Here is a 288,358-nt window from a genome sequence, read left to right as displayed (position 1 = left end):
TCCCAAATGTACTAATAACTCTTATAATTTGGAGTATTCCAAAATGTACGTTTTAGAGGAGAACAAAGGACAGGCCCTTCTTGAGAGTTGCACAAGATTTGAGCAACTGAGGTCTACTGAGCTAACTTATTCCTGTATATATGCTTTCCACACAATTCAGCAACTTCACTGTTAGGCAATTATTAAAATGACTTTAAAAATGATGTCAACAAGGAATCCTGTATGTGAATGCTTATAACAGCTTTATTCATAGTCATCAAAAACTGGAATCAAGCAAGTGTCCTTATATACATGTCCTTGAATAGATAAAGAAACTATAGTACATCTATAAAATAAAAACCTATCTAGTGATAAAATAGAACAAGCTATTCATTCACACAACCTTAAATATATTTTGTGAAGGCAAACAAACCAGACTCAGAATGCTACATATTGTATAATTCTATTTGTATGATATAATATAAGTCAAAACTGTATGGATGAAAAACAGATCCATGGTTGCCAGGTATTCTGAGAGTGAAAAGTGGAGGACCAAGAATCCTCACAGGGTTTTATTACAGTGAAGGAAGTATGGTATTTGAAGGATGGATACTGACTTCATGATTTTGCCAAATCCCTTATACAGAGAACTTTTTTATATGCAAGTTAAAAAAAGCTCAACTAAGTTATTGGAGCATCCCAGAATAGAATGAAAACAATGATAAAATAACCTTATCACTGGATTTTTAAAACTGACACACAGAAATTGCACATATTTATGGGGCACAATATTTTGATACACATATACATTGCTCAATGATCAAATCAAAATAATTGAACATAACAAATGAATGACATAATGTCACTGAAGAATATGGTGAAAAATGAAACAAACCAAAGTAACTTTAGAAAACAACAACAAAAAAGACCTACATGTAAACAGTTTATTCTGGGTGGTATTTCTTTGTTGTTGTTGTTGAGACAGAGTCTTGCTCTGTCGCCCAGACTGGAGTGCAGTGGCACGGTCTCGGCTCACTGCAAGCTCCACCGCCTGGGTTCACGCCATTCTCCTGCCTCAGCCTCCCCAGTAGCTGGGACTACAGGTGCCCGCCACCACGCCCGGCTACTTTTGTTTTGTATTTTTAGTAGAGACGGGGTTTCACCATGTTAACCAGGATGGTCTCGATCTCCTGACCTCGTGATCCGCCTGCCTCGGCCTCCCAAAGTGCTGGGATTACAGGCGTGAGCCACCGTGCCGGCCTCTGGGTGGTATGTCTTTATCCCTACATGGCGTATCTTAGCAATTCTGAAACTACATTACATGTATACCCAGTTTGAAAAAATAAGCAAATAAATTTTAGATGATGAGAATCAGGTTTCTCATTGCCTTAGAAAGAAGTTACAACAAGCTAGGCAGAAAAACTAGAATGAGTCTAGTATTACTTAATTATAATCAAAATTGTGAGTATAAAGTGTCATTCATACACACACACACACGTATATACAGATGTGTAGCGTTGAAATAATTATCGAGACAATTCACTTTTGGTACGTAGCTGATGCTAGAATTAAGGTATCGAAAATATATGATGAGTGTGGAACACACTGTAGTGTCAGAAAGTGAGGAAGTTATCCTTCAAACAAATTTGAAAAAGGGTAGATTTAAAAGATACAAGACCCAATATGAATCTGAGAGTGCTCACATGGCCAAAGTACCAACAAATATCTTAACAACATAAGTAATAATATTATTGAGTTATAACCAAAGAATGAGTATCTATAAGTCCATAGTATAAAATGAAATTATTGAACAAATAAATAAAATGAGGTAAATGTATTATTTCCTAAAGTAAGGAGACCAAGTCTCCCTCTGTTGGCTCTTTCTCTGGAATATACTCAGAAAACGAAGTATCAGCTACAAACCTATTCCATAAGTATTCTAGTCCTATTTGTTGATATGGTTTAGAAGAATGTATAATGCTTAATTGTTCTCTTAACTATTTGTAAAACATTGAATTAACACACTGAATCATTTATAAGGATGTACTCATGCAAATGCATATTTAAATTTAGTCCTTTGTTAGGGACCCTAATGTTTGGGTCATGGGGGGAGATCTCTCATGAATAGATTAATGCCCCCCAAGGGGAGGAGATGAGTGAGTTCCTGTTCTATTAGTTCCACAGAGCTAACTGTGTTGTTAAAAAGAGCCTGATACTTCCCTTCTCTCTCTCTTGCTTCTTTTCTTGTCATGTGGTCTCTGCTCATGGCGACTCCCCTTTGCCTTCTGCCATGAGTGGAAGCAGCCTGAGGCCCTCCAAAAGCAGATGCCAGAGCCATGCTTCTTGTATAGCCTGTTGAACTGTGAGCCAAATAAACTTCTTTATAAATTAAAAAAGAAATGTAGTCCCTTGTTTAGTATTTGTATCTGGGGTAAAAATAGATAATATATATCTATATGCATCAATATAATTATGTACATATGTGTGGTACATATGTGTGTGTATAATTTTTTTAAGAAAGAGAAGCATCAAATTAAAATTGAGATTGCAGGAAATATATCTTTACTTACTGCTCATATAAAAATCATAAACAGCTGTAATATAAAAATATCTTAGAGCTTCCTTAGGCATAATTTTCTTAGGTATCAGTGTCACCCTTGAGGATTGTTGAAGAGGACGAAATTTTCCATCTTTGAAACAGGGATTTGTTAGAGAACATGGGATATGAAAAATGCAGAAAGAAATGTGTTGCATTTGTAAGCTAGTGTTTTCCTGCCATGTTTAAACTTATACACAAATGAACTTGCTTCATTATGAATAGTCTCAGATTGAAATATGATTTCACATTTGCCATAAAATTTAGGCTTATTTCCATACTTCTATTAGACCTATGCCTTCTTATGTGATAAAATTTTAGTGCTGACTATATTATTTCTCCTATTTCAGCGTTTTATTCATTCTTCTGTGCAAAAACTCCTGGAACACAAATAAGGTCATAGATTATAAGGTTACAATTGTGTAAAATTCAGATTATAATAAACGGATGTTTAATATTAGTCCTACAATTTTTATCATGCGTATTATACCTTACTAGTAAAATTCCACACATATAAATCATTTTTCTTGAAGTTGGTTAAACAATAATGTTCAATACAATGTAACATGGTAGACATAAATATTTAAAGACTAGGAATAGAAAGGGTAGAATACTGACTAAATGGAAATAACGATGTTTTAGGGGAACACAATTCAACCCACAACACTCAAATATTGGCCTGACTTCCCCTTTTATATCCTTCAGTCTCCACTCAAATTTTACATTATCATAGTGGTCATTCCTAATGATCCCTCATAAGATAATAACCCTCTACATACTATGCCTTTGATCCTATTTATTTTTTTCAGGGTATTAATCTTTAGCTAACAAAGTATTTATTTTTGTTTCTGCTTATTAAACTACTTTTGTTTGTCCTCAGTAAATAGTCTCATAAGGATATGTTGCCAGTTTTACTGACTATTCTGTCTCTAACAACTAGAGCAGTGTATAGGAAATAGTAGGTATCCAATACACATTTGTGGAATTGTTGAATGAATGAAACCAGATTAAGTGGAAGTCAATTGCTGATGAATTCAAATGTCTCATCGTTTTAACTTATCTTTATAATAAAACTACACGAATTAAAGCTTTAATCTAGTAATAATAGTTTAAAATAATAAACAGGGCACTATTTTAATAATTTAACTACTTTGTTGAATAATATTAAAAACATTTCAGTATGTTTCTTTGACTAGAAGGAAAGTTTAGACATTGTTTTTCTAAAGTTCTTTTGTAGGAGAACTAGCTTAGTGTTCCAGCTGTTATTTTTATGAGTTTATCTTATTTCATAGCCACATTTTAAATCCTGTCTTAACTTTAATTTGTTCTTTTGAATAATATATATATTTTTTATTTTTGACATATTGGCTTCTTCTCTTTGGGCCACTGGGAGCATTTCTATTTTAATCATGTATTCTTTTTTGTATGGTGCCCAGATGTGATGACAAAAACCATGCAGAACAGATACACTTGACTTAGCATGCACTGTATTTTATTTGTTATAGCCAAAGGGCTTTCTTTCTAAAAAGAATTAAAATGTTCAGTAAAAGATTTATAAATCAGCTTTTGATGTTGCTAATTCAAAATCAAGCAGGACATTTGCAATGCATTTAACTAATGTATCAGTGAGGCATAATTATAAATTGTGGATACTATGCAAAACTATTTCTTAGCATAATAGGTGAGTAAGTGTAAATTAGAGACACATGGTTTTTACATGCTATTTATACCTTTTGTAAATATTTGCACTTTGAAAATAAGTGGCTTTTTTGCTACTCATTTTTGTTTGCTATACATTTTTTCAGCATCTTTATATCAATATTTCCTCATAGGAGGGATTAATCAGGTTTACTGCAGATGTCCAAATTGTTATTGCTCTTCCTTAATTTAATAAGAAGTCTAAAATATGCTTCATTGTTAAAGAGTGGTTTCATATTATTAGAAAATGTATACTTTTGAATACTGTGTGCAGAATTGACTTTATTAGTTGCTAATCATTATGTGTAGAATAACATTTCACGGAAAATAGGAGGTATAAAAGTTCTTATGTATATTTGTGTGGGGATGTGTGTGTGTGTGTGTGTGTGTGTGTGCATGTGTGTGTATAAATCAAACCAAACAGGGTATTCTATTTTTTTGCATTTCTCAGTTTTAGTGGATATAAAGTGTGCAGAATGGAATTAGTTTGTTATTACTAAAAGGGAGCTGGCATATGGCAATAGTGTTCATAACAGTGTTCATTTGTAGGATCATTTATAAGTCAATAAGGCAGCTTTGTTGACCTTGGTTGAGTTAATTACACATAGGAATTTGGTCAGCTGTCAGCTGGGATTTGGAGGTTGGCCTCTTCCAGAACTAGAAAATACAACAATGAAATAAAATGGATGAAAACCCAACCTTATGATCTGCTTTTCTTTTAAATATAAGTTTCAACTTTAAGTAATATCTTTGCTCCTGCACCTGAGCATACGTTATTAGAGGCAGCCAGGCAACTTCTTGAATGCTTTGTTGCTTAGAAATTTCTTCCACCAGATACCCTAAATCATCACTATGAAACTTAAACTTCCACATATTTCTAGGATGTGAACAGAATGAAGCCAAACTCTTTGCTAAGGTGTAACACATGTGACCTTTGCTTCAGTTCCCAAGGAGTTCCTCATTTCAGCAGAGACCCTGACAGCCTGGACTTCACTGTCCATATCACTATAAGCATTGTGGTCACAACCATTTATCCAGTCTTGAAGAAGTTTCAAACTTTCCCTCAACTTTCTGTCTTCTTTTGAGGCCCTCTAAACACTTCCAACCTCTGCTCATTACCCAGTTCCAAAGCTGCGTCCACATTTTCAGATTTGTTTGCAGCAATACCAGAAGGGAGTAGATGAAAACATTAAGTTGTACAACTTAAACATATACACTTTTGTAAATAATAGAAAAACAAAGAACCTATGTGACTGCTATACAATGTGGGTATTGCCTCAAGGAAAATCGGAGGGCTACCAGAAGAATTAAGAAAATATATAAATGTTAAAAAAGCCAGCCTGGGTAAATTAGGCTGCCTAAAGCAAATCATAGCCAATCATTTAAATATTTGATAAATTAGCTAATGAAATACAATGTTATTTGTATTTAATAAAGATCTTTTTTACATTTAGCCATCCATTTTAAGTAAAAAGAGCTTTTCTTAGTATAAAAGCTATATCACTCAAGTATTTTTTATGTCAAAAGCTGGTGAAATTTAACACACCAGCAGACACAGCCACAAAAATGAAATTGTAAAATATGAAAAATAACTGTGGAATACACAGGTGTGTCAATACAAGGCTACTTTTCTACTTGTGTTGGCAATGCACTAGAAAATACAGATGTAATGATTGAGATTATACAAAAATATTTCTGTTATGTTCAAAACTTTCTAGGGTTACAATTTTAGGTAGATTTGTCAAAAATTTTATGTCTTAGCATGTAAAAAGTCCACATAGGAAAACAGTGCAAATGTTAAAAAAAATGACATGTAGCAAGGATATCTATCACTGCACAATAAAGCACACAAGACTTCATGACTTATAACCACAACTGTCATTTTATTATATTTCATGGTTTTTCATGTCAGGATTTGAGCAAGGATTCATGTAAATTTCTGGCACAGGAAATCTCACGTAATTATTCAGATGGTAGCTAGAGCTGAAATAGCAGAGATGAGTTGGATGCAGACTGGACAATCTCTCTCTTCATATTGACTTAGCTCTACATGGAGTCTCTTCTCTTTGTTGGTTGGAACTTCCTCACATAATAATCACTTCTCGTGTGTGAGACTATGTACATCAAAGATCAGCAAGTTACAACACAAGTTGAATTGCCAAATTGAATCAGGACACTCAGTTGAATTTCAATTTTAGATAAACATGAATAAACTTTTTGGTATAAATACAATCTAGATGCTATTTTGGACAAAATTATATTTAAAAAAGTATTTTATCTTTATCTGAAATTCAAATTTAACTGGTTATCTGTATTTTTATTTACTAAATCTGGCAACCCTAGGTCAATGGACAAAATCTTGCTTTCTGTTTTGTAAATAAAACTTAATTGGAACACAGCCAAGCCAAATAATTTAGGTATTGTCTATGGCAGGGGTCCCCAACCCCAGGATTACTCAGCGGGAGGTGAGCAGTGGGCGAATGAGCATTACTACCTGAGTTTCGCCTCCTGTCAGATCAGTGGCAGCATTAGATTCTCACAGGACCGCAAACCCTATTGTGAATTGCACATGTGAGGGATCAAGGTTGTGTGTTCATTATGAGACTCTAATGCCTGATGATCTGAGGTGGAACAGTTTCATCCTGAAGCCACCCCCCTTCCCAAGGATTGGGATTCAACATGTTGGTCAGGCTGGTCTCAAACTCCTGACCTCAAGTGATCCACCCACCTTGGCCTCCCAAAGTGCTGGGATTACAGGCGTGAGCCACCACATCTGTCCTGTAATGACACAGTTCTTTTTGTATAAATACTGTGTATTTTGGTCCTATTTTTTTGCTGGTTCAATTTTTTTTCAGAAGTGTTTTTGATTTTATGAGATTTCTTTTCAAAACTGTTGGCTTTTTATTTGATATTTTAGTAAGTTTTTTTTCTATGGGATAGCAAGGGCTGATTTACAAGAAACTTCTTGGATCCCTCTATTAAAGGAGCTAGCCATATTTCACAAAAACCTACATTTCTACACTTATTATTGAATACTTGCGCCATATTAACAGCAGAAGTAATATTCAGAGCCATATTTCTACTGAGGTAAGGATTACTTTCTCATGCTTTTCCTTTGGAGACATTTCATCTCGTTGCCAATTGAATGATTCAACCAACAAATCAAGATCAACCAAAGACCTAAGTCTGAGATATTCACAAGGAGGAAGCGCACAAACATCACTTATTTGACATGACTTTTATTTATTTTAATCTTTTTAAAAGAGATTGTGCTCTGCTTTTCCCACTAATCACTCCCAGTCAGCAGGACTAGTAACATTTGTTTGTGGATAGCTTTCCAAGGGATGGAAACCCCCTTATGATCAGCTTGGTGCACATCCCTCCCAGCTCAGGGAGACAAAGGGAGTTGAGGCTTCTTATCAATTTAGTTGGCAGACTTCGTGTCAACCTTACATTTTAGAAGTTTACAGTTGAATTAGCAATATTCTAATTGGTTGCCCAAATGTTATGTAATTTATTACATGTTGTATAACTTACTTTATATAATTTGTTTATGAGTTACACAAATTCTTATTAATCCATATTAGAATCTCCTAATAATTTCCAAAGCCTATTTGTTACAACTTGCCTATAATTCTGTGACCACTTTTAAGAGAAAAAATTTTTTAGCAGCAAGGGTATGAAGCGTTTCTGGTGGTAAAGGGAGCACTTCTGGTGATAAAACTAGTTTTAAACATAGCAAAAACATTAATAATTATATATCAAAATATAATACGAGGCATTCTTTATGAATCTCATTAAAGAGATAAATAGATTAGAGAAACATAAATTGGGAGCATGCTATTTACATAATGTTCTAAATATCTAGAGCATTAAAGGATGAAAATTATGAAGTAAATGGATGAAGACATTCTTAACTTTATTAATAATCAGATAAATGCAAATAAAGATACTAAGATTCACATCTAATTTTTAAAAACTTGTCTTTCTTGACAATAGCAAGCATTAAAAGTGATGATAATCAATAGTATAATGTATTCATTATTGGTGTGATTATAAACTCCTGCAACTTCTCCATGAGAGTCAATCATCATTTTGTTGACTATTGAAAATTGTTATAAAATCCTGGACTGTATAAAGAAAAGTTCCAAAATCTTTACAGCAATATTAAATGATTGAAGAATGTAATACAAAATAAATTGTACACAATTCATAATTGTCGAATAAAAAATTGTCGAACTTTTTTTTTTTTTTTTTTTTTTTGATATGGAGTCTCTGTCTGTCGGCCAGGCTACAGTGCAGTGGCATAATCTCGGCTCACTTCAACCTCTGCTTCCCGGGTTAAAGCAGTTCTCGTGTAGAGCTCAATGAATTGCCACATGATTACATCTTTGTAACAAAAAGTATTAAGAAATAGAAAAGTGAAAAAACCATGAAAACTGCTTCTGCTGTCTACCAGTAACTACCCCTTCTCTATTCTACAATGGAAACAGTTATCCTGAATACTAACAGTCATTTCAGATTTGCTTCTTTTTGAACGTTAAATAAATGGCATTACATTACAAACATTTTTGTGTTTGCCTTATTTCTTTACACATTATATTTGTAATATTCATCTCCATTGTTTTGCACAATTCTAGCCCTGCTTTATTACTATATAGTATTAGTATAGATGATTATTTGAATATATCCATTTATTTATTATTTTTTCTGTTGGTATACATTTAGGTCATAGTAACTATTATAAATAAATCCCCCATGTTTTCTGCACGTGTCTTATTGTGCACATATGCCCACATTTCTCTTTTACGTATAACTAGGAGAGGGCTTTTTTTTTTTTTTGCAAAGATACATTATGGGAATTTGCAGTTGATACTTCCAAAGTGGATATCCCCCTTACACACTCCATCAATAGTATATGTAATTACAAATTACCTTCTTTGCAACTTCTGATAATTTAAAAAAACATTTAGCCATTTTAGTAGGCACTGATGGTATCTGATTGTAGTATAGATATAAATTTAAATTGATTTCTAGTGTGGTTGGACATGTTTCCATGTTTGCCTTTTGGTACTCCTTGTGAAATGTCTGTGCATGTATTTCATCTATTTTGTATTTTATGGAGGTCTGTATATAATTAGTAGAAAACATTTATGTCCTATATAAAAGACATGCTACATATATCACAAATATTTTCTTACTTTTTGTAGCTTTATTTTAAACTCTCCTATTTTTCAGTGTGTCTTAGTTTTAATGAAACCTAATTCATTAACCTTTTTTTAAATGGAAAAGTGCTTTTATATTTCATTTTTAAAAATCTCATTTAAAAAATGTTTTCCTGGCTCCAGATAGTTATCACTTTTCTCCTAAAAGCTTCACTGTTTTTTTCTTTCTTAAATATAAAAATTGGGGGCCAGTCATGGTGGTTCACGCCTATAATCCCAGCACTTTGCGAGGCCTAGGTGGGTGGATTGCTTGAGCCCATGAATTCAAGATCAGCATGGGAAACACGGTGAAACCCCGTCTCAACAAAAGAAAAAATAATAATAATAATACAAAAATTAGCCAGCCAGAGTGGTGCCTGCCTATTGTCCCAGCTACTTAGGAGGCTGTGGTGGGAGAATCATTTGAGCCCTGGAGGCCAGGTGGAGGTTGCAGTGAGCTGTGATTGTGTCACTGCACTCCAGTCTGGGTGACAGAGACAGACCACGTCTCAAAAAAAAAAAAAGAAAAAAAGAAAAGTGTTATATATTTAAAGTGTATTGTGTAATGATTTAATATAATATACATAGTAGATTACTGCATTCAAGTTAATTCACATGTAGAACTCTTCACAGTTACATTTTTATTTATTTTTGTTTTCAGTGAGAACACTTAAGATCTATGCTCTTAGCACATTTTAAGTATTCCATACAGTAGCACTAACTTTAGTCTCTATGCTGTGCATTAGATTTTCAGAACTATTTATTTTAAATAATTGCAACATTGTACCTTTTGACCAACATCTCCTCATTTTCCCCTTCTTCTACCCACGACCTGATAACCACCATCTTCTATGAATTTTAAAAAGTCCATATACAAGTGAAATTATATAGTACTTTTCTGTCCGTTTCTGATTGATTTTCACTAGCATAAAGTCCTCTGATTTAATCCATGTTGTCTTAAATAGAAGGATTTTTAAAGTCTGAACAATATTCTATTTATTCACAATTCTTTATGTATTCAACAACTGATGAACAATTAGATTGTTTCCATTTCTTGGATATTGTGAATAATGCATGAAATAATGATTAAGATATACCCTAAAATTAAACAAAGGTATCACTACACAACTATCACCATGGCCAAAATGAAAAGTAATGACTAAATTAAGGGAATGTTGCAGAGAAGCTAGATTATTCATACATTTCTGTTGGGATTGTAAAATAATATAGTTACTCTGGAAAATTCTTTGGAATTTTCTTATAAAACTGAACATGTAGTTATCATATGGCCCAGAAATTGCACTTGTAGATATTTCTCCTCAAAATAAAAACATATTCACAGAAAAATCAGCATATAGATTTTCATAGCAGCCTTATTCATAATGACAAAAGTCATCCAGATGTCTTTCACTGGTTTGGGGGTTAAACAAGTCGTGGCACATTCATGCTGTGAAATACTACTAGTCAGTAAAAAGGACCAATCTATTTGTACACACAACTTAGAAGACTATCAAGGGAAGTAGGCTGAGTGTAAAAAGCTAACCACAAAACGTTTCGTAGAATATGATTCCACTTCTATGACATTCCTGGAATGATACATTTTGGAAATGAAAAAATAAATTAGTGTTTTCTGGGATTAGAGACCAGGATGGGTGAGGAGAAAGAGTGAGGTAGGTGTGGCGAAAAAAGGGAATCACCACAATTTCTTAGGATAATTAAATTGCTCTGTATATTGACTGTGGTGGTGGATGCATTAATCTATACACCTGAAAAAATTACAAAGATGTAAAACCACACATGTACAGATGAACAAGTGCATGCCAAGCAGGGGGAATTTAGGTAAAATTGCTAGATTGTATCGATGTCAATATTCTGGTTGTGATTTTGTACTACGGTTTAGCAAGATGTCGTTATTGGGGAATCTTTGTTGAAGAGTGCTTGGAATCTCTGCATTACATTGCACAGTTTTATGTGGATCTTCAATTATCTCGAAACAAAAAAGATTTAAAAATAAACAAAAGAAATTAATATCAGACAAATAAACTTAATGAAAAAAGAGCTATTGAGATATGCTTCATAGCCTCACTTTTCAGAATAGAAAAACCTTGGAAGTCATACAACATTGTATATGATATTCATTGGCTAAATGAACTGTAGTATATTCAAACAATAGAATAGTTTATAGCAGTAAAATAAAAGATGGTAGCGATATGCAACTGCATAGCTGGATTTTGAGAATGAAATATTGCGTAAAAGAAAGCACCTTCACTTTGGGAAGCCAGGGCGGGCAGATCACGAGGTCAAGAGTTTGAGACCAGCCTGGCCAATATGGTGAAACACTGTCTCTACTAAAATAATAATAATAATAATAATACAAAAATTAGCCAGCATGGTGGCACACGCCTGTAGTCCCAGCTACTGGAGATGCTAAGTCAGGAGGGTTGCTTGAACCTGGGAGGCGGAGGTTGCAGCAAGCTGAGATCGCGCCACTGCACTCCAGCCTGGGCGACAGAGGGAGACTCCGTCTCAAAAAAAAATAAAAATAAAGAAATCAACTTATGGAAGATTATATATTGTATCATATTGCATGTCTGTAGTTCAAAGTATATTTACCTAAGATATTATATATGCATGCATACATATGTGATAAGACTGTTGAGAAGTGTAAAAAGGACGTGATAAATACTAAATACAAGATAGTACTTGCCACCAAGAAGGATGCATTAGGCAGTCCAGGGGAGTGGTGCACAGGTACCTTTAAGTTACTAGTTCCTGTATTAGAGAGTAGATTAACAGATGTTCATTACTTTGAAAAAGAAATGTAAGAATGAATTACAATAATAAATAATCAAAATAGAAGACTCATATACACACACATTTACGCACTGATAATAACAAAGATTAAGATTAATCAATATTTTTTGCTTTTGGTCCTAAATTTCAAGAACGTTTACTACGGATACAATTAAATAAATAAGTATTTAAATAAACACATTTAGGAGTCAAACAGTCTCGCAATTAGCCATTATTTTATTCACATTTTAAACATTGCATTTCCTTCTTGGCCTTTGAATATTGATTATTCTTAAGACTAAATCCTTAACCAAGAAAACAAATATTGAACCACTAAAACAAGATTGTTTTCATTAAGGTACAATCTTGATCTGTCACCAGGCTGGGCTGCAGTGCACTGGCACAATTTCTGCTCACTGCAACCTCCAACTCCTTGATTCAAGCAATTCTCCTGCCTCAACCTCCCGAGTAGCTGGGATTACAGGCGCAGGCCAACATGCCCAGCTAATTTTTGGTATTTTTTAGTAGAGACGGGGTTTCACTATGTTGGCCAAGATGGTCCCAATATCCTGACCTTGTGATCCGCCCACTTCGGCCTCCCAAAGTTCCTGGATTACAGGTGTGAGCCACTGCACCTGGCCTTCTGGTGTTCTTAGACTTTTTTTCTAAGTAACTCAATGGAAACACACATCCACACAAATACCATTTATATGCATAGAAATAAATAATGTATGTTAGGCACGTACCTCAAAATATATGCATTGAACTTTTAGAAATATATATTCCTAATGCTTACTTCAGTGAACATTTTATTGAGAATTCTAAACTTTCCAATCTTATTTTGTGTCTTACAACTGTAGCTGATAAAAATGAATATACTTACTGTTTCAGAAATCATCTGCAAATGAGAATAAGGTCATAAAGAGTGTAAACTTTATAGTTTTTACATGATAAATTATTTCTGTGTTTTTCCTCGTTAAATATATTATTATCCATGAATATTTAATTTATTTCAATAAATTCCACATACTAGGAGTGAAAATTTTTTTATTTGTTCTTAGTTTAATCCTTAACAGAAAAAATACTCAAATAGGATTTGATCAATTGATAAATATTTCAAATATGAACATTTGCTAATAAAGTGTAATGTTTCAACAAAGCCCTTAGGCTTTGGTAGTTAAAATATACTTAACTGGCATATATTTCTTCTCCAATATGAATTACGTACTTACAGGAAAATACATATAATAGTATCAAATTATCCACTCCTATAGCTACTATTTAAAATAAAGCTTTAACATTTTCCTTTCAAGTAAACAGTAATTTATAATGAAGATTTTAATAAGTTAGATTCTGAGACTTTTTGTTACAAAAATCTTGTGGGCTCAGGACCTCTGATGTTTACGATATAAATACATGATATTCTGATATAAATACATGACAACTGTATTTCTAATACAGAGACTTCCTACAGACATCAAGGATTGAAAAATCTACCAAAACAAGATAAAACGCAGATTTGTTCAAATGAATAATACATCTTACAAAATTAAAATGAAAATCTTTATGTGAAAATAGATAGAACACATGTAATATGATAAGCTGATATTTAGGAAAAGACATACAATGGAAAAAGATGTCATATACAAAATAGAAAAAGTAACTTCTACAAATCCATACAAAATCAATTAAAATTCATTATGACATGGGACAAAAGATGTGAATAGGAAATTTACAGAGCAGAAAAAGTAGAAAACACTGAGCAAATATTTTAAGTTACTACAGATAAAGGAATAAGAAAACCTGCAATGAGATACATTTTCACATTCTCTAGAAGAGTAAGATTTAATAAAGGAAGAAGCAAGACAGAAAAAGAAAAAAGAAGAGAGGGACTGAGAAAAGAAGGAAGGAAGGAAAGAAGGAAGAAAGGATACTACCAGACCTGGTGAGGGTGTGAAAATTTGAAACTTGATGGTGTAAATTGGGCTATAAATTGATACATCTTACAGGAGAGCAATTTGGCAACACTTAGGAAAGATGAAGATGGACATACCTTTTTTCCCGAGAATTCCACTCCAGAATATATATCTCAGAAAAACATCTTGTGTCATTTTGTACATCTCACATACATGTACAAGGAGATGATAGATAAGAATGTGGATTGCACCACTGGTTTTAGTAGCAAAACATAATAACACAACATACAGTTAAAGTGAAAAAAACACCTGCTGTTGCATGTATGAACTTGGATAAATCTCACAAATAACTTAAGTCAAAAACCATAAATTGCAGATGATTATATACATAGAGTAGTGAAATAAAATGTTTACGTACTTTGAAATATGCAAAACTAAATGTGAGTGTGTGCTTACATATTTGTTTTACATATATGTATACACACATATTAATACACACAAATCCACTTACACATATATATTTGATTACTGTAACTCTTTAGAACTCAATATGATTGCACTTTAGGTGCTAAAAAGTATAATTTTTATGAATTTATACTATAAAAATAATTATACCCCATAGGTATAAATTAAAACACTACAAATTTATATGGAGTTCTAAAAATTTCCTCCAGTACTTCATGTGAAATTTAGCAGAAAATAAGATTGTAGTTTGATTTTTTATACTTTGGTTCAATAATTTTGAAAGCAAGGAAATGTTATGAGGAGGTACAATGATAATATTTTTAAGAAATAAATAAATGGACCTAATGCTATATCCTAGGGAGAACTTTAAAGGTAGTAAACGTTCACATGTTTTCACACCTGAATGTAATTTGAAAGATAGCCAACACTAAATTAGTCATTTAGCACAATTACTGGAAAGTCATTAAGGAACATTATGTGGGGTTTTAGATTTGTACAATTAAATCCTGTTAAGCTTCCTTATATTTGCCACTTGCTAAATCATTTACAGTGTCCTATTAATTATTACCTATTTTAATGGTATGTCTGAAATACACTTACTTATTAGAGAAGGGATGTTCCCTGGGTAAGAACATAGATTTAACTAAAGCTCAACATTTAGATATGCTCTAGAGTCTTTCTTAAACATATAACAACCCACAAGATAACTTAAGATTTTAAATCTAATTTAATATGTTAGTAATATAAAAGGTTGTATGTAGATATCTACTATATATTTTATGCACATAAGTATAATTTGAATCAAAAAACTAAATCTTATCAGTCAAGTAAAAAATAGTGGCTTTGAACTTTGTTTCCTTACATCTGATTTTAACATCTGAGGGGCTGAAAGCAATTCTTAGGAATAATGCTGTTCCCAATTATCAAACAAGATAAATATAGAAAAAGTTTGACTGTCAGTCTGTTGTTTTGAATAGGGAAACAGTGTAACAGATTTTGGCTATGTTCCCGATTTAACATATAGAAAATATTTTAATACATATGGCCATAATGCTATCATTCACAATGTAGAATATTAAAATAGGTACTGTCATTGTGGTACTGATAATTATAAGATAAATGATAACATGTAGACACCTTTAAACTTGATTTTGGTTCATCTACCCACCTTAAATCACAAGCAACATTTATAGACAAACTTGAAAACATTCTCAGGAAGCACATGCCATTAACTATAAGAACTCTACTGTAATAGTTTGAACCCCTCCCCAAAATATGAATTCACAAAAGTCATTTATGTTACATACTCACTACTTTTCCTTGTCTCTATAGATGCAGAATAACTAAATAAACTTACATAAAAGACTTCTGAGTAATACCTTCTTTGAGAGTGCTTATGTTTTATTTAAAAAATATATAAAGGCAAATGCAGATAAATTTGGGAGAAAGGGGACCACTTTTGCCAAGAGTGGATCAAGAAATCCTCCCAGAAAAGTATTGTCATATATAAAGGAGCAAGGTACATGGAATTCTTTTGAGAAGATAATTCTAGGTTTATAAAACAAAAATTCAAGGGTCCTAAGGCAACATTAATTGTGAAAATTCAAGGCACAGAAAAATTGAAGTCTATTTACACCAGGGTGATGTAAGAGAGTAGGGAGAATGTTGCAAACAAAGCAAGAATGGTAGTGATATTTATTTAGAATCTTGATAGTCATAATGAAATATTTGAGTTCTTTTTTCCTAAGTATTCTGGGAAGTCACTGGAAGGTTTTGCATATAGATGGTTAAGCTCATTTAAAGCAAATGAAAGAAGGGGCTTAAGCCTTTAATAGCTTTCATTTATAATACTTGACACATAAAGGCAATTAGTTTATTTCAGAGAGGGTATTTCAGAATACGTTTAATTTTATCTAACCTCCTAATCCTCTTAAATTATTTTGCCCTGAAATAATTACAGAAAATGTTTCTACTTAGTCTACAAAGCAGCATTAGGAAAAGGTGCAGCATATAATTTTAAACATTCAATCACCTTTTTAAGCCTTATGAAATGAACCAGGAATTTGTTGGCTTTAACTAACATGTTCAGCTACCATTAAATTTTAATAATACTAATAAATTAACTTTTAGACCATATTTATTCATTCAATAGTTACTTATCTACTTTCTATTCAATGTAAACACTGGGGCTACATGGACATTATGTAGCTTATGAAGCTTATAATTTATCAGTCAAAATGCTAAAATTATATACAAAATCTTTATTATTTATACAATTTATTTAAAATATTGAAGGTTATGAAGATGCCAAACTGTTAATATGGAAAATGTAATTCAATATATTTGGTTTGTTTTTTGAGTCTGTGTTATTTTATTAAAATATTAATATAATGATTATATCGATAGAATTTAATATACCCCATAAATTTATATGGATTAATGTCTACTCACAGAAATCAATTTTAAGTATCAGAAAATGTGTTATTGCCTATCTTAATTAAGGATTATGATATGAGAACTCTTTTTTCTTTTTACCCCAAACTTAATGAAAAGCATTGAGGTTGTAAAATTGCTATTCAATTTGATTCCTGATATAAAGATACAAATGCCATTAGTCATCTGTACTATTTGGAAACCAGTGTGATGTAAGACAAAGGACTTGTGAGGCACTTATAAGTTCTAATCCTGGTTACCCATGCAATCTTTGTCAAATTATTTATATTGTAATTTCTCAGTATTTTTAAATCATCATTTTGAGTAATATTGAAACAGCGTTGTTGCATAGAGTATCACCTGAGGTTCATGGTCTCACAGCCACGAAGAACAAGGATGTAGACACACACAGAGTGAGGTTAAGAGTGCTCTGGGGACTGTTGTGGAGTGGGGGGAGGGGGGAAGGATAGCTTTAGGAGATATACCTAATGCTAAATGATGAGTTAATGGGTGCAGCACACCAGCATGGCACATGTATACATAAGTAACTAACCTGCACATGTGCACATGTACCCTAAAACTTAAAGTATAATAATAATAAAATAAAATAAAAAAAAGAAAAGAAAAGTGGAAGTTTAATAGGTGAAAGAAAGAGAAGGACTCTCTGCTGCAAAGAGGGGTCCCGGAGAAATGGGTTGCTGAATCTGCAGTGGAATGCAGGGAGCTTTACAGATGAGCTGGTATGGAGGTAATGTCTGATTTACATAGGGTGCAAAAGACTAGTTGGACTAGGTGTGCCATTTGTGTGGGGTGCAAAAAACTGGTTGGGACTAGGTGTGTCATTTGCATAGGGCATGAATTTCTGGCCACCTCCACCCTAAACTTTAATATGCAGGCGGGTTCTCTGCCTGAGCTGCACCATGTTGCCCATTCCTTTGTTCCTGTACACGTGGTGACAAAAAAAGGAAAGATGGAGCCTCCATGTTGGACATGCCTGGCCCCTAAATAGCCCTTTTCTATTGGTGCAGCTGCTGGCATTCCTCCATGCAAGCTTCCAGCGTGCTTATCTATATTTGCAGCTTGATTTTCCAGGCCACTCTTTGTTAGAAATGATTTTGAAGACTGCTTTTTGTTAGAAGGGAAGCTCTGCTGAGGACTCTGTTCCCCTCACTACCTGCCTAAATAACTTATTTCTACCTCCTGTATCATCTTCCCCCTGAGAAGTTGAAATCCCAACTGCTATTAGGGGATGTTGGATGAACTCTTTGTGACTACTCCCTGCTGAAGAGGGGTGTCATGTGGGGAACAGCAGCCAGGGCTCCTCCTGGGGTCAATCTAAGGGTCCTTGGAAGGAAGGCATGTCCATGCTTGGTTCCATCTACCAGCACCGTTTGGAGTTTAATAGCTTCTAGGTGAGAAGAGATAAATTTTACAAGAAGGTTTAGAATATAGGATTCGAATATGAGTATTGAGATTGCCATTATTAGTAGGGATACTATAGGCCATAACCATGACAGTAGAGTTTGTTCAATGCATGTTAGCCATTCTCATGGATTGTAATACTGGTTTCCATCCACCAGATGTCGCAGTACTTTCTCAGAAACGTTAATACAGAAGCAACTTTTTTAAGGATAAGTGGCATTGGATTGGGTGGCTAGAGTAACTTTAGGGTTAACTTTGATTAAATCTTTCCTATAATTATTAATTCTACTATTCAGGTGGTAATTAGGTAGAATATTACAACAATTAGAATTTTCCATCCACAATTTTACACTGCAGGTGCCACACTATATAGCCCTACTGCAAATAGCAGAGTGAGTATAGCAATCCGGCAAGTGTGACATAATCCATAATTTTGATCTAAATTTTACTCTCCAAGATATAGAATTTCCCTTTGGGGTCTATGAAGTTACAAATGTAATTCCAAGGATAATCAAAGTCTCCCTGAAAGTATGCATTAAAAAGAAGTTGTAATATCTGATGCCAAATCTCGAGAGGAGAAGTAGAAATGACTGAATGTATCTGGTGAGTTAGGGGTGGGATTGAGTAGGAGGAGTAGCCCTCATTCATTTACTTATTTTTTTTTATAATTTTCAGCTTAAGATCTTTTATGTCTTCACATTGATATCTGGAACATTCTACTAGGCTGTTAAGAGTTGCTCCCTCAGCTTACCAGGAGTCCATTCCTGTAACTTTTACCACCAAGGTGGTTGAAAGAACAACAGTGTAAAGCCCTTCCCAGCTTAGGCTTAGGGAAAGAGAGAGAGAAGAGTGAGCTTTTACAAATACCAAACTTCCTGGATTAAAGGTGGTCCTATTTCTTGGGGTTGGGCTTATGTTAATTGTGTTAATTCCTGTTGGAAGTGAGCCAGAGAGATTATATGTTTAACCAGTTCAGAGGTTTTCTCATCTAATAGGAAAAGGTTAGGAAAGGCCATCCATACAGCATTTCAAAAAGGCTCAGATTTACCTTCAAAAGGGTATTTCTTACCCACAGTAAAGCCAAGGGGAGAAGAGTGACTCAAGGAAGGTGAGTCACTTGAGACAGTTTTCTAAGGTGTCTCTTGATAATATCATTTGTCTTCTCCACTTTTCCTGAGGACTGCGGTCTCCAAACACAATGGAGATGACACTGTAATCCTAGTGTTTTTAAACCCCCTGTGTGGTAGCTGCCTTAAATGAGAGGCCTTTGTCACTTTGGAGGTACTTAGGAAGACCAAAGTGGAAAATGATTTCATTAACTAACACTTTTATTACCTCAGAGGCCTTTTCTGTACGGCATGTAAATGCTTCTTTCCAGTTAGTGAAAATATCTCCCTATACCAAGAAATATTGGATTCTCTTCATTTTTGGCATATAGATGAAGTTTATCTGCCAGTCTTCCTCTGAATAGCTTCCCATCCTTTGAATTGAGGAGGAAGGAGCCGCCTGTTAAGGGGATTATTTTTAAGACACACTTCATAAGCATGAACAACCTGCTTGACTGTTTTCAATAAGTTCTCACCTAAAAACAATCTTAGGTCACACTGTTAAGTTTTATCTCTTCCCAAGTGAAAAGTTTGGTAAAGGATATTAAGGAATTTCCATTGGCTGGAGGCTGGCAAGTGGAGTTTCCCATCCTGATGGCTGGGAAGTATACCCTTGAGAGACGACCCATTCTATCTATTTAGGGGAGCATTGAGGCTTAATTTATTGAGTCTTCCCACATTACAGGGGCTTCAAGTGTGGTGAAGCCCTGAGGCTTTCTTGCCACTGACTAGACTGGCTTATCAGTTAACTTGTTTCCTTTAGCTATTTCGTCTTTTCCCTTCTGATGTCCCTTGCTACAATGCAGCATTGCTACCTCTTATGAAAGGAAAAGTGAGGATAATAACCTGTTAATTTCCTGGTGGTATTTTATAGGTGATCCATTAGCAGTAAGAAAATATCTTTCCTTCCAAATGGCAGCATGAAGAACTGAGAAAGCATACTTGGAGTCAGTGTAAATGTTAACTACCTTTCCCTTGCTTAATTCAAGTGCTCTTGTAAGATCTATCAGTTCAGCTAGTTGAGTGCTTGTGCCTGGAGAGACAGATGCACTTTCAATAATATCATTCAGAGTGACTACTGAATATCCTGCCTTACAGACTCCTTGCTCCACAAAGAAACTTCCATCTGTGAAGAGGGTCCAGTCTGGATCTTATAGGGGAGTATTCCTGAGATCCTCCCTGGCTGCATAGGTCTGTACCACAACTTGTTTACAGTCATGTTCAGGTTCCCCAGTTTCCTCATGGAGGAAAGTGGCTGGGTTTAGGTGAGAACAAGTTTTTAATTGGATTGTAGACTCTTCTAATAGCAGAGCCTGATATTTAAGGAGCCAACTGTTAGCCAAAGTCTCCCCCTAGAAGACAGCAATCCTGCTACATTATGTGGGGTATAAACACTTGAGCCATTTCCCAGGGTTAATTTGGTGGCTTCTAGCAACAGTAGGGCCACTACAGCAATGGATCAGAAGCATACTGGCCATCTTTTAGCCACTAAATCAAGTTCTTTATGCAGGTAGCCCACTGTCTGTTGAGCTGGTCCTTGGGCTTGAGATAAAACTCCCAGAGCCATTCCCTTACTTTCTGATACATAAAGATTGAAGGCATTCCCTACGAGAAGGCTGAGGGCCAGTGCCTTAAGTAAGGCTTATTTTAGCTAAGTAAAAGCCTTTTGAGCTTCAGGTTCCCAAGTTTGGAAATGAGTTTTAGCCACCTGAGTTTCTTTTATGAGTTGACATAGGGACAAGCTATCTCATCGTAGCCAGGTATCCTAATCTGCAAAATTTTGTAATGCCCCAAAATCCTCTTAGGTGCTTGAGGGTTTTAGATTGGGGGAAGGAAAAAATAGGCTTAATGCTTTTTTTCTACTAATGTTCTAGTCCCTTCAGACAACACTAAACCCAGGTACTTCGTAGAGGTTTGACAAAGCTGGGCCTGGGATTTTGACACCTTATATCGTCTATCAGCTAAGAAATTAAGAAGAGCTTTGGAGCTTTCCTGAGAAGCTTTCTCAGTTGAAGCACAGAGAAGTATGTTATCTATATATTGCCAGACCTTGGCCTGAGGATGGGAAAACTCAGAGAGGTCCTTTGACAATGCCTGTCCAAACAAGTGAGGCAGCACCATCTCTGTTAACTGGAGAGTTTGGCCAAAGGGATCTTCAAAGGTAAACAGGTATTGAGAGTCAGGATGTAATAGTATACAGAAAAAGGCATCTTTTAGATCTAGGACATGAACTATTTAGTTCTCTCAAGTATTTGGGTTAGCAACATGTAGGGATTATGTACCACTGGTCAATTGGAACTACAGTTTTATTAATGAGGCAGAGGTCCTGAACCAGTCTCCATTCCTCCATTAGGTTTTTGTGCTCCTAATATTGGAGAGTTGCAGAGGCTGTTTCAGGGTTTGAGAAGGCCCTGTAGTTTCAGTTATTAATAATGGCTTCTAGCCCTTTTCTAGCCTCTGGCTTTAGGAAATATTGTCTCTGGTTAGGAAAAGATGTGGGATCCTTAAGGTAGATCCAGACCAGCCTAAAGGTTGTAGCTGGACCTATTTTTCTTGAGTTGCCCACACTTCTGGATTAATATTAGCTTCCATCAGGGGGAGACAAAGAGTTTGTCCTGGGGCTATAAGGATTGTTGCCCCCCATGCAAGCTAAAATGTCTCCACCTAATAAAGGAGTGGGACTTTCAGGGATGATTAAGAAATCATATGTAAATAATAGGTTCCCCCAACTACAACTAAGAGGTTGAGATAAATATTAGGTTAGAATCTTTTCTGAGATGCCCATCATTGTCATACTACAGGAAGAGGGAAGGACTGGATTACAGAGGAGAAGAGAGAGACTAGCTCCAGTGTCCACAAAGAGGTCTATCTCCCTTCCTTCAATTTCCAGAATCACCTGGTGCAGTAATGACAATTTGAGCCACTCATCGGGGGTTTGAGCCCCAGGACCCGTCAGGCCTGTTGGATCATCTGTGAGACTGGTTCTGAACCTGGTGACCTCCATCTCTGGGGACAATGCAATCTCCAGTGGTCCCTGCCACAGGCTGGACAGAGTTGAAGTGGCTTCTTCTTGCTGCCTGCACACTCTTTCTTAAAGTGCCCTGACTTGTCACACCGGTAGCATCTAGTGGATGCACCTCTGGGATCCTGGACTTTTCAAGCCTGTAAAGCAGCTATGAGAGGCTTTGTTCTTCTCTTGTGTTTCCTCTCTTTCTCCTGGGCCTCCTCCTGGTCCCTATTATAAAAGAGCAAGGTGGCTACCCTCAGGAGGTTTTTCAAGGTGCTATCTGGTTCTATAGCCTGCTTCTACAGTTTTCTTCTAATATCAGGAGGTGCCTGTGTAATAAACTTGCCCTTTAGGATTACCTGTCCCTCGATGGAATCAGGGGATAAGGAAGTATGTTTTATTATTGCCTCTTTCAGTCTTTCCATGAAGGCTGAGGGATTCTCATCTGGCTTTTGGTCTATCATAGACCATTTAGGGTAATTAAAAGTTTTGGCCCTAGTTGTTCATAGGCCCTCCAATATGCAGATCAAAAAGTGTTTCATTTGCCATTCATCTGTAGAGTCATTGGGATTCCAATTAGGGTTGTCAACAGGTACTGCCTCTCTTTCTATTGGGAATGGTGATGCCCCTATTTCTTTGCCTTGCCTATATTCTCTTTTCCTTTTTGAACTACAATAGGAGACATATTGCTTGTATATAAAGTTCTCTGCTGCCTGCAGAGCTGCCTGTTTTTCAGCTGCAGTTAAGATTTGGCTTAGGAGAAGCATAACATCCCTCCACATGAGGCAAACACCTGAGTTAAATTTTAGAAAACTTCTATGTTTCCAAAAACTTCATAGAAAACTTCTATGTTTCTATGGAGTCATCAGAAAATTGGCCAAAATCTCCCTTTATTTGCCTAAGGTCCTGCAATGAGAAGGGAACTGGGACCCTAGTGGCATCACCTCCACTAGGCATTTCCTGTAAGGATAAGAGTGAAGGTGGGGGAGAAGGAGTTTTGGAGACGGTGGAGATGGGAGAGCTGATGATGTGGTTGAAGGTGGCCCTGAATAAGGGGGAAAGGAAGAGCCGTAACACTCAATAGCTGCCTCAGATGGTTCTCCTGGAAGTTGCTTCTCTAGTTTTAGGGAGTTATTCCCTTTGAGCCTGCCTGATATGACTGCTGTAAGAGTTGGGTTAATTGTGTAATTCTTGCAAAGCTCTGGGTTGTCTCACAGAGCAAAGAAAGCCTGTACATAAGGGACCTTGGACCATTTGCCCTCAAGTCTACAGAAAACATCAAATTGTTGGAAATCAAGGCTTCCCTCTGCAGGCCAGTTTGGTTCAAGATAATAAGAAGGCCATGCCCTTGTGCAAAAGAAAATGAGCTATTCTGTCTTCAAAGTCTCAGGGTCAAAGGAGTACCAGTGTTTTAGAATGCAGTCCAGAGGAGTACAGGCTGAAATTGTCTGTTACCCATCTAGAAAGAGAAGTGAGAAAAAGGTGTCCCTTTAGTCTCCTTCATTTCCTTTGGAATGGCCCAGGGTGGAGGACAAGACAGTGGGAGCATCCCCCACAACTGTTTTTCCTCTTTGGTTTCATATGCCCCAGCATCCATTGAAGGTGCCACCCATGGATACAGGCATGACACTCAGCCATGGATCTGGAGGAACTAAGAGATGGCATTAGTCACACTTTCACATGCCCCTGTAGGCCTCTGCTGGTGATTACTCTTTGACTTCCTAGGCTTGTGTGATCTTCATGGCTCCCCAATAGATAAATCTCAGGAAAGACTATGTAACAGTTGTATTTGGGCAAGGTCTCTTAATGGGCAGAGTGTACTGGGTTGAGCTCTATAATCTGCTATTTTGGCCCTGACTAAATCATGTATTCTTAGATAGTGGTTCTGGTTAATTTCTGGATGTAAAATCCCCTTACTATTTTAAGTACTGTTTTAATTCCATAAGGCAGAATAGATGCCTTGAAAGAACATAGGGACCAAATGGCAGTTTTCCTGCTGATGGGACAGTGTTGGGTCTAAAATTTGGATTTGGAGATATTTTTCTCCTCATCGTTGAGTTTTCCCATTGATAGAAGGAGCATAGAGCCTGGTCTATAGTAGAGGGGTGCAAAAAGGAGGATAATTGGAAAACTAGAGTATTTTGGCAAAGGGCCAACAAAATGCATCATAGAGAGGATCCCTATTCCACTAGATGGTACTGTAAGTCTTGAAATACCATGTGCTTTCTGGCCAGGCACATTGGCACACGTTGTAATCCCAGCACTTTGAGAGGCCGAGGTGGGCGGATCACTTGAGGTCAGGAGTTTGAGACCAGCCTGGCCAACATGGTGAAATGCCATCTCTACTCAAAATACAAAAATTAGCTGGGTGTGGTCATGCACTCCTATAGTCTAAGCTAGTAGGAAGGCTGAGGCAGGAGAATAGCTTGAACCTGGGAGGTGGAGCCTGCAGTGAGCCAAGATTGCACCACTACACTCCAGCCTGGGTGACAGAGCGAGACTCCGTCTAAAAAAAAAAAAAAAAGAAAGAAATACAATGTGCTCTCCATGTGCTCTCCAGACCAAGGATAGAGAGAGATATGTAAACTGTTGGGGGGCAGGGAGGAAATCCTCTGTTCCTAGAAAATCACAAAAATGCCAATCCCTTGAGCTATATTCCTGGTTACTATGGCATTTGCTGATCTTGCCTAATACGATTATTTTCCTGAACTGCAAAAATTTCCACAGCATTGCATACAGAGAGGGGACAGGAGGCAAGACGGTCAAGGAAAGAAAAGGAGGAAAGTTGCAATAGAAAAAGATTGAAGATCCTACTGCCAATGCCCACTGGGCAGTCAGAGGCTAGTGTTAGTCCAGCAGCCTTCTGATAACATTGGGGTGTAGCCCCAGCCGGAAACCCTCAGTTGCTCTGGACTTCTTCCAGCCCCTTATGATGGCTAGGCTCTCCATGAAAGGAAAACAGTTTGAAACAGAGGCAATATTCCCAGCACCCTGAAGACTCAGGAGGATTTGCTAAGTTCTCTCCAGCAAGCCTGTCATCTGAATCTTAAGAACACTGGCCACACAATTGGTTTCTTTAACTGGCCATCAGACACTCAGTTTTAAGTTTGATTTTAAAATTGAAAGCAGAAAGCCCCCAAAGGAAAATAAGGATCGGGGGTCCCCCTCTATACTCAACTTCCAATGAATCTACCTTGAATCCCCAATGGGCCTCCACAATGAAACAGCATCATTGTCTGGAGTATCACCCGAGGTTTATGGCCTCACGGCCATAGAGAACAAGAATGTCGACACACAGAGTGAGGTTAAGAGCTGAAGTTTAATAGGTGCAAGAAAAAGAAGAGCTCTCTGATGCAGAGAGGGCTCCCAGAGAAATGGGTTGCCAAATCTGTGGTAAAATGAAAGGGTTTTATAGATGAGCTCGTGAGGAGGTGGTGTCTGATTTACACAGGGCGAGAAAGACTGGTTGGACCAGGTGCAGCATTTGCATAGGGCATGCGATCTGGTTTGGTCTAGGTGTGCATTTGGATAGGGCACAAATTTCTGGCTGCCCCCACCCTAATATTTTATGATGCAGGTGGGTTCTCTGCTTGAGCTGTGCCATGTTGCCCATTCCTTTGGTCCTGTACACATTGTAACAAAATAAAGGAAAATGAAACCTCCATACCGGACATGGCTGACCCCTGGTAAGACTTTTCTATTGGCACAGCTGCTGGCATTCCCCCATGCAAGCTTCCAGCTTGCTTATTTATGTTTTCAGCGTGATTTTTCAGGCTGCTATTTGTTATAAAAGACATGATTTTGGGGACTGCTGTTTGTTAGAAAGGAAGCTCTGCTGAGAACTCTGTTGCCCTCACTGTCTAAATAATTTATTTCTACCTCCTGTATCAATACTGCTTAGCGTTTTACTGATGTCAAATGATGTCATCTGTTTCATGATAATAAATGCTAATTATCTTTTTATTAAGCACACATTATATCTCCAACATTATGCAAAAACTTTACGTGCTATATCTTGGCGGCAGTATCTTAAGATAACTGTCTATAGTTCTATTTTATAAGGGGAAACCTGAGGTACTTAAAGGATAGGTGACTTTACAGTGTCTTGCAGCCATCAACAGGGCAAATTCTGAATTCAGGCCACTCCAACTAAGATGGCCATGCTTTTGACACAAACCCTACAGTCTTTTAATACACATAGTGTTAGAACCAAAAGAATGTTAGTTTCTTGAGGGCAAATATTTTTGTCTTAATAATTCACTGCTGCATTCCTCATGCTTAGACTAATTCCCAACTTAGTGGTTATAAAATACCTAAGAGTATATATTCACCCAATATTACTTGCCTTCAAAGTTTAAAGCAGTTCAAAGAAGAGACTCTTGTGTATATAGAGATTATAAATGTTTACCTCCCTTCATAGTATGTGATGAATATATGTAAATTGCTAACATTACTTTTAAATTTACAAATGATTGTTAGGTTCTATCTTGTCATGTATGTTTATAATAGAACCAAAGCATCGGGGCTTCAACTGTGCTAAATGTATTAGTTTCTGGAAACAAAGATATAAATAAATGATCTATATTAATAAAAACACCAAAGAAAACATGGATACACATGATAGATTGTAAAAGTTTTTTTTTCTTTCTTATAAAGTGAATGATCAAAAAAGATACCAAGGTACTTGAGACAAATGAAAAGGGAGTGGCTTCAGAGCAAGCACTCTGTGTATTTAATCTACCAAAATCTGTGGTTTCCAGAGAATGAAGTGAGGATTGATACTGACTCCAAGAGGGCATAAAATAACTTTTTGGAGGATGATAAAAATATTCTATACCACGATTGTGTTGGCGGTTACCTGATTGCATCCACTTATCAGAACTCATGGAACTAACCGTTTTAAAAGCAAGGTTTGTACTGTATGCAAATTGTATCTCATGAACTTGAAAAAAATATTAACCACATAGGGACTCCCTACATTTACCTATCATTGCTCCATTCTTCAATCTTTGGCCACAAACAGTTTCAAGATTTGTAACTTTCTATGTTTGCAAAAAACTACATTCAATCGGCTTTCATTTATTTAGGAAACCGATTCCACTTAAACTCTTTCTCTAGTTCTTTTTCCAAAAGATGATCTGCTGAAGAGGAATTTCACAACATCTTCACCAGAAAAATATTGTTGTGAAGACTTTATCTGTAGTCATTGAAGAGAGTCAGGTTAGGGTCACAAAAGCATGTCACACCTGAATCTGATTAAAATGTTTTAGAAATGGTTATAAAATTTGGTAAAACAATTAATTGGGTAAAGTTTAATTGTTATTAGACTAATGTATTTGTAACTAATAAATGGTTTCTCAATGTGTTATTCAAAGAAGAATTCTAAAAATATTTTAAATAAAGGAAGACCCATTTAATTAATTGATTAGCCTCAATGATTATTATGATAAACTATTAGATGTAGCTTCATAGAGATTTAGCCTCTTGTAAAGATATTTATAATATTTCTCATTAGTTTGTAATGCTATAATCAACAACTTCTTATAATCTAACAGTAACAAAACTCAAGAGAGAAGAAAATGTAGAGATCTTAAAATAATAGAAAACTGAATGCTAATTTATTGTGTAATTTGGGAATACTGTAATCATGCTTTAAAAAGCTCAGTTTTCTCATGTAAAATGTAAAGATAAGATAACCATCTTATGAAGTTTTTATGAAGACTTTTTGAGACAACATGTGAAACCCACCAACCATGTGTTGGGCAATTAATAAAATATTAAAACATGGTATTTAATATAATCACTACTTTTCATGTACATATGTGAGATAAAATTTTCTTTAACTATTTATTTTTGCTCTAATAGTGAACTTATCCTTGTTTCTGCAAGTTCATGCAATCCATTTAGGCAAGGAGCCAAAAAAAGGGGGCAAAAATAATTAAATTAATTGCTGGAGATTGAAAGTATTTGTTGTTAACGAACAAATCTCAGGATCGCATTGATACTGATAAATTGCACATAATGTGAGCAAAGCTATTGCAGAACCTAAGTGTGTGCAGGAGGGGACTTTGAGGGAATTGACTATGGAAGCTGTTGATGTAGCTTTTCCAAGCCATTGTCAAGAAAAAACGTTTATGATTTTGATATATAACAAGTTTTCACTAATGTAATAATTTGACTTACATTCAAACTTATGACTATATCTCTTCATAATAGCAATTAATTTTATAGATAAAAAGCTACAGATTACAAGACATTCTCACTCTTTATGCCATTTCCTAACCAAAGAAGCAAATGATTCTTGTAGATATTACTCATTTTTTACATTATTACTTTTTAGGCAACATTTTATTTTAAAATTGGAGATATAAAATTATATTTGGAAATAAGTTTTGAGTTGTCCATTTAGTATATGTTTTAAAAGGTATCATACATACATTCTCTATCATAAAGGATTAGGGCGAACTGGAAAGTCTACTGTCTGCCCAACTGAGAGAAGCAAATGTTAGTGTTATGAACCCAGTTGCAGTCATCAAATAGGTTATTTTAGGGGAGAAAAAAATGATAAATGAAGGTTTGTTAGAAAAGCAATTTGATTTGGAAACAAAAATTTAAAGCAAACTACAATTAGATTATTATACGTTTCAACAGAGGAATATAGTGAGAGATAGAGAATACAGACAATAGCATCCAAATAGTATCCAAGAAGGCTTGCATAAAATGGAGAGCACTGGGGCAAAACATTCTTACTAGTGATGGAGGCTGATAAAGCAAGGTGCCTTTCCAACTGAGATGAGTAGAAAGAGTAACAAACTCGAGAGTCAAATTCAAACATTAAGTTATACAAAAAGAATATATTTACCAAACCTGGGATATAATTTGGAAACTAGGTAATATTAATATTAAAGAGCTTATACTGGAGGTTGATCCAAGGTTTGGGTGGTGTATTCCTCTTGATTAACTAATTTTTTTAATCCTTTGACCAACATCTTTCTGACTATAGTTAGTAGCAATATATTCTGTACTTGAAAATGGTTAAGAGAGTAACTTACAAATAAATGTTCTCACCACAAATAAAAATAAATATGTGAAGTAATGCCTATGTTAAATACCTTGATTTAGCAATTTCACAGGGTATACATATATCAACAAGCATGATGAATGCCATAAATACATACAATTTGTACTTGTCAATTAAAAATTAACTTTAAAAAAGATCATGGTGGGGTTAGCAACAAGGGTGATGATGTAAAATCCAAGAACATTAGACTGGGGCAGTTTACAGTTCTTCCTTATAAGTACTTTGACCTTCCAACAGTGGTTTTCAAAATTCAGTGTCTAAGAAGCACCTGTGATACTTCGTTAACGTGCAGATTTCTCAGTATTTTACATAGAAATTCTGATTCAGTAAGTCTGAAATGGAGCAGAAATTTATTATAAGTTAATATTAAAGGATTTCCATGAAGATTTTCCCTAAAGCTTTCCTTGAGAGCCATTATCTAGAATCTGGGGCATTCCTAAGCATTAAATTATGTAGTCTCTGAGCTGGGTAGAAGAATGAAGCTTAATTAGAGAAAGAGAAAGTTACCAAAACTAGGGGAAACTATTAATGAAAGGGAAAGAAGTGCTGTCTACAAATCAGTTTTAGTTAGTAGTATTTCTGAAAGATACAAATGCATATATATGCATGTATAAAAATAGTTGGTCTCATATAGTTAAACTTTTACATTTTTGTCTCTGAATATTTTTAAAAGATCATATTTTAGTGCACTTCTTTATGAAAATATTCTTGAAAAACAAATATTTTAATTAATATTTTACTTTTGAAAGAAAACTTGTAGCTGATATACTTAGTCTTCTACTGATTCATTTATATATTTATAGTCATTTCCCAATACAAATTTATTTTATATGTCTATTTCAAAAAAACGCACTTGTACATGGAATGACAGAAAAAAATGTCAAATGCTATGTATCATCTATAAAACTGAAATGTATTGGAGAAAGTTAAATATTGGTAAATTATTCTAGTGAATACTGTGTGTCAGTGTCTTTTTAAAATAGTTAATGTTCATATTCTTTAAACTGAAATGTATTGGAGAAAGTTAAATATTGGTAAATTATTCTGGTGAATACTGTGTGTCAGTGTCTTTTTAAAATAGTTAACGTTCGTATTCTTTAATTCTTTTGCTGTTCCCATTAAGTGGTTGCTTTTATCATCATCTATTTTGAACAGAGAAGAAAATGAACCAGAGAAGTTTCAAGTATTTTAGTCAAAGTCACACAGCTTTTAAGTATTGATAACTGAATTTCTATCTGGACAGTTTGATTCCAAATTATGGCCTTTTATGCTAAACAAACAGTATGGGAATGGGAATGAATTAAGGTAAAAAAATAAAAGCCTCATGAACACTTTGTAGTTAAAGCAAAAACAGATGGATGAATGAAGTAACAGGAAAAGTTCTCGCTGAGTGTAAGTAGAAGTAATATTTCATTTTGTAGTAACATTGCAACTATTTACTTAAAAGGTCAGTGGAAAAGAATCCAGAAAAAAGTAAAAGATATTAATTTAGAAATAAAAAAGAGAGAAACAAGGGGTAACAGCTGCCTATTAGTAAAAATACAAAAAAAAATGAATATAGTTCTGAACTACTTATTTACACAAATTATTTCCTTCTTCCCCGACCATCATTACCTAAAATTATACATGAACAAAGTGACATAGAATAAGAATGCCAAAGGACAAAACAGTTCTATTGAGAAAATAATGCATCATTTAAAACTATTTTACACAAAATTTGCAAGCAAAATATTCTGTCTGGGTCAATATTTGTTAAGTGTCCTTCATGATAGGAGAGGTAGATGCTAGCTAGCAATTATTAACTCAGCCAATAATCAAATATAATATAAAGGAAAGTAATATAATCAATAGAAAATTCAAAATTTCTATACAATCACAAATCAGGCAACATTTTTCTATGTTTACTAATCACACCCAGATGCATAATTCATTGAGATAATTAGGAAACACAATTCAAATATTGTAGGGACCCAGTATGTTTTTTCTCTAAGGATTCATGAGACTCAGAAGCTCAAATGAAACAGAGGCAAAGTTGGTGCTGCCCATATTTATACTACTTGTTAAAATAGCCATAGATAAGTCAAATGTTTACACATAAAAAAACTGTCTGACATTTTGAAAAAGAAAAAATATATCCATAATTATAAGCACTATAGGTTAGTATCTACATGCCAAACTAACAGTGGGGCTTGCTATGATAAAGCTCATTGCAGCACCATGCTAAATTTAGGAATGCATAGAAGCAAATTAAAGGTTGAGAAAGATGCCAATTTTGCAGATCTCCCCAACTCTATTATCTAAACTTAATAAATATCAGACTGAAAAGAAAGTCATTCACTTATGAATGATTTATAGGGGCAAGTTATTGCAATTGTAATAATTTCCATAATAAAAAGAAACTTGGAAATTAATTTCTTTTGCCTATTCTCAGATTGTGAAGTGATTTAAAGGGAATAGTTGCACATTGTAGATTGGAAGGCCTGGAAGCCCAGGCCTGAAATTAGATACCAGCTTTACAGGTGCCAGTACTAATGTTTCCATTTAATGTCATTGTCATTGATGCCTTAACCTGAATTACTTCTTGTATTTATGCTGACACATTTTTTAGCAGATTATATGTTAAACACTGTGCAAGGCACAATATTTCTATTTAGAGCAAAAGAGTTCCAGTATATTTAGTCTTTGAGTGTCCTAAGGAGTCATCTCCATCTCTCAGTGGTGACACTAGCAGCCCAGGTATTTAAAACAGTTATATTATTTTATAGCTGTACTGCTTTGCTCAACATGTATCTTATCCTTATTTGCCTGAGGCACTCAGGAATCCAAGTCTGCCAGATCACATGTCATTATGCACTATGGGGTTACTTATTTTAGTTCTTCTCTGTATAGACTCTAATCAGAATTCATCTCTCAACCATTCCTACTCTTTCACTTTTTTCTTTGCAACTGAAATTCTTTTTTTTTTTTTTTTTTTTTTTTGAGATGGAGTTTTGTTCTGTCTCCCAGGCTGGAGTGCAATGGTGCAATCTCAGCTCACTGCACCTCCACCTTCCAGGTTTAAGCGATTCTCCTGCCTCAGCCTCACATGTAGCTGGGATTACAGGTGCTGTCACCATGCCCAGCCAATTATTTATTTTTTTTATTTTTTAGTAGAGACAGGGTTTTGCCATGTTGGTCAGGCTGGTCTCGACCTCCTGACCTCAGGTGATCCACTGGCCTCGGCCTCCCAAAGTGCTAGGATTACACTAGGCGTGAGCCACCTCACCTGACCGCAACTGAGATTCTTTAATCAGATCACTCAGTCTATCCTAAGCCACTACTCAATGTTTCCCTCTCAGAGGTTAGCTGACTTTCTCATCTCTATTGCTCTCATAGAGGATTCATCTTTTATCATGGTAACATGTTGAGGAAAAATCAGAGAATGAATGCTGAGATGATAAAAATCTAAGTCATCAGAGAAGACGGGATGAGAGGGGTCAAAGATAAACTGAACATGAGTTTTTAAATTGGCAAGGACAGACTTTATTCAATAATCATTATTGCAATGGGGAAGATGGCCTATCTTGAACTGAAGTCAACTTTGTTTTGTGCAGAGGTGACTGAGTATTTTAAAGAAAGAATGAAGGAGTAGAAAGAGGAAACTAGCGGAGAGTTAAAACAGAGATTGGGTTTGTTCTTCATGCTTATCTGAAGGAGATAACTTATCTGTCTTCATGACAGAAAGTAATAGTGCAAGTTAGAGCAAGACACTCACCAGGCTGTGAGGGAGAGCTGGAGTTATGTCTCTGGATGTTTGCATCTGGAAGAAATGGCTCTCAGGTCCTTGAAAATATAGTTCTTGTTGATGGAATTCCAACATCTCAAAGTGGGAGAGAAAGGATTTACAACTGTTAGCATTCTAAAGTAACTCCTCTATAGGGGGGCAGGGGCAGGGGGTTGGTGTGCAGGTCAGGGGCCTGATTATTACTAGATTTTTTATTAGAACAAATTGTAATTCTCCTGATATCTCTCAGTTTCTTTATACTGCACATTAAAGGGACCTAAGGTCATCCTTGGAATATGCCCTTGAGCTGTTTGAAAATATGTTAGTGTTTGTGCAAATCTTAATAAGAGTTTGGAGAGGTAGTGAGAGTCTGCAGTAGAGTTGAGGCCTTCTTGAATAGAGCACTCAGAGGAACCTTTCTCCAGTTTGGTCAAGAATAGAATTTTTGTCATAGGCAATGACAATTGAATAGAATCAGCTCCTGAAGATTTCCCTTAAAATGCAAGTAACCAAAAAGAGAAAAACAAAGAAAGTTTCCCACTTAATGGACAACAAATCAATTTTTAGAAGTCCCACTTTGTTCTGAAACCTCATTTCCAATGGAAAGCCAAAGTTTTTATGATTTCATCAAGGAAGATTGAGCGATTTGGGAAAAGTCATTAACATCTCCCACATGGAATACTCTTACTGGAAATATAATTTTTGAAATATATTAAAGGAATCTCTCTAACACTTCAAAAATCTACATGCAATACAAGACATTACTTGTTAAATACATGTAACATACATTTATAAAAGTCAATAAAATAACTGAAGTTATAGCAATTATAGTTAGAATATATTTACCATTTATGATATTATTTTATCCTTTGGTATTTAGTTAAAAATTTGAAAAATTATATTTTTTTCAATTTTTGGAGTAAAAATATATAGCCACAAAATATACCTTATTTGAATATAAGTAATTAATAATATCATTGTGATTTGTATGTATATCTTTGTGTCATATCATGGTTTTATTTTTTCCCTCATATGCAGTACTTAGGATTCTGAGGTTTATTTCCAGTTGAAAAAGGATTTATCATTGTATTGACCCTTAATCATTGCTGCTCTTTCAAGTTCATGGTAGAAATGTCCCTTACCATTTCATTTGAATATACATGTATCCTCAGTTGCTTTAGTAGATGAAATATAGTCATTGATGACATGTGTCACTCCAGATTAGATGTTTTAAGGTTATTTTTCTGCTCTGGTGTTACTAGAAAAAATGTGTTGAGTTGGAGTTTCTGTTGGCTCAGTTCCTAAGTCAGTGTGCTGAGCAGAGCTACACTGTTGATCCACAGTGGTCCTATAATGGGAAAAATAAATAAATATTACTCTTACAAGTTTTTTTAATTGCACTGTTAACTCAGACTATAAAAAACATACAAACGTGTATTTAGAAATGAACTACTGTGTTAACCCCCGTGTATACATACACACATGCACACAGAAAAACACACACACCTAAACCGAATTATGTATATGATTGCTCTAGGGCTGAGTGGTGGGTTTGAGGAGACATATATGGAAGGGTAGAAGAATATTTACATAATTACATGCTAGGAAAGAATTGTATAAAGTGATTTCTGGGAGGTAATTTATGTGCCTCACAAAAATGTGAGTCCATGACGGCTTTTCAAGGCAAATAGTAACATTCTGAAACCATTACACATGGTTTTTACAAACCATGTAAAAAGTAGGTGTTTCCAAAGTTAATACTTTCAATTGAGCAGAATTGCTCAGGACAAGGAGACTGCAGAGACAGCTCTCTCACTAAACCTAAATCACCTCTATGTATCCACAATTAAATTGAGAGTCATGGGGAACAACAGAGAAAAAGTAGGGTAAAGCAAAAAAAAAAAAACAATAAAATGTTAATTTGTAGAAAGAGTGAAACTTAATGTATGCAATTAAAAAATTATTGAGAAAGTTGGGGAATTACAAATATAGAATGCAGACCGTGACAAAAGAATTTCACTCTCTTACCAAGGAAAACATATGTGTAATCTCAATGAAAAGGATGGAGAAAAAGAAAGATACTGATTTGAGTAACTCTGTAAATGGGTGGAGACTCAATGCTAAACACAGCATGAAATGAACATAAACACTGGATTATGTTGCAGGAAGTCAGGGACCCCAAATGGAGGGACCAATTGGAGCCGCAGCAGAGGAACATAAATTGTGAAGATTTAATTTTAATATGGACATTTATCAATTCCTAAATAATACATTTATAATTTCTTACACCTGTCTTAATTTAATCTCTTAATCCTGTTCTCTTTTGTAATTTGTACAGTTAACACAATTATCCACTATGATAATTGTGTTAACTGTACAAATTGATTGTAAAACACATGTGTTTGAACCATATGAAATCAGTGCACCTTGAAAAAGAACAGAATAACAGCAATTTTTAGGGAACAAGGGAAGACAACCATAAATCTGACTGCCTGCAGGGTCAGGCAAAAGGAGCCATATTTTTCTTCTTGCAGAGAGCCTATAAATGGACGTGCAAGTAGGGAAGATACTGCTAAATTCTTTTCCTAGCAAAGAATATTAATATTAATACCCTGGGAAAGGAATGCATTCCTGGGGGGCGGTCTGTAAATGGCTGCTCTGGGAATGTCTGTCCTATGAGGTTGAGATAAGGACTGAGATACACCCTGGTGTCCTGCAGTACCCTCAGGCTTACTAGGGTGGGGAAAAACCCCGCCCTGATAAATCTGTGGTCAGACCGATTCTTTGCTCTGGAACCCTGTTTTCTGTTAAGATGTTTATCAAGACAATACGTGCACCACTGAACATAGACTCTTATCAGTAGTTCTGCTTTTGCCCTTTGCCTTGTGATCTTTGTTGGACCCTTATCAGTAGTTCTCCTTTTTGCCCTTTGAAGCATGTGATCTACTCCCTGTTCTTACACTCCCTCCCCTTTTGAAACCTTTAATAAAAAACTTGCTGGTTTGAGACTCAGGTGAGCATCATGGTACTACTGATATGTGATGTCACCCCCAGTGGCCCAGCTGTAAAATTCCTCTCTTTGTACTCTTTCTCTTTATTTCTCAGTTGGCTGACACTTATGGAAAAATAGAAAGAACCTGTGTTGAAATAGTGGGGGCGGGTTCTCCCAATAGGATTATTCATGGTAAGACTCTTTTATGGGTGTAGGTTAATTCTGAAACCACTATAACTGTATATTGAAATTGTGTGAATAAATGAATTACAAATGGTAGAATACAGGTTTCTTACTATTTCAACAAGGGGTTACAGATAAGCAAGTGGTAAAAGCTAAAATGAACTATGTGGTATTTCATAAGAGCTAGAAACCTGAGCATGAATTCATATTTAGTTTAATATAGATAAAGGTGTGTATAGAGACAGATTAGTATACATGCATATATTTTCTAACTCTGTCCACTGAGAGAGCTTAGAAACACCAACACCATACTAGCAACATGCAAACCCATTTCCCAGAGCTGGGTTTCTAATGCCATTCTTCAATAAAAGGAACCTAGGCTCCTTGGAGAAATGGCTGATTCTAGGGCTAAGGCAGCAAATATAAAGGATGATCCCAGAGCATCTCATCATACCAGAAAGAAATGGAGTCATAGCAAACAAACAAAAGCGAAGCAATACACAACAATGAGGGTATATCAAAGAGACATCCCTCCTTCAGGATACTACCCCACCCTTCAGGGTTAAATCAGCAAGGTAACTTTCTTCTAAAAGAGTAATAATTTTACAGTAGATAAACCTCACAAAGACTACTTCAACCAGGGAATAAAGGCTGACACTGACAGCAATAATTTGTGTAGATATAGCATAAACTCTTTACAAGAATTAATGAGAATAGTACTTTACATCTGCAGTCTTTACTCCAAAATCTATAACCACTCTCTAACCATGAGAACAAGATCAGACCACCCAAACAAAAGGAATTCTGCAAAACACAGGACCAGCACTCTGAAAAATGATCAATGTTATAAAAAACAATGGAAGTCTGAGAAACTGTCACACTCTAGAGAAGCCTAAGGAAACATGACAACAAAATGTAATGTGGTATCCTGAACAGAATTATTTTATTTTTATGAATGAAATTCTTGAAGAGCAAAGGAGACTTTACATAGAAATTGTGGGTATCCAAAAAAGTCTAAACTTTAGATAATAAGGTATTAATATTATTTCATTAGTTGTGATAAAGGCATCATAGAAATAAAAGGGGAAACTGAGCATGGGGTATACTAGAGTTCTTTATTGTATCCTTGCAACATTTTTGTAAATCTAAAACTATTTTAAAAATTTTTAAAGTTTAAAAAATGTTTTAAAAAATCACAAAAATAACTATGAGTTTGGATGAATAGAAATAATTTAGAGGTATTCCAGCTGTACCTTCTAAATCAAATGGGAACTTAATACGATTTTTAAAATACTTTTTTTCACCTACCAAAACTAAAGCAACCATAATTGGAAAAATAGAGAAACAGATTGACTTGCACTTTTTCTTATACATCCCTTGATGTCTACAAGTTAATATTCAGCATGTGAGAACACCACAATAGTAGAAACAAGATTGAATAAGTCATGACAAATTAATACACTTTAAATTATGTTACCCTAACTAAGTTTAGAAGAGAATATAATACTCTATTTTTTCTATTGTAGTTAATTTGTAATAGGCATAAAATTTGGAATACCATTTTTTATTTGAGTTTTTTAATTTTAAATAAACATTAACAGAAAACAAAACTAGGACATAGAGGCTGCCACACTACCTTCAAAGAATCGGTAGTTTTCCTGTCTTCACTGTATTTTACCTTACTGTTCATCTGAAATGATTCCAGAGGAAAGATTCTTAGCTAAATTCGCAAGACACAGGCTATCATTATTCAAAGTATCCCAATGATACCATCTTTAAAATCACATGCACAAATTGGTGAGAGTAATACATAATATCACTGCACTGTTTGTGAGAGAGGAACTCAGAGACCTGGCCCTTGAGGAAAAGCAGAAAAGACGAGATGAGCCAGTAACTTTTTGTCATTTTTATTTTTGAAAAAAAAGAGTGACCTTTAAAATTAACTACAGTAGGTGTTATGTAAGGTATTCATACTTGTCTTGTCTTCTAACCTTAGAAAAACAGACTGGAGATCATCTAAAACTCTGAAGACAGATGAAGGTGAGTATCATATACTTTCTCTTTATTCCAATTTTTATCCCATTATTCATACACAATCTACCAAAAAAGAGAGAGAAAAAAAAAGCATTTTTCTAGTGTGCAGTGTTCAAAATAATGAGATTTTTGGAGAGAGAAAGAACATCTTGTATGTTTTTGCTGAGCCTACTAATTCAAGCCAGACTCTACTAGCTGCTGGTTTAGCATTATTTCACCCTTTATGATAAGAAACATGTGACATAGCCTTCCCTGTTTTATACATCTTTTGCTTGGATGAAAGAAAAGAAATGGCAGTTATCCTTTGGGTTATATTCTTGCCTATACACGAAAACTGGTTCTTAGTCATACGGTACGGAATTTGTAATAATAATATCATTAATAGTAACACACACATATAGTGCATATTATGTCTCAGATTGATTTAATACTTACAATACCTCAATGAAGTATGCATTATTAGTTTTTCCATTAACAAAAGAAACTGTTGTACAGAGATATTATAGTAACTGACCCACAGTTATCCAACTATGAAGTGGCTGGGCAGGGATTCAAATCTATTGATTCTGATTTAAGAGTACATTCTCTTAACCCCCATAAAATAATTTATCACCAATTTAAATAAATATTAAATATTGTGTTATAAATATTTAGTTGTGTTCATGACAACTTTACTGCCTCTCTGACTTCAGACAAATTAAACCAAGAGATAATACACAGCTACCAGGAACAAAAACATTAGTATTCTGACATCAATTTAGTGTGAAACTTTTATCACCTTCAAGACCAATGCAGCACCAATGAGATCGAACATGGTAACTATAGTCACCATGTTGGAAAATAGATTTCTTGAACTTATTCTCCCCTGCCTAAATGAAATTTGATTTTATTGGCCAACATCGCTTCAAACGCTAAAATTCCTGGGCCCTGGCAAAGAAAATTATATTCTCTACTTCTATGAATTCAACCTTAAAAAATAGGACACATAAATGAGATAATGTGGTATTTGTCTTTCTATGCCTGGCTTATTTTACTCAATATAATGTCCTCTAGGTTCATCCATGTCATGACAAACGATGAAATATCTTTCTTTTAAAAGCTTAATAATATTCCACTGGGCACATATACAATATTTTCATTATCTACTCACTGTTGATGAACACTTAGGTTGATCTCATATATTATTGGCTTTTATGAATAATGCTGTCATGAATATGAATATATGATGCAGATATCTCTTCTACATACTGATTTCATTTCCTTTAGATATGTACCCTATAATGTGAACGCTGAATTATATAATAGTTCTATTCTTATTATCGTGAAGAGATTCCATACTGTTTTCCATACTGGCTATACTAATTTACTTCCTCACCAACAGATTGAAAGAGTTCTTTATCCCCTCATACATGCCAGCATTTGTTATCTTTAGTGCTTTTAGTAATAGCTATTTTAACAGGTGTAAGTTGATCTCTCACTGTAGTTGTACTTTGTATTTCCCTGATGATTAATGATGTAAAGCAGTTTTTCATGAACCTATCACCATTTGTATGTCTTCTTTTGAGAAATTTCTGTTTAGATCTTTTGCCCATTTCTAAATTATTTGTTTCATTGCTACTAGGTTGTATGAGTTTCCTTTGTATTTTGAATAGAAACCCTTTGTTAGATATATGGTTTGAATATATCTTATCCATTTCATAGGTTGTCTCATAATTATCTTGATTGTTTCCTCTGTTGTATGGAAATGTTCTACTTTGATGTTATTCCATTTGTCTATTTTTGCTTTTGTTGACTGTTTTTCGGTTCATATCTAAAAAAATCATTCCCCATAAAAATATAATGGAGCTTTTTCCCTGTGTTTTCTTCTAGTGGCTATTCAGTTTCAGTTATTGCATTTCAGTATTTAATCCATTTTGAGTTTTTGTATGTGATATGATATAAGGGTATAAATTCTTTCTTAGTTTTTTTAATTTTAATTTTTATGAATACATAATAGCTGTACATATTTATGGGGCATATGTGATACATGAAACAAGTATACAATGTGTAATGATCAAATCTTGATAACTGGGATTTTTACCTCCTAAAATATTTATCATTATTTATCAGAAATACAGTTAGGTAGAAAGAATATGATCTAGTATTTGGTAGCACAATGGGGCAACTATAGTTAATAACAATTTCATTTATCTGAATGTGAAAATCTACTTGTCTCAATACCATTGTTTGAAGGGACTACCTTTTCCCCGTTTTGTGTTCTTCTCAACTTTGTTGAAAATCAGCAGGCTGTAAATGTGTGGATCTATTTCTGGGTTCCCTATTCTGTTCCATGGCTCCATATGTCTGCTTTTCGGTAAGCATCATGATGTTTTTATTACTATAGATTTATAATGTATTTTTGAAATGTGGGGTGTAATGTCTCCAGCTTTATTCTTTTTACTCAAGATTGCTTTCGTTATTCTGGATCTTTCATGGTTCCATGCAAACCTTAGGATTGTTTTTCCTATTTCTCTCAATAACGTGATTGAAAATTTGTAGTGTGATGAATCTGTAGATTGTGTTTGGTATTATGGATATATTAATAATATTCACCCAATCTATGAACACGAGATATCATTCGTTTTATTGTGTCTTCTTCAAGTTCTTTCATTCATTGGTTAAATTTTTCCCTAAGTAATTTTTTGTAGCTATTATAAAAAGGACTGTTTTTATTCTCTTTTTAGATATTTCATTGTTAGTATATAAAATGCTACTTTTTTTCTATCTTTCAATTTTATTTAGTATATTTATGAGGTCTAACAATTTTTTATTTAGTGTAGTCTTTAGAATTTTCTACATAGAAGATCATGCCATCTTCAAATGGGGAAAATTTAACTTTTAATTTTTCCATTTGGGTGTCTTTTATTGTTTTCATTTATCTAATTACTCTGGCTGGGACTTCCAGTACCATATTGTATAGGAGTAGCAAGACTGGGCAAAATTGTCTTACTTCATATCTTAGGGAAAAACTTTAACATTACCCTGTTGAGACTGATGTTATCTCTGGGTTTGTAACATATAACCTTTATTGTATTGATGTAAATTCCTTCTACATCTAATATTTTATACTGTTCATCATGAAAACATGTTGAATTTCATCAAAAGCATTCTTTGTATCTATTAAAACGGTCATATAGATTTTGTTAATGTGGTATGTCACATTAATAGATATGTGTATGTTGAACCACCTTTGCATCTCTGGCACGTGATCAGTTTCTGTCTTTGTCAGTTTGTGCTGCTTTAATAGAATACTTAGAGTGGATAATTTGTGAGGAATATATATTTATTTCACACACTCAAGTATTTATAAAAAATAAATACTAGGTTCCAGAAAGTCCAGATCAAGGTGCCAATATCTTCTCAGTGTCTTCTTGCTGTGTTCCCACATGGTGGAATGTGGAACAGCCAGAAAGGATGAACATCCTGTCCTCACATGTAGAATAGAAAAAGAAAGCAAACGTCTCTCACAAGCCCTTTTTATAACGGCATTAGTCCATTCATAAGTGTAGCACCCTCTTGATCTAATCACCTTTCAAAAAACTCCACTTCTCAATACTTTAGGGATTAAGTTTTAACAGAAAATTTGCAGAGGACAAAATTCTGCCTCTGGCCTTCTGAAATTGATGGCCTCATACAAAAAAAATACTCTCCATCTACATAACCCCCAAAATTAAATTATTTAATTTAATCAATTTATTTATGTTTTCAGCTTAGAGACAGTGCTTTGCTGTTACCCAGGCTAGATTCCAACTCTTGGGCTTAAGTGATTTTCCTGCCTCAGCCTCCAAGTAGCTGGGACTACAGGCTCGCACTCCTATGCCCAGCAGCCCCCAAATTCTGAACGCATTCCAAATCAACTTTAAAATCTAAGTCTAAAGCTTCATCTAAATCAGATTTGGGTGAGACTTAAGGCACAATTTGTTCCAAAACAAATTTCTCTCTTGCTGAGAGCCTGTGAAATCAATCAAGTTATGTGCTTTCAAAATCCAATGGTGAGACAAGCATAGGACAGACATTTCTATTCTAAAAGGTAGTGGTAAGAAAGGAGAGGAGTAACAGGACTCAAGTAAGCCCAAAACTCAAAAAGAAAAACAAAATTAAATCTTAAGAGTTAATTATAATCTTATTTGACTCCATGTCTAGGCTTCTGGACACACTAGAGTGGGAACTGGGTCCTTAAAGTCTTGGACAGCCATGTAACCATGGCTTTGCTGGGCAAAGTGTGCACAAAAGCTCTCATAGGTTGGAGTCATGTGCCTATAGCTCTCACAGGCTGGCATATCATGCTGACTGCTCTACCGTTATGGGGTCTCGGAGGCAGTCCTGCCCCCACAATTCCACTAAGTTTGGCACTACTGGGGGCTCTCAGTGATAGCTCCACATATGTAGCAAATTGTTGGTTGGGCATCAAGGCTTTCTAAGGCATCCTTTTAAATAAAGATAGGTGAAGTCATGCCTCCACAGCTCCTATACACCATACACCTGCAGAGTAAGCACCATGTACATGCTGCCATAGCTCACCTTTTGCACCTTCCAGAATTGTGGCCTGAGATGCACCTGAGCCTGCCTAAGGAAAATACAGGGAGCATATACTTGAGGCAGCCCTGGACAGTGAGTCCAAAAGTACCCCCTCTGCCCTGGGCCCCTCCCTTTAAAAAAGTCTGACTGCAAGGCTCTAGCACTCTTGGCTTGTGATAAGATGGGAATCCTTGAAGACCTCTGAAATTCCTTTAGGGTCATTCTCAAGGAACTAGAAGAACAAAAACAAACTGAATCCAAAGTTAGTTGAAGGAAGAAATTAATAACCATCAGTGCAGAAATAAATGATATAAAGAGTAGGAAAACAATAAAAAAGATCAACGAAACTAAGTTTTAAAACTGACAACCATTGACAACCATAAAATTGACAACTGTTAGTTAGATGAAGAAAAAAAGACAATACTCAAATAAAATCCAAAATTAAAGAATAGTACAACTGAATCAACAGAAATACAAAGGATCATAAATGACTATTATGAATAATTATACACCAATAATTTTCTTGATGCATACAACCTACAAAGACTGAATTATAGAGAAATAGAATAGCTTAACAGAATAGCTTAATAATGAGTAAGGATATTGAAACTGTAATGCAAAATTTCACAATAAAGAAAAGCTCATGACCTGATGGCTTCACTGATGAATTCCATAAAACTTTTAGAGAACAAAGACTCCCACTTTTTCTCAAATTTCCCAAAAAATTGAAGGGAAAGGCCTATTGCAAAACTCATTTTATAAGGTCAGCATCATGCTGATACCAAAGGCAGACAATGACACTACAAAAAGAGAAAACTACAGGCCAATATCCCTGATGAACACAGATGCAAAAATGACAAAATACAAGCAAACCAAATTGAACAACAAATTTGGAAGATAATTTACCATAAACAGGTGCGTTTATCTCAGTAATGCAAATACAGTTCATCAGCCATAAATTTATAATTGTGATGCATTACATTAAAGGAATGAAGAACAAAAACCATATCATTATTTCTATAGTTGGAGCAAAAGCACTTGACAGTATTCAACATCATTTTATGACAAAATCTCACAAAATTCAGTATAGAAGGAATGTAACTGAATGTAATTAAGGCCATGTATGACACAATGAAAGATAACATCATTCTCAATGGGGCAAATTTGAAAACTTTTCATCTAAGCTATGAAATAAGACAAGTATGCTCACTATTGCCACTCTTATGCAATGTAGTACTGGAGATCCCAGGCAGAGCAATTAGCAAATGAAAACAGTAAAAGGCACCCACATGGAAAAATAAGAAGTTAAATTGTCCCTGTTTGCAGAAAACGTGAACTTAAATATAGAAAATCCTAAAGACTCCACTAAAAATAAAAAACCTCTTATATACAATAAATATACTAAATAAAGTTGCAGGATATAAAATCTACATGGAAAAATTAGTAGCATTTTATACACTAACAATGATATATCTAAAAGAGAATCAAGAATGCAGTTCCTTTTATAATTGCTACAAAAAGCAAATACTTATGGATAAATTTAACGTGATATGAAAGATTTATACACTAAAACCTATAAAACATTGATGAAAGAAATTGAAGAAGACAGAAATGAAGGGAATGACATCTCAAGTTCATGGACTGGAAGAATGAATATTATTAACATGTCCATATTTTCCAAAGCAATCTACAGATTCAACGCACTCTCTATCAAATTGCTAACCACATTATTGAGAGAAATAGAAAAAACAATTCTAAAATTTGTATGGAACCACAGAAGACCCAGAATAGCCAAAGCAATCTTGAGCAAGAAGAACAAAGTTGAAAGCATCACACTCCTCACTTCAAATCTATAGTAATTAAAGCAGCATGTTACTGACCTAAAAATAGACATATAGAGCAATGAAATAGAATAAGGAGCCACCAAATAAATCTACACATTCACAGCCAGCTGATTTTTAACAAAGTTGAAAAAAACACAAAATGGTTGAAAAAGAAAGTCTCTTCAATCAATGGTGTTGGGACACATGTATAGCCACATGTGAAAGAATGAAATTGTATCCTTATTTCCCACCATGTAAAAATAAACTATAAGGCAACATAATACTAAAACTTAAGACTGAAAACTGAACATTTTCGAAAAAGACATAGAGAAAAATTCATGACGTTGGTCTGGGGAATTACTTTTTCGATATAACTCCAAACCACAGGTAATGAAAGCAAAAGGAGACAAATGGATTTTCATCAAACTAAAAAGCTTGTGCAGAGCAAATTAAACAATCATTAGAGTAAAAATACTACCTACAGATTGGGGAATATATATGCAATGTATACATCAGATAAGGAGTTAATATACATAATATATTAGCAACTCGAAGAACTCAATAGGAGGAAAACAAATAACCCAATGAAAATGAGCAAAGGAGTTGAATAGACATTTCTCAAAAGAATACACAAAATAGCCAACAAGCATGTAAAAAAGTTCAACATCACCGATCATCAGGGAAATGCAAAGTAAATCCACAATGACATATCATCTCACATCTTCTAGAATGGCCATTATCAAAAATATGAAAGATAAGAAGTGTTGGAGAATTTGTGGAGAAGAGGATCCTTTGTATCATATTGTTGGGAATGTAAATTAATATAGCCATTATGCAAATCATTATGATGGTTCCTCAAAAAATTTAAATTAGCAAACTACACTATGGTAAAATTCAACAATCTCACTACTGGGTGTGTTTGTGTGTGCATGTGTATACGTATATAATTTCTGATTTCTTATATGTGTATATATATGTATATAAGAAATCAGAATGTGGAAGATGTCTCTGTCCTCCCATGTTCATTGCAGCATTATTCACAATAGGCATTATACAGAGTCATTGTAAGTATCCATCAGTGGCTGGATGGATAAAGAAAATATGACATATATACAAAATGGAATACTAGCCAGCCGTAAAAAAAGAAAATTCTGTAATTTGGAACAACATGGATAAACCTAAAGGACATTATATTAAATGAAATAAGCCAGGTGCAGAAGGACACATACTACACAATCTCAATCATATGTAGAACCTGAAAATATTTGTATTATAGAAGTAGATAATTTATTGGTGGCTGCCATGAGCTGGGGCTGTTTTGTGAAAAGGCTGGGTGCATGTTGGTCAAAGGGTATATGATTTCAGTTAAATAGCGTTAGGGCTAAGATATCCAACAAGCAAATGGCCAATCTTTTTAAAATGGTGTTATAAAAATATTAAAAGAATCTCGGAAATATCTCAGAGAAAAGTAAACTCTTCCTCAATTAGGAATATATTGGATGATATTTAATTGTATCTAGTTATCTACTTTTTTCTGTTTTTATTTTAAAAATTTAAATATGTTTGCCAGTGACATAGCTCTTGATAAGTAAAAATGAATAAATAGGAAAGAACTGGTTCCATTGATATAAAAGTACTAGTGGGGTTCCTGACATGCCTTTCTAGCTAAACAAAAGACCTTAAACCAAATTTGTTCATAAACACATTGAGTGCCATTCACAAACAAATATATATATGTATACATATATAAGGCACTAATATATATAGATATAGATTAGTCAAAACAATGCAATCTGATCAGTAAAATATGGTTGATTAAATAAATATCAAAGACTAATGGGTATAATATTTCATGATATCAACACTGAATTTATGTACATAAAGTTTAATAGCTGTGTATAATTATTCTAAATAAATAACAGGGCTATCAAATTGCATGACTGTACACCACCTCCCAAATATGAACAAACTTATAAAATCTGTTAGATATAAAACTTCGCCACTTGTTGGTACATTGAGTTCACTTTTAGAATTAATTCTAATTCATATGCCTATACAGCTGACCATTGAACAACACGTGTTCACTGCATGGGTACACTGACAAGTGGATTTTCTTCCACTTCTGCCATACCTGAGACCCAAGACTAGGGTCTTTCTTCTCCTTAGCCTACTCAACTTGAAGACAATGAGGATGAAGACCTTTATGATAACCCACAACCACTTAATGAATAGTAAACACATTTTCAATTTTCTTAATAATATTTTATTTTATCCTGCTTACTTTATTGTAAGAATATGGTACGTAATCCACATAAAATACAAAATATGTGTTAATTGACTGTTTGTGTTAGAGGTAAGGCTCATGGTCAACAGTAGACTGTTAGTAGTTAAGTTCTGGGGGAATCAAAACCTACACACAGACTTTTGACTGCACAGGGGTTGCTGCCCTTAACTCTATGTCACTCAAGAGTCAAGTGTTTTTAGAATAAATGTCATCTAGCAATAATATGCTAAAAGATATTAAAAGCTATGAGTTCAATTTGACATCAGAAGTGATACTTGAGAGACTCAAGGGTCAGATGCCAGGCTGCTGGAAGTGACCTAGGTCACAGTGTACATGCCACTGCCTGGCTGTTCAGATTGTTATCAGCACACCTGAGTCAAGGAGTACATGCTTATGATGGACTATTCAGATAGCTATCAAGATATCTGGGTACCAGTTATGAGTATATATAGTTAGTAACTCGTGTGCAAAAAAAGTACTTTCTTTCTGCTATAAACTAATAAGGAAATATTATATATTTTAAAAAATATAAAATAAGGGTATGATTTACCTAAACAACTTTCTGTTTAATCATAACAGAAAATAATAGATAAAATCAAAATTATATTATTTTTAAATGATTATAACTAATACTTTATAATTTCATAAAATAAAAATACAAAAAGCATTCACTTATTTTCTGAAATAAAAAAATACAAAACGTGTTTTATTTGCATAATATATTAAACATGTCATAAATACAATTTTACATACATTTTCTAGTAAAAATCTCAACTTAAGCACAGACCTATCTCAATTAGTTACGAAAATACTAATAAAATATAACTGAATATAAACAGAGATTCAGAGTTATAATCTTAAAATATTCCAGTTGTCACTAAAAATCAAATGCATTATACTTCAAAAATTTCTTGTGTATCAGGTTTCCAAGACAAAGGTTGTGTCTGCTACTCTCTCAAAATATCTTGACTCCTCATTCTATTATTGTTATTAGGTTATTAGTTTTTTTTTAAAAAAACAACTCTAATGTTTTCTTTCTTTCTTTTCTTTTCTTTTCTTTTTTTTTTTTTTGAGACCTAGTCTCGCTCTGTCGCCCAGGCTGGAGTGCAGTAGCGCGCTCTCGGCTCTCTGCAAGCTCCACCTCCTGGGTTCACGCCATTCTTCTGCCTCAGCCTCCCGAGTAGCTGGGACTACAGGTGCCTGCCACCACGCCCGGCTAATTTTATTTTTTATTTTTTTATTTTTATTTTTTGGATTTTTAGTAGAGACGGGGTTTCACTGTGTTAGCCAGGATGGTCTTGATCTCCTGACCTCGTGATCCACCCACCTCAGCCTCCCAAAGTGCTGGGATTACAGGCGTTAGCAACCATGCCCAGCCATGTTTTCTTTTGGAATTTTATTATCAAAATTATCATCATAATTTAAATTTAGTCTATATCAAAATTGTTGAAATGTTATCACAAGTCCTAAATAATAATTACTTTGTCTTTCTAATAAAACAACACCAATTGTCATTTCTCCTTTGATCTATGGATTATCTAAGATTGTTCAATTTCCACACACTCAGAAATTAACCAGTTATCTTTCTGTTATTAATTCTCTATTTTAATTTTTATGGTAATTATAGATATTTTGTATGTTCTAAATTATTTTAAATTTATAGAAACGTGTTTTGTTAATCAGCATATGTTCTGTCTTAGCATTTCTTGTGTATTTGAAAGATACATGTATCATGCTTCTGTTGAATGGAATGTTCTAAAAATGTCAATTAAGTTAAATTAGCTGATAATATTTGCTAATGTTCTATATCTAACTTTTTGTTGTTGTTGTTTTGTTTTTTGAGATGGAGTCTTGCTCTATCACCCAGGCTGGAGTGCAGTGGCACGATCTCAGCTCACTGCAACCTCTCATCCCGGATTCAAGCAATTCTCCTGGCTCAGACTCCTGAGTAGCTGGGACTACAGGCATGTGCCACCATGCCAGGCTAATTTTTGTACTTTTAGTGGAGATGGATTTTCACCATGTTGGCCAGGCTGGTCTCGAACTCCTGACCTCAAGCGATCTGCCCCCCCTTGGCCTCCTAAAGTGCCAGGATTACAGGCATGAGCCACCACGCCAGGCCATCTCACTGTTTTTTGTTTAATTGCTTTAATAAATTCTAAGAGAAGACTGATGAAATGTTCAACTATAATTGTCCATTTATCTATTTATTGCTCCTCTTAGTTATATCAGATTTTGTTTCATTCATTTTGAGACTGTGACTGGGTGCATATACATTCGAGATTATTATGTCTTTTTGGTGAATTGATCCTGTATTATTATGCAATATTCTTATTTATCTTTGTTATTATTTATTGTTTATATTTTTGTCAAATATTATATTGCTATTAGGGTTTTATTAGTATCGGTGTTGCATAGAATACATTTTCCCATTTTTTTAAATGTTAGTCTCTATGTATATTTATATTTAAAGTGTTCCTCTGCAGACATTATATAATTGAGGCTTGTTTTCTTCTTCACTCTGACAGTTTCGTCTTTTTATTTGGACTATTTGAATCAATCATGTTAACTTTAACTTTTTTGGCTTTCTAATTATTTTTATTTCAACTTTTATTTTAGATACTGGGGAGGGGTACATGTATCAAAAATACATGGTTTTTTACATGGATATATTTTGTGATAGTGAGGTTTGGAGTACAGATCCCATCACCTAGCTAATGACATAGTACCCAATAGGTAGTTTTATAACTTACCCCTCTCCCTCCCTCCACTCTCTAGTAGTACACAGTGTCTGTTGTTCCCACATTTATGTCCATGTGTGCTCAATGTTTAACTTCCACTTATAAGTGAGAACATGCAATATTCAATTTTCTATTCCTGCATGAATTTGCTTATGGTTATGGCCTCCAGCTCCATGTTGCTGCAAATTATATGATTTCATTCATTTTTGCGGCTGTGTTATATTCCATGGAGTATATGTACCATGTTTTCTTTATCCAATCTACCATTCTCAAAAGAAGGCATATGAGTGGCCAACAAACATATGGAAAAAAATAGTCAGCATCACTAATCATCAGATAAATGCAAATAGAAACCACAATAAGATACCATATCGTATAAGTCAGAATGACTATTACTAATAAGTCAAAAAAATGATAGCTACTGACAAGGCAGCAGAGAAAAGGGAATACTTATACAATGTTGATGGGAATGTAAATTAGTCTAACCACTGTGTAAAGCAGTCTGGAGATTTCTCAAAGAACCTAAACCAGAGTTGCCATTCAATCTAGCAATCCCATTACTGTGTACATACTCAAAAGAAAATCATTCTACCGAAAATACACATCCATTTGTATGTTCATTGCTGTCCTGTTCATAATAGCAAACACATAGAATCAACACAAAGGTCCATTAGTTTTAATTTTTGATGCATTTGTGTTCAAACCCATAATCTTGCTATTCATTTTGATTTGTCTGATTTATTCTCTTGGAATGTTTTCTGACATTCTTGCCTCCTTTTGAATTAACTTGATTTTTAAAAATATTTTAGTATTTCATTATGTGTATGTGATTGATAACTTAGCTGTTTTTCATTGTTTTATCCTTTTTCTGTAATTATACTAGACTTTACACATGTATCCTTATCACAATCTATCTTCAAGCAATATTATATCCCTTTACATCAAATGTAGATATCTTACAAGCATACAAATCAAGTTTTTCTTATTTTGTGGATTTGTTTTATTGTCATGAATTTTGTTGATATATTAGTTACAAAATCAAAAATAAATTACGCAAAACATAGGCAACAAAAGCAAATTTAGAGAAATAAGGCTACATCAAACTGTAAAACTCCTGTACATCAAAAGAAGCAATCAACAGAATGAAAAGGCAACATACAGAATGAGATAAAATATTGTAAATCACATGGAAGTTAATATCCAGATATATAAGAAATTCCTGTGACTCAATAATGACAAACAAATAAAAGATACTCGAATAGACATTTCTCCACAGAAGATTTACAAATGGGCATATGACATGCCTCGTCATATGGTTAGGCTTTTGTCCCCACCCAAATCTCATCTTGAATTGTAATCCCCATAATCCCCACATGTCAAGGGAGAAACCAAGTGGAGGTAACTGAATCATGGAGGTGGTTTCCGCCATGTTGTTCTTGTGATAGTGAGTGAGTTCTCATGAGATATGATGGTTTTATAAGGGGCTCTTCCCCACTTCATTTGGCACTTCTTCCAGCTGCCTTGTGAAGAAGGTGCCTTGGTTTTTGTTGTTGTTGTTGTTGTTGTTATTGTTTTGGCCTTCTACCATCATTGTAAGTTTCCTGAGGCCTCCGTGGACATGCTGAACTGTGAGTCAATTAAACCTCTTTCCTTTGTAGATTACACAATCTCAAGCAGTTCTTTATACCAGTATGAAATGGACTAATACAACCTAAAGACATTTTTCCCATTGTCTTGGCTATTAACATTCAGCTCCTTGTCACTTATGCAAATTTCTGCAGCAGGCTTGAATTTCTCTCCAGAAAATAGGTTTTTCTTTTCTATCCCATTGTCAGGCTGCACATTTTCCAAGCTTTTAAGCTCTCTCGAATGCTTTGATGCTTAGAAATCTCTTCTGCTAGATACCCTAAACCATCTCTCTCAAGTTCAGATTTCCACAGATCTCTAGGGTAGGGGCAAAATGTCACCCTGCTCTGTGCTAAAGCATAGCAAGAGTCAACTTTATTCCAGTTCCTAAGAAGTTTTTCATCTCCATCTGAGACCACCTCAACCTGGACTTCGATGTCCATATCATTATCAGCATTTTGGTCAAAATTATTCAGCAACTCTCTAGGAAGTCCCAAACTTTCCCACATCTTCCTGTCTTCTTCTGAGCCCTCCAAACTGTTCCAACATCTGCCTGTTACCCAGTTCCAAGGTTGCTGACACATTTCCAGTATCTTTATAGCAGTGCTTCACTACCTTGATATCAATTTACTGGATTAGTCCATTCTCACTCAGCTATAAAGACACTAACCAAGACTGAGTTAATTATCAAGGAAAAAGGTTTAACTGACACACAGTTCCACATGGCTAGGGAGGCCTCAGGAAACTTATGGTAATGGCGGAAGGTAAAGGGAAAGCCAGGACCTTCTTCGTATGGTGGCAGGAGAGAAGTGCAAACAGGGGAAATGCCAGACACTTATAAAACCATCGGAACTTGTGGGATTTCACTCACACTCATGAGAACAGCATGAGGGAACCCACTCCACCACAATTCAATCACCTCCCATCGGGTTCCTCCCTTGATGTGGGGATTATGGAGATACAAATCAAGATGAGATTTGAGTGGGGACATAGCCAAACCATATCAGCATTCAATTCTTTGCAATTTATGTAGTTTTGTATTGTGGGTCAGCATATTATATATCTTTATGTGTAATTTTTTTTTTTTTTGAAATGGAGTCTCTCTCTGTCGCCCAAGCTGGAGTGCAGTGGTGCAATCTCGGCAAGCTCCACCTTCCAGGTTCACGCCATTCTCCTGCCTCAGCCTCCCGAGTAGCTGGGACCACAGGTGCCCACCACCACGCCCGGCTAATTTTTTGTATTTTTAGTAGAGACAGGGTTTCACTGTGGTCTCGATCTCCTGACCTCGTGATCCGCCTGCCTCGGCCTCCCAAAGTGCTGTGATTACAGGCATGGGCCACCTCGCCCAGCCCTTTCTGTGTAATATTTTAAACTAATATTTTAATAATAAAGTTGTGATTCAGGTATAGTCCTTAATCTCTGTTAGCATCTTAATAGCATAATATCATTTTTATGGTATTACCATTTTAAGTAATTGTCTTGAAATGCAAAAGGAAGATGACACTGAAATATAAATTCAGATTTGCCTTCAAAATTATTTTAATGAATATAATTGGCTTAAATGATTTTCAAATTAAAATATATTTTTAATTATTATGGATTCATAATATTTGTACATATTTATGCAGTGCATGTGATATTTTGATACAAGCATACTATGTGTAATGATTAAATTAGAGTAATTGGGATATCTATTACCTTGAGCATTTATAATATCTTTACAAAACTTAATATTAACATGCATACATTTCAAATTCTTCTATAAAATTAAATTTATGGAGCCAGAGTAATTTAGACAATTTTTTAATTCAGGTGTTTTTTTTCAAGTACTTCCGTTGTGTGCCTGATTTAAAGAATAACAATAAACTTTAATATTTTTATACATTATCCCAAAGACAATTTTTCAGATATAACGGCATTTGTATAACTGGTCTACACTTGTATTATTTTCTCTACTGTAAACCTAACCTTAACATATTACAAAACTGTATTTGGAAAACAATACTACTTCATCATAGCTTTTTTTTAAAAATGAATAAAAGTGTGAGATAGTTGAGGGACACTTTTTTGTTTTCTTCTGTACCCCCAGCTATAAGAATATTGGTTTTATGAGTGTTAAGCATAAGAGTTTTGTGTAATTAATGGTATTGTTTACACTTTTTTTTATAGAAAAGAGAAAAAATATACAAGTTTATCAAAAATAGCCATGCTGTCTTGCTATGTAGAAGATAAACAAATACAATGTCTTTCTTTATCTGCAGACATTAATTTACAATATGCAAACTACTCCAAACAATTAGCTAAAAAATTTCTAATTATTACAGGATAATTATTTGTACAATTTCAGTACTTCACAAAATGTATGATATAACAAAACACACATTTTGACTATTCTATATGTAAATTTTTACTATATCTGCTTATTTAATATCTGGTTTATTTTTGACACAGACATAAAAGCAAGCGTTATTACCGAAGCTATACAAGAGAAGTCTTTGTCTATGTCAAAAATAAACCAGACAGTTTAGGCCAGCCATTTTCTCTTAAAATTTACAACAAATACCTTTAAGAAATTGCCTTTGAACTATTTCTTCACATTTGCATTTATCATCATTTTAAGACAATACTTTACTCCAAAAATTGGTATAATACTAGACATTTTTTATATGATATTCTGATGAAATTTTTGGTGCTGACTATGTGGCCTACTTTAATTCAAACCCTGTAGGTGATGATTATCTGCCTATGAATACAGTGAGGCCTAGTTTTAGGTATGCCCTGTCTCTATTTGCAACATCAGTAGACACCATAGGAACACTCACAATCAACTTATTGCTGTTAGGAAAAGAAGAGGTTGATAAAATATTTACCTTATGTATAAGATTGCCAGATTCTACTAGTACAGCCCTGTGTAAAAATTAGTCATGGCCATCACATAGAATAACCATTAATTTAATCAAAATACTGTTCTAGAAATCAAAACAGCAAAGCGACAATAAAAATGAAAGATCAAGCATGACATTTTGTATTCATTGCTTTATGATGGATTCAGTTCTTAGAGAAAAACCTTTTAATACATTCTGTCAAGTGTAATTATCATCGTCTTTGAGAAAGGATATATTAAGTCTCACTTCTTTTTGCTTCCTCATTTTCATTCAAAATTAAGAATCTACCCTGAAAATAAAAATTGTAAATAATTACTCATCACAGGCTAAACACTGTTGTAATTTCAGAATCATAGACAATTCTAAGCAATGATTCTTCATTATAACAATGAACAAACATGAATGGGAAATAATTTGTATTGTCAGTGCAGATATTCTTTTTAGCTCGTCAAGTCCTGTGTATGCTTGTCACAATTATGGCGTTTTGGGTTATAATCCACAAACTAAATTTGCTGAAATTGGCCTTGACAGGCCCAGCTAATTGGCTCCCAAGGAGCCGTTATGTTCTACCTGGCGAACAGTCCGTGAAGTACACAGCTACTCATCCAAACCACGCACAGAGCTAATTATAAAGCAGCAGGAGATATCACACAGTAATAGGCTGTGTACTGTTATTAGTACATAATAATTCCATACCCAAATCATCAATTATAGTACTCTTGCCACCTTGAGGAAAATGCTATTGTGCAGGAATGATTACTTAGGGACCCTATCTGAGTAGAAATCGTGCCATTTTTATTGTTTTGAATGATTAATTCTTCTGACTTTCCCTAGGAGATTAGAAACCCTGTCTAATCACCAAACCCAAACAAAATAAAATGAACAAAAACAAAAAGAAAAATCACTTTGTGCCAAAAGAAAATAAAAAACAAAGATTCTAATGATATTTATTTGACAAACAGTGTTATTGATTAACTTTAACCTTTGCAGTTCATTATTTTCAAATGCTTGAATGGATATTCTGATTTATAATTAATTTCATAAAATACTTAAAATACCATTAATTATAAATTTTTGTAATAGATATTTATATAGTTACTTCCTACAAAAACACACACATATCAAGAATGACATTGCCATTGCTCTTTCAAGACGACCAATTCTATTCATACAGAAGTGTTCTGCTTTAACCTAGTGACTTATTTGAAAGTAAAATAAAACAAACTAGCTCAATTTATTTCATGATAAGTCTGAGAAGTTCCTTTGCTTGCTTAATTAACTTCTTTGGACAATTTATTTTATAATCAGTTTCTCTCTTGTCAGAAACTTGTTTGATCTTGGTTTGGGGTCATTAATTTGGATCTGCTTTTGTCTTTAGATGAAAATATGGAAATTATTATAATCAGCCACCTTTTAAAGTTTTTCTCCTTCCTTCTACTTGTTTTCCTTAAAATGTAATTTTTAATGTGTTTCATTTAATTACAATCCAAACCACAAACATTTCATAGACAAAATTTTAAAAATAAAATCATAGTTTAGATCTTTAATAACGAAGCATTTTTTCTTTGATTTATACCCATTTTGTTGGTATTACAATCTTTTCTTGATTCAATGTCTGAAACTCAATGAATAGAAATAAAGATAAAGTGAGATTCAATATGCATTAGACAGCTCATCTCACAGATTTTGTTTACAATTAAATAAATGTTCTGTACCAAAATAATAGGATTTAATCAAAACTTTCAATTGTCTATATCAGAAAGTTCCAAATGAATCTGAAATTGAGGCAGATCAATTATATATATTAGTTGATTTATGAATAATTTTACTTTAAAAATGTGATTTTTGCTAAAAATACCTTACAAAGCTCTTTATTGTTACATCTCTTAAACAATTTGAAGTTAGTCTATGTAAACTGAGCCTATAACATGAAACTTTATTTTCCACCTCGCCAAGTTGAAGGAAATAACACTTAAATTTAATTTTTAAAAATTGCTTCTGTAGTTATGTGTTGGATTCCTACAACTACCATACCCTAAGCATGTTATTCTTAGTGACTTTTTCATTATTGTGAATTGTCATGATCCAGATAGGCTATATTCAACTTGATACCACATTTTCACAGACCTTAAGCCATAGTCGGTAATTATTCACTACATTAGCTTTGTTGTTGAAAAAATTTCCCTAGAGAATCGGAATATTTATCATTTATTGTTCAATTTTTATTTCTATCACTAATTTGAATGACAGTTCCAATTTACCTAGACCTTCTGTGTCTGCTCAATTGATGTAAGAAGGGATGTGTTTTGCACTTGGAAATAAGTGGATCTTACATATTGAAATCAATAACAAAGTCTTAGTCTGTCATACAAGCCTTGTTTTAATAGATGACTTTTGTGTGGTCCTGCTGACTGCATCTAATTGCCACATCTGAAAAGCTATGTAATTGCTACTCCACCATGAATGCATTAAAGTGTAAGGGTAAACGGTAAACATAGTTTAGGTAGTGGGCCAGTTACCAGTTAGTGGTTTTATGTATCTATCTTCTGTCTATCTGTCTATCTACGATCTATCATCTATTTTTCTATCTTTCTGTCTATAATCGTCTATCTTATTTGAATAGAGTTGGGTATGAACCCAAATTGAGTGATTAAAGCTATGTGGAGGAGGAAAGATACAAGGGGACCATGTGTTTTTATTAAAATAAATCTACTTTTTTTTCTTTTATCTCACTTTGACTTGTTTTATTAAATGCTTTAATGAGTATATTATTAAATGGGCTTGATATATTCTATTCTTTACATTGTATAAGAGTTATTACTGTAGCTTTCTCTATTGTTTGGAAAATATAGGAAGAAAATGTATTTGATTTATATATTTATATTAATGTGGTTTACTACCTAATTAATTCTATTTATTGATCACAAAGTTCAGTTGATATTCACAAAAACTGCAAAATAATGAAGATATTTTATTCTTGAGAAACCATAATCATTTATCCATAGCCAGCCTTGTTTGAAGCTTTTTCACTTGTTAATAGTGAAATATGTTTGCGTTTGATTTACACTAAGAAGAGTTTTCACAATGTATTTTTGTTTTATAGCATTGACTCTTGACTATGTATGAGTTAAGAATTCAGTAGATAGTCATACATTGCTTAATGGCAGGGATGCATTAAGAGAAATGCCTTGTTAGGCTATATCATTGTTCAAACATTGTAGAGTTTACTTACACAAACCTAGATGTTATATACTACTACACAGCTATACCATGTGGTATAGCCTATTGCTTTTAGGTTACAAACCTGTAAAGCATGTTACTATACTAAATACTGTAGGCAACTGTAACATGATTGTAAGTATCTGTGTATCTAAATATATCTAAACCTAGATCAGGTACTGTAAAATTATAGCATTATAATCTTGTAGGCCTACAACTCTGTATGTGATCAACCAATACGTTCTTACGTGGTACATGATTGTAGTTATATATTATAAAGACGTGTGTGCTCATATAGATAGATAGAGAGATGCATTGTATGATGTACAGTTGAAGTTACAGAAGATAATGTCACAGATGCAATATTTTTAAAAATAGTTGCTAATAATTTACCAAAACAGAAAACATAATAGAGTTTCCAGAAGCAATATAAACCTACAAAGAATAAATGAAAAAAAAAATACCTGGTCACATCATGTTAAAACTGTTAAAAGCCAAAAACGAAGTAGATAAGGAAAAAGAGTTTTAAATGAACAAAAGTAAGACTGCTTAATTTTCATGAAGAATAATGGAAGCTAGAAGACATATTATTAGGCATTTGAAAGAAAATGACCATCAACCTAAAATTTGTAAACTTCCGCATATATTCTTCAAGAAAGAAAACAAAACAAAGGTATTTCCAGGAAAACACTGCAAACATAGTGTCAGAAGACATACCAGAAATGTACTATTGAAAAGCAGTTCTTCAGGTAGAATAACTAATGCCAGATGAAAACACAGAAACGTAAGGTGAAGCAAATGGTATAGGAAAAAGTAAAATGTTCAAGTAAATTCAAAATAACACTTATTGTATTATTTGGGGCTCTAAATATATAAGAAAACACACAAATTGTAGTGGAGGAATTGAGACAGAATGGGGATTAGTCTTGGCTTCAACTCACCCCACTAGAGCATTCCTTCATGTGTCCCCACTGATCACAAAACCCACAACTCTGCCTCACTGATGCCATACCCACTAATAGTCATTCTATAAAGAAAATAGCCATTCTATATTGCTCTTTTGTGCTCTCATAATGTGTAACCATACCTTTTACTTTAAAAATTCCAGAAATGGCCTTAAGCAATTCAAATACCAAACCAAGATTGTGGGATGTCCCAACCAGGGAAGGAATGCTGAACAATTGACTTACAGCCTTGTTGCCAAGGGCCAGACCACCAGGTGGCCCATTACTCAAGATACCATCACAACCAGATATATGACCTGAATACACTATCCCTCACGGACTTGCCCATCCCAGCCTGTATTGCATACCCTACCTCTGATATCAATTCTGATGCTTTGCTTAATAAAATATCCCTATTTAGTCCGAGCCCGGTGGCTAATACCTGTAATCCAGCACTTTGCGAGGCTGAGGCCGGTGGATCACTTGAACTCAGGAGTTCAAGACCAGTCTAGGCAACATGGCAAACCCTACCTCTACAAAAAACACAAAAATTAGCAGGGCATGGTGGTGCTTGCCTGTAGTCCTAGCTATTCAGGAGGCTGTAATGGGAGCATCCCTTGAGCCCAGGAGGACGAGGCTGCAGTGAGCCCTGTTCGCGCCACTGCACACACAAAAATACTTCCTACTGGCTTTTTTCGCAGAGCCAGCTGGAAAATTCTTGCACTTCCATTTTCTTCCTTACCATCAAGCACAAGTCCTGAAATACAGCCTTGTCTGGGAAATCAATTTGTCCCCATGTTAATTTCCATTACATGGAAATCCCAAGAGACTGTGAGCCTGTAACGGATTCTCTGGCCACTGCAGCAAGAACACCAGAGACATTTTCCTTCCCTGAAGGAGAGGCTTATGAGTCAGCAGGGGGCTGGGTGTGATGCCTTTCAGGCTGACACTGAATCTTTGATTCACTATGGCTGGGACAAGTGAGTTTTCTTCCCGCCTTCTGAAGACTCTTTGCCATCTCCCAGACAAAGCTTTGCCTCCCTTCCTGTCCCTTATTTGTTGTGTCTTTCTTTATCCTTCTTCTTTATTCCTTCTTGCCTTCCTCCATTTTCATTAACTTCATTGTCTTTACCTGAATAGGCATCCCGTGGGATGGATTGAAATAGCTGATTGGTTCATCCTGGACAGAATTTGTGTAAAATGGGTGGAAACAGCTAACTCCCAGGACTGATCACCCCATGGTCTCATGAGAAACTCTGTTCACCTCCTTTGTCTTCTAAGTACTTCTCCACTGGCCTTCCCTTCCCCACAAGGGATGAGAAGGGGAAGGGAAGGCTGTGGACTTGTCTGTTGTTTGCCTGTTTCAGCATGTGTACCTATGGACTCTGGGTGCTGTCTGTGTGAGGAGAGAGTTGACAGCACACGGGTGGGACGTTTGCGTTGTTCAGGTCCCAATCAATTTTTTTCTTTCTGTAGGTTTAATTTAACATCTTATTTCCTCATGCAGCCTGTTGGGGGACATCTTTCAAAAATAAGGGGCTTTTGCTTATGGTTCTATGAAATAGAAAAGGATGATTTTCTTTTGTAATGTGGTTTGGCCCCCACAATGACGGCACAGTGAACAGGATCATCAAAACCCACTCTGAGCTGCGCGCAGTGGCTCACGCCCATAATCCCAGCACTTTGGAAAGCTGAGGTGGGCGGATCACCTAAGGTCAGGAGTTCGAGACCAGCCTGGCCAACATGGTGAAACCCCATCTCTACTGAAAATACAAAAATTAGCCAGGCATGGTGGCGGGAGCCTGTAATCCCAGCTACTCGGGAGGCTGAGGCAGGAAAATCACTTGAATCCCAGAGGCAGAGGTTGCAGTGAGCCGAGATCGTGCCATTGCACTCCAGCCAGGGTGACAACACCAAAATTCCGTCTCAAAAACAAACAAAAAAACCCCCCAAATTCCACTCTGCTCTTCTGAAAGCTTCAGAGAAAGAGAACCCCAAAACCTAGCATGTTAGCAAAGAGGTTAACATTTCTTACCAGTCAGGCTTCTGGCCTCTCAGTCTCTGTGCAAACCAGATGAGAAAACGATAAAAATTACTGTTTGTCTCCTCTGCAAGGTTTCCATTAATGGGAAAAAGGATTTATGAGATTAGCCTTAGGCTGTATTGAATGAGTGTACTTTGTGCTATGAATTTGTCTTTCTGTGTCACTCTGTCATGGAAAGGGGTAAGAGAAAATAGAATATAAGCCTAGGATACCTATAAGCCAACTGTTTGAGCCAGCCCAACCCATTAGTTGGGTAAAACTTTGCTGCTGGTCCCTGAAAGAAAAACTGGATGAAGTTTCCTTCTCGTCTTGTTTTATGTGCTTGAGAACTTGACTTGGTGGCCATGTGGAAGTACTGTCTCTTGGTCTCCACAATCCAGAGTATGGGAATTTTGGGGTTCATGTCAGGCAGTCAGTCTGAAAGGACACATGATAATGTCATGGCTAGCCTTAAAAATTCTCTTAAGCAGTCAAAGTCTATTGCAAGCTCAAAACTGCCTGCTCTAAATTGCTTCTGGAAAATCTAGTGACAACTGCCCTATGCTGTGATTCAGTGGCTAGGGCTTTCCCCTTTCATTACGGAGGTTTGGGTTCAATCCGTGGCTTAAGTGGTGGGTGCTTTCTGGTTTGATATTTGCACGACCTTTGTCATTTATTGATTCTTTTCCTCTCCATGAACTAATTCTGACTTCCTGACTTTAATTTTCCTTCTCTGAGCTACCTTTAGGGAGATTCTAAATCTTGTAAAAACTGTTTGCCACCTCTAAAAATACCTCATGCACCAGTGGTGAAGTCATAACCTTATTTAAGGCTTATTAATTTGACATGGGAGGTTACCTTTGGTTAGAAAAAAAAAATTCAAAATCCAGAAATATCACCTGTTTGCCCTGGTTAAAATCTGGTAATAAAACATTTTAAAGCATTTTTCTTATGAGAGATCTGTGGTTAAAAGTCAACTTAATTAAGGCTGATATTTGGGCTACATGTATACAGATATTGCTTTAAAGCCCCTGTTCTCCTTCTATAAAATCTTCTCAGTCTGGGGAATTCTGCCTAATTTTTTATTTATCCCTATCTGTCACTTTTTCCTCTTGTACCTAATCTTTTTGACTTTTAGGGGAGCCAAAAATTACTTTGCATTTAAAAAAAATTATCATAATGTATAGTAGCTAAATGAGAGATATACTTTTTTAAATGGCTAATAGCAGTTGCTTAAAGTGAGTGATTATTACTACAGGGTGATACTCCTTTTTTCACATTTAAAGAAGAAAAATACTGCTCTTAAGGTACCTAAAAGATATGAAATGGGCTGATTACAGAAGAAGCTAAGTGGCATGCATTGTCTAGCAGCCTTGGAGAAATGTCCTTACAATAAAATGAACCATGAAAATTCTGCACTGTCCAACAACAGTGTAACATTTGTTGTCTCACAGCATTTCCTTCTTTGAGGGGACCCAGGATTCAGTGTAAAAATGAGATCTTTTATTTTGGGGGTTCTGTCCTGCCTTCTAGCTGTGCCTTCCAATTAGGCCATAGTAACTGCATGCTTTCTTGGCCCTGTTTCTGAAAAGGCTCCACCCTAAAGCCAATAATCAAATTTAAAAATTGACGTCTTTAAAGAAATCTCCACATGTGAGGATGTGTGCTGTTCCTGGCCATCTCACCTGAACTTTTACTCACATATTTTGGTTTAAGTAAAATATAAATTCTCAATCTTGTTTTACTTGAGTTGTGCCTTCAGAAATGCAAATTTGGAGTTGCCTAGCTAACAATTTTTTAATTCGGGAAAGGGTAATCAAGAGAGTACATAGTCTAAAATTGAAAAAAAAATCTTAAAAACTGTCAAGGGAAGAATCTTATAACTCTACCAAATCTACTTCTGTCTGTTTTCTGAGTATTTATAGGTGTTATGTATGTGATGTTTTACTACCGAAGTATATAAAAGATCTCTAATTAATTAGCTTAAAAAGAAGCAGTTAAATATTCTGTCTGAAAAATAGAAACTTTAACATCTTTTAGTTGACGTAACTTTAGTAATCTCTGGTAAATAAAGACAGTATTAAAGACTGTTGGTAAATTGAAATAAAAATATCATCAAAATTTAGACATTTGGTATAAATTAGGCAGTTCAGACACTGTCTTGCTAAATGCTTTAAGGCTATAAACTGCTTCTGTAACTTTTGATAACTGTTCATCTTACCTGCTCAAGAGCCATTAGGTTCTAGTATGGCCTGGGGACATGTGGAATGAGCCATGCCCCCTACATATGTTGGAAACAGTCAGATATTATCTACAGTTCTGTCCTGTGTCCTAGCCTCTGCACCTGGTACATCATTAACATTGCTTCTCTCCTAGGTTTTTAACTAAAATAAAAATTATGTGTTTTTGCTAAAATGTTATAAAGAGTCATGAGGAATATGAGTTTTTAAAGAGAAAATAATTTTGTCTCATTTGAAGGTTTTCAGGATGTTTTAAGTTTCTTTTTTAAAAGGATAATAGTGAAGGTTTAAGGAAGACATAAAAAATGTATAAAAGATTAATCTTGTAAAAGAACGTCTGTGTTTGAGCAAGTTGGCAAAAATTTGAAGGGGATTATTCAGTTTTTCTATGGGATGAACATTAATATACAAAGCAGACTAATGCTGGCCCAGAATCTGGGCCCCTGTACCTGAAAACAGGGTTCTTGTGAAGCATTAATCTACTTTTTTATGAAAAGTATAAAGGGTTACATGGATTATGAAATATTACCTTATGGTTAAACTAATTAAAATTGGATACATTTGTTTATTTTTAATAAGATTTTTGGCTAATATTAAAAATAATGAAAAATTTTTGTTTGTCTTTTAAATAAACTATAAAAAAAAGAAAGGACAAAGAACAGATAGATTCAACTGGCCTCCTGCTGTCTCGATTGGGTCTTGTTGTTTGGAAGCTTGGGTCTCTCCTTTATCAATGAGTAAATGTTTTTCATTTTTAAAATTTTTAGTTACCATTTTGGCCACTTAAATGACTAATAGTAATCTGGAATTTTATTTTGTGATATCAAGTGTTTTAAAACTTTTGATGTTTGACAAACTTTCCAGTATGAAATTAAGTATTAGCTCTTCTGAAGTCAAAAAAAGGCATATTAGGCTTATTTGGTGGATTAAAACCATACAGAGGCTGGCACCATGGCTCACACCTGTAATCCCAGCACTTTGGGAGGCTGGGGCAGGCGGATCACCCAAGGTCAGGAGTTCAAGACCAGCCTGACCAACATGGAGAAAACCCATCTCTACTAAAAATACAAAATTAGCTGGGTCTGGTGGTGCATGTCTGTAATCCCAGCTACTTGGGAGGCTGAGGCAGGAGAATCACTTGAACCCGGGAGGCAGAGGTTGCGGTGAGCTGAGATCGCGCCATTGCACTCCAGACTGCGCAACAAGACCAAAACTCTGTCTCAAAAAAAAAAAATACAGAAAACATTGTAAAATATAAAATGGTGTTTAACTGTCTTTAAATTATAATTATATAAATATGTTACTAATATATATTCCAAAATTATACTAGATTTTTATAATTCTGATAAGTCTCAGTATATATTAATAATAATTATAATTGTTTTGTTAAATTATTGTGTGCCACAGAGATGATCAGATTTTCTCATTGATTGTGTCTTTAACTGAGGCTGTTCTGACTTTTGTCATCCACAGGCAATTGTTGTTTCGTTTTGATCTTTTCAAAAGGCAATGTATAATGAGTGTTAGCACTCAAAAACATACTCTTGAATACGGGTCTCCGATAACTTCAGAGACTGTTACATTAGAATAGAAGGAAAAGCTTCCAAGACTGTCTCAGAAAGTTCATGTATTCATAAATATCAAGCAGAGCAGGAGTAAATTGCATGAACTAAACTGAAAGAAGATTGATATGATATTTTTATGACCTTTTTTTTTAAAACGTTATTGATTCTGTTTCTTTTCAGAATAAATAAAATTTTTGCCTTTTACATTATTTACAGCTTTTAAAAATGGAGTAAAATACTCCCATAAGCAAAATGTGGAACATGTTTCCTTCTCTCTACCTGATTTATCCAGAATGTTAAAACTATCTGTGAGTATTCTTAACTTATGGCAATATAGTTGTTTGCATAAATGCAAAAATAATATATTTTATTTTGTAACAGGAGGCAGTTGGAGCTTTTACTAAGGCTTTGACTGAAATGGCATGCTTTCAGACTGCTTTGAAAAAATTGAGGTTGACTTATAAAGCTGATAAAAGCCTCTTGGAGAAACTGGCCTCATACCTTGTCTACACAGTCCTGTACAAAATTTCTGACCTGTGACAAGTAAAGAATGCCACTTTCTGATAGATCAAGGAGCCCCAGGTTACCTTGGGACCTCATGGGGAGAGAAATTCACCTAATTTATACAGATATTTAGAGACACAGATAAATCTGTGGCTGGGCTCAGGCTTTATAAATTCTAATATTTATAAAGATTCCTTATGAAACAATGTTCCAGCAAAGGCAATTAAAAAAAAACAGAGAGAAAGGCTATATGGAAAATGATTATTGCTGCTGCAATTTATGCAAATAATGAGGCTAAGTGTAATAAGACTATAAGTTACTTTCCAAATAAATTGGTTCTACCATGATTTGTCTTTGATAAAAACGAGAGACTGGATAAAGACTGTACTACATCTGTTATTAGAGTCTAGTGTTTCCCGTTGTTTCTTAATGTTTTATATTATTTACTAACTGGATCGTGAAATTTTTCCAGGTTACAAGTATTCTATTTTTCTCCCTTAATGAAATTGTTCCTATCATTTTCCTGAGGCTCTGAAAGCTGAACTTATTCTTGATAATAGAGGCGAGAAAAACATGGACATTGTCATCACCCTCCTCTTCTATAACTAAAGATGCTTTCAATCTAACTTCTAAATATATTATGTCCACCTTTAACATTTGTTTTTCATCTGTCCCCATAGAAATGCCTCTTATTAAAACTCTTAGCTTCATATTGCAGGCAACAGGAGTCTGGTTTTCCAGCCTATTCACTTAGCTTCCAAATAGCATCTGATCTGTTCCTTTTTTTTTAATTTTTGAGATGAAGTTTTCGCTCTTGTTGCCCAGGCTGGAGTGCAATGGTGCGATCTTGGCTCACAGCAACCTCCACCTCCCAGGTTCAAGTGATTCCACTGCTTCAGCCTCCCAAGTAGCTAGGATTATAGGCATGCACCACCATGGCCAGCTAATTTTGTTTGTTTAGTAGAAAATGGGTTTCTCCATATTGGTCAGGCTGGTCTTGAACTCCCGACCTCAGGTGATCCACCCACCTTGGCCTCCCAAAATGCTGGGATTATAGGCATGAGCCACCACTCCCAGCCTGATCGGTTCTAATATGCATTGTTAAACTGAGCTTAAATATTTTATTAACTATTTCTGGGTGTTATTCAATTTTTAAAATAATTATTTTTTATATTCAACAGAGGTACAGATGATTAAAGTTTGTCTTTTAGGCTTCAATACTTTACATCAAGCTGATGGTGATGCAGGGATTCCAACCCCTTCCATCCCAGGAGGAATGAAGTCCCTATAAAACATTAAATCAGTCAACAAGAGATTTTTTTGTGTGACCTCCAAAATTAGGTGGGATGACAATCCTGGCCAGCAGGAAGCAGCTGTGAAAGACAAGACCACTGTCTTTTCTCCTTAAGAATGAGGAACGGCCGGACTCAGCGGCACACACCTGTAATCCCAACACTTTGGGAGACTGAGGCGGGCAGATCACTTGAGGTCAGGAGTTCAAGACCAGACTGGCCAACATGGCAAAACCCCGTCTCTACTAAAAATACAAAAATTAGCCAGACCTGGTGGTGCACGCCTGTAATAGCAGCTACTTGGGAGGATGAGGCACAAGAATCACTTGAACCCAGGAGGCAGAGGTTGCAGTGAGCCAAGATTGCACCACTGCACATCAGCCTGGGTGACAGAACAAGACTCCATTTAACAAAGAAAAAAATAATAAGGAGAATAAAATCTCCCAGGGGTGAATGAGAAGGAGAAAGATTAGGGACAGGGCTTAGCTTCAGTTCACCCCCAGTAGAACATTCTTTCATGCACTCCTATTGATCACAAAGCTGACTGATTCTTTCATGCACTCCTATTGATCACAAAGCTCACTATTGACCACTACCTCACTGATTCCATATCTGCTAATAGTCATGCCAAGAAAATAGTCATTATGTATGGTTCTTCTCTGCTCTCATAATGTGTAAATATGGCTTTTACTTAAAGAATTCCAGAAACTCGCTTTAGGCAGTTCAAATATCAAATCAAGATTGTGGAATGTTCCAACAAGGGAAGGAATGCTGAGCAATTGATTTATAGCCTTTTTGCCACAGGCCGAACAACTAGGTGGCCCGTTACTAACAAAACTATAGTTACATTACTCAATATAACTATCACAACCAGATATGATGACCTGCATACCCCATGCCTCATGTCTTTTGCCCAACCCAGCCTGCATACCCTACCCCTGATGTTAAATTCCATACTTTCACTAGGGCTGTTTTTGGGGAGCCAGCTGGAAAATTCTTGCACCTCTGGGTTTTTCCTTGTACTCGAGCACAAGCCCCAAAATAGAGCCTTGACTGGGAAATCTACTTGGCCTTGTGTCAATTTCCATTATATAGGGAGCCAAACAGGCTGTGATCCATAACAGAATGTGAGTTAATGTACTTGAAGATTCTTGCATTTCTCTGAAAAGCATAAAGTTATTCATTTTTATAAGATTTTAGTAAGTCTAGGATGCACATTTTAATCTCTAGCATAGTCAATGAATTGTAAAGAGAATGTATAACTAACAAAAATAAAATGAAATAATAACAATGTAATAGAAAATAGGAAACAAAAACAACAACTTAAAGTATAGCGAGACAGATCAAAATAAAAGAAAATATTCAAAGGAAGATGCTAGATGTGAATCGCAAATGTCAGTAATTACTTTGAAAAAGAATGGATCTTTTTTTAGTTTACTCAAACTGCTATACCAAAGCATCATAAACTAGGTAGCTTATAAAGCACCAGAATTTTATTATCACATTTCTGTAGGCTGAGAAATCCATGATCCAGGTGCAGGGAGACTCCCTGTCTGGTTGTGGGCCCATTGACTGGTTCATAGGAGTGGGCCTTCTCAATGTTTGTGTCAGGGCACTAATCCTACTCATGAGGGCTCCACCCACATGACCTGATCACCTTCCAAAAGACTTCACCTCTGAATACCATGACCTTACAGGATAGAATTTCAACCCCTAAAGGGTAGAATTTGGAGGGTACAAAAACATTCTGACCATAGCAGGTCACATATTACAGTTTTTAAAAATGTCAGATAAGATAAAAACAAAATTCAACTATATGATGCATAAAAGGAACACTTCATATAGAAAGACAGAGCAAATATTATAAAAAAGTTATAGAAACACTAAAAAAAGAAATCTTATTTAGCTGTTATAATATTAAACATAGTAGATTTTCTGAAAAATGCAATTAGATAAAAGTGGATTATTTCAAAATAATAAAATGGTCATTTTAGAAATAAATGTACATGATAGTATGACTACAACATATATAAAGGAAACACTGAGAGAATTAGAAGACATAACACAAACCTACAATCAGATCAATAGTTTTTATAATTTCAGTATAATTATCAATACATCCAATAAATACAAATTTGGCAAAGAAATTAGACAATAAAAATGTCAATAATCAGAGTTGTAATACTTTAAGGGAAACTGAAAAAAAATTTGCAAATAAGCAAAACCAAGCACAAGTTACCAATATTAAGATTGTAAAAGAGAGCATCATATTCAGCATCTTAGGCACTAAAAAATAAAATTGAATCTGTACATCTCACTTAAAAAAACTCAAATTCTTTACTTTTTAATCAAACAAAAGTTTTATGCATATAACAATACTAAATATTTTTAAAAGGTCATCATTCCCTTTTTGCCAAAACCAGTCAGGGACATACAGAGGAATATCACTGGCTATTACTTCTGATAAGCATAGGTGCAAAAACAGTAAAGAAATCTCAGTATTCTGAATCTAGACAATGGATAAAAATGGTAATGTAATGCTCATTTTATGGTTGATTGTAAGAATAAAAGTTGATTTAGCATCTAAAAATTCAACAATTTCATATAATTTGCACTGTTAACAGGGTAAAAGAGACATAGTATATAATATTGAAAATAATTTGATAAAATATGCTATTATTTCATGGGAAACTTTTTTTCACAAAAAAGGAATAGAAGAAAACACTCAATGTAGTAAAGAGTATGAAACGATTATTTTACAGCAAATACCACCCTTTCCAGTGAAATAAAAACACTTTCCCTTTAAGTGCAGAAATGGGGAATAATGCCTACTCCTATTTAACACTTTATTATAAACAGAACTGTCGGCTGGGCATGGTGGCTCACACCTGTAATCCCAGCACTTGGGGAGGCCGAGGCGGGCAGATCATGAGGTCAGGAGACAGAGACCAGCCTGGCTAACACAGTGAAACCCCATCTCTACAAAAAAAATACAAAAAATTAGACAGGCGTGGTGGCATGTGCCTGTAGTTCCAGCTACTCAGGAGGCTGAGGCAGGAGAATCACTTGAACCCGGGAGGTGGAGGTTGCAGCAAGCCGAGATCACACCACTGCACTCCAGCCTGGGCAACAGAGTGAGACTCCGTCTCAAAACAAACAAACAAACAAATAAACAAAATAGAAATGTCTCCTCAGTAATGCACTACTGAGAAATTGATATGTCACTTAGGACTCTTTACTTGTTTGCAAACCTAATTAACCAGGAATCAGAATAACTGTCTCACTATCCCTGTTGGAGCAGAAAAGATCTAATTTTAGTTTTCTTGTGCCTTTTCAGGAGTATGATGCTGGAATTGGTGAAACTGAACTAGAAGGAGTAAATATCTTCACTTTAACAAAATAAAATAGCTTCTACTTTCTTTATGATCATTATATCAAAGTATAAGCATTATTTTAACTTAATTCAGTAATCCTTATATTTCAAAAATAAAGCTATTTAATAATATAATTATTCATCATTATAACAAATGTTTAAATTATATGTATAGATTTGAGGCTGTTAAGGTCATGATGACAATTTTATCCTATACATTTTATAGCAAATAAATATCCATATATGCAGGAAAACAATATTAAATCTATCAAAGCATGTGGTTCCTTTATAGAATCATAAACATCAAGTTTTATTCTAATTTAGTTGAGGCTAGTTTATGAGGCAAATAAATACTTGAATTTTTTTAAATTTAAATTTTGCTAATTTATTAATTATAATTTATCAGTTATAGTATTTTGCTGAAAAATTATAATTGTATATACTTATGAAGTACAATGTGCTGTTTTAAGCATGCATTAATGTTGCTTTTAAATTTCACCTATTAAACAGTTTTTGAAATACAGTAAAATTGGAATAAGCAAAACATATTTTCTGATTTTGTTCATATCTCTAAAGACCCTTTTTACACAAAATTATAACTGAAAATATGTTCTTATTTCATGTTATTGTCATCAATTGCCTAGATTAGGAGAAAAAAATTTACATCAAAAGAATTTAACTCCCAAATAACAGAGAATGAACAAAACTCTGTTTTGTACCAGGGTGTTTAATAAAAAATTTCTACTTCAGTGAACCCATATTCAAAGTGTATAAATATCTATACTATTAAATTTGAACCTTTTTCTGATTAGAACAATAAACATATAAATGAACTTATAGAACTAATAAAGAAGATATCTGATATGGCTTGGATCTGCATGCCCACCAAATCCCACGTCAAATTGTATCCCCAGTTTTGGAGGTGGGGTCTGGTCAGAGGCGATTGGATTGCTGGGGAGGTGTTACCCCTTGGCACTGTTCTGAGTTCTTGTGAGATCTGGTTGTTCAAAAGTGTGTGGCACCTTCCCCTACTCTTTCTTCCTCCTGCTCGGGCCATGTGAGGTATTCTGTCCTTCTTTGCGTTTCATCATGGTTATAGGTTTCTTGAAGCCTCCCCAGAAGCTGAGTTGATGCTGCCTTGCTTAATGTGCAGCCTGCCGAACTGTGAGCCAATTAAACCAGTTTTCTTTATAAATTATGCAGTCTCAGGTATTTATAGCAATATGAGACTGTACTAAGAAAATTGGTACTGAGCAGAGCGGCATTGCTTTAAAGATACCTGAAAATGTGGAAGCAGCTTTGGAACTGGGTGATAGGCAGAGGTTGGAAGAGTGTGGAGGGCTCAGAAGAAGACAGGAAGATGAGGGAAAATTTGGAACTTCCTAGAGACTTGTTAAATTGTTGTGACCAAAATGCTGACAGTCATATGGACAATGAAGTCCAGCCTGAGGTGGTCTCAGATGGAGATGAGGAACTTAATGGGAGCTGGATAAAAGGTCATTTTTGATATCCATTAACAAAGAAGTTGGAAGCATTGTGCCCCTTCCCTAGGGATCTGTGGAACTGTGAACATGACAGTGACAATTTAGGGTATCTGGTGTAAGAAATTTATAAGCAGCAAAGCATTCAAGATGTAGCCTGGCTGCTTTAAACAACCTCTGCTTATATGCACGAACAAAGAAATGACCTGAAACTGGAGCTTATGTAAAACAGGGAAGCAGAGCATAAAAGGTTGGAAAATTTGTAGCCAGGCCATCTCTAGAAAAGAAAACCAATTTTCAGGGGAGGAATTCAAGCAGGTTGCATAAATTTGCATAACTAAAAGGAAGGCAAATACTATTAGCCAAGAGAGTAGGAAAAAGGCCTTGAAAGCATTTCAGAGACCTTCTCATCACAGTTCCTCCCATCACAGGCCTAGGAGAGAAAAATGGTTTTGTGAAACAGTCCCAGGGCTCTGCTGCTCAGTGTAGCCTTAGGACACTGCTTCCTACATCCCAGCCACTCCAGCTCCAGCCATGATTCAAAGGGGCTCAGCTACAGCTCAGTCCACTGCTTCAGAGAGTGCAAGCCATAAGCCTTGGTGGCTTTTACATGGCGTCAAACTTGTAGGTGCACAGAGTGGAAGAATTGAAGCTTGGCAGTTTTTGCCTAGATTTCAGAGAACGGATGGAAAAGCCTGGATACTCAACCAGAAGTCTGCTGCAGGGGCACAGCCCTCATGGAGAACCTCTACCAAGGCAGTGTGGAGGGAAATGTGGGGTTGGAGCACCCACACAGAGACACCACCTAAGCACTGAAAAGTAGCATATGACACCAGGCTAAATTCCTGGAGATTCCCTTGGGAATCTTGACTCCTCATGCCCTGGTTTTCTTCTTAGCTTTATATTCCATCTTTTTACTTCCCAGCCCTGAAAAATTGAACCAAAGTTACTCATTATCTCTCTTAGCAATTGACTTTTTAAATGGCTTCTCAGCTTCTCTAACCACATCAAACATTAATGAGAAAATACCTCAGGAAGAGATGAATGACATAAAAGTTTTGGCTCACTTGTTGACTTTCTTTTCCCTCTAGGATATTGGCTCTCCAAGGTCCATCTGGCTTAGCAGATCTGCAGTGCCTACAGATACTTTATTTTGTAATTTGTTCAGCTCTTCTAGATGTTTCAGCAGGAACATTGGTGTGCTAGTATACTATAGCTGGAAGTAAAATTCAAAGTAACTTTAAAAATTTCTATAATATCAGTGATATTCATCAGCCTGAGTAATATAATATAGTTGCCCAATAATGTATGTATTCTTCTTTTCTGAGACTTAAGAGAAAAACACATGAAATATTAAATGTATTATGTATGATTATATTATAACAGTCTCAAAGTAGTTTGTAGTAGTTTATTTGATTGCTGTAACAAAGTTTCACTAATTAAGTAGCATAAATCAATTTAAATTTATTATCTTATGTTCTATAGGTCAAAAGTCTGATATGGGTCTCAAAGGGTTAAAATCTTTGTTACAGCATAGTTACCCTTATTTCCAGAAACTCAAGGGTAAATTTATTCCCTTACTAGTTTCTAGAAGATACCTGCATTCCTTGGATCTTGGCCAGCTTTCTCCATCTCCAAAGCTAGCAACACTAGGTTGAGTTCTTATACGGCCATCTCTCTGGATCTTTCCAGCAGCAAGAGGCTTTCTACTTTTTAGAACTCATGAAATTAAATTGAGTCTATTCAGATAATTCAGTATAATCTTTTCATCTCAAAATTCTTAACCTTTATTCCTTCTGCAAAAACTCCTTTTCCATAGAGGCACAGGTGCTGGAGATTAGGACTTGGCATCTTTAAGGACTCATCTGCCTACCCTGTAGTTAAATAAGTAGAGAATTTTTCCTGCACTAATAATAGAAGCAAAGGCAAGAACCTTCCAATGGGACTGAATTCAAGTGATGACATGTGACTAGCATTTTTCTTTTCTACTGTGGTTTTGAAAACACTCTGAGACCTAACTAAATCATTTATTCATTTCCATAGAACTTTTAATAGCCACCTACTGCACACTGTCACTCTTCAAAAGTTAAAACTAATAACTCAAGGAGAAAAATAAACAAATATTAGAGTGTCCTGTCCTTGCATCAATAAGTTGCCACCATGCAATATGATACATCATAGCAGTGGAAGCATTTTCTATAACTCCAGATATTCAGGGATTATGAAAGGTTTGCTTACCACTGTACAATCTGCACAGATTGCAGTTGCTGAGAACTTACTTTTCAAAAAAAATTTCTAGAAGAATAAATAATTAATTAAATTTTTCTGTTAGTATTACTTTCATATTGAAGTGGGAGCATCATGTTTTCCCATTGTTTCTATATAGAAAATTGGACTAATGGTTTAACTTAAAGTAAAATAGTACATTTTTAGTTAATATTTATGCCACCATGCAATTTGATATAGCATACCAGTGGAAGCATTTTCTACAACTCCAGATATTCAGGGGTTATGAATGTAATCCCAGCACTTCTGGAGGCCAAGACGGGAGGATCACTTGAGGTCAGGAGTTTCAGATCAGCCTGGCCAACATGGTGAAAGCATTTAACATTTTATTTCAATTGTAATTGTTATTTTGTATTAACCTGCTATATAATCATAGTTAAGTCAATCAAAGAGAGCTAAACAATTTCTTTTAAGAAAGTGAAATCACATGCTGTTCCATCATTATTTTCACACTTTTTAGCTGTTTCTGTTCCCAGCCAAACTCTTAAAAAAATGAGTGGTGAAAAATATTTAAACAAGTAAAGTCTCAAAAAGCATATTCCCAATGCATCTTATTTGAGGAAGAAAATTGAAGATGTAACAAAATTAAAAAGCAGAAAAGAGGCAGACTTGGGATCTATGGATCAAGTATACAACATAGAATGTAAAAAGAAAAAAGATATCCTGGGTAAAACACTATTAGTAAACTGATTTCTGTTGACTCTTAAATTTTGGAAATTATCAATTAACTTTATATTATGGTAAATACAAATTTTTAATAAACTATCATTTTAAATTGTCTGAATTTTGACTCATCATTATTGTTTTCTACATTTCATTGGCTACTGAGAACTTTAATGCTATTTTATGCCTGCTAATTTTATGTTAGTTGTATTTTCCAGTGGATACTCTTTATTAAGAAGGTGCTTTGACATTAAATGAGATATTTATCTCACTGTGGTTGTGTTTTTAATTAATTGTGCTACACATCCAGAGGGCAATTTTTTATGGAACAAAGTGCCAGAAACTGCCGTTTACACTTTTGTTTATTGAATAATTTGTCTTCTGTAATTTTTCTTCATTTATCATTCTGAAACTTTTATTAGGTTAAATGTTGATCATATGAATTAACCATTTAACTTTATACAATTTTGTCCTTATTTTCCATATTTGTTCATTTTTGTTCTACAGTCTTGGAATATTTTAAAAATTTACCTACCGAACCAGCAATATTATTTATTTGTTTATAGAAGGTATTCCTTGTATTCTGATTTTTGTTTTTTGAAGGAAGTCTCTTGATCTTGTTTCATGAGTACAATTTATTCTATTATCTTTCTGAATATAGTTACTTTGAATTGCTCTTTAGCTTCTTCACTTCTGTTCCCAATAAATTACCTTTTAAAATTTGTGTGTGTTTGTTAGTTTCCAGTGTCATTCTTTCATATTGGGAGATTCCCTCAAAATTTGGGTGATGTTTTATTATCCTTTTGTATTTAATAGTCCCTAAAACTTTTACTGGAAATTGTCTAAGCATGTATGATACTTTCAAAGAATAAAATTTACTGAAGGGAGAGACATTAGGTTTCTCAGAGAATCTGCCTATACCATTATTTTTAGGCAGTTTCTCCATATGATACAGTTTCTCTTAAGTAAAATCTCAGTGAAATTCTTACCTGGAAAATTTTGTGCGTCAGTTCTATGGTGCTGGAAAAGTGAAGAGAGTTTGGGAGTCTTTACATGCAATAATGCCTGATACCAGTATTCATTCAAATGTGCATGATGTTGCTAAATCTAGAGTCTGGAGTTTAATGTCTACAGATAATAGACTTTCTGAAAATCTGTGCTCCTGGAAGGAGCAGATTGGCTGCTGGGATGAGGAACGCCACATAAAATTACCCTTTTAAACAGAGTTTTAACCTAGTCCCCCTATTTTCATTTTCTTGTTTCATCAAACCTACTAGATTACACAATGGTAACAAGTGCCAATCTGTTCTATGATACTACTATTGGATTTTCTCATTTATCATTCTTTTCTGCTTATTTAGGATCCTCAATTTTTTGGCTCAGTTTTTGTTAGAAAACAAGTGATTAAAAATATACTTAAACCTTATACATTATCATTTTTTGGTGACAAGTTTTATCTGGAGATAAGAGGTTTTGTTTGTGATTTTCCTTACAATTCTGGTTGATTTTAAGAATAATAAAGGGGAAGGGAATTCTTTATTTCATCATGTTGAAACCACATTTTCCAAAATTACTTCCAAGAGCAAATATACGATGATCTTGACAGGTAGATTATTTAGAAACAATGTTACATTTAACCAATTTTGAAATTAAATATTTATTTCTTATTTCTGTTTCCTATTTAGTTTTGTATTTATTATCTAGTGGAAAATTTCTCACGGTGAGTTAAAAATTTATTTCAATGTGTGTTGGAAGAGGTTACAGCAACAAATTTTCAGTCTTATTTACTTGCCTAGAATTTAATTTGGTTTAAAACTGTGAAATGTATTTAAATTTTAATAAATTTATTTCAATAAGTTTCCATCATATTCTCCATTTTCAGTAGTATAAAAATTTACAATCTTATCCTCTTCTGCTGTTGGTTCTTCATTTGCATTAGCAGAGCTTTTCAATAGTTTAAGAGCCCAAATAAACAATTATCATTGATAAAAAGCAGTTTTCTAACCTCCTGTACTGTTCCACGTAAGAGGCCACTCACGTTATTGTATACTACAAAAAGTTAACCCAAAATATTTTAGTTATTACGTAAAGGAGATATGTATACTAGAAATACAGGAAAACATCCAGTTAGATATCCGATTGTTACTATTATTGCTTTCATTAATTTGTGCATATGTGTATCCTTTTATTTTTAGTTGACTCATGATAGTTGTACATATTTATAGAATGCAGAATGATATTCCAACACACGCATACAATGCGTAATAATAAAATCATTGATAAATTGATATTTATTCATAAATTTAAAAAAATGATAAAATCATTGTTTGGTAGACAATTCTGTAGAAAAAGTTCAATTGGTCAAGTGTCAATTTTAAGTCCAGAATTTCTTTATTAGATTTCTGCCTTGATGATCTAACACTGTCAGTAGGGTGTTGAAATCCTCCACTATTGTGGTGTGGCTAAGTCTTTTAGGCCTAGAAGTACTTGTTTTATGAATCTGGGTGTCCAATGTTGAGTGCACGTGCCTCTTACGAATTTCACTGCATATACAGCAGTGTTCTGGGGAGGGGAGGCAAAGGGTGAAAGTAGTCTCTCTCCCAGGTCTATTCTTGATGGTATCTCCTTCAACTACTGACACCACACCCATGTTTTCTTTGTCCCAAGGGGAGGATTCAAACACTGCATTTCCCCTTTCCTTAAGGGCAGTCCAAGCCAAGGGTTAGGTCACTTGGAGACCCCTAACTCCCTGTGTATCCACAAGTTTTCTGTGCTTGAGGGAGTCCGAGTGGGTTGTGGAGTGTGTCTGCTAGTGGGTGGTGCAGTGGGTCAAGTGCCGTGGATCCCCAGGCAACTGGGATGGTGCCTATGGCCTGGAGTTTTTGGCTTCTCAGATTGCTGCGAGGCATACCCAGCTCGTGCTCCTCCCACCCAGTGGGTCTTTCTCCAACATCTACCACAGGAGGAAGCTCGACTTTCTGGGTTTGTCCCAAAATGTCTGAAGCAGATTGTGGAGCCATTCTCGATATTCCAGGCCATGGGGTTCCCTGGGAAAGAAGTCGTGGCTGGCTACCAGGCTACCCTTTTCCCAGATCAGTCTTGCATAGTGAGGGATGACCAGCTCCCGCACCAGTACACGAACCTACAGCACACTCTTCTCTGTTTTCTAAGAGTGGAGGCTCCTCCCCTGCCCGAGCTCAGGGCACAGATCTAAGTTCAATACTCTTGGGAGGTGTGTTTGAATCCTGGGGAATTGGGAAAGGGACTGAAGATTTGTCCTCTGGCCTGTTAGGTCAAGCACTGGCTGTGCCGTTGGCGCCATACTGCTCTCAGGCCAGCAGCAAAACACTCAGGAAGGAAGTGTAGGCCATGCTGCAGGCACTCTCCCATGGAAGAAATCAGGCAAGTAGTCTTGGGAGGGGCTGGTAGGTGAGGAGACACATGGGTTGAATGTGCTGTGGCCCGTGGGAATAACAGCCCTGCTCTCTCTCAGTCTGCCACACAGCAGGAGGTGCAGCCACTGAGTAGAGATAAGATGGAGAGCCTTGGCGTATGGATGCTTATGTCAGATTTTGCTGCAACTGTACTGTGCGGTGAAACCTTCTGGGTTCTGTGCGAGTTTGAGCCATGCCTCTGCCTGATCTCCAGTTGTCTCTCTCTGACAATTCAAATGTCTGTGGGGGTTGTGGAAACTCCTGCAGCTAGGATTCCAGAGGTCTGCAGCAGGACTATGGTGTCCTGGAGTTCCTTTACTCACCCCTTCCTGAAGTCTGTTTAAGGCTGGGGCCTGTCCTGACACCCAGCATTTCTAAGCATGCTTCCCAGCTTTCTTCTTCTTCAACCATGGTGTTTACATCATCTCTATTTCAACTTTCAGTGTTTTCTCTCAAAAGATCTGTTCCAAGTGATGGTTTACTGCATATTTTGGTTTATCTCCTGTTTTCATTAATTTTGACATTAGTATTCTTTAAAAGTTAACATGTATTAAAGTTGATATTCATTCAATCTTTCACTGGGGAAATTTAAATTCTAGCTATTAAATTCTAAATTCTTAATTAAAAGGGTGATTTTTTTTTCTGGGAATATAAATATGTAAAATTGTATATTAAATAAGTATTTTTATACTCTGGACACTAACCTTTTTAAAAAAATAGTGATTTATTAATTATACTCTAATAATTGAAATAAACTTTCCTGTTATATTTTGACATATATATGTAGTTTAAAAAATTAAACAATTAACCAATCAATAATTGACCAATTCAATTAACTGAGCTCTATTTCAAAGCTGGCCATATTTCAACAGTATAAATTTAGATATTTAGTGCTGTTGTTTGGATGTGGTTTGTCCCTGCCAAAATTCATGTTGAAATTGAATCGCCAATATAAAGATGTTGGGAGGTGATGCTTGTAAGAGGGGATTAGTTTATTAAACTAGATCAATATATTTACGGAGTTACTGGGTTAGTTCTCCAGGGAATGAACTAGATCTTACAGGACTGAATTAGTTATTGTGAAAGCAGATTTTATAAATTGAGGTTGCTTCTTGTTTTTGGTCCCTTTTGATACACTCGCTTTCTTCTCCTCTTCTCTACCATGTTATGACATGGGCCTCACCAGAAGCCATCAAGATGCTGATGCCACCCTTCTTGAACTTCCCAGCCCCCAGAATGATGAGCCAAATAAATCTATCATCTTTATAAAGTACCCAGTCTCAGGTATTCTGTTATGGCAATGCAGAACAGACTCAGACACCTAGGAAACATCAGCACCTAAATATCTTTTATTAACCACTCTGGGATAATCAGAGAAAACTGCAGAGACCACATATAGAAATTCTACAGTTAACTAAGTAGTTCTCATTTGATATAATAAACAATGAATATCATTTATGTATTTAATATGTATACTTTAATAGATAATATATGCATAATAAATACATATATTTAGTATGTGTTTTACATTTCCTTTGATAGACATGATATTCATATGCATATAAATAATAATAAGATAATATACCAATAACATTCACATTTTCCTTATGATGGGAAAAGTGATGTTCTAAGCATTTTTATTAATATAGAATAATATAGTTAGTACATCCTCTAATTCTCATATCAATCCCCTGAGGTAGCATTTCATTATCATACATCTATATATGAAGGAACTCAGTAGAAGAGAATTTTGAGAACTGCCCCCAAATGACAAAGTCAGAACTCAACCCTTTGCAGTGCAGTTCCAGAGTGGTACTTTTGGTTATTATACAATATTGTGCTTCATATACTTAGGATTGTGTCTGTTTAGAAAAAAATGAGAAAAAGCCAAAGTAGTTATTTTTTATAACTCCATCTGTGTATAATTTTGTGTTGTTATAATTGCCCACCTCTGAATTGATCTTAGAATTGCTTAAAGATATCTCAACGCAGAGGTTAGTCACTCATGCATTAATTTTTTTTCTTCTTTTTTTCTTTGTTAAACTCTTCATCCATTTCAGGTTAATTTTTCCAAAATTGAACTATCAAAAACATTTTATGTTTGCATTCTATTTTTGATATTGCTTCTTCCTGAATAGTTTGGGTACCAAAAAACACTTATTGTTAAAAGCTTGGTAAGTCTCAATTTTCTGGAATAGCTTTTTCGAACTTGGGCATAGATACCCTTGTAAGTACATCAAGAGTTTACCAAGTGTGTTGGATAATAAGAGGGAATATATTTTCAGAACCTCATAGTTTTCCTAAAACTGAAGTGCCTAAAATGCGTTTCTAATGGAGGCAACATGCTGGGACTTTTTACAAGTCCTCTTTCACAATCATTTTACTATCACTTTATAATTAAAGTGTTTATCTTTGGCCGATCACAAATTTCAGTCTTTTGCATTCCTCTTTGAATATATACATCTCTAGCATTAAAGCAGATTGTTATGTTAGTATCTAAAATACGCTAACAGTTACATTCTTTGTAAATATTTATGCTATGCAAATTTTTTGATACCATGGTTTTAAAAAATATTTTTAGGAATAGTTGAGCAAAATATTGGAAGGCCATAGTTCTAAGTTATTACATAAGATCAAAGTTATTATAGCTGCCCAAGTGCCATACCAGATTATTTAACAGAGTTTCAGGGAAACTTTTTCTAAGTTCTGTAATAATAGAGCGTGTATTTATTTTAATCCACAAATAGTGCTTATTAACAAACATTTGGTAATACAAATAGCAGCTAAGTAACATTTGCAATATCTTTAGGCTAATGAATACTTCTCTTTAGATAACAATGTATTATATTTTCCACTGTAATAAATATTGCCATTGTAGTGGATCATGTTGTTAAAGTCAAAAACCCAAGGTAGAAATCTTGGTTTCACCACTTTTGTGAAGATTTGCAGGTAAATTAGTATCTCAATGTGATAATTTTTATCTGTAAGAGAAGGGGGTTATTATATTTCTCTCCTGTGTTTATTGTGAAGCATCTAAGATATATCAAAGTATGTTCATGTAATAAAGTGACAATCATAGAGTAATACCATAGACTGAACTGGATACACATAGACCAAATTTGAATCTTATATCTGGAAATTATCAAATGACTTTTTAAGGCAAGGTTTTATTTTTCATGTATATCAAGAGAATAATTATCTCAATTTTTCCCCTAGCATAACTATTGAAGAAGATTAAATGAGGTAATTTATTTAGTGGTTTCAGCATATGTGTACACATGCATGCACACACACACACAAACAATAAAAACCAAGCAAAACAACAACAACAACAAAATATTCATCAAACAAATATCTATGGGACACTTAATTCAGTCACTATCTAACCCCTTGATATATGTCATTGGGCAAAACAAAGATCCCTGGCCTCATCGTATTTAAAGTCTAATAAGTTTACATATAATACACAATATCCATCACATTTGAACAAAGTGCAGATGAAGGTGCTGATACTGGCTTGAACCAAAGTGAGGAGGACGTAAGCAGTTAAGGCAGTAATAAGCATTCAGGGTCTTGGTATATTTATTTAAAAGGTAAACCTACAAGATTTGCCTGTGTGGCCTAAGAAACCGGCCCTTAACTGATAGCAGAAAGCTTGCAAGAGGACCATGTCGGATGGGTCAGGAATGAGGATTCAAGTTCAGTTTTGACATGATAAGTTTGGATGCCAATTAAAAAGTGCAAGTGAAGATGTGGGAGCAGTTGGAAACACAAGGCTGAAATTCAGTCTAGTGGATAAACATAGAAATTCACATTTGGGAGTCATCAGCATCTCGATTATATTTATAGTTTCAAGAGATAAAAGATATGAGTTCTGAGAAATACATTCTAAACCTTTCCAACGTGAAGCCTTTGGGGAGTGAGGAGTAGATGTGAAAGGAAGTGTCAAGGTGATAAGAAGAAATCCATTATATTGCCAAGCCTAGGAAGATAAGTATAGAAAGTGAGTGAACAAAAGTATCAAGTCCTCCAGAGACAGCAGAGAATATGAAAAACAAGAATTGGCCATATCTTATTTAGCTTCATGTGACACAAATGATCTCGATGTAAGGACATCATGGAGTAATGGAGCAAAAGCCTGATGTAATATATTTTAGAAAGAAAAAGGTAAGAAGATTTTGAGAGAGTAAATATATAAAGACTTTTTGAAGGAGTTCTGCAACTAAAGAGAAACAGAAGCTTCAGTGAAGTAGGAAGCAAAATCAGTAGTGTAAACAAGGTGGTGGTAGGAGACTTTGAAGATTTGAGAAGAGTTGAACTTGCAGTCTCAGAAAATGGAAATCTAAATAATTTAGGAAATAAAAGATGATTATTCTTTTATGTGCAGGGTGTAAAATGTCTATCTGGGGTGGATGGAGTAAGTGAATCAGTGAAGACAAATTTAGGGTTTTTACTAATAAAGGGAATGGAAATAGCATTAGAAAGCTTCAAGTTAAAAGCAAATGGCTCATGATGGTATGTGACATTAAATGGAATGATAATAACATGTGACTAGATTAGATTATTCTTATGGAAGTAGTTTCTAGACTTTACTGTGTAAAATTAAGATAGTAGTTTTACTAATTAGATCTATTGCTATTAATGATCACGATTTCAAATAAAAACTACAAAACATTATACTATAAAAATTAAACTAAAAAATTATAAGATTTCCTAAATAATTTTATAATAATAGACCAAAGAACACACAAAACAACCCTTTTCCTGAAAATAAAATAAAATCTGTGATAATGCATGAGATGGATGACTAAATATCAAATTATATTGAATACTTTTGAGCAATTGTTGGTGAGTAAGCAATGATATAATAAGACAGAATTTTTTTTTTCAAAAAGTAGGCAATTTGAAAAGCCTTATGTTGTCCAATTCAAAAAAAAAATAGAAATGAAGTGCTACTCTTAACTGGATGATAATATTAAAAGTGATTTTCTGTTCAAACAAAAATGTGGACATAGCTATTGGGTAGGAAAGTGCTAAGAATACAAACAAGCTAAATTCCTAATCTTTTATAGCAGGAAGCTGAATAATAATGTCTAATATGCACATTGTAAATAAAGATATAACAGTGTTGGAAAACAGTAAAACAGTGAAAAGTACTGCCTTTAGAAAGCGGGATGGTGTTTGGAGAAAAAACATCAAGGAGCTTCTGCTATTTTTTTCAATTAATTTACAGCACTATATAACTTTAAAACTGCATATATTTATTACTCATATAAAAAGGAAAAACAACTTAAATAATAAAAGGAGAAAAAACCCTTCAAAATATCAAATACAGTCTAAGGGTAGAACAGATAAAGTGAAGTCAAAGGGTAGAACAGATAAAGTGTTTATAAGGTTTTATAACACAAACGTTATAAAATAACACCCATGCCTATACAAGAAAGAATTTTTATGGGACATCAAATGTTTCACAGTTCACACAAAAAAGAAGAGTGAGTTGGGTAAAATAAATGATCACAAAATTTGTCTTCTTGGTTTTTAAAGACTGATGGATACAATGCCTTCTTATCAGAGATGTAAAAATATGTGTTTTAATTTGTCATCTTTTGAAAATTATTTTTATAAGCATGATTTGATACATTTTAGAAATAATATTGCATCCAATTTAAATTGTGATGAAAAGGAATAGATGTGTTTTACTTCCTCTCCCCTAAGCAATTGAGGGAGATTATGACTACTTTTTTGGAAGTGATTAAGAAAAGCATAATGAGTCACAAATTCTGGAAGTTGAACAGAGCTGAAATGGTAAATTATTTCAGAGCAGATGTTAAAGGATGAAACTGACAGTTGAGAGAAAAGAGTGTGTATTAGAGAACTAGAATAATCTTTTTAGAGCCCTTTCTTATAGCCCACTTTTGACAGACACAACTTCCCAAATCAATGATTGTATGAAAACACTTGCTTTGAAGAGAGATATTTTAACATTCCTAAGTACTGTAATTCTAACTATTAAAAACATTTCTACAGGCAAGTATTCTGTAATAATAATGACAGGATATATCATCAACAATTACTAGTAATACTTATAGATACCTACCCTCTGTAAAATACTTACCATAAATAGGATTGAAATAATTTTTAAAAATTCCTATTCTATGCGTTCAGAATGTGGCCAAATCATATAGAGAGATTGTATAAGTTAGCCATGGTTTTACAAATTACTTACATTTCTGGAGACAGAAATCAATTTTCAGGTGTTTTTTTCCAAAGATCTAAACTTGTCCACAGCCCTGGGCTATTGTAAATAGTTGAGATAACTCTGTTTGTTTATTTCTTTGTGCTTGTTATTGTTTTCATAAGGAATTATATTGTCAATCAACAGTGTTTAACTTACAAATTATATTTCCATTAATTTTGAATGTATGCTTATGAGTGGCACAATGTCACCTAACTCACCAATGCAACCATATATTTTAGAGATTAAATACATAGATACTTAAAGGAAAATTTCTCATTTGTTCCCTTGTTGAAAAAAAAATATGATTACCTATTGCAGCAGACAAAATAGTAAGCCTCCAATGTATTCATGTCCTGCTTCTCAATACCATGTGAATTAGTTAAATTACATGGCAATTGGGAAATAAAGTTGCAGATAAAATGAAAGTGCTAATTGGTGAGAAGATTATCATGAGTTATCCAGCTAGGTCTAATGTAATTAGGAGGATCCTTATGAATGGAAGAAGAAGGCAAAAGAGAAAGAACTAGAGAGACAGCATAGTGACGAACACTCTCCCGAACCTTGTGGCTTTGTAGATGGAGGGATGGGACCATGAATTATAAATGTGGGCAGTCTCTTGAAGCTGGAAAAGTCAAAGGAATAGATTCTCCCTAGAATTTCCAGAAGAAATGAAGCCCAGCTTCCCAACACCATGATGTTAACCCAGTAAGACCCACTTTGAACTGTAATCTCTACAACTTTAAGGTAATATGTTTCTGTTGTTTTAACAGCCATTTAACAGCCATTAAGTGTGTGATATCATTTTATAGAAGAAATAAGAAATGAATACACTTATTACAAATTAGGATATTTGCTATATGTTAGCAATAAACTATTAAACAAGACAGAAAAGATTATTTCTCTTATAAGAACTTAAATTTTAGAGATAAAGAAAAAAATAAAAAAATAAGCAAAGAAATAGAATTAGGTTGATAACATCTATAAAGAAAAAAAACACGATGTTGGAAGAGAACGAAAAGGAAGATCTATTTAAGTAGGTCTGCACTCTGTAGAGAGCTAGAATCTATTGGATGAAAACACTGGCCCTGATAACTATAAAATTAGGAATCAGCTAAGCTTAGAATATTTTAAGAGTATTCCTAAGGCACAGAACAGTGAATTCACAGATTGTGGAGTGTGGAAGACTTTGACGTTTAAGGAATAGAATCACAACACTTTGACAAGAAACGGCTTACCAAGTAGAAGAGTGTAAGTATTGATTTGGGAAAAAACAGTTGAAAGTAGATTACACAGACCTGTTTGGCTATGATAGGTAGTTGAGACTTTATAGAAAGTACAGTAAAAACCATCAAATAACTTAGAAAAGAAAGTGACATTACCAAATGTAAATATGTACATATATATCGTATATAGTTATATACAATTATAAATGATTTATTTCAATTTTTATTTTTTAAATTGACAATAATTGTATTTATATTTTGAAATATATGTTATTATTAGCTACAGTCATTGCTGTGCAATAGATCATCAGAATTTACTCCTCCTGTCTAGCTGAACCTTTGTACTCTTTGACCAACATTTCCTCTTTTCCCATCCACCCCCTTCCCCACCAGTTTCTGATAACTACGAGTTTTCTCTTTGCTTCCACAATTTTGACTTTTTTGGATTTCGAATAAAAGTGAGATTATACACTATTGGTCTTTTGGTGCCTTGTTATTCCACTTAGCACAAGGTCACAAGGTCTTCCAGGCTCATTCAAGTTGTCACAATTTTTTTTTTTTTTTTTTGAGACAGAGTCTCGCTCTGTCACCCAGGCTGGAGTGCAGTGGCACCATCTCGGCTCACTGCAAGCTCCGCCTCCTGGGTTCACGCCATTCTTCTGCCTCAGCGTCCCGAGTAGCTAGGACTACAGGCGCCTGCCACCAGGCCCAGCTAATTTTTTGTATTTTTAGTAGAGACGGGGTTTCACTGTGTTAGCCAAGATGGTCTTGATCTCCTGACCTCGTGATTCATCTGCCTCGGGCTCTCAAAGTGCTGGGATTACAGGCATGAGCCATGAGCCACCGCACCCATCTCTTTGTTGTTGTTGTTGTTGTTGTTTGTTTTGTTTTGTTTTTGGCTGAATAGTTTTCCATCATGTATATATACCGCATTAGAAATATTCATTCATCTATTGATGGCTACCTAGGTTGTTTTTATATCTTGGCTATTGTAAATAATGCTACAATGAACATGGGAATGCAGGCATCTCTTCAACATATTGATTTCAATACCATTGCAGATATGCCTAGAAATAAGATTGCTGAATCACATAATTATATTAGGTTTTTTTGAAGAAACATCTATACTGTTTTCCAAAATTGCTATACTAATTTATAGTAACTCCAATAGTGTACAAGTGTTTCCATACAACATCAATGAAGGAAATTGAAGAAAAAAAAACCCATAACTGAAAAGATATTATCTGTTCATAGCTTGGAAGAATTCATATTGTTAAAATGTCCATACTACTTAAAGTGACCTACAGATTTAATCTATCCCTATCAAAATTCCAATGTCATTCTTCAAAAAAATAGAAAAGAGAATGTTAAAGTTCAAATAGAACTATGAAAGACATCTATTAGCCAAAGATGAGCAATCATGACCAAAAAGAACAAAGCTGGAAGCATCACACTACCAGATTTCAAAATATATTACAAAAACATAGATATCAAAACAGCATAATGCTGGCATAAAAAGAGACTCATTGCTCAATGGAATTGAATAAGGAGCCCAGAAATGAACCTGAACTTCTATGGTCAATTGATGTTTAACAAAGATGTCAAGAACACACAATGGGAATGGGCAGTTTCTTTAATAAATGGTGTTTGGAAAACAATATATATATGCAGAAAAATGAAAATGGGCCATTTCTCACCCCTTATACAAGGATTGACGCAAAATAGACTAATGACCTAAATGTAAGACGTCAAAGTGTAAAACTACCAAGAAAACATAGGGAAAAAGCTCTATGACGTTGGTCAAGGCAGTGATTTCTTGGATATGACCCCAACAATCGTGGAAAATGAAAGCAAAAATGCACACATGAGATTATATCAAACTAAACAGTGTCTCCACAGGAAAGAAAACAATTGATAGAGTGAAAAACAATCCACAGATGGGAAGAAAATATTTACAAATTCTATATTGGAGTAGGGGCTCATATCTACAATACAAAAGGAACTCAAACTAAATAACAAAAAAAAAATCCTATTAAAAAGGGACAAAGAATCTGAACAGCCATTTCTCAAAGGAAGACATACGAAGGAGCAACAGATATGTGAACAAATGCTCAACATTTCTAATCATCAGGAAAATTTAAATTAAAATCATAAGGAGACATTACCTCACACCGGTTAGATTATCAAAAAGAGGAAAGATAAGTGTTGGTGAGGATGTGGGGAAACTAAATATTTTTTAGATGATTCTCTGTGGGGTGGGTAATGCAGGATAAGGCATGAATAATAATAGCTTTGGAGAAGCATATTCTGGTTTTGAGCAGATTAATTTCAGGGAAATGGAGAGGGTAAAATAAAAAAAGAAATGGCAAGAGGAAATGCTAATGGAATGAATAGAGGAGGTGAAAATTCAAAAAATTGTAAGTTACTCAGGTTCCAACTTTAATTAACTGGGTAGAAGACAATGCAATTTATTAGAATGACAGACATTTGCTAAGGAATTGTTTCAGAAGCAAAATGTGGAGTTCCATTTTAATAAGTGAACTTTGAGAGAACTAGGGGGACTCTAGATAAAGATATTGTCATTTAATATATATATACATATGTGTGCATACAGGCAAACACACATACATAGATGGATATCTGTGTGTGGTAAAATAATGAATTAGCATCACTTTATTTTATCTGTACTTTTTAAAAGGTAAATATGTATTTTATCTATGTTACTACTATTAATTTTTAATATGATTATTTGAGTATATTAGCAATATATTGCTGAGGTTATAGTTAACATCATAGTGTTGATGATCAAAATGAACCATCTATGGGGGAAATAGATACAACTCTTAGTGAACTCTTAAGTTAACATTTATTATTACAAGCTTGTAAATCAACAGTTCTTAGAAAGAGCTAAAAACTCAAACTAAAACAAACATGAAATTACTTTGATATTTTGGGAAAGTTTTTGCTGTTTGGTAAATAGATTAAAAATATATCTTAAGATGTCAAAATAGCCCCCAAAATTGATTTAAATTAATATATAGTAATGCTATATATTTACTGAAATGCTTACTTATCTATCCAAACAAACATTAATCGTTAAGTGATTTAAATTCTCAAAAGCAAGTGTGTCCTGTTAAGTTCCCTGTTATTTGCATGTGGCATACGGTGTTATTCAAATTTCACTGAGGCTAATTGAAAGAGATTTATGGCTTCTGACTGTAATTTTTCAAGTGTGAAGTGTAAGCCAGAAATCAAGGGAAAGCTCAGCATAAGATTTACATTGAAACTGACAGGAATGGACAGGATAATTCAGAAAGTGTGGAAAGGAAAGAAAGGAAAACTTAGGATGGGATCCTGAGGAACGTTGTGGTAAGATACTAAATAAAGCATAAATGGCAAATGAGGTAAGAAGAAAATTCCCCAAATCTGGGGTGATTTCATTCAAAATAAGACAATGAAAGAATCATCCTCCATATTAAATGAGAGGTTAAGTCCGATGCGTATAGAAGTCTGCACTAAAGGCTGGGCATGGTGGCTCACGCCTGTAATCCCAGCACTTTGGGAGGCCGAGTCAGGCGGATCACGAGGTCAGATCGAGACCATACTGGCTAACATGGTGAAACCCCGTCTCTACTAAAAATACAAAAAAAAAAAAAAAAAAATAGCTGGGCGTGGTGGCAGGAGCCTGTAGTCCCAGCTACTTGGGAGGCTGAGGCAGGAGAATGGCATGAACCCGGGAGGCAGAGCTTGCAGTGAGCCAAGATGGAGCCACTGCACTCCAGCCTAGGCAACAGAGCAAGACTCCATCTCAAAAAAAAAAAAAAAAAAAAAAAAGTCTGTACTAAAATAGGAACAGTGGGATCCAAGACTTTATTACCTAAGGTGGAAGGCTTACAGAACATTCTCTGAGTGACAGTGGGGAAAAGCCGATTGCTAAGTGAATGCTGGACTTAGAGTCCACCAGCTTAGAACAACAGGTACTGACACTTTGTGCCTCACTGCCAGTGCAGACAGAAGTTAGCTGTTTACCTGTGCTGGAGGGAGGAAGCAGAAATACCTGTGCATATGGAAACCAGGCCTCCTGATAATGAAGTTTTTATATATTTATTATTAGTTTATCAATCTCATTTCTGAATTATATATTACCATATCTACTAGGAGGGAATAATTTGTGGTTTGAGACAATGTTCTTAACGTAGGAAAACTGAATAAAAATTGCCAATAGTTCATCCTTATATGTAGGCTAAAATTTATACCCCTAATTTAGAATTCAGTATTCTTCACAATCTCATCCCAGCCTTCACTAAAAATATATACTTCTATCATTCTTTGTGTGGATTTTATAGCTGCCAACTAATTACAAAATCATGTGTATTCTTAATCTTGGCACCTCCATTCTCTTTACTAATAAGGTGAACAATAGTTATTTTAATAAACCATTTAAATTGATGTGTAATCTTCATATAGAAAGCCTCCTCATGCCCCTTCTCAATTGCTATATCCTGACTTCTCCCTGACAATCTTAAAGCTGATGCAGTTTGGCCTATTTTAAATTTTATGTAAGTAGAATGACAGAGTATATCTTATTTAGTGTCTGCCTGCTTCCTTTTACTCAGTATCACGTTTGTGAGTTTCATCTATGTTATGGTGAGTAATAGTGTTTTCATTTATTTTTATTGCCATATAGTTTTCTATCTTATTATTATCACATTGTATCTATTTAAATTTGGATAATCACAAATAATGCTGCTATTAATATGTGTGTACATCATGAGTGTATATGTACACATTTAAACGAAGACACAAATTATCTGCACAGCCAGATATTCAAAGAATCAGGGCAAGAAATACATGTCTTGAAATGATAAAATTAACAAGATCTGAATAGAAGAAAAAATTGGGCATCATCACAAACAATATATATATATACACACAGACATGCAAACATGAAGTCATAAAAGCACACATTGGCCTGGTGCAGTACCTCACACCTGTAATCCCAGCACTTTGGGAGGCCAAGGAGGGTGGATCGCCTGGGGTCAGGAGTTCGAGGCCAGCCTGGCCAACATGGTGAAACCCCATCTGTACTAAAAATACAAAAATTAGCCAGGCGTGGTGGTGCACACCTGTAATCCCAGCTACTCGGGAGGCTGAGGCAGGAGAATCGCTGGAACCCAGGAGGTGGAGGTTGCAGTGAGCTGAGATTGTATCACTGCACTCCAGCCTAGGTGACAAAAGTGAAACTCTGCCTAAAAAAAAAAAAAAAAGCGCATATTACCCATATCTTATAGTCTTGTTTCCTAAGATAATTGAGTTCGAGTTTCAATAAAAGATGCTGAAAAATTTTAAGAAGGGGCATGTGATGGTTAATTTTAGGTGTCAACTTGAGTGGATCAAGGGATCCCCATTATACCTAAAGCAGTATTTTTGGGTATGTCTGTGAGGGTGTTTCTGAAACAGACTGGCATTTGAACCAGTGGACTGAGTAAAGAAGATCCTTGTCACATAATGTGTTGGGCTGCCACCATCCAATTTGGCTGAGGGCCCAGACAGAACAAAAAGGCAGAAGGAAGGTGAGTTCTCTCTCTGTCTTCTGGAGCTGGGACACCCTCTCCTGCCCTTGAACTAGAACTTCAGGCTCTTCAGCCTTTGGACTAGGGACTTGCACCTGCATTCCCTCAATTTCTCAGGCATTCAGGCTTGAACTGAGAGTTAACATCATCAGCTTCCCTGGTTCTAAGGCTTTTCGGAATTATATTGAGCCACACTACTGACTTCTCAGGCTTGCAAAGGGCCAACTGTGGGACTTCCTAGCCTCTATACTCTTCTGAGATCATCCCCACAATAAGTCATCTGTCATATATCCACGTTTCTCTATATGTTCATCCTATTTGTTCTCTCTCTGGAGAACCTAATAATGCAGGGAGTTATATGATATGTAATAGTTCAGGCAAAGGATGCTGCTGGTCTGTTCTGAGTAGTTACAGTCAGGATGAAGGGAACGAAGATGGATGTTGGGGGTGCTGTTGGTAATTTATACAAGTTGGAAAGGGAAAGAATATGAAGAAGAAAGAGACCTCAGAGATAGCTCCAATGTTTTAAGTTGGACAACTAGGCAAATGTACTTCCTATTTCCCAAAGGCTTGGGGAGGTTTAGATTTGATGGTGGGCAAACTAGGAAAGTTGAAAATTTTATTTTGGTCTCTGTAATATAAAAAATAATGCCAAATGCAGAGGAAGTGCTCATAAATATTAATTTCTCATTTCTGTCTTTTGGAACTTTAGAAATAATGCTTTTTCATTCAGAACCACTGTTATTTGTCTAAGAGATGACGACTTACTACTTAAATCAATAGGAGATAATGCATAAGAAAGAAAGCTATATATACTGCCCACCTATTAAATATTAGTTATTGTTACAAATTAGACATTTTATAAATATATTCTTTAATTCTTGAAACAATTCTGTGATGTAGCTAACACTGAGGGATAATAATATACTGAGATTAAAAGAACCTAAGGAATTCTTTGTGACATGTTTTTCTAAGATGTATTGAGTCTGGATCAAATAAATTTTTTTGAAATATAAATTAGATGAATTTTATGTCTCTCCAAGCTTCTTCTCCCTAGGAAATCATATTACCCCTTCATATTAATGTTTCATACTAATGTGTGATTACTGTAACACGAGACATGACAATAATTGCACATTTACAGCCATGAAGAAAGTAGTTTAGTGCCAAGACAATTAAGGATATTGTAAGTAGGGTGGAGCATGATCTTTGCAGGAATTACTATACCTATTATGTTCTGTTTTATATGAAATAAAGAATCACTATCTTAAATTTTAACTTTTTTCTTCCTTAAAAACAAATCCACTGTCAGAATGAATGTTAAAGGAGCAGATGTCTAATTTAGGACGTTTTCCAATTTCTATTAAAATAATAAAGGATTTTACAAAAACTATATAGAAGTTTTAAGTGGTTGGCAACAATATAAAATTTCGCTTGACCTAAATATAAATCCAAAGTATAATAAAATGAAAACTTTTTGGCACACCCTATATTAGAATATGAAGCTACAGTATTGTAAAGGAGATACTTTGAATTGCAATTAAAATGAGATTGCACTGAATATAATTACTGTGTTTTTGTTTTTATGACTTCACATAAGTGTACTTTTTATTATTGACTTAATATGTTTATATATTTGCCTGGTTTCACATTTTCCAGATCTAATCACATCTTTTCATCATTTAGTTGACAGCTTATACACTGAATAAAATGACATTGTTGCTAAATATTGGTGTCAATAACTATGAATACAATGAATTTTAAACCTCATCTTTCTTCTCTGAAATTGCTTTTTAATGTTATGTTTTTCTCTTTGATTTTGAATTTGTGCTTAGAGTATAATTTAATTATGGAGATAAGAAGAACATTAATAAACTTTAGCCATAATATTGTTTGAAAAATCAAGTTTTATCTACAAAAAGTCCTAAAATCTAATTTATTTTAAAGTGGAAGACTACTGAGAATCATTTATAATGTAAATAGTGTTGATTAGACCTTTTATTTTTTATAAAACAGTAAAAATCTCGTTAGCACAACTGTATTTGTATGTGGCATATCTGTGTGTGTGTGTGTACCTTTTTCATTTGTATATATTAGCAGGGTAAGATTTTGATCTCCTAATGAGTTTTTCATTCTCATTAATTCCTTTTACTCAGTACTACTCCACTACTTCACACCCTAATGCTAAACTCTCTTTCTCATTCTCTTTCTCTCTTTTTTTTTTTTTTTTTGAGACAAGGTCTTGCTATGTCTCCCAGGCTACAATGCAGTGGGGTGATCACAGGTCACTGTAGCCTCAACTTCCCAGGTTCAAGGAATCCTCCCACCTCAGGCTCCTGCATACCAGGGACTACAGTCATATGCCATTATGCCCAGGTAATTTTTAAATTTGTTGTAGAGATGGCGTCTCCCTATGTTGCCCAGGCTGGTCTTGACCTCCTGGGCTCAAGAAATCCTCCCACCTTGGCCTCCCAAAGTGCTGGGATTATCGGCTTGTTCCATCACCCCACCCAGCCTAATGCTAAACTTTCTATATTTTGTTTTTTGTTTTTTGTTAGGAAAATAATTTTAAAAGATAGTAAATTATTTGCCTTTAATATTTCAAAGTTAGGTATCTGGAATGAATATATATGTTCACGTATTCTTGATGCATTTTTTTTTTTTTTTGAGACGGAGTCTCACTCTGTCACCCAGGCTATAGTGCAGTGGCGCAGTCTCGGCTCACTGCAAGCTCCACCTTCCGGGTTCATGCCATTCTCCCGCCTCAGCCTTCCGAGTAGCTGGGACCACAGGCGCCCGCCTCCACGCCCAGCTAACTTTTTTGGGTTTTTTTTGTATTTTCAGTAGAGACATGGTTTCATCATTCACAGGATGGTCTCGATCTCCTGACCTTGTGATCTGCCCACCTCGGCCTCCCAAAGTGCTGGGATTACAGGCGTGAGCCAACGTGCCCGGCCTTTTGATGTATTTTTAATTATTATTTATTTATTCACATTCCCTGTGTCTGATATAGGATTTTTTCCACTTTCCTCTCATTAAGAATTTTAACCAAAAAAATTAATGCCTGTTAGCTTGGGTACTAGAACAGGTTGATACAGGAATTGGTCTCAGCAGGAGGCCTGCTTTCTGCTCCTCTACCTCCAAACTAAGCTCCTTTATGGCAAGATGGAGATGGAGCAAATCAAAGCCCAGATGTTTGGAATATCTGCTGAATGAGCTTATGATAGCCTAACTTCCCAGTGTGTCCGGAATTGGTGGGTCCTTGGTCTCACTGACTTCAAGAATGAAGCTGGGGACCCTCGCGGTGAGTGTTACAGTTTTTAAAGGCAGCGTGCCTGGACTTTGTTCCTTCTGATGTTTGGATGTGTTTGGAGTTTCTGCTTTCTGGTGGGTTCGTGGTCTCCCTGGCTCAGGAGTGAAGCTGCAGACCTTCACAGTGAGTGTTAAGGCGGCGCCCTCTGGAGTTGTTCCTTCCTCCCGACAGGTTCATGGTCTTGCTGGCTTCAGCAGTGAAGCTGCAAACCTTCACGGTGTTACAGCTCATAAAGGCAGTGTGGACCCAAAGAGTGAGCACTAACAAGAGTTATTGCAAAGAGTGAAAGAGTTATTGCAAAGAGTGAAAGAACAAAGCGTCCACAGTGTGGAAATGGACGGGAGAAGATTGCCATTGGTGGCTGGGGCACTCTGCTTTTATTCCCTTATCTGGCCCCACCCACATCCTGCTGATTGGTCCATTTTACAGGGAGCCGATTGGTCTGTTTTACAGAGAGCTGATTGGTCCTTTTTGACAGGGTGCTGATTGGTGCGTTTACAATCCCTGAGCCAGGCACAAAAGTTCTCCACCTCCCCACTAGATTAGCTAGATACAGAGTGTGGATTGGTGTATTTACAAACCCTGAGGTAGACACAGAGTGCTGATTGGTGCATTTACAAACCTTGAACTAGATACAGAGTGCTGATTGGTGCATTCACAATCCCTTAGCTAGACATAAAGATTCTCCAAGTCCCCACCAGATTAACTGGATAAAGAGTGCTGATTGGTGCATTCACAATCCCTTAGCTAGACATAAAGATTCTCCAAGTCCCCACCAGATTAACTGGATACAGAGTGCTGATTGGTGCATTCACAAACCCTGAGCTAGACACAGGGTGCTGATTGGTGTATTTACAAACCTTGAGCTAGATACAGAGTGCTGATTGGTGTATTTACAATCCCTTAGCCAGACATAAGGGTTCTCCAAGTCCCCACCAGATCAGCTAGACACAGAGCACAGATTGGTGCATTTAAAAACCTTGAGCTAGATACAGAGTGCTGATTGGTGCATTCACAATCCTTTAGTTAGACATAAAGATTCGCCAAGTCCCCACCAGATTAGCTAGATACAGAGTGGAGATTTGTGCATCCACAAACCCCAAGCTAGACACAGGGTGCTGATTGGTGTGTTTACAATCCCTTAGCTAGAGGTAAAGGTTGTCCAAGTCCCCACTAGACTCAGGAGCCCAGCTGGCCTCGCCCAGCAGATCTCGCACAGGGGCCACAGGTGGAGCTGCCTGCTAGTCCCGTGCGGTGCACCACACTCCTCAGCCCTTGGGCGGTTGATGAGACGGAGCGCCGTGGAGCAGGGGGCGGCGCTCCTTGGGAGGCTCAGGCCGCGCAGGAGCCCACGGTGGGTGGGGGGAGACTCAGGCATGGCGGGCTACAGGTCCCGAGCCCTGCCCCGCGGGGAGGCAGCTAAGGCCCGGCGAGAAAGCGAGCGCAGAGCCCGTGGGCCAGCACTGCTGGGGGAGCCGGCGCACCCTCCGCAGCTGCTGGCCTAGGTGCTAAGCCCCTCACTGCCTGCGGCCCGGCCGCGCCGGCCGGCCCCTCCCAGTAAGGGGCCCGCCAAGCCTACGCCCACCCGGAACTCCAGCTGGCCCGCAAGCGCCGCGCGCAGCCCCGGTTCCCGCCCGTGCCTCTCCCTCCACACCTCCTCGCAAGCCGAGGGATCCTAGAGAAGGGCTCCCATGGTGCAGCGGCGGGCTGAAGGGCTCCTCAAGCGCGGCCAGAATGGGCGCCGAGGCCGAGGAGGCACCGAGACCGAGCAAGGACTGCGAGAGCTGTGAGCATGCTGTCACCTCTCACCAGGTAGGATACAAGAAAACAGGTGGGCCTCATAGATAAGAAACAATGTTCAGGCTAGTTTAAAAACAGTATGGTTATGTACAATGTTTACGAAGATGGGATGGAAGAAGACAGTTTCCGTACACCCCGGCAAGGAAAAAGAAGCAAGTTGATCCTTTCCCTTTGGCTAAAAGAGTATTGCACTGAGAGCCAGGAAAAAGAGGTCTTATTTTCAGGACACGCAAGATGTGGCAGTGTATGCTGGAATCAATGAAACGTTGAGACTTGTGCAAATGAAAACATCTAAACTGATGAGAACATAAAGGACCAGAAGAGATGATAGGAAACTCACTAGATGCTACCTTAGATGCCCAGAGACCAAGAACTAAAGACCAAATGACCTTTTCTCCCCACTTTGCTGTGGCACTTCAAGAGTATTCTTGTAGGTACACTTTCTAAGACAAAGTTAAGGGAGACAAAAACAAACAAAACTTGAATAGAATAACTTTATCCTGAATTGTGTACATTTAATTTTTCCTACAACAACCATATGAAAGTGTAGTGTGTAATTGAACTGAAGATACTCCCTCCAACAATATCTAAATTAGTTATTGAAAGAATGTGACCCCTCAGCTTTCATTATGCAGTTAACTGAGGAAATGAGAAATAAGGGTCTTGCAATAGTTACAAATTCAGACATTAACAAAAATGATATTTAAGCATGAGCTTATTCTGACTATTAGTCTAGAGCAATGTTCTTTGATTCAGTGGCTTCTTTCAATGATGGAGATAAGCAATGACCAAGAATAATTAATAAAATGTGGTGGCAAATTATGCTTCTAAAATTTTAAGATTTCAGCTGCTCAAGGAAGGCTCAATGCTGGAGTTTGATTGAATTTGTATATGCTGACAGCATCACATATGTAGTCATTTTTATTCCTTCTCATTCATCTGAAGTTGTCAGATACTATGAACTATTAACTATTTTATGTACTATAAAAATAAATTGCTTATTTCTATTTTAAGCAAAGAAAATGAAACATTGCATTAAGGAAAGGTTACCAGATATATGGAATTTATATCTGTATTCTGATTTATATACAATGATTAAGGCCATTTAAAAAGCAAGGTAGACCTAACTTTTCATGATTTTTTTCCTATGTAATTGAGCATTGATTCTATCAATCTCTATAAATTTAAGGAAGAATAAGCATCATTAAGATCTCACACTTTTCTGGCTTGACTATATCAATGTAAATGTTTTATTTAGACTGTATGTTTATTAAAATAGGAAGAAGAAAGGGTTTCAGCATAATTGGGTAGGTTTAGTTATTTGTATTCTAGGATCTGGGATATAAAAGTTATTTGTATACTAAGATCTGGAATATAAAAACAATAAAAAAACTTTAAATATTCATAGGTTCATTGAATTTTAATACATCAAATACTGTAATTTTATTCAAGAGCAGTGGGTTTTACAAAGGCTGTTTCCAAACCATAGAGAGAATAGAGCATAGGCTTGTGGCTCCTTTATATAAGGCTTATTGCCTTTTGTCTACCAAAATGGTCCAGCCAGCCCCCAGGGATTCCTGGATAGAATGAGGAGATTTCATGAATTTAAATAGAAAAAATTACAACTTTATTTTCTTATGCTCTCATTGACATTTAATATTCAATTACGAACCTCAGTTGCAAACCGCATCAGTAAGAGCAATACCTGTAACATTTTTTAAAATTAAATGTCACAGATATTTACATTCCCCATTATATTTGTTGCATATTTTCATAAAAGTCACTTGTGCTCCTAACTACTTTAAAATTTTGGTGTTTTGTTAACATGAGGCTGTATGGTATCACTTTTATCAATGAATTGACATAGAATCACATAAATTTTCATATTATAATTTTAATAGCTGTGTTAACAGAACTGGTTCCCTTTATAGTCCTGTATATTTTTAAAACTTTTTTTTTACTTTAAAAAACATTTTGAAAAGGGGTTCACCATACTGCTTCACCATACTGCTACAAAGTCTATGCCAAATCAAAGAGAACGAACTCTTGTTGAAAGAGAAAAGTAGGAGGAAGGAGAGGTGGAGAGAGGGAGGGAGAGGAAGATAAGACTACTGATTCCTGAGCTCACTTTCCCTTACCTCACTTAGTGCCCACAGGAAGAGTATCCCATGGGACATGTGTGACATTTCTGGACTTGTAAATAGGTGATAGGAAACTACCTTCCCTCTGAACCTAACATGAAATCTTGCCACGGAAGACATTCCTGCATTGTCTGCATGTGCTTCTGACATGGGACGTGGTACTTGTCAATCTGAAATATTTAATTTCTTACATGCTATGCCCATGGAAAGAATCCTAATCAACCTCTCAGTTTGTATGGAGAATTCATTCATCTAGCCAGTGTACTATGTACTCTGCTCTGAGAGTTTTGCTCCTTCTTGCCTTCCTTCCATCAGTCTTCCCTCCAATGATGATGAATTTTGTTATTTTACATCTTAAAATCAGTACAATAATTTACTGTGTGGCTTTTCATAGATTATTATGTTTCAATTTAACTGGGCTGTGGGTACTCAGACATTTGGTCAAACATTATTCTAGATGTTTCCGTAAGGATGGTTTTGGAAGAGATTTACATTTAAATTTGTAGACTGAGTAAATGTGGGTAGGTCTTCAATTTGCAGACTCACCCTGCAGATCTTAGGATCTCAGCTCCCATAATTTCATGTGCCAATTTCATACATAAAACATCTCTCTATCTTTTTCTCTGTCTCTGTCTTTCTCTCTCTCTCTCGCTTTCTTTCTCTCTCTCTCTAAGGGATGTATCAGTATACCTCCTTTCCCCAGTCTTTTCTTTCTCCTCTTCCTCCTTTTCCCAACTTATGAGCTATCTCTTCCTCCCTCTCTCTCACTTTCTCTCTCTTTTCTTCCTTCCTCCCTCCCCACCTCCCTTGTTTCTTTCATTCCTTCTTTCCTCCCTCCCTTCCTTCCTCCCTTCTCTCCTTCCTTCTCTTTTATGTTTCGTTTTCAACGAATTATTGTCCAAATTTATTCTCAACATTTTCTGAGCTAGTACATTTATCTCAAGAAATTTTTTTCTAATCAGTATAAAAACATGCTATACCCATGAAACTTTATGCTTCATAAGTTTCACAGGACTTTTTTTTAGGAGGATCATTATAAATATGTATTGATATTAATAGCAAAACCTATAAATGTGAAGTGTTTTTTCTAAAACCCATCTTTAGAGCAAATATGTTATATACATACTACAAATACTCTCACACAGTTAGAGACTTTATTGATTATATGGATAATTTATATATATATTATCTGTTTCTGATGCTTGCAATGAAATCTAAGATTATGTTCTAATTGTGCATTTAAAAGAAATATTACAAAAATATGTTTATACCCCTAGGTATCTGTCTACAATTGGAAGTATTATCAGCATAATTAGTTTCATTGCACATATAATTCTCCGATATGCCACTATTAAATTCTTAAATCATTGGGTCAACAAGGGATTTCCCTTTCTTACTACAAGAATACAATAACTATAGTACAAATATTACCATTAAATTGTTGAAGTACTTATTGTATTCATGATCTCCTTTTAAAAAAATAACAATATCTTAATTTTTAAATATAGGCTTTTATAGCTATTGTTTAATACATGAAGTACTTCCACTACTATGTTGAGATTTTGAGATTTCTTGCTAACATTTTGTCAGTTTTTCTCATAGATCATTGTGAGGTTTGAAACATGTCCACATAGTTTTCCATGTGTTAATGAAAAACATTGATTTCTGCCTGATTTTATATTTGATTTCTGATCAATTGGAAATGATTTTTGCTGTCTTAATCAAAGTATTTAATAGTCATTTTATTTTATGAGAATTTATTTTTCAAAAATATAGCTATATTTTGAACACATTAACTCTGGAATTATATCCATTAATAATGACTGGATGTGAACCAACAGTAGATATGAGATACACACACACACACACACATGCTTTCTCTTGCTGGAAACTAGTATGTCTTTCTATCCCTTCCTTCTTTTTCTTTAGTATTCGTCATTTTCATATTTTTATGTGTTTTTTTTTTGAGGGATGAGTGAGTTCTTAATAACTCTCCCTACTATATCAGAAAATAGCTTTAAGTATTAGATTGATCACTCTGTGAGGCCAGAGTTTCTAAGAATCCGGGCAGTAGATATTATTTGGATACCTATGTGGTCTCAGGTGCTGTGTTTGACACAGTTTTTTTTTTAAAGTAACATTAAATTATTCTTTAACAGCTTACACATATATCGTTGTGGAGGGGGGCAAAAAAGCAAATACCAAAACATGGAAATGGCCAGATGCGGTGGCTCACGCCTGTAATCCCAACACTTTGGGAGGCCGAGACTGGTGGATCACGAGGTCAGGAGATTGAGACCATCCTGGCCAACATGGTGAAACCCCATCTCTACTAAAAATACAAAAATTAGCTGGGCATGGTGACACACGCCTGCAGACCCAGCTACTCGGGAGGCTGAGGGAGGAGAATCACTTGAACCTGGGAGGTGGAGTTGCAGCAGTGAGCCGAGATTGCACCGCGGCACTCCAGCCTGAGTGACAGAGTAAGACTCCGTCTCAAAAAACAAAAAACACCCCCCCACCAAAAAAAAACAAGGAAATATTACTCTATTTAAAGAGTATATTTACTGGGGAATATACATGAAATCAATCTTGGTCTTATAGCAAACCTCACTGACACCTAAAAAATGACTCATTAAAGTAAATTAACTAAAATGAGAAATAGAAGTTTATTACAAATAGTGAAAATATATACTAACACTTATTATAAACAATAAAACTAAAAATTATTATAAAATAATATTGAATTGTGTCCTGAATTTAACGAAATATAGGTTATATTTGTGTAAATGTTTATTATTGCCCCAGAGTCTGAATCCAGTAGTGATTACCTTTTTTATTTTTTTAAAACAGTATGTAAAACTGTATAATCAAGTCTTCTATTTCACGTTTGACTTTTGCATCAAAATCATAAAGGGATTTTTTTTTCATAAGTAATCAAGAGATACTTCAGTTGTCTATGGGACTTTGTATCCTTCCTTTTCCAGCATCTACCTGTCTTTAACTTTGTTTTTTTTCTTTAATTTACTCTGACTTTTATTATGTATCCAAGATCATTTTTACAAACTTGATGAAATTCTATTTCATGCTAAATTTATAACTTTATTTTCAGTTGTTTTGCACTGCATATTTATTATATATCTCATAATTAGCAGGAAACTAATTCACAAACAGATTGGTGTTATAGGTAAGAAATAGAATCTAGACTTGAGAAAAGATTTTTTATAATGGACAAATTTAATAAGTGATCAACTTAACATTATTTGCTTGTCATGGTTATTTTCATGTCAACATAAATAGCAGGAGCTGAAGTAAGGAATACTTGTAAAATAAGGATCTGCTACATAACAAAGAAGAAAAATAAGCAATATCTGTTCATTGATTATATGCCAGAAGTTAATAAAAGGAAGAGTTAAGGGCAAATAACATTTTTTTTTTAACTTGGGAGATTGAAAGATGATGGCAGAAATGAGAAATGAAAACAGGAAGCTATGAAACAGGTGTGGGAAGGCATATATAAAACACAAAATTCCTGCGGCAAATATAGAGAAGGCTATTCTGCAGAAAATGGACATAAGTCTGGAGCACATATATAAAAACTGTGCCGGGAGGTGGCCTGTTTGCTTGTCCTTTCATATATGTATTGTCGAATATGAAGTGAAGGAAGGAGAATCCTTGAAGGTTAGGAAGTGAGTTAAAAGAAGTGGGCAAAAGTGGATATATGTACAAAGCAATTAAAATAAACTAAAAATACTCTTTTGAAGGACATAATGAAATTCAGTTTTTATATAGAACATCCAGATTGAGATAATCTGAGAAGATGGTGATAATCCAAAAAGTTTTGCTACAAACTATGTCATTCAGAGCCCAATCTAGAGATTAGCTAGCATTTGACATAGAAGTAGTAACTGAAGCAATAAGGAAATAAATGTTTTAGAGAAAATATATAGACGGGAGAATGAGTAGAATTTTAGAAAACAAATGGAAAGAATGAGCATTAAAGCATGGGAATAAATAAGGCTCTCATAAAAGATCTAGAATTGAAAGAAGATATAAGAAATGGAAACAGCATCAGTAAAACATGTTCATAAATAATTCAGTGGCATAAAAAATTTTATAAAGAGGCTTTGATGGACAGCATACAATACACCTTAGAGTTTTCTGTAGGAGAAAGATGAGAAAGTATCTAATAGAATAACAAATCATGAGATCAATATGTCTTCATTGTAAAAATGTTATGGGGGAAATAAGGAAATAATTCTGATTGACATTCTGTTAATAGGTGAAAGTAGGTCATAAAATGATGCCTTCCATTTCACGAAATACTGTAGCAAGGTAAGATCTTGGAGTGTTTCTTGTTTTTCTTGGGAAAGGCCTGAGCATCTTTTGATATTGGGTTATATAGCCAAGATGGAGTAATCAATCCATGAATTCAATATATTTGAAGAGATTTTAAGTGGGATAGATAAGGATTGGATTAGTAAAACCACTGGATAAACTGGATTTAAAGAAGGGTCTCCCTGAGAAGGGTGTGTGTGTGTGTGTGTGTGTGTGCATGCACATGCACACACGTGTGTTTATAAAATTTGTTTTGAGTGCAAAAATATGGAAACGGATATAGTTCCTGACTAATGGTTTCAATTTTCTTGAAGGGAATAGATTGTTAGACAGAAAAAGTACTGATATCAGCTGAAGAATGAAAATGTTTAAATATCATTGAATGATATTAAAGGACAAAATTATTGGATTATAGCACCAATTACTATACTCAGATTAGAAGTCAGGCATCTGAAATTATCCAGAAATATTGGCATCTATAATAGTTATTAACTTATTGGATATAGAGTTGAATAAGGCAGAAAATAAGGTTGATAATTCTGTAGAATTTTTCAGGAATTTTTTCTGATTTTTATAAATCAAACATATAATATGTGCGTAATTTTAGCATTTACCAGTTGTAAATAAATGAATCCACTAAAAGGTATCTCACAGAAGGCTGCCCTGAATGGTAAATCAATTCTTAATTTTTTATTTCTTAGGCCCACTCTGCCTCAAGAGTAAGTGCAGGCCTTGAAATCAGCATTGACTTACTTTTGAAAGCAGAAGTAAATCCAAGATAATAGGTCAAACTGCATGTACTGTGCTTTCAGTTTTGTACCTGTATATGAGTAAGGTTGCTTCAAATTTGCTATCTAAAAGCAATGGAATTATAGATTACAGGAATCATCCTGTGGATAAACATTTCTGCTATTATCTCAGGAAGCATAGCAAAAACACAGAATATTCCAGAAGCCCTTTCTCAAAACATTGCTGCCTTCTGAGGGCTTGGCCTTTAGAGTTAATGCCATTTTCTGTACAGAGGAGCAAAAACAGCCAGAAAATCCTCCATAGCTAACCCCAGGAAGAAAAAGGGAAGGTATGAGAAGACAGAATTAATGTTTATAAACACCAAAGCTAAGGGCAGGACTGTTCAGTTTATGTCCCCCAACCCAAGACACACACACACACACACACACACACACACACACACACACACACACACACACACGGTGTAGCTGGAAATAGTACTCAGTATGTGATATGGGATAACCTCCCACCTATTTTGATCATGGAGAGCAGCTATGCCTCCCCATAAATCATGGGCATTTTGAATTTTTCTTTCTGATTTTTGCTATAGCTTCCCTGAAGATGCTTGACTTATTTAGAATTACTGCCAAATGCATCTCAAGGGTGAATAAACCATCTGACTGATTCATTTGCACATGGTTGACAAAAATAACAACAATCATTGCAACCACCAACAACATCCAAGGACAGTGAATACAAAGTCCATCACCTCAAACCTGTGTTCCCTTCACTACAAGATCCCTGCCTGAAACCTCTTTTTATTTATTACGCTGCCTTACATTCAGGTTTTCTATCTATCCTCACTAGAAGATAACACTAACACCGATGTTTAGCAGTGAAAAACAAGTATAGTTCTATTGGTTATTTTCGGTTAGCATCTGTTCTGCTTGTTTGGTACCTGCACCATACTGGTAGTTATGTATTTAGTTTAAATTACATTATGTGCACATTTACACTTACTTAATAACTCCTTTCCCTCCAACTGACCAACTTTTTTAAATGTACTTTGAAATGTCCATTAGTGGTCAGCAAATGTTCTTCTGAATGTTACTTTGTCTGTCTTCTTTTTATTAAAATATTAATATCACCTGTGGACCTTATTTCCCTTGTCACTTAACAGTGTCATTTTTCTTTCATGCCACATATAACTCAGGGTATGGAGATGAATTTGGTATCACCCTCACTTGCAAACAAATTTTTAAGGTATTTCTGTTCTATAGTGTGTTAAAAATTCTGGTTCTTCTCAGTACTATGTGTCTCTTGCTTTTTCATGTCCTTCACATAAAGATTATCTATTTACTTATGTTAACTCTCTAACATTTATCAACAGCTTAAGCTCCTGCATCACATTCTTGTACTGTTTTAAACTCCTCTCATTAACATGTATTATTTAAACATCCCTGTGAATGGCCCATCCATCATATGCCTTCTCTTCCACTCCACTTCAATTACAGTCTTAGGTTGGAATTTGTTATCATTCAAAACTGAATCATCTCTTACATCACAAACTCAGACATGCTATTTTCCAACTGCAATCTCTTAACATGCAACATGCTTATTCAAGTACCTTCTCTTCAATTGTTCTTTTACATTATCACGTTATTTCACCCTCTGACATATCCCCTTACCCCTGTCCATCATCAACCTCAATGATATGGCTATTTTCTTAAGAGCTCACTTTATTGATATCCTCTGAATATGCTTGGTTTTCTGATGAAATATTACACTTTTATCATCTAACTCTAATTTGATTCTATTTAAAGGCAACCATCTGTTTTATCCATATGCATGAAGTAAGGTGCTTCTAAAGAAAACAAAATCACATAAATTGGAATAAAACTATGACTTAGATTGATCATTATCAGTCTCAAGCCCTAACATTTTCAAGAAATATTACTATGGTGATAGGTCTGGGAAGCCTAGAGTAATATTTTGGATAGCATCTGGCAAAAAAGGGTTTTATCAAAGCAAGGTCAGAAGCTCTGGAAAATGACTTGACCTTCACACATTGGGAAAGGCAAGAACAGTTTGTATCCCTGCAGTGGGATTAAATCCACAGGTCTAGAAATGCTGAGGGTTTTTGCATTGAATTGGGAAACTTTATGTAACTCTTTTTTGGTCACATAGCCACTTGCTATATCACTTTAAATGAGTATGTATGTGATAGGCAAAATAAGGTCCCCTGATAATGACGACATACTAATCTCTGGAACCTGTGCATATGTTAACTCACATGACACAAGGGAATCTGTAGATAAGATTGTTATGTACATTGAGGTAGGCAGCCTCTCTTAGATTATCCAGGTAGGTTCTAGCTAATCACATGGGTCATTAAAATCAGAGTACAGTTTCTGGATATGTTCAGTCACAGGGACTTGTGACATAGAAGAATGATGAGAGAAACGCAATGGTGCCGCTTTGAAGGTGTAGGAAGAGGGCCACGAGCAAATAAAGCTGAGTGACTTCTAGAAGCTGGAAAGACAAGTTAACGTATTTTCCCTTGGAGGCCTCAAAAAAAAGAAACAATGGCCTGTGAAAACCTTCATTTTAGCCCGAGACCCATGTCAGGCTTGTAACCTACAGAAATGTACGATAATAGATTGTATTGTTTTAACTATTAAATTTATGATAGCAGGAATAGAAAAGTAAACTACTAACTGTAAACATGAATTGAACAAAAAACATCAATATTAGGTATGATTAGAAATATTATATTGACTCAGCCACTACCAGCAATTTGACTTTAGAATTTTTACAAAGATGTAATTTAGTCAACACTCTTGTGATGCAGATGAGACATATTATCTACATCATTTTGAATTGACTCATAGTTTATGCAATTGAACCTTTCCTGAAACAATAGCATGCTGCTTTCATTGGAATGATTTTATTAAATATCTTAATATCTGGAGGAATATTTACCTAGTTATACTTTGTAAGTTAGCAGTTGAAATAGCTATTGGTGAATTTTTATTCTTCCACATGTATCTTAGTACAAGCTTATCATGTTTCAAAATAAATATTGAAATAGAATTTTGATTAAATACAATCATATTTAAAAATTATTTGGAGAAAAACTATTTATAATATGTCATTCCATTAATATCACAAGATGTCTTTTCATTTATTTACATATTTTTCTAATTCTTTATTATAAAGAATTAGAGTTTTCCAAATGGAAGTCTTAGCATTTTTAGATTAATTTCTAGATTCTTGTTGTTTTTGTTTCTATAATATATGGTACAATTGTCCGCTAAGATTCTGTCAGGGAATAAGAACCCATACGAGTGATGTACAAGAAAAAGCTTATTATAGTTATAAGTACTTATGCAATCACAGGGTTAATTGAAATGTCTCTGCATGGCTGGCTGTTGCTTCTGCACATGCTGTTGGGTTTGAGGCGACTTAGGTCAGTCAAGACTGCAACTGTATTGGGATGTAAAATGGGGAAAAGCAGGACAGACAAAATCCCATGAGGACAAATTTAAAGCAATAATGATGAGGTGAAACTCAGAAGAATCAGGTAGAACGCACTTACTGCAACAATAGACCTGCATGAACCTATATGTGTCTCTCAACGTTTCCAATTTTGAAGGTTCATGAGAAGTTAGCATCCTAACCACAGAGCTACAGATGCCCATGTATCTGGTCCAGGATTTGTAGAATCTACAAGGGAAGATCCGGTAGTACCTGGAAGAGCTGTGCACTTGGCTTCTTTCTACTCACACCAAGATAATCTTGCAGATCATTGGCAGTGTGCTTGACCTAATACTGTGCTTGGAGCCTGACAGCAAATTTCCGGGATAAAAAAAGAATTATTTCTGCTTCACCCTTCTGAATCCCATGCAAATTTTAAACATAATTGATAATATTGGGGACCTGGGGAAAATAAGAAATTTTGCTAGATTGACAACACAGTCTCTATTTTTTAAATGCATATCATGTTGGTTATTTAATTATACATTAAAATAATACTGATTTTTAAGTTGATCTAGTAGGTATTACCCTGTTGAATTCTTATTCAATTTATATTATTTTATTTTGCTTTTTTTAACTTTGCAGAAACCTTTATTTTATATATATGTATATATGTATATGTGTGTATGTGTATATATATACACATACGTATGTGTATATATATGTGGTATTTGCACTGAAAAAGGTTAGAAACACCTGTGGGATGTTTTTATTCCTTTTCCTTATTTTTTAATTGACAAATAAAAATGGTATCTATTTATGCTATATATAAATACTCTTATTTATTTACTTACTGATTTATTTTTATTTTATTTTTATTATTATTTTTATTGATTGATTTTTTAGAAACAAAGTCTTCATTTTGTTATTGCCCAGGCTGGAGTACAATGATACAATCATGGCTTATGGTGACCTTGAACTCCTGGGCTCAAGTGGTTCTCCCGCCTCAGCCTCATGAGTAGTTAGGATTACAGGCATGTACCACTACACCTGACTGATTTATTATTATTATTATTATTATTATTATTATTATTATTATTATGATTCTTTGTAGAGACAGAGTCTTTCTATGTTGACCAGGTTGGTCTTGAACTCCTGGCCTCCAGCAATCCTCCTGTCTTGGTCTCTGAAAATGCTGGGATTACACAGGTGTGAGCCACTGCACCTGGCCTCTCATTTATTCTGAAGACATTAATTTGTACCTGGTTTTACTAGGCAGATAAAAAATACTCTTAAAATAATAACCAAATTATATCTTTTTTCCTTATTCTGACATCCTTATTATTATTTTTTTCTTTTATTACAGCATTGGCCCGGATCTTTACATCTGTGTTAGCTAATCATAGTAGGAAGCCATGTCTTTTCCTTAAATGTAAAAAGAATACATATTAAATATCTTTAGATAGAGTATCCTGAATTATCTTGTAGTCCTAAACTTAATCACAAGTGTCTTTACAAAAGAGAGGCAGAGAGGGATTTGAGTACAGAAGAGGAAAAGTTGATACAATAATGGAAGCAGAAATTGAAGTCATCAACTTTGAATATAAAAGGAGGGGCCACAAGCAATGGAATATGGTGACAGTCAAAAAGCTGAATGGATTATTCTCTCAGAGCCTCCAGATAGAACCAGCCCGACTGACACCTTGACTTTAGCCTAGTGAACTGATTTCGGAATTCTGGACTCCAGAAATGTAAAACTATAGATGTGCGTTGTTTTAAGCCACTGTGTTTGTGGTAATTTGTTAAAACAGCCATAAGAAACAAATAGAGGTACAACTGTAACAACAACAACAACAACAAAATGAAAACCAGACCAGACGTAGAATTGTAGAAAATGTCAGGTGTATGGTGTCAAAGAGTACAAACTGAAGCCAACTCCCCAAATCCAATCAGATCCAAGAAAAAAAGAAAACCCAGATCTGAAGCCAGTAGTTCAGACTAGTGGAAGATTAAAAAGCATGAGTCAACAGCAACACCTTAGCTGAAAGATAAGAAGTCACAAGGACATTCTATTTTGAAGATCATTTCTTCTTACGTCTTGGTTCCTTCCTTAGATACATCTGAGAAGCAGCTATTACCCTTTGTAAACTGCTATGTGGATATAAACATCTCCTAATTCCTCGTTGATTTCAGACAAGTTAATTTAACATACATCTCAAATATATAAAAATTAATTAAGGCATTAGAAAATGGATGATTAAAATATCAAAAGAATAGTTTGGGAATAATATGAATAATTATAGAAACATTTTAAAATATCAATAATTAGAAAATTAAATATAAGCAATAGTAATGGAACAAGCAATTAAAACTATTAAAGGAACATGTGTTTTGAGATGAAAAAATTAAAGGGATGAAATTAGACCTTTGATCTGTAGCCTTTATCTCTTTCTTTCTTTAGTGATTATAAATAACTTGATCTTTAAAGAAAATAAAAAGTCTTGTAAGTGATCTCTTGAGGAATGTCCAGCCAGCTGTTTGGAGCCTGAAATGCATGGACTTCTGCTAGGTCATATGAATCTAAGGACACAAGTCAGAAACCTTGGCCTAAGAGAGACTATAGTTTTACATATACTGTTATTTATTTTGGGAAAGAGAAAGAAAGAGAAGATGGTGTTCAAAGAGAGAGAAAGAAGGGATCACATGGTGCTCTAAAGGATAAACTACAACTTACTATAATAGAACCATGTTATTTGAGATTTTTACAGTTTTTTTTTAATTAACATTGAACACTAATGATTATGTCTAGGTGCTTTTGCTTTTTTTTTTTTAACCTGAAGACTTAATTGCTTTATTTAACTTCTCAAAGATGACTAACTAAAGCCATTCCAATGTCTAACAGTAACTTCTTGTCTTTTTTTTAATAAAAAAGTATTTTAGCTTGTGAGATTTTAGGTGTGATTTTAAGAATCAGGTTAAATGTTTAGAGTCATGGTAATAAATCTTCTATAACACTTTAAATTGGTATTTTCTCAGGAGTAGAAAACATTATGTACATGCCTAAAATCAAATATTCACATTTGGACAGACAATTTCTTTAAAAGTTAGACAATTTCCCGCTGGAGGTGTGGGCACTTAAATGTTCTAAAGTGTGGGCAAAGTGATCATTTTAGCTATCTTGCAAAAATAAATGTGAATCAGGCACAGTCTAACTGAAAAAGGAGCAGTCCAGGTTAATCTTTAAAATGTTCAGTAGACATTTGCAAGAAATAATTTCAAACTTCAAAAAGATGAGGTAATTAATGGCATTTTGTGGTCTCAGTCAAATGCCAAAGTGCTCTGTGAGCTCTCTCCTCTTTGTGTGGATTCCAAGGGATTCCAAGGACCCCTATCCATGCACATTGTCTTGAATGATTATTCAGTGCTAGTCTCTATAAGAAGCAATCTCTCCTCAGCCTCATGTAATTTCAATCATGGGTAAGAATATGATTTTAGGTCAGGCATGGTGGCTCACACCTGTAATCCCAGCACTTTGGGAGGTTGAGGCAGGCAGATCACCTGAGATCAGGAGTTCAAGACCAGCCTGGCCAACATGGTAAAATCCTGGTCTCTGCTAAGAATACAAAAAAAAAAATTTAGCCGGGCATGGTGGCAGGCGCCTGTAATCCAAGCTACTCAGGAGGTTGAGGCAGGAGAATCGCAGTGAGCCTAGATTGCGCCACTGCACTCCAGTCTGGGCGACAAAGGAAGACTCCGTCTCAAAAAAAAAAAAAATATATATATATATATATGATTATATATATATATGATTTTATGTATATATATATGATTTTATGTGTATATATATGATTTTAACTTTTCTTTTTGGTAAATTGTCATGTAACAGATCCGATTGTTTGGATTAGAGTTTCACATATTTGTACGTTTGTTTTTTGATGCTTGGTGCAGGCACATTTAAAAATCATCTGACTTCGGCCAGGTGTGGTAGCTCACACCTGTAATCCTAGCACTTTGGGAGGTCAAGGCCGGTGGATCACCTGAGGTCAGGAGTTCGAGACCAGCCTGGCCAACATGTTAAAACACCACGTCTACTAAAAATACAAAATTAACCAGGCATGGTGGTGGGCGCCTCTAATCCCAGCTCCTCGGGAGCCTGAGGCAGTAGAATCACTTGAACCTGGGAGGCAGAGGTTGCAGTGAGCTGATATCGTGCCACTGTGCTCTAGCCTGGGTGACAGAGTGAGACTCCACGTCAAAAAAAAAAAAAAAAAAACATCTGACTTAAAAGTTTCATTTTATAAGTGATATGATTGGTATCCAGAAAGTTTCAGTGACTTCTTTAAGGACACCAGTCAGAAACCATGGCCTAAGAGAGAGTATAGTTTTATATATACTGTTATTTATTTTGGGAAGGAGAAAGAAAGAGAAGATGGTGTTCAAAGAGAGAGAAAGAAGGGATCACATGGTGCTCTAAAGGATAAACTACTACAACTTACTATAATAGAACCAGGTTATTTGAGATTTTTACAGTTTATTTCTTTAAATTAACATTGTATTCTCTTAAAATTTCAAACATTTGGCACTATAATAATGATTATTTAAACTAAAAGAGTAAATTTAATAAACTTATAAGATTGTATCTTGTCTTAAAGATTCTAACGTTGTAGGAAGTAAAACGCCCAAAGAACTTTCAATTAAAAGTCTAAAGCCTAAAATCTGTAGATAATATACTTAGCCTAAATAATATCATTAGTATGTGTATGATTTACCTCATCATCTCTGTATTTTATTCTAAAACTTTACAGGTTTCAAAGACTATCCTCTTTAAATGTATAATTAGATCATTTCAAGTAAATTGGAGTTAACTCAAGTGAATTGAGGTTAGCAGTTCAGGTTGCTAAGGTTGCTTACTGGCAAAATAATTTTTGTTGGGATGAGAACAAGATAATGTCTGAAATGAGAATATGTTCTGGATGGTAATTTTCACATGTACGTGCATGTGTGCTCACACACACAATGAGGCATTTTCTATAGTTCCAGTTAAACTAGGACTACAATTGTGATCTTAAAGTTCATATCCTTGTGTACAAGTTATATTAATAACTAAGTCTTGTGTTTGAGCTTGGGAGATAAGCATCTTTTAACCTTACCCCACACATATGCACATACTAAAATAACAACTATCATTCTTTATCATCTAGAGAAATTGTATATTTTCCAGTCTTTTTCAGAGTTTAAAGTTTCCTATTTTACCCTAATATACCTTGGTACTATTGCATCAGATTTCATCACCTTACACAATTGCACAGAAATCTGTTTCTATTTTATCTGATTCAGCTCAATTCCACTCTCTCTCTCCCCACCTCTCTCCCATTTTTTTCTCTTGTCCTTCTTATCAGTATAAAGTATGAAGTACAATCTACACTGCTCTTCAAATTATCCATTATTGGATTTATTTCTAAATATCAGGGCTTTGTCTGGATCTAAGATTACATATCTGTATCACTATCATAGAATATTTCATGAAGATATATCACATCTTTAGTACAATTTCAGTTTCTTATTTTAACATTTACTTCTTATCAACACATTTTTCATTTCACCTATACTAGTTTCAAGGAGAAAAATGAATACAATTAGCTGAATATGTTTACATCAATAGGTGTTTACATACATCTAAAGAATGTCAATGTTAAATGTTAGATAAATATAACTATATAATTAAAGCCTATACGAAAAATTCTAAAAAAGGGAACAATTTTGGAAAGGGAAGGTTCTTTTATGAACACATTAAAAATATTGTATTTTAGAGTTCAACTACTAATGACTCTTCCTTGCCCTAGTCCCAGACACAGTAGACAGAGAGTGGGTCTAGTAAATAGACATGTATATGTCCACTTTGTATTGATAGGCTAATTAGAGAAAATGGGTCTAGATTTGAGATTTTGAATATCTACTCTCATCCTCAAGCTTGAAACAACCTTTCCTAGAAAATATTTTCATAGAAAACATGGTATATTGATTCAGGTTTGTTTTCTTACATTATTGTGGTAGAAAAAAAAGAAGAGAAAAAGTATCTCCACCTGTTGTGGCTGTTTAACAGATTAGTGCATTCCATCTAGAGAAATGTGGAAGAATGCATGCTGCACACCAACTGGGTCACAGAGTGAGGACAAATGAATTTATAATGTGAGATATTAAGCAAGAGACTTAATTCTACCAAAACCTCTTCACATAGAAATATAAGGCAAGTTAATAGAAATTTCCCCAGAATTGTAATGTATTGTAGGACATGAAAGTTTAATTGAAAGAATAATAAAAATATTATTCGTATAAATTTTAATAAAATAATGAGTCTATGTAATGCTAATGACATAGGATTTTTTTGGTGTTGCTTCATTAGCCAGAAATCTCCACAGCTGATGGCACCTCTGCTCAGGCTTCACTGGGGCTGGCTGGGCTAATTCCACCCACTTGGCCTGGCAGGCTTTGATCAGCTTATGCTACCAGCCCAGATCCTGTGCCTGCTGTGGCTCTAGGCTCAGCCTGTGGTTGATCCAGGCACACTGTAACTGGCTTCCACCTTGGGCCCTGGCATCTGGATGAAGGGTACATGGCAGGGCCCAAAAACTCAAAGATGCCAGCAACCGTAGAGCCCCGAGGGTGTTACAGCTTTAGCTCGGGGAGTCCCGAAGTCTGAACCCCCAGTAGGTGTTACAGCTTTTGTTTGTTCCCACCACACACAGCTTGGCAAATGGGGGTGTGTGGCATCCAGCAGTTTTTTTCACTCTCATAGCTTGGTAACAAGGAACATGTTACTGCTCTTTTTGTACTGACTGTTTGGCTGGTTCCAGGTTCTTGTCCTGTGACCAAGAGGAATGAGGTACACAGACACTGGAGATTGAGCTAGGCAAAGAAGAATTTTATTGAGAGACAGAAAAGCTCTTGACAAAAGGGGACTTGAAGTGAGTAGCCCCCTTTGTGAGAGGGGGCCCAAAAGTGGGTAGCCATCAGTGAGGCTGAGTCTGGGGTTTTTATGGGCTCAGAATGGAGGAGTGTGTGCTGACTGACCCATGGGCAGGCCTGGAATAAAGTACCATTTCTTTGGCTAAAAGATAGTGAGGAAGTTCTCACTCCAGTTGTGGACCTAACCCAGAATTGGCAGGTTGGTATTCAGGCTTCAGGCTGTCTTTGGCTTGAAGGTCGGGTTTCAGTGGGGACCCATCCCTGTCTGCCTAGGAATTTGTATTCTGTTGCTCTCACTAATGTTTATAAGACTATCAATAAACAAAACTGAAAGTGATATTTCTGTGTCAATTATTTCAAATGTTATGTTTCCTTTCAATGTGTCAAAATTCTCAAGTTTCATGGAGGAAATCAGTTATGTCAAATGAATTCTATCTACATTTTGTCTAAATTTATTAAGTAATAAAAAATTGATGTTGCAACATTTTAGTTTGGGATTTATTTATTTAAGATTTAGCAAGATCTTTTTTTTTTTTTTGCTTTTTGAATTTTGACATTTATAACCACATAATATGTATGCCTCTTTCCCAAATCACCAGTAAATTTCCTTAAGCAGTATTGCTTTTGGCCAACTTTTACATGTTATACCATAGCACTTAATATCTTTCACTATCAAATTATTGCATACCTCTTAAAGTACAATTACCAGATTTCCTTTGTGGAACAAATGCCTCTCCTGGGGAATAATAAATAATATTTGTATTTTCTAGGAAACACCTTTATCTCTCAAGTTTGTGTTTGTTCCAAAATAGTAAGTTACTTCCCTTTATTGTGTTTGCAAAGATATCATCTTCACTTTGCAACAGGGAGTCATCTCAGTTTGTTTTCTGTTTATTATCACCTACTTAAACATTTGAGATAATTGGTTGCATATTTTGTCTTACCCGCTTTTGCACTCAGTATCTACACTGTTAAAGTCATAATTCCTGGTCTATTAATAATTAGTTGGAGGATTAAAAGGACAGAGAAAAAATGAAAAAAAAAGAGGAAGGGTAATGGCAGGATATATATTCCTATATATTTGCTAAACCCAATAGAACATACAACACAAAGTATAAAGCATAATGTAAACTTTAGCTAATAACAATGAATCAACATAGGCTCATCAAGTGTACCACATTAATATACGATATACCTCACTACAGAAAGATGTTAAAAATAAGAGAAACTAGGATTGATGAGCATATAGATTTTGTTTCTTTTTCTGTAAACCTAAAACTGTTTAAAAAAGTAAAGCCAATTAAAATTAATTAAATAGAAATCAGAAGGAGAAAGACAAGAAGGAACAGAGAAAGAACAGAAGGGAGGAAAGGAAGAAGGGTAGAAAAGAGGAAGATGAGAAAGAGGTAGGTATCTTAACTAATTTAATGATGCTCATAATCCAGGAGATACAGGAAAAATACGTAACATAAATTAAAAGAGCTGAACATGTTTGATTCTGAAGAGAGGGAAATTGCATTAATTTAGACACTTAACTAAGAGATATTAAAAACAGTAAGCATCAATTTAAAAGAGACATTTCAGTTTAACAAAATAGAGTTTTTAAGTATGATTCCATTTAGGAGTTTTTAATTTCACTTTAATACAATTATTCAAACAGACTCTATCACTCCCTATCATATATGTTGTAGTCTTGGCAAGGTAGTTGCTGAGATAAATGTCATGATGAAATTACTATTTAGATGATTTCATGGAACTTTATTTAAATCATTCCTTTTTGGATCATAATAAGTAGATAAAGAGATAATTTGAAATTATATGTCTATATCACTAAATTATAAGTTCATTCAAATTAAGTATTCTTATTTTATTCTTCTTTGAGATATCCATCGATGCTTTGCCGTATTTGATGTACAAAAAAGGCAGTATTATCAACAATTTAAAAATAATTATGAAGTGGTTTGTTAGGAAAAAAAAAACCTTAATCATTTCAATATTGAAAATACTTTGTTATGCTTTCACTTTCCATGTTTCACCTGACACAAACTTAAGGCAGCAGATATACTGGCATGGTAGTATTATCACTTGTGCCAATTTTGTTGTATTTTTCTCTTCATAGATATGTGTTTTAAACCTATAGCTATATATTGGTGCTATTATTATTTGAAGCTTTCTCGTATATATCTGTAGGAGGTGTTTTTGCCCCTTTTTTCAACCTTTTCCTGTTCAACAGTTCTCTAAACTGTTCTACCTTTCGCAGGCTTCTAATTACAGCCATTTCTGATTCCGAGTTTTTGTTTCCTTCATTTATGTATGAATGTGACCATCTGCGGTATAAGCAATCTGTCTGCTTTCAGGGAATGAGTCACTTCAACAGGGATTCAGTCTTTCTCTCTTCTATTTATTTTCCATCATTTGTGAGAGAAGCTTTTTCCAGGGAATCAGTGAGTGACATTGTGTTATACCAAAGTTAGATACTAACTCACTGAAATTTTAAATCACTGGTAAATAATTTGTTTGATTTCAGATGAACTTAAGAATGACTTTCTTATTCCTCCTCTCATTCTCTTTATCATGAACCCCAATGTTGCTCAGATCAGCAGCCTCACTATCCCATTCTCCTTGATTTCCTTCTTTACTTTCAGAGAAGCACATGTCATTCTGTAATTTTAATTGACTTGCAAAGCCTACCTTCTTTCAATAGGAATTACTCCTAATGTTTTGTTGTGTCATTGAATGGCAAACTGAAAAAAAATTAAAAATCATAAACACAAACTATTTTTATCATAATTATTTCAAAAATCAATCATTAATATAGGACCAGGTCCAAAGAGACCATTATTAGTTAAATCCTAAAATAAAGTTTTACTAGAATTTATAATATTAAGAAATCTCTTATTGATTAATGAGAGCAAATACGCCTCTGGGTGAAGTTCTTCATACAGCCACATCCAGCATGTACAGGGCCCTGATGCAGAGGCACAGGAAGTGATGGCTAGACAAGGCGGGACTGGAGGCAACTCTCCTGGGCTAACATTGCCCAGACCTGAGTAAAGAAGTAACACAAATTTTAGAGTACACTGAACACAACCTTTATGAAAGGATTAATACACTTTTGCTCACCACCTTAGGTTAAAATTTGTAAATGGTCTTTAATAATAGCCTCTGAATATGTAATATTACCAAGAATCTGGCAAACGTTATAAGGAAAGCTGAGAAGTTATATTTTTGTGTGTGCCCTGCTGGTTTTTTTTTTTTTTGTTTTCTTTTTTGAGATGGAGTCTCTGTCACCCAGGCTGGAGTGCAGTGGCGCAACCTCGGGCCACTGCAACCTCCGCCTCCTGTGTTCAAGCAATGCTCCTGCCTCAACCTCCCAAGTAGCTGGGACTACAGGCACCCACCACCATGCCTGGCTAATTTTTTGTATTTTTAGTAGAGACAAGGTTTCACCATGTTGGCCAGGCTACTCTCGAACTCCTGACCTCATAATCCGCCTGCCTCGGCCTCCCGAAGTGCCGGGATTACAGGCATGAGTCACCGTGCCTGATCACCCTGCTGGTTCTTTAGTGGCACTAAGTTGGCCATGATAAAATGATGCATGAAAAATATACCCTAAAATAAAGTTAATCCAAGCTAAACATTTTCATAAAGTGTAGGACAGATGTGCAAATGTTTATGGACCCCCTCCCTCCACTGCTCCTGTGTATTTGCCTTCTCCTTAAGGCCCTTTATATACCAGTAATAGCCTCTAAGATTTATTTGATGTGTGTGTGTGTAGCGTCTTCCATTCTGTGTGTGTGTGTGTGTGTGTTTGTGTGGTTTTCATTGCTGTGTTGCATTTTCACTGACTCTCACACAAACACACACAGAATGGAAGATGCTACACACACACACACACACACACACACGCAGAATGGAAGATGCTACACTGCTGTCTTTGAAGATGGAGCATATGGCCATGAGCCAAAGAATGCAGGTATCCAACTAGAAGTAGAAAGAGCATGGAAACTAATTCTCTTTACAGCCTCCAGAAGGAAGAGTTCTGACTTCCAGAATCATAAGAGACTACATTTGTGTGTTTTAAGCCACTAAATTTACTGTCATTTATTACAGCTGCAATAGAAAAAAAATACATATATATAAACACTTTCTTATTATAAATTTATGTAATGCTTTGTAGGTACACAAGATACTACATTTCATCACTTAAATTAAATAGCGCATTACTGATAGCATGATGCAGGTTTCTGTAAATATATGTAATAAATTTGAAAGTTAAGCTAAATTTTCAAATTAATAATATGATTACTGTTAGTTTAGCTTATTCTTTTGATATATTTATAATTAAAGGAAGCAAACACATCTTTCATATTTAAACCACTATTTTCAGGCTTCAATGTAAACCAACTTTCTTCTTTCTATGTAATATTTTATTCAATATTTATAATTAGCTTCAAAACTTAATAGTAATTTTTCCTTTTTAATATTTCTTATGTTGTTTGATTTTTTTCTCTCACCACGGGAGAATGCAGATGTCCTAAATTCCCTTTTCCTTGCTGTTTTATTAAAACCACACAGGCCTTTTGGATTATGCCGGTCCTTTCCCTAGCTTCCTCCTTGCTTTTTTTCTTTCTTTCTCATTTTTAGAATATAGTGGCTTAAAACACACAAATATGCTATAAAAGTAGCAAGAACCATAAAATATACATTTTACTACTGTTAATTTTTTTGTTGTTTCTCAATAAATATTTTTGAATAATTTTTATGTACCAGGGAATTTTCTAGGCACTAGGTCAGTTTATTCTCAAGGCTCATATACTAATGAAAAATACACATATTCAGAGGTTTTTTTTTAAATTTTTTATTTTATTTTATTATTATTATACTTTAAGTTTTAGGGTACATGTGCAAAATGTGCAGGTTAGTTACATATGTATACATGTGCCATGCTGGTGTGCTGCACCCATTAACTCGTCATTTAGCATTAGGTATATCTCCTAAAGCTATCCCTCCCCTCTCCCCCCACCCCACAACAGTCCCCAGAGTGTGAAGTTCCCCTTCCTGTGTCCATGTATTCTCATTGTTCAATTCCCACCTATGAGTGAGAATATGCGGTGTTTGGTTTTTTGTTCTTGCGATAGTTTACTGAGAATGATTTCCAATTTCAACCATGTCCCTATAAAGGACATGAACTCATCCTTTTTTATGGCTGCATAATATTCCATGGTGTATATGTGCCACATTTTCTTAATCCAGTCTATCACTGTTGGACATTTGGGTTGGTTCCAACTCTTCGCTATTGTGAATAGTGCCGCCATAAAGATATGTGTGCATGTGTCTTTATAGCAGCATGATTTATAGTCCTTTGGGTATATACCCAGTAATGGGATGGCTGGGTCAAATGGTATTTCTAGTTCTAGATCCCTGAGGAATCGCCACACTGACTTCCACAAGGGTTGAACTAGTTTACAGTCCCACCAACAGTGTAAAAATGTTCCTATTTCTCCACATCCTCTCCAGCACCTGTTGTTTCCTGACTTTTTAATGATTGCCATTCTAACTGGTGTGAGATGGTATCTCATTGTGGTTTTGATTTGCATTTCTCTGATGGCCAGTGATGGTGAGCATTTTTTCATGTGTTTTTTGGCTGCATAAAAGTCTTCTTTTGAGAAGTGTCTGTTCATGTCCTTCGCCCACTTTTTGATGGGGTTGTTTGTTTTTTTCTTGTAAATTTGCTGGAGTTCATTGTAGATTCTGGATATTAGCCCTTTGTCAGATGAGTAGGTTGCGAAAATTTTCTCCCATTTTGTCGGTTGCCTGTTCACTCTGATGGTAGTTTTTTTTGCTGTGCAGAAGCTCTTTAGTTTAATTAGATCCCATTTGTCAATTTTGGCTTTTGTTGCCATTGCTTTTGGTGTTTTAGACATGAAGTCCTTGCCCATGCCTATGTCCTGAATGGCAATGCCTAGGTTTTCTTCTAGGGTTTTTATGGTTTTAGGTCTAACATGTAAGTCTTTAATCCATCTTGAATTAATTTTTGTATAAAGTGTAAGGAAGGGATCCAGTTTCAGCTTTCTACATATGGCTAGCCAGTTTTCCCAGCACCATTTATTAAATAGGGTATCCTTTCCCCATTGCTTGTTTTTCTCAGGTTTGTCAAAGATCAGATAGTTGTAGATATGCAGCGTTATTTCTGAGGGCTCTGTTCTGTTCCATTGATCTATAGCTCTGTTTTGGTACCAGTACCATGCTGTTTTGGTTACTGTAGCCTTGTAGTATAGTTTGAAGTCAGGTAGCATGATGCCTCCAACTTTGTTCTTTTGGCTTAGGATTGACTTGGTGATGCAGCCTCTTTTTTGGTTCCATATGAACTTTAAAGTAGTTTTTTCTAATTCTGTGAAGAAAGTCATTGGTAGCTTGATGGGGATGGCATTGAATCTATAAATTACCTTGGGCAGTATAGCCATTTTCATGATATTGATTCTTCCTACCCATAAGCATGGAATGTTCTTCCATTTGTTTGTATCCTCTTTTATTTCCTTGAGCAGTGGTTTCTAGTTCTCCTTGAAGAGGTCCTTCACATCCCTTGTAAGTTGGATTCCTAGGTATTTTATTCTTTGTGAAGCAATTGTGAATGGGAGTTCACTCATGATTTGGCTCTCTGTTTGTCTGTTGTTGGTGTATAAGAATGCTTGTGATTTTTGTACATTGATTTTGTATCCTGGGACTTTGCTGAAGTTGCTTATCAGCTTGAGATTTTGGGCTGAGACAGTGGGGTTTTCTAGATATACAGTCATGTCGTCTGCAAACAGGGACAATTTGACTTCCTCTTTTCCTAAGTGAATACCCTTTATTTCCTTCTCCTGCCTAATTGCCCTGGCCAGAACTTCCAACACTATGTTGAATAGGAGTGGTGAGAGAGGGCATCCCTGTCTTGTGCCAGTTTTCAAAGGGAATGCTTCCAGTTTTTGCCCATTCAATATGATATTGGCTGTGGGTTTGTCATAGATAGCTTTTATTATTTTGAGATATGTCCCATCAATACCTAATTTATTGAGAGTTTTTAGCATGAAGGGTTGCTGAATTTTGTCAAAGGACTTTTCTGCATCTGTTGAGATAATCATGTGGTTTTTGTCTTTGGTTCTGTTTATATACTGGATTATATTTATTGATTTGCGTATATTGAACCAGCCTTGCATCCCAGGGATGAAGCCCACTTGATCATGGTGGATAAGCTTTTTGATGTGCTGCTGGATTTGGTTTGCCAGTATTTTATTGAGGATTTTTGCATCAATGTTCATCGAGGATATTGGTCTAAAATTCTCTTTTTTGGTTGTGTCTCTGCCCGGCTTTGGTATCAGGATGATGCTGGCCTCATAAAATGAGTTAGGGAGGATTCCCTCTTTTTCTATTGATTGGAATAATTTCAGAAGGAATGGTACCAGTTCCTCCTTGTACCTCTGGTAGAATTCGGCTGTGAATCCATCTGGTCCTGGACTCTTTTTGGTTGGTAAGCGATTGATTATTGCCACAATTTTAGAGCCTGTTATTGGTCTATTCAGAGTCAACTTCTTCCTGGTTTAGTCTTGGGAGGGTGTATGTGTCAAGGAATTTATCCATTTCTTCTAGATTTTCTAGTTTATTTGCGTAGAGGTGTTTGTAGTATTCTCTGATGGTAATTTGTATTTCTTTGGGATCAGTGGTGATGTCCCCTTTATCATTTTTTATTGCGTCTATTTGATTCTTCTTTATTTTCTTCTTTATTAGTCTTGCTAGCAGTCTATCAATTTTGTTGATCTTTTCAAAAACCAGCTCCTGGATTCATTAATTTTTTGAAGGGTTTTTTGTGTCTCTATTTCCTTCAGTTCTGCTCTGATTTTAGTTATTTTTTGCCTTCTGCTAGCTTTTGAATGTGTTTGCTCTTGCTTTTGTAGTTCCTTTAATTGTGATGTTAGGGTGTCAATTATGGATCTTTCCTGCTTTCTCTTTTGGGCATTTAGTGCTATGAATTTCCCTCTACACACTGCCTTGAATGTGTCCCAGAGATTCTGGTATGTTGTGTCTTTGTTCTCGTTGGTTTCAAAGAACATCTTTATTTCTGCCTTCATTTTGTTATGTACCCAGTAGTCATTCAGGAGCAGGTTGTTCAGTTTCTATGTAGTTGAGTGGTTTTGAGTGAGTTTCTTAATCCTGAGTTCTACTTTGATTGCACTGTGGTCTGAGAGACAGTTTGTTATAATTTCTGATCTTTTACATTTGCTGAGGAGAGCTTTACTTCCAATTATGTGGTCAATTTTGGAATAGGTGTGGTGCGGTGCTGAAAAAAATGTATATTCTGTTGATTTGGGGTGGAGAGTTCAGTAGATGTTTCTTAGGTCCACTTGGTGCAGAGCTGAGTTCAATTCCTGGATATCCTTGTTAACTTTCTGTCTCGTTGATCTGTCTAATGTTGACAGTGGGGTGTTAAAGTCTCCCATTATTATTGTGTGGGAGTCTAAGTCTCTTTGTAGGTCACTCAGGACTTGCTTTATGAATCTGGGTGCTCCTGTATTGGGTGCATATATATTCAGGATAGTTAGCTCTTCTTATTGAATTGATCCCTTTACCATTATGTAATGGCCTTCTTTGTCTCTTTTGATCTCTGTTGGTTTAAAGTCTGTTTTATCCGAGACTAGGATTGCAACCCCTGCCTTTTTTTGTTTTCCATTTGCTTGGTAGATCTTCCTCCATCCTTTTATTTTGAGCCTATGTGTGTCTCTGCACGTGAGATGGGTTTCCTGAATACAGCACACTGATGGGTCTTGACTCTTTATCCAATTTGCCAGTCTGTGTCTTTTAATTGGAGCATTTAGTTCATTTTACATTTAAAGTTAATATTGTTATGTGTGTATTCGATACTGTCATTATGACGTTAGCTGGTTATTTTGCTCACTAGTTGATGCAGTTTTTTCCTAGCCTCGATGGTCTTTACAATTTGGCATGATTTTGTAGTGGCTGGTACCGGTTGTTCCTTTCCATGTTTAGTGCTTCCTTCAGGAGCTCTTTTAGGGCAGGCCTGGTGGTGACAAAATCTCTCAGCATTTGTTTGTCTGTAAAGTATTTTATTACTCCTTCACTTATGAAGCTTAGTTTGGCCGGATATGAAATTCTGGGTTGAAAATTCTTTTCTTGAAGAATGTTGACTATTGGCCCCCACTCTCTTCTGGCTTGTAGAATTTCTGCCGAGAGATCCACTGTTAGTCTGATGGGCTTCCCTTTGTGGGTAACCCGACCTTTCTCTCTGGCTGCCCTTAACATTTTTTCCTTCATTTCAACTTTGGTGAATCTGACAATTATATGTCTTGGAGTTGCTCTTCTCGAGGAGTATCTTTGTGGCTTTCTCTGTATTTCCTGAATCTGAATGTTGGCCTGCCTTGCTAGACTGGGGAAGTTCTCCTGGATAATATCCTGCAGAGTGTTTTCCAACTTGTTTCCATTCTTCCTGTCACTTTCAGGTACACCAATCAGATGTAGATTTGATCTTTTCACATAGTCCCATATTTCTTGGAGGCTTTGTTCGTTTATTTTTATTCTTTTTTCTCTAAACTTCCCTTCTCGCTTCATTTCATTCACTTCATCTTCCATCACTGATACCCTTTCTTCCAGTGATTGCATCGGCTCCTGAGGCTTCTGCATTCTTCACGTAGTTCTCGAGCCTTGGCTTTCAGCTCCATCAGCTCCTTTAAGCACTTCTCTGTATTGGTTATTCTAGTTATACATTCTTCTAAATTTTTTTCAAAGTTTTCAACTTCTTTGCCTTTGGTTTGAATTTCCTCCTGTAGCTTGGAGTAGTTTGATCGTCTGAAGCCTTCTTCTCTCAACTCGTCATTCTCCATCCAGCTTTGTTCTGTTGCTTGTGAGGAGCTGCGTTCCTTTGGAGGAGGGAGGCGCTCTGCTTTTTAGAGTTTCCAGTTTTTCTTCTGTGTTTTTTCCCCATCTTTGTGGTTTTATCTACTTTTGATCTTTGATGATGGTGATGTACTGATGGGTTTTTGGTGTGGATGTCCTTTCTGTTTGTTAGTTTTCCTTCTAACAGACAGGACCCTCAGCTGCAGGTCTGTTGGAGTTTGCTAGAGGTCCACTCCAGACCCTGTTTGCCTGGGTACCAGCAGCGGTGGCTGCAGAACAGCAGATATTCATGAACCACGAATGCTGCTGTCTGATCATTCCTCTGGAAGTTTTGTCTCAGAGGAGTACCCGGCCGTGTGAGGTGTCAGTCTGCCCCTACTGGGGGGTGCCTCCCAGTTAGGCTGCTCGGGGGTCAGGGGTCAGGGACCCACTTGAGGAGGCAGTCTGCCTGTTCTCAGATCTCTAGCTGCGTGCTGGGAGAACCACTGCTCTCTTCAAAGCTGTCAGACAGGGACATTTAAGTCTGCAGAGGTTACTGCTGTCTTTTTGTTTGTCTGTGCTCCGCCCCCAGAGGTGGAGCCTACAGAGGCAGGCAGGCCTCCTTGAGCTGTGGTGGGCTCCACCCAGTTCGAGCTTCCTGGCTGCTTTGTTTACCTAAGCAAGCCTGGGCAATGGCGGGCGCTCCTCCCCCAGCCTCACTGCTGCCTTGCAGTTTGATCTGACTGCTGTGCTAGCAATCTGCAAGACTCTGTGGGCGTAGGACCCTCCGAGCCAGGTGTGGGATATAATCTCCTGGTGCGCTGTTTTTTAAGCCCGTCGGAAAGGCACAGTATTGGGGTGGGAGTGACCCGATTTTCCAGGTGCCGTCTGTCACCCCTTTCTTTGACCAGGAAAGGGAACTCCCTGACCCCTTGTGCTTCCCGAGTGAGGCAATGCCTCGCCCTGCTTCGGCTTGCACACGGTGCACGCACCCACTGACCTGCGCCCACTCTCTGGCACTCCCTAGTGAGATGAACCCGGTACCTAAGATGGAAATGCAGAAATCACCCGTCTTCTGCGTCGCTCATACTGGGAGCTGTAGACCAGAGCTGTTCCTATTCGGCCGTCTTGGCTTTCCTGGGACATATTCAGAGTTTTTTAAAACTAGGATTGCTGATGAAGTTATTACAAGAAAATTAGAAGAAAAATGTTGCATATATTAAATGAGTAATGCTATCTAAGGGAGGATATTTAATGAATATATGATGATAATTAAGACAGAATCAAGGCATGATAAGAGGACAGGGGTTTTAATGTAATACATTTGGTCTTTGCATACACACACCAACATGTGGTTATATAATTTCACATTTTGCTTTTTGCAAAATTAATTTTAGAGCATGAAGAGAAATTTTGAGCTAAGATTCTACAGAGAAATGAAAGAAAAATGAAATGAGTAAATGTAGAAATTTTTTATGGCATTATGGGGTTTTTATTACCACTTACCACAAAAGCGAGCATGGAGTACTTACTGATGACTGTATAATGAACCTCTTTAAAACTTAGTAACTGAAAACAGCAATTATTTTAATTACTCATGTTTTTCTGGGTCAACACGTGGGCCTATGCTCGGATATGGAGTTAACTCTTCTAGCCTGACCTGACATATCTATGTGGCTGTGGTCATTTAATGGTCAATAAAGCTGGGTGTGCTGGTGTGTGACTATAGTCCTAACTACTTGGGAGGAGACTGAGGTGGGAAGATTGCTTAAGCCCAGAAGTTTGAGGGTGCAGACAACTGGGATCATGCCACTGCACTCCAGCCTTGGCAAGAAGTGAGACCCCATCTCTTAAAAAAAGAGGGTGGATGGCCTAAGACAGGGTCACCCACAAGTCCTATGGTTGATGCTGGCTGGCAGCTGGGCCTTGTGCCTCTAGCAGGCTGGTCTTGGCTTCATAACACAGTGGCAGAAAAGTTTCTAGCCTCAAAATAGGGTAAGCCCTATCGCACAAATGCTTTTTAAAATGTTTTTCTCTGCAGCATATCTTCCCATCAGCCAAAGCAAGCCAAATTGTGGAATCCAAAATTAAGGAAAGAGGGACCTCCACAAACACTTGAAATCAGAAAGGCATGATTTTTGGGACATATTATGTAATAATCTACCACAGAGCTTGAAGGAGTTATGGAGACATTATTAAGACCTACATTCCTATTAATGCTCTTTAATGTAGTTTGCAATGAAATAAATTATGAGACTAAAAAGTAGAAAAATTGAATCATGATACTATCCATTGCTATCCCAATGAGTTCTATAATTACAAATTTGAGATACTTCAAAATATATAGTGCAAAGAAACATTTTCTTTTTGATGGTACCTATTGAACATCCTTTAAAGAAATGTTGAAAACCAGCATCAGGGACATTGGTGCAACTCTAGATAAATTAGAAATATTATGGGGGAAAAAGTTGAAGTGGGAAGATGACAAACTGTACATTGTTCCATACTGTCAAATTTACCATTTTGAATAATAATGATTTATCTTTTGGTTTTTTAATTTAAAACATTCTTATTTCCTAATTTAAAACCTACATATGACAGTAATGGAATTAGGACTTTATTAAGATTGAAATAAAGTTTTATTACTATGCTGATTTAATTTAGTAAAACACAGATACACTCCATCTCAAATTTAACTTTGGGATTTGTTCAATTCTAATTGAATGACATACAACATTTTAATATGAAAAAATACGGAGCCCAAATTGTAAAAAGGAAGCATGTATTCTTTCTTGTTTTCCTTTCCTTTGTCTTTTATTAACACTGTAAAATTAATCTGCTGAGACAAAACATACTTGGAGATAGAACCAGAAATTCTAAGAAATGAGTGTTGTAGGCATTACATTTTTATAATTGTATACACCTTAAATTACTAATTTGAAATGACTGCTACTAATAATGATATATTAGTTTATGTGAATCTAACCCAGAGTTAATAGAGTCATCTATCTTTTATTTAGGGTAAACATAGTATTTTAAAAATTGAAATAAATAAAGCAGTCATTGTTAAGGTCATAACTGGGGTCACATGACATGAAAGTCTCATAAAAAAGATTATATTAAGATATATTTTAAACAGTGTGGCTTTTCTTAAATTTTTATTTATTATTTGTCTACAAATCTATTTTATAAGCCTTTAGTATTTTAAAATACTTTTTTTACAGATATTTTACTGGTTAAATAGACCTTCTTGAAAGAGAAACATATTTCTTAGTGATGCTATTTCATTGAATTGTATATTTTTACATAAGACCTCAGTAAAATAGTACTCTGCCTATGGTAAGAAATTCTGACACATAGAACAACAAACTCCAAAATTGATGGGAAATAATCTTATTGGCCAATTACTAAAACTGTGAAGTCACTAAAACAAAGGGTTCCCGGCACTTTTGTTTATGCTTTCTTCCATTCGAGGGTCTTCATCAGTCATCCCTCTGCTCTTACTCTCAGAATCGATTCCTCCTACAACATGTACTTTTCATTACTGATCTCTGAAAGCAAATAAATGAAGAATTAATGTACCAGCAGCAGTGAGTAAACAGATGACCAGAAGAAAACACACAGAAACTTTTTTTTCCAGCAGCAAAAGGCTGTGTGGTCCATGCATAGTATCAAAGAGGACAGTACCATGCCCAGGTTCTAGACCTTGCCAGCAAGAGTTGTCCATCTATCTCACACAGCAGGTGGAAATCTTTGCTGTTGGGAGAGTTGAGAATATGGCAGAAGTCTGCATAAATAGACAGACATTTTTGTATATGATAGACTTTAATAAACCTGAGTAATGGGGAAGTTTTGCAGTCCTAAGGAAGTGGGTTGACAACAAATAGTCAAATTTGCAGATACCAGCTAACATGTTGGTCTCATGATTGTGTGTGTGTGTGTGTGTTTTATGTGGGGGGATGGGGATGACGTGGGGAATACTTGGAGCTCAAAATTTTAAAAATAGGCAAGTCATGATAGGAATTATTATAAATTTATGCTTACACAGCCACCTCTGTTTATTATGGGGTACTGTTATTATCAGTGATTGGTACTGAAAGATTCAGAAAGGAAGAGAGCATCGGATAAATAATTCACTCACTTTTATTTTTAATTTTTATCATTACATAATATTTTTACATATTTATGGGGTATGTGTGCTGTCTTTGATATGAGCATACAATGTGCATTGATCAAATCCGGGTAATCAAATTTCCATCACTTCAAACATTTATCATTTATTTGTATTGGAAACACTTCAAATCCTCTCTTCCAGCTCTTTTGAAATATACAATAAATTGTTTTTAATTATAGTTGTCCTCTTGTGCTACCAAACACTACATCTTATTCTTACTAACTGTATATTTGTTCCCATTAACAAACCCTTTCAAACCCTCCTCCCTACTATTCTCAGCCTCTATAACCATTCTATTTATTAGCTCCATGAGATCATAAATAAATGAGAATATGTGATATTTGTCTTTCTCTGCCTTTATTTCACTTAACGTCCTCCAGTTCTATCCATGTTGCTGAAAATGGCAGCATTTTACTTTCTTTTATGGATAAATAATACTCCATGTGTATATGTTTCATATTTTCTTTATCCATTCATCTGTTGATAAGCACTTAGTTTCATTGCATGTTTTCTATTTTGAATAGTGCTGCAGTAAACATGGAGATATAGATATCTCTTCGGTACACTGGTTTCCCTTCTTTTGGATGTACACTCAGCAATAAGGTTGCTGTATCACTTGGTAGTTCCATTTTTGGTTTCGTGAGGAATCACCATACTATTTTTTATAGTGGCTGTTGGTCCTCTAACCTGCTGGAGAAGCATAAAGCCACTAGTGTATTTACTGCCCATTCAGTAGTGGGCTAGGAATTTAATTTAGCCTGTTCTTACAGGCCGAGGTCATCACTGGATTCAAATTTCAGGTGGAAAGACTGAGGGAAAAAGTGTGGAATTCATGTGCACACACACATGCACATACACATAATTGATTTTCTAGTCTTCGATGGCTTAAAATATCATCATTTATGTAAGTGAATGAAGGACACTTTCTTGGTTTCCTCTGACTCAGAAAACAAGTTTACATTCCTAAGAAAGCAGGATGGTGAGAAATAGTCAAATTTGCTGATCCCAACTAAAATGTTGGGCTCCTGACTGTGTGTGTGTGTGTTTTAGGCGGGGGTTGTGGCAACTCTGTCTATCTGATGAAGACTACCAGATTGATGCATTTTAAAGAGTGTGGCTTTCCTTAAATTTTTATTTTTTATTTGTCTAAAAATCTATTCCTCTGCCTTTAATATTTTTAAGAGCCTTTTTAACTTATATTTTATGAGTCAAATAGACATTCTTGAAATAGAAACATATTACATAGTGATGTTATTTCATTAAGTTGTATATTTTCAAATAGACCTAAATAAAATAATCCTGAGCCTATGGTGAGAAATTCTAACACATTGAACAACAAAGTCTAGAACTGATGGAAAATAATCTCACTGGGCAGTCATTAAAAGTTTTTCAAACTTCAAAAATCATTTTGGTGTCTCAAGTTTATTTGAGGAAAACAAAGCTACAACAGAAAACTGTGGTGCACAGAATTAAAGACACCATCTCATCTGGGCATCTGACTTCTGCATTTATCACAGGACTGATATCATTAAATAAGAGTCATAAATCTTGAGAGGAACTCTATTTAGTGAATTTAGTGAATTTTGGGTGATGTCGAGAAGAGCCCTGGATCGCTCTTCTTCTTCTTATCCTCCTTGGGAGTAGTCTTGGTTGCTGAAATGCAGAGAAGAGATGCCTTAAAAGGAATTATGTGCGTGTTCACCCTTAGGCACCAGTGTTGAAAGCAGACATTTAGGATTGTCTTCTTAGGCAGTTATTTAAAAAATAGCAATTTGGATAGAGTGTTTCCACTGTTTATTGCTAAGAAACCCAGGGATAGTAGTAGGTCACAGGAAAATATACAAAATTAAAGACAAGAAAGATCCAAAAACATCATTGGCAATAAAAGAGCCAGGAACATGATTTTGCATATGAAATGTTATCGCAGAAAAATACTGTAAGAGATTTTAGCCTTCACTAGTCAAAATAGGACATTGGTTTTCATTATAATTTTTAAGGAGAATATATTTAATCATGCCAATTAAAATCTCTCATCCCTGCCCTCTGCCTCTTAATGTCTTACCTTCTGTCTATGGATGCCTGAGATGTAAATATGATTCCACATTTGAGAAGAAATGCTTAGTATGACTCTAAGAACCAAAACACTTCAACATAGTAACAAATAAACAATTTTTAATTCCTGCCAGTGGCTGATATCTGATTACAGATTTGTTTTGTTTGAAACATGGTCCTCAGTAATCAAGGAAGCATCCAGCACTTAAATAGAAGACAGAATTTTCCTTTAAAGAGAAAGTTGGAGCACAGAAGAGTCCTGGACAAATTGAAATCTTTGTCTAAATCCATACTTGTTTTCCAATACCGATGCTCAACCAAATAAAACTTGTCAGAACACTTGGTTTTTATCGTCTACTAGGTCTCACACAGATATCACAGGAGTGTTGATAAGGATGATCTCTTTTTATTTTATGTCATTAAATAATTACATTTCTATTTGGCTTATTTAAATTCTACAGTATAAAATTAGAAATGATACATTATCCAAAGTTAAAATAATTACACTTGATTTACATTAGATTATGATGTTATAATTTTGTCAGTTACAAATGAAACTATATTTAAACAATATAGGCTGATTTTTTTTTTTTTGAGACAGAGTCTCACTCTGTTGCCCAGGCTGGCGTGCAGTGGCATGATCTCGGCTCACAGCAAGCTCTGCCTCCTGGGTTCATGCCATTCTCCTGCCTCAGCCTCCAGAGTAGCTGGGACTACAGGCGCCCGCCACCACACCCGGCTAATTTTTTGTGTTTTCAGTAGACACGGCATTTCACCGTGTTAGCCAGGATGGTCTCGATTTCCTGACCTTGTGATCCGCCCGCCTCGGCCTCCCAAAGTGCTGGGATTACAGGCGTGAGCCACCATGCCCGGCCAATGTAGGCTGATTTTTAAAGTGTGAAATTGACTTTATTGAATGTAAAAAATATTCAATACAAGACATTGTAATAAGAATCATGTGTGTTACTGATTAGAATTCAAGATGGCATGTTTGCTCATCTGGTAATAACGGGAAATAAAAAGCTCTATTATAAAACAACTATTTTTCATGATTGTTATGATCAGTAAGTATGTGGGAATACTGCTCAACAAGTTTAGGAAGGGACTTGAATAAAAGTAAGCAAGAGAACATCCATGCAACGTAAGTGGGGTGGTACAGTTCATGTTTTTGTACTTTGAAGGCTTATACTGGAAAGTGGAATATCTGGGCCTGATAAATGGCTTGAATATGTCATGGAAACATTCTGGTGAGAAAGAATTAATCTTCTACAGATTGACATAACCTTAGATGCTGGTGTTAATTCCCTTATTTATATGCAAATTAAAGGTTTCACTTGTTTTTTTTCATTTATTTGTTCTTAATTAGAAAAAATATATTAGATATTTCTTAGATATCAAATTGATATTTCTTCTGTTATATGTCGATATCTGAATAAGAGAAGAGAAACATATTCTATGTATTTATTGATTTTAATACTGATCTATATGTATCTCTAATGTAGAAATTTTCTCAGAACAAAAGTTTTACTGTTTAATAAATTATCTCAAATTCTTCCTGGACACCTCAAAATCCTGGCACTGTGTTAGTCAAACTCAGTCTTCCATTACATATTCTTTGTATCATCAAATGGATTTTCTTCCTCTACTGTATTTCTCACTTTAATGCCCTTGACATATGGTGAAATTGTGAGATGTTTTTAGATTTTTTTTCATAGATGTCTGTTCGTCTGCCTTTTTAGGCATTTTCTGAATAAAAAGCATGTCCTTGGCACACATGCTCATGCTGAATTTAGAAAACCACTAAAGCTCTAATAGGAAATACAATGGAAACAGTATAAATATTCTTGATAGAAAATAAATGGATTACAGATAGCATGAATCTAATATAAAGCAGAATTCAAAACCTTGCTAATGAGAAGGTATAGGTTTCTGTGAGCATAATTTATTTAAAAAGTCGTAAATCCTGGTAAGGTTTGGATTCAATATAAACTAATTATTGGAAGGCAAAAGAAAAATCAGAGAACATCTCCATGGGAACCCTGAATCCATATTGTTGCATTTGAAAGACTTAGCTTTGATCCATAACTGTATACATATTTGGAACAAGATTATCTCACCCGCATCCTCTCCAGTATGTTCAGAAAAGTCAATTCTGAAATAATTCCCATGAATTCTATCCGTGAGTGTTGACTTTTTTTTTTTTTAAATTCATTGAAGATGCTGCTAATGTAAAGGAATGTTCTTATTCCAGGTGCACCTTCATATTCATGGCACATATTTTCCTCTGGCTCACTTTGTGTATAAAAATACATCGATGTGTCCATGTACTTGAAGATTATGCATACAAATGTATTCTGTTACTTTTTCTGTGAACTTTATCCAAATTAATATTTCCCAGATATGATATGCTCACCAATTCTACTCCAGACTGACACACTTCCATACTGCTTTTATATCCTGTTAAGTTTTCCCAGGTGTTTTGTTTTTGTTTTTGTTTTTGTTTTTCATGAAACCATTAGAAAGCCAGAGAAATCTACCTAGCTTTTTAAAAATATTTTTTTCAGCACTCAGTACCCAAACAACTTAAAATTATTTAATCAAAAATAAAACACAGGAAAATAAAACCACACAATTCAAATATATTATAAGGCAACTATCACTAGGTCAAGGAAAATAGCTTTGTGAGCCACTTATGAGGTCCTTTCCTAAGAGCCATGTGAATCACAGATTTCTCCGTTTTCCAGCAAGTAACAATTATCTGGACTTTTTAGCGCTCATTTCCTAGTATTTTTCTTGTCACATAAATTTGCTGCTTTAGACATTAGAGTTTAGTCATGCTCATTAAAAATGTTAATATAACTTTACATCACTTTCAATCTATAGGCTTTTCTTTTATCCTTCCCATATTCTTAAAATGTATATTTGGAAAAGCATGGCAATTTTGTTCAACCTGTAAAGTTTGCCAAATTCTGGGTTTTGCTGATTGTATAATATTTGTATAATTCTACATATATTTCTACATTCTGGATTTCTTGCAACTTGGCAGCTGTATACAAAGATTAGATCAGACTCTGATTTGATCCTTTTGACAAGACTATGGATGGTGTTGGCAAGCGTATGTAGGAAACAATAGTTGGTTTCCTCTCGTTTTGATTTTAGCAGTCATTGATGCTTAATGCCTATAAGCTGTCCATTTCTGGTGATACTCTAATTCCATCATTATTTTTCATTTATTGTTTGGATTGCCTTTATAAAAGTACATATCCTCATCTACTATTTGCTAATTCAGTGGTGTAGTACAAGTAGAAAAACAAGCATAAATGCTTGATTATTTTGCTTATTTACCATATAATGAATGATTTCTTGTTATCCTCTAAAAAATGACAATTTATTTTCTGTTTTATCATAACAAAATAATAAATACAACCATTATTGATTGGTTTCATTGAAATGAATAATTTGTTTTTTGAAGCTGAAATCATTCTATCTTAAGCCAGTAGGAGCCTCTAGGTTGAATCCTGAGCCCATGACTCTTGTAGTCTGGCAGTTTTATGCTGTGTGGTATTACAAGATATTCCAAGTCAATCTCACATATTTTTTATCTCCAATATACAGTCATTTTTTTCTGAGAAGTTGTAGTTTCTGAAAGTGATAAATGGCATTATTTTAAGAATATAACTTTAGGGTTAGAGATCATTATTGCTACTGAATTGATCATTGCTTTTAAATCTTTTCAGAGGAAAAAGCTATGAAATATTTTATATATATATTGTATACATTGTATAGAAATATATATCTAATATGTAGTACAGATATATTTATACTATGCTAATAGAAAATATATAAAATATCATATTAATGCCTCCACCAATATAATTATTATAAATATTAAAATTTTGGCATATGATCCCCTAATTTCTTCTACCATTTTTGAATAGCGACATTATACTTGTATTGGCAACACATATAGCTATTATATACTGTCTACCTCTTAGTACACTGTGTTGTTTTTACAGAAAGCTAAATTTTGTTGTCATCCATAGTCCTTATGTAGATATCTTTCCCATCATTTTGGTTGTCTGGAGCTCATTCCTTGCAATTTCTGTAGAAATGGAAAATGAGGACGTATTTGCTGAGCTTGTTTATGCTGATATCATTTTGTTTATACCTATTATATATTGATATTCAGTTTTGTTGTCTACAAATTACTCGACTCGCACTTTTTTCCTTGAGCATCTTAAATGTGTTACTCCGCTTTTGTGATAAAGTAAGGCTGTAAAAAGATCTGATGAACTAATTTATCCTCCTTATAAACAATACATTTTTTCTTTAGCTGTTCAAGTAATTATATTTTCTTTCTCTGACACATAGTATGGACTTTCAAAACGCAATTATAACTTTAGCAAACTGTTCTTAAATTATAGATGTTAGGGTTTTTACACCCTTTAGTCAGTTTACTTTCTTCGGTTTTCTTATTCAGGGACTCCTATTATTCACATGTATTATTTTTGTCTCTGATTAATGTTTGCCACTTTGTACTCAATTCTCATTTTATTTATTTCTTCATTTATTTTAGTGTTTATTTTTAATTATTCTTTTTATCTCTTATATTTAATGTATTAACTTTAAGGCATTATTATATTTTCTCATACTAATAATCTAGTTTATATTTTAAAATATTATATTTTGTTGCTTCTATTTATATTTTCATTTATCACCTCATTTCAATGCTTCTCTAATTCTTATTAATATTATTTTATTTTTGCCTTTCTGATTAATTTTATTATAATAATATTTTAACTTTTTTCTTCTTTTTGTTATAAAGCATTTATATGGAAATAGACTTTGCTATTTTCCTTTTTTATTTGATAATAACCATGAATGGTATATGACTTGTTCTTTTCCTTTTCTTTCTCACTGTCAAGTCTAAAATAATAGACTTACATGGGCAAATGCCCATGTAAATGGGCATTTGTGAATGGTAATATGAAACATTTTGAAAACTGTAGAATATATATCTATAAAATATGCCCACCATGTAAGTATAGATAGACCTTGTTTCTTTTTTCATTGCTTTATATCCAGTGTTTAACATATAATTTATTTATAAATGGACTGACATTCACAGAAAAGGTTGTAAAGCAAGGGGAATACTTTTTTCTTATTCTTTGTTATTGATCATACTAAAATGCCTATTAGTATATAAATGATAATTCACAAAATATATGAATAATTGAATAATAGCAATATAGTATTATTTCTAATAATGATGTGTAATTTTCAGATAAACCACATAAGCTTTATACCTCTCTATTTTTCAGAAATAAATTAGATTATATTACCTGGATATTTCACATAGATGTTGTGGCTTAACTGTGTTGGTAAAGCATTTGTAAGAACAACATTATAACATTAGAAGAGTTATGTAAAATGAAAGTCTGGTCACATTTGACTACATTTTGGGGGAAAATGTTTACTAAAAGTTTAAACTGTCTTAAACACATGAATCATGCAATGCTTAATAAGTTTTGCTTTCAGAATCCGTTTCCTTTGTAGGTAACATTACATCATAATAATATCCACCTCATTAATAGTCTATCCTTTATCTTTTCTATGCATTTAGAAATATGTCAAGTTTTCCACAGTTACATATAATTAGAGATAGAAACTTTAAATATAACAACTTAAACATGGGCCAAGTGACAGCTTGTTACAGAAACAAAATGTATCTGAAAATGCAAAGGAAAAAGCCAAAGGAGGGGAAAAAAAAGCTAACATAGAACTCATTAGGAAATATTCCAGAAATGTGGATGTTGAACAAAATGAAATCTAAGATAAAATTAATGAAAAGTAAACGTTTTTTCTCTCTATATATATCTCTGTCTCTCTCTCTCTAATTAAACAGCTTTATTGCAGTTTAATTGGCACACAATTGGCACATAGTTACAGTATAAAATTGGAGAAATATGAATGAATAAGATCTAGTGTTGGCTAGCACAACAGGGTGACAGGAGTCAAAATAATTTAATTGTACATTTAAAAATAACTGTGTAATTGCATTGTTTGTAACACAAAGGATAAATGCTTGAGGTGATGGATAAAAAAATTTGAAACGTCTTAACCTTGACATGTCTGAATCATTAATACAATCCAGATAATAAACCTTTGCCTCTCTCTCAGAAGTTTACTACTCCTTTGTAATCTCCCTTCCCTCTCCTCCCTTTAGCTTGGGCTTTCACCTAGTGACTTGCTTCTAATGAATAGGATACAGCAAAAGTAATGATCATCTAACTTTTAACATCTATGCTCAATAGTTGTAGTCTCCAAATATGAGTTGAGCTGTATTTACCTATTTAGGGTATTTATTATATACTGTAGGTAATGTTTCTCTGATCTCCCCTTTCATTTTTTCATTGACTAAATTTCTTCTTTGGTTATAAAATACTTTTTTGAGGTTAGAAATTTTCTGGAATTACAAAATATAATAAAATTGATTATTTTATTGATATTTGATTTAAAAACTATGCTTGCAGAAAAATATTTGAGGCCAATGCATAAGCTAATACTCTACACATGATTCTAGAAAAGATAATATGTGAATATAAATAATGAATAATTTATAATAATGAGCTTGAAATGAAAATTATTTCAGCCTCATTTTCAATATTGGTATCTTTTTTAACAACATTGGGTTAAGTAAAATAACCTATGTATACATATATAGAGAAATTTTATTACCTCAGTTGATCTTCAGCAAAAAATAAACACTTTTTTACTTATAAATTTCTTTATAAATTAAATATTGTTTTAAGAATTTAGCCATTATAATAAGAAAATAATGTGAATTTAAATGACCGATTTGTGTTACATTTCCCTTATGGCTTTAAAAATTTCTCTGTCTCTATAGAAGGCAGGAAGTAGTTTATGAGACACATAAATACTAATGTAAAAAATTTGGTTTGGTGATGTCAGCAAGACGGCACAAAAGGATATTTCAGGCTCCACTCCTCTTCAGAGAAAGTTCAGGCCAGGTGCAGTGGCTCATGCCTGTAATTCCAGCACTTTGGGAAGCCAAGGTGACTGGATCATATGAAGTCGGGTGTTCAAGACCAGCCTGGCCAACATGGTGAAACCCATCTCTACTAAAAATACAAACATTAGCTGGCTGTGGTGGCACACACATGTAATTCCAGCTACTCGGGAAGCTGAGGCAGAAGAATTGCTTGAAACCTGGAGACGGAGGTTGCAGTAAGCCGAGATCACATCAATGCCCCCCAGCCTGGTGACAGGGTGAGACTAAGAAAGAAAGAGAGAGGGAGAGAGAGAGAGGAAGGAAGGAAGGAAAGAAAGAAACGAAGAAAGAAAGAAAGAAAAGAAAGTTCAACTAGCAACTACCTACAGACCAGAATATCTTTTTGAAAATTTCAATACTTGGAAACAAACCTGAGACACCCATATGACCCACAGAACTGAATGAAAATTGAAATTAGAAGGACAAAAAGACTGGTCTTACTCCCATTGCATTGCCCATTCCCTTCCCCCAAGTTGGCATAATGCCAGATAGAAAGAATTTTCCAGAATTCACAGTTTCTACAGGGGAAAAAAAGCAAACTGGAAACAGTAATTCAACTTCCCTACTATCCTGAGATGCTTTCCATGGTTCCCAGTCTGTTCTCATCTCACTAGGAGCACTGATGTTAATGGCATGGCTAGACCAGTTGGGATTAGGTAGAAACAAAGAAGCGAGGCAGAGGTAATAGTGACCATGCACAGATCTTAATGGTGCCTATGCATTTCTGCCAATTGTGGCAGTTTTTCGGAGATATTAGGCAACATCATAGCTCACCCTCAAAGTACAGCTAGTTACCTCCAGAAGCATGGTGGGAGGTGCAACGTTGCTTGAGTCACTAGATGGATGGTCCCCATGCCCAACCTCAAAGCACATCCCAAATGACTTTGCCCAAGCAGAGATGCCTGCCTCCAACCATTTTGAAGAAGTGTAGGGGCTAGAAATACTTGATTCAGGAAGTTAAATAGTAGTTCCAGTCAGCCAAAAAGCCTGTTCTACAACCCCACCTAAGCAGGGAGACTCCCACCTATGTGCATTTTAGAAAAGCATAGGGTATACATCTGCTTGACCCAGGAGGTCAAAAAGCTACTTGATTCAACCAAGAGCACACCCCATGGCTTCACCTTGACAGGAAGGCAATTCTCTATTTTGCATTTTTAAAGAGTGCAGACTCTAGTCCTGCCTATTCTGAGCAGCAACTCCACCTAAACTTGAAGTTCAGTCTACAGTCCTGTACAACCATAGATCCCAGATAGTGGAATTTCCTGGCTGGGTAATACATTCTGTAACTGGTCTAACAAGCAACTTTTCACTACCCAGCCATTAGCTTCATCTGATAGTAAAACCTAACCAGTGGACTCAGTGGAATGGAGACCAGCCAACAGCTCTACCTGAAATCAGAACAAATCAGTGACTTAGCCAACTAGAGAACCCACAAGCTTTGATGTTTCAAGATTGTCACTATCTGACCCCTTCAGAATCACAGGTTGGTCCAAATCATGGTGTATTCCTGCCAAACAAAAAACAAACAAACAAACAAACAAAAAACACCTGTAATGGCCAGAAGATAAGGCTGTCTCCTCAAACATGCAGACAAATATGCAAGGATTATGAAGAATCAAGGAATCATAACACCTTCAAAAGAAACAAATAAATCTCCAATAATGGACCTTATGAAATGGAGATCTATGAAATGACGGAAAAATCACAATAATTTCCTTAAAGAAGTTCATCAAAATACAAAAATATATAAATAGAAAATTAAATGAATTTTTAAAAACAATAAATGACAAACCTAGAAATTTGACAAAGCAATAGAAACAATAAAAGTAACCAATGGAAATTCTAAAGATGAGGAATACAGTGACCGAAATGAAAAAATCAATAGAACACTTCAACAGCAGACTTGATCAAGCAGTCAAAAAAATAAGGAATCTGGAAGACAGAACATTTGAAATTAGCCAGTCAAAAGAGCAAAAGGACAAAAAAGCAGAAAAGAAAAGAGTGAAGAAAGCCTTTGGAAATTATAGGCTATCAAGAGACTAACTCATTACATAATAGAAGTTTTAGAAGGTGAATAAAGAGAAAAAAAGCCAGAAAACATTAAAGAAATGATGACTAAAAACCATCCTAATCTAGAGATAGATAACAGTATGCCAGTATAGAGAGTGCAGAGGTCTCCAGTGAAATTGAACCAAAAGAGAAATTTACCAAGACACACAGGAATCAAACTATTAAAAACAAACAAACAAAATCTAAGAGTGGCAAGAGATAGGAAACACATCACATACAAAGGAGTACTGTAATGACTATCAGCAGATTTCTCAGTAGAAACCCTGCAAGCTAAGAAAGAGTAGGATGATATATTCAATGTGCTGAAGGAAAACTACTGTCAACAAAAAAATACTTTACCCAGCAATGAATGCTGTCTTTCAGAAATGAAGGAGAAATAAAAACATTCCCAGATAAAAGAAAGCTAACACAGTCACTAGACCTGCCTTAGAGGAACTGCAAAAGGGAGTTCTTTAAGCTGAATAAAAGACTACTGATTAATAACATGAAACATATGAAAGCAGAAAAAGGGGAAAAGCTATGTGACAATGGCCTGAGCAATGATTTTTTTCTGGATTTGACCCTGAACGCACAGGCAACAAAAGCAAAAATAGGTAAATGGGATTATACCAGACTAAAAAATCTTCTGAACAGCAAATGAAATAGTTAACAGTGTGAACTAACAACCTACAGACTGGGAGAAAATATTTGCAAGCCATACATCTGATAGGGAATTAATATCCAAAATATATAAGTAGTTTACACAACTCAATAACAAACCAAACCAAAGAAACAAGTAAAAGCAATTGAAAAATGGAAAAAAGACCAGAATAGACAGCTGTCAAAAGATGACATACAAATGACCAACATATATGTGAAAAAATGCTCAACATTATTAATCCTTATGGAAGTGCATATTAAAACCACAATAAGATATCATCTTACACCTGTCAGAATTATTGTTATCCAAAAGACAAAATATAAAAATCGTTAGCTAGTATGTGGATAAAAGGAAACCCTGAACACTATTGTTGGGAATGTAAACTAATACAGTCATTATAGAAAAATGTACAGAGATTTCTGAAACACTAAAAATAGAATTATCATATGATCCAGCAATCCTACTTCTAAATATTTACCTAAAACAATTAAAGTCAATTTGTGAAAGAGATGTGTGCACTTCCATGTTCATTGCACCACTATTCACAATAGTCATGTTATGGAGTCAAATTATGTATCCATCAATTGATGAACACTTAAAGAAAAGGTGGTAAAGGTACATAATGGAATACTAGGCAGCCTTAAAAAAGAAGAAATTCTGTCATTTGCAACCCCGCATATGAAATTTTAGAGTATTATGCTAAGTGAAACAAGCCAGACAAAGAAAGACAAATACCTCATGTTTTCATTACAGGTGGAATCCAAAACAATCAAACTCACAGAAGTGAAGAATAGAATGTGGGTTACAGAGATTGGGAGCTGGTGGTAATGGGGATGTAAGGACCACAGTGTACAATATCTCAGGAGGAATACATTTTAAAATGAGATGATTTTCAGAATATGATAATAGTATATTGTACATTGCAAAATTGCTAAGGAAGTAATTTTAAGTATTCTTAGAAAACATTTGAGGTGATGGATACCTTAATTAACTTGATTTAATTATTCTATATTGTATACATAAACCATAAGAACACTTTGTACTATAAAAATTGATGTAATTACAGATTGTCAGTTTTTTTTGATACAGGGTCTCAACCTGTTGCCCAGGCCACAGTGCAGTGGCATGCTCACGGCTCACTGCAACCTCGACCTCCCAAGGTCAGGTTATCCTCCCACCTCAGCCTCCCAAGTAGTGGAGAGGGTGTACAGGGGCATGCCACCATGCCCAGCTAATTTTTTATTTTATGTAGAGTCAAGGTCTTGCAATATTGCCCAGACTGATTGCAGACTCCTGGGCTCAAGTGATCTGCTGGCCTCAGCCTCCCAAAGTGCTGGGATTGCAGCCACAAGGCACTGCACCCAGCCTCGACTTATAATAAACATAAAAATTCATTAATATTCAAAGCTATGGTTACAAAATGTAATTCTTTATGAAAGTTTGTAAATGTGCCTTCATATCAATCCTACATGCATTTCAATAAGCATGAAAAATGTAACAAAGGTAAACAAATGCTTGTGATGTACTTGAGAATGATATTATTAAAAATAGAACAAATACATTCTCATTTGCCTAAAAGCGATTTTTTTTCTTGTGGTTATGCCAGCAACAGATTGATTTATTTGATGTTTGGTCCTCTGATGACTAAGAATTCTGAGGTCAAATCTTAAAGTAGACTCCAGTTCTTGATACAACTTTGACAGATGAGGCAATCACAGAAATTATGCTTTTTGGTTTTATGAATTATTTCATTTTTTACTAACTCCTTCACTTCTGTTAGAGACACTGAATTCATTAGTGGCTACATCAGTCCCAGAAGATACCACTTGTAGAGACTGTATCTGTGTTTTCAATATCTATTTTTCCTGCTGTCTATAATCAGAGAACCCAAGATTTTTAGCTACCTGCAAGATGATCTGGAGAAGTTTATATTTCTTTGTTTTCTTTAATAATAGACGATTTTGATTAAATTGTAGTCTCAGTAAGATGTGAGTAGCATAGCCAAGGCAAACACAGATATTTCAGATAACATTCAAACTTATATGAATATATATATGTATATATATGTGTGTATGTGTGTGTATTTATATGTATGTATATATATGTATGTGAGTATATATATATTCACACACACACACATTTAGTGTGTTTCCCAATACTTTAAATATAATTATGTTCCACTATTGCATAATATATATTTATGCTAAAATATTTGTTTATATGAAGTTCAAATTTAACTGAGCATCCAGTATTTTTATTTGCTAAATCTGGCAGCCTTATATTTGAGGAACAATGATATATACAACTTTTATGCCATTTCCATCAAGGAAACAGAGCACCTTTTCTCCCTTTTTAAAATTCAGGTGCCTGGAAAATGATCAGTATAGCTGCATTTTGCAAAATGCATCTGTGGACATCACACTAAAACGATGCAGCAACAGGACAGAAGGAGCCAAAGTATTATGTTACATTTTGGAACAGAGCTTGCTGACAAACCTTAAAAAGGCGATTACAGGTTAAATTTAGGCTACTACATTGGAGTAAGTAAATTTCAGGTAAGTAAAATAAATTACTTTTTAAGTCACTGTCAAAGTTTGGTCTCTATTATGTATTGCAGTTATATCCTATTACAAGAATGTACTGTAGGAAAAGTCATCCAGATCATAAGTAATTAGTCCTACATCATTTTTTCCCTTTCTCAGTCTTTCTCATTCATCTGATAATTTGAGGTAAATTATACTGTTTGTCTCAAGTGCTAATTGCCTAATTATGATTAATTTCTTGCCTTCTATGTTCATTTATTGGCCTTAATAAACTGAAAGCAATTAAACTATGTCTTGCCCTGAAGACCCGCTATCACAATTATTTAGGTACACAAATGGCTGAATATTTGGTAAGGATATTTCAGAATAATAAAATAGATTTTATACTAGGAGAGGTTTTATTAACACAGGTGTACTCCTGATATTCTCAAACTGTATCTTTCAATTTCAATTGTTTGGATGTATCTTTCCATGGTACAATAAAAATGTTTTATTTAAAAAAGTATCCTTCCATTTAGAATAGCTAGAGCCTAGTAACAAATTATTTTTTAAATCTGAGGGTGTCATATTAATAGCCAGGGGTCTTAGAAAGCACTCATCTTGTGTTTGAAGGGATGAGATATAGGCTGCAAAGAGGAAGTAATTTACTCCATGTGAGGATCATTATAACATGATTTATCTAACCTGTATCCCTGTCTAGTTAATTTCTACCTGTAGTTTATACCTCATGGTATTCACAGAGACTCATGTTAGGACAGGTTTCTAGTATTCTGGTCATGCACTAAGGAGGACTGATTTACTTCTCCACATTTCCCAGCTGTACTTTCACTTATTTTAACTTGAGATCATTGCTTTTCTTCTTTCCTTTTTTAAAGATTTAACTAAGATGGAATAAAATATTCTAGTCCCAGGATCCATGTCTCAATATCATTGGCCCTTTGGGTTTTGGGATAATAAAGGTTAAATACAATTATTTGATTTGTCAAATTTTAGATTTAATTGTCACGTGTACTAACCTAAGTAAATGGGCATAAAAGAAAAATAATGTCTAGTTAAGCTTAGGGAACAGTATTGAATATCACACAGATTTAAAAGCAATATAACAATACAAATCTTCTCATATTTCCTTCCAATTATTTCTCCTCCCAAGAGAACATGTTAACTTCTAGTACATAAACCCCCTAAATGCATGTGATAGGAGAAAAAGAATATTTATGGCCTACGAAAGGAAAGGCAGGATAATTTAGCTTAGTGCAGTCTCTTTCTTCAGTTGTTCTGGGAAGCCCTTCCCAATGTTCTGTTTTGAAATTCCGGGATCTTATTTATACAGCATTTACCTATACATATTGGATTATCTGTGCTTAAGGATGCAAATTTTTTTCTCGTGATATCTCAGCAGGTCAAATGTCTTAAATAGAGCAGGTAAAGAAAGAAAACAAAATCTTATGTCATTTGAAGGTTGTCATCTCCAGGTGGTGTTATCTGGATAATTGTGATCAATAGATAGAGAAATACCTACCAGTCAGTTCTTAGACTGCTGAGTACATAAGAAGTTTAATCTTGGATGAATACAAATTACATGGACTTGCGTGTGTGCACACACACATATACAAACACACACATATATATATAAAACTTACGTGTACATATTTCTTACTTCCTGCAGAACAAATGACCACCTTATGTCATATTTTTTCTATCCCAACTTTGAAGTCATCTATTTCACAAGAGTTCTCCTATTTCTTTTCATGAGAAATATTACTTAGAAATTAAGACCTGGGTACTATAGCTGTTCATCCCTAATGGAATATCATTGTTTCTAGGTTATTTCAGCAGACAGAACAGGAACAATGGCAATTTCACATGCTTTGACTTTTAAAATCTTTTATATCATAAATTTATATAAATTGTTCCAATCCTACTGCAAGGCAGTAGAGTTCTTCCTTGCTTTTCCTCATGGAACATTTTTTCAACAAAAAAAAATTCTAGAATCCCACACTATAAATACATATTCTTTTCTATTAGCCTAATCTTATAATACACACAAATAGCTTCAGAATTTCTAAAACCCTCTAAATAGTAATGAATGTATGTGTGTGTATATATATACATGCTATGTATTTATATATAATATATGATATATAATATATATTATATAGTATATATAAATATATAATATATAGTATATATATTATATAGTATATATACTATATATACTATATATATACATGCTATATATTTATATATAATATATGATATATTATATATTATATATATAATATATATATATAATATATGATATATTATATATTATATATATAATATATATATATTTATATATACTATATATAATATATATTATATATACTATATATATATATAGTATATATATAAATATTTAGACCTCTAAAAGAATTCTGAAAAGTGAACTGAAGGATGAGGAAAGAACAGCCATATATATATATGTGTGTGTATATATATATATGTGTGTGTATATATATGTATATATATGTGTGTGTATATATGTATATATGTGTGTATATATGTATATATGTATATATGTGTGTATATATACATGCTATATTTTTTATATATTTATATTTTTACATATTTATATAAATACATAAATATAATATAATATATAAATGAATATATAATATATATTATATACATAGAATATATTATATAATATATAAATATATATAAATATATATTTATATTTTTATATAAAGCATGTATATATATACACACATATATATATATATATATATCACACTGCCAGTTTGAGATAAGTGAGACAAAAAATGTGAGTGGCAAGAAATTTTGTGTTATCAAATGACCGCATGATATTTCTGGCTGTTCTTTCCTCATCCTTCAGTTCACTTTTCAGAATTCTTTTAGAGGTCTAAATATTTATTTTATTTTCCTGCTTCTAATTATCAAATAATTTAACAGACAAAAAATAAATATTAAAGTACATAAACTAGCATGTGATTTCTGTATTAGTCCATTCTCACACTGCTATAAAGAACTGACTGAGACTGGGTAATTTATAAAGAAAAGAGGTTTAATTGACTCACAGTTTCACAGGCTGTACAGGAAGCATGGCTAGGAGGACTCAGGAAACTAACAATCATGGCACAAGGTTAAGGTGAAGCAAGTATATCCCACCATGGTGGAGGAGGAGGGAGATAGTGGGGAGGTGCCACACATTTTTAAATGATCAGATTTCATGAGAACTTACTATCACAAGAACAGAAAGGAGGAAGTCCACCCCATGATTCAGTCACCTTCCACCAGGCCCATCCTCCAATTAGACATGAGATTTGGGTGGGGACACAAATCCAAACCAAATCAATTTTAATCTTACATTTCATATCTACTTTTATACACTCTCCCATTTCATCTTACCATTTGACTGTGTCACATTTGTCAGTATTATCTACAAAGGCCCTATTTCTCACTAGAGTTTTTATTTAGAATACATATTTTTAAAAAATTATAGTTGACTTCAGATTTAAAAGCTACTCAATATTTAAAGCTAATATTTATTGGGGTCCTATAATGGCCCATTATGAATTGCTCCTTTGAGGCAGCACATAACACAGGTTTTTGCATTAACATTGTTTTTGCACATGGAACATATTTTAATTTCAGAGGAGTGAGACTGGCTTGATCAATATTGAATAATAAGATTGATGTGCTATAAGAGCTTTCACTCAAAATTTCTTGGCAAGTGGCAGTTAAAAATACCAGAACAAGTTATTTGAATTGTTACATAATTGACATTGTTACACATTATTTTATATAAAATGTGATTTGGTCATAATGACATCTTGATTCAAACTTGTTTGTAAGTCCATACCATGCATAATTTCCAAAACTAACAGATTTTAAAAGATCATGTTTTAGCTCATTGGGAATATGAAATAATAGTCATTTTATAAAGCCTCCATACTGGGGTAGATGGATGAGCAGTCAATCCAATGAGATCAACATTGTATTGCCACTTGAAAAAACATACTGGCCTTGTTGATAAATACCATTATATTAGTGATTGAAGGTAAATAATGAATTAAATATAATTCATTATTTGAAAAAAACTATTATTACAATTGCTTATTTTATTTAATTTCAATAAACTTCCCAAAACAACCAAGTAGTTACAGTTTGCTTACTTAGCTTTCCAATCTTCTTTTTGATTATTATTATTTTTTAACTTGTGACTTGTTTATTTCTGAAATTTTCCATTTGATCTTTTTGGACTACAGATGAAAGCAAGTAACAAACAACAAAAAGCAAAACCAAGCAAAAGGGAGTACCCCTGTATACGAATGGGTACACAGTTTAAGACCAGTTACTAAATAGATTGCATTAGAAGCAGGTGAAAAAACTTACGTTATCTATTGGGAGAAAAAAAAAACTTCATACCTCTATATTAACCACTAAGCTATTTTGTCAATGTTTTTCATCTAACACACTGTAAATTTCTTTGTAAGTAACACAGACCCCCCCTCACTGAAACTTTTTGCTATTTTCAGCTCCCAATCATTGTTCCCCCATTTCTTCAGCCTATTTTTGCTTTCACCATGCCTTCTTCATTGAACTTAATAATTTCTAGCTTTTTATTTAAAGTGAGAGAAGTATGATTATTCCTTTCACTTAAAAACAATGGTAGCATTATAAACTGGCCGATTTTCAATAGTTTTGTGTCTCAGGATATAGGGAGGCCCAAGAAGAGAGAGAAAAATGAGGAAAAGCGGGTTGATGGAACAGTCAGAATACACACATTTATCAATTAAGTTAGTCATCTTACTGGATGCGGTTTGTGGCACCCTTAGACAGTTACAATGGTAACATCAAAGATTACCAATCACAGATATTATATAACAAAAATATAGTAATAATGAAAAAGTTTGTAACATTGCAAGAATAACCAAAATGTTGCAATGATTCATGAAATAAGCACATGCTATTGCAAAAATCCTGCCCATAGATCTGGTTGACAGGGTTTTCACAAACCTGCAATGTGTAAAAAACACAATGTGTGTGAAGCATACTAAAGCAAAGCAAAATAAAGTAAGGTAAACTTCTATTTGATTTTTTTGTCCAAAACATATATGGGAAAAATCAAGATAACAATGATTGCAGGATTTTTCTTTGCATGAGAAAGAACTTATCAGCTTTGCTTCCAAAATAATTCTGTTATTGTCACAGGATCCTTGGAATGTTGCTGTGCCAGCCAGAAACCTCTGTGGCCAGTGGTGCCTTTGCCTGAGTTTCACTCAGGTTTGCTGGGCTCATTCTACTCACTCGTCCTGACAGGCTGCCCTTGGCTTGCACTACCGGCCTGGATCCCATGCCTGCCAAGGGTGAGCCAAGCATGGAGGGCCGAGGGGTGTGTGAGCGAGCATAGGGTTTGGCCACTGTGTACAGCCAGGCACACCAGTTGTGGTAGGGTGGGCAGCTCCTGGCACCGGCTTGGGTGTTGGCTCCCTGCAAGGTTGCAGCTGGACCATGCATACCACAAGCATCTTCCACGGCTGGCACTAGGGAAGGCAGTGATGCCTGGAAGCTTGGAGATACCAGGAACCACAGAGCCCCAAAGAGGGTGTCACAGCACTGGCTTGGGAAACTCCTAGGTCTGGGTTCCCTGAAGAGCCACAGCTCTTCTCTCCTTTTTTATCTCCTTCTAGTTGCCTGCAATGTGATGAGCAAGGGGTGTGTTTCAGCCCTGTTTGTGTTACAGCTCTTTTAGCCCCAGCATTTAGTGGGTCCTGAGTGCTTGTCTTGCATCCAAGAAGAATGAGGTACATGGACAAGTGGAGGGTAAGCAAGGCAAAGAGGAGCTTTATTGAGTGATAGAACAATTCAGAGGAGACCCACATTGGGTAGCTCCTCTGTGCAGGCAGGGTGTCCTGACAAGTGTTCAGCTTTCAGCAGAGAGGAGGCTCTGGATTGGGTAGCTTCTCTCCATAGGCAGGTCATCCCATCGAGCGTTCAGCTCTCAGCAGAGAGGAGATCCTGGAGTGGGTAGCTCCTCTCCGCAGCTGGATATCCCATCGTTTCAAGTCTGGCTGAGTCCAGGGCTTTTATGAGCCTCAGAGTGTAGGAGGTGAGCACTGATTGGTCTATGAGCAGCCATGGGTGGGCCTGAAAAAAGAACTGTAAGTTCCCATTCTGGTCGGTGGGACTGGCAGCCCAGGCCAAAGGCATCAGACCCTCCCCAGCTTTGAAGGTTGAACTTCACCAGGGACCACCCCCGTCCATCCAGGAGTCTGTCTGCCTCCTGCTGCCATTCATGGTGCCCAGGCTGTTCATGCCAAGAGGCACCTGTAGGTCAGTGCCAAGCTGCCTTCATGTTCCCCTCATCCTCCCTCCTGTGCTCATTGAAACCCAAAGTTTGGAGGGAGCTGAGATGGCAGGGGCCTGTACAGTGTGTCAGTACTGCTTGAGCATGTGCAGCCTGGGCTCAGCCCCAACCTTGTTCCAAGAGCAGAGAGGGCTCTGAAAGCTGGAAGAGGCCAGGCAGTGAGAGCAGACACCTCCAAGCCTGCGCAGGAAGGTGGGGCCTACCCGGACTCCCGAGAGTGCAGAGATTCCTGCGCCAGAAGTTGGGCCTACCCAGACCCCCGAGAGTGCAGCCTGGATGGCTGCAGCTGTGCTTGGGAAGGCAGGGGTCTCCTGCCTGCTCCTGGTCCCCAAGAGCACAGGGAGTCCTGGGTCCACAACCATGACATGGGTGGCTACAGCTGTGCCCAGGAAGGCAGGGCTCCTATGTGTTCCTGGCTCCTGCTGGCTCCACGAAGTGTGGAGCCCAGCCTGAGCCTGCCCCATTGCAGCTGGCATCCTGGCAGTGGCTGATCCAGGTGGGCCACTGTTGCCATCGTTATTTCACTTACATTAAATACCATAGCCATAAACAATAATAAACACTTCAATTTTCTCTACTTTCAGTTTCTTAGATCACACTGTTATTATCTTTTACTAAATAACAGTGTTAAGTCCTCAGAGATAGCTTATGTACACCCCTCCACTTCAAATCGTCTTCTAATTCTTTTAATTTCTTGGTTGATTACTTATCGTCATTTTCCACCATTCCTATATTTTTAAACTAGGGGCCCAATTGTGCTATGATTGTTCACACACATGTATTGTGGATGCTATTAATATCTATGAGATATCAGAGTTTATTACCTTTAGGATCAAAGTTACTGCATACAAAGTTGCCTCTTTCTAAGGATACACGCAAAAAATAAAGAGTAATTAATATATAATTTACATGATTGAATCAAGCCATGTCTATATAATGCTATGTATATTGTAAAAGTTTAGCAGATATTTGGATAAAGAGAAATATTAGCAGAACTGTGGATTTTAGCTTTTTAGGGGCTTGACATAATTTTTTAAATAAACATCTGTGATATTTGTGCTGGGATGCAATTGAGAGTTTGACTTTTTCAGTTTTATTATGATTTTATAATTTTTTAGGTGAGTGTAGATTAGAGCTCAGTACAGGGGGGCCAACATTGGAGGCAAGACATTCCTGAATATTCTATCCAATATTGTCTTATTCTGATCAGGCTTCTATAAAAAAATAACATAAACAGGTTACTTTATAAACAACAGCAATTTATTTCTCACCGTTCTGGAGGCAGGGATTTCCAAGGTCAAGATGTCTTCAGACTCAGGGTCTGTTGAGGGCGCAATTTCAGTTTATATACACTACCTTCTTGCTGGGTCTTTGCACAGTAAAAAGGGCAAAGCAGTTCTCTAGGATCCCTTTTATCAGAATCACTAATCTCATTGATGAGGGTTCCACCCTCATGACCTACACTCTTCCCAAAGTCATCATTTCCTTACACCATCACCTTGGGGGTTAGAATTTAACATTTGATATTTCAGGAGACACAATCATTCAAACCAGCAAATATTATACAAATCATTAAGTTTTCCTAGTTTGACTGATAGAAATAGGCATTTTCTCCAGTTTATATGAACACTGGACATTGTTTGTTAATATTTTTAGATTTATTTGTTTGTGTATTGTTTTTACTTAGTTTCCACCAAGTAATTCTTCAAACATTTGTGTTGATCGGTATTCAAACCTCTTTTAGATATGCGGGGTTATCTCTTTGTGAAGCCTCTCCAGTATTCTGTGTTGCAATTTTTAACTTTTTCTCACTGAACTTTCAGCTCTGTCTCCTCAATTTATTTTTACTCAAAGAAGCAATGTATATCAAGGAAACATTTCTTCTGCTAGAATAAATAAATGGTAATTCAAATATTGGCATCAGATTTTCAGCTATGCATTTAAGTCAATTCATGTTTGCTTTGAGATTGAAAAACTTTTATCATGAATAGTAAACAGTATTAAAACTTTTTCAGGGGAAAAAAAGATGTAAGCGCTTATGCATAACCATTCAGTGATAAAATTTTATTGAATGTCTTCAATCAAAACCATAGTAAAAAAGAATAGGTCAGCTTTTTAAAAGTTAAATAATTACAGCTGGAAGACATTTAAAACTATTTCCAAACCTAATATTTTTAACTTGCTGTGTAGGCATTGTTTGTTCAATTGTTGTTTTGTTTTTATAAATTCAATAGTTAATGCAGGCAGCAAATGTAACAAGGAATTCCATTTTATGAACAAAGAAAGTAGGTTTATTTTATCTTCTCTGACCAACCTAAATGTTTGTGAGTTCTGTAGATATTTAGCTAACAATATATTCATATCCAGAAAAGCACTTTTCAAACTTTTAGAAAAACATAAAATTGCCTCTTGCTGTGTTTTATTCCATTTTATATTTTAACCATACACTCTCACCATCTAATGGAATAATAACTAGAAGTATATATATATATATATATATATATGTGTGTGTGTGTGTATGTGTGTGTGTGTGTGTGTGTGTGATTTTGGTTATATACATAAACATGCATATGAGTAATTTATATGTTTTATAATGTTATAAAGATGTTGGTAAGTAGGCAAGAATTGTGGGAATTTCCTATTTCTTCAACTTCCATATCTTTATAACGAAGATAGTCTGCCCATTGATGTGTATTTTGTGAAGACTAATGAGTAATTATATGCTGAGCATTATAAAGGATGATAAAGACTTTAAGGCTGTAACTGATGCATCCCAATAGATCATTTTCAAACTGGCATACACAGTTCCACAATAACTTTCACTATATGGTATTGTATGTGTTTGCTGATGTGTCTATCTCCTATATTTTCATCCTCAAGGCAAGAGTCTACTTCTCTATTTAGGTTTGTATCCATAGCAACCAATTCAGAATCTGTCTTAGGGCATATGCTGAATAAATGCTTATTTGATGTGGAATTATGATTAAATGATAATTAGATTTTTTACTCAAAAAATTAGAGTTTAGTTGGGAAGATAAGACTTACCTGTTTGAATCGATCTAAGGCAGTGTAGATAAAGTGCTTAATAAACAACACATAATATAAAGAGTTCAGTAAACTGAATGGTTTTATTAAATTTATAGACATAATTTGTGAATTGCATAAAATGTAATTATGTAAAATTGATGTTGTAGCAGTCCTCTTCCTAAAAGAATCAAATATTAAATCCATTAAAAGTTTAACATAACTTCCTAGAATGATGAAAATAAGTCAATTACAAATAGAAAGCAGGCATGTGTGGTTTCTACAGTTTAGCACACAGCACTATTAATTTCAAAGCTACATTTACCTTTCTTAATTTGAGATTGGCTCCAATTGACTAAAAATGTAACATCCTTTTTTATTTCCATATTGGAGGTTTAAAGGAAATTATCCATTTTAAAACATGGTTTAAGTCATACCTGATTTAAAATTCTGTCATTTGTAATACACTCAGACGTGAACATGCTTCTGTAATAGCATGGCTACAAGAGGCATTTTAAAAAATCCTATTCTGATATCATAATGTGGACTTACTTTTTAAAGTAGAGTTTAATTAATTTAGTTATGCGTATATATATATATAGTTCTTAAGGATTATGATCACAATGTTTAGAAATATAAATTGGATCAATATTTATCTGCATTAATTTACATAATGCAATACAGTAAGATTTTTCAACTTGTAGTTTCTGCTTAACATATAAATGTTTTGAATACTAAGTTATATAAAAAATAATAGTCTTTCCTCTTACCATTTGAATTCATCTTCCCCTTGGGTTGAATACTAATAGTATCAATCATTCTAAGGTGCACATACATTATTTTTTTAAGATTAATGACCGTGTTAACTTTATTGTCTGTGTATACTCAAAAGCCTGAAATTCTTTTTGGTGAACAGGCTTGTCTGGTTGCTTTTAGTCAAGATTTTTCTTTCTTCTGATGCGCTCTGTGGCTGCTGACTCCTTGCTTTATGTATTATTCTAGAAAGTAACACACTCCTGTTTGAAAATGTGGACTCATTGTACAGCAGCTATATCTGCCACAATTGATGATACTTGAGGAGGTAAAGTTGTCTGTGTTGTCAATACATAGATAATATAACATCCCTACTAAAGAAAGGCCTGAAAGTAGTTTGAATAGAGAACACAATAGATTTTTACATTCATGTAGTCTGAACATAATGAATGATATCTTTAATAATGTTATTAAGTACTTTTGCTAATCATGGAAAAACATCATAAATGTGCTTGTGGAAATGCAAATGCTTTTAAAATTATTTTATTGAAAATGTTTCTGTGAGTTGGCATTTAAAATTTTTATCATTAATTATGAAAACAAAGTCCCTTTTCCTCAAAATATAAAGAGATTATCATTTAATCTCTTGATTTTCCACTTGCCTTATATTTCCAAATTCAAACAAATATGTATCTGAGGAAGTGAAAGCAGCCAACATAAGCATTCCTTTGCTGACTGGTGCCTGGATAGTCTATTATGCACTATGTCATTATATGGAGGTCCTTTTACGTAGGGATTTTTATTACCCAACCACAGATTCTGAATATTTGAAATGAGTACTGGAAATATCTAATGTGCTTTAATATGCTTCACAGTTGCTAGTAAGTCCAATGTATAGCTAAGTTTTGATACCACTGATATATAATGCATTTTTATAGAAAATAGAAGTCAAATGTAAAATATTTCATGTTTGTCTTATTTCCTTATAATTCTTCTTTCTTCTAATTGTTGACTTTTCTATTTGTGCTGCTTGCATTTGAATTATACTTCTATGAATTTCCTTCTATAATAGTATATGACTAGCAGTATTTGTCAGTGTCTCCAACTTCCCACAAAAATATTAATAAAGATTCATCTAAAAGCAAAATTAACTGTGACTAAAAGCCAACTTATATTATGGAGAGAAAAATCAATTGCTAGATTTGTAGAATGATATCTGAAATAACAATAGTCAGATAACCTACTCATTTCCTGATAGAGAGAGCAGAGACCAATCAGCCTCTGGGTTACAAAGGGGCTGAATTGACTCTGTTGTAATCATTGTCCCTGATTCAGAAGACCAGAGCCACGTTGGGAAACTATATCCCTCCTCCACCAGGAAGTCTGTAATAAACTGTAAAGTATACCTCTCTCTGAATAGGATAGACATTCTTGAACTCAAGTTCATTTTGTCATTTATAAACACTGGTTCTTTTACATATTTTTATTTTATTTTATTTTTTTATTTTTTTGAGTTGGAGTCTCACACTGTCTCTCAGGCTGTAGTGCAGTGGTATGATCTTAGCTCACTTCAACCTCTGCCTTCCTGATTCAAGCTATTCTCCTGCCTCAGCCTCCTGAGTAGCTGGGATTACAGGTGCCTGCCACCACGCCCGGCTGATTTTTTGTACTTTTAGTGGAGACACGTTTCACCGTGTTGGCCAGGCTGGTCTTGAACTCCTGACCTGGTGATCCTCCTGCCTCGGCCTCCCAAAGTGCTGGGATTACAGGTGTGAGTCACCACACCCGGCCACATATTTTTATTTAAAAAAAATCCCAAATTGAGATTGCTAAATAAAAATAGTAACAACTATTAATATTTCAAGCCCCACTTCACTCAACTCTGGTTTTTCCATTTGTGATTTTGTTCAGAACAATTATGTACACAAATTTCTGCTTTGAGCAGAATGAGATAATGTGGGGGGGTGGGTTGTATTGGGATATGGAGATAGTGAAGCAGTAGGTTAAGAGAAATATTTTAAGATTTTTGCTGAAAATTGGAACAGAGAAGTAATGTAGTAGTTATATAAAGCTACATCATCAAGATAAATGTTTGTTTTTTTTTAATGTGATATATTAGGGCACATGTTTAAGCTTAAAAAACTGATCCAGTAAAGGGTTCAAGGTATAATCCAGTAAATTGAAAAATAAATCATGACATAGGACACAGAGAGAATAAATGCAGCACAAAACTCCCTGAGTGTAGTGCATGAGAGTAAAAAGTTTTACTGATGAAAGAATTGGATGTAGATGAGTGGAACAGTTTTAAAAATTAACACCATAGAAGACACCTGATGTGGAAGTAGACAGATTACATAGATTGTATAGATTGGATAACATGACTTTGATCTCACATGATTACATCTGTTTTCTTGGTGAAATGAATAGCAAGTAAATGGCTGAAATTGAGAAGACAGTGAATATTATAGAAAAAAGTAGAATCTGAAAACTGTGAGTGAATTTACTGACAAATATATTTTTAATGGAGAAATTAGAGATTAGAACATCCAGTTTGAGAAAAAGTTGCTTGTATTTTTCTTTGGGCTTCACTGTTAACTGACACAAGTTATTTAACACCATACCTCATTTCTCTCTGTAAATTTGTGGCAATAGTAATACAGCATAACATTTTTGTATTGAGTAAATTTGTTTATATATTTAAAGTGCTTATAAAAGTTTCTGTTCTATAGTTTTATAAATTTGTTGTGATATTTAAAATTTTTTAAAACTCTGAATGTTCCTTGTTGTTGTTGTTCAATAATAAATGCAGCTCCTCTTTTGCAGAAATAATATAGGTAAGGTTTTCCAGGAGAGTTCAGTGGAGAGGCTGAGTGGTACAATAATTGAATGATACTTTTGGTTTGCTTCATGGAATGCAAGTTGGGTAAGAGGTCAGAGTGAATGATTTGGACATTTAAATGGGATAAACGATTGCTGAGATGTCTACTACAATATATAAACTTTAAGAGAGGAGATTGAGGTATGAGTAAAGAACACTTAAAATCAAGATTTTGGAGGATTATTAGAAATAAAAAAGATCTTCCATATTTACCCATAAAGGGAGTGGCTAAACTAGGATGAAATGATTATGAGGAATTAGAAGGTAAAGAAAGTAAGAGACTAGAGTCTAGCCTCAAAGGCGTCAAGCAATTTTATTCATTAAGGCTGCTCATGGATCAACTGTTTATTATAATTTTGTTTTACATAGTAAGATTTCATTGCTGGCTTCTGTGAAAATTTGAGTAGACATCAAAGCTGCTTTGCTCAATAAAGAAGCAAAAAATAACATTTTATTTCAAAGTGGAAGTTTTATAATCAATACAGAGTTTACCATCCTCCATCTTCTATTACAACAACATAATATCCCAAGCAAATATATTCTCCTTTGGCCTGGGCCCCTGAATGATTAACATGAGAAAAACCCCCTAACAAGCCATTTTGGATGTGTGTCACAAATAAGAAACATATCTTTATTACTTAAGCCATTGAGATTTAAGGCACATTGTTGGTTTAACAGGAACCCTCCTGAGAGACACAAATGGATTACTAATGTAGATAATGAAAGAATGCCTGTACTAGCAGTGAAGAGAACGATGTATCCTTAATAAATGGGTCAAAAAAATCTGGACATTATTACAGGAACTGAATACAAGGGTTCACCTAGAAGATCCCTCCTTTTCGGGCCTGAAACATTTTTTTTCCCCAGCTTCTGGACTCTCAGATATGTCCCTTTCTGGGAATTACATTTAGCATAAGAAAGCTGCCTCTTCCATAGTCAATGTCTCTACTGGGGAAAGAGTGTATCTAATAACTGATGTCCTGTGGGCATAAATGCCAGTTTCTTTGCCTTTAGGAAGGACGATTCAGAAGTATTATTCCAGCTCCAAAGCTTCTTGTGGGATTGGTCGCGGTTTTTATTGTAACTGCATTGCAGTTCAACACACTCCGCCCTGTTCTGCTTTTTTTCTACTCATATGCATGTATTGATCCTGAGGGCACTCTTCAGTAAAATTTCTGCTCACAAATCTCTATGCCAGCATCTGTTTCCTATGGCATTGGCCTATTATAATTGTTTCCAGGTGTGGCTGAAAACAGCCGACTCTCAGATGGAAATTTGGAGTTGGATCGCCCACCAGCATGCTGGCAATGTAGACTCCATTAATTGTAGCCAGTAAATCAGTAAAAGCTTCTAATGCAGAAGAGCAATATGATTGTTAAAAATTTTGCAGATGGTAAACTGGTATAGTGTACTAATGGAAGATGGACAAAAATACACGATGGTAGGTGCACTATACATGAGGCCAGTGATATTAAATGGCTGCTGCTGAGTGCCATGAATGCACTGAAGAAAAAATAGTGAAATATTGAGAATGAGTATTAGCCAACTGAAATTAAGTGTTAAATTTAGAAAGTTACTGTGGCATCTTATAAAGATAGTTACCTCCTGTGGCTGTAGCATAGAAAAACCTGAGTATTAGGCACAATACTTATTTATAAGATTAGTGCAACTCCAGAGAATGATTCATTCTTACCACTCAAGCCAGTTATATCAGGTCTTGGCACAGTAGGCCTTGACCCTAGTTAGGAAGGAGTGGGTCTGTAGGACTTAGAGTTGAGAAATATTGGTTGAATACATTGAAAAATCTTAAGATCTTTCTAAACCATACATTCTCAGATAAGTAACCCACTCTTCCCTGTTAAAGTCTATTTCTCCTGTCTCACAAATGCCTATGCCTTGCAAGGTAATAGGAACTTCTTCTAGATCTATTTCCACATCCCTTTCTGACAAATAACTGTGGTAAGGTCGCACTTAAAGACTGCAGAAGTATTGTGGCTAGTAAAAGAGAAAAAGGACTATAAACTGATGAAGCTGCAAGACATAGTATATTGTCAGGATCTGGGGGATCATGTGCAGAACTTGATTCTGAAAGCCAGTCCAGGTGGAACATAAGGTTAGATGATTAAGTATTTATGTGGGAGAATTCTTCCCTCAAACAGTTATCAACATTCTGTAAAGGATAAGGAATCAATCCATAGTAATAACAGTACCTAAAAGCTTTTTTAAAGAGATAACTGGCACCAAATGAAGTAGAAATACCAGTACTGTCATGGCAAATGGTGCAAGAAGTAAACACATTGTTCAAAGAAGTGGAAAAGCTGTATTATTAGAAAGAGCATATTTTGTCTCAGCAGAATCCTAGCATTCAGTCCTTGATTTGTAGGTTAAGAGCTATTTTAATGACAAATGCTAAGTGGAATACTTTGAAATTACTTTTGACCCCAGCCAAGGGTTTAATTTGAAATAATAATATATCTCAAAGGGAAAGGCAGAAAGTTGTGTCATCCTAAAAGATGGATAGTGCCATATATCATATCCTTAGTTAATTCACTGGTTTTACCCCTACGAAAACTAGATGGATCCTCTAATATCCAGTTATAGCTCACTTGCATCTGTTGCAGATTAACATGATATTATAAACATGGTATGTGGCCACTGATCAGGGCATTTTGTTATCAAATACTAGATATTATTCTTTCTATACAACTATATTTTTGTACTTATTTACCATTCCCACTTCCCTGCCTCCCAATACCCTTCCCAGACTCTGGTAACCATCATTCTACTTTCTATTTCAATGAGTTCAATTGTTTCAATGTTTAGCTCCCACAAATAAGTGAGAACACGTGAAGATGATCTTGCTGTGCCTGGCTTATTTCACTTAACATAATGACCTTCAGTTCCATGTATGTTGTTGCAAATGACAGGATCTCATTCTGTTTTATGGCTGAATAGTTCTCAGGAGAAGGAAACAGGAAACCCAGTGAGGCTCTGGAGAATGTTAGGCCTTGCTCCACACTGGGGCATTTGTGGGCCACTGATCCACCTGCAGGAACAGTAGCAGCAGCAAGAGCAGGGGTAAGGACTTTTAGCTCCCTATGCTCCACATGTTGGCATTAGGAGGCCACACTCTGCAACCTCACCTGCTACCCTTGACCACAACATGCATATCTATGGCAGTAGGTGGCCAGTGACACCACATTTATTTAATCCATTTGTTGTATTATCTATGTGTCTGTTTTTGTGCCAGTACCATTTGTTAATGGACACTTAAAGATTGCTTCCAAATCTTGGCTGTTGTGAATAGTCTGAATAAACATGGGAGTTCAGATATCTCTTCCATATACTAATTTCCTTTCTTTTGTGTATATACTTAGTAGTAATGAGATTGCTGGATCATATGGTAGTTCTATTTTTAGTATTTTGCAGAACCTCCAAATGTAGGTTAGGATAAACTAATTTGCATTCCCACTAACTGTACAAGTGTTCCCTTTTCTTCACATTCTCTCTAGCATTTGTTATTGCCCGTCTTTTGGATAAAGGACATTTTAACTGGGATGAGATGATATCTCATTGTAGTTTTGATTTGCATTTCTCTGATGATCAATGATGTTGAGCACTGTTTCATATGCCTGTTTGACATTTGTATGTCTTGTTTCGAGAAATGTCCATTCAGGTAGTTTGCCATTTTTTAATAACATTATTCAATTTTTTCTTATAGACTTGGTTGAGTTCCTTATATATTCTGGTTATTAATCCCTTGTCAGATGGATAGTTTGCAAATATTTTATCCCATTGTATGGGTTGGCTCTTGAAAGTGTTGATTGTTTCTTTGCCATGCAAAAACTCCTTAACTTGATGTGTTCTTATTCATTTTTGCTTTGAATGCCCGTGCTTGTGCAGTACTACTCAAGAAATCTTTGCACAGTCCAATGTTCTGGAGAGTTTGCCCCAAGTTTTACTTTAGTAGTTTTAGAGTTTGAGGTCTTAGATTTAAGTACTTAGTCCATTTTTGAATTAATTATTGCATATGGCAAGAGATAGGGGCCTAGTTTCATTCTTCTGCATATATTTACTTTCCTCAGCACTATTTATTGAAGAAAGAGCCTTTTCCCAAATGTACGTTGTTGGCACTTTTGTCAAAAATGACTTTACAGTAGATACATAGATTTGTTTCTGGGTATTTATTCTGTTCCATTTGTCTGTGTGTCTATTTTTATGCCAGTGCAATACTGTTTTGGTTATTATAGCTTTATAGCGTAATTTGAAGTCATGTAATATGACTGCAAGTTTTGTTTTGCTTACTTAGGATAGCCTTGGCTATTTTGGTATTTTGTAGGTCCATATAAATTTTAGGATTTTTTTTCATTTATGTAAAGAATGTCATTGGTATTTTGATAGGGATTGCATTGAATCTGTAGATTACTTTAGGTAGTATGAACATTTCTTCCAACCCATAAACATGGAATATCTTTTTTTTTTGTCCTGTTCAATTTCTTTCATCCGTGTTTTATAGTTTTCATTGTAAAGATTGTTCACATCTTTGGTTAATTCCTAGGTATTTATTTTATTTGTATCTATTGTAAATGAGATTACAATGGATTATATCCCTAGACTTGACAACAGTATCATGATTCATAAAATAAATAAGCTAGATCTTATAAAAATAAAAACATTTCTTCCACAAAAGAGCCTCTGCAAAAGATGAAAATGCAAGTCACAGAATAGAAGTGTAATTTGAAAACCACATACAGGACAAAGGACTAGTATTTAAACTGTTTAAAGAGCTCTCACATCTTAACATTAAATTAATAACAATCAAATCAGAAAATGGGCTGAAGACAAACACAGCATTTTGCAGAAGAGTGTATGTGTTTGGCTAACATGCACATAAAAAGTATTCAACAATATTAGCCATTTTTTCAAACTCAATTTTAAAACTTTGAAGTTATCCTTTATTTTTTTTCACCTCACAACTCACATCTCATTAGCTAGTGATCGGCTCTATTAAAAATATTTCTTTAACTGCTGCATCACCCCCTCCAATACCAAACCCATTCCCAAGACATCAACATCCCTGACCCTAACCAATCTCTTTACCTTTTATCTACATTTCTGTTAACACTCATTTACTGTTGTGACTTTACCTTCGTTATAAAGTCTATTCTCCAAAACAACTTGTGTGATGTTATGTTGTGCATATCATGTCACTGTCTTGATCTAGATCCTTCAGTGGCTCCTTGTAATGTTAGATTAATGCTTTGTGAAACCACACACAAACACACACAAACACAAATATTCCTTTAAAAAAACCTGCCAGGCTGGGCACAGTGGCTCACACCTGTAATCCCAGCACTTTGGGAGGCTGAGGTGGGAGGATCATGAGGTCAGGAGATTGAGACCACCTTGGCTAACACAGTAAAACCCCGTCTCTACCAGAAATACAAAAAAGTAGCCAGCCGTGGTGGCACGCACCTGTAGTCCCAGCTACCTGGGAGGCTGAGGCAGGAGAATCCCTTGAACCCGGGAGGTGGAGGTTGCAGTGAGCTGAGATTGTGCCATTGCACTCCAGTCTGGGCAACAGAGCGAGACTCCATCTCAAAAAAACAAACAAAAAGCAAAAAACCAACCAACAACAACAAAAACAAAACAAAACAAACAAGCAAACACCTGCCAAAGTTATTGCTAGAGTCTTCTTTGTCATAAGGATCTCTTCTCTATGCTAGTCACCATAGATGTGCTACTTCTATTTCTTCCTTGAAAATGCCTATATAAACCAAGGTCAGTAGGTACTTTAAAGACTTTAGCAAGGTCTTTATAACATTATATGTTATAAATGTGAACACACTATTTTTTTTCTCCTCTTGGTACAGTAAAGGTTGTTGATTCTCTCTACTAGTTACCTTCAATGTTTTCAGTTCTCAATTGGTGCCCTAGGCCAGTCCACTATGATTGGTGACTGGTTTACTTCAATAAACACACGCACACACACACACACACACACACACACACACACACATGCACACACACAAAGAAAATGCCAAACTTACTTTCACCTCAAAGTTTTTGTGCTTGCTGCCAATTATCATGAAGTGCTTTCCCCATAGATATGCACAGATTAATTTTTAAACATCACTTTCTCAAAGAACATACTATGTTTTTTATTAGAAACACATGGCCTTCTCCAGACATCCCTTACTGGCCCTTTATTTTGATTTGTTTTTCTCCATAGCACTGACTGTTACTTGAAATTGTACTGTTTACTTTTCCCTCTCTCTCTCTTTTTTTTTTTTTTTTTTTTGAGATAGGGCCCTGCTGTGTCACCAAGGCTGGAATACAGTGGTTCAACTACAGCTCACTGCAACCTTGAACTCCTCGACTAAAGCAATCCTCCCAATTCAGTCTCTCAAGTAGTTGGGCCCAAGTAGCTGGGACTACAAGCGTGGGCCACCATGCCCACCTAACAGTTTTAATTTTTTGTAGAGATATGGTGTCAGTATGTTGCCCAGGCTGCTCTCAAATTCCTGGCCTCAAGTGATCTTTGTATCTCAGCCTCCCAAAGTACTAGGAATACAGGCGTGAGCCACCATAACCGCCCCTATTTTTCCCCTTTTATTTTATTCTCTTAAGAATTTAAGCTACATGTGTCAAACCCATGTAACTCTAAAATAAAAAATGTGACTGATATAGCAGGTAATCAGCAAATATATCTGAATTAATACATAAATGAATAATCTAGTTTAATAAAAATGTTAATAAAATATTCAAATATATAGTACATATGATCAAAAAATAAACCACACACAAAAGACTAAAATGTAAAAACTATAAATTTTCAAAATATGAAACATCATGTGATAATACTGTATACCAATGTAAGCTGAATTTTTAAAAAGACAGTTTTATATTGGAAAATCTGTGTTGCAGCAAGTGACTATTCTCATTTGAAATGAAGTAATTAAATTATTAGTCTCTACATCATGACACAGACAATATCAAATTTAGGATGGGTTAATCTTTCTTCTGCAAAATATCGTTATAATTTTTTCAGAAAGAAATGGAAATAAAATTGGAAAATCTTTTATAGTGACATATGTACTACATTCTGAAGATACTGCTTTACTCTAAAAGAGCAATAACCTCTAAAAGAGCAGTCAACATTAGAGTCTCTACTTGATTAAGTTATTATAATCTGGATTCATTTTCTAAAACCCATCAGTTTTTCACACTTGCCAAACTGGTAATTGAAAGGAGATGGAGTAGAAATCAACCCACACAATTCTCACTTATTTTTTATGATGAGACTGATTAATGAGATTTCTCTGGAGAATCAGTATTGCTTTTGAATACTCCAAACTAATGTGAGAATTAGATCCATTGTTAAACATGTGTATGACAAATATAAAACCAAATTCTTTCTAAATAACTTTGGATCATTTCAGGGATTTATTTGATATAAGCTAAAGTTAAATTTGATCCAAATTCATGTTTTCATATGATTCTGTATCTTCTCTAGTCTGAATGAGAGACTGTAATTTTAACTGTCCAGAAATCATTAGCTTGATTGAACTGCACAGTACTCCATGATGTTTTTCCATTTCCATTTGTCTGGACACAGCGTAGCAACAAAATATTTCTTTATGCACCTGAGTTGAATACTAGGGGAAGGTTCAGAGGGTTCTCTTGTATTTCAACGATACACAATTTTTGTTCCTGGAGAGATTATCCACAGGTGTTTTAATTTTAAGGATAATTTTATTTTAATTTTTATTTTATTATTATTTTTTGAGATGGAGTCTCTCTCTGTTGTTCAGGCTGCAGTGCAGTGGTGCAATCTGGGCTCACTGCAATCTCCACCTCCTGAGTTCAAGTGATTCTCCTGCCTCAGCCTCCTGAGTAGGTGCGATTACAGGCATGCGCCATCATGCCCAGCTAATATTTGTATTTTTAGTAGAGACAGGGTTTTGCCATATTGGCCAGGCTGGTCTCGCACTCCTGATCTCAGGTGATCCTCCCACCTCAGCCTCCCAAAGTGCTGGGATTACAGGCATGAGCCACTGCAACCAGCCAAAAGATAATTTTATTCAATTCAAAAATCTGTTAAAGAAAATGTTTAAATATTTCAGTGTTGACCAAAATTTGATATAATTTTCTTAACTTACATTAAAATTAAATAATATTAATTCATACGTTTGAATGATATTTCTAAAGTTTTATCTTGCAATGTAAATGTGACATAAATATTAACACTGTTTAAAATTATTACTAAGGCTACACCTCAAATAGTTATAAAACTACCAAAATTATTTATTTAGTACATCTGCATTTATTTTTAATATTTACCTGGAGATATTTCTTTACTCCTAGCTGGCTTAATGAAAGTAAGTTAAAAAGAAAAATAAATTACCATCTCCTGCCTAGGCAAAGTTGCATAACATAATTTAATTGAGGTCTCATTATGGTAGAGGGCTTGGTGACTGCTCTCAGGTTATTTAAGTCTTGATCACTGTATGTAAGTCAGAACATCAACTTATAAGGTAAAAAGAACTTGTTATACAAGTAAAAATTTTCAATCTACCACTGATAATTATTCTGATTTATTTTTGCTTATGCAATTCAAGTAAGACATTGTCAGGCTGTCTACAAAAAATTTTGTTTCTTGGAACTACATGATTAGTTATCTATAGTGGAAAAGATCTGTGTTTTAAGGCTACTCACTAAAATCAAATTACATGCCATGATTGTTGTCTATTTTAATGACTTTATTTCTTGCCATAAGTACTAGCACTATTTAGCTAAACTTGACCCCTTTCAATCCCATTGAGAATATGGATATTATTTCCATTTTACTTCTTTATGTCATAATTCCCCATGTACTAAAAATAAGTGGTTTGTTTGTTTGAAGATTCCTGTGCCATTATAATCAATTAATTTCATGGTCATGAACTTTGGACCTTGTTCAGTAAAGTAAGATAGAGGTAAGGTAGCATTTTTTTTTTCATTTTTATTTCAAGTTTCAGGGTACATATGCAGGATGTGCAGGTTTGTTATGTAGGTAAATTTCCATGGTGGTTTGCTGCAGCTATTAGCCCATCAACTAGGTATTAAGCCCAGAATGAACTAGCTATTTTTCTTAATGTTCTCTCTCTCCTGTTCCCACCCCCATAAAAGGCCCCAGTGTGTGTCGTTTCCCTCCCTGTGTCCATGTGTACTCATTGCTCAGCTCCCACTTATAAGTGAGAACATGTGTTTGATTTTCTGTTCCTGCATCAGTTTGCTAAGGGCTTCCAGCTTCATCAGTGTCCCTGCAAAAGACATGATCTCATTCATTTTTATGGCTGCATAGTATTCCATGGTGTATATGTATAAGGTAGCATTTCTATCTCATGGTGTCTTTGAATTAATTCCTTTACATTGTGTCAGGATTTTCCTATTATTTTTATATTTTCCATCAGAAACCAGCACTTGATGCATGGTCTTACTAGACAAATCATTAAAGGATTAAAGCCAAAATTAGATGTCAAAATAGCACAATGCACTTCAAATGCAGTTCAAGATTATATTCTGATATTCTGTACTCTTAGTTTGGGAATCCCCTCAAAAACCATGCATATATATTTGCAAAAATATTAATTACTGCAGTTTTTCTCTTCATTACTTTTTTCCCTGGAATGTATTTGCCACATACTTAGTTACTAAGATGAAAAAAAGTAACCTGGAGCATGATGGAGAGTTTACAGCATTCCGTTCAAAGGTACCTCAGGTTTCTCAAGAACGAAAATCACAGCAGAAAACATCCTGTTGTGATTTATATGTTTTCAAATATTTCAAATCTTTCCAAATATCATTATTCCAGTGTTGAAATTTCACCTTTATTGTTGAATATCTTTTTGGTTTTTTAGTTTGTGTGTTTGTTTTTCGAGACAGGGTGTTGCTCTATTGCTCAGGATGGATTGCAGTGACATGATCATAGCTCTCTGCAGCCTCAAACTTCCAGGCTCGATACATCCTCCCACCTCAGCCTCTCAAGTAGTGGGTCTACAGGACTGTGCCACACATGCAGCTAATTTCATTTTTAATTTTCTGTAGAGATGAGGTCTGACTATGTTGCCCATGCTGGTCTCAAATTCCTGGGCTCAAGCAATCCTCCCGCCTAGGCCTCCCAAAGTGACAGAATCACAGATATGAGCCACCAGTCCCAGCCTACTGTTGAATGTTTTAACTTTCACATATAAATCTAGAAACAATGATAATCCAAATAGTGTGGCAATTATGAAACAATTATTTTCCCATTTTGCTTTCCAACCTCATATCCGAATGTTTTCTCCGCCCCCCGCTTTTTTTTTGTTTTCAAAAAAGTGACACATATAGGCCCAGTTTTCAGTATATGCTTCAGTAAAAAATTCTGCAATGTAAATGTGTTTATAAATATTTGTGAGGTACACAAAGCTAGAAATATCAATATGCCAAAATAAATAAATATTTGGACCTTAATCTCTACAGCTATGTTTAAAGTCATTTTCATACTGTGAAAGGAATTGTCTTGCAGAAAAATTTTATTTTACTTCATTTGATAATGTGGAAAGATTCTTTAATATTTTACCTCAATTTCTGTTCTTCTCTCGTTAAGTTCTTCTTTTATGGCATGGAATGCAACTGTCTCAAAAAACTGAAGGGAAATGTAACACATTCATAGGTAGCTACAGCAGTTGCTTGAATTGAAGCAATTGATAAATGGCTATAATAGTTCAAAAAAATAAGATTGGTCTATAAAATATTGTAATCAGACTGTGATCATTAAAAGCTTGACAAACCTGTAGGCTGAATCATAGTTAATGTACTCATCTCTATGTAAATGTATTATCTATACATCATGAATTAACCTAAACATAGATTACTGAGGCATGTGGATTGGCATATGATTCAGACAGTCAAAGGCAAATAAGGACCAGTGTCCTGAAAGAGGACTAGAGACAGATTCATGAAGTGGAACATTTGAACTTGAACTTTACACCAGTGATTTAAAACAGTGTTTTGCTTAGAATTTGGATTACCTATGCTTTGACATATTCATCCATCTTAATCAACTGTTTAGTAAATTGAATATCTATTTCTCAGTGCAGGTTTAAATCTTATTATCTAAATCCATTTGTTAAAATAGCCTTTCTAGTGCCATTAAAGAAAGGCACCTGAATAAATTGAACCTGAATGTCAGTAATTGTCCACATATTGATGAAATATATTATCCATATTAGGTAAACATTTTCTTTACACAATTTTATCTGGTAAAATAATATCACAGTCAGAAACCATTAATTTTTTTTCTTTAACTTACTTGAATCATGAAAAATGGTTATTTGCATTACAATTTTAACCTTTCAAAATATACAGGTTATAAATGTCAACTTCATATAGATAATTATTTCTCCTGGGGATGTGAGTGAATGATTGTTTCCATTTTTGATGTCTTGATATTTCAGTTTTGAGGCATGTGTGACTGATAATCACCTTCAATATAGGGGACAGTGATTTATTGTATGCAATAATGATATGATCTAAAACCCAAGTGAAACGCTTGAGACATGGTAGCAGTTAGGAAAAACATTTATGGAGTACAGAGGGCAACATATAAATTCTGTTAGGAAAGACTCTCTTTAGGAAGAGCAGAGGTTCTTCTTACCAGAATAGCAGGCCGATTTATGGTTGAATTGTATCAAAATGTGAGACCTGGGACAGGAGAAAGTGTATCAAAATGTGATACCTGGGACAGGAGACACAAGTATTACAGTGGTGATGAATTAGAAAACATGTACTATTTGGAATTTAGATGCTAAATGTTTTCTTTATAATATTCTTGCTTGGTGTTAAAATCAGCTCACAAATATGTAATCGATATTAAGTTTCGTTACATATTCTATCAGGTTTAACAAGCACTACTATATGTGTTTTGTCAAGAGCCACATCAACAATTTTTAATCAATGCATAACAACTTGACATTTTCTAAAGCTCTCAGAGTTCCTATCCAATTTTGTAATGTATTTTTATTCAAAATCTCTAGTATCTCTTTAGATTGTTAAATACAAGAGTTTTACTTTATATATGCACAGTTTAAACATAACTAAGTTAAAATGCACATGTTGCATCAACACAAAAGTACAAATTGTAAATTCAGTGTTGATTATGATATGTGTTTAATAGTTAATTACATCTGAAATTAGAGCCTTCACTATCTCTGTCCTCACTGAAGGACAGATTGATAATGTTTCCATTAAATATATAAATGCATATGTGTATATGATACTAACAGCAATATTATAACAGGTAACATAGATGCTCACCCAAGAATTTTACTTAAAATAATCTATTTAGTCCTGTGATGTTGGTAATTATTTCCACTTTAAGGATAAGACACCTAAGGTACTGACAGCTTGTATAATGTACTTGTATTTGGTTGAATTGTGTCCACCAAAAAGATACGTTGAAGCCCTCACACCCACTACCTCAGAATGTAGACTTATTTGGAAATAGAGTCATTGCAGATGCAATTCACTCAGTTATAATGAGGTCACCTTGAAGTAGGTGGGCCTTAATTCAATATGATTGATATCCTTACATGAAGAGGGGGATTTGAACAGAGCTACATGGGGAGAATGCAATTTGATGCAGAGATAGAAATTGGATTGATGCTGCTGCAAGCCAAGAAATGGCAAAGATTCATGGCCATACCAGAAGCTAGGAAGAGCTGGGGAAAGATTCTACTCAGAATCTCAGAGCAAATATTTCCTTATGGACACCTTGGTTTCAGAATTCTAACCTCCAGAACAATGAGAAAATAAATTTCTATTTTTTAAAGCAATTCCGTTTATGGTACTTTGTTATAGTAGCCCTAGGAAGCAAATAGTGTCCCATTTCACAGAGCTAGTGTGTGTCAAGAACTGTGAAGGGTCTGATACTTTAGCCTGCTTGCAAGCTAATAAGTTAGTCTAACAGTTTTATAATGTCAGTAAAAGACATTACACTTCTGGGTCAGAGACAAAGAAGTTTACTTATGGCAGAGCATGCCATGTAAAACTCAGTGGGTGTTTTAAAATTCCTCTTGCCTGTGAGTCCAGTGGGCGAAACATGTATGGGCCAACATAGATGCTGCACATGCATGGTTTGTATAACAGGAGATGAATCCTATGCTTAGGCAACCCAAATATTATACGGAGTAAGTATCTTTGCCCTTTGCTCCTGCAGGAGACAATATCTCTAATGTTTCAAGGCAGTTTGCATATCTGCCCTTTATTTTGAAAGAAGACAAGAACTGTGGTTTTAACCTAGAGTATCTGGTTCTTGAATATATGCTTTAGTTATTATGCTTACTATATATTCACATGTTTTACTTATATGAGAAAATACAAGCAGTAAGAAATCTCTCTCCATCTCTATCTCCCAATCACATGCACAGACACATGTATGTCTATATATACACATATGATATATACATATACATTATATATGAATGTTTTTACATACACATACATGTATAATATATACATTATATAACTGTATGTCTGTATGTGTATGCTCATGTGTGTATTTACAGGTATTTATCAGCTTTGAACATACATAAAATAAGAGATGACAGTGTAAATTTCTCTGCAACATCTTTAAATGGCTCTTTTGGGGTCTCTCTCTCTCTCTCTTTCTCTCTTCCATACTCCATGAGTGTATGTAGTCAAAAATGTTACTTGAATGATTATTTGTATTTAATGTTAAGTTGTCACACAAAACAGAAAAGCTGTTAAAGAAAAATATTGTCTCCATTTTTCCTTTTCTGTCCCCTCTGCTTACCCTTATGCTGAGACCTAAGAGTGGTGGCATAGCAGACAATGACTATATATCAAATTAATTAATCCATTATAAATATACTTTGCAGTACAACTGCTAATACAGAACAAGAAATTATCAGGATTTTTATTTAAGGTAGAGTTAATTTGTGCTGACTAGATGTAAAGCCTTAAGGAATTCATTGTGAAGGTGAAGGAAAAGACATATGATTTGCTTATTTTAAAAATCAGGTTGTTTTATTATTCTTGAGTTATTTGAGTTGATTGATTATTAACCCCTTATCAGATGTATAGCTTCCAGATTTTTGCTCATTTTACAGATCGTCTCTTCACTCTGTTAGTTGTTTCTTCTTCTGTGCAGAAGCTTTTTGGTTTGATGTAATCCCATTTGTCTATTTTTTGCTTACGCTTTTGAGGTCTTATCCAGAAAATCCTTGCTCAAACAAATGTCATGGAGCCTTTCTCCTATCTTTTTTTCTTGTAGTTTTATAGTTTCTGGTCTTATATTTAAGTCTTTGATTCATTTTGAGTTGAGTTTTAGATATGATAAGTATGGTAAGTATAAGGGACTTATTTCATTATTCTGAATGTGAATGTCTATTTTTCTCTAAAACCACTTTGAAGAAGGTGTTCTTTCCTCAGTGTGTGTTCTTAACATACTTGTTGAAATTCAGATGGCTGTGAAAAGACCTTAATAGATATTTTTTCAAAAGAAGACATACAAATACATACAAATGGTCAACAGGTATATGAAAACATGCTCAGTGTCACTAACATCAGGAAAATGCAAATCAAAACCACAGTGGGATATCACCTCATTCCAGTTAGAATGGCTATTATCAGAAAGACAAAAGATAGCAAGTGCAGATGAGAAGGATGTAGGGATAAGGTAACACACAGTGCTCGTAGGAATGTACATTTGTGCAGGTACTATTGAAAACAATATGGAAGTTCCTCAAAAAATTAGAAATAGAACTAACATGTGATACATATCATATCCCGCCTCTGGGTATATATCCAAAGGAAATAAAACCAGTATTTCAAAGAGATATCTGCACTCCCATGTTTATTGCAGAACTTTTTGCAGTATCCAAGATATGGAATCAACCTAAATATTTATCAGCTAAAATGTAGGATACATAGAAAATGAAATACTATATAGCCATTTAGAAAGAAGAATAATCTGTCTTTTGCAACAACATGGATGAACCTTGAGGACATTATGTTAGATGAAATAAACCAGGCCAATAAAACAAAACAAAAAGACAAATGTCATATGATCTCATTCACATGTGGAATCTATAAAAGTCGATCGCCTAAAAATAGAAAGCAGAATAGTGGTTGCCAGGAGCAGATGAAGAGAGATTGGCCAATGAAAAACATAATTTCATTTAGGAGAAATAAATTCAAGAGAGCTATTGCTCAGTAGGGTGACTATAGTTAATGGATATATATTGTATTCTTTAAAAATGCAGAGTGGATGCTGAGTGCTCTCACTACAAAAATGTTAACTGTGGGTAATGCATTTATTATTTAGTTAGAGGTAACCATTCCACAATGTGCATGTACCTGGAAACATAATGTTTTACATAATAAGCATATGAAATGTTATTTGTCAAATTTTTAAAAAAGAAAAAGGTGAAGAAAAACCATGCTCAGTATGCTATTAATATAAATTTTATGCTAATGCCTTCACTTACATTATCACTTATATTTTGAAAATTATTTCTTGTTCTCTGTGAAAGCCATTATAACCAAAAATGTTCAGATGACAAAACAGGAGTTTAGAGATATTAAATAACTTGTAATAACTAATAACTTATATAACTTAGTTAAATATAAATGAAACTAATAACGTCTATAACTTATTAGTTATAGATGTTATTAGTTATTAACTTGTAGTGAACAACTAACTTGTAATAACTAAAGTTACAGCACTTGAGGCAGTGCAGCAACAATTTAACAAAAGACAATGTAAACTAAAATATAGTATTAATATTTAAGAATATAATGTTTGATGTAGGAGACAGGAAGTATAAATTTGAAAGGGAATATTTTTTCCATACTTAATAAATAATGAAAAATTATATATTCATCAACTTCTGTCAATTAAATAATTTTGAATTTACATAATAAAAAACATAATAACATTTAGTAAGAGAAAGACAAATAATATTAAATATTTAGCAGACTTATGTAGCTGGGATAGTTTATACTCAGTAGTGGTAAAGATAAAATAAAAACGACTAGTTTCTATAATTTGAATAACTTTATTAAAAATGTGTATAAGTCTCCAAATCTCATTAACAAATAAAGAAGAAAAATAGATTGAGAAACATATTTGAGCCATAGTTTATACATAGACATAATTTTGCCGTAAGTGGCAAACATTAATCTTTTCACTTAATAATTTAATGAATTTGTGACATGACAGTATTAAAACTTTAATACAGTAATATAAGTAGGTAAAATAAAAAATAACAAAAGATGTTGTCTACTAGGTAGATAAAAAGCTCTTAAAAATGTATGTTTGTCATGTTATGAATAATATATATAGATTTTTAAACTAGAATATTAATTGCCAAATTTGAGGCAATATCAAGTTTGTCCTTGTTTTACAAAATAATTATCAAAAATATTTGGACACATTTTTCAAGATATTAATATAAATACATTTTCTAAAAAAGATAAAAAATAAAAGGCTCTTCGAAGTTAGATTCATCCCATACTGTGACAATTCCCTATTTGACAATGGCATTCTAAGTAAGTGTAATCCTTGATTTGATAAGGACTGACTGATTTTGAGCAAAGGCAGAATAAGCTATAATTTCTATCACTCTATTTGTCTGTCTGTCTCTCTCAGGCCCACTGTCTTGTTTTTAGCTACTATCTTTTTTATTTTTTTGAGACAGAGTCTTGCTTTATTGTTCAGGCTGGAGAGTAGTGGTGTGACCTCGGCTCACTGCAACCTCTGTCTCCCAGGTGCAAGAAATTCTCCTGACTCAGCCTCCTGAGTAGCTGGGATTACAGATGCCGCCACCACACCCAGCTAATTTTTGTACTTTTAGTAGAGGTGGGATTTTACCATGTTGACCAGTGTCTCGAACTCCTGACCTCAAGTGATCCACCCAACTCAGCCTCCTGAAGTGCTGGGATTACAGGCATTAGCCACCACACCTGGTCTATTTTTAGCAATTAGCTTTTTAATGCCATGCGGAAGATACCTTTAAATCACTTAAAAATTATATTAGTGTCTTAGACTCTGAGCTTATTTATCTAAAGTTTTCACAACTTTTACTGAACAGAACAAAGCTGGAATGCCAGACCTGTCTGACTTCCAAGCTTGCATTCTTGGGAAGTGTAATAATGTCTGCCTAACAGATAAATTGTATATGTCAATGATGAAACAGAGAGATAATTTAAATATTAGATGTAGGAAGATAAACCACAGCAAAATCTCATAAATTTTGCGGAACATCTAGGGAGATGTGGATCATTTTTTTGTGCAATTTCATAAATGTAACTATAGACTGCATACTTGATATCTACTCTCATTTTTCTGTCTGTCTTTCATAATTAACTCTTGAACATGTTTGACCATGATCAAGCGATCACAGTTGCCAACCACTTACCCACTTACTGGGCTTGAACAAATACAGTCAGGCTTCTATCCTTAGAGGCAATCGGCTTTGGATTTCAACAAGCTTAGAAAAGCACTAAGGTCTTGCTGTTTTGTCTTATGATGTTGCACATATGAATGCTTCTATTACATTGACTTGTATTGTTTTTAACAAAGCATTAGTGGGCTCAAAACCTTATATTTTCTAATTATAAAAATCCAGATTAATCCAGAAAACATAAACCACACGTAACTGAGCTAGGTTTCTAACCTTAAGAATAAATTGTTTCTACCATAATTTTTAAAACTTAAAAATTATTAAGGCAGGCCGGGCGCGGTGGCTCATGCCTGTAATCCTAGCATTTTGGGGGGCCAAGGCGGGTGGATCACCTGAGGTCAGGAGTTTGAGACCAGCCTGGCCAACATAGTGAAACCCCACCCCTACTAAAAATACAAAAATTAGCCAGGCGTGGTGGTGGGCACCTGTAATCTCAGCTACTCAGGAGGCTGAGGCAAGAGAATCGCTTGAATCCAGGGGGCAGATGTTGCAGTGAGCTGAGATGGCACCACTGCACTCCAGCCTGGGGAACAGAGTGAGACTCTGTCTCAAAAAATAAAAAGTATAAAGGCAAAAGAAATATCATATAGGTTCATGTACCTTCCTAATACTTAATTTTCTACATTTTAAACTACTTGATCAAGTGTGACACTGCTCATCTACTATGCTTAGTAAATCCCGTAGGTTATTTAGAAATGCATACGTCAAAGCCTTTCCCTTCCTCTGTAATGGTAACATTTGTAGTTCTATTAAACTAAAAGCATAATACAAATAATCATTTTAAATGTACTAAGGTGTAAAACATTCCCAGTTAACAGTTTATTCTGAGAATAAGCCATTATGGAGAAATACATTTCCTGTTGAAAAGATCTGATTTTGCCACCTGCCCAGGCCACCTGCTTTTCCTGCATTCCACAGTATACCTGCTAGTCTGACTCTCTTCTCCCTGTTTAACACGAATCTTTTTCTTTTTGATTTAAAGATGCCTGCAGATCGTGAGGTCAGAGCATTCTCCCTATTGCAATGATCTTTTGTTAAAACATACTTTTATATTTATTTTATTTTTACTTGATGAATAATAATTGCATATATTTATACTGTGATGCTTGATTTATGCCTGCATTGTGGGATGATTAAATCGAGCCAATTAACATACGCATCTATATATTGCAATGGTCTTTTTGAAAAAGTCTCTTCATATTAAGTCCAGATTTGTTTATATTTGACAAGAATTTGGACTTTTCACAAATGTCAAGCATTTTTCCAAGCATTATCCTCTTTCACTTTACTGAGAACTATAAAACACAGGTCTTTATAAATAGTAGAAAAAATATTTTTATAGATGATTGTATTTATAGATGTATATGTGTGTATGTTTGTGTTTCAATAGCAATAGAGATAGAGATACAGATACAGAGATAAGCATAGAGTTTTTGAAAATATCTAACTAAAAGTTGAAGTCAATATCCCTTATTTTATTCATCTATTTACCTTGCAAAGCATCAGTGAGTTTCCTAAGCTCCATAGCAGTGTAGGAAATAGAAAAACACTAGTTTAGTAAGAAATACATTACTTGAAAACAACTTGACATTTTCCAAAGCTCTCAATACTCTTAGATTCATTTTAATTCAAGATTCCTGTACTTTCTCAGAGTGGATAATGTGATAGTCATATAATAGTAATTTAAAGATGTAGAAACACATTTTTTATGTCAGTCATGTATATAACTATTAGAATATTACAGTAAATGACAATTTCTGGGAAGAAACAAAACTTGCTCAAATAAAAATATACGGTAAAATAATCCTTATCCATCAAAGTTTTCTAAATATAAACATATTCAAATGCATAGTTAGATAACAAGTGCAAATTTAAGACTGAAAAGTATTTAAGTTTAAAGCATTACTTTTCTATGAAAATAGCTTGATATATTTGTGTTTATTATAATACATTATATCATTCACAAAATTGTCTTATTAAGAGCATACTTATTGAGATGTAATTCACATGCCATAAAAGTCATTATTTTCAGTTTACTCTTCAGTTGTTTTTAGTATCTTCATAGAGTTGTACAGTCATTACCACTTCCTAATTTTAGAATGTCTTCCTAGCCCCATATAGAAATTCTATACCTTCAGTAATCACTTCCTTGCCCCCATCCCTTACAACCACTTTCAGTTATTATGGATTTGCCTATTAGTTGCATTTATGTAAATTTCATTTAGTATTTGGTTTTTGCTATAACTGACTACTTTCAATTATTATAGTTTTCAAAATTTGTGTTGTAGTAATTGATTTTTGTACATTCATCTTGTACACTGCAAAATTTTTAACTCATTTATTACTTGTAATAATATATTTTAATAGATTTTATAATATTTTCTCTATCCAAAACATGTCATCTACAAGTAGAGACTGATTTACTTCTTTATTTTTCATCTGCATGCCTTTATCTCTTTCTCTTCCCTAACTGTCCTTACTGCCAGTACAATGTTTATTAGAAATGGTGGAAGCCAACCTTCTTGCCTTGTTTCTAGTTTTATGGGGAAAGCTTTATGTCTTTCACCATGGGGAAAGCTTTACGTCTTTCATCATTAAGTACATTAGTTAATAGATTTTTCAAACATGCTCTTTCTTGGGTTGAAAAATTTCTCTTCCATTTCTAGCTTGTTATTGTTCTTATGATTAAAAAAATAAGATGTGCTTTGTCAAGTGTTGTTCTTGGTCTATTGTGACAATCATGTGTGTTATTTAATTATATATATGCATTATGTGACATCAATTAATTTTCATTGGTTGAACCAACCTTGCATTCAAAAGATAAATCCCAATTAATCATAATATATATTTTTATATTTTTACTGCTTAAGTTCGTTGATATTGTGTTGAGGATTTTTTGTCTCCATATTCATTAAGGATTTCAATCTGTAGTTTTTCTTCCTGTGATATCTTAGTTTAGGTTTGTACCAGGGTAACGTGTCCTCATAAGGTGAGAAGTGTTCCCTCCATTTCCATCTTTTGAAAATTTTTGTAAAGAATGATGCTAATATTTCTTTAAATATTTGGTAGGATTCACAAGTGAATCCATCTGGACCTGAACTTTTCTTTCTGAGAATTTATTATCATTACTACTATTTCAACATCTTTACTTGTAATAAATTTATTGTGGTTTTCTATTTCTTCTTTTTTATTTTTTGATACATAATATCTGTATGTATGTATGGGGTACATGCAATATTTTGTTGCATTCAGAATGTGTAATTATCAAGTCAGATTATTTAGAGTACACATTACCTCGAGTATTTATCATTTCTGTATGTTGGGAACATTTCAAGTCCTCTCTTCTAGGTATTCTGAAATATTCAATGCATTGTTGTTAAATATAATTACCCTACTTTGCTATCAAACATTGGAACTTATTCCTCCTATATGTTTGTACCCATTAACCAGCCTCTCTTTATCCCTCATCCCCATTCCCACACCCTTCTCTGTCTCTGCTATCCATCATTCTACTCTATACCTCCATGAGATTAACTTTTAAAACTTCCAACCATGAATAAAAAGATAAAACATTTGTCTTAATTCAATGAACATAATGGCCTCAATTTTGATTCATATTGCAGAAAAATACATGATTACATTCTTTTATGGCTGAATAGTTTTCCTTACATGTACATACTGCATCTTCTCTATCCATCTGTCCATTGGCTGACACTTGGGTTGATTCCAAATCATTTCTGCTGTGAATAGTGCTGCACTAAACATAGAAATCAAGTCTCTTTTGATATACTAATTCCTTTTACTTTGAGTAAATATCCAGTAGTAGGATGGCTGAATCATAATAGTTGTAGTTTTAGTTTTTTTACAAATCTCCATACTATTCTCCATAGTGGCTGTAATAATTCACATTCTCACCAACAGTATAAGAGTGTAAAAAATCCCTTTTCTCTGTATCTTGCCAGTATCTGTTACTTTTTGTCTTTCAATAATAGTCATTCTAACTGGAGTACAAAGATATCTCATTGTGGTTTTGATTTATTTGCATTTTGCTGATGATTAGTAATGTTGAACATTTTTTTCATATGTTGGACATTTGTGTGTATCCTTTTGAGAAATGACTATTCATGTATTTTTCCCACTTTATAATGGTATTATGTATTTTATTCTGCTGAGTTGTTTGAGTTCCTTGTATATTATAGATATTTGCCTTTGTCAGATCAATAGTTTGCAAATAGTTTATCCTATTCAATAGGTTGTCTCCTCACTGTTGATTGTTTCCTTTGCTGTGCAGCTTTTTAGTTTAATAAAGTCCCATTTGTCTACTTTTGTTTGTGTTGCTTGTGCTTGAGAGGTCTTAAAATCTTTGCTAAGACCAATGTTCTGAAGTGTTTTCCTTAGGTTTTCTTCTAATAGTTTTATAGTTTCAGGTTTTATATTGAAGTATTTAATTTATCCTGAGATGATTTTTTGTATATAGTGAGAAGGTATATAGGGGTTTGTTTTCTGTATAGGGATTTGGTTTTATTCTTCTGCCTATTCATATTCAATTTTTTCAGCAGCATTTATTGAAGAAGTTTATCAATGTGTGTTCTTGGAACTGTTGTCAAAAATAGGTTGGCTGTAAATACGTAGATTTACTTCTGGTTTCTTCATTTTATTTTTTAGGTCGATGTGACTGTTTCTATAGTAATGTTATGATGTTATGATTACTATAGAGTTTTAATATAGTTTAAGTCAGATAATGTGATGCCTCTAGCTTTGCTCTTTTTCCTCAGTATTTCTTTGGCTATTGAAGCTCACTATTTTGAATAGAAGTGGTGTAAGTTGGCATCTTTGTCTTGACACAGTTCCTAGATGAAAAGCTTTCAGCTTTTCTCCATTCGGTATGGTGTCAGTTGTTGGTTTATCATAAGTGGTCTTTATTATGTTAAAGTGTGTTCCTTCTATGCCTAGCTATTGACAATCTTTTTCTCATGAAGGGATGTTGAATTTTATTTTATTTTATTATTTGTTTCCTTCAAACTTTTATTTTAAGTTCAGAGAGTACATTTGCCGGTTTGTTGCATGAGTAAATTGTGTCTTGCTTGAGTTTGATGTCCAAATGATTTCATCATCCAGGTAGTAAGTATAGTATCCGATGGGTAGTTTTTCAATCCTCATCTTTCTCCATCACTGCACCCTCAAGTAGGCCTCAGTGTCTATTGTTCCTCTCTTTGTGTCCATGTGAATTCAAAGTTTAGCACCCACATATAAGTGAGAACATTCCGTATTTGGTGGTGTGTTCCACTATTAATGCACTTAGGATAATGGCCTCCAGCTGTACCCTGTTGCTTCATAGGGCCTGATTTCATTATTTTTTATGGTTGCATAGTATTCCATGGTGTATATGTACCACATTTACTTTATCTAGTCCACCATTGATGGGGATGTAGGTTCATGACATGTCTTTACTATTGTGAAAAGTGCTGCAGTGAACATACACATGCATGTGTCTTTATGGTAGAATTATTTATTTCTTTTGAGTATATACCTAGTAATGGGATAGCAGGGATGAATGGTAGTTCTGTTTTAAGGTATCTGACAAATCTTCAAACTGCTTCCTATGGTAGATGAACTAATTTACATTCCCACCAACAGTGTATAAGCATTCCCTTTTCTCTGCAACTTCACCAACATCTGTAATTTTTTTTACTCTTTAATCATAGCCATTCTGACTGGTTTAAGATGGTATCTCATTGTGGTTTCAATTTGCATTTCTCTGATGATTAGTGATGTGGAGCGTCTTTTCATATGTTTGTTGGCTACTTGTATGTCTTCCTTTAAGAAGTGTCTGTTCATGTCCCTTTTCCGTTTTTTAATGGGGTTATTTGGTTTTTGCTTGTGGATATGTTTAAGTTTCTTGTAGATTCTGGATATTAGACCTTTGTTGGGTAGTTTGCATTTTCTCCCATTCTGTAGGTTGTCAGTTTACTCTGTGATAATTTATTCAGCTATGCAGAAACCCTTTAGTTCAATTAGTTCTCGCTTGTCAGTTTTTGCTTCTGTTCCATTTGCTTTTGGTATCTTTGTTATGAAATCTTTACCAATGCCCCTGTCCAGAATGGAATTACCTAGGTTTTCTTCCAGGGTTTTTTATAGTTTTAAGTTTAAGTGTTTAATCCATCTTGAGTTGATTTTGTATATGGTGAAAGGGAGGAGTCTGGTTTCAATCTTCCGCATATGGCTAGCCAGTTATCCCATCACCATTTATTGAATAGTGTTAAATCAAGGTTAATCCAAAGCTGCCTCCTTAAATATTTTAAGTTCAGCTTAAAAGTTTCTCTGTACATAATAAAGTATAATCTAAATAGAGGTATAAATAGAATGTAACTTACTCTTGTGCCAGTCACCAAGTTTTGCCCAATCAAAGGGGGCCAACTGTTCAAACCATGTTCAAATAAGTTAGATGCTGATTTTTTTGTAACCAATCTAGCTGTTTCTGTATCTCATGTCTGTTTTCTGTATGTCACTTTTCTTTTTCTGTCTATAAATCTTATTCAACCATGTGGCTGCCCTGGAGTCTCTCTCAGCCTACTCTGGCTCAAGAGTTTGCCCTATTCACGTTAACATTCTTTGCTCAATTAAACTATGTTAAATTTAATTTGGCTAAGGATTTTCTTTTAACAATAGTGAGTCCTTTACTGATTGCTTGTTTTTGTTAACATTGTCGAAGATCAGATGACTGTAGGTTTCTGACTTTATTTCTGAATTCTCTAACCTGTTCCTTTGGTCTATAAGTCTGTTTTGTTTGTTTGTTTTGTTTTGTTTTGGTTGTTGCTTTTTGTTTGTTTGTTTTTACCAGCAAAATACTATTTGGTTACTGTAGTCTTATATAGTTTGAAGTCAGGTAGTGTGATGTCTCTGGCTTGTTTGTTTGTTTTGCTTAGAATTGCTTTGGTTATTTCGGCTTCTTTTTGGTTCCATATGAATTTTAGAATAGTTTTTTTTTCTAATTCTGTGAAAAATGACATTGGTAGTTTGATAGAAATAGCATTGAATCTGTACATTGCTTTAGACATATGGCCGGTTTAGCAATATTGTTTCTTCCTATCCATGAGCGTGGAATGCTTTTTCATTTGTTTGTGGTGTCATCTCTGATTTCTTTCAACAGTGTTTTGTAAATTGCATTGTAGAAATCTTTCACCTCTCTTGTTAGCTGTATTTGTAGGTATTTTATTTCTGTTGTGGCTGTTGTGAATGAGATTGCATTCTTGATGTGGTTCTCAGCTTGCCGTTATTGTATAGAAATGCTACTGATTTCTTACACTGATTTTGTACTCCGAAACTTTACTAAAGTTGTTTACATTTTCTAGGAGCAGAAACAATGGTCTTATGTATATAGAATCATATCATCTGTGAAGAGAGATAGTCTAACTTCCTCTCTTCCTATTTAGATGCACTTCATTTCTTTCTCTTGCCTGATTGCTTTGGTCAGGACTTCCAGTACTGCGCTGAATAGGAGTGGTGAGAGTGGGCATCCTTGTCTTCTGGTTCTCGAGGGGAATGCTTCCAGCTTTTGCCTATTCAGTATGAGGTTGGCTGTGGGTTTCTCATAGATAGCTCTTATTTTTTTGAGGTATGTTCCTTCAGTGCCTAGTTTGGTGAGGGTTTTTAATGGGAAGGGATTTTGAATTTTATCAAAAGTCATTTCTGCATCTATTGAGGTGATCATTGGGTTTTGTTTTTAGCTCTGTTTATGTGATGAATCACATTTATTTATTTGCATATGTTGTAACAATCTTGCACCCCAGGGATAAAGCCTGCTTGATCATGTTGCATTCACTTTTTGATGTGCTGCTGGATTTGATTTGCTAGTGTTGAGGATTTTTGCGTCTATATTTATCAGTGATATTGGCCTGAAGTTTTCTTTTTGCATTGCCCTCCTCCTCAATTATTTTGTCATAGTTTCAATGGATTGGTGCCAACTCTTCTTTATATGTCTGGTAGAATTCACCTGTGAATCAGTCTGATACAGGGCTTTAAATTTTATCAAGTGATTTTTCTGCATCTATTGAGATAATCCTAGGATTATGGTCCTTCATTCTGTGGATTTGATATATCACATTTACTGATTTGTGCATCCCTCCATCCTTGCACCCCTGGTATAAATCTCACTTTCTCATGTTGAATTATCTTTTTGATATGCTGTTGGATTCAGTTTGCTAGTATGTTTTTGAGGATATTTGCATCTATGTTCATTAAGGATATTGGCATGTAGTTGTCTTTTTTTGTTGTTGCATCCTTGTCCAATTTGGTATCAGGGTAATGCTTGCCTTGTAATATGAGTTAGGAAGAATTCCCCCCTTTTCAATGTTTTGGAATAATTTAAGGAGACTTGGTGTTTGTTCTCTGCACATTTGTTAAATTTTGGCAGGGAAGCCCTAAGGTCTTGGAATTCTCTTTTGTTGGGAGAATTTTTGTTACTGATTCAATTTCATTACTTGCTAATGGTTGTTAAGGTTTTCTGTTTCTTCCTGATTCAAACTTGGTAATTTGTATGTGTCTAGGAATTTATCCATGTCCTCTAGATTTTCCAGTTGGTTATTGTATAATTATTCACAATAGTATCTAGTGATCTTTAACATTTCTGTGGTATCAGATGTAATGTCTTCTATTTCATTTCTAATTTTATTTGTTTTTTCTTTTGTCTTTTTTTTTGGTTAGCTTTGTTTATCTTTTTAAAAACAACTTTTTGTCTCATTGGTGCTTTGCATTGACTTTATAATCTCAATTTCATTGAGTTATGCTCTGATCTTTTTTTCCTGTTTTAATTTTTTTTTAATTTTTATAGATTTAGGGTGTACAAGTGCCATTTTGTATCACAGATATATTGCATAGTGGTGAAGTATGGTTTTTTGTCTAACCATCACATGAATAGTGTACTTTATACTCATTATTTTTTTTTCATCTCACAGACCCCTCAACCCTCCCACCTTTCCAAATCTCCATCGTCTATTATTCCACCTTCAATGTACAGGTGTACACATTATATAACTCTCACTGATGCGTGACAATATGTGGCATTTGACTTTGTTTCTGAGTTGTTTCACTTAAGAAAATGGCCTTCAGTTACATCCACGCTGCTGCAAACGACATGATTCCATTCATTTTTATGGCTGAATAGTATCTCATTGTGTGTGTGCGCGCGCACGTGTTTGCGCACATGCACACAGACATGCACATATAAACACAACATTTTAATTGAATCTTCTGTTGATGGATACTTAGCTGAATTCCACATCTTTGCTCTTGTGAACAGTGCTGTTGTGAATACACAGACACATGTGTCTTTTTGATAAAATGATTTTTTTTCTTTGAGTAGTATATCTGACGGGTATTGCTAAATCCAATGTTGTATCGATTTTTTATTCTTTAAGAAATCTGCATACTATTTTTCATAAAGATGGTACTAATTTACATTCCCACCAACAATGTATAAGCATTTCCATTTTTTCACATCCTCATAACTGCCTGTTATTTTTTGTCTTTTTAGTAACAAAACATTCCGACTGGTGTGAGATGGTATTTCAGTGTGGTTTTAATTTGCATTTCTCTGATGATTAGTGATGTTGGGCATTTTAAATAAGCTTGTTAGACATTTGTATGTTATCTTTTGTAAAATGTCTGTTCATGTCCTTTTTTCCACTTTTTAGTAGGGTCATTTGTTTTTTGTTGTTGTTGAGTTGTTTGAGTTCCCTGTAGATTCTCAATATTAGTCTCCTGTCAGATTCATAGTTTGCAATTTTTTCTCTCATTCTCCAGTCTGTGTGATCACTCTGTTGATTATTTCTTTTGCTGTTCAGAAGCTTTTTAGTTTAGTCAAGTCTCATTTGTCTATTTTGGTTCGTATTGCATTTGTTTACAAGGTCTTAGTCATGAATTATTTGCCTAGGCCAATGTACAGAAGAGTTTTTCCTAGGTTTTCTTATAGTATTCTTATAGTTTCAAGTTGTACATTTAAGTGTTTAATGCATTCTGTGTTAATTTTTGTATATGGTGAGAGATAGGTGTGCAGTTTCATTCATCTGCATATGGTAATATAATTTTTCCATCGCCATTTATTGAACAGCGTCTTCTTTCCCCATTGTATGTTTTTGTTGGCTTTGTTAAAGATCAGTTGGTTTTAGGTATGTAGCTCTATTTCTGGGTTCTCTATTCTGTTTCATTGATCAATGTGTCTATTTTTATACCAGTACCATTATGTTTTGGTTACTAAAGGTTTGTAGCATAATTGGAAATCAGGTAATGTGATGCCGCCAGCTTTGTTCTTTTTGCTTAGGATTCCTTTGATTTTTATTACTTCTTTTCTTCTTCTAATTTTCAGTTTGGTTGATTCCTGCTTTTCTACTTCTTTGAGGTGCATAGTTAGATTGTTTATTTGGAATTATTCTACCTTTTTGATGTGGGTGTTTATTGCTATAAACTTTCCTCTTAGTACTGCTTTTGCTTTATTCCATAGGTTTTGCTATGTTCTGCTTTGTATTTAAATTATTTCACAAAATTTTTAAATTTTCTCCTTAGTGTCTTCCTAGACCCAGTCATCATTCAGGAGCATGTTGTTCGATTTTCATATATTTGTACAGTTTTCAAAGTTCTTTTAAATATTGATTTCTACTTTTATTCAACTGTATTGATAAGATTTCAATTTTTATAATTTGTTGAGACATGTCCCAACATATGGTCTATCCTGGAGAAAAATATGTATTCTGTAGCTGTTGGATGAAATGTTCTGTAAAAGTCTGTTGGGTCCATTTTGTTCTGAAGTGCAGTTTAAATCTAATGCTGCTTCCATTGTTGGCCTCCTTTGTGGGAATGTACACCACTGGTTGTTACTCACTCTTTCCCTGCATTGGGGAGCCTCTCCAGGCTCCCAGGCTTTCCTGGCCAATCAGGCGGCCTACTTCCTCCCTTTTTCCCTGTTGTCTTAGATGTTTTCTGTGATTTTTCTGTTGAATTCCAGAATTCTCTCTTAGGCAATCTATTTGAAGTATGATTATCTACTCACTATTTTGATTCTTTTTTGTGAAGGAGGTGAGTAGCAGATGCCTCTAGTTATCCACCTTCTATTTCTTCTTGAGTCCATTTAGTTAGTTTGTGTCTTTCTAGAAATTTATTCATTTCATCTAGGTTATCTAATTTGTTGGCAAACACTTGTTAATAGTATTAGCTTATAATTGTTTTCTGTAAGACTTGTAGTAATGTTCACCCTCTCATTCCTGATTTTTGTGATTTGAGTTATCGACCTCCATTCTCTTTCTCTCTCTCTTTCTCTCTCTCTCTCTCTGTCTCTCTCTCTTCTTTCTTGGTAAATCTAGCTAAGGTTTGTGAATTTTGTTAACATTGCTGACAAATGTTGATTTCCTTAATTTGTTCCCTTTGTTTTTCTATTATCTACTTTATTTCCTCCCTAGTCTTTATTATTTTTCTCTAACTTTCTGTGGGTTTAGTTTTTATTTCTTATATTAGCTTTTTTAAGGTGGAAAATTTGACTATTGGTTTAGTATCTTTCTTCTTATTTAACATGGGTGCTTCCAACCATAAGTTTTTCTCTAAGTACTGCTATAGCTGCATCCCATAATTTTGAAATATAGTGTTTTTTGTTTTGTTTTCATTGATCTTAAACTATATATAATTTTCCTTACGCATTCTTCTTTATTTGTTATTTAGGAGTGTGCTGTGTAATTTTCACATATCTGCACATTTCCCAAATTCCATTTTTATTTATCTCTGATTTTTCTGTTATTATTTATTTTGCCATATACAGAAGAATAAAACTGGACCTCCTATCTCTCATCAAATACAAAAATCAACTCGAGATGAATCAAATGCTTAAATATAAGGCTTTAAACTTTAAAAATACTAGAAGAACACCTAGAGAAAACTCTTCTCAACATTGGCCTAGGCAAATAATTCATGACTAAGATCTCAAAAGCATAAGCAACAAAACCAAAAATAGACAAATGGGAGTTAAACTAAAAAGCTTCTAAACAGTAAATAATATTAATCATCGTCATTATCATCAACAGAGTGAACAGACAACTTGCAGAATGGGAGAAAATGTTTGCAAACTGATGAATTCAACTGGGGCCTAATACCCAGAATTTGCAAGGAATGCAAACAACTCATCAAGAACAATAACAAAAACAAATAACTCCAGTAAAAAGTGGGCAAGGAACATGAACATACTTTTTGCAAAAGAAAACATGCAAGTGGCAAAAGAAACATGTGAAAAAAATGCTCAACATCATTAATCATCAGAGAAATGCAAATTAAAACCACAGTGAAATAGCATCTCACACCAGTCAGAATGGCTATTACTAAAAAGTTGAAAAATAAGAGATGGTGAGGATGCCAAGAAAAGGGAATGCTTGTGCACTATTGGTAGAAATGTAAATTAGTAAAACCTCTGTGAAAAACAGTATGGAGATTATTCTAAGGATTAAAAACAGAACTACCATTTGATGTAGCAATCCCACTACTAATTATATATACAAAACAAAATGAATCATGAAAACGAAAAGATACCTGCACACATATGTTTATCACAGCACTGTCTACAATAGCCAAGATATAGAATCCACTTAAGTGCCCATCAACAGATGATTGTATTAAAAATGTGGTGTGTGTAAATATATATATATATATATAATGGAATACTATTCATCCATAAAACATAATGGAATCATGTCTTTTCTAGCAGCATAAATGGAACTGGAGTCTAGTATATTAAGTAAAACCATGCAGAAAGAGTAAGTCCAAACTCACATGTACTTATAAGATGGAGCTAAATGATGTGTACACCTGATAGTAGAATAACAGTTACTGGAGACTGGGAAGGGTAGGAAGATAAAAGAGGGTGAGGGATGAAAAATTACTTAATGGGTATGATATACACTATTTGGGTGATAATTACACTAAAAACCCTAGTTTTCACCACCACACATTATATCTATGTAAAAAAACTTCACTTTTACCTCTCGCATTCATAGAAATTTTGAGATTTTGCTCCACCAATGTGCAACATTGCCTTGGCATATTTTCCAAACCAGATCATATGTCTAGATTCTAAGATTTCTTTTCAAATTATATGGAAGGTAGAACTCATTAAATTTTGTAATACATAGTGTTAGTCATCTATACCTTTCCAGTCAACAATATAACTTGATCTCAGTGTATTCCATTTTATTACATATAAATGTAAATTTATCTACTTCATTCTTTTAAAAATCTATATAAATCCCTTTCTGCAGAAGCTTTATAATTTATCAAAACCGCCCTTCAAAAATATGACACAATAACAGTCATGTGACAATTCTAATCTTAATGTAGTTTACTGGAGCCAAAACATGATTTTTTTTTCTTACAACTATTTGATAGTAAGTAGGATGCCTATTCTCTTCTTTATTTCTCAGTTTTTTTGACCCGTGAACATGTTAGAAAACATTTTTACTTTTATCCTTGGACTGCCTCAAAAAGAAACCAACCCAGCATTCTCACACAAACCTCATGTTTACTAAAAGTTGCCAACTGATGGTGAATGACTTCCAAACATAAATATTGAGAAAAAATTCAATATGTAATCTTTCACAATTAACCTTGAACTTGTAGGTCACTAATAAATTATTTGAAATACATGTATCTCACATCTACCGAGAGATTTCTGAGAATTGACACATCCTGCAACACTGTAATAGAAAATACTGTTTTCCTAGGATTACCTTTGCCATTAGGAAGAGTGCTTTATTTTTTCAGTCATTTTACACAGAAAAGAGAGAATTACCATGTCATTTCTGTGAAATATTGGCAGTATATAACTTAGGATTAGTTCAACTGCAAGTAAAAAGCAGAAAACAAAACAAATAATAGCAATACGAAAGCAAAAAGAAACAAAGCCAGAACAAAACTACATAAGAATAACAGGAATAAAATATGGTATTTTCTTTGGTTGTTTACTCAAATACCATCAGATAGCCTGTTCAGTGGACTGATCCACATCTTCACATTTTTGTTCCCTTGAGTGTTCTGATTGGTCATTCTGCTTTTCCGTTTCTTCTTAGCCTAGGTTTTAGGTATTTCTGATTTTATCACTTGTCGCAGCATCCTAAAACTTGCATTAATCTTCTATATTTAGAACATGTGTGTGTGCATGTCAGAAACATTTATAAAACTATTTGCCTTCACTATCCATGCAGGATTTTGTGCTGTGTTTCTATGAATTGATTCCATCATAAGTTCAGAGACACTAACCATAAACGGTCACTGAACAATGCTCTGAAACACTGCAACATTTTCCTATTCCATTCGTCTCTCTACAGTCGTTTTTAAAATCAATTTCAGTCTTGATAAAACTTGGTAACCCCAATTTCTTCCTTATTTTCAGTCGAAGAAATTGCATCCTACTACAGAATCAAATAAAAAACATTGGATTGACAGCCACTTCTGCTTTACGTCCCAAATACCTGGAACCTGGGTCCATCATGGTTTTGTGGGGGTTTTTTGTTGTTGTTGCCGTTGTTTTTTTTTTTTACTTTTATGTTGGTGGCAGTGGCTGCTGCCATCACGCTACATGGCTGGGGCTCCACACTACATGGACTCTGTGGAAGCCCCTCCCCTTCTGAGATGGGATGGGAGCCACGAACCGCAGCTGCAGACCCAGGCCTCCTGCTCTACCCAGCAGAAGGAAGCCCTAACCTCCTGGGCGGGGCTACAGCCACCCAAACTGCAGCTTTGGATCTGAGCTTCCTTGTGCTCTTGTGGGGGCCAGGAACAGGCAGGATCTGCCCTCCCTGGGCATCTTGCAGCTGCAGACCTGGGCCTCTGACTCACTAGGAGCTGGGGACAAGCGGGAATCCCGCCCCTTCCAAGTTGGCGGGGCGGGAACTCCTGCGTTCAGCTGCAGCCCTTTAATCTCAAGAGCAGGGTTGGAGCCAAGCCCTGGGGCCATGAATGGCAGCGGGAGGCAAAGTCCTGGGTGGGGATCCTGGTGCCTCTTCCTGTCCTGCCCATGGCCACCCGTACACCAATCAGCATGCACTTCCTCCCCTCTGAGGTCCATAAAAGTCCTGGGATCAGCCAGTGCAGGGCAGAGGATGGACAGAGGACAAAGAGGGCAAAGAGATGTCGGTGAGAGGTGACAGCGTGCTGGCAGCCCTCACAGCCCTCGCTTGCTCTCGGCACCTCCTCTGCCTGGGATCCCACTTTGGCGGCACTTGAGGAGCCCTTCAGCCCGCCGCTGCACTGTGGGAGCCCCTTTCTGGGCTGGCCAAGGCTGAAGCCTGCTCCCTCAGCTTGCAGGGAGATGTGAAGGGAGAGGCGCCAGCGGCAACCGGGGCTGCGTGGGGCGCTTGCGGGCCAGCTGGAATTCCGGGTGGGTGTGGGATTGGCGGGCCCCACACTCGGAGCAGCTGGCTGGCCCTGTTGGCCCTGGGCAATAAGGAGCTTAGCACCTGGGCCAGCGGCTGCGGAGGGTGTACTGGGTCCCCCAGCAGTGCCGGCCCACCGGCGCAGCGCTCGATTTCTCGGGGGCCCTTAGCTGCCTTCCCGAGGGGCAGGGCTCGGGACTTGCAGCCCGCCATGCCTGAGCCTCCCCCCAGCCCCTCCGTGGGCTCCTGTGCAGCCCGAGCCTCCCTGACGAGCGCCGCCCCCTGCTCCACGGCGCCCAGTCCCATCGACCACCCAAGGGCTGAGGAGTGTGGGTACACCGCACGGGACTAGCAGGCAGCTCCACCTGCAGCCCCAGTGTGAGATCCACTGGGTGAGGCCAGCTGGGCTCCTGAGTCTAGTGGGAACTTGGAGAACCTTTATGTCTAGCTAAGGGATTGTAAATACACCAATCGGCACTCTGTATCTAGCTCAGGGTTTGTGAACACACCAATCAGCACCCTGTGTCTAGCTCAGGGTTTGTGAATGCACCAATGGGCACTCTGTATCTAGCTACTCTGGTGGGGACTTGGAGAACCTTTGTGTCTAGCTCAGGGATTGTAAACGCACCAATCAATGGCCTGTCAAAACAGACCACTAGGCTCTCTGTAAAATGGAACAATCAGCAGGATGTGGGTGGGGCCAGATAACAGAATAAAAGCAGGCTGCCGAGCTAGCAGTGGCAACCCGCTCAGGTCCCCTTCCACACTGTGGAAGCTTTGTTTTTTCACTCTTTGCAATAAATCTTGCTGTTGCTCACTCTTTGGGTCCACACTGCTTTATGAGCTGTAACACTCACCGAGAAGGTCTGCAGCTTCACTCCTGAGCCAGTGAGACCAAGAAGACACCAGAAGGAAGGAACTCCGAACACATCCGAACATCAGAAGGAACAAACTCCGGACACGCCGCCTTTAAGAACTGTAACACTCACCGCGAGGGTCCGCGGCTTCATTCTTGAAGTCAGTGAGACCAAGAACCCACCAATTCCGGACACACTGAGATAGGATGATCAGCTGCAGAAAAGAGTACCCTCTCAGCCTAGAGCTGCAGAGAGGACCCACCGGTAGAGCAGAGCTACCCTCTTTGCTGAGAGCTTCAGAGACCTGCAAAGAGGTGGGAAAGACTTGCCTGCAGAGAGGAGCCATTCTTTCCAGGGCCACCTCTTTGCTGATAGCTGAACACACTAGACAAGATGACCTACCAATAGAGAGGAGCTACCCACTTCTGTGGGCTGTCTAATAAAACTCTTCTTCTTCACCTTCCAGTTGTCTGTGTACCTCATTCTTCCTGGACACAGAACAAGAATTTGGACAAAGGCACCATGGCCACAGAGGTTTCTGGCCAGAAAAATTGACACCTCAGCGATTCAGTAATAATAATATTGAAGAGGTAAACCACTTTCTGCATATTCTCATGTTATTCGCTCACGATTTTATAGATTTTTCATTTTTTTCTTTTTTTTGTATTTTCAACAACTAGCTCTGTTTTTCCTTCCTGTCCAACCTTTTTCAGTAGATGAAATACAGACACAAAACCTTCTCAAATGTCATCGTAGTCTCCCAACGTCTTTATATATTTAATTCTTTTCATGATACATCAAAAAAGCTTCTGATCTGACTGTCTGCATTTCTACACCCACCACTTGCACCTTACTGAACTCATTTATGGTTTCAAAGCATACTGCATGTTAAAACTATTTCTATTTCTGTCTCTAATGTCTTGCTATGTCAGAAAATTCTATGTCTTTTTTTTTAAAAAATCCTGATCATTTTGGAGAAAACTGTTGACACTGCTGAGCACACTTCTCCGCAAAATAGCCTTAACCCTAGCTTTCTAAAAACACCATCTATTAGATTCCATTTGTATTTGCTGGCTGCTTCTCATTTAGCATTGCTTCCTTCTCCCCTACCAAATCCATAAATGAGGGAAATTACCAGGGTTGCATCTCATATACTCTTATCTTCTTACATCCTAGTTGATTTCAGTGATTCTAATGGTTTCAATTATCTTGATGATTCCCAAAGATATAATCATTGTCATTTCTCCTAATTTTTGGAAAAATGCAAGTATTTGCAAGATGATTTCACTTTTATACCTCTTAGGCACCTCAAATCTACCACACTAAACTGAGCTCACAATTAACCTTCATTGCATCAAAAAGAAAATATAAACAAAAAACTTTCATTTTTTCCCACTGTTCACTATATTTCTAAGTAGCATTACCTCTTAAGTTACTCAAGTCAAAAATCTGAAATATTTTACTGCCATATACCTTTACTCTTTATATTCAGTCAATCACTACATCTTTCCAATACCACATTTTAATTACCTACTCTGTACACTTCTTTGCATTTACAGTAGCTATTTTTCCTTTGTCCCTGTACACTATTGCTTCAGCTTAGTCTTCTTTAAACTCTTAGCATATTCTGTGTACAGTCTTATTTAAGCACTTAGTATATTCTGACAGTCTTCTTTCTTGGGCCAGGGCATCTGATAAACTCAATCATTTGTCTGACCTTACATCAACTATCACTTCTTCATGTTCTTCTATCGTAGGGGATAGTCCCATGTCATATCATCAAGAGTACTCTATACTTTATTTTTTACAACATATGTTCCATTTTTTGTTGTTGTTATAAATTTCTAAAAAAAAATCCATAAGTCCATAAACTACCCTATATTTTTGTACACAAAACACATCAAAATAAGGATTCAATTTGTATAGATTTCTTGATCTTTTGCAATAAATCCTTTCAAGAAAATTCAAAAAGTTGGTTCCTATAACAATGCTGCATCAAGCATCTTGTGCATATCTTGTTCTACATATGTTGAGAAAATATTTATGTGCATTTTTTCTAATTTTGACACATCGTAAATATTGCAAAATAAAAGATGTGTACATTTCCATTAAGAATTGTATGAGAATGCTTGGGTTACCAAACTATAGGCATTATTTTGTAAATCTGATAGAAGAAAATGAACTTTCAGCATTGTCTTAGTTGGAATGTCTACTCCTCAGTGTAAGTAGTCTCAAAATAGTTTGTTAATTGAACATAAATACTTCTTGGTAAATTTATTTTCCTGGAAATTTTCCCATTGCATTTTTGGCATTGTTGAATTAATGGGATTTATTGTTGTTTCAAGAATAATTGTAATTGCTGATTTGAAAGTGGTGCTGTGGCCAAAAATGCCATGTGTCTCAATTAATTTGAAGAATTATTTCAGAAATAATGGACAGTGTATACGTAAAAACTGAAATATATTTTAGCTATAATTATTTATAAATAGTGCCTGTTAACACATTTAATAATGCATGCAACCATTACAGTTTACAAAGTAGTAAGTATTATTAATTTCATTTGTAAATCCTAATTATATTACCAAATAAATTAGTGAGGTTTTAATAGCATAATTATGTGAATAAAAATCCATTATATGCCCCAAATCAGTACAAAAATGAACATTTTTATTAACGTTAATAAAATTCCAAAGAAATTCATAATTTTAAATTAATCTGATAGTTTTTAGACTATATCTAACTTCAAATGGAAAAAATATGTAAAAAACAAAACAAAAACGAAACAGCATGATTTGTTGTCTCACGTAATAATATCCTAGAACCGAAACTCTACGAAGATTGATTTACCCTTTATCTTTTATGTGTACAAAACTTTCAAATCTGGATAGCTGTCACGACTGTGATTAGGATTGAACATTGGCTCTTTTCACAGAACATTGGGCAGATTAGAAAGTAAAATAGAAATTTCTGACAGCCATGACTTGAATGTAGCCATCCTGTTCATTTTTTTTCCATTATTTACTCTTGTTATATTTCTTAATTGATGTTAAAAACAAATACAAATTTGTAATTTTCTTTACAGGGTGGTTAACATATTATATTTTTTGCAATAATGGAGTAATTTATCTTCACACTGAGATGAAAATCTATACAAAATATAAATAATAATAACCCTGTCCTGCATGACTTTAAAGTATAATTTATTTCTATGTTATTAGTTATTATAACACAAGAAATATCCTGGGTAAGATATTGGCTAACTAATACATAAATATAATTTAAAAAGTGATTTTATTTTTGTAATATATTCTAGGTTATTACAAATTATTAGGTTTACATCTTGTGCCACTAACTGTTGAATATGCCATTTAAAAAATATTTTCTCTGTTAGTTTAAAAACATGTTAATATCTGCTTCTCTATGACTAAGCATGTATATGAGATATGCCTTATAAGTAATTGGCAATCTAAACTTAAATTTCAAGGATTAAATTGTTTCAAATTGAATTAATAGAATACACAAGTAGCAGGAACTAATATACATAATTTGTATATAAAATAGGGACTTATTTATAGCCAGTGCAGCAAAAATATATTGAAATAAATTGAATATATTTGGGTGGAAAGAATAGGAGTTTTGACATATTTGCTTCACTGTACAGTACCTATATACATTCTCATTCACTTTTTTCTGTTTGTGTGTGCATGTGTCTAATTTATCCTTCTTGGCAAGTACTATATTTTATGTCACTTTTTACTTAGTTGGTTTTGATACAAGGTCTCATTCTGTTGCCCAGACTGAGTGCAGTGGCATGATCCTGCCACACTGCCGCCTCAACCTCTTGGGCTCAAGTGATCCTCACACCTCAGCCTCCGAAGTAGCTGGAACTATAGGCATGTGTCACCACACCCAGTGAATTTTTTATCTTTTGTAGAGACAAAATCTTGCTCTGTTGTGCAGGCTTATCTCTAACTCCTGGATTCAAGGAGTCCTCCTGCCTCAACCTCACAAAATGCTGGGATTACAGGCATGAGCCACCACACCTGGGTCACTTATTATTTTTTAAAGCAATTAGCACAAGGTATAAAGTATGCACCAGATGTCTGTATGTTTAGCTTCCAAAGACAAATATGCCACTGTTATAGATCTTATTACAAATTGTGTGTGCATTCATAGAGATCGCAATGAATAATAAATAACATTTGTTTGCTATTCAGTAATGTCTTGTGTTTCCACATGGTGGGATAATGTGCACACCTATGTAACCTTAAAATGGTATAATATTTAAAGAAATTGATAAATGCTTATAATAAAATTTGTGTAAAAGTTTTGTACTACAGCAGGTATAAATACAGATATATGCATTGGTAGAAATATAAATATATAACATTATAGAAACATAAGAACTGATTTGAATGTCCCTGTTGAACTAGTGAATCTGAAAATAAAATAAATAAAACTAGTAAATGCTAGAATAACTCGTGGGTATAATTAGTGTGCTCTCCTTTATTTTTACAAGTTGAAATATAATTGAAAGTATTACTGTAAGTGACAAATAATAATATGTTAATAAAAGGACAAATACTATCATGGGATGAAGCACTCTGCTATGGATTTTGGCTCATAGGTAAAAAGTTGGCATCTTTGTCATGTATATATCTTGGATAAAATATGTCTATCTTCCGTCATTCCATCTATCCATTACTCCACTGATTTCTCAGATATCAGTCAATCCAACCAAATACAATAAAGACTTTATTAAAAAAGAGAGACATATCCACACATATATGTCAAATAACATATTCCTTTGGCCTTTTTCATATAATATTTCTATCTGTGTACAAATCTATTTATCTGCCTGCCTTTCTGTCCCTATTATCGTTCCCAATGGGCCCTTCAAAGCTATGCAGCAACCTTTATTAATGAAGCATTTTTTTGGAGCCAAACTAATTAATATGTTGAAGATCCCTTTATGTTTGCCCAGAGTGGGCAGGGAGGCAAATGCAAAATAATGTTTTAGAAAGATTATTTGGGCACTGACAAAAAAAGAAGACTAAGAGGTGAGAGATTACTAAATGTGAGGTGTGGGGTTGATTATAAATGGAGTAATATGGTTTTCCCATGTGGAATGTAAAAAATCTCAATGAGTAAATATGATTATGCATTTTGCATAAAATAAAAATATAACAAGCAAACGATGATTTCATACAGATTGTAGCCTTTTATTAGAATCATATTGTAATCATGGATCATTTACTTAAATAATTTGTACATCAATTTTTTAAATGTTAAATTCAAGGATCTGTATTTATTTGAAAATCATTCATCTGGTTTGGAAGATAGTTTTCCATTCTCTCCTGTACTCTTGCTATAGCCTCTAAATATAGCTTCTTTAGTATTCCTTTTCCCACAAGCAGTCTTAGAATTTAAAATATACACTGAACCTTGTCTCATCCCTACATAAAACTTTCTTCATGTTTTCTAAGAGAAAATGTAAAAATCATGAGCATAGGAATATGAACATAATAAGAAAAATAATTATGCTAAAATTACCTCAAATAAATAAATAAATGCTTTTTGGCTCTTTCTTTGGGTGAGACACTTTACAAAGTCATTTACACATGATAGCAAACTTAATCCACTAAACCACAGTTCACTAAATAGTAGCTTCCAGTTAGCAAGGAAGGTACAGAAGTTAATTCCCAAAGATAGTATTTGAGAAGTTCAAAGGAATACTTGGATTTTCTGATGTCAAAGTGGAGTGTGGGATGAGAAATTACCTAGTGAGTACAATGTACACCATTTGAGTGATGGATAAACTAATAGCCCAGACTTCATCATTACACAATATATCCATGTAACCTTTGTTAAAGTTAGTCATTCTGAAACATCCTTTGACCTTTTTTTTTTCTCATGAACTCCCTACTTATTTCCTACATGCTGTAACTGTACACTGAAAGCATAGAATAAAAATGCTATCTTCTGGTGATGATAGACACTGGAGAGTACTAGAGGCAGGAGGAAGAGATGAGGGCAAGTGTGGAAAAACTGTTGGATATGATGCTCAGTAGAGAGGGGATCATTTGTAACCCAAATCTCAATATCACACAATTTTTTTACCCAGGCAAAAAAAAAAAAATCTGCACATTGCACATGTACTCCCTAAATCTAGAGTAAAAGTTGAAAAAGAAAAAAAAAATCCTACCTTTTATTATTAGTTTGTGCCCATATGTGTGCGTGCCTTCTCTTCTCAAGTAAGTTAACTTACCACAAACATATGGTTGTTTGTCCAATGTCTGGCAGAGTTTATAGATGAAGAAGGTATTTAATAAACCCTTCCTCAATTAACTTACAGTTTAAAGATTTATATTCAAAGGTATTATTAGCTAATTACTATGGAAGTCATTAAAAATCCTAATGTGAAAGAAGACACAGTTAATTACTTACAAAGAATATATAATCATATAATATGTATTAACCATTCTCAGTGCTAATGTTTCCCCACTGGTAGTATACAAATATCCAAATACCATGGCAGTTGTCTTTTGTCAATAAATGAAATGCATATTTCAACCTTTTAATGTTATGTCAGGACAGATGGGGGGCCAACCAGCATATGAAAATTAAGCAAGTAGAGAAATTAACAGAGAAATTCATTCAATAATTCATTCAATTATTTTATCATACTGTGGAACATCACTAGGTATTATGCTGCTTTGACATTTTTATTCTATATGGTATTTTATTAAATATAAAATGTATATGTCAACAAGTATTAAAATAATAATTGTGCTATTCCCCTAAATATTTATCTAGTGTCTCAAGTTATATGTGTATTTATATGTCTGTATCTATAAATCAGTATTTATATCATTACATAAAAAATATATAGGAGAGTGTAAATTTTAAATATCAGCTTGGTTAGGCCATATGATGCCCAGATATCTAGTTAAACAATTTTTCTGAATGTTTCTGAGAGGGTGTTTCTGGACAAGGTTAGCATTTGAATACATGGATGGAGGAAACAGGCGGTCTCCCCAGTACAGATAGACATCATTCAATCCCTTGAGGGTCTGAATAGAAGAAAAAGGTGGAGGAAGGTTGAATTTACTCTCTACCTTAAATCTTGAGCTAAGATATGGATCTTTTTTTGCCCTTGGTGCTCCTGGTTCCTTGGCCTTTGAATTGGAATCTACACCATCAGTTCTCAGCCTCTTAGGCCTTAGAAGTACATCACTGGCTTTCCTGGGTTCCCAAGGGACAGACAGCAGAATGTAAGAATTCTCAGTCTCCAAAATTACATAAGCTAGTATCTTATAATAAATTATTTTCTAGAATACACACACACACACATATATATTCTAGTGTTCTATAAATTCACATGATAGATGTAAACCTGTTATCAGTATGTTAATTTTCTTTTATATTTTATTTTTAATCTAACTAGTATCATGAAATAAAACATAAGTGAAATTAGTTGACACTGACACACATGGATGGAGAATTCTTGTTGCAGTTTTCTCAAGCCAAATACTTTTTGGTCTTAAGTATGTATCCCAATTTCATTAATACTTCCCAATATCCTCACCTCATTTCAGGTATAATGCCTGAAATGATGACAGGCATTAAGATTGAATACTGTGAGCCTTAAAAGCTTTTTTGTCTTCAGAGAATTTGTATTTGCAAGCAAACGTCCTTAGGAGAGTGACTCTGAAACACTCCAGTTTGATGGATTCCTCAGGGTTATGTGGTGTACTTACATCAAGCCCTCCTTCCTCCCAAAATTACAATATATTTTATACCATTTGTTTATGTGTTGAGCAATGTAAGTGTGTTTGAGAAACTAAAGTATACATTTATTATATACATATAGTAAAGTCGTGGACTTAACGATGACGGTCATTCCTAAGAAGGGACTATGGTGTTAAACCGTAATTAAATAGTAGTCAGTCAGGCAAAAATTATTTCTTTCCAAACTTTGCCTGACCATATGGGCAATCATATATAATCAACAAAGGGAATTTACAAATTATAAGAAGAGAAACCAGTGTTTTCATTTATTTTAGAAATGAGAAATGTAGAAGTGATCATTTTGTAGGCATGTGCTAATCTACAGTATTGTGACCACCATTTAGGAAAACTCATTGATTTACAAAATTGAACAGAGGACTTCATAAATGGGACAACTGAGACTCTAAAATTACATTGTAACAGATCCTCCCAAGCTTGCAAGTTAAGTATAAAAAGAATGTGTTGTGCTCACAGGCCTTTTTTATTTGTGACAAGGAATTTTAATGATCCTAGTTTGATTACTGCCTTTGATGCTCAACTATCCTACAAATAACTCTCTTGGGAAATAAGATATTGGATAACTGGAAACAACATCCCCTCACCCATAGACAATTGCTTGTGTGATCAGTGACTCTGAAACACTCCAGTTTGACGGATTCCTCAGGGTTACGTGGTGTACTTACATCAAGCCCTCCTTCCTCCCAAAATCACTATATATTTTTATACCATTTATTTATGTGTTGAGCAATGTAAGTGTGTTTGAAAAACTAAAGTTGACTAAACTTAGGAACTAAATGACAAGTTAAATTTTGATTATAAACTGACACTAACATCAAAAGAGAAATATGCTGCTGTGTTACCTATGAGTACATGACTTGTAAATAGGCATTTTATAAGATTATAGCATACTTGGCCAACTGACTAGGAAATATTATCTTTTCTACTTTTCATCTTCAAATAGGCATTCCTTTGGTAATTCAGCAGCTTACATTTTACAACTGGAAGATTAACATATAGTTAAGTAATAAGTGAGTACCTTGCTACTATCAGTGTAATCCATGAACCAGCAACATTGGCATCCCATTGGAATTAGCAAGAAATGCAGAATCCTAAGCCCCACCCCAGATCTACTAAATAAAACTCTACATTTTAACAACATTCTTAGGTAATCTATGTGTTCACTAATGTTTGATAAATATTATTCTAGTAAGAAGAGTGAGAATTAGCAATAACTGCTATCTCCTTTGTGATTGTAGTGAGGCTTCTTCAGCTGCCTCTTGAAAAACAAAACAAAACACTTCCCTCCACAAAGAACAAAAACAAAACTAAGCAAGCAAAGAAACAAAAGGCAATCTTGCTACTTTGGACCTATGCAGCATTTATTTCTGGCTATAACTGACTGGAATTAAACAGTACCAGCTTCCTTTAGATGGAGAATTTTCTGCTGAACTCATTTATGCTGTGTGCCTTGTTATGTTACCTGCATTTAAGTTTGAGGTCTCTGATTTATAGAAAAGCAAAGCTAATTTAATGATTATCTTTTGCTCATAAATTTTGACATTCTCTTTAAGACATAACTTAATCGATGATATCTTGAATCCAGTCCTGGTCAGATATATTTTACACATCCTCCTAACTCCTTTGAGAGGAATCGGAGACAGGGATTTCTGACCACTACCATGGAGAATCAAGATAAAGCATCCTGTGACTGTTAGCAGCTCAATTAGGTATTTATATTGGATTAGGGAACATGAAATCAATGCCACTGAAAGCTTGAAGAACTCTTATGCTTATTAACAAGCAGCTCTTTATCTTTTCCATCTCCCCAGCATGCCCAGGCAGAGAATATAGAAAAGGTAACTTGGAGTTAGGCATAAGAGAGGCACAGACAGTGGATGAACCATATTTTCATTGATCCTTAGTTGTCTTAGTTGCATTAGTAAGCTCCTGAGAAGGTGGCTCTTGGAGAAATTAGTCACAGACCTGAATGTTTCTTCCTGATAAACAGCATCACAGTAAAAGATATACCAAGATCTCTTGTTGGGCTTAGATTTCAGATGCGCTACAGACGAAACATTAAGACCTGATTTCTATCTCTTCTTGATATTCAATTTATAATATGAAGCCATTTATATTTTCTCCATTTCTAGTATCAAAGGCAGCCAGTACATTGATTTAATTCTATTTAAGGAAGACTAGCCTTCTCTTGCCGTTTCCTATATGCACAACGATGATGAGTACAGGTTTTATTATTCAGCATATATTCCTTTATTGGTAATGACTGAACAAAATGTAAAGCTTTGAACATTAAATGTAGCTTAAATAAAGTAACATTTAAATAAAATCTAAATACAAATAGGCAATTATACTTCTACATTTTGCCCAACTATTCATCAATCATAATTGTCACCATTATATAACCTGCTTAATTGAGATTGTGTACTTTCAGTTGAATTTTGTATTTGATGTTTAGGGTGTATACATTTTTAGAAAAGGTTAATATGATCCCTTTGTAAAATAAATATTCTATAATCATGTATATAATAATTATTTTGGCTTTTTCTCCTCTGAATCAGGTCATGTCAGCTTCATTTTCAGAGTTACAAACTACTAATGGATGGTGTATCCTTCTAGATAAAGTGCACAGACACCCCCACACTCCAATGCACACCTAAATTTCATTTTAAAATAAAGGTTAGTGTGAAACCTATACTGTTTTGAACATTATTTTTTGCTATATATGTATGTATATGCACGAATGTGAACATTTGTGTCTAATCAATTCAGTGAGGTATTATTTTTAGTGATGAATACCACCATATTTTTATGTGCCACAAGAGCAGTAAAATACAGTAACTGAACATGAGTTCAAGATCCAGGGTGTGTGGACTTTTTTTTTCTTTTTTTTAACAATATCTTATTTCAGTCCTTAAGTAAGCTTTCTAATATCTTGGTGTCTTGGTTTTCTAAACCACAATGGAATACTACTTTGGAATACTACAAAGATGAGTCAGATATAGTTGTTGTAAAAAATAATAATAATAATAATGATAATAATAAAAAGCTTAGAAAAACATCCAATAATCTAGAAATTACTAAAACATTAATTTTTGGACCTTGTTTTTGTTTCTCACATTATCTATTTTATTTGGGCTAGATAGGAATATAAATATTTTACTTATTTGTGCTTTCATTTACTGAAAACAGCTACTTTATAAAAAGAATGCCTGAAAACAAAGAAGAAATCAAACTTATCCATGTATTTGGTTTCACAGGAATTCCAGAACAGATCTAAATGCAGGCCTCTTACACATGGGAATTCAATTTTAGGATGGGGAAGTCTCACAGGTTCCAATATAGGACAGATGTTCAATTTATTTTGCTATTCACTTAGCACTTGAAATTTGTTAAACCCAATTCGATCTCGAACTCAGCTTTTTACTTCAATATGCTTTAACTATTTGTGCTTTTCAAGGTCTTCTTAAACTACCAGCTTTTGTCTTTTTGTGTGCCCTGTATGCATGCAAACTGCCTAAGAAAGAATCTTTGTCTTCTCATTGTGTATCAAAGGATAGACATCTTAACAGGTAACCTATGAAATGGGAGAAAATACAGGCAAACCATACATGTGATAAGGAGTTAATATCCAAAATACATGAGGCACTCCTACAACTTAATAGCTGAAATAATAATGATACCCCAATCAAAAATATTAAAGAACTTGAATGAACATATCTCCATAGAAAACATACACATGACCCACAGGTATATGAAAATATGTTCAACATCATAACTATCAGGGATTTGCAAATCAAAACCACAATGATATATCATCTCAGATCACATACAATGGCTATTATTTTTAAAAAGATAAGTGTCGGCAGGATGTGAAGAAATTGTAACCATTGTACAGTGTTGGAAATATAGTGTGGGTGGAAATATAGTTTGGTGTAGCCACTATAAAGCATAGTTAGAAAGTTCCTTAAAAATACAAAATAGAACTAGCAATCCAGCTACTGGGTATATATTCAAAACAAATTGAAATCAAGCATTTAAGATATGTTTGCATTTCTATGCACTTCTATGTTTATTTCAGCATTATTCACAATAGCCAATATGTAGAAATAACCTAAATGTCCATCAATGGATGAATAATAAGGAAAATATGAATATATGTACAACGAAATATTATTCAGACTTAACAAGGAAATTCTGTCATATGCAACATCTATGAACCTAGAGAACACTGTGATAACTGAATGAAGCCAATAAAAGAATTGCAAATACTGCATGATTCCACTTATAGGAGGACTCTAAAATAGTCAAAAATCATATAGGGAGTAGAGTAATTTATATTGCCGCCAACATTGTATGTGCCCCTTTTCTCCACAGCCTCACCAACATCTGTTATTTTTTTTTGAAACTTTAACAAAAGCCATTCTGACTGATGTGATATGGCATTTCATTGTGATTTGGATTTACATTTCTCTTTTGATTCATGCAGATTAACATTTTTTCATATAGTTGGTTGGTCACTTGTATGTCATCTTTTGGAATGTGTCTGTTCATGTCCTTTGCTCATTTTTTAATGAGGTCATTTGTTTTTGTTCATGGATTTAAGTTTCCCATACATTCTTGATTTTAGACTTTTGTTGGATGCATAGTTTGAGAATATTTTATCTCCTGCTGAAGGTTGTCTATTTACTCTGTTGATAGTTTTTCTTGCTGTTCAGAAGCTCCTTAGTTGAATTAGGTACTACTTATCAATTTTTGTTTTTGTTGCCATTGCTTATGTGGACTTAGCCATAAATTATTTGGCAAGGCTGATGGTGAGAAGGGTATTTCCTAGGGTTTCTTCTAAGATTTTTATAGTTTTAGGTCTTACATTAAAGTCTTCAAGTCATCTTAGTTAATTTTTATATGGTTATAGATAGGGGTCCAGTTTCATTCTTCTGCATATGAATAATCAGTTATCCCAGCACCATTTATTGACTATGGAGTCCTTTCCTCATTGCTTGTTTTTGTTGACTTTGTTGAAGATCAGATGGTTGTAGGTGTGTGGCTATATTTCTGAGTTCTCCATTCTGTTCCATTTGTCTATGTATATATTTTTGTACCAGTACCATGCTGTTTTTGTCACTGCAGCCCCTTGTAGTATAGTTTGAAGTCATGTAATGTTAATGCCTCTGGATTTGTTCTTTTTGCTTAGAACTGCTTTGGCTACTTGGGCTCTTTTATGAATATTATTTTGAATATTAGAATAGTTTTTTTCTAATTCTGTGAAAAATCACAGTGGTAGTTTGACATTAATAGCATTGAATTTGTAAATTGCTGTGTGCAGTATGGCCATTTTAATGCAATTGATTCTTCCTATCCATGAACATGCAATGTTTTGGCATTTATTTGTATCATCTCTGATTTTTCTTTTACCAGTGTTTTACAGTTCTTCTTGTAAATATATTTCACCTCCTTGGTTAGATGTATTCCTAGGTATTTGATTTTTTTCTGGTTAGTGTAAATGGAATTGTGGGTTTTTTTGTTTGTTTGTTTGAATCTCAGCTAGAATATTACTAGTGTATAGAAATACTACTGATTTTTGCACATTCATTTTGTATCCTAAAACTTTACTGAAGTTGTTTATCTGTTCTAGGAGCCTTTTGGCAGAGCCTTTAGGGTTCTGCAGGTATAGAACCATATCATTAGTGAATAGAGATAGTTTGACTTCTTCTTTTCCTATTCGGGTGCCTTTTATTTATTTCTCTTGCCTGATTGCTCTGGCTTGTATTTCCAGTACTATGTTGAATAGGAGTCGTGAGAGTAGACATCCTTGTCTTGTTCCAGTTCTCAAGGGGAATAGTTCCAACTTTAGCTTATTTAGTGTGATGTTGGCTGTGGGTTTGTCAAAGATAGCTCTTATTATTTTGAGGTATGTTCCTTCAGTTCCTAGTCTGTTGAAGGCTTTTATCATGAAGGATGTTAAATTTTATCAAAAGCTTTTTCTGTATCTATTTGAGGTAATCATATGATTTTTGCAGTTTGGATATTTCTCAAAGAACTAACAGTTGAACTATTTGACCCAGAAATCTCACTACTGGGTATATAACCAAAGGAAAATAAATCATTCTACCAAAAGGGCACATGCGCCTGTATGTTCATGTCAGCACTATTCACAATAGCAAATACATTGAATCAACCCAGGGGTCCACCAACAGTGAAATGGATAAAGAAAATGTGGTAATATACACCACGGAATAATGTCCTTTGCAGCAACATGAATACAGCTGGAGGCCATTATCCTAAGTGAACTAATGTAGAAACAGAAAACCAAATACCACATGTTCTCACTTATAAGTGAGAGCTAAACATTGGTACACATGAAAATAAAGGTGAGAATAATAGACACTGGGGACTAGTATAGAGGCATATAAGGAGGATAACAAGAGCTAAAAAATACTACCTGTTGGTTTCTATGCTCACTCCCTGGGTGATGGGTTCAGTCACACCCCAAACCTCATTGTCATGCAATATACCTCCATAACAAACTTGCCTTGAACATATACCCACTGATTGTGAAATAAAAGTTGAAAAAGAAAAAATAAATTTTAGAAAGAGAGAGGAGAATGTTGGTTTCTGAGGACTGGGGAAAGAGGGAAATGGAGAGTTGCTGTTCAATAGGTATGAAGTTTGAGTTATGCAAGATGAATAAATTCTAGAGCTCTCAGTGCAACATTGTACTCACAGTTGATAGTGCTGTGCTGTGCCTTTAATATTTTCTGAGAAGGTAGATCTCATGTTAAGTGTTCTTAACACAGTAACAAGATACTTTGATTCATTGGCTAAATAAAAATACATTTTATAGTCAGGTAATATTACAATAAAATGTGTTCACAGTAGGAAAATCACCTTGTTAATGAGGAAAAGTTATTCAATTAGCAAGAGACACTCTCCATCTCTAGATAAGCATTTTGTATAAGTTGTATTAAAAGAAAGGATAAAAAATAGTCTGGATAATCCAGATCAAATTAATCATCACTAAAGAAGGCATTATCTTTGGCTAAAAGTTAAGAGCAGCACTAGATTTACAGAGAGAAAAATCCACAGTTTATATAAGAAGGCTTTTTGAATAAAATTTGTTCATATAATTGTTTTAATGTGCTTAATTAAGAAAAGCTTATGAAAATCTCATTAGCTATTCTTGCTTCAAGAAATACAATATGCCACTCTATATACATAATATTATAAAACTCCATAGTTATTTTCATATGCAAAAATATAATGTACTGTTAGCATGTTGTTTTCTAATACTCAATTTTTGGAAAGCATTAGAATATGTTTGATTTTTTTTCATGCAGGAATACCATCCAGTATTTAGAATACAATGTCATGAGGCTGAATCAACAGGCACATGTGCCAGAATAGGTTTTCCTTAATTTCTCAATCAAACAAAATACATAGGGATGTATCAGTTATTAGAGAATATGGCATTACAAAATATGACACAGTCAACACAGGGAAGAGTTAGCATTAGGTCTCTGGTTGGTAAAACACTGTCATAGATACTGCAACAGAGTAAGATTTTAAGCAAGAGAATTTGAAAAGGAGACAATAGAGTTTCAAACACTGGTAATGAGTATTCTGACACTAAAACAATAGGAAGTACATGTATTGTTAGAAGTACTAGCAAGGAATGCAGGCATGGTGTAAAGTAGGAAGGCATGAGGCTTGTATTCAATAAATTAATTACTGTATTTACTTTCCATATATGAAGTACAGTGTTAGAGTAGATTGAGCAGGTAAGGCTCAGCTAAGACCAAGCTGCCACTTTTTTTCATAACAACTAATAAAGCTTAATTTTTGAATAGACTGTGTTAATCTTGACTTTAGGTTTGGAATTAAGTTACAGGATTAATTATGAGTAAGTCATAGAGGAGATCGTTTTAAAATTTTATGTTCATCAATTTAATAATACCATAATATTTTAAGAAAGTAAACAGGCATCAAAACTGCATATGAAGTTACAGTAAGAAATACATGCTATATATCTCTCCTTTAAACTTACATGTTTTTTAATCTTTTTAAACATGTATATTTGGTATTGGATCAAGATGAACTGTTTTTCATTTTCCGAGGTTCTCTTCCTGTGTCCTAGTTATCAAACCCACAACAAAAATGTATTTTGAATATAGTAACTCCATACAAATGCAAGAGAGAATAAAAGACTGCTATTAAGCATGCTGAAAGTTTCAATGAATAGCCTTAGATCAAGTAGAGTTTGGTATAAGGAATTTTTTTAAATATAACAATAACTGAATAACTCTTCTTCCCAAAATATACTCAGAAAAAAGTATGCTATTATTTGGATAGGAAAAAGAGTGGAGGAGTTTTAACTCACAGATAACAGTCTGAAAGTACAAGTGGGGAAATTTGTACATTCATTAATATACATTATTTTCAAAACATATTCAGAGAGCTTGAATTGTTGGTCAAATCTCCTCCTTCAACTTGGGTTGAGCCATAGGCAGCCCAAACAGACACACAGAAAGATAGATAGATGATAGATAGATAGATAGATAGATAGATAGATAGATAGATAATGTATTTGTAAATACAGATAGGCATTAGATGGGTCAGAGTCCAGAGAGTCACGGATGCCCACTAAAGAAATGAACTCTCCTCCACATCCCAGACTTCTGTGATACCATGTCCAGCAACCCATCCCAATATTCACATTGGCTGTAGGCAGAATTACCATTTGTTCATGTCAAAATATTTATTGATCATGTATTATATGCTAGAAATGTAACTAAGTGCTTGCAATACATCAATAAATAACGCAGTGAACAGAAGAGTCTTACTATGGCAGCTTTCCAATGAGTCAGCCTGGTACTGGTCTTAGGCACTGTGAGCTTGGAGTTACACAATTATGCTTAGAGCTCTGTAGAAGTCTCTCTCTCTCTCTGTATACATTGAATTCATATTATACCACTTCACATATATATACATGCATAGAGAGAAATAAATATATATATTTCTCTATATATATATATCTCCTTCCATTTTACTATATATTTGATCCCATCTATTTCCTGTTATTTAAAGAATTACTTATTGTAGCATTTTATTTTCTCACAGCATTTTTTACACCTATACTGCTTTGTGTTATTTTCAATGGTTGCCACCCCTATGGATTACAGTATGCCTCCTTAAATTATCACAATATATATTGAGTTAATATTATACCACTATTGACTTTGAATAATGTATTTTTTGCTAACTTTAAATTGACATTAAATAATGTATTAAAAGAAAGAAAAGTAGCCTTTATACATTCAAGTATACTAACCACATGTGTAAAATGGAAATAATGAATACTTCATGGTAGGTTATGAAGATTAAATATATGATAGGCAAATGATTTAGTTTATTTGTCACAGAAGTAGTCCTCAATCAAAGATAGCAATTACTAATATATTTTCTATTTATACTAAAATGATTAGCTTATCTTAAATAGCTACTTTGTTCCTGCAAAGATAGTTGCAAACATTATGTTAAGCATTTGCAGCAATAATGTAGATTCTATCTAGTTTACTGATTCTATTAATCCTTTAAATACCTTATAATGTGGCCAAAAGTAGATACTAGAGACTTTCTGAAGATGACTTTTTTATCAAAAAATAATTTTATTCATCTTTCCTGTTAATTAGCATCCCTTTTCTCTCATCACTGCATTTGGAAATTTTCCCTAACTTCTATCTAATATGTATCTATCCCAATGAGATTTTCTTCCTAATGATTCCAATTATAATAAATATTCTTATTCAGGTCAGCTCCATAATATCACTTAAAGAAGCAGTGAAAAACTCTGGAAATGTCTTTACAGAACCTGTATTATCAAGATCCCTTCCAAAAATTCCAAAATAAATGGATTGGCATGGGAGAGGTAGATTTTATATCTCTGAATCTTTATTTCAGAAATAGAAAATACCTGTTATGCGTCAATTTATTCTTCCTTTTCAAAAGATGTTTATTGATCATAATTTGTATAATTTTTATTGTTTTAATATTTTGGTTTCAATTTTTCCTACATGCTGTGTATTCAACCTAAGCAGACTTCTAGGCCTGACCTTATACTTGGAAATGATCAAACATATAATAGGGAAATTTTAAAGCCTGGTATTTAGTAAGAATAGATAATTGTTTACTACTAGTTAGTTGGTATACAGAATAGTTAAATCATTCAAGTTTATAGAAATATATCAATAAGAACACATATGAGACACAGGGAAACATATTTGATAAAACTATTTAACTTGTGACAGTATTTTAAAAATAATGTTAAGAAGGATAATCATAGAATTACTGTCTAAATATGCCAATATTTAGACAATTCAAAGATCCCTACTAATTGTTCTAATTTATTAGGAATTGTGTGTTTCAAGTGCAAGTATTCATGATATTTAGCAACATAGGATAGAAAGGAGGCAGGAAGGGATTAATTTCTAACACAAATTTAATAATTCTGAGTAAAGTGATTGAGTAAAATCTGAACTTATGCAATAGTTGAATAGGCAAGGACCTTTATTTAAAGGAACTTCTGATACATAAACAGCATCCACCAATTATTTTGGCCTCGAGAAGTTTAGAGTTTGGAGAGAAAAATGCAGATAGGTAAACAAGCAAATTTAATTCCTGATAAGTGATGGCAGGCTCAGCTCTTACTATATGCAAAGAAGTCAGTTAAAAAGATTTGCCAGTTATGCCATTGATACGTTAAAAATTGAGCCTTTTTTTTTGCAGTAGTCTGTGGCCAAAACCCATTCCTCTCAATATCAGTGTCCCATTTCCTCTAAAGTCTTGTGTAAATTTTACGTCAGTAAATCCTTTTCTACCCACATTGTATACAAAGTAAATTATAGACTCTCCCTATGCATATCTCTGTATCCTCTTCTTCTGTTTTACTTTTCTCCAATGTAATGATAACCATTGACACTAGGCGATAGCCAATTCATTTATTTATTGTCTGTTTCTACTTATTAATTCCATAAAAACATGAACTTTTTCATTTTTTTTTCCTGCAGCCACTGAGAAAAATGTGTTATAGACTAGGAGCTCAGTAAAAAATTATTTGCTGCTGCTTAGTGAATATGCATGATTAGCAATTTAGAATACTTAATTCCATAATTCCTAGAATATGATGTAGTACCTAGTCTTGAGAGGATAGCAATAATTTTGATTTTGATTTTTTAATTTTATCTTGTGATTTGATAGAATCTTAAAAACGTGGGCATAAAAGACTTTATTTGTTACTTTTCGTTCTAAGAATAGCTATTTTGTCTTGTTGCACAGTCACTTCCAGTTAACTGAGCTTGTCATAAAGTACAGATAGTACTCAACTTACAATAATTTGATTTACAATTTTTTGACTTTACAATTGGTTTATTGGGGGCATAAAAATTATTTTTGGATTATGATATTTTCAACTTATGATGAGTTTATTGGTACATATTCCCATTATCAGTCGAGGACCATCTATACTGCAAAGCTTCAAAATACACCAGCTATAAAAATCCAGTCATGTTGAATATATATAAATTTTAGAAGACACTAGAGAAAATATATTTCTAAAATGTTCTCTAGTGAAGAAACAATAATTTTTAAGACAGTTTGACAGTCACATAGAGAGATGGTGAGTTTTACATGGCCTCCTTCAATGTTGCATAAGTGGTCAGGCTTTCCCATCCCATTCCCTTGGATACAGTAATTGATGAAAAAAAAAAGTGTATTTGAGGAAATTATTCACTTCCTGAAGCAGATATAAGGGCCTATATCTCATTCTGCACTCAAGAGTTTAATATTCTTCTTCTTTAAAAAGAACGCTCCGAGTAAAATTGGCTTCACTGATGTTATTAAAGTCTTCTCTCAACCCAAAAAGCACAGTAATGGCAGGGATCTTATGTTGGGCCTATACGATAACATCCTATCAAACACCACCAGCGACTACTCTCCTGCACCTCAGAGAATCTCTTCAGGTTCTGTGTTTCAAATGAGCTTGTGTTTTGCCTTCGCTTTCTAATCAGCTTGCTTTTTCTACAGCCTTTGACAATTTATGTGTGTTTTTTATCTGCTGTCTGCATAACTGCCTAATCTATTATTATCAAGATTTGAATTACATTGTATGTTTGATTATTGATCTCTATAGATTTATTCCTGAAAGCTGTGTTTGAGATCTTATTTGAATTCATGTTTCTAAATAGAGTCTGTGGGTCAACTCCATGTGAGTCTGCTCTATCAACTTGCTTTTGAAAACAAAACGATGCTGGTGCTTATGTTCTTACTTGTTCAAAATGGAAGTTCAGATATTAGATATACATTCAGTTCATTTTCTCTGCCTTAATGTCCAGACATAGCATTTATTACATTGCAGTAAATAAGATCATAAGATATTTTGAAAATATCATTTTTTGTCTTCTTTAACCAACCTTGAAGTCTTGTGTACTTTATTATTTTAGTGATTAAATAATACTCAGATTCATTGTTAATATTTGCTACTTAGATTTAGAACAATTTAATACAAACACATATTTAGTTTTAACCTCAATAGGCCTTTGAGACAACATAATCTCCATTTTACAGAAAAATAACATACTAGATATTTCACATAAAATAGCTAGTAATTAGCAGAATGTAGGGGCTTCACGTGTCTTACAAAACAAATGAAACCTTTTTATTGTTTATAATATTCTAGTGATGGATTTCAAGGATTCTGTCATTTATGGATGTCTTCCTTAGCTAATCAAAGCAAATAAACTATGTTTCTTTTTAAATTTTCAAGCAATGTTTTGATTTCCTTATCCAGCCTTTTAATATGGTCCAACTATGTCAATTTCATATTTTCTCAGAATTTATATTAGATGATTTTCCCAAATAACATAATTTTAACTAATATTAATATAAAATTAGATATATTAATTTTTCTCATCACACCTTGTGTTTGAAAGTTTCTTAGTAATATTATCACTATCCTTTCAAAATTAATTTTTTTCTCAGGAGAAAAAAATGAAAGATTACTGTACTGCATCCCCCTATGCTACATGGAAACCATAAATGGTAATTCTGTTTTAACGACTCACTTGGATGTTTAATTTCCTTCTTAATATGTGCAAGCCAATAAAATAAACATCCCTTAGTATCTTGGCTTGTAAACATAGATGATTAAGCAAAATAATTACTATGGTCTCGGATCAGAAGATTTTTCATTCTGTCAGTTATTTTTATTCTATCCGTGAATAACAAATTACCACAAATTTAGCAGTTGACAACACATTTGCTATTTGTTTATTTATATTTCATAGTTCTGTAAGTTACAAGTCAAAGCAGATTCAAATGGATTCTCTGCTTATGATATTTCAAGTCCAAAATCAAGGTGTTGGCCAGGCTGGGCTCTTATCTGAAGGCTTTGGGAAATAATCCTCTTTTAATTTCATTCAAATGGTTGACTTAATTATGGTCAGTTGTGTCAGATGAAAGTGGTTAAATTCAGGTCCCCATTGCATTGCTGGCTGCCAGGCATAATCTATTTTATTCCTTGAAAGGCCACTTGCATTCATTTACATGCCCCCTTTCATCTTCAAGCCAATGGTCACCGTTAAATCCCTCTCATGCTACCACTTCTCTGATTTTCCTTTCTGCTACCAGTCAGAAAAAGGTAACTGCATCTGCTTAAATAATAGCCTTACTAATATATAATTCATGTAGAACAATTCACAAATTTAAAGTGCAAAAAATTGATGGTTTTAGTATATCCATACGGTTGTACAAGCATCACCACAGTAAATTTCAGAACATTTTTATTACCACGGCATTGTTAAACTTCTTTATTGAATCTCTGGATATATCTGTCTGGCTAACTCCTTTCAAAATAATAAAATTAAGTGTCTCTTTAACATTTCAAATATATTGCCCCATCCATGATTGGGTTATAAAATATATTTTAACTTTTTTGAGACAGAGTTTCACTCTTGTTGCCCAGGTTGGAGTGCAACGGTGCGGTCTCAGCTCACTGCATCTTCTACATCCCTGGTTCAAGCAATCCTCCTGCTTCAGCCTCCCCAGTTAGCTGGGATTATAGGTGCCAGCCACCATACCTGGCTAATTTTTGAATTTTTAGTAGAGACAGGGTTTCACCATGTTGGCCCAGCTGGTCTCAAACTCCTGACTTCAGGTGGTCTGCCAGCCTCAGTCTCCCAATGTGCTGGGATTACAGGGATAAGGCATCGTGCCCGGCCTTAACTAAATTGTATAAACAGAAGTAAAGAGGACATACCATATATTGAGTGAAATTTTTTCCATGAGCATCTTGGACCAATATTACTTCATAGAACTTTAATATTTTTCTGATCCTTTCCTTGCTTAGCATTTGTACCATTATTAATAATTTTGAGCCTTAATTCACTACCACTTGCTAAGCCATTTCTTCCTCTCTCTCCATATGTGCTTTATAATCACAAATCCTTCAGATTTCTACTGTAGACAGATTATTATTTCATAATGCTAGAAAAATTGTGAACACATTCAGCCCTTTAAATTAAAACCAAAAATAATAATGCAAGAAATCATAAATATCTCTACATGTAAGTGTTTCTGTGAAACATTAAACATGTTATGTATAAAAATACCTAAAACCCATGTTTCTGGAAATATTTACCAATTAAAATATGCTTCATATTTAATTATCAGTAACAATAAGTACACTAGCAAAGAGATAATATTACAGTAGTCAACTCAGGACTTCACTTTGTTCCTTTCCACATCATTCTCTCAAAAAAGCTGCGTGGGTTTCTTCACAGAGTAAAAATAGTTTTTTAAGAATAAATAAACAGAGCCAGAAGAAGCCTTCAGGGGTCTGAGCTGGGAAACTGATACATTATTCCTACTGTATTTTATTGGTTATATCAGTTTGAGAGCCTAAACAGATGTGGGGACAGGTAGGACTCTACCTCTTGGTACTCTGTAGTTGTATTTGTGACACACAATCTAAATGTACAATGAAATGCTAAATACTTTATAAAACATTCTTAAACAATACCTCATATTATCTAGTTTTCCAGAGGAATATTTGAAAATGAATACATAATTGGATCTTGAAGAAAATTGCTACTGGCTATGGGAAAATATTTTTAAACATTCTTACATAAAGAAACAAGTCTGATTTTCTATAATGACTTAATTTGTCATTCTCAGTAGGATTGTTGAGATATTGCACAAGAGCTAAAGTTTTATGTTGTTTTTAATTTCAATTTATTAATATTTTACTTTATTTTCTGTGAGCATATTGTTTCCTCAGGTCAGATATTAACTCTGTCCAGATTTCTTGATAGTTGGAAACCAATAAAGATTTAATAGAAGGAGCCTGAGGGAAAGTATGCATTTAAATCAGGTGGTGTTATTTTAATATTCTAATAACTTTCATCTATGTGGCAGTAAAATTCAATTTCAAAAGTTTTAATGAAAGGAACACGTGATTTATTTTGCTGGATGTTCATGAATCTCTTAAGTCTTTGTTTCATAAAATAAATTGTCTAGTGTTGCTTTTCTTATAGTGTGTTTCTGAAATACTGGCCCTACAGAATGTTAATAGAACATAATACAAATGAGAAAATTAACAAAATGTTATGTTTTTAAAATTAGAGGGATTTTCTCAGAGCTGAATATCTTGTATTTTACATTCTAAATCTTCAAAATGTATGATATACATTTAAAATAAATATGAATAAATAAATGTATTCAAGGTGTGTCACTGAGGATTGCTGATTCTAGTTACACTCTTAGGAAAACAATGATTTCTTTTTTTTATTATTATACTTTAAGTTTTAGGGCACATGTGCACAATATGCAGGTTAGTTACATATGTATACATGTGCCGTGTTGGTGTGCTGCACCCATTAATCATCATTTAACATTAGGCATATCTCCTACTATTATCCCTCCCCCCTTCCCCCATCCCACAACAGGCCCCAGTGTGTTCCCCTTCCTGTGTCCGTGTGTTCTCATTTTTCAATTCCCACCTATGAGTGAGAACATGTGGTGTTTGGTTTTTTGTCCTTGTGACAGTTTGCTGAGAATGATGGTTTCCAGCTTCATCCATGTCCCTACAAAGGACATGAACTCATCATTTTTTGTGGCCGCATAGTATTCCATGATGTATATGTGCCACATATTCTTAATCCAGTCTATCATTGCTGGACATTTGGCTTGGTTCCAAGTCTTTGCTATTGTGAATAGTGTGGCAATAAACATACATTTATGCAGCCAAAAGACACATGAAGAAATGCTCATCATCACTGGCCATCAGAGAAATGCAAATCGAAACCACAATGAGATACCATCTCACACCAGTTAGAATGGCAATCATTAAAAAGTCAGGAAACAACAGGTGCTGGAGAGGATGTGGAGAAATAGGAACACTTTTACATTGTTGGTGGGACTGTAAACTAGTTCAACCATTGTGGAAGTCAGTGTGGCAATTCCTCAGGGATCTAGAACTAGAAATACCATTTGACCCAGCAATCCCATTACTGGGTGTATACCCAAAGGATTATAAATCATGCTGCTATGAAGACACATGTACATGGAAAACAATGATTTCTATGGTCATTAAAGAGATTTAATAAAGTGTTTAATTTTTGCAAATATACTGTAAAGACCAGCAGAGCAGGTTCTTGGACTGCATCTAAGAATGACTTGCAGCATGAAAAATAAGTCATGTTTCGGGAAACTGTAACTCAGGACACTACCAAAACACTGAGTTGAGTAACATATTGCAAGTGCTGGAACCATTGAATCAGTAAGCTAGTCCCAAGAAGCTGCCGTATTTACTATGGTCACTTAAATAACTGAAAAACAGAGACTAATTCTGGGCCCTACCTCTTTCATGACTGGGTTTTGATGGCCACAAGGCTGAAGACTTGACGTTGATGCATAATGACTTCTCTTTCTTTTTAGTTCAATTATAAATGTCTCTTATCGAACCCAATTCCAACACAAAAAACAGCCACAACTATTGCTATTTTTTTCTTATCTTCTTACATTTTGGATTTGCTTAATGTTCTTTCTTTAATGCCTTGAGATGGGTCTTAGATAATTGATTTTTCACTTTCTTATATTTAAAATACACATATAAGGCAATAAATCCCTGACTCCATCTTATCTACCTTCTCTAAGTTTTATGATATATCTTTATTAACATTTACTTCAAAATGCCTTTTAATTTTGACATGGCTTCTTGATTTATGGATTATTTAAAAGTACATATCTTTATTTTAACATACATCAATTTGTGAGTGGTACTGTCTAATTTTTGAATTAATTTTACTGTGGCAAGATAGTGTAATAATTATTTCAATCCTTTGTGATCTGATGAGACTTGATTTGCAGCACAGTGTTTTAGTCTGTTTTGTGCTGTCATAACAGAATACTTGGGACTGCATAATTTATAATAAATAATAACTTGTTGGTTCACAAATCCGGATGCTGGGGAGTTCAAGATTCCTGAGGAGGCACCAGCTGGCCAAAGCCTTCTTACTAAATCATCCCATGGTGGAGGGCAAAAAGAGGGCAAGAAAGAGAAAGAGAGAGGGATTCAAACTTATCGCTTTATAAAGAACCCACAGTAACTGACCCACACAGGAAATAACAATATTAATCTATTAATAAAGTCAGAGACTTAGTGACCTAATCAACTCTTAAATGTCCCACTCTTAACACTGCTGCAGTGGTAATTAACTTTCCAACACATGCTTTTTGGGGAGCACATTCAAACCATAGCACCCAGTACAGAGCCATTTTGAGGATAAATGTTGAACTATATATATGTAGTTATACATAGTGTAAATACATGTGATCATCTTTCGTAGGACAAGTGTATCAACCAGAGATCTCCAGAAAAGCATAACAAATGATTTATCATAAAAGTTGGCTCAGGTGATTATGTGATTATGGTAATTCAGCCAAAATCCAGTGATTTAGTAACAGGGGTTTCCATATCCAAAAAGTGGACATAGGAGAGGAGAATGAAAATTTGTCTCTCATCCATCTTTTTGTACTAACAGGGCAGTCAACGGATTGAATAATGCTGCCCACATTGATGAGGTTGATTTTTACTCAGTCTGCTCATTCAAGTACTATTCTCTTCAAGAAACACCCTCACTGACACATCCAGAAATAATGTTTTACATCCCTTAGCCTAGTCAAGTAGACACATAAAATGAACAATAACAACTTCACGCTTTGTAAACTCGGCACCTATACGAATCTCCTTAAACCATACTTGATCTCCAAATAAAGAAAATAAATAGGATGGTAATAATTTCACATAATATGATACAACTATTCTGTGTACAACTAAAAATGCACTAATCCCTACCGACAAAGAGGAAGTAAAGTTCTTGAGTGATGTTCACTGTTATAATATCCCATAACTTAAATATTATGATGTAAAATTAGCAATATTTATTAAGGGATAATAAAGTCAATACATTTTATGTTATATGATAAGGGAATAAGATAGGAATGTAAACAGATACTTGCTTAATATATGTACACGTACACACATGAGGGTGTACAACATAGGAACAAAATACTCGTGACAATTATAGTCTTCACTTCTGTAACTGGTCATGTGGTTGTTACTAGAATTTATAACCACCTTCTTCTGCTATTCATTCTGTATTCACTTTGCCTTCAGCAAGCAGCTCAGCTGGTCGTGGTTTCTTACTTGATGTAGTTACACAAACTTTTATACCTGAAGGATCATGGCTGTTTGTAGTCCTGCCTGGATTAGGTTGTAGTTTTCCATTGGCCTTAATTACTAGGGATGGTAACACTAAGAGAAGCCCTGAGAAACCTCCGATATTTCAGATATACTTTCTTTACATCCATTGTAGAATAGTAGTTCAACTTTCCCCATAGTATTGAAAATTAATAATCCCAGCCAACACTATAACTGCCTCCTTGGTCTATTGACTCAGAGCAAGAGAAGCCCAAAGTAGCTGAGTGGCAGTCTTAACTTAGAATTCAAGGGAATCATTGTGTCTACTGGTAGAAACATTCCTTCCTCTGGGACTAAGACTTCTTAGGCTGGCAGAGCATGAAGTCACAGGAATAAGAAGCAACAAATTTGTTAGTGAGTCAGTAGGGGAAATGGTGAATGGTGACACTCCCATTTCCACCCGTTTATTTCAGGACCTGTGAATCCTGGCTATTGGAGAACGAGTATCACATACTGGGCACTGACTCACAGCATACACAGCCTTTTATGGAGAACCTTGCCCTAGCTCATAATGTATTGCAACCTAGTTGGTGCTATAAATGAATCTTCACAAAGGCATTCCACCATTCTACTAATCCATCTGTTTTGGGACAGGGAGGTGAGGAAACAGGGCAATAACAGTGAATCCTGAGTATGTGCCCATTGCCCCCATTTCTTTGGCTATGAAGCAATATCCTTCCTTTACATTAAACCAAGGTAGATTGGGCATTTCCAATTTGTTCATGTTAGGCCATATTTTGACCTTTCCATGTTACAGTTTCATTTATGTGCTCCATTACATAATTTAAATTTTATTCAACTTTTTTCTCTTAAAGCAGTAAGTGGAGATTTGGTGTTATTGTTTGATGTTTTTAAGAAAACCGACATTATTTTATTTACTGTAGATGTTGAAACCTGGTATTTCATGTTAATTGCAGGCACTTTCCATAAAGAGTATTTTCTTAGTGTATTAGATCATTCTCACGCTGCTATAAGGACATACCGAAGACTGGGTAATTTATAAAAGAAAGAGGTTTAATTAACTCACACTTCAGCATGGCTGGGAAGGCCTCAGGAAACTTACAACCATGGCGGAAGGGGAAGCCATCATGTCCTTCTTCACCTGGCAGCAGGGAGAAGAAGAATGATAACCGATTAAAGGGGGAAATCCCTTATAAAACCATCAGCTCTCATGAAAACTTACTATCATGAGAGCAAGGGGGAAACTGCCCCCATGATCAAATCCCACCAGGTCCTTCCCACGACACATGGGGACTGTGTGAACTATAATTCAAGATGAGATCTGGGTGGGGACACAGACAAACCATATTACTTAGTAAATAAGTTTTCTAAAATGTTAGGCAAAATATTATTTAAAAACTTTAAAAGTAAATAACAATTATCTAACACATGTAATATTGTAATATATTATACATTGATGTTTACTTTTTGAACATAAAATTAAATGTCTTACTTTTAAATGTTAGACACATGAATTGTTTCATCAAAAATATCCAAATCTAATGTGCTAGAATTGATAATTTGGTAAGATTATGGTATACTCTGTAATATAATTTCAATTGGTAATTTATGTTTGGGTGTTATATTTTTAAAAGTTTAAAATGTGCTTTCCAGCTTATGTCTGGAAATCTTCACAGTATATATGAAGATTATTTTTCTTTCTTTTTTTAATTTTTATTAACATTTAATTGACATATAACAAAATTCACCTATTTAAAGTGTACAATTTAATGTTTTTTGAATATGCAGCCATCTCCACAGTCAATACTGAAAGTTTCCTGAAGGAAAAAAATAGCAATTAGCTGCCACTTTTTATTTACCACCACCACTGTCACCCCTGGCTCTATGTAACAACTAACTTAATTTCTGTATGTATATGTTACCTTATTCTGGATATTACATGCATGTTGAATCATGTAATATATATTTTTCTGTGAATGGCATTTTTACTTAAAGTGTTGAAGGTCCATTACTTTATTAACATTCATCAGAACTTCATTTCTCTTTATGGACAAACAGTATTGCGTAGTAGTGATACACCACATTTTATCCATTCTCCTGTTGATGAACATGTGAATCATTTTTACCTTTTGGCTATTATGAATAATGGGTTATTCACATAAGGTTAAAAATTGTGTGTGGCTATATGTCTCCTTTTTAAAATAGAAAATTTTCACTTCTATTTTAGATACAGGGGTACATGTATAGGATGGTTAGTTACATGGGTATATTGGACCCAGCTAGTGAGCACAGAGCCCAAGAGGTCTTTTTTCAACACATACCCACCCCCCCACTATATTATTTGGTACTGTCTATTGCTTCCATGTTTGTGTCCATATGTGATCAATGTTTAGTTCTGGCTTACAAGCAAGAATATGCTGAATTTTCTTTTGCTGTTCTTGTGTTAATTTGCTTAAAATAATGGCCTCCAGATCCATTCATGTTGCTGCATATGTCATTATTTTGTTCCTTTTTATGGTTGCATAGTATTCCATGGTGTACATGTATCACATTTTGTTTATCCAATCCACCACTGATGGAGAGCTAGGTTTATTCTGTGTCTTTGCCATTGTGAATCGTGTAGTGTTGAACATACAAGTGCATGTCATTTTGGTAAAGTAATCTATATTCCTTTGGGTATATACCCAGTGATAGGATTTTGTGGTCAAATGATAGTTTTGTTTTTAGTCCTTTGAGAAATACCCAAACTGTTTTCCACAAGGTCTGAACTAATTTACATTCCCACCAACAGTGTATGAGCATTTCCTTTTCTTTGCAGCCTTGCCAGCATCCGTTGTTTGTTGAGTTTTTAATAATAGCCTTTCTGACTTCTGTGAGATGGTGTCTCATTGTGGTTTGAATTTGCATTTCTCTGATGACTAGTGATGATGAGCATTCTTTCATAAGTTTATTGGCCATATATATGTCTTCTTTTGAAAAATGTCTGTTCTTGCTTTTTCCCCACTTTTCAATGGGGTTATAATTTGCTGGCTGATTTGTTTAAGTTCCCTATAAATTCTGGATATTAGGCCTTTGTTGGATGCATAGCTTGCCAACATTTTTTTGAATTCTGCAGATTATCTGTTTACTTTATTGATTTGTTGTTGTCGTTGCTGTTGTTTTGGCTAAGCAGAAGTTCTTTCGTTTAATTGGCTTATCAATCTTTGTTTTTGTTGCAATTGCTTTTGGTGACTTGGTCATAAATGCTTTGCCAATTTCAGAAGGGTATTTCCTAGGTTTTCCTCTAGAACTTTTGCAGTTTTACATCTTACATTTAAATCTTTAATTCATCTTAAGTTAATTTTTCTATACAGTGAAAAATAGGGATCCAGTTTCTTTCTTCTGCATATGGCTAACCAGCTATCCAGCATTATTTATTTAATAGGAAGTCCTTTCCCCATTGCTTATTTTCATCAGTCTTATTGAAGATCAGATGGTTATAGGTGTGAGGCTTTATTTCTTAGTTTTCTAATCTGTTCCATTGGTCTTGTGTCTGTTTTTGTACCAGTACTCGCTGTTTTGTTTACTGTAGCCTCATAGTATAGTTTCAAGTCAGGTAATGTGATTTCCCAGGCCTTATTCTTTTTACATAGGATTATTTTGGTTATTTGAGCTAATTTTTGGTTCCCTGTGGATTTATGGATCACAGTGCAATAAAAATATAAATCAATATTAAGAATACCTCTCAAAACTACACAAATATATTAAAATTAAACAACTTGCTGCTGAACAACTCTTGGGTGACCACTGAAATTCAAGCAGAAATCAAAGCAGTATTTAAAATTAATGAAAATAGAGACACAAATTCCGAGAATCTCTGGGATGCAAGCAGCGAATTAAGAGGAAATCTATAGCCCTAAACACCTTTATCAAGAAGTTAGAAAGATCTCAAATTAATAATTCAACTTCCCACCTAAACGAACTAGAAAGTAAAAACAAACCAACTGCAAGGCTAGTAGAAGAAAGGAAATAACTAAAATTAGAGAAGAAATTAATAAAACTGAGATGCTAAAACTTATACAAAGAAACAATGAAACCAAGAGATTGTTCTTTGAAAAAATAAATAAGATTGATAGACCACTAGATAAATTAAGAAAAGAAAAGAGAATATCCAAATAAGCGCAATCAGAAATAACAAAGATGACATTACAAGTGATCCCACAGAAATAAAAATGATCCTCAGAGAATACTATGAACTCTATATACATGAATCAGAAAATCTAAAGGAATGGATGAATACCTGGAAACACGCAATCTGCTAAGACTGAATCAGGAAGAGACTGAAACCCTAAATAGACCAATATTGAGCTCTGAAACAAAATCAGTATTAAAGAGTCCACCAACTAAAAAAAGCCATGGAAGAGGCTGATTCACAGCCAGATTCTACCAGATGTCCAAAGAAGAGCTGGTCACAATCCTACTGAAACTACACCAAAAACTCAATAAGGAGGGACTCCTCCCTAACTCATTCTATGAAGCCAACATCAGCCTAATACCAAAATCTGGCAGAAACATGACAGAAAAAGAAAACCTCAGGCCAATATCCCTGGTGAACATAGATGCAAAAATCCTCAACAAAATACTATTCAATCAAATCCAGCAGCACATCAAACAGGTAATCTATCATATCAAGTAGGCTTTTTCAAGGTTGGTTTAACACATGCAAATCAATAAATGTGATTCACCACAGAAACAGAATTAAAAGCAAAAAACATAGATCATCTCAATAGATGTAGAAAAGTCTTGTGATAAAATCCAAGGTACCTTCATGATAACAACCCTGAAAATAATAAAAGCCATCTGTGAAAAACCCATAGCCAAAATTATACTGAACAGGTGAAAGCTGAAATTATTTGACTTGAGAACTGGAAAAAGGCAAGGATGTCCACTCTCAGCATTCCTACCGAATATAGTACTGGAAGTTCTAGCCAGAGCATCATTCCAGGGAAAGAAATAAAAGGTATCCAAATCGGAAAAGAAGAAAAACTCTCTCCCTTTGCTGACAATATGATTCTATACTTAAAAACTCTAAAGACACCACCCAAAAGGCTTCTAGAACTGATAAATAATTTTAGCCATGTTTCATCATACAAAATCAATGTACAAAAATCAGTAACATTTTTATGTAACAGTAATGGCCAGGTTGAGAGTTAAATCAAGAACATATCCCATTTACAATAGCAACAACAAAAAAATAAATTACCTACAAATACAGCCAACCAAGAGGGTGAAAGATTTATAAAAAGACAACCATAAAACACTGCTGAAAGAAATCGGACATGACACAAATAAATGAGAAAACATTCCATGTTCATTGACTGAAAGAATTAATATTATTAAAATGGCCAAACTGCCCAAAGCAATTTTCAGATTCAATGCTATGCCTATCAAACTACCAATGTCATTTTTCGAAGAATTTGAATGCATTTTACAAAATTATTTGATCATTACTGATTTTTGTTATTTCTTGGCATTTTAATAATTATTGGCACAAATGTGATAAAAAGTGTTTGCTCTACCCGTGGTGTGCAATTTGAATTTTTTATTAACTTACATGTCAATAATATTAAATAATTAGTAACAGTGCCCCAAAATAAGTTTACATGTTTTCATTTAAATGTCTGAGTTTATTAGTTCCAAATATGGTATGTCTTTCATGATATCTGACATTATACAGTATATATTTTATGATTTGTGACATTACACAAAATCTAAGATTTAGAAATATGATTACATAAATCCACTATGTTTAAAGAATAGAGATTTGTAAGGAAAAAGGTCTCAGTTTTATTGTTACATGGTCACATAAGGGCCATCATATATTCTTTATTTTCTAAACATCTTCTGACTCCTTCAGACATCATTACAATGCCTTTAATATCAACCAGTCGCGCGCGTGTGTGTGTGTGTGTGTGTGTGTGTCTGTGTGTGTGTGAAAAATCAGTAGGCCACAATATTTATACATTGAAAAAGTATTGTCATGACAAAGTCGTGGGATTTAGCATGGAACTTAAACTATGGAATTGAGATGCAGGCACAATCTGGCTCACAGTAGTTAACTATCGAAGGTAGCACTGAGATTCCAAATGAACTAATAATCCGGCTAGTCAGGGAGTTAGTGATTGATAGAATCAAAATCAGTAAGCAGTTCCACTGTAGAGGAGAAAAGATTATAAGGTAATCACTTGGCAGTAATGCTTGGGCAGGTATTTCTCTTTTATATAACTTGCCACAGGTTTTCTTGAGAATGCTTGAGCACAGGAGTTCAGATGAAGATTTGGGATTGAAGGAATTCTGAGGCCTCACTCTCCCAGTGAAATGAAGAAAGCCCCATGAATCCTTGAAGCTGTCCCAAATTTAAATGGCTAAAGGACAATTGCTCTAAGGATCTTCATTCCTTAAACTGATGTTATCACCTTGGGAAGTATTCATACCATACTAATACAATGCAATTAATTTTAGAATAGAAAATGTACTTTATTTCAAAAAAATTGATAAGAAACTTTGGAAGTCTTCTGAATGACTATGGAAAAATAAAATCTGTGATATACAATGCTAAACTGGCACAAACATACATCATGTGTTTACCACTTTAAAAACCATTATTTTTAGTCATATTAATCACATCTTCAAATTGAAGAACCAAGTTGCTTAATACAATGGCAGACACTTTGCTGTTCTGCAAATTTGGTTTGAATTAATTTATGAATAAATAAAATATTTTTATATATTCTCTCCTTAGGTTTTAGATATCCCAAAATTTTTCCTGTAATAAATGATGAAGTTGATCAATTATTCTATAATACAGAGAGCATCACAGTCTGTATCATTTTCAACTGTAAAAAAATATGAGCACTTCGTATAATTCGTCTAATATTGAAATAAGCAAAGTATAAAGAAATAAGGTACATTCTAATTTTCTCAGACCTTGTAAAATCAGTAATTTTTGAGGTAATTTACATGACTGTGTCTTATGAAAATAATTTCTAAATAGTATACAAACCTTCCTTGAATATTTTTGTAAAACTAAACAAACATCAATAATTACATAATTAAGGCATTGATTTGGTGAAAATAATTGTAACAATTTTATATGATAGTTATAAGAATATAATTATTATACTATCATAACTGACCTTTTCTTACTTTATTATCAAATATTTTAGGGTCAGACGTGATGGCTTACATGTGTTAACCTAGTGCTCTGAGAGGCTTAGATGGGAGGATCACTCGAGGCCAGGAGTTTGAGACCAGCCTGGGCTACATAGTGAGACTCTGTCTCAACACAAAATGAAAAGTTTTATTTCTCGAATGTCAAATAATTTAAAAATTCCTGGTCGACTAACTTCTGCTATGGTTCTTTAGCTAGGTGATTAGCTCTGCATGGACATCTTTACCTCTTGACACATCCTTGGCTAATTATCTTACATCTATTAAGTCTCTGTTTCATCATCACTGTTTCAACCAGGCCTTATACTATCAATCCTATTCTATCCAGCACTACTGGATTCCCTCTACATTTTTCTTTGTCATCTTTCTATATTATCTCCTAACATTCTGTATAATTAACCTATTTATTAAGTTCATTGTTTATTGTCTATCTTCCCCTATTAGAAGGCAAGGTCTACAGGGCATAAATTTTTTCCTTACTTGATTTACTGATGACTTTCAAATGCTAATTCATTATATAGCACATAGCAGGTACACAATATATGTTAGCTAATTATACATATAAGTTAATAACCTTGTTTTTCACCAATAACTTCTAGATACAGTCCTTTCAATTACTTTTTAAAAACTATAAATTACCTTGTTTATTCCTTTTCAAATTTTTTAAAATTGTTCCTTATTATTTTTCCCATTGAAGTTGAAATTGAACATCACATTCTTAATATGACCTACAAATATTTCATAATCTGATTCAGTGCTCTCTCTCCAACTCCTTGTGAGTCATTTTAAGAAATATAAACATAAAACCTACTAAAACTGTCTGTACCTCGTTCAGACTCCCAAACACCTTTGTTTTCACTTCCCCATCCCCTTCCACTTCCCATTAGGTGTATTCTCTCTTTCTTTCCATACACACACACACACACACAACTATCTACTTCACTAGATTGTAAGTTTATTGAGTAAATAATTCATTTTATGATAATGAATTCAGAATTCAGCATGGTGACTGGTACATAGTAAATATAAACTAAATATTTGATGAACACATAACATTAGCCCTTTTTTATAACTGAAAACTCCTACATGAAGTTATCTCATAATGGGGCATATAAAACTTAAAAAAAAAGGTTTTTATAAAAAATGACTGAAATCACAATTTTCCCTAAGAAAGTGTAACTTAAGTTGTAAAAGAAAGTGACAAAAATGGTGAAGATGTTTCCATTTTCATATTGTCTTCTGTAAGTATATGGTGACAACCCTGACTGAAATCCTTCTGCCTTTGTCTGCACTGTAATATTAATTTTTATTCAGAGTCCACTGACCACAAGATCCCCAGGTAACTGGAAACTGATAGTCTCAGGCAATATTTACTGAAACTAGACTTTCTGGCACCTACAAAATTTTTGTGATTCTCACTGAGAAGATTGCTCATACACTCAGTCTATGAAACAGAATGAAATAAATTCATAGAGTGCTTGTGTTGGAATCCAATCCCACACCATGTGTTACACAAATTGCCCTAGCCTTAATCCTGGCATGCTTCTTTGTGAGAAGAATGAACAAAAGCCAAATCCTTCTATTATCTTGCTAGCCATGGCCTTATATGTTTTCTTTTTCAAAATAAATCCACCTTGCCATATGACATTGATAAATTTCTCCAAAGTCCTAGTGCATATGGGACCAGCCTTGCATGACATTGGAACAATGGGAACTCATATATGTTGCCTGTGGGAATGTAAAATAGAAAAGCAATTTATAGTGTAATTTTTTGGTTTCTGGTAAAACTGAAACTGTGCGTACAGTTTAATTTAGCAATGACTCCCCTAGATCTGTACCCTAGAGAAAATCCTTTGCAGCTTTGTCTGAATGACAATAAATTAAAGAACTTCAAAATATCCTTGAAATGTTGAATTAACACATATTCTAAGGTATAACCATTGCGGTCTGAAAATAGACAAAATATACATAAAATATATATTACATATATAAATATAAATATAATATATATACAGTAGGCAGCTTATGCCTTAAAATGGGTGGCATCTCAGATATAAGAAAAATACAAAAACAATGAAAATTGATTGGAATCTAAAATTCTGCCTCCTTGATGAAGTATCTGTGATGATTCCTCTTATGCTTAGGAAACAAAGCCCTAAAAAATCCATACACACCTACAGAGGTGGGTGGAAATGGGGCCTATGATCCAAACTTGGCTAGTTAGAATCACCAGGCAAATTCTGCTGTATCTATAAGAGAAACTTCTAACTAAATGGGGTTGGTAATCCGGGAACAGATAATTTTGGTACTATTTATCGCAATCATACTTACTACCTGAGAAGAACTTGCCAGACATAGAGATGGGTTAATTTTGGTTTTGACATTTTCTATACTTAGCAAATATTAAGCAATGTTTTCATTGTTTATGCCTTCTTTCAGCATAGTTTATATTTTCAATGGTTGAATCCAGTTAAACAATTATTTCAAGTTATTAAATTAATATTAGTATCAGGGAATTTAAATTAGAGATATTAAAATTCATAATAAAAGTAAAATTCATAAGCGAGTGTTGTATCATTGAAGAAGAGGAAAATTAAGAAAAAGAGATTATAGAACCCCATAATATGCTGAAAATTTATTTAATATTTTCTGTCAAAAAAATAAAATATCTACCCAAATTATTTAAAACAAATACCATTTAATTAAATCAATTAAAAAGTTAGGCCATAAATAAGTAGTAAACATAGGCATTTATTAATCTGAAATGAGAAGAAAGGAGTTATAAATGGATAAAAAGCAATTTAAAAAATATTTACATCACAAATTCTATGAATGCTGATAAAAACACCTTGATACTAATTTTTCTATAACTTTGTAAAATAATAAATAATTTATTGCACTAGATATCACAGAGGTTGTGATTAAATATTCTAATTCATTTTATAAGAATATATCTAATTTAAAATCTTCTTGAAGAAAATGTGCTACTTACATCCAATAATTTACAATTGTGTATATAATTTGACTCAGTAATTTCACTCTCATATTTTTCAAGATAGTTATCACTGAAACGTAGGCATTATTACATACAGTTATGTTATAAAAGTGTTATTTTAAATTAAAAATACTAGGTATTCACTTACAGTGATGATTAAATAAATTATAATGCAGGCCACGGGTGGATTACTATGCATTTATTAACAGTTTCATTTAAAATATGTAATGAAGTATGCTTAAAATCATTAGTGATAATTATGATACAAAATATTATAACACTCATGTATTACTGAAGGTATGTATTCTTTTTAAATTTAATTTTATTTGTTCATGTACATATTATCTTTCCAAAATTGATCATTTATCATGTAATTTATAGTTAATTAAACAATAAATCCCTTTAGAAAAATTCTCCTAAATACATTAACATTTTTCTTTAACTGACTCCACAGGAAAGTACATGCAATTAACATGGAAGTTATTCACTGGAAAATGAACAAGCCACTCAAATTTCTGGAATAAGAGTATTTCCATGTTGTTTGCAAAAGTAACTGTAGAAAACAATTTTTTACATGATAATTATACTTATAATTTATAATTGAAGTACAGTCATAAATGTTATTGTAGTAAAGTAAGTGTTTTATGCTTTGTATTAAGTTTCTGTTGCTGCTATAAACAGTTTCCACACACTTGGTGGCTTAATACTGTACAAGTTTATTATCTTGGAGTTTTGGAGGTCAGAGCTCCAAATGAGTTTCACTAGACTAAATTAATTTGTCACCAGACCTGTGTTCTTTCTGGAAGCTCTAAGTTCTGTTTCCTTGCCTTTTCCAGCTTCTAAAAGCTGTCTGAGTTCCTTGACTCCTGGCCCTGTATTATTGTGATTTCTGCTTCTGTTGTAACTTACACACCATCTCTTTGCTCCTGTTATCACATTGCTTTCTCTCTTTACTTCCATTGTGACATAACACTCTGGCCCTTTGACTCTACTACCTTTCTTTTATAGGGTCCTATATAATGCAACATAATCTCCTTATCTCAAGATACTTAATCTAGTCACATCTGCAAAGTCCCTTCTGTCATGTAAGATAACATTCACAGGTTCCAGAAATTAGGGTATGGACACATTTGGGCAGCCATTACAAAATCTACCACAAATTCATTGAAGAATAATACTAAATTGGAAGATCAATTAAAATAGTTTTGTTTTGGTTAAACAGTTAGTTTAGTGCCTTAATATGTATCATCAAATTTTTTTCTACATATGATACATGGATAATTTCTGCTTAAATTTATAATAATTTTAGGTGGTGATTAAACAAGTAGTTTGGCTTTACTGAATGGATTAGCTGAGAGTAAATAGTTTTTATATTTTCAACAAATTGTATGGTATCAGTCCAACGTCCAAACATGTTTTAATCGCAGATCAGAAAATGAAATAAGACATATCAAAATTTATTAGATATGATCATCTTAAACATCATCTTGAAGATCTGTAAGTTATAAGATGCAGAACATATAAGATATGTATCATTCCTTTTTATAATTAGTTAAAAAATATATTTATATAATTTAATATCCAAGCAAAAGTTTTTAGAATTAAATAAAAATGTGTTCTTAAGAGCCAATGAAATAAAAAATCTAGCAATTAGTCAATCTCAGTGGTTAATACAGTCTCCTCTGAATAGGCAAATGTCAGTTAATGTGAATTACGTATCATCATACCTTTGCTCTTTCAGGTTTTGAAGCCTATATAGCTGGTCAATTACTAAAACAAATTTTTGTACATTAATCAGAGCAGGAAGGAGAATCATTTTTAATGCCCACCTGTTGTAAATAGTCTTAATTTACTGAAATGGTCATTATTCTCTGTATTTGCAAGTGTGTTATTTAACCCTGGGCTACTTAAGAATCCAGTAAGGTTAATTAATCTGAGCCTATGTACAAGCAATATGAGTTAACTTTGTTGGTAAGAGAATAGGAATAAAAACTTCAAAAACAAAGTTAAGGAATTAAAAACCAGTATAATCACTTTTTTGTTAGGATGTATAGATATGTACATCTATTTATACTAAGAAGTATATATACTTCTTAGTATTGGTGAAGTATATATACTTCTTAGTATTGGTATTTATACTAATTATAAATTCTTAGTATTTATACTAAGAAGAAAAACACATATTTTACATATTTAAAATAATTTTTAAAGTTTTATTCTTAAAATAATTTTAAATTTTTACTACTTCAAGATGTTTTTGTGAAAACATTGAATTCAATTCCTAGTTCAGGTAATAGTTGTATATTTTATTATTTTGAAATTTTAAACATACAAACATACATATTATTCTATTAAAACAATATTTTGATTGAAAACCAAATGTAGTAATGTTTGAAATATGAAAAATTAATTTGACAATTGATCATTTATAGTTCTCATTTCTTTGCTAATGTCAAAATAAATTATTTATTTAAATAGAACTAACCGTTAGATTAAATATATTTGTTGAGATATACTCTTTGCCTTTCATTTCATAGCTAGGAACAATGCTACCAGCAACTTACTTCAACTGTGACATATAACAGAAAATTTGTAGTTGGGTTAGGCAAGTAACAGTTATGTATTGTCATAAGTTGGTCCAATTTACTTTGGTCTTGGTGACTATAAATAAATATTTATCAATTATTATAAAGGTATATGGTTGCCACAATACATAGTGATAGGAAATGACTTTTAGCAAGTTTACTCTTTATATATTTTTAAATGTTTATTATTAAATGTATACATTTGTTAAACTAAATACCCTTGAATTTAGCATAATATATATTGCTTGATAAAACAGGAAATAAGGCAATAAGCTATAACATGAGTATAATATTTGACTTATATTTTTGGTCAAAGAACAAATGCCATTCAGTATTTACTCAGGTACTTATATACAATGGAGTACTATTCAATCATAAAAAATAATGAGATCCTGTCATTTCCAACAGCATGGATGGAACTGAAAGTCATTATGCAAAGTAAAATAAGCAAGCATGGAAAGACAAGCATCACATGTTCTCACTTATTTGGGGGATCTAAAACTCAAAACAATTGAACTCATGAAGACAGAGAGTAGAAGGATGGTTACCAAAGGCTGGGAAGAATAATGGGAGGGTGGAGGGAAATGGAGACCATTAATGGGTATAAAAAAAATAGAAGAATGGACAAGACCTAGTATATTATAACACAATAGGGTGGTTATACTCCCTAGTAATTTAATTGTACATTGTAAAATAACTAAAACATTATCATTGAATTGTTTATAACACAAAGGATAAATTCTTGAGGGGATGGATACCCCATTTTACATGATGTGATTATTATGCATTGCATGCCTATATCAAAACATGTCCTGTACCCCATAAATATATGTACCTAGTGTGTAACCACAAAAATTAACACAAAATTTTTTAAAAAGAGAATCTTACAGTAACAATTTATTATTTATTATCAAATATTTAAGATTCAAAATAATGGAGATGATAATTATCACCATAATATAAAAAGTAAGAGTACAAAAGTAACATAAAAATTATTTCCAAGATTATTCCTTATTTTGATCATTTCTGTGAATTTAATAAAAGAGAAATTTTAACTATTTGAAGATACCGAAAAATAAATTCATATATGTGTTACTATCTTCCTGCAAGCATTTTTGTTTAATTTCATTGCGATGTGATTGTACTGATTTCATTCATGTATCACATACATAATGAATGTCTGCTATGTCCCAACCCCTATCCTTAATGCTGGTTATTCAGGTTTGAGCAATTATGAAATATTTCTTAGAGATACTCTTCAAATGAATGGGAGAATTTAATAATAGATAAATAAGGGGAGAGGAAAACTATGGAAGAGATTGAAGGAGAATCATTTGAGAGCGCTTGTCTGGGTGACTACTTTGGTTTGAGTGACAGAGGATTAAGTGTTGAGGGGAAGACAGGTGTCTGAATGATCCAAGGAAGGTTGTTGTGTGAGTATCTGGATTAGGAGGGACTTAAGGGCAATGAAAACATCTAGTGCAACATCGTATAAAACAGGAATGATCTTTATGAAGCAAAGAAAATATGGGAGGCTAGAGCATAGTGAGTCAAAAAATAAAGTATATAGCAATGACATAAACGAGAGCAGGAAGATTTGATTTCTTTGAAAGTATAATTGCAAACCATTAGATTATTTTAAGCAAGTAAGGATGTTAACTACGGTTTTTTAAATGATTTGTCTGGATTTGTTGAAGGGGTGAAGAACGAAAGGGGAGCTCAGGGAAATCCCTGGATTTTTGGCTTCAGCAACTTTGTGGGGTATTGCTGTTCATACACCTAAATTCAATGAGAAAGAATCAGTTGCAGTATGGATAAAGAATTCTATTCTGCCCAAATTACTTTTAAGATGATATCCAGGCTGGGCGCGGTGGCTCACGCCTGTAATCCCAGCACTTTGGGAGGCGGAGGCGGGCAGATCACGAGGTCAGGAGATGGAGACCATCCTGGCTAACATGGTGAAACCCCGTCTCTACTAAAAAATACAAAAAAAAAAAAAAAAAAAAATTAACCGGGCGTGGTGGCGGGCACCTGTAGTCCCAGCTGCTAGGGAGGCTGAGGGAGGAGAATGGCGTGAACCCAGGAGGCGGAGCTTGCAGTGAGCCGAGATCACGCCACTGCACTCCAGCCTGGGCAACAGAGCGAGACTCCATCTCAAAAAAAAAAAAAAAAAATGACATCCAAGGGATATAGTAAGGAGGCCAATATATAGGCAAGACTGGTGTTTCAAGGTATAAAACAACAAAACACTGAATTGCAAGTAGCTAACCAAAACAAGCATTTAATTCTTCACCACATTACATAAAAATCATAGGTTGGCTTCGTGTTTGCTGTGTCGGCTGGGCTCAGCTGGCCTCAGCAGGATTCTAATGCATAATACTTGACTTCTTATTCTGGGGCCAAGGCTAAGTGAGCGTTTGCTATTCGAGGAAAGATTCTTTTTTCCAGCAAATCACAAAATCTCAAAGAGATAATGGACAAACTACATAATTACATACAAATCTTATGCTCAGAAATGCGATATGTTATGTTTTCCTCATATTTTATTGGCCCAAGCAAATATTGTAACAAGTTTAAAGTCAATGAAATGATGAAGTATAATTTTGCTACTCAAAATGATGGCAAGGCTGGAGAGAGAACAATCAATTGTTAAGATTTGACACATTAAGATGCGTTATACTTCCCCTGTATTATTGAGATATATGATATTTACTTATTTATAATAACGTTCACCATTTTAAATGCACTTTTTCCCTAAATAATAGAAATATGGTTATAATGCTGCTGCAGAAGAAATAAATTGCTGTCTGTCAAGAGCTTTCAAAACTCAGTAGCCACTTGTCTTATTAATTCATCATTAACATTTCATAACTCTGATTTTGACAGATTCAGAAATTGGAGAATTAAAATGTATCTGACACAACTGGGAGGTGTTACCTCCCACAAAAAATCACACTTACTGCATTTAACTTAGATTTTCCTGTTAGACCATGCTTGATAAGCATAAGCAGAAAGCATGATCAATTTGTTGTATGATGTTAGAGCTTTTAGTAGCTATTATCCTGGGAGACACAGCTCTGTACCCTGTAATACATTACTGGTGTATATCATTCCCTCTGTGATTCTGTCTACCCTTCCAATGGGACCAAACCTTTTTCTCAACTGAAGTATATCTTTATTCATCTATTTATAGTTTATGTTATTGTACAAGGCCTGGTTGGGCCTGTGGGCCATTTAGATTCCTCAGTATTATTCTGTATGTCTCTTCTGATCCATTACAACTTCATCCAAGTCTTTATTATTATCTTCTTAATTTTGATTTTTTGTCAGGTGTAATGTTCGTTGCTGGAGATACAATAAGAGTGGTGCAGATGTGATTCAGACTTGTCCTGATATATCAGTTAGAGTTTACAATTTAATAGTATCAGTACACCCATGCCCTAAAGCACTCTTGGAAAGGAGAGGAATGTAATGTTCCGAAAGGGTTTATTATTAATAACCACAAGAAATAACGTTGTAAAAATGCACATTCAGTACTTAGGTCTTTCTTGATTTATGCATCTCAACTTGTTTTAGGGTACATAAAGGGACTGGAAAGTAGCTTTTTGGTTCCATTATAATAATACAATCTTCTACGTTATGCTCACTAGTGGATAACCTCTGTTTTTAAACTTTGGGAGTCGTTGCAAACCTTTTTGTCTTTTCAGAGAAAGATTTTCCACTTGGATCTTCCATCTCTTTTTTACCCATTGACACCTTAAACTTTTTGTCAGTCACTCATTTTTCCCTCATCAAAATCTGATCTATTATGTTAATTGATTGTTTTTTAATATCAGCTAGGACCAGATTCAGATTTTTATAAGGGCCTAACAATTATACATTTAGAGTATAATTTTGAAGACACATAATATAAGACAACAAACAAAATTAGTTTCAAAATAAATTATTCTTGAATACAAATAAATTAACAATGACAAATTTCATAAAGTAAGAAATTTTTTAAAATTGCCTACTTTTTTAGGTTCAAGGAGTACATGTGCAGGTTTGTTACGTGAGTAAATTATATGTCACAGGGGTTTGGTGTACAGATAATTTTCTTACCCAAGTAATCAGCATAATACCTGATAGGCAGTTTCTTAGTCCTCACCCTCCTTGTACTTCAAATAGGCCACGATGTCTATAGCTCTCTCCTTTTTCCCATGTGTACTCAATGTTCAGCTCCCACTTATAAATTAGAACATGCCAAATTTGGTTTTCTATTCCTGCATTAATTTGCTTAGGATAATGGCTTCCAGCTCCATCCCAATTGCTGCAAAGTACATAATTTCATTATTTTTTTTGGATGCATAGCAATCCATGGTGCAAATGTACCACATTTCTGTATCCAGTCCACCACTGATAGACACCAATGTTGATTCCATGTCTTTGCTATTGTGAGTAACGCTGTGGTGAATATATGCATGTATGTGTCTTTAAGGTAGAATAATTTCTATTTCTCTGGGTATATACCCAGAAATGGGATTGCTAGGTTAAATGGTAGTTTTGTTTTACGTTATTTGAGAAATCTCCCGACTGATTTCCACAGTGGCTGAACTAATTTTCATTCCCACCAGCAGTATATAGGCATTTCCTTTTATCTGACACCTGGCCAGCCACTTTTTTGACTTTTTAATAATAGCCATTTTGATTGGTGTGAGATGGTATATCATTGTTTTAATTTGCATTTCCCTAGTGATTAGTGATATTGAACATTTTTTTCTTGAAACAGATAATAATACAGAAAAATATCAATGTTCCTTCTAATTAACTCCCTCATATTCTATATGTTTTAAAAATTGTCCCTACATTTTGGTTTCATATGTATTGCATAAAGCCATAACGAGGGTCCATGGCAGTTTTCAAAACAATACACTTATCTAACTGAATTTGTTATTGACTATAAAAGTTGTATTTTTCTTTACTTTTACTTTCACATTACTTTTGCTTTGTTGTTTATCTCGTTAGTCTGCTGATTTTCTTTAACATATTACCTCTTTTGTTTTGATGTCTTCATTATCTATCTTTTTTCTTGACTAATATAAGCATCTGTAGAAGTGAGAATGAATCAATAAGTGTATTTCCTAAAGCCTATACTAAGTATCCTCATTCAGCTAAACTTTCTTTTAGCTATGTCCCAAAATTCTTGCAATCAGTTCAACACTACTCAACACAAGAGAAAGTGTCACAGTAGAGAAATTGGAGTAGAAATAGGTAAAAATCTTTTTTTTTTTTTTTTTTTTTTTTGAGATGGAGTCTCACTCTGTCCCCCAGGCTGAAGTACAGTGGCGCGATCTCGGCTCACTGCAAGCTCCGCCTCCTGGGTTCGCGCCATTTTCCTGCCTCAGCCTCCCGAGTAGCTGGGACTACAAGTGCCCGCCACCACGCCCGGCTAATTTTTTGTAATTTTAGTAGAGACGGGGTTTCACCGTGTTAGCCAGGATGGTCTTGATTTCCTGACCTCGTGACCCGCCCTCCTCGGCCTCCCAAAGTGCTGGGATTACAGGCGTGAGCCACTGCGCGCAGCCGTAGAAATCTTTTTTTTAGAGGAGTAGAAAGAGGTAAAAAAATCCAGGCCATTGTGGAGTCAGGTAATTGTGGTTAAAGTATTCTACTTTCTCAAAACTCACAAAGCCTTAAGGCTATGTAAGCACATTGCTAAGATCCCTTCACAGGCTTCTTAAATGGTCATAAAATAAGAGATTGTGTACCTTAAGTATTATGCTGAATATTATTATGTAGCCGTTTCTATGCAGCAAGGATGACAAAGTAAACCAAACGAGAACTTTACAGTTTTCTGTTTTTGGACTGTGATATCTTTTAAATAATCAAGACTTTCACAGGACCTCAAATTAGTAAAATGTCGGCACCTAATGTAAATCACAATGTTATTTCATTGACTTTTATTGTTATTCTACCCATTTGTTGTACAGAAATCAATGTTAAATAGCATTGCGTATTTACATAGAGAAGAGTTCTTTCCTGTAAATACTGTCAATGGTGAATGTATATTTTTAAATGATCATAAATGTGATTAGATGACTGAGTGTCCCTCAGATGTACTTTAAAAAGAATGTTATCTGGCCCGGGACTGTGGCTCACGCTTGTAATCCCAGCACTTTGGGAAGCCTAGGCAAGCGGATCACCTGAGGTCAGGAGTTGGAGACCAGCCTGGCCAACATGGTGAAACCCCATCTCTACTAAAAATACAAAAATTAGCTGGGTGTGGTGGCGGGCGCCTCTAATTCTAGCTACTCTGAAGGCTGAGGAAGGAGAATGGCTTTAACTTGGGAGGCGGAGGCTGCAGTGAGCCAAGGTCGTGCCACTGCACTCCAGCCTGGGCGACAGAACGAGGTTCCGTCTCATAAAAAAAATAAAAACATGTTATCAATTTAGACAACGTTTATAAACAGTATATTTCTGCATAGATAAGGCCTTGAAAAGTAGATAGATGATAGATAGATAGATAGATGATATAGATAGATTAGATAGATAGATGATAGATAGAGAGATGGACAAATATTCCTATGAATTAAGCAGTTTATGTTCAGTGGTAGGAAGACTTTTATTCAATTTACAGCTCTTTTAACATTTTAAAAATATTCTATCCCTTATTATTGGTTAAAAAAACATACATTTTTAAAACTGGCGAGTGAAAAGATAAACAGTAATTATAATCTTTTATACAAAACATTCTCAGTAGAATTTATTGTATTTGTTTCTCATTATTACCATAACAAATTACTACAAACTTAGTGGCTTAAAACAACACTGATGTCTTACTGTTCTGGATGTTTAGAAATCTAAAATGGGTGTCCTGGGTGGAAAACACGGTGGTGGCCTATTTCCTCCTGAAGACTCTAGAACAGTGCAGACTCTTCTCTCCTTTTCCAGCTTCTAGAGGCCGTCTGCATTTCTTAGCTTGTGTGGTCCCTGCCTGCTAGAGTCCTCACATGGCATCATTCTGAAACTAGTCTCCTGCCATTCTACCTTGCGATTACAATGATCTACCCACATAATCCAGGATAACCCTTTATTTCAGGATCATTAATTTTATTAAATACGCAAAGACCTTTTTTCATGTAAAGTAACATATTTAGAGGTTCCATGGCTCAGGAGATGGCTATCTTGGGCAGGGTTCATTATTCTGTCTATAATATCTGTTTTCTAAGACTATCAGGAATAGAAGACACAATTGAAATGCAGCTGAAAAATACACTGAGAGCACTCAAATATATTTTATTTGATTCAATAGGATTGTATTTAGTTCAACTCCCCCAATATCTTGAGTATTGTATTATACCAGGCCCAGCTGTATCAATAATTTTATATATTAATAAGAAAAAAGACACAATTCATTCTGACACACTGCAAAGAGTATTTCAGATTCCTGAATATTCTAAGATAAATTCTAATTCCTGAGTAGGAAGTCCAGGTAGACTGAAATTATATGCCATTATATGCAATTTATATTATTATTTTATTTAAGGCCCACATTTGGTTCTTCCGTGAGGACTTACCTAATCACCCTTGCTCTTCTAGGTTGTCTTCTCTCTTTTGATTTCACAATTCAGTTTCTTTTATATCCTCCAGTGCATTGCATTTATTTGGTGATTTAAGTAGTCATTACTCCCACTGATTGAGTGGCCCTGGAAGCAGAATCAACATTATATTTATCTTTGTTATGCCTGTGACTTGCACAGAGACTAGAAGCAAATGAAATGTGCTCAATAAATAGGTATAGTTCATTAAGCAAATAACTAAATGGAGATGATTAAATTACTAAATGAATAATTAAGGACAAACATATATTACAATGCTTATTTTAAACATACTCAGCATTTAAATATGAACATCATATTTCTGCCTATTTTTTCAATTTCTCTGCTTTTACTATGAAGGCACTCACAGCAGGAATGTTGCATTTGGTGCTTTAGTCTCTCCAGGTGATCATAAATGTAGTAGCTTTATGGAAAGCAGTTGGCTCTGTATTTCCTGGAGTCACTCTCAGAGCTTTCACCCAGGGATATATTCTTGAAGAATGATTTTCGTGTCAACTATTATATTCTACAGCACTTTGCAGTAAGTGACTCTGGGCTGTTTCCCTTTGTTCTCTAAGAATCAAGTCTAAAATAATCCATCATAACCAGACAGCATTTGTGTTATTTAAATATCTGCAGACAGTCAAAAACTATTTCTATTCTATCATGCCATTTTTGTTCATTTAATGATTGCCAAAATTTCTCTGAGATCCCTGGGGGAAAATAATTTAAAAATTTTCTTTTAGTCTTTGCTACTGAATAAGAAATAAAAGATTTTTAAATGATATAAATTAAACATAGAAGTCAATTTGTAATTTAACAATAAGCATGCAATATTAAAATATGCAATTTCAAGATAAATATATATTTATAAATTATGGCATTTTCTGGCTGCCAATGAAACCAGCTTTCCTTTTAGCTGGTTATGTCATCTCTCTTCTCTTCTTACCTAATTGGCTTCTGATATTAAGGATCACACAGCTGTCAAACAGGAAAGTTAATTTCCTGTATCTCATCATGGCTTGACAGTAGTTTTAGTTACTCACAGAGAATCAGAAACGGGAGTGTAAAAGAAAGAGAAAATTGTTTGGACTTTATGCATTATATTTAAATAAATAAACATCTCATTAATAGTTAAAAAAAAGAAGGAGAGGCCTATTTAGTTTTTTTTCCCACTCTAGGGTATTTATAAACATATATCAGCAAGAGGATTGTTTGTTTCTCACAAACTTTATAGGGAGGGAATTCTTAGTTTAGTTTAGTCAGATTATTTACACAAATAATAGTCACATAGTAAGAATATGCAAAATTATGTGAGTGCCACCAAAGATCCCCTAGAAAATAGTTCCTTTTATTATTAACGATTCACCACTTTCTGACTTATATTGTGCAAATTCCCTCTGAGTCCCCAATATGTTGAATTTCAAGACAAACCAAGACACCATTCAAATTATTTTTCTTAATGTACTTAAAAAAGGACATGGTTCTTCTTTGCTTTGGATAAAAACTGGACAATATAACTGCCTCACAGGGCCACTTCATGCATAACTTCAGTGAGCACGTTCCTTTTAATGCTGAATTGGCATAAAAACAAGTTTGGCCCTTTTCAGCATGTCAACACTGCCGATACATGGCTCACATTAAGGGACTTATTTAAGATTAAGGGACTCCTTCAGGAAAATTCAGGCTCAGTTTACAAATTTTGATATTACACCGACCTTAACTTTCAAGTGACTGCAGGAAATTTTGCAGCCACCAGTTTTGCTGTTTATTAATTTCTCAGAATTCTAGAAGCATAATGAATCTGGATTCTTAACCGTTGGTTTATTTGTATTCTACTAAATTTAAATAATCAGAAAACAAATAGAATGCCCCTGTATTGTTACAACAAGGCATTGGTTTTCTTTATTTTATTTTATTTTTATTATTATTATTATACTTTAAGTTTTAGGGTACATGTGCACAATGTGCAGGTTTGTTACATATGTATACATGTGCCATGTTGGTGTGCTGCACCCATTAACTCGTCATTTAGCATTAGGTATATCTCCTAATGCTATCCCTCCCCCCTCCCCACACCCCACAACAGTCCCTGGAGTGTGATGTTCCCCTTCCTGTGTCCATGTGTTCCCTTTGTTCAATTCCCACCTATGAGTGAGAACATGCGGTGTTTGGTTTTTTGTCCTTGCGATAGTTTGCTGAGAATGATGGTTTCCAGTTTCATCCATGTCCCTACAAAGGGCATGAACTCTTCATTTTTATGGCTGCATAGTATTCCATGGTGTATATGTGCCACATTTTCTTAATCCAGTCTATCATTGTTGGACATTTGGGTTGGTTCTAAGTCTTTGCTATTGTGAATAGTGCCGCAATAAACATACATGTGCATGTGTCTTTATAGCAGCATGATTTATAATCCTTTGGGTATATACCCAGTAATGGGATGGCTGGGTCAAATGGTATTTCTAGTTCTAGATCCCTGAGGAATCGCCACACTGACTTCCACAATGGTTGAACTAGTTTACAGTCCAACCAACAGGGTAAAAGTGTTCCTATTTCTCCACATCCTCTCCAGCACCTGTTGTTTCCTGACTTTTTAATGATTGCCATTCTAACTGGTGTGAGATGGTATCTCATTGTGGTTTTGATTTGCATTTCTCTGATGGCCAGTGATGATGAGCATTTCTTCATGTGTTTTTTGGCTGCATAAATGTCTTCTTTAGAGAAGTGTCTGTTCATGTCCTTTGCCCACTTTTTGATGGGGTTGTTTGTTTTTTTCTTGTAAATTTGTTTGAGTTCATTATAGATTCTGGATATTAGCCCTTTGTCAGATGAGTAGATTGCAAAAATTTTCTCCCATTTTGTAGGTTGCCTGTTCACTCTGATGGTAGTTTCTTTTGCTGTGCAGAAGCTCTTTAGTTTAATTAGATCCCATTTGTCAATTTTGTCTTTTGTTGCCATTGCTTTTGGTGTTTTAGCCATGAAGTCCTTGTCCATGCCTATGTCCTGAATGGTATTGCCTAGGTTTTCTCCTAGGGTTTTTATGGTTTTAGGTCTAACATGTAAGTCTTTAATCCATCTTGAATTAATTTTTGTTTAAGGTGTAAGGAAGGGATCCAGTTTCAGCTTTCTACATATGGCCAGCCAGTTTTCCCAGCACCATTTATTAAATAGGGAATCCTCTCCCCATTTCTTGTTGTTGTCAGGTTTGTCAAAGATCAGATGGTTGTAGATATGTGGCATTATTTCTGAGGGCTCTGTTCTGTTCCATTGATCTATATCTCTGTTTTGGTAACAGTACCGTGCTGTTTTGGTTACTGTAGCCTTGTAGTATAGTTTGAAGTCAGGTAGCATGATGCCTCCAGCTTTGTTCTTTTGGCTTGGGATTGACTTGGCGATGCGGGCTCTTTTTTTGGTTCCATATGAACTTTAAAGTAGTTTTTTCCAATTCTGTGAAGAAAGTCATTGGTAGCTTGATGGGGATGGCATTGAATCTATAAATTACCTTGGGCAGTATGGCCATTTTCACGATATTGATTCTTTCTACCCATGACCATGGAATGTTCTTCCGTTTGTTTGTATCCTCTTTTATTTCATTGAGCATGGTTTGTAGTTCTCCTTGAAGAGGTCCTTCAAATCCTTTGTAAGTTGGATTCCTAAGTATTTTATTCTCTTTGAAGCAATTGTGAATGGGACTTCACTCATGATTTGGTTCTCGGTTTGTGTGTTATTGGTGTATAAGAATGCTTGTGATTTTTGTGCATTGATTTTGTATCCTGAGACTCTGCTGAAGTTGCTTATCAGCTTAAGGAGATTTTGGGCTGAGACAATGGGGTTTTCTAGATATACAATCATGTCATCTGCAAACAGGGACAATTTGACTTCCTCTTTTCCTAATTGAATACACTTTATTTCCTTCTCGTGCCTAATTGCCCTGGCCAGAACTTCCAACACTATGTTGAATAGGAGTGGTGAGAGAGGGCATCCCTGTCTTGTGCCAGTTTTCAAAGGGAATGCTTCCAGTTTTTGCCCATTCAGTATGATATTGGCTGTGGGTTTGCCATAGATAGCTCTTAGTATTTTGAGATAAGTCCCATCAATACCTAATTTATTGAGAGTTTTTAGCATGAAGCATTGTTGAATTTTGTCAAAAGCCTTTTGTGCATCTATTGAGATAATCATGTGGTTTTTGTCCTTAGTTCTGTTCATATGCTGGATTACATTTATTGATTTGCATATATTGAACCAGCCTTGCATCCCAGGGATGAAGCCCACTTGATCATGGTGGATAAGCTTTTTGATGTGCTGCAGGATTCGGTTTGCCAGTATTTTATTGAGGATTTTTGCATCAATGTTCATCAAGGATATTGGTCTAAAATTCTCTTTTTTGGTTGTGTCTCTGCCTGGCTTTGGTATCAGGATGATGCTGGCCTCATAAAATGAGTTAGGGAGGATTCCCTCTTTTTCTATTGATTGGAATAGTTTCAGAAGGAATGGTACCAGCTCCTCCTGTACCTCTGGTAGAATTCGGCTGTGAATCCATCTGGTCCTGGATTTTTTTTGGTTGCTATGCTATTGATTATTGCCACATTTTCAGAGCCTGTTATTGGTCTATTCAGAGATTCAACTTCTTCCTGGTTTAGTCTTGGGAGGGTGTATGTGTCGAGGAATTTTTCCATTTCTTCTAGATTTTCTAATTTATTTGCATAGAGGTGTTTGTAGTATTCTCTGATGGTAGTTCGTATTTCTGTGGGATCAGTGGTGATATCCCCTTTATCATTTTTTATTGCATCTATTTGATTCTTCTCTCTTTTCTTCTTTATTAGTCTTCCTAACGGTCTATCGATTTTGTTGATCTTTTCAAAAACCAGTTCCTGGATTCATTAATTTTTTGAAGGGTTTTTTTGTGTCTCTATTTCCTTCAGTTCTGATCTGATTTTAGTTATTTTTTGCCTTCTGCTAGGTTCTGAATGTGTTTGTTCTTGCTTTTCTAGTTCTTTTAATTTTGACGTTAGGGTGTCGATTTTCGATCTTTTCTGCTTTCTCTGGTGGGCATTTAGTGCTATAAATTTCCCTCTACACACTGCTTTGAATGTGTCCCAGAGATTCTGGTATGTTGTGTCTTTGTTCTCATTGGTTTCAAAGAACATCTTTATTTCTGCCTTCATTTCGTTATGTACCCAGTAGTCATTCAGGAGCAGGTTGTTCAGTTTCCATGTAGTTGAGTGGTTTTGAGTGAGTTTCTTAGTCCTGAGTTCTAGTTTCATTGCAGTGTGGTTGGAGAGACAGTTTGTTATAATTTCTGATCTTTTACATTTGCTGAGGAGTGCTTTACTTCCAATTATGTGGTCAATTTTGGAATAGGTGTGGTGTGGTGCTGAAAAAAATGTATATTCTGTTGATTTGGGGTGGAGAGTTCTGTAGATGTCTATTAGGTCCACTTGGTGCAGAGCTGAGTTCAATTCCTGGGTATCCTTGTTAACTTTCTCTCTCGTTGATCTGTCTAATGTTGACGGTGGGGTGTTAAAGTCTCCCATTATTAATGTGTGGGAGTCTAAGTCTCTTTGTAGGTCACTCAGGACTTGCTTTATGAATCTGGGTGCTCCTGTATTGGGTGCATATATATTTAGGATAGTTAGCTCTTCTTGTTGAATTGATCCCTTTACCATTATGTAATGGCCTCCTTTGTCTCTTTTGATCTTTGTTGGTTTAAAGTCTGTTTTATCTGAGACTAGGATTGCAACCCCTGCCTTTTTTTGTTTTCCATTTGCTTGGTAGATCTTCCTCCATCCCTTTATTTTGAGCCTATGTGTGTCTCTGCACGTGAGATGGGTTTCCTGAATACAGCACACTGATGGGTTTTGACTCTTTATCCAATTTGCCAGTCTGTGTCTTTTAATTGGAGCATTTTGTCCATTTACATTTAAAGTTAATATTGTTATGTGTGTATTTGGTCCTGTCATTATGATGTTAGCTGGTGATTTTGCTCGTTAGTTGATGCAGTTTCTTCCTAGTCTCGATGGTCTTTACATTTTGGCATGATTTTGCAGCAGCTGGTACCTTTTGTTCCTTTCCATGTTTAGTGCTTCCTTCAGGAGCTCTTGTAGGGCAGGCCTGGTGTTGACAAAATCTCTCAGCATTTGCTTGTCTGTAAAGTATTTTATTTCTCCTTCACTTATGAAGCTTAGTTTGGCTGGATATGGAATTCTGGGTTGAAAATTCTTTTCTTTAAGAATGTTGAATATTGGCCCCCACTCTCTTCTGGCTTGTAGAGTTTCTGCCGAGAGATCTGCTGTTAGTCTGATGGGCTTCCCTTTGAGGGTAACCCGACCTTTCTCTCTGGCTGCCCTTAACATTTTTTCCTTCATTTCAACTTTGGTGAATCTGACAATTATGTGTCTTGGAGTTGCTCTTCTCGAGGAGTATCTTTGTGGCATTCTCTGTATTTCCTGAATCTGAATGTTGGCCTGCCTTGCTAGATTGGGGAAGTTCTCCTGGATAATATCCTGCAGAGTATTTTCCAACTTGGTTCCATTCTCCCCGTCACTTTCAGGTACACCAATCAGAGGTAGATTTGGTGTTTTCACATAGTCCCATATTTCTTGGAGGCTTTGCTCATTTCTGTCTTTTCTTTTTTCTCTAAACTTCCCTTCTCGCTTCATTTCATTCATTTCATCTTCCATCGCTGATACTCTTTCTTCCAGTTGATCGCATTGGCTCCTGAGGCTTCTGCATTCTTCACGTGGTTCTCGAGCCTTGGTTTTCAGCTCCATCAGCTCCTTTAAGCACTCCTCTGTATTGGTTATTCTAGTTATACATTCTTCTAAATTTTTTTCAAAGTTTTCAACTTCTTTGCCTTTGGTTTGAATGTCCTCCCATAGCTCGGAGTAATTTGATCGTCTGAAGCCTTCTTCTCTCAGCTCGTCAAAGTCATTCTCCATCCAGCTTTGTTCCATTGCTGGTGAGGAACTGCGTTCCTTTAGAGGAGGAGAGTCACTCTGCTTTTTAGAGTTTCCAGTTTTTCTGCTCTGTTTTTTCCCCATCTTTGTGGTTTTATCTACTTTTGATCTTTGATGATGGTGATGTAAAGATGGGTTTTTGGTGTAGATGTCCTTTCTGTTTGTTAGTTTTCCCTCTAACAGACAGGACCCTCAGCTGCAGGTCTGTTGGAGTACCCGGCCGTGTGAGGTGTCAGTGTGCCCCTGCTGGGGGGTGCCTCCCAGTTAGGCTGCTTGGGGGTCAGGGGTCAGGGACCCACTTGAGGAGGCAGTCTGCCCATTCTCAGATCTCCAGCTGCGTGCTGGGAGAACCACTGCTCTCTTCAAAGCTGTCAGACAGGGACATTTAAGTCTGCAGAGGTTAGTGCTGTCTTTTTGTTTGTCTGTGCCCTGCCCCCATAGGTGGCGCCTACAGAGGCAGCAGGCCTCCTTGAGCTGTGGTGGGCTCCACCGAGTTTGAGCTTCCGGGCTGCTTTGTTTACCTAAGCAAGCCTGGGCAATGGCGGGCGCCCCTCTCCCAGCCTCGCTGCCGCCTTTCAGTTTGATCTCAGACTGCTGTGCTAGCAATCAGTGAGACTCTGTGGGCGTAAGACCCTCCGAGCCAGGTGCGTGATATAATCTTCTGATGTGCTGTTTTTTAAGCCCGTCGGAAAAGTGCAGTATTGGGGTGGGAGTGACCCGATTTTCCAGGTGCCGTCTGTCACCCCTTTCTTTGACTAGGAAAGGGAACTCCCTGACCCCTTGCGCTTCCCAAGTGAGGCAATGCCTTGCCCTGCTTCGACTTGCGCACGGTGCGTGCACCCACTGTCCTGCGCCCACTGTCTGGCACTCCCTAGTGAGATGAATGCGGTACCTCAGGTGGAAATGCAGAAATCACCCGTCTTCTGCATCGCTCATACTGGGAGCTGTAGACCGGAGCTGTTCCTATTCGGCCATCTTGGCTCCTCCCCTGCCACATCTGTTTATATCATAGTTTACTAAACATTTTAAGCCCACTGTTGAGACCTACTGCTCAGAACATGAAAAGATCCCATTGAAAATATTACCGATCAATGGCAATATACTTAGTAACCCAAGAACTCAAATTAAAATGTTCAGGAGGTTGCATTAAGAACACTCATGATTCATGAAAGAAGGCCAAAATATGAACAGGAATTTGCAGAGTGGATGATGACTGTAGAGTTCAAAACTTCAGTGAAGGTAGTAACTCCAGATTTAGTGGAAATAACAAGAGAACTAGAATTAGAAGTAGAGCCTGAAGATGTAACTAGATTGCTGTAATTTTATGATAAAACTTTAACACATAAGGATTTGCTTCTTATAAATTAGTAAAAAAGTGGTTTCTTGAAATGGGATCTACCCTTGGTGAAGATACTGTTAACACTGTGGAAATGACAACAAAGGATTGAGGATATTACATAAACTTAATTGATCAACCTGGCTTGAGAAGATGGATACCAATTTTTAAAGAAGTTTTGTGGGTAAAATGCTATGAAACAGTGACACATGCTAGATAAATCTTTCATGAAAGGAAGAGTCAATTGCTGTCACAAATATTATTGTCTTATATTCAGAAATTGCCACAGCCATCCTTACCTTCAGCACCACCACCCTTATCAGTCAGCAGCCATCAACCTCAAGGCAAGACACTCTACCAGCAGAATGATTAGGTTAAATGAAGACTCAGATGATCATTAGCTTTTTTTAGCAATAACGTATTTTTTAATTAAGACATGTACATCATTTTAGACATTATGCTATTGCTCAGTTAATATACTTCAGAATACTATAAAGAGACATTTGTACACATTAGAAAACTGAAAAATTTGTGTACCTACTTTATTGTAATCTTCACTTTATTGTAGTTGTCTGAAATTGAACTCAGCATCTCTGAGATATGGCTGTACTGTGATATCTAGCTAAGAATCTTCACATTTAAATTTCCTAAGTTTAAATTTGATATCACTTAATTTCATGTTTTTGGTATACACTTGTTTTTATTCTTTCATTAAGATAGAGTCTGTCCTTATAGACTAAAACTTTAAAATAATATGTTTCTATTAATATTTATCTAGGAAGTAAAGTAAAACACTTACTTTCTAGCAGCCTAAAAATTAATTCTTAACCTTGTAAGTTTAGTTTTATCACTAAGGAGTACTGTGATTTAAAAGATATGAAAAATTATCCCGATTGACAGAGAATTGCTTTTATCACTTATCCCAATCTTAAGAGTTTTCATGATGACAAGCATAGGAAAGAAATCTATATATTTAGTATAAATGGTGTGTCACTTGATCTTTCTGCTAGAAAATGTTAAACTGTGTGATTACTGCATTATGCATATTCAACCTCTGAAAATTTTTAGATTAAATATTGTTTCAGAAGACAGAACAGAATGAAAATTAAACATTTACAAACAGGAATCAAGACAAGCAGATGCATATTATGCTGAAGTTTAATGTTTAACTATACCACTAGTGGAAGGACTAACATAGAAAAAGCAACAGAAAGAAAAAAATCTAGGGAAAATATTTTAAAATAAACATGGTTCAACTATGTAATAAGTGGCACTTTCATGTTAAAGTACATGATACTTTCAAGTGAATAATTCTAATGTGAGCTGTACAGTTAGAAAGCAAATTTGTATTCCTCCCTTAGTTGATTCAAATGAACACTAACAAACACACTTTAAACAATATTTAGCAGGATCCATGACTCAAAGCTTCTTTCTTATTTTATCTATGTGAGGCAAATTTATTGTGTCATTTGGACTGCAGTGATATTTAAGCCCTGTACTGATTGTCACATGACAAAATAATAAATGAAGTCTGGTCTTTTGACACAAGTTGTATTTTTTTATGTGTGTTTGTCTGTAATCTCTTGTATAGGTAAATAATATTTATTTAACTACATCAAGGCCATTGGGCTTTTTCAGACATGTGGACACAGCAGCAATATGCAGTAAACCATGGTTGATTTAAGATACTTCAAATATATATGGAGTATGTTTTAGCTGCTGCTCTGTCAACTGTTATCCTTCCTGACAGTTGAAGTGGGAGAAGAATTGCTCTTGGGTATTACTTTCTTGATTCATAGAAGGATAGTTAGAAGTTTCTGCAAGACTGGTGGCATAGAAAAAAACAGAAGATGTGTTTGTGTGATAGATCAGGGATTTGATTTTTTTAAAAGGAGAATCTAACACCTTTCTATCAGCTGAAATGGTGGCATGATGAATAATTGAATAACATCATGACTAAGACACCAATAGTGAGTAAGTTACCTATTTTCTCCTTAAATTTGACAATTCCATGCAAGTGAAAATGTAAAATACCTGCTAAGAATTCATTTTGCAACCAGTATAAATGTTTGTACCTTATCTACAAATATTTTGGAGTACTTTAATTATACTAAGTAATGTCATTGCCCTAATTGTCACATACACAATCAGAAACTTTATCTTACATTGGAAAGCAAGAAAATCTGAATGCAATAATTTGAAGCTGGACTAGATATTTTTGGCCTTTTTCAAGATGCCCTTTTTAATTCTACAATTTCTCCCTTTATCATCATGATGGAGACACCTCTTCTGCCTCAAAGGATAAATACATTTCATCCATACAGTATATGTATGAGAAAAAACTGGTAATTTTTTTCTCTATAGAGTAACTAAATTTAAAAGAGGGAGATATACAGTTAGAGGTTGCATTAGTTATTTTTTTTTAACTATCATAGCAAAGTACAAGAAACTAGATATTTTAAAAGAACAAAAATTTCTTCTCTCACAGTTAAGGAGGCTAGAAATTTAAATTTCAATGTCTGGTGTTGTCAGGACCACCTTCTCTCTAAAATCATGAGAGGTGGATTCTTCCTAGCCTCTTTTAGCTGCTAGTAGACCTAGACATTCTTTGACTTGTGCAGTACAACTCCACTCTCTACCGCTATCTTCTTATGATCCTCTTCCCTGTGTCTGTGTCTGTGTCCATATTTCTCTTCTTACAAGGACCAGCCATATTAGATTAAGTGCCTGCCTCACTCCAGTTATTACCCCATCTTAACTAATTACATCTGTCATGACCCTATTTCTCTAGTTATTACCCCATCTTAACTGATTACATCTACAATGACAATGACCCTATTTCCAAATAAGGTCAAATTCGGAGTCACTGGATGTTTGGCCTTTGATATATCTTTTGGTGGAGATACAATTCACGCTGAAACAAATGTGCTTCGAATGAAAGAAAAAGATAAAATGAGAATAAATAAATACACTTTGCCAAAGATACTTTCCTAAATTTTAAATGGAAGTTTAAATTATAGCCATTTCTTATCGTAAGGTTGAACAAATGTGAATTTAAAAAGATCACACTGTTTCTACATTTTTTTAAAAGCTAAAGTATTTCTATTTTAAAAGTGTCATCAGTGAGAGCAATTTAGCCATGTCAATATCAGAAAACCTATGGTTGGGGAGATGTGTTCACATGGAATAATTCTAACTCATAGGCATCATTCTAAAATCTAGAGAGGCATCTCACATTTAACATACTGCTTTAGGTCTTATTTCCCTCCCTTTTATACCTTAAATTATCTTTATATTTTGTACAATGTTTTAAACAAAATTGGTGTGTGCTGTCTCTATTTAGAGAAAAACAGAACATGTTCTCTACAACATTCTAAGTTAAGCAGGCCCAGGGGATCTGCAGCAGCTCTGGAAAGCAGGAAAAAGATAAGGCAATGGACAGTGGTAGCTATGCAAATAGATTTCATCCCACATTTTGAACTAATAGTACTAGTCATTTTTCCCCAGTAAACAAAGTGGGTGAATAACTAAAGCCTGGGCAATAATAACCCATACTTGGCTACAGATAAGTTCAAACAGTGAAATGCAACATGATCAAATCTTAAAATAAGTGTTGTCTTGATTTTAGAATGCAATTGTGGACATACCCTTTGATCAACAACTCACTATTTTCCCCCTCCACCTCAAAAGGATACAGTTTCAGTTATGCAAGATGAATAAGTTCTAGAGATCTAATGTATGACATGAGAAATATGGTTAATAATAATTTTATTGCATACTTGACATTTGCTAAGAGTACATCTTAAGTGTTCTTACCAAAACGAAAAATAAAAAAAAGAATTGGCCGGGTGCAGTGGCTTATGCCTTTAATCCCAGCACTTTGGAAGGCGGAGGCAGGTTGATCACCTGAGGTCAGAAGTTCAAGACCAGCCTGGCCAACATGGTGAAACCCTGTCCCTACTAAAAATACAAAAACTAGCTGGGCGTGGTGGCGGGCACCTGTAATCCCAGCTACTCAGGAGGGTGAGGCAGGAGAATCATTTGAACCCAGGAGGTGGACGTTGCAGTGAGCTGAGATTGCACCACTGCACTCCAGCCTGGGCGACAAGAACAAGACTCTGTCTAAAACAAAACAAACAAACAAAAAATTAGAAATATATACAATTATGTTTATCTAATTATAATATATATGTGTAGTTATATGTGCATCATAAAACAAGTCTTAATAAATTTAAGAAGATTGAAATCATACCAAGTATCTATTCTGACCATAATGGAATAAACTAGAAACTAACAGAGAAGGAAAACTAGAAAATGCACAAACATGGAAATGACCCTCTTACTTTTGAACAACCACTGAAAAAAGCGAAACTAGAAAACACTTCCAGACAAAGGAAAATGAAGCGCAACATTCCAAAGCTTATGGGATTCAGCAAAAGCAGTACTAAGAGGGAAGCTTATTGTGATAAATGCCTACATTTAAAAAGGAGAAAGATCTCAACCAGCAAACCTAACTTTATACCTCAAGGAGTGATAAAAAAAAAAAAAAAAACTTAGTCCAAAGTTAGCAGAAGGAAGAAAATAACAACTATTAGACTATAAATAAAGTAGAAGAGAAGGATAAAGACTTAGATAATATGGACTATATATATTCCTATATATAATATATATTATCTATAATATAGACTTAGATAATATATTTGCATACCAACTGTCTGACAAATAACTAGTATTTAGAGTGTATTTTAAATCTCTCAAAATTAGAGAATAGTCTGGGTGCAGTGGATCATGCCTGTAATCCCAGCACTTTGGGAGGCCGAGGTGGGTGGATCACGAGGCCAGGAGTTTGAGACCAGCCTGGCCAATATGGTGAAACCTTGTCTCTATTAAAACTACAAAAAAATTAGCCAGACATGGTGCTGCGCACCTGTAGTTCCAGGTACTTGGGAGGCTGAGCCAGAAGAATCGCTTGAACCCGGGAGGCGGAGGTTGCAGTGAGCCGAGATCGCGCCACTGCACTCCAGCCTGGGCAACAGAGAGAGACTGCATCTCAAATTAATAATAATAATAATAATAATAATAATTAGAGAATTAAAAAATAGAAAATGGGCAAGAGACATAAACAGTCATTTCAAAATAGAAGATACATAGTTGGCAAATAACACAAAATATTTTTAAACATTATTGCTCATTAGAGAAATACAAATTAAAATCAGAACAACAAAAATAATAAAAAACATAAAATGTTGGTTAGGAAACAGAGACATTGGATCATATTATTGGTAAAGTAAAATAGTGCTGTCATCTTGCAGTACAGTTTTGGAGTTTCTTATAAAATTTCCCAGTAGGCCAGAAATTACACTCTTAGTTATTTATACCGAATGAATGAAATTTATGTTCCCACAAAACCTGTATGCAAATTCTTGTAGCAGCTTGATTGTTAGTAGTCCCAAACTGTAAACAATCCAGATGTTGTTTGAATGGTGAATGGTAAAGGAAACTGGTACTTCACATCATGGAATATTATTTAGCAATAAGAAGGAACGAACTATTGCTAATACACAGGAACTAGGATGAATCTGAATAATTTACACTGAGTGGAAAAAAAGTCAAAAAATTACATACAAAAATTACATGTTACACTGACATAATATTTTTGAGACAACAAAATTATAGAAATAGAGAACAGATCAGTGGTTGTCGAGTTAGGTATGAGATGGGAGGGTATTAGAAGGAGGTGGTAGGGTTATAAGTATTAATAGTAGGGATCTGCATAATGACAGTACTATTCTTTCTTGACTGCTGTGGTGGATACAGAAACAACACATGTGCTCCAATAGCATAGAAATGAATACACAAACACACATACCTCATACACAAATGAATACAAGTAAAACTGGCAGATCTGAATAATGGATTGCATCAATGTCAATATCCCGGTTGTGACATTATAGTATAATTTTGCAAAAGGTTACCATTAGTGATAACTAGGTAAAGCTTATAAAAGATCTCTTATTTCTGACAATGTCATGTGAATCTACAAATACATCTAAAATTACAACAACAACATTTAAAAATTATGTTTGTGGAAATATTTTGAGGTTTAATTTAATGCTATTATCTTTCATAGAAGACTTTAAATCTTTTCTCAGCTATTTGCCAATTTGCACTAGACATCTGGGGACACTTCAAACCAGCAAGGCATTGAGGTGATTTGGAATGGAGCAAACTGTCTAAAACAGCCTGTGAATTTTTAGTTCCCTGTTTCTTAGGGTGCAACCCTTTGCCTTTCTATTCTGAAACAAGAAGATTACGCTAGTGACCCTTCTTTTGGTGGGCCCTGGATTTCAACAACTGTCCCTCTAGCCCAGTGGCTGGAATAAGCAGGAGATGGGGAAACTGGGGGCAGAGAGTGTGGGAGTTGGATGTGAGGGCTGAAGGGTTTTCACACTTCTTCTCTACAACCCCAAGAAAATTTTGACTATGCCTGGAGACAATTTGATTGGTTGTCACAATTGGGAGAATGTTGCTGTAATCTAATGGGTAGAGGCTAGGAGTATTGCTAATCATCATACAAATCACAGGGCATCCCCCACCCGGGTCAACAAGGAATTATCTAGTCCAAAATGTAAATAGCACTGAGGCTTAGAAATCCTGCACTAGCCTCAGAAGGCTGATCTCAGCGACCTCAGCTTTTCAGCCATATACTGTATAATTTGACAAAGTCGTGAGGGTATAAACCACTCCCAAATTTCGCCTGATCTGCCTGTATTCCATCATCTCCTAGCTCCTGCTTAGATAATTTTTCACTGTCTTGTTAACTCCCTCTGATGCTCCCAAGCAGATGAGACTTGTCTACTTTTGTTTTCCTTTTAGTCCAGTTTCTAATTTTTCTCTTTCCTTCTTAATTCTACACAAACTATTGTGCCATCATGAGAAGTCTAAATCCTTTAATACATTTTAAAAATTTTTAGGTCCATTTAATACTTTATCAAGCATACTCATTTGGGATGCTCATTTTTATGCAGTTCTTTTCACTAAAAATATTTTAAAGCTTGCCTTTTAAAAAAATACAAATATTTAATATATGGTGTTTATGCCTAGTATCTATAGATCTATAACCCTGGTTAATCTGTTAACAATATTTTTTTTTCTGCCGATCCCCACCTACTGCTACTTTTTCTTTGATTGAGTACATTTTTTATTGAAAACTGCTTAGTTATTTATTATTTATAAAAACTCCTGGGGTTCAAAAATAAAGTTAATTTTTTCCAAGAATTACAAGCTTTAATTGAAGGCTATGGACACTACTCTTCTACAGCACTGTAAGTAAAATGTTACAAGGAAGCTCAGAAAGATGTTACATAGATTTTAGGCTGAACACAGTGACCTTTTAACTGCTATAACACAGTCCAAGTGCAATAAAGAACCACATATATGTATAGATATGTATATGTACACATAATATACATGTATATAAAAGGTACATCTGATCACATTGCTTTTAACATTTTGGGATATTTTATTTACATAATTTAATATCAACTAGAGATAAATTTGAGGTTATACCTTCCTAAAAACAGTTCTTTAGACACTCCAAGAAACGGAAAAATAAGAATGACAAATCAATTATGGTCAGGAGTTTATCTTCTTTCAAATGCAGCAATTCTGCCTTAAAAAAAAAACTGCCTCAAGGCGTATACATCATATAATGTCACTCTGTAAAAATTGGAAAATCCTGTTGGAAAATCGATCACAGCATCATTTCCTTTTGAGCCTGGACACAACCCGAAAATCATTCAAAACATAGCAAAAAAGGCCATTACCAACAGATCATAATTTACATTAAAAAGGAAACCTATTTCCTTTGTTTAAAGTATTTTCAATTTTTTCTGCTTAAACTGACTGATAAATAATGTTTCAGAAAAGAGTAAAACAAAAAGACCACAATGTTATAAGAATAGTTCATGAAAATAAAATTATTATGAGGTACCATCTTTTGATTTGTTTTAAGTAATTAGGAAACATCTCAATGTTAATTGTTTTATTTAACAAAAAAGAGCATACAAATAATAAAATCGTATATAAACATGTATGCTTATATTTGCTATTTATATCTTTAACAAATATTGGATATTCCAAATTAACTCTCCCTAGAAAATTATAATGTTTTAAAAACCTAACTTAAGGCTTGATGAAAGTCGAGTTTTTAATCTTATGGGAATTATGAATATTTTTATGCTGAAGCCTTTGTGGTTAAGAAATCTTGATGATCATATTACTTGTGAAAAACAATGAATACTGTTTTAGCCTTTTGTGTTTATAAACATGTATATATTAAATAATTACACTAATAAATAACATAAATGAGTGCATGGATTAATAGAAAAGTAGAATTGTATGCCTGAGTCAATTTAGGAGATAATTTTATACACTAGTATCATAAATATTTGTATAAAGTAGCACAGGTTCTCTGTGAGTGCAGATAACTCTTCAACACACTGATTTCATTTCCTTTGGATGTATATATTCAGGAGTGGAACTGCTGGATCGTAATTTTTTAATTAAAAAATTAAAAGTTCTTTTTTTAATTTTTTGAGGAGCCTCCATATTGTTTTTCAGAATGGCCGTACTAACTTAGCTTCCCACCAACAGTCTGTTTTCTCCACATCCTTAGCAACACTTGTTATCTTTCATCATTAGATAATAGTCATTCTATCAGGTGTGAGGTAATACCTCATTGTGGTTTTAATGTTCATGTCGCTGATGATTAGTGGTATCGAGCCTTTTTATTTAACATATACCTGTTGGCCATTTGTATGTCCTCTTTTGAGAAATGTTTACTCAGGTAATGTGTCCATTTTTAAATCAGATTGTTTTTCTACCACTGACTGGCTTGAGTTTTTGTATATTTTGTATCTTAACCCCTTATTGGATATATATATATGTAGAGAGAGAGAGAGAGAGAGAGAGTTTGCAACTATATTCTCCCAACCAAAGATTCTATCTTTTGCTTTGTGGAAGCTTTTAGTTTGCTGTAACCTCAATCTCTTTTTCTCTTACTGTGGAAGTTGTAGCTAAGAGGATCCCTTTTGGCATTTGGTCTGGATTGCAGCCTGATCAAGGCAATGTTGTCTAATGATTGGTACCCATGGAATGATCAAACTAGTGATGCCTGAGCAGAGACTTATGTAGAGGGACTTGCACTGTGGGATCGGGGCAAAAATAGCACTGGTGCCTGGGGAGCAGGCATACCACTGCCCCATTGGTAGCTTGTGAAACAGCTAGGAGGCCAAGAACAGGAGTACATGCTTGCACAGATTTACAGTGGCTCTGGGGCTGGGGCAGGGCCTAGCTCTCTATGACGGCCAAGCTGGTGTCGGGAGCACAGGAATGAATTTGGCTCTGGGGCTCAGAATGTGAAACAGCTCATCGTGGTGAGGATTCTGGTGTCTGAGACATAATGCAGCCACAAATTCCAGGTCTGAAGTGTGAGCATTCAGGAAGTGGCCACAGCTTGGGTGTCGGGGCACATGTGTGGTTGGGAGAGATGGTGGCTCCATTTCCCTAGCAGTTCAAATAGCAGCTGCTTCTTCCAGGGAAAGGAGCGTTTAGTCACATCTTTGTGGGGTTCTCCAGCAGGAATTTGGCCATTCGTTACCTCAGTGGAAAAAGATCCCAGTGTCCTGGGCTGAGCAGTTTGCCTGGAACCAGGGTGGTTTCCACTTTCTGCTGATGCCAATAAATTCTGCCTTCTGTTTTCCTACTTCTCTCCTAGACTATCAGGTATGCCGATCTCACCAGTGATCCTTTCTATATGGATAGTCTCCATTTTTTTGCTTCATTATATTGCTGCAGATCCTTTAATGGGGCCCTCTTTGCGTTGTTTTGATTTCTGGATAGCGGTTTCTATTTATTTATTTATTTATTTAGAGGTGGAGTCTCGCTCTGTCGCCCAGGCTGGAGTGCAGTGGCGCCATCTCGGCCCACTGCAAGCTCCGCCTCCCGGGTTCACGCCCTTCTCCTGTCTCAGCCTCCAGAGTAGCTGGGACTACAGGCACCCACCACCACACCTGGCTAATTTTTTTGTATTTTTAGTAGAGACAGAGTTTCATGGTGTTAGCCAGGATGGTCTCGATCTCCTGACCTTGCAAACCTCCTGCTTCGGCCTCCCAAAGTGCTGGGATTATAGGCGTGAGCCACCACACCTGGCTAGCTGTTTCTATTTTTAATGGTGGGGCTGAAGAATGGTATCTCCTACTCTGCTCTATTGGTAGCCTCACTCTCATGATGTTTTGATGTACATATATATATTGCGAAATAATGAAATCAAGCTATTATATACTTAATTAACAGATCTTTATATACATATTATGTACTGGTATGGAGAGAATATTTAAGTAATTTTCATATATGTAATATTTTATTATTGACTATAGCCACGATGCTGTTCAATAGATCTCCATAATTTTAAATAATAAAGTTCTCAAAGTTTTATACACATACGTTTTTTTCCCATGTTCATGCTTAGAACATTTATTGTTTCACAATAAATTTGTCTGTGTAATTTTACTTGAATGAAGAGCTTTGCTTTTGAAAATCTAAAATGACCACTTTTTTCAGTTATCAAAAATCAGTTCACGTTTGACAAAAAAAATTGTAATTTTGGGTAATAAATCTGTATATCACAAAACTTTTTGAAATTAAGAAAAATTATTCAGCTTTCCTTATCAGTTATTTAAAACATACACAATCATTAATGCCACTTGTTAAAATTTTTAAATACATTAATAAGCTAATATATCTAATTAATATTAAAATATTTTGTCCAACCATCGAATATAATGTCCAGAAGAAACATCAGTTTTGACAAATCAAACATATTGTCACATAGGTCCAACATTTTCTTCCTTTGTTTAACTAATATTACCATAAAAACAAATATGTTTTAGATCATTGATTTGTTTAGTTACTATTTTGAATTAGTTTGCTATTAAATTGTAGTTTCTGAAAAACTAATAATTTTAATATGTACAGTCATGCACCACATACCCACGTTTTTGTCAATGATGCACCACATATAAGTCTCTGCTCCCATAAGATTATAATGGAACTGAAAAATTTCTATTGCCTGGTGACATTGTAGCTGCATTAGGTCATAGTGCAACACATTACTCCTGTGTTTGTGGTGATAATGATGTAAATGAACCTACTGTGCCACCAGTCTTATAAAGGTATAGCACATACAATTATGTGCAGTATGTAATATTTAATAATGATAACAACTATGTTACTGGTTTATGTATTTATTATACTGTACATTATATTGTTATTTTGAGTGTACTCTTTCTACTTATAGATGTTAACTATAAAACCTCCCCAGGCATGTCCTTCAAGAGGTATTCCAGAAGTCATTGTTGTCGTAGAGATGACTACTCCATGCGTGGTATTGCCTCTGGAGATGCAGAGCTGGAAGACAGGGATATTGATGATCCTAACACTGTGTAGGCCTAAGCTAATATGTGTGTTTCTGTCTTACTTTTTAACAAAAATTTTAAAAAGTAAAATAAGTTAATTAATTAATTAAAGAATATAAAAAAGTCAATACAGTAAGAATATAAAGAAAGAAAATATATTTGTTCAGCACCACAATTGTGTGTTTTAAGCTAAGTGTTATAACAAAGGAATAAAATAGTAAAAAAAATTTAGCGAGAGAGTAAAAATTTGTAAGATTAATGTACTACTGAAAAAGGAAAAAATATTTTTAAAAATCTAGTGTAGTTTAAGGGCACCATGTTTTTGTTTTTTAACTTTTCTTTTACGTTTAGGGCACATGTGCAAGATTGTTATGTAGATAAAGTATGTGTCATGGGGATTTGGTGTATAGATATTTTAGTCACCCTGATAATAAGCATAGTACTCAATAGGTATTTTTTAAAACCTTCTTTCTCCTCCCATTCTCCACCCCCAAGTAGGCCCCAGTGTCTGTTGTTCTTCTCTTTGTATCCATGTGTTTCCATTGTTTAGCTTCCATTTATAAGTAAGAAAATATGAAATTTGGTTTTTCATTTTTGCCTTAGATCACTTAGGATAATGGTCTATAGCTCCATCCATGTTGCTGCAAAGGACATGCTTTCATTCTTTTTAATGACTGCATAGTAGTTCATGTTGTATATGCACCAGATTTTTTTTATTCAGTCTGCCATTGATGAGCATTTAGGTTGATTCTATGTCTTTGCTGTTATGAATAGTGCTGCAATAAACATATACACGCATATGTCTTTATGTTAGAAATAATTATATTCCTTTGGGTATATACTCAATACTGGTATTGCTGGGTCAAAAGGTAGTTCTAAGTTCTTTGAGAAATCACCACACTGCTTTCCACAATGGCTGAACTAATTTACACTCCCACCAGCTGTATAAAAGCATTCCCTCTCCTCTGCAACCACTCCAGCATCTTTTAGTGTTTGACTTTTTAATGACGGCCATTCTAACTGGTATGAGATGGTATCTCATTGCGGTTTCGATTTGCTTTTCTCTGATTATTGGTGATATGGAGCATTGTTTTTTCATATACTTGTTGGCCACATGTATGTCTTCTTTTGAAAAGTGTCTGTTTTTTAATGGGGTTGTTTTTTTGTCTGTAAATTTAAGTCCCTTATAGATTCTGGATAACTAAACCTTCCTCAGATGTATAGTTTGCAAGTATTTTCTCCCATTCTCTGGGTTGTCTGTTTACTCTGCTAATGTTTTCATTTTTCTTTTTTTTCCGTGCAGAAACTCTTTAGTTTAATTAGGTCCCAGTTGTCAATTTTTGTTTTTGTTGCAATTGTTTTCGGCGTCACCATGAAATTTTTGCAAGGTCCTATGTCCAGAATGGTATTTCCTAAGTTTTCTTTCAGGATTTTTATAGTTCTGTATTTATATTATATTTAAGTATTTAATCCATCTTGGGTTGATTTTCGTGTATGGTATAACAAAAAGGTTCAGGTTCAATCTTCTGCATATGGTTAGCCTGTTATCCCAGCAGGATTTATTGAATAGGAAGTCTTTTCCCCATTGCTCATTTTTGTTGGCTTTGTTGAAGATCTGATGGTTGTAGGTGTGGCATTATTTCTGGGCTCTCTATTCTGTTCCACAGCGTGGAAGTAGCACCAGAGGACTAAGGTCACGGGGGCCAAACTCCTGCCTGCCACAGGCACTTTATTTTTATTTTTTTTATTTTTTTTTCTTTCAGATGGTCTCTCGCTCTTGTCACCCAGGCTGGAGTGCAATGGTGCAATCTCGGCTCACTGCAATCTCCGCCTCCCGGGTTCAAGCGATTCTCCTGCCTCAGCCTCCTGAGTAGCTGGGATTACAGGTGCCCACCACAATGCCTGGATAATTTTTGTATTTTTAGTAGAGATGGGGTTTCACATCTTGGCCAGGCTGGTGTTGAACTCCTGACCTCGTGATCCACCTGCCTCAGCCTAAGTGCTGGGATTACGGGCGTGAGCCACCATGTCTGGTCAGAAATATTTAGATATCAGAAAGCTTGTAGTAGTGTTTAGAGTAGAAAATTTTAAAAAGCTAAAAATTAAACTGTAAAAAAACTTTAACATGGTTAACATACAAAAGCATATATTGTATCATGGTTTTGTAATGAGCTAATTTAGCAAAGTGAATTTCCAAATTACATTTTTTCAGAATTTCTTTTTTTTGCGTTTCTGGTTAGAGTGGGCCACAAAAGACATTTTTAAAAGGTTTTGAAGAGTGGACAGGAAGCAGTCATTTTGTAGTACACAATGTTTTGCTTATCATATCTTTGGTATAAAACAATACCTGAAACAGCAATTGCTTTTTTTTTTTGGTATTAAAAGTATTATTTCATACTGGAGTCCTTCAAATCCATGTTGTGGCAAAATCAGGACAAATGTAAAATATCTTACAATACATAAAATTCTCCAAACTTAACAAAAATTACAGTAAAATTAACATATTAATTACAGGCAATTTATCACACAAGTAATATAAAATTAAAAGATGAGAAAAGGTAGCATTAGTCTTCTAAGATCCTGTTTATTCTATGCATCTAAAGTTCACAGGTCCAGGTTACATAACTGCAGTTGGCAGCAGATCCTCCAGTTTGGTTTTGGATAATCTCAAACAAACAACCCACAAATGCCACTCTGGTAACACAACAGCTCGTAATACCCCTCTGACCTCTGATACAACACACGCTGACCAAGATAACAAGAATTTGGGAAATAGTAAACAGAAGAATGATTTCTTGTAGAAAGAGAGTGATTTTCAATAATATGCACATAGCACAGGTGTTGAAAAAACTATGACACTTGTTAAAGTGGTAAATCAGACTTTACTCAGAACTATGATGATAGCTGTAGGAACTACTGCCATGGGATTTTGCAGTAATGAAGAGAGATTAGACTCAACTCTGAATACATTACAGAAAAGTGGAAATTTGTATTCAGGGTAGGGGTAACTAAAAAGTCAATGCATTTCATGATATAACTGATCTTATGAAATGAATATGATTATATCAATAGATGCAGAAAAATATCTGACAATATTTGATATCCATTGATGGCAAAAACTGAGCAAATGAGAACGCAAAATAAACATTCAATTAGTGTGAAAAATCTATAAATAATCTATAGCTGATATCATATATAATGGGGAAAGATAAAGTGTTGTTTTCCCTGACAGGCAAGGATTTCTCTCACCACTCTTATTTATTACCATACTGAAAGTTCTATCACAGGCGTAAGTCAAGAAATAGAAATCAAAGTATTCAGATTGTAAAGGAATAAATAAATAAAATGATGCCTATTCACAGAAAACATAATTGTCAATATAGAAAATTTTAAGAGCATCTATTTAAGCAATATCTTGGAAGAAATAACTAAATTGAGCAATGTCACAAGACATAAGATCAATATACACAATACTGTCATCTTTCTGTTAACTAGTAATGAAGAATAAAAACAAAAACATAATGTGTCATCATTTCATGAGCTCTGCTCCATGAGAAAGTAATCTTAAGTAAATATGTACAGAAAATATATGCTAAAATTTTTAAATTATTGGTGAAATATATGAAAGAAATAGAAATAATTATAAAGACATATCATATTAATGAATTTGGAAGACTCAAAATGATTAAGATGACGAACATACCAAACTGATTTATAGACTTAACAGAACACCAATCAAAGTCACAATAGGATTCTTCATAAAAATAGACAAGTTGATTCTCAAATTCATATGAATAAGTAAATGGAACTATACTTTCCAAAATAATTTTATAAAAGAACAGATTTAGGGTACCTACAATATCATGGATGTATTGTGTCCCACCCACTTTCTCTCCCAGCTCACAAAATATTAAGAGTCCTAACTCCCAGTACATCAGAATATGATCTTATTTGGAGACAAAGTCTTTATAGAGGTGGTCAAGTTAACATTAGGTGAGTAGTCTGTGCCCTAAACCAATATGACCAGCATCCTGATAAAAAGAGAACATTTGGACACAGAGGAAATTCACAGAGGGAAGATGATGTAAACAGATAACAGAAGACAGTCATCTGATGTAAACAGATAACAGAAGACAGTCATCTGCAAGCCAAACAGAGAAACCTGGAACAGATCTTTTCCTCATAGCCCACATAAGAAAGCAACCCTGCTGACATTTTGATTTCAGATTTCTAGTCCCTAGAACTGTGAGATAATAAATGTCTGTAACCTCAACCCAACCACTCAGTTTGTGGTATGGTGTTATAGCAACCACAGCAAACTAATACACATAGCCATTGATTTTAAGAGTTATTATTAATCTAAATTAAGAAAGCCAGTTTAGTATAATCGAATGACCAATGAAACAAAGACCAAAGAAACAACAGAAAATCCATACATAGGCAGACACAAACAAAATTAGCTGATTTTTTACAAAAATGCAACAGCAACAATGTAGAAAATATAGTCTTTCATCAAAAGGCCTAGGGACAAGGGTGTATCCATATTTTTTGTAAAGACAAAGAAAGGGTGGGGAGGGGAAGGTGGAGGGAAAGGGAGAATAAGTAGTAGAAGCAGCAGTCAACCTTCTCTTCACACCATATAAATCACTAATTCAAAATGTGTTACAGAAGTAAATATAAAACACAATCATAACACACTTAGGAGAAAAGCTTTGTGATCTTGGATTAGACAAAGTGTTTTAGAACTGATATCAAGTACATTAGACTTCATTAAAATTAAAAATGTTTTTCTGCAAAGGATATAATTAAGAGACTGAAAGAGACTACTTGCAGATGACATAGAAGACAAAGGATTTGTATTCAGAATGCATAAAATGATCAGAACTCAGTAGTAAGAAAACAACCATATAAAAATTTGCAAATGATGTGAATAGACACTTCACCAAAAAACATCCACAAGTTACAAATAAACATATTAAAAGATGCTGAATATCACCAGTAACTGGAAAAATGAACATTAAAACCATGGTGAGAAACAACTAAACACCTATGAGACGGCTAAAACTTTTTTTAAAAAGAATAATAATGACAAAAGCAAGTGTTCGCTGGCCCAGGGAGCAATGGGATTACTCAAACATTGCTGCCAGGGATGCAAATTGGACAGCCACACAGCAAAACAGTTTGGCAGCTTCCTACAAGGCTAAACATACACATACATTATGACCCAACAATCATGCTTCTGGTATTTATCCTAGAAAAATAAAAACTGATAATTACGCAAAAATCTGTACACAAATGTGTAGCAGCATTCAACACATTGCCCCAAAACAAAAACAACCCAAATGGCCTTTCAGGAGATAAACTGTGATGCATTCACATTCAGCAATAAAGAGAAATGAACTAATGTTTTATGTAACAAGGACGGATCTCCAGTGAATTATGGTAAGTGGGCAAACTCAATCTCAAAATATTACATACTCTCTGATTTCATATTTACAGCATTTGAGAAAAGTCAAAAATATCAGAACTAGAACAGACTAGTTGTTACTATGGTTTGGAAGATAAAGTTTGAATACAATGAAACAGCATGACAGAATTCTTTGGAGCATTAGAATTATTTTGTATAATTTTTGTTGTAACAATTACAATAATATAATTATTACAATAACATAATTATGCATCAAAGCCCATAGAACTATATACCAAAATAGCATGAATTTACTTTAAGAAACTTAAAAATTTTAATTTTTTACTGGTAAAAGAATTGAGGAAATCAAAAGCTTTAATACATTTTAATGTTAAATTTAACTTTAATTAAAAATAACAAATTTCAACAATTTTAACATTTTATTCAATGTGTCTTCATGCTCTCCGTAGGTCAATGTATGTTAGCAATTAAACCTTGCAGACTTTGTGTGGATAATTACTCATCCTTTCAGAAATTTATTTGTAGTATCATTACATTTAACATGCTGAAAGGAATTTTCTGTTGTCACTTTCCTGGGAAAAAAAGTTTTGGGTTGATACAAAGTGCAATTTTTTATTTTCCTGTCAAAAGGTTAGACAATATTTTTAAGTGTTTAAGAAGTCACTTCCTAAAAATTAAATATAAAATATTACAGTTCAAACACAACAGAAGCATTTGTTCTTAATGTACACTTTGTGGTCAAGTAACGTCCCTTCCTTTCACAACAACTGCATTCTAATCTTGAAACTCAGGTTTGGATAAATTATACTTATTTCCTCACAGTATGATACTATGGTTAAACTATGAAATCATTTAAATATAGTGTTAAGCCCAGTAGAGTGATTTTTTTGCATTGTTAAATCTGAAACAGGGAACTATAGTCATGTATTTATTTGTTACTGGGATATAGTTTGCATATTGAAGTAAATAATACCAGATTGTCAAACAAAAATAAAATGCATTGTGTTGTTCATCTTCTAAATACTAATGAATGCCAACTTGTATTCTAATTATCCCTCTAAGGGGAAGTCTATTGATCAAGAAAAGGCTGGATTCAAGAAAAAAGAATCCCAAGGCAGTAATTCTATGCTAGTCGTAAAGCAAATTATAATCAAACACATGATGGTTTGTTCTTTTACAAACACAAGTTTTAATATATTGAAATTCATAACAATGGATTTATTTTAAAGTAAGTTCTGTTTACAGAAATGTTTAACTTTTGTGAAAGACACATAAGAAGTAGTCAGTTTGGAGCATATGTCTACCAGATGACTTACTTCTGGTTAAACGTGATTAATATTAGATGCTCTTTTACTATTTATTATACTGTCCTCAAAAATGAGTTAATATCCACTATATTACTGAAAAGTGATAAAAATATAGGAAGTTAATATATTACTTTGTTCATTCAATAAATATTTCTTGATTACTTTCCATTGGTCAGACCCTGTCCAAATACAAGCAAACAAAACCAGTAAAATCACTTGACATCTTCGGGCTAACATTCTAGCAGAGGTCAAAAGACAATTTTTAAAAAATCAAATAACTAAGAAAACCATAGCAATGCTACAAAATAATAAGTTCCAAAAGAAAATAAATTATAACAAGTTAATGAAAATTGGGAGGAATGTGATTATACCTTTAAAAAAGGTTGATGGCTTTGAATATATGCCCCTGCCAACTCTCATGTTAAATTGCAATCCCCAGTGTTGGAACTGGGGCCTGGTGGGAGGTATTTGGGTCATGGGAGCATATCCCTCAGGGCTTGGTGCTGTCCTTGCAATAGTGAATGAGTTCTTATGAGATTAAGTTGTTTAAGCATGTGGTACCTCCCTTCCTCACTTTTTTGCTGTTGCTCCTGCTGTGGCTCTGTGACATGCCTGTTCCTGCTTACCTTCCCCAGGGAATAAAAGCTCCCAGAAGCCGAGTAGATGCCAGCACTATGCTTCCTGTACAGCCTGCAAAATCAGCCAATTAAACAACATTTCTCTATAAATTATGCAGTCTGAAGTGTTTCTTTTTTCTTTCTTTCTTTTTTTTTTTTTTTTTTGAGATGGAGTCTTGCTCTGTCACCTAGGCTGAAGTGCAGTGGCGCGATCTCGACTCACTGCAACCTCCGCCTCCCAGGTTCACGCCATTCGCCTGCCTCAGCCTCCCGAGTAGCTGGGACTACAGGCGCCTGCCACCACACCCGGCTAATTTTTTGTATTTTTAGTAGGGACGGGGTTTCACTGAGTTAGCCATGATGGTCTTGATCTCCTGACCTCGTGATCCACCCACCTTGGCCTCCCAAAGTGCTGGGATTACAGGCGTGAGCCACCGTACGCTGCAATGCAAGGACGGCCTAACACAGAGGTGGTTATGATTGACATCACTGTGAAGATGATATCTGAGAAAATTCTTGAAGAATGTAACACAGTCAAGGTTGCAGGGAACCTAAAATTGGATTTGATTTGAAAATATTGGAAAGCTAATACCCAAGCCACTAATCCCTTTATAAATCTTGGGCCCAGACTAGTATCTGACAGATAAAAGATTGTTGAAGAAAACAGTATTTGAATGCAAGTACATTATTTAAACAAATTTATATTTTTGAGAAATCCTGAAATTAGAATTGAAGTTTACTTTATAGATTTGCATTCCTATGAATCTTATGACACATAAGAGAGCGTCCTGGGCAAACAAGCCAGCTGTATATGGAATTCTTAGATGCTAGAGTTGTGCACCATTCCAGGGAAGTTATATCACAAATCCTGTGATTTGGGACTATACTAAGCAGAGTGTTTGCGATAGCATTGGCAAAATTTCTCTCTGACACTTTGCCTTCTAACAGGAAACCTCAAAAAGATAAAGCTTATTGAATATATAAGGCAGTGATGCAGAGGAACCTTGGGACAAAAAAATTAAGGTGATGCCCAGAAACAATAAATATGATTTTTCTCAGTAGCAGAATTTCATTCACTCATAAAATAGAAGCCTCTGGAATAACTTCATCCTATACTGTATCTTTTTTAAATGGTATAAGAATTTTGTCAAAAAGAAAACAAAAAATTAACAATGTCATTTGTTTTCATTTCTCAGATGCCTCCAGATCACTACATGGACATTGAGATATTCAATATATGAAGGAAGAATTTTTACAGCATTCAGGTAGAAACTGAGATTTTGCTGGACTAGTCATGTTGATCTCGGGACAAATACAGGAAATGCTATTTATTTAAAGATAAACATTACTCAATAAAAGGTCTAAAAATAAAATGTAGTATAACAAAACACATAGCATTCAGGAGGTAGATAAAAAATTTATTGTAGAGATTCATTTAAATTTTTCCTCAATTCAAACTGTATTTCAGAAAATACTGGGCTCTTTTATATCCCTTCTTTTATGAAGGTACCAAGATGCATATTGCTGTTGCATACACCGTGAGATATATGCTTCCATCTTTGCTTTTTAGAATCCACTGGGACAAGCTATAGGATAAACCCTCCTTGACACTGCCACACTATCCCTTCTGCCTTCAAAGGATTATCACAGCATTTATGGTATGCACACATAGATTTTATTTCTACATTATTAGTGTTTTTCAGGTCTTCTAAGTAGGAAATTACAACTTAAAATAATCAAGCTATAGTCTTCTTGGCTAATTTGATTTTGCCTTTATTGCTAGAGAGACTTAAAAATTTTTAGGCTTCAACAACCCTATCTGTCCCCTAACTGGCTTAGTTATGCTAAATTCATAACACCAAGTATCCTAGGCAGGTCTGCATTGCATAGTCATCTTCACATTTTAGGCACCTAAAGAAGAGAGAAATTTTTAAAAATCAGAGAGCAAATACATTTTGGATGTAGTTTCACATATATTACACATATGAAAAAAGCACATGAATATATATGTGTATATACATTGTCTTTTGTGCAAAATTAGAAATCTGTAGGATTTCCATAGATATGTCTTATTATATGTTTAACACATGTGGTAGTGTAATCCTAACCATGTCCATTCTTATAGCCTCAATAAAAACTAAATCATTTCCCCTGAAAGAAAAACTCAGCTCAAATACTGAATAAGAATCATGCATATTTTTTTTCAGATTTTCTTTTAGGTTTTCACTTAATTTAAACAGTAGGACTGTGTGGCTGACTTGCCACTACTACTACTTGAGACAGTCACTACAGCGGTTACTTAATGTTACTGCTTGAGACTGTCATTACAAGACTGAACAAAAGGATGAATGTAGAAATAAAAACTTAAGACAAAAGAAACTGTTTTAAGGAAAGGCTAGCATGGGGAAGAAGAGAGCTCCCTACTTCTAGTGAGCAAAGGCAGCCCCCCAACAAGCTTCTGCAGCCCTTTGTTATTTATTAGGTAACAAGAGCAAGGAGCAGAAGGTAACGATTGGTCAGCTGCTTTAGGTTCATATTGTTACTGACAGGCTTCAATTACACCTAATCATAAGAAACATTTGTGCTGCCTCCAACAGGACTGCTGGTTTATTTTCTATTCTACATATATAAGTGTGAACATTACCAAAGGTATACATAGCTAAGTTGTGAAGGAGAGCAGTTACAAAGCATATAATGTAAAAGTATTTCTCTTACAACCAGGATCTGTAATTGCTCTCAGAGACATGAGCTGCTATGTTGAGAAGATGCTGGTAGTTTTCTGATCAACTCCTGAAGTTGTGGTCCTCACAATGATCCACATTCACTTTATTTAACTTTTTGTGAACATTAAAGTCTTTATGTGTGTATGTGTGTGCATGTGCATGTGCATGTACCCACATGGATATGGTTTAAAAGTTTATAAAGGTTAAAAATATTTATAAAACATATATGAGTGTAACCATCTTTTAAAAAAGAGTACCAGAAATTTAGAAACCCTTTATAGATATACATAAAGCTCATAATCTATTATTCTAGTTTTTTGATAAAACTGATTATTTTATATTGTCTTGACTATATATTAGATTGTTATAAATATATTTCATTATAATTGTACATGTTTCATATCACATTATCCTATTTAATTCATCCTCTTTGTCAAGTGCCTTTATAATCTATCACAACAGAAGAAGTAGAATCAGGGCAATGATAAAGGTAAAGCAAGTGAGGTTTCCTCCATTCTTCTCAGGACAATATGTAAAGGGAAACCAAAAAACTAAATAATTAAATTATATTTTACTATAATATTTGAAAATAACCAACTTTAATGCAATAAATTCATGGTACAAAAACATCAAAATTCTAAACAAAACCAGATTGCACCCTGCACTTACCCAACTTTACCTTACTGGCTTTGTCCTAATTTGGGCCCTAGGTAGAGAATATTTTTATTCCCAGATGCTAGGATTGAATGTGTCTCCCAAAGTTCATTTGTTGGAAACTTAATCCCTAATGCAGCAGTGTTGGGAGGTGGGGCCTATTGAGAGGTATTTAGGTCATGAGGGTGTCACTGTCATGAATGGGTTAATGCCAATTACAAAAAGAGCTTGAGGCTATGAGTTTGATACCTCTCTCTCTATATATATATACACACACACACACACACACACACACACACCCCTCATCTCACTATCTGTCATGATTGACACAGCAAGAAGGCCCTCACTAGGTGCCCACACCTTGACAATGAACTTCGCAGCCTCCGGAACCGTGATATAAACTTTTCTTTATAAATTATCCATCGTGTGATATTCTCTTGCAGCAACACATGACTCAAAAAGTTGTCCATTGATGTTGATATTATCTTCATGACTTGCTTTGACAAGCAGAATATTAGCATACATAAAGCAAAGAAAGCCTTTCGATGTGATTGTGTAATTTGGCTGGACCTCTTGTATTCTATGATTCTAGATGACAAGAAGATCCCCGGAGATCAGTTGGTTCTAACATATAAATACAAAAGAAACAGAAAAATGAGACCAATTATTTGGGATCACAATCAAGATCAAGGCCAAGCTGGGCCAAGATGACCTGCACCCTAGTAGAAGGTCTACCAACCTTTAGACCCTTGAACAAACCGATGCATAAATTTATTGTAAAGGCACATAAAACTTGTAGTTTATTTAACAATTTTATAATAATACTTGAGGTGTGTAGGAATGAACCTCAAATACAGTTTTGTATATTTCACAGTGTATATAAGCATCATGAAAATATAGTTTGTGAATGGAGTAGAAATAATGCATTGAAAATTACACAGCCATACAAACAAAAAGAGAAAACCAAAATGGAAGAACAAGTCAACATAAGGCATTGCAATGCTCAGCTGTCAATAATATTTAGATAAGCATAAAATGTTCAAATCTTTTAAATAACTCTTGACTATAATTAGTTGAGTATATAAATAAATACATAAACCTAAATGTGTATATTCATGATTTATCAAAACACATTTATGTACCTACTAAATATATCAAGACATAAAACTTAAATGCCAGCCAAGAAAGCTTTTATACTTCTCCTCTTTCATTACAATCTCCCTTTTCTTATAAAGGCCATGATATCACCTGTGGCCATAATGTAGTATTTTTGATCATGTGTGAACTTTATATTAGAGGACTAATACACAGAAGTATTCTTGTTTGTTTTAAATTTACAATTCACCCATACTTTTGTTTTTAGCATCAGCTTGTACAATATATTTATTCACTAATGTTATTAATCCACTTTTAGATGTTCTTGCCTGTTGTGGTACTATTCTGAACATGGGCATAAATAACATTGAACATGTCCTTGGTCATGAATGTATGCTTGCATTTCTCTTTGATGTCAACATAGGATAAGAATTGGTGGTACCTAGGGTCTTTGTTTATGCAACTTTGGTAGACATTGTCAAAGGAAACTCTCAACTTTAATTGTTTCCAAAAAGATGCCTAAACAATCTTTAAATTATCCTCTTTTTAAAATCATAGTTTTTCTTTATCCAATATTGTTTTCTTATAGATCAAAAACTCATTCATTTTTATGTTCACAATTTCTAGCATGTATAAGGAGACTGAGTGAGAGGTGGGGTGATCTACATAAACAATTTTGTGGGAGAGTTAGTCATTTAGAAATTAGTCACTTAAGGCCAGGCACGGTGGCTCTCACCTGTAATCCCAGCACTTTGGGAGGCTGAGGCGGGCGGATCAGGAGGTCAGGAGATCTAGACCATCCTGGCTAACACAGTGAAACCGTGTCTCTACTAAAAAAAATACAAAAAAATTAGCCAGGCGTGGTAGTGGACGCCTGTAGTCCCAGCTACTCGGGAGGCTGAGGCAGGAGAATGGCATGAACCCGGGAGGCAGAGCTTGCAGTGAGCCGGGATCGCGCCACTGCACTCCAGCCTGGGCAACAAAGCAAGACTCGGTCTCAAAAAAAAAAAAAAAAAAAAGAAATTAGTCATTTAAGACTTTAGCGTATGCTATTTTAAACCACACACCCATTATATGCTTAATAAATATTTGTTTAATAAAATATATTGAACAAGTTACATAGCACAAGCCCTCAACTTTATGATTGCATAAAGAGAACTAATAATAACTGCTCGTAAAGTTATGGTAAGGATTAAATGTAATCTGTATAAAATTCCTGAAGTACTGCACGTATTGAGTTACTAGAATTTTAATGAATATTGATTTAAACTCAATGGCAAGTGTATTTTTCTGTCTCACATAAATAATCCATTTAGCCAAACAGAAATAAAAGATAGAATAGCTTATTCAATTTCCTAATGCTAGATATTCTGAAAAAGACAATGTAAGACACATATTTGCATTGAATTGTAGCAAATGTAGTGTGTGTCTATATGCATATGTGTGTTTGTGTGTGTCTCTATATATAAAGTTGTGCCATTTACAGAATTCTGTAATTTACAAAATATTTACATAATCTGATGACTGCCTCAGTGCTCTGAGTTAATTTTACCATCTAGTATTTATTCTTAAAAATCAATGGGAATTTTTGTAGATAAAATCTTATCAGTCCAAAGTAGTCTTAATACTACTTAAAATAACAAAACCATCACCACCTCCCCCACACATCCACGCACACACACCACACTTTTTAAAATGAACATATGTTTTACTATAAATTATTTAAAAATATGTGCTTAACAATATTAAAATGTGAACAAAAATGTTTTTCAAAAACGAATTTTCTATGAAGATATACAACACATAAGACATATATTCAAAGTTAGAAAAAAGAAACAAAGAACAAAATACAAAAAAAAAAAAACAAGAAATCAAGTCAGCGTAAGCACCTTCTCAAATAACAAAAAACCTAAACTCATTAGTAAAGAACAAATAGACTAACAAAGCCTTCACAGCAAATTATTGAAAATAAATAAATGTGACATAGGAAAACATAACCTAACACAATGCTAGCAAGCCTCTGAGAAAATTTTACATGAGTATTTCTTGTACAAAGGTAAATTTAATGAATTTTTAATGTAATCAGTTGAATCTATTAAAATTAAAATACTATGAGACATTTGTCTTAATTCTTAGAATCTTTTCCAGATAGATAGATAGATAGGTAGGTAGGTAGATAGATTTACACACACATACATGTATTTGTATGTGTGTTAAATATAGATATATATGAGAAAGATTCTAAAAATTAAGAAGTATTTATGTAAATGTTATCTAAATAAGAACAAATAGGAAATAAAGGACCTTGCAAAATCACTAAAACATATGAAATAAATTTATTTGTCATATTATTGATGTCTCATATATAAATACACGATGTATTTGTACTCAATTACCTATTTTATTGATGCTGAAAATCACCATTTTAATATCCAAAGTTCGCAAATTATAGGCAAACTTGTCAAAAGAAAATGTTCAGAAAGTAATTTATATGAATACTAAGTGTCAATCTAAGTGTCTACCAATCATGAATGGATAAAGAAAATGTGGTATATATACACCATCAAAACTACTAAGATGATAAAAGAATGGAATAGTGTCTTTTGCAATAACTTGGATGGAGCTGGAGGCCACATTTCTAAGTGAAGTAAACTCAAGAATGGAAAACCATATATTCTCTTATAAGTGGGAGCTAAGCTACAGGAACGAAAAGACAGACAGTGTGATATAATGAACTTTGGAGATTCAAAGGGGGAAGGATGAGAGAAAAGTGAGGGTTAAAAAAATAAATGTTGGGTTCAATGTACGCTACTTGGGTGAAAGCTGCACTGAAACCTCAGACTTAACCCTGTTCAATTCATTCATGTGACCCAAAACCACTTGGAGCCCAAAAGCTATGGAAATATATTTGTCAACAATTTTTTCTTCTTTTGTGATCTTATGTAAGGCAAAAAAACCTTATTTATTTTATCAATATATAAATTGTATATTATATAAATATAATGCATACAAAATAATATATCGTTATTTATATAATAAAAAAATTTGCCTTGCCGAAGGTCACAAAAAAGAAAGCACCTTTGACAAACTGAAGATAGTTTCAGTAATACCTATTTGAGTCAATTACACACATACATACGTATAGGATATCATATAAAAAGATAGTTATATAGATTAATAATTTTTCAGTGATAACATCTTTTAAAACAAACCAATATTTGCCATAAAAATTGACAAAACTTAGTATTATTATTTGAGTAATAAAGAGCGTCATAGAGTTGTTATGAGGTAACAAAATATATGTAACACAGTATAAGGTGTTGCTCCTATAAATCATAGCTCTATTTTATGTTATTGTTTAATAGATATTTATTTTATTCCCCTCTTAATATACTGAAAATTGAATTTGATATTAAAGATTTGTTTTCTAAAACAGTGTTTTTAAATTTCCCCCATCTCCTTCTTATTTTGTAACATTTTATCTTTCTTACCCACCTGACGTAATATTTCCCTTTTTTTGCTGATCAAGTCCACCATATGGAGTTCAGCAGTCTTCTGTAGGAATTAATCAGGGCCCACTATAGTTACTCACTTTCTGTCTATCAACTATGAAATGATAATAATATATTTATGTCTTAGACTCTCAACTCCTAAATCTATATTAATCTCTAGTATTTGCTTCCAATTAGGTGAATTTGTCCTCAACTGCTTATGTAAGGGCTCCACATAGATATATCATCATGATTTTAGACTCGTCCTGCCCAAATGTAAGTGATGTCTTAATTCTGATCTTATTTTTATTAGGATTCTGACCCTTACTCATGCTGTATAGTAATATCAAGATTACTGAGAAGGCTTGCAGAGGCAATTATTTGTAAGGGATGACAATGTCTGTATAATGTTAGAAGAACTTTATTACTTTATTGTGCAGATTTAATGTTATGAGGCTTGTAACAACAGAATGCATTTGCTTTATTTTCAATAATATATTCTAACAGTCTGTAGAATTGGTAGTGAACATTTATGGTTAGTATTTCTAATATGAAACTAACAACTATTAACTATCTTGACTGTAGCCCTTTAGGATTAGATGGCTCTGAAATAATCATACCTGCCATATATCTTTTGCCTCATAAAAAACCGTCACTAAGATTTTAAGAGGAACATTTTATAATTTTATAGTTGATTATAGGATATGCCAATATCATGGTACAAAGAGAAAATGATTAAAATATTCAAATGTGTTCAGCTATAACTCTGAAAAATTAATATATAGAAAAAATTAAATGCACATGTGTTGTCTAAAATATTTACAGTCACAAGGATAAAATATTTTATTGTAATTGTAAAAAAAACAAAACTGTTAACTGAAGAATCATAGTACTAACACACGGCATGACTCTCTAGAGAAAATTATTCTTATCTTTTTCTTTCTTTCTTTTTTCTACTTACCATGAGCCAATGGAAAATCTTAAGGACTTTCTCTGAGAAATCTGTACTTTCTTTGCCACAGTTTCTGTACACTTCTTCTTACACTGTAAAAGATCCACTTATAGTCAGGGCGGTGGGGGAATGACATGGGTGTTCGGGATGGTTCCTTGAAATTTTGTTTCCAGACATTATCTTTTCCTCTTAACTATACCCTTTCTATTATTCTCATTAGTGCTAATTACTTGGTATTATGACAATCCCATATCAACCTTCTGTGAATTCAAGTTTCTTCTCAAACAATATTGATGCAACTCTTATTGAGCATTTTAATAATATAAAGAGCACAGAATTATGTTATTTTGATGTGTAGAGGATTATTTTATTCTGTTTTAGAACCAGAAAAAAAGAATGTTAGGAGAAAATGTCTCAGCCAAAAAATTAGATGGCATATTAGGAAAAACATTTATTCTCATCCTCAAGGCCTGAAACTAAACACCAAGGCTATTTGCAGTCATCTTTTATTTTCTGCTACCTTCTTAAAAGTATGGTTTTTCTGTTTCATTTTTTCTCCCTTCATTAGCTATTATTCTCTCTCACTATGAACTGTAGGTTGTTTGCCTGAGTTCAGTAAATCACATACGAAATTCTTCAAAGCAATTGACATTTTGGTAAATTTTATTTTTTCCTTTATAAAAATTCTTCCTATTGCACAGAAACCTAGTTTATACAAGGTCCTAATTCATTTCTATAGTATCAGAATTTTAATTTGGAACCAGAGTTGTAGATGTATTGTCATCCCAAATTTAACAGAGAACATATAATTGAATCCAAAAAATTCAGGTGATGTGGTGATCTCTCTGAATATGGAGGAAACTTTTAATATGAACGAGAAAACACAAAAGACTGGAATTTGAGTTACAGCCAGTTGTAGACGTTTAAACTGCTTTCTTCCTTGGAGACCTAATCAAGTAGGTGGAATTGCTTTGTTGGTATTCATGGTCTTTAGTCCATGAGCATTAAAGTAACAAAGTATAAAAAAAAAAGCACTGTCCTAAGATATGTCTTTATGATGCTGGAAGCACTATTTCTTTCTGTTACTTAAAAACTAACTACTTTAGCAGGCTATCAGTAACAACAGCTAAAAAACTTGCAATGTCACTGACTGCTCCTACACCAGGAACTGTTTAAGACTTACATTGTCTCAAAGGTTAATGTGTCTAATATTTTTGTTAATGACAAAAAATTACATAACACATTGTAGTTTACCATAGTTTCAAATATTTTTCCATAAAATTGATATCACCTTAAGAGTCAAGATTCAAATTAAGAGATTTGTAAAGTTCTAATGTGAGGATTATAAAGTTTAAGCATATTATTTGGTATGAAATATAAATGGTATTTTTAAATGGTGTGTTTTAGCCTAGTAGATTACTAAAAACATTTCAAAGAGATGACAGCAAACTTGTAAAAATTTATTTTATATATTTTTATGTGTAATAGTACTGTTCATATTTTACACTATGTTCATAGATTACATTTCTAGAAATATAAAAGTAGATATTTAAACTTTAATGTATTTGAAAAGCGATTATGGCCTAAACACATAATAAATTAAAGAGACTTAATTACTTCTGTGTATATATAAGCATAGATCAAACTTATAGCATTTTCTTTTATCTCCTGAAGTCTGAACTAATATAAAAATAAGGCCTAAAGTCCTCAAATAGAGACCACAGTACTGTATTACATTATTGATATGTGGCTTATATGTGAACGCAACTGGGGTGCCAAGACCTAAATATCTGCCCCTGGTAGACAAATTCTCCCAAATGCAGCCAGTGTAACACAATTGCAAACCCATGTACCTCGTGGTGACCTGCCCTTTGTGAAAAATATGTAAGACAAACTGAAAATGTGCTTGCTCTTTCAGCCTGTAGCCAAGAAAAGAGAGAAAGAATCAGACTTACATAGTTTATCTTTCCCAAATTTATCAATCAATAAAGCCACTATTTTACAGCAAGGGAAATATGAGGAAACAGATACAGAAATTAGGAGTACGAGTGTACATCCTAGAGGAGAAAATCTGCAGTTTTATAGTTCTCCATCCCCCATTAACTCTTATTGTTCTTTTATGTGGCCTCTTGGGATCCCTGATTTGCAGTGTAGAATTTTACATAAGAGACAAACCAAACATGGTCATGAGTTAATTTAAAAACTTTACCCTAAGGCTATTTGGCTGCCAAGGCTGGCATTTAATTCACTATTCAATTGTCCAACCGGAAACACATTCGACTATAATAGTCCACCATGAATCAAAGGTTCTACAATGACATCGAACATATAAAGTTATGTAAAAAATCACAAACACAAAGATGTCCCATATTTTAGTGTAAATCTTCTGTAACTATCAAAAGATTTGCATGTGTGTGTTTATTCAGGGAGAAATTACATCTTACTTTTAAATCCACTTAAAGATTCAATTCCAAAGAGTCAATTTATCCGACCAAATTCTGTTTTATTTGGTGAATAAAAAGTGCTATAAATTTAGACTTATCCTTATATTATTTTATTCTGCTCAGTCTCAGTCTGTGAAGGCTTAGATAAAGAATTCCTGTAGTAAATGTGCCCTGACATTCTTTCTACCAGAAATGAGATTGTTTTTTTCACGAGTTTAAATGATGTTTTAGTCTCTCCCATGCTCAATTTTCTTTGAAGAAAATTTTGTAAAATGTGTTTATTTTTCTAATTGACAAATTGAAATTGTATATATTGATATTGTACAACATGATGTTTTGAAACATGTATTCTTAGTGGGCTGGCTGAATTGAACTAATTAACATAAGCATTATCACACATACTTATCTTTTTTGTGATGAGAACACTTAAAATCTACTGTATTATTTAGTTTCAAGAATACATTGTTATTAACTATAGCCATCAGGTGGCACAATAGGTCTCTTGTACTTATGTTTCCTATATAACAGAAATTTTGTATCCTTTGACAAACATCTCCCAGTCTCAGACCCACCTCCACTCCCAGCCCTTGGTAGCCACCATTCCACTCTCTACTTCTAAGAGTTCAAATTTGATTCCACATATAAGTCTCACATGCCCAATTTTGGAGAACAAAGAATTTAGAGGACATAAAAGATGACCCTAATACTGGGCCCATGCTCAAAATGTTTAGGAGTCAACCCAATCCTGAGCTCCTTGAACAATTATTCCAATTAATATTTTGCCTGGAAAAAATACTGAATTTAGATTATTCTAATCCAAACTATTTGACATACAGCATGGATACACTGGACAAAGAGATGCTCAGGATGGAATAGGCTGGCATGAGATTTCATCACATTATTTAGAATGACAAGCAATTTAAAACTTATAAATTGTTTATTTCTGGAATTGTCCATTTAGTATTTCAGAGAGCAGTTAACTGTCAGTAACTGAAATCTTGCAAAGAGATGTAGGGTACTACTGTATATGGTCTCTATCACAACCATCAGCACTACTGTTGTAGCAAGAAAGTGTCCACAGAATATTTGCAAAATAATTAGTATGTCTGGATTTGGCCAAAAAATATGTTTTCTGACACTCTTCTAGGTGATGTGTGTCCAGTGGTTCGGGAATGATCCTAAATGTTAAATAGGAAAAGGAGAAAGTCAGAAATCTCACAAGATTATAGGGCTACAAAATCAATCAGCCTTGCTACAGGAGTAAATTTAATGGCATTATCTTCTCATTTAGCCTGTTGTTTCAGATAGTTTCATCACTGCCAACTTAAGAGATTGAAGTATAGGATAATAATTAATGAATCAGATTAAGAATTATGGGTCAGATACCCTTGCTCAGGCCTGTAATTCCAACCCTTTGGAAGGCCAAAACAGGTGGGCTGTTTGAGGCTAGGAGTTCAAGACCAGCCCAGGCAACATAACAAGGCCCTTCTCTTACACTACAGGAAAGAGAAAACTCAAACGTCTAGTAGAGAACGTTGGTGGTTGATAGCTACATGGAACTGACAAGAAATGCACAGATCACTAGATACCTGGTAATTTTTTACTAAATTGTATTTTTATAGAAACACCTAAGTAACAAAATAAAAGAAAACCAAACAAACAAATACAAATCTCTTGGGGTTAAAACAACTTACAGATTTTCAAACCTGCACCAGCAATAGGTGGGAACCTTCTACAACACTTAACACAGATATAGCCATGGAGATTAATAGACAAGAAGGAACTTTTTGAAGGTCAAAGCCAGGATATGAGAACAATTAGTGAAAAACCCTTCTAGGGAGCAAAATTAGGATCTAATCAAAGAATTTCAATCTAGCGCTCCAAGTTGTAATGGACCAGTAGCTTCTCAGCGTCTTTCATTCTATTTTTCCAGATGGGAGGGGTTTTTCTTGTTGTTGTTTGTTTGTTTGTTTGTGTGATTGATTTTTGGCCACTATTACTCTATTACACATGGCTATGCATCAAAGTGAGATTTACAATGGTCAATTACAGGTTTGTTCAGGTCACAGGTCATAAGACCAAAGAAAGTTACATCCATATAACATGGAAAAGTCTGCAAATCACTCACTTTTCCTGGACTTTGAGTTAGAGGCAGGAAATAGACAGGACTTTGAGTTGTCTTCTTTGTGGGAGTGGGGAGTGTATTTATTTCATGGTTGAAAGGTGAATTAAAATCTTTGTGACCATGAGGAGACACATGAAAAGACAAATCCAGAGACTTTTATGGGCACATGAAAAATTTCATTTTCCCATGCACAGAGATTCTTAAGCTTCCTTGTCACTAGATATGGTTATATGACTCAGTTCCAAACAATATAATGTAAGTAGAAACATTACGGTCACCCCTAAGACTATTCCCTATAAGAAAACCCTCCTACAAGTTTCTTCACACTCTCTTTCCCTGCCACAAAATGTAGAGTATCCTACGGAGGACATTGAGACTCTTGGGGATGGTGTACCATAGATGGAAGAAGCCTAGACCCTTGAATCTACATAGAAAAGGAGACCTAGCAAATATCATTATCAAATGGTTTAAAATGAGATAAACAATTTTCTTTTCTGTTAAGTATTTGAGATATTCTGAGTCTTTTATTTTGACAATTTGTCTATTCTAAATAATATGCTGCTCTTTCAGAGAGTCACATCTAAAGCATATTTTTCAAAGTTAAGAATATAGGCTAATTTGAGGTAGCTTTCTTGATTATGCAGCTATTTAATTTTCATGTCCCTGTTTCCCAGACTGAAATGTGGAATTGTTTGTGTGATCTGTCTTACGGCATAGTTCCTGAGTATCTTTGGGATAGACATTTTTGATTCTTTTTTTTCCCACAATATTTGTTGCCAGTTTCTTTTCTGTAGAATTTTTGTTTTTAGAAACTGTCTTCTTTCCTCTCTCATTTTTGACACATGTGGAGCACCGAGTGAGCAGGAAGGATACCGATACCTTTCTCCAGATGCACATTTTAGGCTCCAGCAACTTCTAGACTGCGTGCATCTTTCAAAGGTCACACTTTCACTAAAAAAGCACAAGGCCTATTTGCTCTCTAAGCGTTGCTGACCCTCTTGCCAAGATAGTATTCAATGATATGAAAAATGTCTTTCACTGTAAGCATAAAATATAAACTTTAAAAATCAAATGGCTGTCTTTGAATAAGTACAATCATGATTTTTGGTCACATTTTTATTTGGCTAACAACTAATAAGGTTTTCCTGCAAGATTTAAATCACAACAATAATATATCCTGACTTTCCTTATCTTATATGTCTATGCCCATTTATTCAATGAAACACACTTTGAACTTTTTGCCATTCCTCAAATATGTTATGTCCTTCTATGTCTTTGAAATTTCTTTTTTCTAAATGAGGGTGGTATTGTTAAATTAGCTGAGCAACATTAAGCATTCTTGATATTGCAGTATTATACATTTATGACGATCTAGTTCAAACTTTACCAGTTTTTCATCTTTCTTAACTACGGTCCAAGAAATTCTTGTTTATAAATCTTTTATTGTGTTAATGTTATTCCTGTGAATTTGATTTGGATTCCTACGGAACTAGACAGTCTCTTAAACTGGCAAGTTTTAGAGTAGGAGTGAAAGCTCATTAAAAATCTTTAGAGCAGAAATGAAAGGAAGTAAAATGTACTTGTAGGAAACTTGAGAGATCAAGTGCACTGTTTGACCTTGACTTAGGGTTTTATACCTTGGCACACTTCCAAGGCCTTGCATCCCTTCTCCCCTGATTCTTCCATTGTAGTGGACTGTCCACATGTGCCCTGGCCTGCCAGCACTTGGGAAGGGCCACATGTGCAGTGTGTTACTGAAATTTTGCACATGCTCACTTGAGGCACTTTTCCCATATGTTCCTAGAGGAAGGTAATATACAAGTTCAACTCCACCATTCTGCCTCTTACTGTGAATGCTGCAGCGCACTCGCCCAACTCTTGAGATCCTATCGGGAAACTAATAAATAGTTTTAATTTGTTTCATCTATTGGGAGACTGCCTTTCTCTGGCGCCAGCTGCGAACAATTATTGTTTTAGAGAGACACCTTAACAACTGCCTGACTATCACATGATGGTCTTCTGACATTCCTGGTGGGGAGAGCTCTCTCCTGTCCTGCTCATGTTTGACTAGCTACCTACTGTAACAAAATTAAAATACCTGGGAGGGGAGCAAAGGAATAGTGAGGGCCATAAAAAATTATATTATTGCCACGTTGACATGTTTTCAATAGTCATATATTTGTAGTGTACGTGTGTGTGTGTGTGTGTGTGTGTGTGCGCACTCATGATATGGAGAAGGAACGTAATTGAATTTCACCAAGATTGAAACATTTCTAAGGGAGTGGACAAAAAAGGAGAAAAAATATATTATTGAATGATCAGATATTTTAGTATGAAAGTAAGAAGGAAAGTGAGCATATTGGATAAGGAATAGGGAACTAGTAAGTGATATAACATAATTGCAGGAGCAATAGCTAGCAATCCCCAGTGAAGTCAGAACAACGATGAGACTCAGAGTAATAGGATGTGTTTAGAGAATGGAGTTCAGGGAATATGATCCTTGAAACTGGGATGATATATGTGTTAAATTTGAAATTATTGGTAATGGCAAGACGATGATATGGAAATTGAATTGCTGAGGAAGGGAGAAAAACAAGCATTTCGGAAAAACAAATGACAATCTATTGAGAGTATATGGTATTAACAGAAGTAGCATAACACTGGAATCCCCAAGAATTCTGACAGAAGCACAATCTAAGATAGTCACAATGAACCACTGTTTTACACAGTAAAACCCAGTGGATCCGAACAATTGCATATTACTGCAAAAAGGAGAGGTTTTGAGTTAAATTTTATGTCACTTGGATGACATAAAATTTTAAAATTTATGTTTTTAGAGACAGGGAAAGGAGACTAATTTAGAAATGGCACACAGGAATTCTGGAAAAATCTAAGCTGCTTCCAGACTTAGTATGAGGTTGGTACACAGGAGGTAGTATCCTTTGAGAAGGACCTAGCTTCAGCTAGTTCAAGGCAAAGACATAAATTCTTACACAACAGGTTGGATATATAGGTGGCTCATGCTCTGATAGAATGTGGGATTCAGAAGGCATAAGATAAGCATGCTAGGAGTTTGAGAGGTGTGGGAATTTAGATGAGAACAAATGATATGCAGAAATATATATAGTGATTAACATGTAAGCATTGGGGGTTTACTTGTATAGATTTCTGGTATATGATGGTGACTCTCATAAATGGAGTAAAGGTAAAATGTAAAATGTAATTATTCTTACACCAGAATTTGGCAAGGCTTTGAACACTGCTGGATATATTTAATGTGGTTTACTCTCCATAAGCTGACTGGGTTATCGACCTTCACTTCTCTGGTTTATGTTATTATAGAGACTAGGCAGAGGACAGTTTTGCTTTGGACCCATACTTCTGATTTAATCACTTCAACTAGTTCAAGGCAGAGAAAGAAACTTTACACAACAGTCTGGAAATATAGGAGACTCTTGCTCTGATGAAATGCATGGTGGTGGTGACATATGTCTGTAATATATCACTAACTTTGCATGTCACTGATAATTTTTAATTTGGTGTATTCTTACCTTTCAGATGAAGAAATTCTTTTGGAAGCCTTTTTTGCTTTTTAATGATTTTTTACTGCTTAATATTTATCAATGCATTTGTATTCATACATGTATACAAGAGTTGAACAATTAAGCAAATAGATGGCAGATGGTGAGAGCCAGGTTTTTCACAGTTGGAGTGAAATGTTACAGGTAAGCAAGGGTAGGAGGTTAGAATAAAACATATGGTCACAGAATCGAGTTGGAGCCATCATTATGAATTCATTTTCAGCTCAATATACACAGAGATACATATCTAGGAATATGTATAATTATGTTTATGCAGAGGTTAGTATACATGCATATAATTCCTTACGCTCTCAGTAGACAGCAGCTAGAAGCAAGAAACTCCAGTACAATGAGCATACCTAGCACCCATATCTTGATTTCTAATGCCATTCTCCAGGAAAATAAACCAATGTTCCCTGGAAAAATGTCTGATTCTAGGACTGGGATAAGGAACATTCATAATAAACCTGGACTGTCTTGTCACTCCAGCAAGTCATTTAGTGCTAAAACAAGCCCTGTGTTGATGGAAGCAGGTAAAATGATGCAGGAGTCAACTGAAAGAGCTTCTAATCTTTAAAGCTGAAACAATTTTGATCTACAAAATAATAAACCAGAATTCAATCATAACCCAAATATTATATATATATGCTTTTCCCCCAAGGTTGTAGATCAGATATCTTTAGCATGCCTCACCCCACTAAAAACAGAAAGATCCTGCATAAATATCAACTCTGTGCCCTTTAATTGGAGAAGAAAATGGGTTTCACCAGAATTGTGAAGGATACCAGATACCCAGGAAGACAAACAGTCCCCATGATGGCGTCCAGCTGATAAAAATGAGTTAAGCCCCGGTACAGTCCCTGAGTGAGGCAGAGAGCTTCCCTCTATAACTCACATTTTCATTGGCCAACAGATAGCATTTTGTTTCTCCCAAGCCCTGGAGCTAACTTGGGGAGAGACTTGAAGGTGCTGAGAGGGAAGGACACCAAGAAAAGCTGTGGTCATTTTCCCATACCTGGGACTGAGAGCAAGATGTCATTTTTAATCTGTGTACATACAAGTTCTGTCACTCTTTGGCAACCCAGCAGCATGGCTGTGAAGGCATTTTAGTCTCAGGCCAAAGATTGGAGCACTTGCTTTGCAATGCAGTTGGTACCTCCATAGCAGAACTGTTGAAATTGCCTCAGCAGTAGGTACTGGAATTGTGCTCTCCCCAATCACAGGCCTGAGAACATCAGAGAGCTGCTACAGCTGTGATTTCTCCCAGGTTGGGAGATTTATACCTAGGGCCAGCTTGGTGACCTGGAACTGGTCTCTGTGTGTCATTGCTGCATGCCCTAGCCTGCTCCCTCAAGATTGCAATCCACTGAGGCCCTCTCCACTCCACATCAAGGCAGATATCTAAGCACTCAGAGCACACACTTGCTTGGACCAGCAGTCTGAGCTGCCTCACCCTTCCTGGGCATAGATAGTGGTGCACAGGGATCCTCTCTCCTCCACCCTCAGGTAGATCTCCACTCATTGAAAGCTCTAGTTTGCCTAGATTGTCAGCCTAAGCCTCTCTACCCTTTCTATGCAAAGATCTTGGTGCTTGGGGTCAGGGGTGTCTCCACTTCATGCCCAGGCAGATCTTCAGGTATTCGTAGCACCTGCTTGCCTGGTTCAGAAGCCAGTGGCTCAGAGCCTGGCTCAAAGCCACTCCGCTTTTCCTGGGCATAGATATTTTGGTGGGGCCTACTTTACTCTATGCCCAGGTAGAGCTCCAGGCATTCAGAGCACCTAGTTACCTGTATCAGCAGCCTGTGCCATGACACCTTTCCTGTGCATAGATCACAGTGTAGCAGGACCCCCTCTGCTCTACATCCAGGCAACTCTCCAGACATTCAAAGCACCTGCTCACCCAGATTGCAACCTGAGCTCCCCTGCCCTTTCTGTACAAAGATCCTGGTGTAGGGGGTCAACAAAATAAGCAATGGAGAAAGGACTTCCTATTCAATAAAGAGTGCTGTAATAGTTAGCTAGCCATATGCAGAAGATTGAAACCAGTTCCCTACCTTTATCTCACACACACACACACACACACACATACACACACACACACACACGGAGTCAGAATAAATAACACATAATTACAAAAAGCTAGAGTAAATGGGGAATATTTTAATATTCAATAAGCAATAGCAGTATGGATAGCTACCCAAAAATCCATTTATATCTATAAATTATACCTAATAGCAATGTCAATTCTAGCTAGATAGAAGTTTAATATAAAAGTAGTCACTAAACAATCAAAACACTTATGAACATTGTTTAACTTTTTTTACTTTCATATTTCTTTTTTTAACTTTTATTTTAGGTTCTGAGGTATGTGTGAAGGTTTGTTACACAGGTAAACCCATGTCACAGGGGTTGGTTGTACAGATTATTTCATCACCCAGGAATTAAGCTCAGTACCCGATGGATATTTTTGCTGCTCCTCTCCGTCTTCCCACCCTCCATCTTCAAGTGGACCCCAGTGTCTGTTGTTTCCTTCTTTGTTAAACTGTTAAAGTGTAATGTTTTCGTACTCTTGTGTGAAATAGATACATACATATATGTGTATTTGCAGCAGTCCCCTCTTATCCATGTTTTTGCTTTGCACAGTTTCAGTTACCTATGCTCAGCCATGGTCTGAAGATATTAAGATATTTTCTGAGAAAAATAGCGAGAGAGAAAGAAATCACATTAAAATAACTTTTATTACAGTTTATTTTTATAATTGTTCTATTTTTAGTTTTTTAAAATAACTTACTGTGCCTAATTTATAAATTTAATTTATCATAGGTATGAATATATAAGAAGAAATATAGAATGTATAGAGTTGATGCTCTCTGTGGTTTTAGGGATACACTGGGTGTCTTGGAGATGGGTGACTATTGAATATACATATATACATAACAGTTATATTTATATATACACACATATAAATAAACATAAATATATATAATATATCCAACTATTTATGTACATATATAAATGATTACATATTTAAATGCAAATATGTTTATAAATATGTAACTGTTTTTCAATACTTCAAACATGTTTCTACTTTGAGCCACTTTTTGGCTAGGTTTGTTGAGTCAAATTTAATTAAGTCATTCTTTTTTTTTTTTCCTACTGAATTCAAGGAAAACCTAATCAAATTAGTGCTCTCACTCTCCCCATTTCTCATTTGGTTAATAGTGAGTTCCAGTAGCCTATGTTTATTATAGAATTGGAAAAAAAAATTTAAGTCTTGTGAGTCACCTAAGTAACTGATTTTCTAAGGGATGTATATTGTTCATTCTACTTTCGTCCAATTCTCCACTAAACTTATCTCATCCCTTCTATTCTGGCCTATCTGGAAACATCTCATTCTACTTTTGTCCAATTCTCCACTAAACTTATCTCATCCCTTCTATTCTGGCCTGTCTGAAAACATCTCCATTTTTTTCTGATCTCCGGTAGTTTGGTCTATGATAATAATCCAATTATTATTAATAATCCAGTTGACATGATCAAAAGACAACCTCAGGTCACACACCTATCAATCAAGACTGCTTTGCTTTCAACTGCACAGAAAAAGTATATATGACTGCTTTGCATGTCCAGTCAGATATGAAGGCACACTGTCAGACTGTCTCAGCACATATATCTAAGGCACTCAATACTTCTATTTATGCTCTGCTGTATTATTCCATGACATTGTGGAAAATTCTGGTTGGATATTTTCTCATTCAAAACTTAGATAATAGTGTAGACACAGTTTTCCACTACTTTTGGTCCCCAAGTTAAGAATGTCTTGGAACCTGAGGCCAGGAGTTCAAGACCAGCCTGGCCAACATGATGAAACTCCTTCTCTACCAAAAATACAAAAGTTAGCCAGGCATGGTGGTGCCTGCCTATAATCCCAGCTTCTTGGGAGACTGTGGCACAAGAATTTATTGAACCTGGGAAGCAGAGGTTGCAGTGAGTCAAGATAATGCCACTGCACTCCAGCCTAGGTGACATGGCGAGGATCTGTCTAAAAAAAGAATTTTTGCAAACACAATATAAAAAAGATAACCAGTTTAGGGTTTAGTGGCATATTCACCCTCATTCATGTTGGAAGTGCGTAAGTAAACACTTTAAAATGTTTCTATCATCAATTTAATCTTAGCCTACAAGGAAATAACAATAAATTGTGGTAAATTCACATAAAATTTTGGTAGAATGTAAAGAACATCAATTTTGATAATTAAATATTTTCTATTTAAAGCAAGATTAATCCAACTAGCATATTTTCATATAGAAAGATATTGCAAGCTAAAGAATGCTTATGAACATGTTAAATGACATGGGCCAGGTATGGTGCCTCATGCCTGTAATCCCAGCACTTTGAGAGGCCAAGGAAAGAGGATAGATTGAGCCCAGGAGTGAAAAACCAGTCTGGGCAACACTGTGAGACCATGTCGCTACAAAAAATATAATAATTAGCTGGGCATGATGGCAGTGCCTGTAGTCTCAGCTACTCAGAAGGCTGAAATGAGAGGATTGCTTGAGTCCAGGAGTTCGAGGTTACAGAGAGTTATGATTGTGTCACTGCACTCTAACCTGGGTGACAGAGTGAAACCCTGTCTCAAAAAATAAAATATGAAGTAGTGGGCATCTTGGCATGCTTAATGCAGGTGCAAATATAGCCATTTGAATATAAATGTGCACACAGACATAGATGAAATATCAAAATAATGTGTGCAATACAATGAAATGTTCACAGTGATAGTGTCTTCATGAGAATATTGGTAGCATTCCATTCTTCATTCAGATAAAGTGATAACTTTTAAATATTCATATAATAAAGAATATCTCTTTCATTTATTCCTTCTCTCCTCCATAAATCTAACCATAAATGAGTTAGATATTTATTTTTGATTTTTTTTGCCTTTGGTTAGGTTTTTAAACTCTTGTCCATAAATGACACCATCATTTTCATTCTTCAAATTATGTTTTTCTACATATAAAATGTAAGTCTAAGTTCAGGAAAAATATGTCTGTGTGGAAATACACATCTGAAAGTCATTGGCATCCATGACTTTTCTTTTTGTCTTCCAAAACCTATGCAATCTGTCAGAAAATCATGCTGCCTCAATTTCCAAAGTATACTCAGAACCATATGATCACATGCATTTCTGCATTCCTGGTTCAATTCAGAAGCAGCTTATCACCCATTTATCGTTCTTGCTCCTATGAAAGCATTCCCAATACAACAGCCAGAGTTCATCAGATTGATAGGTAGATAGATACATAGATTCACTGATAGATAGATAGATACATACATGCATGCATTTATATATACATATGTACATATATAGGCAAAGGTCTCTATAGTTTCATTCAAAACTCTAATCCCTTACATTTCCCTAACTCACACAGTATGAAAGCTAGAGGTCCTCATTAAAATACTGATAACATTGGGCAAAGTCACTCTGTTATGTAGCCAACAGGTATTATACCTTGATTCTTGGATAGTGGCTGCAGCTTCTATTTTTCCTCTCCAAACCTAGGATAGAAGAGCTCTTATTTTTGTTTCTTTAAAACATATCATGCTTAATTTTTAAACAACTTTTCAAAGTACATGCATAATACAAAGAAATTGCATTTGAAAGTTTAACTTAAAAATTTCAATATATTTTGCAATTTTTAGTATCTACAATCAATCAATCAAATTTGAGTTTTTACATGCCCTGTGTTGTTCAAAATGGGAATAAACCTAAGTGTCATAGGTTCTGTTCTTTGTTTATTCCCTCTGCATTTTTCTTCTGAATGTCTTTCAACTCACTTCCCATTTGCCTCTTTGCCTTACTCAATATATGTGTCTTCTCCATTAAGCGCTATTAATATAGAAATCAGTATCTCCTCTCCAAGCCCTCCACAAAGATACGTTCTGAGCACCCTCTCGTATGTTCCTCATATAAACTTTGATTCTGCCACACCAAATCAAAATTTGTAAATCCTCAGGCCTGGTCGTATTTATTTACTGGAAACTATGAAACAGAGAAACATGAGGCATGTAGCATGTTTAACTGTATGGCAACTATCAAATGCCATTAATTGGTGAAATAAATGAGAGCAGGACATCTACGATTACTGCTGCTTTTTGTGTTGCCCAATTTGGGGGCAACATTTTGTTGGGCAACATTCTTTTATATGTTGCTCATGTTCTGTCAGGCCACCTTACAAAATTAAGAGGACTTTTTAAACTATCAGCAAAGATGTACTATAGGAAGCTTCGTTTATCATTATTCAGTTCTAAAATAAAATAGACAAAGCAGGCTTGTGTGTAACAAAGTCAACATTGGCTCTAGATGCAAATTGAACCCAAAGTGCTCTTTCTTTGGAAACTACAAAATTAAGGTAAATGTGGAACTCCATGTCCAGAAATCATTTATCCAAATCTCTTCATCAGGGCTTTAAATTGAGATGTCTCTCTGTGTCAAGCTGACTTAGATCCTGCAGGTAATAATGATATACATTTTACCAATACAATATCAAATAACAAAGTTGTAATAATCTATGAGTTTAGAAAACAAATATTTTCGTTGAGAAATAAAGCAGCAGTCTCCCTCGAAAAACAGCATTTTTTATGGTACTTCACAGCTGCAGCACAGCCCAGGAAAAATATAATTTTCTGTTAGCCTTTCAGCTGGCTTTATTCGTTTCAATTATTGGTGGTTTGTTGAATCACTGGACGTGTTTTTATTTCTTCATTGGGGTTAATCTTTACTTCCTTACTTCTACATGACTAAATTTCAATTTTTTAGTCATTATGCTCACTAACACATTTTTGTTCTTAAAATAGCTTTTCTTAAGATTAAGCAATGTACATCATCAATACTTTTTGAATTTTTATCAAACCAATATAACATAGATCAAAAATCTGTATTCAGTTGAGACTTCAAGAGGTGAAAATATTTTAGAAAATAGATCAGGGATAAAATTGGTTTATAAATTATTTAATCATAGTATCATCTGAAATAAATAAAATAGAACTTACTGAAATGAAATGACTACACTTAAAATTTAAAATTACTTATTTCTTTTTGTTGCTATTGTTTTTAATTTAAACCTTTTTCAGCTGATGCTCTGAACCTCCTAATGACAAAGGATATACCAGATACATAAATAATTCTATACAAATCTTAACCCAGTATACTTAAAAAAATACGTTAGAAACTTTAAAATATCCAGGCCATCTACCTGGAATGATTAAAGGTAAAAGAGTCATTCTCTTTTCAAGTTTATATTACCACTTAAATTTATTCCATGTAATAATACAAACAGAATGAAATACAATAATGGGAAATACAGGTTGAGTATCTCTAATCTGAATATCTGAAATCTAAAAAGCTACAAAATCTGAAACTTTTTGAGTTCTGATATGATGCTCAAAGGAAATGGTCATTGGAACATTTTGGATTTCAGATGTGTGGGTTAAGGATGCTCAAATGGCAAATATAATGCAAATATTAAGAAATCCAAAAATATTCAAAATCGGAAAGACTTTTGGTCCCAAGCATTTTGGATAAGGAATAATTACTAGAAAAGGTGAAAATGAATAGAGTAGCCCCCTTACCCATGGTTTCATTTTCCACAATTTCAGTTACCCAAGGTCAAACGTGGTCTGACAATATTAAATATAAAATTCCAGAAATAAAATATTCAGAAGTTTCAAATTGCAGGCCATTCTGAGTAGTGTGAGGAAATCTTGTACCTTCCTGTTCTATCGTATCTGGGATGTGAATCATCCCTTTGTCTAGGAGATCCACACTCTACCCACTCCTCACTTGTTAGTCACTTAGCAGCCGTCTCTCTGTGATCAGTTTCACTGTCACATTATCTTAGTGTTTGTGTTCAAGTATGCCTTATTTTACTTAATAGTGGCCCCAGAGTGCAAGGGTAGTATGTCGGCAATTTGGATGTGCCAAATAGAAGCCATGAAGTGCTTTCTTTAAGTGGAAAGATAAAGTAAAGGTTCTTGACTTAATAAGGAATAAAAATAATTGTATGGTAAGGTTGCTAAAATCTACAGTAAGAACAAATATTCTATCTTTGAAATTGTGAAGAAGGAAAAATACATCTGTGCATAGTGTATATAGGGTCCAATACTACACGCAATTTTATATAGTACGGAAGGCTATTACATAGGATGAATTGCTGTGTGTAAAACCCTGAATATATGTATAACACGTACTGTGACATTGCTAATTATGCATTAATATTCTTAATCCTATTTGTTTGAGGAGAAAATTAGAGATTTAAAGTAATTAGTTCAAGTCCTCAAAAGAGAAATATTTAATTCTATGTCTATTAAGGAAAAAGCTCATAGGTTACTTACATTAGTAACATAGTCTACTGATACTCGTATAAATAATACATTTGTGAATTTCTGTAATTAAGAACTTAACTTTACAAAGCCAATTTCTTTTTACAACGTTTCATTAGGAAATAAAATTTTGTCAACTAAGTAATTATTGTACACAGAGGATTAACATAAGTTTAACTTCTTGAGATTAGGCTGATATCCCTGCTCTTTTTCCTGGGGAG

The sequence above is a fragment of the Pan paniscus genome, chromosome 14, assembly GCF_029289425.2.
Source record: "Pan paniscus chromosome 14, NHGRI_mPanPan1-v2.0_pri, whole genome shotgun sequence".
Classification (NCBI taxonomy): Eukaryota; Metazoa; Chordata; class Mammalia; order Primates; family Hominidae; genus Pan; species Pan paniscus.
This window is presented reverse-complemented; position numbering follows the sequence as displayed.